General features: G+C 42.3%; 3 protein-coding genes, 1 long non-coding RNA gene, 1 other non-coding gene and 1 pseudogene across 8 annotated transcripts; 4 read left to right on the top strand and 2 right to left on the bottom strand.

Moving 5' to 3' along the window:
* Positions 1–4,995: 4,995 nt before the first annotated feature.
* Positions 4,996–19,885, top strand: CUNH2orf92 (chromosome unknown C2orf92 homolog). Its single transcript, XM_039872501.1, has 8 exons — positions 4,996–5,092; positions 6,275–6,435; positions 9,106–9,168; positions 13,625–13,717; positions 15,734–15,796; positions 16,014–16,169; positions 18,137–18,278; positions 19,583–19,885. The coding sequence occupies exons 2-8, from the start codon at positions 6,339–6,341 to the stop codon at positions 19,713–19,715; spliced, it is 747 nt and encodes a 248-aa protein (XP_039728435.1). The 5' UTR covers positions 4,996–5,092; positions 6,275–6,338; the 3' UTR covers positions 19,716–19,885.
* Positions 19,886–19,898: 13 nt separating this feature from the next.
* LOC120610235 (uncharacterized) lies at positions 19,899–21,411 on the bottom strand. Its single transcript, XR_005654891.1, has 2 exons — positions 21,108–21,411; positions 19,899–20,220 (listed from the first exon to the last, which is right to left on the bottom strand). It is a non-coding gene; the product is annotated as an uncharacterized LOC120610235 (long non-coding RNA).
* Positions 21,412–25,318: 3,907 nt separating this feature from the next.
* Positions 25,319–47,209, top strand: ZAP70 (zeta chain of T cell receptor associated protein kinase 70). Of its 3 annotated transcripts, none has more exons than XR_005654890.1 (14): positions 25,319–25,442; positions 25,684–25,762; positions 32,281–32,731; positions 33,257–33,417; positions 40,082–40,220; positions 40,315–40,402; positions 40,711–40,757; positions 40,981–41,026; positions 42,043–42,235; positions 42,732–42,938; positions 44,859–45,051; positions 45,126–45,283; positions 45,374–45,486; positions 46,704–46,816. XR_005654890.1 is itself a non-coding variant. In XM_039872499.1 (14 exons), the coding sequence occupies exons 3-14, from the start codon at positions 32,330–32,332 to the stop codon at positions 46,825–46,827; spliced, it is 1,854 nt and encodes a 617-aa protein (XP_039728433.1). In that variant the 5' UTR covers positions 25,319–25,442; positions 25,684–25,762; positions 32,281–32,329; the 3' UTR covers positions 46,828–47,209. The 3 variants fall into 3 exon arrangements, 2 of the variants coding, with proteins under 2 accessions (XP_039728433.1, XP_039728434.1); XM_039872499.1 differs by having other exon boundaries at positions 45,143–45,283; positions 46,704–47,209; XM_039872500.1 differs by lacking the exon at positions 25,684–25,762 and having other exon boundaries at positions 25,338–25,442; positions 45,143–45,283; positions 46,704–47,209.
* A 26,703-nt stretch (positions 47,210–73,912) lies between these two features.
* On the bottom strand, positions 73,913–220,560 carry TMEM131 (transmembrane protein 131). 2 transcript variants are annotated; one of them, XM_039872497.1, is made up of 41 exons: positions 220,102–220,560; positions 187,406–187,467; positions 178,529–178,569; positions 170,164–170,232; positions 158,115–158,238; positions 145,296–145,412; positions 142,920–143,042; positions 138,544–138,624; positions 135,935–136,085; positions 135,780–135,836; positions 134,504–134,565; positions 128,004–128,112; positions 125,921–126,029; positions 124,942–125,095; positions 124,691–124,861; positions 123,534–123,644; positions 123,303–123,437; positions 120,687–120,791; positions 119,296–119,382; positions 115,981–116,133; positions 115,810–115,885; positions 115,511–115,628; positions 113,650–113,788; positions 113,440–113,549; positions 112,923–112,989; positions 108,444–108,595; positions 107,903–108,045; positions 107,295–107,481; positions 106,091–106,276; positions 105,173–105,331; positions 104,212–104,783; positions 95,326–95,501; positions 92,595–92,722; positions 87,655–87,776; positions 87,311–87,457; positions 83,559–83,724; positions 82,364–82,485; positions 82,162–82,258; positions 81,278–81,375; positions 80,459–80,619; positions 73,913–74,938 (listed from the first exon to the last, which is right to left on the bottom strand). In XM_039872497.1, the coding sequence occupies exons 1-41, from the start codon at positions 220,277–220,279 to the stop codon at positions 74,663–74,665; spliced, it is 5,601 nt and encodes a 1,866-aa protein (XP_039728431.1). In that variant the 5' UTR covers positions 220,280–220,560; the 3' UTR covers positions 73,913–74,662. The 2 variants fall into 2 exon arrangements, with proteins under 2 accessions (XP_039728431.1, XP_039728432.1); XM_039872498.1 differs by having other exon boundaries at positions 80,459–80,616.
* Positions 91,690–91,808, top strand: LOC120610320 (5S ribosomal RNA). Its single transcript, XR_005654913.1, has one exon. It is a non-coding gene; the product is annotated as a 5S ribosomal RNA (ribosomal RNA).
* A 29,322-nt stretch (positions 220,561–249,882) lies between the features above and the next one.
* Positions 249,883–250,001, top strand: LOC120610335 (uncharacterized; annotated as a pseudogene).

Genomic DNA, 250,001 nt, shown 5'->3' with positions numbered 1-250,001 from the left:
GGACCATGCAGGTGGCCCTCGGAACTTGTTAATTAGTCTAAGTAACTATTTGCCCACCAGAAGGGAGGGACCTGGTCCTTTCTGCAACCTGCTAGAGAGCATCCCCAAGCCTAGTTCTCGTCTTCTTATTAAACATCCCCTGATGTGACTCTGGGAGCCCACATAGGTACTCCAAAAAAACATAGCCATTCAGGAATGACTTGGGGGTCATGTGGGAGACAGATCCCAGAAAGAGAAGGGAATCATTATCAAAAACTCCAAGGCTCACACACCAGAGGAAGATATCCAGCTAGGGCAGAGCCATAGACTCCCACCTTTCATTTTCTTCCCAAGGACCAGAAATTTCTAAAGCCAGAAATCCTGAGAAGGCAGCTGTCAGCATGCTGAGCCCCAGTGGTGAAGGACAAGGACACAAGGAAGTCAGGCATCTTTCCTCTGAGACTTCCAAACAATTATACCCAACTGCTTATAGGTCCTGACTCTCTCCATGCCCTGCCTGCTGTGGCATTTCTGCCCCACACAGGGGGGCACCTCAGAAGAGGGTCAAAGTAGCCAAGTGGCCATCCAGATGATACTGGATTTGTGGCTGGCAGAGCTGAACGTGCATTTTCCCCCAGGTCCCAGGAAAAGAGCCCAGTAGGGCCTGTCCACTCTGGAGGTTCTGCTGGGGCGGGGGGGGCGGGGGATGGCTGGATGGTGCGGCCCCTTCGGAAGTGCTGTTGTAGAAGTCACCAGGCCAACCCTGTCCAAAAGATGAGGCCAGCAGTGTGCAAAAGGGCAAATGTCATTCCTCCTCCACCAAGGAGGGCTGCCAGAGTCACAGCCAGAAAGGCGGGTAAATAGGCTGGGGTCGAAACCTGCTAAGTGACCATACTCTCAACAGGTCAGGGCCGCCCGCTGTCACTTCTGCTCTCCCGAGATGCTCCTCATGGGCGGGCTGGGGCATGGCTCAGGTAGGGGCTCCGCGGCCCTGATGGGTGCGCGGGCTCCCAAGCAGAGAGCGGGCAGGCAGCGCGCAGAGGACTAGCCCAGCGGGACGATGTCCCTCCCGGCGCCGCCGCGTGCGACCCGGAGGCAGGGCGCCCGCCCTCCCCCCGGCTGCCGGGCCTCACGTTGTCGATGACCACGGGCTGGTTGGCGATGATATCGTAGGACTCCATGGCCGGGCCGGGCCGGGCCGGCCCTGCCCAGCAGGCGGGCGGCAGGAGGGACTAGCGAACAGACGGGCAGGCAGAAGGACTGGACCGCGGCGGCTCCAAACGCGGGGCCGTGCCCCTCCCACCCGGAGCTCGCAGCCTACGCGTGCCCGGGCTCTCTGGAGAGCGCGCCCTGTGGCCAATCATCGCTCCTACCTGGGCGGATTGACAGCACGCTCCCCCGGGCAGCTGAGGGCAAGGGGGCGGAGCCAATTGTGGCCGCCCGGAAGAACTGTTGGGGAGCTTCTAAGTTAGGCTGCGCAGGGTGAGGATGACGTCATGGCCCCGGTTTTAAAAGGGACGTGGGAAGAGTCAGGCAGGCGTGAGGTCACTTATCCAGAAGGGTGTCTTCCGAATCTCCAGCACCTCCGACAACACTCCTTCGTGGGCGCGCAGTCCCCGAGGAGGCCGGCGTTGGATATTTCACCTAAAGCAATTCTTTAGTGAGCACTGAGGAGGATCCTTCCCTGTAATAATTACAATTTCGTGGTAACGGTAGCTGGCGTTTATCCAGCACCTACTATGCGGAGCACTTCTACCCACTTTACATGAATTATATTAAATTGAGCCAATAACTCTACGAGGTAGTTGTATGATTATTCCCATTTTGCAGACCGTGGGCACTGAGGACCCTCACTTACATAACGTCTCCCAGGTTATGGAGCGAGCAGCAGCTGGGATTAGCGTGCGGGCAGCCTCTAGCTGCGCTGGGGTCAAGGCTGCAACAGTCTTAAATTCATTTTCTAACTGAGCCATAATGGTTTGCTTCTATATATACCTTTCCCATTAGATTGTGAGATTGAATTTGGTAAAATCGAAGAACATCATACAGAAAAGTGCAGAAATCATAGGTTTACATTCAATGGATTATTTTAATGTAGACACACTCATGTACTTATAACTGAGTTTAAGAAACAGCATGACAAGCACCCCAGAAGCCCTCCACCCCTGTCAGAGGAACTGCCCTGTTCCTCCTCAGAGGTGACCACTCTCCCGAATTTTAACACTACAGGTTAGTTTTGCCTATTACAGAACTTAATGCAAATGGAATCATAGGTATGTATTCATTTGTATCTGGTGTCTGTGCATTCATAAAATGGTCCATGTCCAACTATTTAAAATGATAAGGCAGTTCTATATAATCTAATGTGAAACATCAGTATATATGGCTAAATCAGAGGAAAGAAGAGCAGATGCAGTGTCCAGAATGTTATGTGCGAAAGGCTCTGAAGATTATATGAGGCATCTTAAGACCCTTTAATATGGAAAAGAACCATTGCTGGATGTGGGTGAACAAGAGGAGAAGTCTTTTTACAATATAAACTTTTGTACTGAATTGTTTTTAACTTGCTCATGTATATAATACCTTTTTCTCATTTTCATTGTGGTAAACACATAATATACAATTTACTATTAACCATTTTTAAATGTACAGTTAACTTAGCGGTATTAAAATCATTCATAAAGTTGTGCATCATCGTCACCACCGTCCATCTCTAGAACTCTTCAGTTTGTAAACTGGAACTCTGTACTCATTAAACACTTACTCCCTATTCCCTTCTCCCCCAGCCGTTCTATTTTCTGTTTTTATGAATTTGACTACTCTACTTCATGTAAATGGGATCATACAGTGTGTGTGTGTGTGTGTGTGTGCGCGCGCGCGTGCGCGCGCGCGCGTGTCTGGCTTATTTCACTTAGCATAATGTCCTCAAGGTTTATCTATGTGACAGGATTTCCTTCTTTTTAAAGGCTGAATTATATCCCATTATACATATATACCACATTTTGCTTATCCATTCATCCGTTAATAAACCTTTGGTTTGTTTCTACATTTTAGCTATTGTGAATAATGCTGCTATGAACACGGTATACAAAGACCTCTTCGAGGTCCTGCTTTCAATTCTTTGGGATGTATAACTAGGTATTGGATTTCTGGATCATATGGTACTGCTATTTTTAATTGAAGAACCTCCGTACTGTTTTACATAGTGGCTGCACCATTTTACATTCCCACCAACAGTGCACAAGGTTCCGGTTTCTCCACATCCTCTTCAATGCTTATTTTTTGTTTTGATAGTAGCTATCCGAATGGATATGAGGTGGTGTCTGGTATCTCATCCTAGTTTTGATTTGCATTTCTTTAATGAGTTGTAGTGTTTAGCATCTTTTCATATGCTTATGGGCCATTTGTACATCTTTGGAGAAATGTCTATTCAAGTCCTTTGCCCACTTTTGAATTGGTTTGTTTGCTTTTTTGTTGTTGAGTTTTGGAAGTTCTCTATATATTTTGGGTATTAATCTCTTATTAGATATATGACTTGCAAATATTTTCTCCCATTCTGTGGGTTGAAATTTTACTCTGTTCATAGTGTCTTTTGATACACAAAATTTTTAAGTTTTCATGGTCTAATTTGTCTATTTTTTATTTTGCTGCCTGTGACTTTGTGTTGTATCATTGCCAAATCCAATGTTCTGAAGCTTTTGCCCTATATCTTCTAAGATATGAATTTTATAGTTTTAGCTCTTCTATTTAGTTCTTTAATTTTATGTATGCTGTTAGATAAAAGTCCAACTTCATTCCTTTGCATGTGGATATCCAGTTTCCCCAGCACCATTTGTTGAAAAGACTGTCCTTTCCCCACTGAATGGTTTTGGCACCTCTGTCAAAAGTCATTTGAACATATATGTGAGGTCTTATTTCTGGGCTCTCTATTCTATTCCCTTGGTCTATATGTCTGTCTTTATGATATCTTACTTTTTAAATAAAATTTAAAAACCGAAGTGAAAAGGTGTCTGCATAACTAATAAATACCTGAGCCTTTATAAAAGAAGGCCAGGGTCTTGTTTGTGAAAAAAACTCCATGAATAATGGACAAAAGGACAAAAGTGCTGGAGGGAGGAGCGGCTGAAAAGGGCCCTAAAAGTTCATGTTGTTGAAGACTATAGAGCAAACTTGGCTACAGAAGCAGGAAGGCAGGCTCATCAATTATCCTCTGAGATAACTAGGAAGAGGAAAAGCTCAGAAACATTACTTTGGAGGGAGAAAAAAAGAAAGAGAGGAAGAGAGGGAGGTGGGTAAGAGCATGATAGTATGAAGAGTATCCCTCAAACCTACAGAGCCAGCCACTCTCTCATGCTCCTTCTGGCCATCCTCTCAGCATCTCCCAGACAGCACCTCCGTTTCTTGCCTGAATTTCACCCTAGCACTTAGATTCCTTTGATCTTCTCAATCTCAGTAACTGTCACTTACACTCACTTTACTGATAATCTCTGTTGATCCAAGAAAGATTATACCTGTCAAAAAAGACTCATGGTTAACTGGGCTCAAATTCATAATCAGAGTCTAGCAGTTATTGTTTACAGGGCACCTCTCGCTCATGTTATATTTCAGGGAAAAGCCACAGACTGGGCTGCCAAGCCTGCTGCACTGTGTTCCTGCTGGTTAAGCCAGCACTTATAAAGGACTTCCTGGAATGGTATTTTGACCAATGGGCTGAGACCACCCCTGTCCAATCAGAGCTATACAGCTATATTCTCATTTGCATATTTACTGACCAATCAGAACAGCTCCATACTGACCAATCAGAACAGCTCCATACTGACCAATCAGAACAAGTGGTTCCAATCAATCAAGACATTGCAATTTGGACCAATCAAACTGCAAATTTGGATCCTTCATTTGCATAAATGTGGACCAATCAGGGACCAGGGCAGGAGCTTTCTCTGTATAAGTAGACCTCCACTTTGTCTTGGGGGAGTGCACTTTTTGTTTCCACTGGTGGCTGCGTTTCCCTGAATAAAGTCTCTCCTTTTACTGCACCCCAGATTGGGGATTCCTATTGGTATTGGATTAAGGGCAGTAACCTTTTGTTGACAAGACAAGATGTACCAATCCTGTAAGTTTTTAGCACATATAGAGGAGCTCATAAGGTGAGGTCTTTGGGGAATTCCCCCTAGGGACAGACACCCCCCCCCAAAAAAAAAGAGATGATGGAATGCTGTGCCTGATGCCATCTCCTCCTGGTTATGCTTAGGGTGAGAGTTTTGTGTTGGGTTATGGGTTAAATTTTGTCCCCCACCGCAATAAATGTTATGGGTTAAATTTTGTCCCCCACTGCAATAAATTTATATGTTGATGTCCTAACATCCAGAACCTCAGAATATGGATTTATTTGGCGTGTCTTTACAGAGGTGCCTAAGGTTAAATAAGGTCGTTAAGGTGGGCTGTAATCCAATATGACTGGTATCCTTGTATGAAGGGGAACTTTGGACACAGATGTGTGGGGAGGGAAGATGATGTGAAGGCACAGGGAGAAGATGGCCACCTACGAGCCAAGGAGAGAGACCTTAGAAAACACTAACCCTGTTGACACCTTGATCTTGGACTTCTAGCCTCCAGAACTGTAAGACAATAGAATTCTATTGTTTCAGCTCCCCATTTTGTGGTACTTTGTTATATCAGCCTGAGCCACTCAGAATTCTACTTTATAACTTTTGTGCAACTTTTTGCCCCTCAAAGATCTCTTCTACCTGTCACTGTGTATAGTGTGTGCACATGGGGGCTAAAGGGCAGGGCTGGCAACATAATTTGTGGGGCCCAATGCAGAATGAAAATACAGGGAAAAAAGTGCAGTTAAAGGTGCTAAAATACAAAGATTTTTTCTTCGAAAGTAGTTTAATACTTATAAAACACAATAGGAGAAATAGTGATACACAATTATTGGCTTATACTTTTGTTTATAATATTTTTGTTATAATTTTATGTAATACAATAAATAACAACACTTAATGTGACATCTTGATTTATCCTAAGATTTTTTTAGCTACTCTAGCCACTTCCAATTCACTTAAGCTGATTTAGAGAGTTTTTGTCACCTGCAACTTAAGATTCCGGTTAACATCCCATCGCCTCCTGGCTACAGTGCGTGTGGGACGAAGGAAGGCACTGCAGGGCTGCCGGTGTCCCCCTCCAGTCCCTGTCCACAGACACTGGGCCCTCCCCTTTTCCTACTGTAGAACTGCTGCCACCTCATTCGGCTGTGACTTCACAGACTGGTGGGTTCCACTGTATCCTGCAGGTCAAGGCTGTTCTATCATCTGAGGATTTCAGAAGGTTTACTTCTCTCTAATGGTGCACAGAGCATGGCGAAGATGAGAGGAGCAGAGACCCTCCTCTTTGTCCTCCTCCTGGACTGTTGGCAGGGTGTGGAGCGCCACCACCTGTTCCTCCAGGTCAAAGGTACTGTCACCAGTATATTGTTGTAGATAAAGTGGGAGACACACTGTGAGCCTAAATCTGTGGAGAGACGGTCTCCTCCTGTCGGCTCTGCAGTGGTGACACGGGCCTCACCCCATCTCTACCGTCTTCCTGTACCTGAATCTGCCATATGAAATTCTTGCTCAGGAGAAGGGAGTAACTTTACCATTTTTCCTAACTTCGAAGCTTTCTCAAAATCCAGAGTTCCACAGGGGTTTATCATACATACATATTTTAACTTTTCTTTATAAAAATTTCCAAACATACACAAAAGTAGACTAGTAGAGTGAACCCTCCATGTGCTAGCCAAGATAGTCTTGTTATATCTGTCCCCTCATAGATACATACTATATTTTAAATAATAGCTTGAGGTATTATTTTTACGTAATGTAAAATTCACCCTCTTAAAGTGGCGATTTTTAGTATATCCAGAGAGTTGTGAATCACCATTGTCTAATTTTAGAACATTTTCATCATCTCAGAAAGTAATGTCACACTCACTACCTGTCACTTCTCATTTCCCCTTTCTGACGGCCCTTGACTACCACTAATCTACTGTCTGCTCTATAGTTTTGTCTATTCTGAATATTTCATGTATGGAATGATGTGGTCTTTTGTGACTGGCTTCTTTCATTTAATATATTTTTATCGTTCACCCACATTGTAGCATGCATCAGTACTTCATTCCTTTTTTATGACTGAATAATATTCCATTGTATAGATATGCCCCATTTTGTTAATTCCTTTATCATTTATTTGACAGGCGTTTGGGTTGTTCCCACCTTTTGACTATCTGAATCACGCTGTTATGAACATACTTCATAGCTTTTTCCAAGTAAACATTAGATTTCCCTGTTGTTTTGCTTTTTACTAAACTAATTAGTAATTCTTGGAAATTCTTTCAATGTAAGATATATCAGGTCTAGGGATAAAAGCAGAAACAGTAGACACAGTCCTTGGGATGGCGAAAGAACAGTATTGTTCTGCAAAAATTATATAGACCAAGATCACAAAACAGTGTCAATTGTCTTAAAGGACAGTGAGTAGGTACATTATGCAAACTGTCAGTTAGGGGTGACAGCAGGAAAAGGGAAGACTACAGGAACTACTTCTGTTAGGGCACTTTAAAATCCAAAGGGTTTTTTTGAAGATATATTTTACTGCATTAGTTTGCTTACACTTCTATTGTATTGATCCTTAATGATTTACTAATATCTCAACAAAAGAGAACTTTTTGTTTCTTTCATTTACCAAAAAGGCATTGTACCTGGAAGCAATGTCCAGGCACTGGGAATGACTCGATTACTAATTTTCCTGTAGAGTTGAAAGCTGCCATGTACACAAATTACTCAATGGCTATGCAGAGCGAATGCCAGGAAACCAGGTGACAATCAATGTTGTCAATGGTTTTGAATTAAAGTTCAGATTCCACAAACACTTAGGCCTGCTCTGTGGCACTCAGAGTAGGTGGGTGCTATGGTTCTGCCAACCTCTTCATTAGGGGACAGGTTTTTCCTCCTTGGTGGGTCACTTACTTTCCTGGGGCCAGAGGAAAGGGCTGCCCTTAGAACCAAGAAAATGTGTCTGAACACGGAGACCTCACAACTTCCATTAGAGGCTCAACATATAGCTCAAAATCTACACAGATCACTACATTGATTTTTTAATCGTTTCGCTCTTTTTAATTTTAATTTAATTTTTAAATTAGAGTTGACATTCAATATTATTTTATAATAGTATCGGATGTACGGCAGAGTGGTTAGACATTTACATAATTTATGAAGTGATGCGCCCGATTAGTTTACTACCCACTTGGTACTATACATAGTTATTATGATATTATTGACTATATTCTCTATGCTGTACTTCACATCCATGTGAACGTTACACTGTTTTAGCACAATTGATTCATATCCTTGATGGAGCCCTGTGAGTGTGAGCAGAAGTCTTGAACTCAGTCTGTGATGTCCTAGGGGCCATTGTGCACCAGTCCATTTCATTCACCTTCATTTTTTCATTCGCCAATGACAACATCAGGAGTTCCCTTTGCTCATCAAGCAGGTCAAGTGAGGAAGCCTCAGGCCCTCTGAGCGCCCCACAAACAGAGACCCACAGTGCAGATAGGGGAGAGCCAGGTAGTATTGCTACCTAGCCTCCAGAATAAGAAAGTGCCATATTTCCGAAATGGTCAGGGTTCTCCCTATTGGTGTCATTCCTTGGATGGGGAAGAGGGGGGAGTTCTCAAAAACCTGAGGTGCGTGTCTGTCTGCTTTTGTTGTCCCTACTGTGATCCCTGAGCACAGCCATGAGTTCACAATAGGTCTTGATACCCAGACATGGGAAGGGGAGGGCGCTTCTCGGTCTCCAGGTCACAGAAGCATGTTTTCTTGCCCCTTCTCATGAGCCTCCCATGGTTGATGCCTTGCCCACAGGTCTCAGAGGAGGGAAATAAACCCACAGAACTTCACTGCCCAAGCTCCTGAGGCACTCAGAGAGGGGGACTGGAACTGTGTCCTGCTCTGTCTCCCTCCAGCAGGCCCCCTGTGCGATGCTGCTCTCAGAACACCACGCAAGAGAGACCATGGCCTTGAAAAGGTTCTGTGTGGAGCCAGTGAAAGAATGACTCACAGCTAAGGGTTATTTTCCCCACAGGTTCCAAGGCCGACTCTTCACCAAGTTCAGCAAATCTGGAGGAAGGCTTGGCTAAAATATTTGGTAAGGATTCTCCTCATGGGAACCACAGGGCCGTGTTTGAGCATCACATGCTTGTCCCCAGTTGGCCCCCAGATAACCAGTTCCTGCTGCCCTGATGGGGACGAAGGTGCTTTGTATGGGTGCTGGAAGCAGTTCTCTGAGTGGCTGGAGTCCCGAGAAATCATCAAAAGCGTAGCTGATCGACACCTGGGAAGGATTCTGTCCCTCAGGGAGGCTTCCTGGTGGCAGCAGCAGGGCCACCCTCTGGAAGATATTGGAAGTGCAGCGTCAGCCCTCCCTAAGGGCAGGTGCATTGCATCTGCCTGGACTGTACCAGGAGATGCAGCTGCCTGTGGTCGAGGAGGTGAGGCCCAGAGACTGAAAGAGACATTCTGCCCAGGTCCTCAGCCTTCTGGAGTGTGAGGATTGCCTGGGAGATGTAGTAGAAAATCCAGACCCACCCGGGCCATCAGGTTCCTTGGTGCGGGGTGAAACCTTGGCGAGAGTTGTTTTTAAAGCCGGCCAGGTAGGTCTCAGCTGGGGCTCTTCGATCTACCCCAAACCTCCCATTTACTGCTTGAGAGTAACTGGCCTAGGGAGGCCTCAGTAGTGGACATGGAGGCGAAGGGTGTGAAGCCACAGCCGTCTGCTGAAGGCCACCGTCCAGATTCCAGAGCAACCTCTTTGGTGCTGTGTGGGATCAGGATTGGGCCCCGAGAGTTGTTTGGTCTGAATAGGGGCTATGGGGGCTGGGGGTGGGAGCACGAGTGCTGCTCTCTGGTTTAGGAGCTGCTCGGTGTTCCGACCTCAGGGCGGTGCCTGCCAGTCTTCTGGGGAGAGGACATCCCTGAATGTGGGATGTGGCCCTTTGCACCGCGTGCTGTCCCATGTCAGGAATTGTGGTTTGCCCTTCTCCCATGTGCTGTTAAAGAGGCTTCAGTAAATTTGCGTAATTATCTGCTAATTAATGGGCGGGCACCCATGAGTGAATGAAGGAATGAGTGCAGTCAACTCTTGCAGCCCCACTGTCCCTGCTCTTGGGAGTTCCCGCCTGGGAACGAGAAGACTTCTTTCCTAAAGGTGCCCCATGTCTCTGAATCCACATGTGAGGAAAAGGGTCGTGCATCTGAAGATGGGTGTCTGGGTCAGGGTTTAGGAGGCTCTCATCAGCCCTGAGGGCCTACTGAGCTCCAGTGCTCTGCCAGTATGGGCCTTGACATTGGTAGGCCACCGATCAACTTGCCTGGTTCTGTCTGAGCAGCAGTTCAGGAACTTGTAGTTCACCCCATTCACCAAGGAAGGGGCTGGTGATGAGAACTCATTGTTTGGAATGAGTGAATGTGATGGTTAATTATTGTGTCCTTATAATAATCACCTATCTATTCACCAGGCGAGTAGACCACCCAAAAATGTACCAATAGCCCCTGAAAAAGGACTCAGAATAAATATCATCAATGTGGCTTAGCAAAGTAAACTTGGAAGGGGAAAATGAAATGGCAGTTTTCAGAGACGGGCAGAAACCAAAAGGCGTTAAAAGTGAAGGAGAAATTAGTATGTTTCAAAAAAAAAATGTAACTATGAGACATTAGTAACAGGTTTATAAATGGAGAATTTTCTGTTTATAGAATCTATTATTCTTCTTCCCCCCTCCTCCCAGCCTCTCACCAATTTTTGTGGGTATAATTTTTATATACAACATCCGTAAATGAATTTGAAACCTCTGAGGAAAGTCTTACCCTTTGGATTTTTTGTGTCCTTGGCAGTCCTGTTGTGACATGAAATTGTCTGGGTCATGACCCCCAACTCCAGATTCTTCTCTGAGGCACAGGGAATGTCCTGTGGGATCTTGGTGGGGCTGTCATTGGTCTGTAGCAGCTGTTTAATGACTGCTTCAAGGACTTCTCATGGTCCAGTAGCTCATCGGGTTAGTGTCCCCAGATTGCTTCTCCTAGGTTTCTTGCATTCACATACTGACCCACCAGAGCTGCTATGACCACTATGAACACCAGAGTGTTGAAGAGAATTGACTGGCACCCAACATTCATAGACAGGAGTGAACTTGGGGGTCTCAGGAACTATTTTCACTCAACCCAGACTCAGCCCCTCCTGGCAGGGCCCACCACCTCCTCCTGAAGTCTGCTCGGTCCAGTGCCTATCTCCTGGCTGCCTGGGGCTGAGCTGGTTTTCCTCTCCTCTCTGCTCTGGCCTTTGCCTCATTGCTCTGCATGGCTGTGTCAGTGTGCCTGGTCATGTTTATGTATATCTACCTCTCCCACATGTCTGGATGGCTCAAGGATGCAGGCCAGGCAGCAGGTCTCCATCCCCTTTGGACCTCCAGTTCCTCTTACAGTTTTGTGTAGAGCTAGGCAAAAGCTTTGTGTATGAATGATCCACAGTCTTCTATTCCAGCCGTCCCCAACCTTTTCGGCACAAGAGACCTGTCCTCCTATGAGAATCTAACGCTTGATGATCTGAAGTGAAGCTGAAGTGGTGATGCTGGTGCTAGGGAGCGGCTGCAAATACAGATGAAGCTTCACTTGCTCACCCACCACTCACCTCTTGCTGTGTGGCCCAGTTCCTAACAGGCTACAGACTAATACTGGCCTGTGGTCCAAGGGTCGGGGTCCCTTGTTCTATTCTATCCCAATCTGCATGGGCTTTATGATTTTCAGGAACTTACACTTGGGTCCTCTGTACAATAATGACTCATCAGAACTGAGTGGCCAGGATCATCTCAGTGAAGGACGTCCAGATGTTATCATAGTCGCTGTGCCCGTTAAGAATGCACTTGGCTGCAGTTACCAGAACACCTGAGTTTAGTGGCTTAAACAGAGAATAGTTCATTTTATTTCTGTCACACAGTCTGAGGGAGGCAACCTTGGCTTTGGTGCAGTGCTCGGTGACCTCAGGTTGGAGCCCGTTTGAGATCATCAGGGCCTTCCCTGGTCCTCCTGTCTCTTGGTCATAAGACAGCTTCTGCAGCTACAGACATCACTTCCACTTTCAAGGCAGGAGGTGGGGGTTGGGGGAACTACAGCCCCAGCACTGCTTTCTCTCTCATCTGAGAGGCAAGGCTCCTCTAGGGTCACAGGAGTTTTCAGGGGAGCTTTGCAGGGATAGTCCCTGAGGCTCCAATCAAAAACAGGCAAGGAAGGAGATAAACATGGCTGGTAATGGTATACCGCAGAATCTATGCCAGGTTTTTTGTTTGTTTGTTTGTTTGTTTGTTTGTTTGTTTGTTTGTTTTTCTGGTCATATTGTGGGTCCCAGGCCTGGCTGGTCCCAGGTCTGGCTGTGATCCAGGCTCGCAGCTAGGAATAGGACCCCAGATTTAGAATGGTACATTAGTGTAGTAGGGTGCCTGCTCCTGAAATATGTAAACATAATTCAGCTTATTGTATCACGCATGTGTGGCTGAATGCCACTATTGTACTCTGATATATGTGGAGCCATGCAGTCCCTTGGGGTGCAGAAGGGGAGCAGAAGAAGAGCAGAAGTGTGCTCCCTGCAATAGAACTGCACTCCCTGCAATAGAAACACGCTCCCCACAATAAAGTTGGTGTCTGCCATTTCATCCTCATGTTGGCCTCTTGTGTATTCTTCCAAATGGGCGTCTCACCACTGAAACCTTCCTTTCTTGATCAGCTTGGTGCTGGCACGTATGTTAATTAGATCTTTGTTTCATTTGTACTTTATGTCTTTTTTTTCTTCCTTGCCTACATTTCACCTGTGCAAAGTTCCAATGAGTAGAAAACAAGCAATATGACCAACTGATCTGGGCGTTATTGTTATAAATAAGATGGTGAGCAGCACTTTCTAAATAGCCTTTATCGTGATCCTCACGCTGGTCCTGTGTTAAGTGCTTTTGTATACATTGTTTTAGACAATTTTTCCCAGAAGATCTTCGAGTTAAATAATTGTGTTACCATCCTACCAGTGAGTAATCCAAAGTTCAAAGGGGTTAGAGTTATTAGCCAAAGATCACGTTTTGGTAAATGGCAAAGTCCTAATGAAGTCTGTTTGCCACAAGAGCAGGACTTTCCCTGCGAGCAGCTTCATAGGAGAGGCAGCACGTCTCTGGGGGAGAAAGTGATGTACTTCTTATGGAAACAGGGAGAGGTTTGTTCATACAGAGGGATAGATTGGGGACAGTCCCAGAGGTGGAGAGAATGAGCACAGGTGCAAGAAGAAAAATTATAACATTAATATCATGAGATTTGGGGGAAATTTTCTATAGTGTGTCTACAATGTTTCCTGTCTGGGATATCTAGTGAAATCACAATTTTTCAGAAATGATTTTGATAGACCCAAGTTCTCCTTCCCAAGACCAGGCATTTTAGAGTGTGGCATTATATGTCTAATAAATGATATGTGTCACTGATTTACTGTATTTCTAGAATGCATTAGGTACTTACAGAGAAGGACATGTCAATCCTGCACTGCTAGTATTAACCTGCCTTTCTTTGCTTCCCTTGAGATGAAATTTTCCTGCAAGTGTTTTCCAGTGCTGCCTTGGATGAGACAAGAAGAACAGCAGGCAAATCAATTACAAAGAGAGCCATGAAAGAAAGTAAGTATATGTCTTTAAACCTGCAAGCACACACATTTCTGCAGGCCTGTGTATGTCTTATTTGTTCTACCCTACCATTTTAGCATCCTTGAAACCAGATGTGTGGGGGAAACAAAAATTGAGATGTGGAAGGAAAATTGTGTGAAACACCTTCTATAACCTAGCAACTATGGGAGTCTATTGTCTCCAGTGTGAATACCCCTGAGTTTTGGGGTGATCTCTGAAGTTCACATGTCAAGAAGTCTCTCTCACTCTGTGGGCTGTTCAAGGGACAGGAACTAATTTCCAGGTGGCATTCACTGTTGCTGGTAGCACTGACCATGAGTAGTTTAGTACCTTTCTGTTCAACAGAGCCTTGTGGTTCAATGCGCATAAGTGCCCAAGTCATTGGCTTTGAGAGTGAAGCCTTCCCACTTCCCTTCCCATCACCTCCCTCCATCTAGCATCTGGAAAATACTTGCACTGAGGAGCAGAGCCAATTTCTCTCTTTGCGAAATGCTCAAATGCCAAAGCTGAGGGGAACCAGCGGGTCACATACGCAAAAAACACGCACATTAGCCTAAATCACACAAGTGACAGAGAAACCCTTTAAGGTAGACACTATGTGCATTAGGAAAAAATTTAAATTGAGTAATTATCAGGATACACAGGCATACATGTCCTGTAGAAATTATAAAACCATTAGCAAACCAATTTTATGACTAACGCCCATGCCAGCGCACGGTTCATTTCATGAACCACAAGATTAAAACAGGGAACATACTGTAATTGGGATGGTGTCCTGCACACGGTTTTATCATGCACCTTGGCTGACACTGTATGAACAACACACTTTTAGCCAAGCGCTTACATGATTTAGTGTATGTCAGTGTATTCCTACTGATTCAGCAATGTCTCAGAACAGAGAACTGTCTGTGTGTAATTTATTGGATCAGACTAGTCAAACTCAAAATCCTTTGGCAAACACCATGCAGACTGTCCTGCTAATTTGCTTATAGAGTTGAAAGCTGCCATGCCTATAAATTACTCAGTGGCTATACAGAATGAATGCCAGGAAAGCAAGTGACAGCATCGTCACTGGTTTTAAATTAAAGTTCGGATTCCACAGACATTCAGAGTAGGTGGGTGCTGTGGCTCTGGTGACCTCTTCCTTAGGGGACAGGTTTTCCTCTTCGGTGGTTCACCTACTTTCCTGGGGCCAGAGGAAAGGGCTGCCCTTGACCTTGAATCAAGAAAATGTGTCTGGACACTGAGACATCACAACCTCCATAAAAACAGTCTGAACATATAGCTCAAAATCTGCACAGGTCACTACACTGTTTTAGCAAAATTGATTCATATCCTTGATGGAGCCCCATGACTCTGAGTAGAAGTCTTGAATTCAGTCCGTGACATCCTAGGGGCCATTGTGCACCAGTCCATTTCATTCACCTTCCTTTTTTCATTCAAGGACCCAATGACAACATCAGGGGTTCCCGTGCTCATCAAGCAGGTCAAGCGGGGAATCCTCAGGCCCTCTGAGCGCCCCACAAACAGAGACCCACAGTGCAGATAGGGGAGAGCCAGGTAGTATTGCTCCCTTGCCTCCAAAACAAGAAAGTGCCACATTTTCAAAATGGTCAGGGTTCCCCCTATTGGTGTCATTCCCTAGACAGGGGAAAGTTCTCAAAAACCTGAGGAGCGTCTCTGTCTTCCTTTGTTGTCCCTACCTTAAGCACTTCTCAGTCTCCAAGTCACAGCAGCACGTTTTCTCTCCCCTCCTCGTGGGCCTCCCATGGTTGGTGCCTTGCCCACGGGTCTCAGAGGAGGAAAGTAAACCCACAGAACTTCACTGCCCAAGCTCCTGAGGCACTCAGAGAGGGGGACTGGAACTGTGTCCTGCTCTGTCTCCCTCCAGCAGGCCCCCTGTGCGATGCTGCTCTCAGAACACCACGCAAGAGAGACCATGGCCTTGAAAAGGTTCTGTGTGGAGCCAGTGAAAGAATGACTCACAGCTAAGGATTATTTTCCCCACAGGTTCCAAGGCCGACTCTTCACCAAGTTCAGCAAATCTGGAGGAAGGCTTGGCTAAAATATTTGGTAAGGACCCTCTTCACCGGACCTCAGTCTATACATGGGTCACCCAGGAATTTGACTAAAAAATAAAAACAGAACTTTGATGTACACTTGTACGCTTCAAAATTCTCCCTAATTCCTCACTTTGACTCAGAGAGGAAGTTACTTTTACCCTAAAAACAGAACTAATCACTTGCCAATGGTTTTTAGTGGAACCCATTTTGCCTTTTATCTGTTGTAGGTCACGTGTCAGAGGAGGAGAGGAATAAAGAACCCTTTCTATTCAACAGGGCTGTAAGTGAGCAGTACACTACTGTAAAAAAAGAAATACTTCAAGAGACAGCTAAGCCAGGTAATAATCTACACAATGTGAAAGAAAGGAGAAACTTAAACACAGGTGAGTCAGAACTTGTTTGTTTGCCTTTCATGGTTTTTTTCTAACAGAGTAGTTGTCAGCATATTCTGCAAAAGCATAGATCTGCAGTTAAAATTGTGAATTAAACCAAATCCAGGAAATTGACCATTTTTTCAAAAAGATACTGCTTTCATGTTGCTTCTTCTCAGCCAGAGTCATTCATAACTTGGGCATCATCTTGTGAGCCCTTGGCAGGACTGGATGCTGAGGCTTTCTAACAACAGGAAGGGTTACATGCCGACCATGAACTTAGTCCCTGATCATCAGCCTCGGACTTTCTGAGCCTGGGCCCATTCAGCATGGGTGGGGAACCTGCCCATCATGGCAATGTGCTGGTACCCAAACCAGGTCACTCCTTCCATATAGCCACCTGCTGTCAAAATTATACCTGTGTTACTTCCTAACTCCGAGAGATTAAATACTGAATTATTCCAACAGAGCCCTCATAGTTACCTGATGCTGCTGCCTCCTGACACAGCAGAGGTACAGTCAGGAAGTTGAATAAGCCAGCACCTCCTGCCTTCATCCTAGGCTCCCTTCAGCACCAAACCGTCTGATTCCTGTCATTGTATCTTTCTCTACCCCATTTCCCTTTTGGTCGTACTACAAAGGGGATGACAAAAGCTCAAGGAGTCTCCAGTTTCCTTCCTCTGAGATTTCGCTAAGACTGCCTTATACTCCAAAGCCACATGTGCCACCCTTAAGGTTTCTGCAAGTCACCAGAGGGCCATTAGAACTTGGGAGCATCTTAGGATTAAATGCCTTATGTCACAAAATTCCCCAAACCTACATATACGAGGCAGGCTCTGTATATGGTAGACTTTCCTGAAACTGGGGAACTCGGGGTGGGAGCAGCAGAGAGGTTGTATGGCTACCCTGGGAAAAGCTTCAAACCAAATATCTGACTCCATATCTGACTCCAATGGCTTACTTAAAAGCCATTGCAGTAGGACTTTGTCACCTCCTCTAGTGCTGCTGCCTCTGCCCTCCATCTGAGCTCTCTTGTCTCCTCACTTCCTACAAATTGTGGTTTGTGGAACCTCCTTTCTGACTGCTTTGCTGCTTCCCAGCTCATACCCTAAGCAGCTCACTTTCATCACCAAACTGCGAACGAATGTGTTTCTTAAACGAGGCCAGTTCCTTCCTGAGAGGTTTGCTGGAGCCAGCAGCTCAGAGGCTAAGGTTTCCATTTCTGCTACAGGCAGAACTAACAGGTGTTCCCTGTAGACCAGGATGAGGTTGCATTGATGTAGGACAGGCAAGTTCCCACAAGGTGGTGGGGAGGGTTGGGTAAGCGGGGAGCTCAAGCTCTGCACAGAGAGAATCCCTAGGCTGAGCACAGGAGAGGGTTCAGCTCACTCCAGAGGCAGAGTCAAAAGGAGAGTTTATTAGAGAAGGGGTGACACTCCACAGACAGAGTGTGATCTCCTCTCAGAGGCAGAGAGTGAGAGGGCCTGAGAGAGACTCAGAGACAGAGAGACAGAGACAGGGACAGAGAAAAACACTGAGAGGGACTGAATTCAGAGAATTCAGTTTATATATCATTCTCAGTTCCAGTGAATTACACTTTAAAGACTTTGCTCATTTACTCCCTTGATGGTGTGGGCCTACAGTGTGAAAGGTAGACTCTGTGGCATGGAAGGGCTGCAGGCAGTCTCCAGCCTTTGGTCCATAGGTTCCCCAGGGTTTTATGTAGCAATGAACGATTGTGTTTATTTTGTGTAAGGTGTGACTTAAAGGCTTTATTTTCCTGCATTCGCTTCAGGGTGTGGGAGTGGCATGTTAGCAATCCCAGCAGGAATCTTCCTTTGTTCTCCAGGTGTTCTTAAGGAGGCTACAGGGCTGTCCAGGACTGTTGCAGTCTCTGAGTGTAGTCGATGTAACATTTAAAGTGTTCTCTTGCCCCCTCCCTATATATCAGCCTCTCTGCCCCCTGTCCTCTCATTTAGAACCCCGGAACAAGACGATGCCCTGCTCGCAGCTTCTGCTCTTCCTCCAGAGGAACATTGTCATCGCTGCCATCTCAGTGGCGGGAATCCTGGTGGCCACAGGGTTGTTGCTGCTCGTGTTGACCAGGAAGAAACAGCCATTGTGAGTGGCTCTTAACTCCCACGGTCCTTCCCAGAGCTCAATGTTTGTCCCAGTGTGGCCCAGATCTCCCTGTTGATCCTGGAGTAAGGAGGGCAGGGACCCTGAGCCTGGGGTGCACGTGCATCACCTGTCAGCCTCGTGAAAGCACAGCTTGCTGGCTGTCAGTGTTCAGGCGCTGCCTTAGAGTTTCTGGTGCACAGCCTGTTTTCGGAGTCTCTGCCTGGGCAGGGCTGGGCTCTATAAGCCACGCAGATTGGGCCGCCCCTGTTCCCACTGAGGGCTCCTGAAAGGGGGTGGTGTGGCCTCTGGCTGGGAGGCCAGAAAATAGGAATGTGGATGTAGCAAAGAAAGGGGAAGTACAGCAAGAGGATGGGAAGATGGGGCCAGAGAGGTGACAGCGGGGCTCATCCCCATCGGTACAGCTGGTTAGGATATTGAAAGACACTACTGGTTGGTAAACACCCCTCCCCAGAACCTCCCACAGATCTCCCATCTTCCCTGTGCATGGAGGGTTAACATCTGGCCCAGCGTGGCCATTCTGGCTGGTCAATGCCTGTCAGTATTTCGATTGTCCCCCGGGACGAGAAGGCTCAGGCACAGGGGCTCTGACCACGAGCAGGCACCAGAAAGCAAGTTGTTTACATGGTTATGTATATGTGATAATTGTACCTTGAAATTATGTCTCTTATTCTGCACCCTTTGTGAGAAGAGCAGGTCTCTGCAGGCCCGTCAGGGCCTGTTGGATACTGTGCTGGGTGCTCAGCCATGCACAGAGAAATGGGGCTGGGTGAGGAGTGAGGTGTCTGTCCCCACCCTGCCCCTTTCTGGCTCAGAGGCTGCTGCATGTAACTCCCCACCAGCATGGCACTGCTTTCCCTAAAGGTGTCTATTAAAATGCCAGGGCTCCTGGGCCTGGTAACACACACAGGCCAGCTACTACCACCTCATAGCCAGTGACCACCTCTGAGATAGGAATGGGTCCCCTGACACAAAGGGCAGCCCTGACTGGGGCAGGAGTTAGAGCTGGGAGATGGAAAGAGCCCACGGAAACGAGCCTGAGCCATGTCACAGTTCTGAGGGGCTTCTCCGTCATCTTCGCCATTTTCCTCCTTGTTCTTGGCGCTATCAGAAGGAGCCAAGACTGGCCACGTCCACAGAGACCCACCAGAGCTGTGGGGGCCTGAGCTGGGAGAACGTGAGGGACGGAGCTGCCTGGAGACAGAGTGGGTTTCTCCCTGGGCGGCTGCGCAGCGGGAATCCCTGTCGTGCACTGGTACAGTGCGATTTTGCTGGGTTTCTTTCAGATACCCTCCAGCAAACATGACCTACAATGTTTTTATTATGAACGGAAAGAGTTGGTGGCAAAAGTCTCAAGAAAAGAACTCCAAAACTTTCACAGAAAAGCAGAAGCAGCTGAACTGTGATTCCTGTGTCTAAGCAGGCGCCGGCCCCAGTGACAGGGAGCTGCGGCAGCCAGTCTCCACACCCAGGAGGCACCTGGCGAACGCTTCCCTTCTCAGCCTGGGGGACCAAGGGATAGTGCTCCACTGCAGGATGCTGAAAGTGGTATGGCACTGTGACCAGCGCAGGGAACTTGGCGCATTTACCCGAAGACAAATCTGACAAATGGGATTTCTTTATTAAAATGTTGATTCATTGATTTAGCCATTGCTCGAACAGACATTAACTGAACACCAAACAAGTAGACAATATCAGTATACTTGGCAACCAAAAGTGTGGGTGTCAGACACAGCCCTGGCGGGCTTTGAAGATGCAATGGGCTGGCTGAGGCTCTCGGGTGCTCTGTTAGGCCTGTGGTCCAAGGTTGGGCCCTCTATTCGGAGCTGGGTGTTGCAGGAGCCAGGAACGCCAACATTGCTCAAGTAGCACTTGCCCCAGGAACCCTGAAGGCGGCTGAGTCCAGAGGGGGAGACGCAGGGTCCTGGAACACCAGATGGGATGTGCAGGGACAGGGGAGGTCATAGATGAGAGGAGGGAGGCTGAGAGCAAGGAAGGGGTGTGGCCTAAGCACAGGGTCCCAATCAAGGGATGGGAGAACTGGCCCAAGACACTTGTGAGAGGCCTGGGATTCAGTTGGGGGGAATGGGTTGAGGAAGGTGAAAAGTGAGGGTTGGAGAGGAAGGGGGGTGGGTAATGGTTCTGAGGAGGAGCAGGCTGGAGCAGAACAGAGTGGGAGGGTGGGAGACAAGTGGGCAGGAGGAAGGAAGAACTGGTGCAGGTACCAGAGAGCAGGGCAATGGGGTGGGAAGAAAATGGAGCAAGAGGGGGAATGGAGTGGAGGGGAAGATTTGAATGAGGAGGAGTGGGACCAATGAGAGATAAGGAAGGCAGGGGTGAGGAAGAACTGGCTGGGGATTGGGCTAATGTGGGGGGCCGAGGGGAGCCTTCCCCTAGTCAGCATCAACCACAGCTGTTATTTATTGAGCACTGGTCCCCACTCAGCAAGCATTTATTGGGCACCTTCTGTGTGCCTGGCACTATGCTGGGCTGGATGGTGGGGACACCAGCTGCCAGCAGGTAGAGCAGCCTTCTTCACAGCAGGTTTCTGGTGTCCTACTGAGCTTGAAATGAGATGCATCTGTCAGGGCTTGGGTATACAGCAGGCACACCATAAATACCAAATTCTTTCTTGCGCTCTCGACAAGTTGTACTTCCACCCTCATCCCCTCCTTATCCTAACTTCTTGGGGCCCCAGACCTGAGAGACAGCATACCCTCCTGTTGGCCCCCAACCCCTACCTCAGGCTTCCATTTAAGGAACAAGTTGGGCTAAGCCACTTCTAGCCTCTGTCAAAGGTCTCCCCATTACCTGCGGGCCCACTGGCAGCCCTGAGCTGCCTTCCATCTTGCTCTTTGTCTGTCAAGGACGTGGCTCCCTTTGCCTTCTCAGTTTTCTCTCATGCTGAGGGCTTCTGTCTTCAGCTCACTGGCTGGTCCAGCAGCCTGTCCCTGGCTTGGTGAGAGGTGGCCACCTGGCAGCCTGGAATATTACAGAGTCTAGGTCTGTGGAGGCTCTGGGCTCCTGTTGAGTCAGGAAATCTCAGGCTTTGCCTCTTACTAGCTGTGAAACCTCTTGGCCTCAGTTCCCATGCCTGTAAATGGGGTAAGCCTATTTTATGGGGCTGTTGTGAGCATAAATGCACCTTAGCTGGGGCCATACACAGTAGTGCTTATAATAAATGAATCAATAAATTTTAGCTGTTATGATGACTCGGCAGAGCTTTGGCTCTGTGCCTGCCCAGCACCATTTCCCCTTTCTTCCAGTTATAGCCTTTGACTTCCCTGGGTTCTTCTCCCTTGTCTCAGTGTGGTATGCTGGGGCATGTTACCTGATCCTAGGGTACTCTCGGGCCCATCCGTCAGCTTCAGGGACTGGCTGGGGATGAACATGTGATCTACTCAGCCAATGAGTTGTTTGGGGCTTCTGCTGGGAATACTGAGAGAAAGCTTCTTGCTCCTTCAGTGGGATTTGAAGCCAAGTTACAGTCTTGGACCACAGAGAAGAAAGCTGTCTGAGAATCAGCCAACAGGTAGAGAGGGCAGCAACCCTGGAGCCAACATTTGAGCCCTTAGCGAGCTTTCCCGGAAGCCCACATCTGGGCTTTTCCTCCATCCATGCCATTTTTACTGCACACTACTATGTGCCAATGGGCTGCAATGTACCATTCCAGTTGCTGGGATGCAGCCAGGAGCAAGACACTCTTCACTTCACAGTGGTCACAGTCCTGCCCCAGGCCTTTGCACTTGCTGTTCCCTCTGCCTGGAATGCTCTTCCCCCCATATCTCCATAGCTCCCTCCCGCACCTCCCTTAGGTCTTGACTCACAGGTTATCCCCTCAGTGAGGCCTGCTCTGTTACAAATCACATGCCCACACCTTTTTTCTTGACTCATTTCACTCCTCAGCTTCTGAAACCACCTGATACATTCCATAGAATATATATTTATTTTGCTACTTCTCCTTCACCCTCGCTAGAAGGTCAGCTCCACAGGGGTAGGGATTTTCAAATGCATTATTCACAGCAGATCTCTAGTGCCTAGAACAGAGTCTGGCATGGCATGGAATAGGGACTCAGTGTTGAATAAATAAAGATCTCCAAAAGGACTGTCAGAAGAGGTGACACTGCCTTTGTGGTTTAAATGTTTAAGGAACCCGGGTACTTGATGGCCCCTAGGAGAGGTGCACAGCAAGTGGCTGTTGTGTCCCATCGATTCTCTTGTTATTTAAACGGAGTTGGATTCAGTTTTATTTTCGGGGGTGGGGTGAGAACGTGTTTCACTTTCAACCCTCAGGCTCCTGCATTGTGCTTGGAAGAATGCAGTACCTGAGAGCTGCCCCTGGAGGGCGCAGGGGAGTTCTGTTGCTGCCCGTGGACATGCAGTCACTAGCTCTCTGTGAAAAGTCGGAAAATCCAGAGATAATGGTGACGATATGATGATGATGGTGGTGGCGGCGGCAATAATGGTATATGTGCTTCGAAGTCTGTTTTCATTTTCACAATAGCCCTATGACAGAGGTACCGTTTCCTAAATGAAGAAACTAAGGCACAGAGAGGTCAAGTAACTTGTTCGAGCTCCCTGAGCTGTGACAGAACCAGAAAAGAACAAGAAGAGAAAAGCCACCATTGTCCGACCATCCAGAGGAAAGGCAGGTGAGCTGCATGGCTGAAGATGCCTAGGTGGAAGGAATTGAGGAAGGGCCCTGGGGGAAGGGGCTGTTGTTCACCCTTGGGGGAATCATTTCTCTGAGGTGTGAGCCCTCTCCCTCCAGCCCACTGGCTACAGGTTTCCCCAGCAGTGGCTTGGGGTCTTTTTAACTCTGGAACCAAATCTTGCCTGCACAATTGTCTGGTGAAACTGACACAAAGCTCCACCCCACCCAGTTTGAGGCCTGGAAGGCTTCTTGGAGAAAGCCGCATTTAATCAGATACCTGGGGGAGGAGGAGGAGTTAGGCAGGAGAAGAGGTAGGGAAGAACAGTGAGGTCAGAGGCCTGGGGCTGCGAGAGTGAGCAATCAGTTTCTTCTGTGGCTCTTTGCATGTCTGGAGTGAATATTTACTCCAAAGCAACCCCAGGCAAATGAACCCCAACTTTCCCAGCCCACATTTTCCATCCTATGTACTCTTTCCTCTGAATATTCAAAAGACACATCCATCCATCACCCCCTGGGCAGAACACAGGCCTTATCTGCAGGCACATCTTGTAGTGACGTCTGGGGCCCTGTAGTTTCAGGGGGTGGCCTCTGGGACCGGAAGGGGCCTTGAGGGCTGCTGAGCCAGTGCCTCACAGAGGCTGGAGGTCCCCTTCTCAGGCCTGAAGACCCCAGGCTGGGAGCCCCAAACCTGCTGCATCTCAGGAGCCCCATATGCAGCCTACTTACCTTTCAGGTCCCTGAGAGGCTGGCTCACAGGGACCTATTTTGCAACCAACTTTTCTTCCTTCTCTGTCTGCCCAAGTCGGGCTGTGGGGCTAGACCCTGCTCTGATCCCAACTGGCCACTTGGCATCTGTTTTAACTTCTCTGGGCTTTACTTACCTTGGCTGGAAAATAGACTGAGTTGTGAATTGCTGACAATGTTGTCTGGCACATAGTAGGTGCTGAGTAAGTGCCACTGGGATTATCACTATAGATTACATGGTTCTGTAATGCTGTGACTTCTCTCCTAGCCTGCTGGGGCATTCTTCTCTCACTTCCCCAAGAGAGGAGGATCCAGTATGGAAACAAAGAAATTTTCTTCTGCATCCTGAGTTTCATGATGCTATGGGGAAAGGGAATGCTTCTAACAAAAACGGTATTGGGGGAAATCTATGTGAAGAAAAGTATCCCAGCCAGGAATCTAGAAAAAGCTGTCCCATGTGGGAGATGGAGGTTTAGGAGACTGGGGGATAGCAGAGGTGGGGGAGAGGGTCCCCAAGAAAGGAGACCTGGGCTGCAGCACAGAGGAAACACCAGGCAGATTGAGAACTGACCTCACCTCCCCCAGGCGGCAGGAACCAGTGAGGAGAGGTTCTTGGGGTCTCAACAGTGGGCCTAGGATAGTGCCACACAGGTCCAAGAGGGCAAGAAAGTGGGAGTGAAAGAGCCCTCAGGGGTCTTGGGGCACTGGAGGGAGAGATGGGTGAAGTACATGCCAAGCCCTGGAGCTGGCCGTGCAGCAGAGGAGGGGCTTTGCAAGCCTTTGAGGAAGCAGGTGTAAGTTGTGGCCACTTGGTCAGAGAGCGGATGGGTATCATGATGGGGTGGGCAAGTGAAGGAGGGAGGAAAAGAAGATGAGGAAGCGGTTGTGGCTAGAGCAGGAGGTGATGATCAGCCAGTGCAATGTGAAGGGAAGGTCCCAGGTGGGCGGGCTGGGACTGGGTAGGCCCTGGCGACACCTTGTCTCCATGTCTTGACATGACTGATCCCTCTCAGAACCCTTCCCTGACACCAGTGGCTGGGTGCTGTCTCCAGGCTGTGTGGGGCTCCTTTGGGGACACACAGTACCTAGGCTTCCACTGTCCAGCCCTATCTCCCCGTTGACTCAGATGCCCCTTCTTCTAGCCTGTGAGCCATTTGAACCATCAGGGACAGGGCTGTCACCCTGTGCTTGGAACCTTCATGGTATGGCCCTACCTAGTAGGTTTCCCCTCTTTCTAGCTTTAACCTACCCGTGGAATAAATCAATCACTCTTACGAGCAGTTCAGCTGGGGGCAGGCCTGGGTCCGTGTCCCCTTGCGGGGGATGGGGGGAATAGGAGCATTCCAGTTTCCAGTGAGTCCTGGGAGTTCCCCCTCCCACTGCCACTGGCCCAACTCCCAATTTGAGCACACACAGCTCCCCCTTTTCACCACCAGTTTGGGGGTGCTGTTGAAATCCTCACTTTTGCATGACCCCTGCCTGCAGCTAGCCTCAGTCTCCCCTGCTAGAGCAGATACTGCCTGGCCCCGGAAATGCCCTCTGCCCTCCCCAGAGCACGTGGCCTGAGATTTTCCTTGAACACAGCACTTTGTGACTTATACGTAAACTTCAAACACAGCCCCCTTTCCTGTCTTCGCATCAAGGAAATAGGTTGAGTGTCAGAGAAACCCGCTGCTAAGAGTGCACTAGGCCTTCTGGCCCAGGTCCCTGCTCAGCTTGGGCCTCGGTGCTGCCGCTGCTGTGTCCAGGTGAGTGGCCATCCTTTGGCCTTCTGTCTCTGTTCTGCTAGCATTGCCACCCTGGGGACTCTGGGGCAGCTGGCAGAGAATAAATAAAATTCCTCCCCAGTGAGAAACGCTGGTAGAGCGTGACTTCCTTATACTTTGCCTGGGCATGAGAGGGGGTGGTTAGCTGGCGGGGGCCTCAGGCGCAGGGCTCAGGTTGCAGAGAAAACCAAGTTGGTTTCTTGGTCCCCCATTCCTCATTTAGAACCAGCTGTCTGTTGGCATTGGGGACCAGAGACCTTTCAGGTGGCCTGTTTGCCTGGACATCTATCGCACATCCCCAGGTAAGTCATCCTGGGTGGAGCAGTGGCTGGGTGCTGTCTCCAGGGATGGCCTGGGTCTGGTGGAGGAGGACAGAGTCAGAAAGGAGGCTTCCGGGAAGGACTAGGAGGGCTGTCAGACTGGGACCGGTGGTGTTCACTTAGAGAAGGAAGCAGACGTGGAACACCTGAAGGAAACAGCTCCCCTTCCAGAGGTTCAGCAGAGCAGAAGTGTCCCGGGGACACAGATGTCTGCTCAGTCCTCAACCTCCCTCTGAGCCCCATCAGTGTGGCATCCTTGGTTTCAGGAAGCAGAGAAACCTCCAGAGAAAGCAAATCTGTGCTCTGGCCCCAAGCCCCATGAATATGAGGGCGGCTCAACAGAGCTGTGAACTTGAACAACAAAATGCCAATGAGTCCCATGAGTGGTCCAGGGCAAGTTCGAACCACCTGTAGTGTAGCTCAGGTTAAAGGGGACCCAGAGAGGTGAAGGGACAAATGGCTTGAATCCTGGTCAATCATCGTGTGTTCTTGGCAAGTTGCTTGGCTTTCTGAGCCTCGGTTTATGCATCTGTTACATGTAGATGTAAACATTGGCACCTGGTAGGTGCTTGGCTCCTGACTATTGGGTGAGAGGTTGGGAAAAGTGTTCCAGGCAGGAAAGGATCTTGGTAGGAAGGAACAGGGGCTCCTGTGGTGGACAACTCAAGGTGATCTTTATTACTCTTGTTTTAGCCAGGGCAGCAAGTACACAATAAGTGCTTAATAAAGCTTGGCTGACAGATTAGGGTCAGGTACTTCTGAGGTAGAAAGTCCTTGGGTGCCACCTGCCAAGGCTCTTCTGCGAACCCAGAGCTGCTGCTCCCTTCTCTCACCTGTCCTCCAGCCTCATACACACACAGCCTGTGCAGGGACGCTGGGCAGGCAGACGGCCTGGCTGGTATTTGTGTGTATAGTCTGGAGCAGGAGGCCTAGATTTGAGTCCTGGCTCTGCCACCTACTGTGTGTGCTGTGTGACCTGGGCCAAATCACTACACCTGTGTGCACTTCAGATCCTGAATTCACAAATCCTTCCCTTACATGGTTCTTGCAAGGATTGGGCGAGTGAGTATGTGCCTGGCACATAGTAGGTACTATATGAGCATCTTGCTGTAGTTGACCCTTGAACAGGGTGGGAGTTAAGGGTATTGACCCCGGTACAGTGGAAAATCTGTGTATAACTTTTTTTTTTACTTTCTTTTATTTTTATTTTTATTTATTATTATTATTATTTTATGGCTATAGCACCTATTCTTCCTAGGTGGTCTCCCATCCAAGTACTAACCAGGTCCAACCTTGCTTAGCTTCCGAGATCAGACATTGGGCTTGTTCAGGGTGGCATGGCCGTAGACCATGGACCGTGGATCCACTGGGGCATGAACCCAGGACCTTCTGCATGTAAAGCAGATATGCTAACTGCTACACTATGGAACCACATCCCTTGTGTATAACTTTTGACTCCTCAGTCGTCGCTCCTCTGTGCCCATGGCATTGGTTCCTGGACCCCCATGGAAGCCCAAGTCCCTGGTATAAAATGGAGTAAAACAGTGCATACAGTTGGCTTCACAAATCTGCGGGCTCCCATCCGCAGACTAAAAATATAATTTTCGACCTACAGTTGGTTGAATCCTAGGATGCCAAACCTGGGAACATGGAGACTGGCTGCATCCTCAATTATAAAAATTCCACTTACAAGTGGACATGTGCAGTTCAAACCGCGTTGTTTCAGTGTCAACTGTACATACTCTAATGGTTATTACTAGCTCAGGTGGTCTCAGGCTCTGGACTTAACAGCTCCTAGACTCTCCTAGGACTGCTACCTGCTGATCACTTCTGGCCCCACCCTGTAGAGTAGGGTTAAGACAGTGGTTCTCAACCAGACCCAATTTTGCCTTCTCCCTGCTGCCAGAGGACGTTCGATAATGTCTGGAGACATTTTCGGTCATGACCCAGGGGATGTTAATGGGCATCAAGTGGAGATAGGCCAGGAATGCTGCTAAACACCCTACAATACACAGGACAGCACCATGCTGTCCCCACATAATACCAGGCTCTGTCCTCCCAACTCCTCCCACCTTTCCCTTCTTTATGCCTCCTCCTTTCTCCCTTTCACAGTCACAGAGCCTGACATGCAGGAAGAGTAAGCTCCTCTGCACACCATGAATGTTTATTGGGCAACTATTGTGAACCTTGCTAGTATAGGCAGGAGAACAAGACAGGGTCTCCACTCTCACAGTGCTTGCATTCTATTATGTCATATAGGACATGTCAAAGATCACATGTCGACAAGTCGATATATATATCCCATTTTTGTTGGTAGAGAAAGAAGGGGAGGCGATTTTAGAGAGTGGGGTCAGGGAAGGCCTCTTGGAGGAGGGGGTGATATTTAGGCAGAGGCCCAAATGAAGTGAGGGATACTGGGAAAAGAGTGTTCAGGTAGCAGGAACAGACAGTTCAAAGGCCCTGAGATTGGGTCATGACTGATTTGTTCAAGTGACCTCAACAAGTAACTTAAGGAAGCCTGTGTGGCTGGTAGGGAGGGAGTGAATGCAAGAAAGTATTGAGGCAGATTGGGCAAGGCTTGGGGGCTGCCAATGAGGGCTTAGGCTTTAAACCCGAGTGAGGTGGGAGTCCTGGAGCAGAAAAGGACATGGTAGCACAAGGGTGAGCTAGGTCTTGTGCTTGGTGCCCAGTGAGCCATCTGTCGTGGAATCCCACAGTCCCCCAGTGTTGGGCACACTTGCTGGCCCAGTTTTTCAGTGCGGTCTGACGAACTTAACTCACTGCTCAGGACCACACTTGCTACTACAGAGCAGACTTGTGATTTCATGATTTAAATCTGATGCCCTGATTAGGAAAAAGATATGACGGAGTCTATCGCCACCCATGGCACCATGCTAACTGCTGTCCTCATAACTTAGAATGTAACCTAAGTGGCATGTTGTTGGCTGACAGGTGCCTATGCTGCCTCTGTTGGTGGAATAGGGGCCCCCACCATGGCTGTAGACTAAGGAGCAGGAAACATGGCTTCCAGAGGGCCTTGGGGTCTTGGGAAGAGGACTGGGGGTCAGTGAGAATAGGCATGGGCAGTAAGGGGCTGGGCCCTCATTTCGGCAGCACCTTGGGTGGGGACCCTTCTGATATCTGAGGGTGGCAGGTGGAGCCTACAGGCTTGGCTGGGCCACTCCCATGCCCTCCCGGCAGGTCCAGTTGGATCGATTTCCTCCATAGCCTGCCTCCGCTCTGGGCTCTCATCATGGGCGTTTAATGGGGGCTTTTGATGCCTAGAATATGTTGTGTGCAACATAGCTGTGGGATTAAACAAAACTGGAAAGCGTCCTTCCAGCAGGTCTTCTCAAGGTCTTTGTTTTGTTTTTAGATTCTACCCATGAGATCAAACGAGTTTGTCTTTCTCTGTCTGATTTATTTCACTTAGCATAATGCTCTCAAGGTACATGTATGTTGTCGCAAATGACAAGATTTCATTCTTTTTATGGCTAATATTTCATTGCATATATGTACCACATCTTCTTTATCCATTGTTTATCAATGGACACAAAGTTGCTTCCATGTCTTGACCATTGTAAATGATGCTATAGTGAACAGAGGAGTGCATATATCTCTTTGAATTAGTGTTTTCATTTTCTTTGGACAAATACCCAGAAGTTGAATTGCTGGGTTATATGGTAGTTCTAATTTTAGTTTTTTGAGAAACCTCCATACTGTTTCCCCTAGTGGCTGCATCAGAGCCTTTAATATGCTAATATACTTTTCAAAATGTATTTGATCACTTGACCCTTTTTTCCTCTGCAGGATGTTTAGGGCGCCAGGTCTCTCTGGAACAGATACAATCTAACTCTGCCTTTACCTGAAGAGGATACTTGAATGTTGGAATTTCGGGCAGATATGTCTGTCCAAGGCTCTAGGGTTTCCTCCTCCTGTGGCAGGGCCTGGGCTGTGAGAACAGAAAATCCCACAGTCTCGGTGGAGCTGCATACCTGGGGAAGGCCAAGTCCGGGTTTCTGAACTCACAAGATGCTCCTGAGCTAAGGGGAGGCTGGTGTGGTCTGCCCAGGCAGGACTGGAATGGGGGTCTTGTGGTGGGCCCATCTCTTGGGAAAGCCACAGAATCTGAAGGATACAGCTCATGACAGAAACATCTGGTCCTCCTGCTCAAGCCCAGGTTCATAGGAAGCTGCAGACTGGCCCAGCTCCTCTGAAAGCCGTTGCCGTTACTATTGTCATTATTGGCAGTGAGACAGGGAGCTGGGATAAAGCTGTGAATACACAGGGAACACTTCTGTCTCTGGGACACTTTGGCCTTGGGTCCAAGGTGGCCAATCACGGCTTATGGCCCTAGGGGCCAGCCTCTCCCCACCCCCACAACTGCATGAACCCCCCCTGGCTACCCAAGCTGCACCTGTGGCCACTGTGGGGAGGAGCTTCTCAAACTGTGTTGTTGACAGTTTCCTGCCACAGCTTCCTGCCCCAGAGACCAGATTCACTACCCCCAATGGTCCTTGGATAGGCCCCTACTTTGCTGCCTTGTCTTGTGTCCTGCTACTCTATGGGAAAGGCTGTATGAATCTGTGAGGCAGGGAAGGCTGGAACTGGGAAGTGAAGAGGAATGGGGAGGGTGTTCCAAGTGGAGAGCACTACATGGATGAAATTTGTAAGTGAACGTGAAGGAAAGATGATAGCTCAGACTGACGGGCAGGGGGAGGGCTGAGGAATTTTGTTGTCTCAATGAAGTAGGCAGGAGGTTCTTGAGTAAAGGGGCCCTTGTAGAATTGCCTAAAAGCAATTTGCCCTGAGCTCAGCTTATGTGGGAAACAGACTGTGGGTTTCAGCCAACGACAGGCACCATGTGCGTTAGATCTGGATCTCAGATTTTATTAATAGAAACAGCGGGTAGAGATCAAAGGAGGTGATGGCAGCACAAACGGACCTCAGGAGCAAGATCTGGGCTAGACATGCAGGTGTGGAAGTGCAGTTAGCCACAGGCAGGATGGCCCAAGTAAGGGGACCGGGTTTGGGGAAGGGGTGAGAGCAGGGACCATCAGAGAGGGAGGAAGCAAGCCAGGGAGTCGTCAAGGACTCAAGAGGGACATGATGTTCAAGCAGGAGAGTGTCAGCAGTGCCCCTCGCTCAGGGTATCCAGCATCCGGGAGGGCACTAAATGCTTGTTTGTGTCCACTTGGTGCTGATATGAGTGCACCCCCACTGAGCCTGGAGAGCAGCCTGTGTGTTGGGGGTTGACTCTGAGGCTGGATGAGAGGGCGGGACTCAAGGAAGAGGAACAGGCGTGTGCACAGCCCTCTCCTTCCTGTTTCTCATATTTTTAGTGCCCGGTGTGTCCATACCTTCTAGCTTCTTTATCCCCCTTTAATTTAAAAAAAGAAATAAGGTATAATTTACACACAGTAAAATTCACTCATTTTAGTGAAAAATCCTGTGAGATTTGACAAATACATATAGCCCAGAAACTACCATCTCCAAGATATATACTGTTCCCCCAATTCAGTGGTCCCCAACCTTTCTGGCACCAGGGACCAGTGCTCCTATGAGAATCTAATGCCTGATGATCTGAGGTGGAGCTGAGGTGGTGATGCTAGCGCTGGGGAGCAGCTGCAAATGTAGATGAAGCTTCACTTGCTGCCCACCGATCACCTTCTGCTGTGTAGCCCATTTCCTAACAGGCCACAGACCAGGAGTTGGGGACCTCTGCCCCAATTCTGTTATGCCCCTTTATGATCAATCCCTCCCCGCCCCCCTGTCACAGCCCCTGGCGGCCCCAATGTGCTCCTCATCCAAAAGTTTGAACAGAGTCAGGCTGGAGGGAGTCAGTGGAAAAGAGAAGGCTAATGGAGGAAGTGAGCAAAGCTGTTCCAGCCTCAGGGCCTTTGCACTCGCTGTTCCCTCTGCCTGATGTGTTCTCTCCTACTTTTAGAAGTTAGCTCCTCATCCTTCAGCTCAGCTCAAATGCTGCCTCTTCAGAGATGGTGGCCATCCCAGCTACGGTGACCTCTTCTCTTTTAATATCACGCTATTTCCTTTATAATGCTGATCTCCATCTGTAATAATTTTGTCTCTCTCCTTGTTTATGGCATTCCTTCCCCCTCAGACTGCTATCTTCAGGAGGGCAGAGACCATGTATGCCTTTTTCATCCATAATTCCAGCACCGGCTTGAAACACAGTAAGAATTCAACACGTTTGGGAAATGAATGAATGATTTCAGGTGCTGGTGTGAGGGGGCCCGTAGGCGTGTCTGGGCGCTCAGCATAAGGTCTCTGAACAGTCAGAGGCGGGTTTGGGACTCCCAGATCTGGGCTCAGCAGGCTGGGGCTCCTCTCCAAGTTGATTCTAGCACCAAGCAGGTTCTGCAGGATGGACACGGATGCTGCCCAATGCGGCCTCTCCCACTGCCTCTGGGCCCATGAATGGAGCTCAGGAAGGGACGCCAAGGCCCTGACGTGCCCCCAATCCCGCTCTGGACCCGCAGGGACTGGTGAGGTGCACAGACGCATACCCTACGCGGGGCAGCAGCGGCGATGCCGGACCCCGCAGCACACCTGCCCTTCTTCTACGGCAGCATCTCGCGCGCCGAGGCCGAGGAGCACCTGAAGCTGGCGGGCATGGCCGACGGCCTCTTCCTGCTGCGCCAGTGCCTGCGCTCGCTGGGCGGCTACGTGCTCTCGCTTGTGCACGACGTGCGCTTCCACCACTTCCCCATCGAGCGCCAGCTCAACGGCACCTATGCCATCGCGGGTGGGAAGGCGCACTGTGGACCCGCCGAGCTCTGCGAGTTTTACTCGCGCGACCCTGACGGACTACCCTGCAACCTGCGCAAGCCGTGCAACCGGCCGTCGGGACTCGAGCCGCAGCCCGGGGTCTTCGACTGCCTGCGGGACGCCATGGTACGCGACTATGTGCGTCAGACGTGGAAACTGGAGGTGAGAACGCGGGGCCGGGTATGGGCTCGGGGAGGGCGGACCAGAGTGAGCGGGGCCTGAGTGGGTGGGGCCGGGGTGAAGAGCAGCAGCGGGCAGGGCTGAGTGCAGGGCCAAAGAAGGCGGGCCCTAGGGGGGCGGGGCTGGAGTGGGCAAACCCTTAACGGGCAGACCCCTGGGAGGCGGGTCGGGCTAGTGGGTGGGGGGGCCTGGGAAGGGGGGTGGAGGCGGAGTCCTGGGATAGAATGGCCAGTGGGGCGGTGGCCTGTGATCTTTGACAGCGGTGCACAACTACCAATGTCAGAACTTTAAGCTGGAGCAGAGCTTGGGTTCTGGGGCTCGGCTCTGGATGGGCGGGGCCTGGATGTACTGGGGAGAGAACATGGACTTGGGAGGGTGGCTGTCCTCAACAGCCTGAATGACTCATCGCCTGTGCTGCTGGGTGGGGACCACGATGAAGTGGAAGAGGGTTTCTGTGTCCCCGCAAAGTGCAACACTTACAGGTGTCCTTGACCCTCCCTTCCCTAGGGAGAGGCCTTGGAGCAGGCCATCATCAGCCAGGCCCCCCAAGTAGAGAAGCTCATCGCCACCACAGCCCACGAGCGGATGCCTTGGTACCACAGCAGCCTGACGCGTGAGGAGGCCGAGCGCAAACTCTATTCCGGCTCGCAAACCGACGGCAAGTTCCTGTATGTGGGGCTCGGGATCTGGGACTTTGGGGCGGTGAGGCAGGGGCAGGTCTCAGTGTGCATGTGCTCCATGTGCAAGTGGGTAGTGCGCTTCTGCGTGTGCAAAGGGCCCTTCTGTGGGAAAGGAGCGGCAGTGGTTAGGACCCAGAACCACACTGCCTGGGTTGGAATCCAGCATCTGCTGCTTACCAGCCAAGGACACTGGGCAAGTAGCTGATCTTCTGCCTGCCTCGATTTCCTCTCTTTCATTCAACAAATATTTAGTGAATATCTACTGTGTGCCAGGCACTGTTTCAGGCACTGAGGACTTAGCAGTGGACAAAACGGACATAAATCTCTGTCCTTGTGGAGAAAGTAGACAAAAAAGGGTGAATCAATAAAATATAAAATATGTCTGTTGGTGGTAAGTGCATGTGTAGTTGGGGTGGGGGTTGAGATTAGGTGGCCAGAAAAGGCCTCTCGGATCAGGTGGTTTTGAGTAAAGAACTGAAGGAGGTAAGAAGTGAGCTGTGCAGCAATTTGGGATAAGGGTGATCCTGGCAAATGGGAATGGCAATTACAGTGACCAGGGGAGTAGGTTCTTGGCAAGTTCAAGAAACAGAGAGGAGGCCAGTGTGCTTGGAGCTGAGTAAATAAGGGTCAGAGAGGGAGGAGGTGCGGTGACTCCCGCTGAGTGCCCTGTGGATAAGAGTAGTACCTCCCCCAGTGTCTGTTATAGGATTGCATGAATTAATATGTGTAAAGCAATAGTATAGCATCTGGCATGTACTAACATTGTAGTAAATGTTAGCTTAGCTGTTATTGTATGTGGGCGAACATGTGTATCTGCATGTGTCTGAGCCACAGTTGAGCCATATGGCTGTTCGTGAGTTTGTTATTGTGAAAGACTGTCTATAGCTATTTAAATAACCCTGCTGGGTATTTGAAAGCCTTGCTGGCTGCTGCTTTCTGGTCTGGACACAGGTCCTTTTGTATAATAGATGTTATCCAGATGTCAGCTGAAGTCACTCAGGCCTTGAGCTGCAGAGTAGCTTGGTGTCTGCCTCTTTCTTGTGACCTCAGGAATCTGGTGCCCTCCCGAAGGTGTCTTAACTTCTCAAGGCCACCCTTCTCATGGCCTGAGTTCCAGCCTGGCTGAATTCCTGCTCTCACCCACCTCTCCTAGGGCCGTTTCCTCTCCTGGGCCAATTGATGGACTTCTTCCTCAATTTCCTCATCTCCGGGCGGTCTTTGCACATGTACCGAATTCTCACAGGATGCACGTCCCTCCACAAGATTCTGCTGTCAGCTGATGAAATAATTTTTTACCCTGCCTAACAGTCTTAGGCTAAAATTGCAGTAAAGTTTCCAAGGTTTCTGAGGGAACTTTTGGACACATGTTACGGATCATGCTTAGCTGCAAGGAAGGCTTCTGAACAACTTAAGAGAGGGCTGTTTTCTCTTAGAGGGTAAACTTAGCTTTGCTTTTATATCAGTTAACTTTTGCTATGTAACAAACCGCTTTAAGACTTACTGGCTCAAAACAACAGTTTCTTACTCCTCATAATTCTGAGTCAGCTGGGCTGTTTTGGTTTGGGTCAGCTGGGCAGGGACTGAATAGATTAGAATGGCCATGCTCACAAGTCTGGCTATGGCCCAATGTCCCCTGGGTGGTGGGGATGAGTTGGCCACAGCACTGTCATTGTCCAGCAGGCTAGCCTGGGCTTATTCAGTGGTGGTGACTGCAGGGTTCCTAAGAATAGTCAGAGAGGGAAAGTAACAGTACATGAGCTCTTTTCAAGCCTCTGCTTGCATAATGTTACTGGTGTCCTATTGGCCAAAGCAAGTCTCATGTCTAAGACTAGAGTCACTGTGGAGAGGGGGACTACCCACAGGACAGGAATTAAGGCAGCGGTTTTGCATGTAGTCCTTCACAGAGTTGGACCCTGGAGGCCATAATGGAAGTGGTGGGCATCTCACACTGGGAGTTTGGGCTCCTACTTTCCTTGTGGACTGTAAATTCCAGGGCAGAGCCTGTACTTAGTGCTACTAGAGGTTTCTGTGTTCCCATGCGTAGTGAGGGCTGGTCCTTGTCCAGATGTTGCCGATCTTTTGCAGACACCGCATACTCCCCGCCACAGCTTGGTACCCGCTAAGACATTCCCAGCATCTGGTCCTGTGTCTCACACACACTCATATCCCACTCAGTCATGCACAAGTTACCCCAGTGCCTGAGTGTCTGGGGGACTCTCTCCTAGCCAGACACAATGAAGGGAGGTTGTATGACTTTCCTGTCAGTGTAGCTGATTCCCGCCTCGTATCTGCTCTCTCCTTCGTAACATGTCATTTCCTCTTTCTTGGTTCCCACAGTCCAGGTTTCCTCCCCTGGTTTCATGTCAGGTCCCTAGTTCAGCTCTTCATCACCTCATTCTCTGCTTCCTTTCTGTCCTGGTTTTTCTTTATCCTTCTCTCTTCTCTTTCCTCCTTTCCTCTGTCCCTCCTTCCCACCCCAAACTGTCATGCACATGCACAGACAATGATTCCACCATCCCACTGGTGTGAAAAGTCTCCCCAGATTTCCCAGGTCCCCTGGAAATATCCAAGAGTCATGGGGGAGGGGTGGAGGGAGTGGGTGGAGGGTGGATCAGGTGGGATCCCGAGCCCCACCCCAGGACAGCTATGATCTGTTTCATGTTTTAAGCTTCCATGGAAGATGTTTGTCAGAGAATTCCACTACCCAAAGGAGAAGTTTTGCAAAGGTTTTGCATTAATACAGCAGAATTTCTGTCAGGCTTCGAGTTAACCAGTCTTTTGAGGTAAGAGGAATCTCAGGAGTACCAGGGCCAATGGCTTTGAGTGGCCGATACTCTGGATCATGGGGCCCCCAACCCTCGGGCTGTGGACCAGTTCGGGTCTATGGCCTGTTAGGAGCCTGGCTGCACAGCAGGAGGTAGACAAATGAGTAAAGCTTCATCTGTATTTGCAGCCGCTCCCCAGCGCTAACATCACTGCCTCAGCTCCACCTCAGCTCATCAGGCATTAGATTCTCATAGGGGCACTAGTCCCTGGTGCCAAAAAGGTTGGGGGCTGCTGAGCTCAATACCAAATTGGCTTGAAGGCTCAGAGGCAGGCAGGACCAGCATCAGCCATGAGGTTGAGGCTGAGAGAGCTTTGATCCAGGGGCATTATAGAGACTGAGGTTGGTGCTCAGATTCAGAAGCAGTTGGAACAGTGACATGAGGGACAGTGACTCATGTTGGGGAAATACAAGAAATCAGAATCAACTGCAGTGCGCCAGACTGCTAGAAAACTAGGCAAGGTGTGCCTCGAGCAGAAACCATCGTGGGTCCTTCTTGCCATTCCTGTAGTTGGTAACCGCTTTCTCAGGATGTGGATCGTTAGGAGCCAAAGGTCAAAGCTGTAGGCACAGAACCTCACGTGAGCAGGGGTGACAGGAACATCCCTGGTAGATCACGAGCCCTGGGACATGCCAGGAGCTGGTCTAGTTCTAAGATCAGCGTGCATAATGTGATAGAAAGACTCATGCCACTCAGGCCCGGAATTAAGACCAGGGCCACACGTACCACTACCCACAGTTCAGAGCTACTAAAGAATGACTGGCAGTGTTCCCGACGATATTGGCTGCCAGAGCTTGCCTTGCTTCTGCAGAATTGCAGCATTTGTGCTTCACTTCAGCACGAGATGAACTTGACCCCTGAGAAGGGCCTTCAAAAGTATACTGTTAAGTCGTTCTTAACCTCTTCTGGATCATGGACCCCTTTGGGAATCTTACTGAAACCAAACCCCTCTAATAACCCCCCAAAACATGTTTACCCCAAAGGTTTTGCATACACTTATATGAGACCATGGTTGAACCCGAATCTTATGCTCGGAGCCCTTTTTAGGTTAAGAACTTCCAATTTAATTTGGCTTTCTCATTTTACATGTGAGGAAACTGAGGCACAGAGAGATTAAGTGGCTGGCTCAGGGTTGCACTGTTAATCGGTGACAGAGCTAGCTGTCAGTCCTACGTAGCAGCTAATGGTACAATCAGAAGGGGACTCCTGGCTCTAGCCTCAACCAGCTGTGCAGTTTAGGCCAGAGCCATAATCCTCGTGCCTCAATCCCTCATCTAAAAAGTGATGATTATAATACTAGTACCTGCCTTGTGGGGAATACTGTGAAGATGGAATGACAAATATATGAAGAATTTAGAACCAGTATCTTAATGAATCCTGGCTCTTTTATTATCAGGTTCTATATATTCTTTAAAAAGTGGAGATGCAAGTTGATTTCTTTTCCTGAACCTCTAGCTTAAGATCAAGTTTGAACTGCAAAGACAAAGAACTGCTACCACCTAGTGGTTTTTTGGTAAATAAAGTAGAATTTGTGCTGTTGAAATACATGTAGTGACCACACCAATGTCTGTACCTAAGTGGTTATTTTCTGGGAATCAGTGGCTTCTCTTATGAACTCACATGTCTCTTTCCAAATAGAGTGTACAGTTAGCCTCTCCTGTGCAACAAACCATCCTAAAATGTCGTGGCTTGGAACCACAACCTATTGGTTTAATAGGTTGACAGTTTGGGCTTAGTTCAGCTGGTGTTTCTTCTGCTGATTTCTTTTGGGCTTGCTCCTGTGGCTGCAGTCAGTGGAGGGTAGGGGAGTTCAGGGTATGGGATGGTCTACGAGGCCTCACTCGCATGTTGGGCTGTTGGCAGGCTGGAGCTCCTTGTTCTCCTTCATGTGACTTCTCCAGTGGGCTCACTTGCACTCACGTTGAACCATGGTATTTGCAAGGTTGCCAGGAAACACAAGAGAAGGCCCCAGTGATCAACCACTTTCTAAGCCTCTCCTTGCGTCATGTCTGCTGAGGTCTTATTGGCTAAAGCAAGTCACATGGTCAAGCCTTGATTCAGGAGATGCAGAACTAGACTCCATCTATTGGTGGGAATAAATACTCAATGTTGTGGCTGTTTTTTCTCAATATTCCAGGTTTGCTGGTGAGTTCCTGTTGTCAGTTCAGAACTTAAGATTTGGCCTTAAGAGGTATTTTTACTTCTCAAAAGAAGAGAAATAGTCTTTAGAGACCATAACAGTAGGCTGGCCCACTAGCTTCGTTATAGAAGTGCCTTCCATCCTGTGGGGCATTTATGTTTCTCACTGTGATGTGGATTTCTCTTCCTTGCCCTTAGGTGCTCCCCACCACCCCCTACCCTGGTTTCCTAGCTCTTCAGGCATCCCTGACTATTGTGGGCTAGTCTGGGAACTATATCAGCCTTCACTGCATTGTTCTCTGGGAAACTTGCTGTCCTGGAATGGATGAGACATTCGCAACCACCCCTCTGCCCCTTGCTCAGGTTTTGCCATGGTGATAGGGGACATTTCTGTCCTTTTGGCCTAAGGAAGCACTTGATTGCAAGGTGAGCTCACATCTGTCTTGTGCACCACTGTATCCTACCTTAGAATAGTGCCTGGCACGTGATCAACACTCATTATTTGTCCAGTGAATGAACACCCACGGCAGAGCCCACGCCTAGTCTGAGAGTTCATACCACTTGTGGGCCATCCTCATGCTATTTCAGGCTGGATTCTGCTGGCCAGCTTTCTGTACTAAGCATAGTTCCTTAGATTATTGGTCAGCCGCCTACAACTGCCATAGGGCCTGACATCCCCAGGACCAGCTGCCCTCCCTTCTCTGTTGGATACCTATACTTAACTGTGGATTCGAACCTTGTGCTGGTGACCCAGTACAAAACTGTTTGGTGGCAGATGTTGATTGATGTCACTGTGGGATGTGAGGGTGCAGGCATCAGGCTCTAAATTGGCTTCTGTGTATGTGTGTGTGGGGGGAGGTCAGGTTGGCCTGTGTGTGTGTGCATGTGCGTGGGTAGACAGGTCCTTACTTCACAAAGCACCATCTTTGAGGGACTCAAGTCTCATTCATAGACATGGAAGATTCATTTATTTTGGCAAATTCGCAGCAGAGGAGAATCAAAGGTCTCATTCTGTCAACGGTCGGTCTGTTAGGATAACTGGCAGGTCCATTGTGATGAAAAGATGACTTGTTCTGATTTTGACAAAGATGTAGCATGAACCAGCCATGGAGATGTGCTTATCTTTGTTGCTCTTCATGTAGAAGCGGCTTTCTCTCCTCAAGAGAATGGTTCTAAATCTATCTGTGTGGACCCGTGTGTCCCCTGTGAGGGGATCTGTGTCCACCATAGATGGCCAAATAGCCCTCCATGGGTGGCCAAGTGTCCCATGTGGAGGGCTGAGTATCCCCTGTGGATGGCCAAGTGTTCCCCCTGGATGATTAAGTGTTCAGCTGTAGGTGGCTGAGTATCAGGCCATGCAGGGCTGAGTGTCTGCTGTGGGAAACCCAGTATTTCCCAGTGCATGGTCACATGTTGGTCCTTGGTTGACCATGTCTCCTGTGACCATTGTGGTTCTCCTCTCTGTCCCTGCTCCTGTGCCCCACTGGCCTGGAGGTTAGCAGGTAACCTGGAGGTTGAGTGGGGCCTGACCTTGGCTCCCCGACTCAGTCCCTGCTGCTTCCTCATGAGGCCCTAGGGTGCAGAGCCCACAGGGTGTGTGTGTGTGTGGGAACTGGGGCCCAGCAGGGGGCACAATGGGAGGGGCCCAGGTGGTGGTGGGGGTGACGTCTCCTACTTACCCCTGCCAGGCTGAGGCCCCGGAAGGAGCAGGGCACATATGCGCTGTCCTTGATCTATGGGAAAACCGTGTACCACTACCTCATCAGCCAGGATAAGGCAGGCAAATACTGCATACCTGAGGGGACCAAGTTTGACACGCTCTGGCAGGTGAGCCGCCTGCCACCCTGTTTAGGGAGATGCTGTGGTGGGGTGCTCAGCTCCTGGGGAGCAGGGAAGCTTGGCCCTGACGCTCTCTCCACAGCTGGTGGAGTACCTGAAGCTGAAGGCCGATGGGCTCATCTACTGCCTGAAGGAGGCCTGTCCCAACAGCAGTGCCAGCGCCAGCACAGGTGAGCGGGGCGGCAGGGGGAGTAGTCAACACTTGTTCCAGTGTCAGTACAGGTGAGTGGGGCAGCGGAGAGTGACACCTGTGCCAGTGCCAGTGCAGGTGAGTGGGCAGCAAGGGGGGGCGATGCCAGTACAGGTGAACAAGACAGCAGGTGTGGGGGGGTGACACCTGTGTCAGTGCCAGCACTGGTGAGCAGAGCAGCAGGGGGCACCATCTGTGCTAGTGCCAGTGCAGGTGAGTGGGGCAGCGGGAGCTGGGGTACAGGCAATGCCGACTCTCACCCCCTCATCATCTTTTCTGCTCCCCTAGGAGCTGCTGCCCCCACACTTCCAGCCCACCCATCCACGTTCACTCATGTGAGTTAGCTGGCATCTCAGAGTTGGGGCCTCAGGGATGAAGGTAGCGGGTGGGCCATGGATCCTGGGGTGGAGAATGGGGCTGCCGTGGAACAAAAGAGGGTTCTCTGCAACCCCCACACTATCCCTGGGAGTTGTCAGAGGGTGTGGGTCTCATGAGAGGGGCTGGTGTCCCCTGCTCGGGCCCTGCTGACCCTTCTGACCTCATGACCTTTATCCTCAGAGGCGGATTGACACCCTCAACTCAGATGGATACACCCCTGAACCAGGTGAGCTGGCAGAGGCAGAGGTGCATGGTGGGGTTCACACCAGGCTAAGGGTAGGGTCCCTGGCTGGCTCCGGATGTGCTGGGGGATGGACATGGGCCTGGCCTGGTCAGTGCTGGTTGGCTTGGTTGGCTCTGTGCCTACAGATGTCTGCATGGGGCACACCCCTCATGCCCGCTTATATGCATGTACATGGGGCGTGACATGCAGGGGAGAAGGCCTGGCCATGCCTGGGCCAGTGGGGCACAGACACACATTTGTTAAGCACCTACCAGCTGTTAGTCACACTCCCAAGTTCATGTGCATGTGAACTGGTTGGATCCTCTGACATAACATAGGAGGTAGTTATGGTAATTATTCTCATTCTGCAGATGAGAAAAGAGAACAATGAATTTCTAAGTTCATGTAGCCAGGCAGTGGTGGGGTGGGACTGAACCCTGGCACACAGGCTCCAGAACCCACATTCCTAAACACCCTGTTGCCAATCTCCTGTGTTTGATGCATGGTGCAAGCCTGCCCACGTGTGTGCTCAGAGAATACAAATGGTTGTATGTGCTTAAGAGGCTTGCCTTTGGAGCCCTTGTGAACATGGCTGTGCATTGCCTCCGTTGACAGGGCAGGCATGAATGTGGGTGCACACATATCAGTGCACACACAGGCACAGATGTGTGTGCTCCAGCGGCATGCTAATGCTTACTTGTGCAGACATGATTTTAGGCCCCTGTTGTACAGAGATGTAGGTGGGAGTGTGGATACATGGGCACATGTGGTTACATATGAAAAGAGATGCACACACCTTAGAGTTCATTTGGATGTGGCTCCCCGATGCACCAAGAGATGGGACCAGAAGTGCACACATGCACACTAACACGTGTACCCCCGTGCCCGTTCACGGTCTGGGCGGTACACCGCTGTCCAGGATACATGCCTGTGGGTGCCGATGCTGCCCTGCACTCCCTGTGTATCCCATCCCTCTCCCTCCTCCTGATCTGGGAGGGCACGCCTGTATGTGTGCCCAGCGTGCTTAGTGTCCCCAGACAAACCGCGGCCAATGCCCATGGACACAAGCGTGTATGAGAGCCCGTACAGTGACCCCGAGGAGCTCAAGGACAAGAAACTCTTCCTGAAGCGTGAGAACCTCCTCATAGCTGACATCGAACTTGGCTGTGGCAACTTTGGCTCAGTGCGCCAGGGTGTCTACCGCATGCGCAAGTATGGCTGCCCCTGCAGTGGAGGGGGAACCACTGGGGTCGGGCAGAGCGGGAGTTAGGGCCAGGGAAACAGACCCTGGGAGAGGAGGTTGCCTGAGGATTCCTGGGAGCACTTGGGGACAAGAGCCGAGAGTGAGTGAGAGAAGCAGGCTGGGACAGGGCAGCCTGGGCTGGGCTGCAGGTGCAACAGAGGCACCCCGGAACTTCTGCTTTGATCTGTCATTGGATACAGGCAGCTCCGGGGAGGGTATAACTTTGAACACAGTGGCTCTTTCGGGGCAGGGCAGTTCCTAGGGAGGGACTTGCTGTGTGCTGCCCCAGCCAACACTCTGGGCAGCTGCGAACTGAATGCCTGAGCCCTGCAGGAAGATCTGAGTGGCGAGCCACAGTGACCACTGCACAAGTCCCGGTGGAAGGAGGCAGTTGGGCGGTGAGGTGCTGAACGGGCCCTTGCTGGCTCACGCGTGTACCTCCTGCACGGGTGTGTATCACGGCAGGAAGCAGATCGATGTGGCTATCAAAGTGCTGAAGCACAGCACGGAGAAGGCGGACAAGGATGAGATGATGCGTGAGGCACAGATTATGCACCAGCTGGACAACCCCTACATCGTGCGGCTCATTGGCGTCTGCCAGGCTGAAGCCCTCATGCTCATCATGGAGATGGCAGGTGGTGGGCCCCTGCACAAGTTCCTGCTGGGAAAGAAGTAAGCCTGGGCTGCTGGCGGTTGGGCCTGGGGCTCATCCTGCCCACCTACAAGTGCACGTACATTTTCATATGCTTGTAGACACACACACGCACACCTACCCCTTGCACACTTTGACACCCACACTCATGCCCACAGGGCAGAGCTGTTAATAGTGTAGATGGCAGAGCCTGACATCCAGCTCTGCCACTACTCATGTGACCCCAGGCAGGCCTCTTAATTCTTCTGGGCTTCAGTCTCCTCAGTTGTACCACAGATCGCAGTGATTGCAGTGTTTACCTCAAGGAGCCCTTGTGAGGGTTAAATGGGTAGATGTTTATAAAGTGCTTAGAACAGCGGCTGGCACTGCTTGTAAGAGCTAAGTAGTAGCTCTAAGTATTATTGTTATTGCTACCCAAATCCCTTGGCCAAAGTCATGGCCCATGTGAAATTAAATTGACTGTCTTTGACTTTAAGCAGGATGGGCAGACTATATAGCCCATGGCTTGTTTTTGCCCTGCATGGTTTTGCATTTTTCAAGGGTTATAAAAGTAAAATACATACTCACACACACATATGAGGATATGTGGCAGAGACCACATGCAGCCTGCAAAGGCTAAAAAATTTACTAAATTTACTAAAAAATTTTTCAGAAAAAAATTACAGATCTCTGATCTAAAGAAATTGCAATTTCATTTGTGTTCCCTCATGGCTGAAACTCTAACCCTCACAGACACAATCTCTTATACTCACTGAGGCCCATGCCCGCCAGCCCACACTACTGGTGTACATGCCTTCACAGTGGGCCCAGAGCATGCATTCAGTCATTCCACAGGTGGCAGTGGGCCATTTCTCTGTGACAGAGACTATTACATCGTTTGAGATTCATCAGCGAACAAAAGAGACAAAGCTCTCTGCCTGAATTCTGGTTGGGGAAGAGAGGCTTTAAATAAGAATTATAGTACAATAAAGTATGGAGTATGTCAGGCGATGGATACTATGGACAAGGGGTCAGCAGCCTCAGAGTGGGAAGTGAGAAGTGAGAGGGTGAGGTTCGTGCAGACTGAGGGAGGCAGCCAAGTGCAGGCAGAGGGCACAGCCAGTGCAGAGGCCCTGAGGTACATGTGTGGTGGGGGAACTGTGAGAGGGCCTGTGGCTGGAGCTGATGTGGGTGGGGAGGCGACAGGCAGACCATGCAGGTTCTTAAGGGCACAGGGAGGTCTTGGACTTTGACCCCGAGTGAGGTGGGAGACCTGCGAGGCTGTGAGCAGAGAAGGGGTGGGACCTGACCCTGTGGGGAAGACAGACTGTGGGGGGTGAAAGAGTGGAGGAATTGACCCTGGTTAGGGCCAACATGTCGAGGGCTGATGTCGAACTGAACCAAGTGGCAAGCAAAAGGTTCTGGAGGATTAATGCAAACAGAACTGCAAACCTGCCAAACAGATTGAATGATAGGTATGAAAAACTGAAACAAAGGCTAGGGTTTCAACCTAAAGTAAAAGTGAAGTCGACTACTAGACAGAGGATAAAGGAGAGAAAAGCGGCGATACGTCGTGTAATAATATGATAATAATAATGCGTCTTTGATGTCGATGGAAGATGGAGTATTGTGTGCGCGTGTGTGTAACAATCTGGAGCTTAGCTTTGGCCTTATTATCTTTGAGGTGCCCGTGACACCCTCCTCAGGGCACATGGAGGATGCAGGCAAATGTACAAATTTGGGAATTGGAGCACGTGGGTGGAATTTAAAGCCTTGAGACCACCCGAGGGCAGAGGCTTTGCCTGTGTGTTCACTGCAGTGTCCACAGCCTTGTGCCTGGCACACAGCAGTTGCTTCATAAGTATGAACACTTGCCCGGCTGGTTCAGAAATGTGGGCTTGGCCTCCTTGGGAATGTGGGCTGTCCCCTCCCCATTGACCCTGCTTTCCCCTGCATCCCAGGGAGGAGATCCCTGTCAGCAATGTGGTGGAGCTGCTGCACCAGGTGTCCATGGGGATGAAGTACCTGGAGGAGAAGAACTTTGTGCACCGAGACTTGGCGGCCCGCAATGTCCTTCTGGTCAACCGGCACTACGCCAAGATCAGTGACTTTGGCCTCTCAAAGGCCCTGGGTGCCGATGACAGCTACTACACTGTGAGTCCCCACCCCTTTGGTGCCCAAGTGGATGGGACAGGTGGGTGGGGGGTCCCCAAGCTCCGCCCTGGCAGCATCTCCTCCTCCCCAGGCCCGCTCGGCTGGAAAGTGGCCACTCAAGTGGTATGCGCCCGAGTGCATCAACTTCCGCAAGTTCTCCAGCCGCAGCGATGTCTGGAGCTATGGGGTCACCATGTGGGAGGCCTTCTCTTACGGCCAGAAGCCATACAAGGCAGGCATGGGCAGAGGTGGTGGGCTGCTAGGTGGGAGGGGGTGAGGAGCCCTGGTCACTGACGTGTGCATGTGGCTCTCGCTTGAGCAGAAGATGAAGGGCCCCGAGGTTAATTCCTTCATCGAGAAGGGTAAGCGGATGGAGTGCCCGCCAGAGTGTCCTCCTGAAATGTATGCACTCATGAGCGACTGCTGGACATACAGGTGAGTACCTGTGGGCGGGGGGCGTGGCCGTGAGGACAGCTGGGTGGGGAGGTCTCAGCTGACCCCCTGGTGTCGTCCTGCCTAGAGATGCTCACCAGTTCCCAGCATTGCCAACACTTAGCACCATTAGTCTCCCTACGTCTGTGCTCGACTCTCTGACACACTGACCCTCCAGTGGCCACAGCCCCCTGTGGACACCCAGTGCTCCAGCATCTAAAACTCAGTGCCCCACAGCCAGCACTCAGCAGCACATCAGATCTGCAATGCTCAACCAAGATAGTATGCTGTTACCCCAAAAAGGCTACTGACCCTCAGGTGTGGGATAATACTCCAGTATCTACTTCCTCAGTCCCTGGACATTTACCCAGACAGACCAAAACCAAAGCACACAAACCCTCAATATATTCAAAACCTCACCTCTGGGTGAAGTCTAACACTCAAACACACCAACTCCTACCACCATCAATATCCCAACTTCCCATCAGACGACATCCAACGCACACCCAAATAAGCTGTCACCCTACACTGACTATGCGGTGTGTGCATGAGGCAACGTTTGTTGCCTTTTCTTCCCCCACACCCTCAATTCCACTGCCAACACCTAAGACACCGACAGACACCCAGACACACAAGCAATCCAATAAGTAGATACTCTATTTATGATAAATAATAAGTGGTCCTATTCTAACATGCCCTAACCTGCCCCCATCAGGAAACACCCAGTACACCAACACCCCAGCATCCAAAGAGGCCTAGCATTGGATACCCCAACATAACTCATGGGTATTCCACACATAGCACCATTCATACCCCAGCTCTCCACCAGCCAGGCCACCTTCAGCATCCTGCTGCTCCATCACAGGCAGCAAACTTGTGCCCTTGTAAGCCTGCACCTAGCACCCAGATGCCCTGGCCTCGGGCACCTCACATGCTCTGTGCTTCAGCATTCAATAGCCTAGCTCCCCACGGTCAACATTGTCATTCTAACACTCAGTGGCTTCAGTTCCCCAAGTTGTTATTCCTTAACAGCCACCATCTTGCCTGCCAGTGGCTCTTTTGTTAGGCACCCCTGAATCTGGTTCTCACACCCTAGAGACTGCTCCATTAGCCAGTGCTCCACTGCCTTGACGATTTTCTCAGCCCCTTGTGTGTCCATTGTCAGCTGAAGCTGGGTTCTGGCCGTGTGGTCAGTGGACTGGACCTGTCCCCCCCAACAGGTGGGAGGACCGTCCAGACTTCCTGACGGTGGAGCAGCGCATGCGGACCTACTACTACAGCTTGGCGAGCAAGGCTGAGGCCCCCCCAGACTGCGAGAAGGGGGCTGAGGCTGCTTGTGCCTGAGCGCCAGCCTCCTGGGGCCACAGCGCTGGTGCCCCAGCCTTTCTCTGTGCCCTTGGCCCCATCCCAGGAGCTCCAGCGTGGCTGGGCCAGCTCAGCTCCTGTTGCCCAGCAACTGGGCTGCGGGAGGACCAGCTGAGGCCTCAGGCCCGCACTGCTCTAGCGTTGCCTACCTGGTCACCTGTCCTCTCTGGCTGGGGAGTTGGGAAGCCCCAGGGAGGGGGGACATGTAGCCTGGTCTTTGGCTGGTATCTACTGGGGGCCTCTGAGCTAAGGGGTGTTGCTTATAAAAAACACCCCTCCTTCCTCTGGGCCCTGAAGGGGAAGACGAGGAGACCTCAGGTGGCAAGACCTCAGTCATTGGAATAAACTCAGCTTCTCTCTTGTTTGAGATTCTCATCTTTTTTGGGTGAGGGTGGGACCAGCAAAGAGGTTGATAAGTGTCTGGAAATGGCTTTCCTTGTGGGGCTGGTTTTCCCACTTCTCTGCCCTAGGGACATCTCCATGCAAGTGAGGGGCTGTGGCCGAAAGAGAAACTGAAGCAGGGGAGTATGGGGGGCCCAGGGGCTGTATGTGCAGTTGGGCCTCAACTCCCTGACTTTTGTGAATTGCATGGTGGCATCACTTAGGGAGACTAACAAAGACTGATGCCGTCCGCCCCAACACCCCTGTATGGGTGTGTTTTAAAGTGTCTTCAGGTGATTCTACCACCCAGTACCCTGCTCAGCTGCCCCACCTTCCTCCTGGGACCAGTCATAGCTGGAGTTTTCATCACCTGGTGCCCCCAAATGCCAGCTGTCTTGCTCAGGAGACCTGTTCCTAAGCTCTTGTTCCTTCAATTTCTCAAAATGGGAAATTGGGGTGTTGGAGCACAGAACCCAACATGTAAGGTGAAATGGAGCCAGTTGCCTGCATTTCTTTCCTGTACTCGCTCCCGTTCCTCAGCTGTGATTGGCCCCAGCCTCAGTCCCCAGCCAATACCTCATTATCTTGGTGTGGCTGTGTGGAGCCATTGGCTTAGGGGCTGCACGAGACCCACGTAGAGCCCAGGAAAGGCAAGGAGACTCTGTGGCTACTGAAAAGATGACTCTCGTCATTGGTGGAGATCTAGAATGTCTGTGGCTACTTGTAGAGCCACGAGGGAGGGCTGAAGCTTTTACTGTTGTGCTGAGTGGGAGTGTGAGGCCAAGATGGTTGACGCTGGAGGGCAGACCCACAAGCCTTCCTGACCTGTGAGTATATTGTTGAAACCAGGAAATTGACGTTGGGGTTATTAACTTAGGTACAGACCTTGCTGTGATTTTACCATTTAATGTTGAGTTTTAATGCTTTATATGTAAGCTTCATATTAGCACATTCTTTAATTAACTTTGTATCCTACATGGGAGTCAGTTCAGAATGCCCCCAGGTATACAGCCGACTCCTCCAGACACATGATGGCTCAGAGCTATGTGTGTGCAGTTTGGAGAGTAAGTCTGTAAAGGTCGGGAATTGTTTGTGAGTCTCTGAGCCTGCCAAACACTATCTGACTGCATTTAAATTCAAAACAGACAAAGCACAGGGATTGTAAAGGTAAAGACTGGAACTCTAATTCCATCTGGTCATTCTCCGTTGATCACTTGGAGATTTTATTTGTGTTTAAAATGTAAATCAGTGAAGACTTGAAACCATGAGATATATCTTTAGTTGGAAAATGCCTATTAGTTCATACGTGAACTATGTTACTAAATTTGAACACCATTGTTAAAATCAAACTGTTTTTAAGTGTTTTAAAACTAATGAACAAATCATGAAAAAAATCACATCAATGGTACAATTTCGTGGCCTCCCAAATTGTACTGTTTACAGATATTTCAGTTTTATTAAATTTACTTGTGAGTTACTAGATACTTACATCATTACAGAAAGTATTATGTCAGACAGGAAATACGTTTTCACCGTCTGCATTTCTTGCATGGTCACAATTATTATTTGTTTCATCTTAGTATTATTGCTGAAAATAATTTTATAGCAAGAAGGTGTTAAAAGTGACCCACTCTGGGTTTCAAACACACTGGGAACACAGTAAATGACTGCAAATGCACCAATGAAAGGGAGTGCGTTTCCCCGTAGCTACCACCAGGTGCCGCTGTTCCCCCAAGCCAAGGTCGCTCAGTTTCTCCAACCTGCCCTCACCTCTGCCCTCCTGTGGATGTCTCCTGCCTGATGCGTGACCCCCGGCTCCTCCTCGGTCTGCAGGCCCGTGTTCTGTCCCCTGCAATCCTTTCGACCAGAATCACCTGCAAGATCTTTCCTACCAGCAACTCTGAACCTCTTTCAGATTTCCCCAAACTCATCATCACCTGCCCACGTGCTGCAGCTGCTGTCACCAGCCCCGCTTCTTTACACAAGTTGAATGACAGTCCTAGGCTACATGCACCTCTGCCAAGGGCCTATTTGGTCGTTACACACAGCCCTTGGCCAGAGTGGGCTGTGCAGTGTGGTGGGCCTGGGAGGCGCTCGGGGACTTGGGACATCTCCTGAGAGAGCAGGGTCTGGCTGTTATGTGGCTCTTGGGGTAGCTGTCCCTGGGTTCTGGCTAGGGAGGGTTGGGGTCATCGCTGGGGGTCCAACTTCGTTGCATGGGTCTGACTGTTGTGGAGAAGCTGTTGTAAAGAGCTGGGACAGCTGTCCTGGGATAGGGCTCTGGCCTGTGAGGCCTGTGCAGGCTGAGTTCATGGTCTGGGGTGAGACTTGTCCTTGCCAAGGCTGGGCTGTTGAGGTCATCGGTTGTCAGCAGTTGTCCTTGGCTGCTGTAGGGCCCTGCCGGTCCAGGGTTGGTGGAGGGCTGGGGTGGCTCCTGTGGAGCCCAGCTGCTGAGGATGATGCAGTGTCTGTCGCAGGCGATTAGCTTGTACAGACCTTAGGCTGTTGTCTGCTGGAGCTAGGTGTCGTGTGGGATGCCTTGGGGTGCAGTTAGTGATGATCGGTTCCCCGCACCTTTCCTCCTTTCTGTGTTTCTCGTTTTGTGTTTTGCTCTGTCTTTCTATTCCCCACCTGCATCTCTCCTTTCTAGACCTGTTTGCACTCACTGTGGGTGTATATTGGGTGTAGCATGTGGCTGGGGGCTCTGGGCTCTGCTGATGGGGAAGAGGTGGACCCCCCCCCCTTTCCTGAAGACTGGCCTTGGGAATGGAATCACTGGTGAGGCTGGTGCCCAGTCTTAGGATACCTCGATAACATGCCTTTCTTTGCACTTTAAGGCCAAGTTCCAGGGGCCTTGGATGGCCCTGAGGATATGAGGTTGAGGAGGCTCCAGATACAGACCCCGGGCAGGTGCAGGGACTCTCCCCTGGGGACAGAAAGGGCCACGGACATAAAAAGAGGGAGCAGTTGTACTGGTATCTGGGGAAGAGTGTTCCCGGTAATGAGAATGGCCTGTGCAAAGGCCCTGAGGTGGGAACACACCCAGCATGTAGAGGTGCAGCGAGAAGGCCAGTGCGGCTGAGAAGAGGAGGGAGAGCAAGTGGGAGAGATGGGGGCAGAGTGTGCATGACTTTTTGGCTTTTACTCCAGGTGAGGTGGGAACAGCTAGGGCTGAGCTCGTACAAGGCTCTGAGCATACGCCAGCCCACGCTGTGCACGTGGCCCCTGCCTGATGCCTGTCCTGGCGATGCAATGTTGATTAGCCTAGGTGGGACCCGTTCTGAGTTTTCATGTGTTAGGAGCCTTCTCAGGGCCTTGGGAGGCCTTCCGAGGAATGGGCTGGGCTGGCCAAGACTGTGAGAATAGCCCCTGTGGTCCCCCACTGCAGCAGCCCCCTCCCCCAGGTAGACTAGGAATGAGGGGAGGGAATAGGAGGGAGGCACAAGGACAGTTTGGGGCAGAGACACTGGACAAAGGCCTAGGGGGAGTACTGGGTGCACCCTTGGCTCTGAGTGTGAAGGAGAGGGGCTGAGAGAAGTGGTTTCTGACACCTGCTTGCAAACCTTCCTGTGATGAGCAGCTCATAACCTACCAAGGCAACCCAGGCTGGATAGTGAGCTAAAATTCTTAGAATGTTCTTTCAAATGCTGACCCTGACTTGGACCTCCACCCCTCTCTCCATGGTCCCAAGGCCACATAATAATCTCTTCCTCCAAACATTTCACACTCCCTGTATTTATCATGTGCCTATTTTGGAGATGTGTGTCATGGGGGACACAGACCCAGAGTCATCGCTGCTGTGATGGTGGAAGGCCACAGACCCTGGGGCCCAGAAGAGGCTCCTGACCAAGCTGAAAGGGGTAAATCTTGTGGGCTTTCTGTAGAAGGTAATGTCTAACTAAGCTGAGCTCCCTATAGGATGAGAGATGGCTGGGGAAGAGGTGAGGTAAGTGTACCAGGCAGGAGGAATAGCACACGAAGGTGAGAGAATAGCCTTCTGGAAACCAAAAAAGGTTCTGAGTGGCTGGAATGTTGTGTTCAAGGGGGGCTACTGAGGTCAGCAATGGGATAGTAGGGACCTTGGAGCAGGGACCCTCATGGGGACAAGTGGCACCCTTCTGTATTTCCTAGTTGCTTTGCCAGGAAGAAACTTGCGTGCCTGCCTTTCATCCGTCCCCCACCCCAGGTACATGGTTGCACTCTTCCCACATTGGCTTTGTCATTTAAAAAATCATGGGAAAAATAGATATCTCACAGTGGAAATGAAGACACAGTAGCATTTCCCTCGTACGTGGCATGGTTTGCCGGTGTTTTCGGACGTGCCTGTGAGTGTTCTGGGGCCTCACACCCACCAGAGAACATGCACCGTCTCAGGCGTGGGGGAGGCTCTGCCCTCTGCCACGGGCATGGGTGAGGGGCCTGGCAGTGTCCCTGCATCCTGTTAATTCTCCTCTTCCTCTCCTTTTATGTCCCTTCATCCCGTCCCAGTTTTAAATTTCTCTCTGTTGGAGGCTTGAGTGCCCCGTGCCTGTGGCTTTGTCCTTGTCTGGGTGTCTTTGAGCTCAAAGGGCGGGGCTGCAAAGACCCAGGGAGGTGTTCTTTTTGAGAAAACTCTGATGTGCTTGCTGCCTGTCTTAGACACAGTTTCCCATTTAATTATCAAAACACTTGCCTGTGGTGGGGACTCTTAAACCCACTTTACAGATGAGGAAACAGGCTTGGAGAGGCTAAGGCACAAACTCGGCGTCCAGTGACAAATATGTAGGAAGCAATTCTATTGGAGGCTTTTCTGGGCTCTCCCTCACCAAGTCCTCTCCAGATGGTAAGATTCTGTGTCATTTACTTCAAGTCCCAGAGGAGCAGGGCCAATAGCTCACCACCTCAAAGAGAGACCTGCTGTCTCACCAGCCCAGTCAGGGGACAGTCTCTCATCTACGAGGGAGCAGTGGGGTTCAGCACAAGCCTTACACTTGGGGAAAGAAAAGAGAGACGAGAAGGGGAGAGGAAAACAGCATCTGTTCTCCTTGGAGAACCTGACTCCTGAGTTCAGCCTTGGCTCTGGTTCCACGTCTGCCACAAAATCCGAAGTGACCTTGTTAAATGGAGACCTTCCCAGTCCTGGGTCTCCATTTCCCTCTCGATGGAGCTTTTATTCTAGCAACGATGTTTTTATATCTGAGCTCTTTTATATCTGCCTGTTTTTGTCGAATAGTCTCCTGTTCTTGTTTTATGGCACTTATTCTTTTATCTCTCTGAGCCATTTAATATATTTGTTATTAGACCCTTTTTAGATTTCTCTTAATCTTTGCTTATTCAGATGTAAATTCTTTGTGTTAAGGAGTTTGTGAGAACTTCATGAAGGGGTAAACCTGTCATCACTTCAGGATATTTCTCCCACATGAACCTGGCTGGGGCCTATGAGAGCACGTGCCCTTGACCTCATATTAGGGGCCCTAGCCCTGGTCCTCACCTCTCGTGGGTGAATGGGGGCTTCCGTCCTTGTCATCGGGCACCTCTGCTATGGTCTCTTGTTCATGTTAGTGTTTTCCTGTCACCACTGGTGTTTGGAGTGGGATGGGTGGTTTCAGTGTGTACCTAAGTCCTCACTTAATGTTGATAGGCTCCGTGATGTTAAGAGAAACAATGTAATGTAACCAATTTTACCACAGGCTAATTGACATAAACAAGAGTTAAGTTCCTACACCATCTCATCAACATTATAACACAATGGTGCAAATAAAACACTAGGACAAGGGTCTGTTGCACTTGATTAGTTTTCTAAAGTTAGTTTTACCATCTGTGAGCATTGTACAGGTGAGGAAAGGGATGATCGGAGGGGCCTCCCTTGCTCAAGTGCACGCAGCTGGGAGGGCTAACCTTCTCCACTCTTCTGCACCTGGTCTTAGGGGTGCTGACCTTGGCTCTGACTCGTTAGCCATGTGTTCCTGGGACAGGATTTTCTTCTGTGAGCTGGGGAGGCTGACCTCTATGCCTCAGACACGCAAAACAAACAATACTCTGTTGCTGACAGAAGTGAAAAAAGCTGGCAAGGTTAACCTGGTGTATTAGAAAATGTGTGGGCTTTGGTCATGTGACCACAGGCAGCTTCAGTTTCCTCATCTATAAATGGGGATAACAATCGCACTTAGCTCTCTGTGTGGTGATGAGTGTGAAGTGGAAAATGCATGAGCTTGGCACATAGTAGGTGCTTAATAAATAGTACTCCCCCCCATGGAGGAAAGCCGACTGGGGGGCAGGAGGTGGAGGAAGGTGACACCTGGTCCATCAGACCTCTCAGGGTTTCGGGAGCCAAAGAGGGAGGGGAGGTTCTCTGTGGACCCAAAGAGACACAGAATAACGGAAGGATCCAGGGAAGGCAGATTTAAACCCCATTTTAGAAAACACAGAGCTTACCCAATCTGGAAAGAGCTGACTTTAGAGGAGTTCCGCATCAATCAAGGGAACCAAACAGTCCAGAAACAAACCCATACAACTATGGCCCATAAGAATAAGAAGTGCTACAATTTCATTTTTTTGTTGAGCTATAACTGACATACAACATTATATGAGCTTCAAGTGGACAACATAATGTTTTCATATTTGTATGTATTGTTTGTATAAATCTGGTTAACACCCATCACCACACATAGTTCCAAAGTTTTTATCCTTTGTAATGAGAACTTTTAAGATCTACTCTCAGCAACTTTCAAACACGCAACACAATATTAACGACAGTCATCATGGTGTTCATGGTGCCCATGACTACTGTATAACTGGAAGTTTGTGCCTTCTGGTCTCTTCACCCTTTTGGCCCCCTCATCTCTTATGTGACAAACACCAATCTGCTGTCTGTATCTAGAGCTCGCTTGCTCCCATTTTTTAGATTACACATGTAAGTGAGATCATATGGTATTTGTCTTTCTCAGTCCGACTTATTTCACTCAGTGTAATGCCCTCAAGGTCCATCCATGTTGCCAATAGCAAGATTTCAGTCCTCCTTACTAGCTGAACAATAATCTCATGTGTTCTTTATCCATTCACTCATCTACTGACACTTCAGCCATTCCCACGTCTCAGAACGCATATGTCTTTCTGAGTTAGCATTTGCATTTCTTTTGGAAAAACATCTATTGACATTTTCTGCCCATTTTTAAACTGAATTGTTTTCTATTGAGTTGTGTATTATTTGTATTTTTTGGATATTAACCCCTTATTTGATTTGTGATTTGCAAATATTTTCTTCCGTTCTGTAGGCTGCCATTTCATTTTGTCGATGGTTTCCTTTGATGTGCAGAAGCTACTTATTTATTTATTTTTTGAAATGGCAGGTACCAACTTTATTGTTCAGAGCACAGTTCTAATGGGGGGAAGTGCAGTTCTATTGGAGGGAGCGTGGTATTGCGTGTACTTCTTCCAATTCCCTTCTTTTTAAAAAAAATTTAAAAAATAAGTTTATTTATTTTAATTAGCTTCAAGTATACAGTACATTAGTTAGACATTTATAATGTTCATAAAATGATCCCCCCAATTGCTCCCTTCCTCCTCTGGCCCTCCACTTAGCCATCATATTAATGCTAACTGCATTCCCTCTGCCATGCTCCCTGTGTGCAACTATCAACGGCTAATTTGTACTTTTTTAACCTTTCACCCCATTCTCCCAGCCACCCAACTCCCCTCCCCTCTGTCCGTCACCAAATTGTCCACTATATTTGTGAGTCTGTTTTCGATTACTTTGTTCTTTTTGTTCCTTAGATACTGCATGTAAGTGAAATCATATAGTATCTATCTTTCTCTGTCTGACTTATTTCACTCAGCATAAGTGAAATAAGTCTAGGTTCATCCATGTCATTGCAAATGGTAGAATTTCATTTTTTTAACGGCTAATATTCCATTGTATATATGAGCCATAATTTCTTTATCCAATCGTCTGTTGATGGGCATTTAGGTTGCTTCCATATCTTGGCTATTGTAAATTGTGCTGCCATGAATATTGGAGTGCATAGATCTTTGCGAATTATTGTTTTGGTTTTCTTTGTATAAATACCCAGAAGTGCAATTGCTGAGTCAAAAGGCATATCCATTTTTAATTTTTTGGAGAACCTCCATACTGTTTTCCATAGTGGCTGTACCAATTTGCAATCCCACCAACAATGTATGAGGGTTCCCTTTTCTCCGCATCCTCGCCAACACTTGCTGTTTTTGATTTATTGATGATAGCCATTCTGACAGGTGTAAGATAATATCTCATTGTGGTTTTAATTTGCATTCCTCTGATGATTAGCAACCTTGAGCATCTTTTCAGATGTCTGTTAACCATCTGTATTTCCTCTTTGGAGAAGTATCTGTTCAGGTCTTCTGTCCATTTCTTAAATTGGATTGTTTGTTTTTTGTTGTTGTTATTGAGTTGTATAAGTTCTTTATAAATTTCAGATATTAACCCCTAATCATATGTAACATTAGCGAATATCTTCTCTCAAACAGTCGGTTGTCTTTTTGTTTTGTTGATGGTTTCCTTTGCTGTACAAAAACTTTTTAGTTTGATGTAGTCCCATTTGTTTATTTTTTCTTTTGTTTCCCTTGCCCAAGGAGATATATCTGAAAAGAAATTCCTGTTAGTAATATCAGAGAGTTTACTGCCTATGTTTTCTTCTAAAAGTTTTATGGTTTCGGTTCTTACATTTAAGTCTTTAATCCATTTTGAGTCTATTCTTATATTTGGTGTAAGAAGATGGTCCAGTTTCTTTTTTTGCATATTTCTGTCCAATTTTCCCACACCATTTATTGAAGAGACTGTCTTACCTCCTTTGTCACATATTTAGTGAACATATAGGCGTGGATTTATTTCTGGGCTCTCTATTCTGTTCCATATATATGTTTTTATGCCAGTACCATGCTGTTTTGATTACTGTAGCCTTGTAGTATAGTTTGACATCAGGTAGTGTGATACCTCCAACTTTGTTCTTCTTTCTCAAGATTGCCGTGGCTATTTGGGGTTTTTTATGGCTCCATATAAATTTTAGGATAATTTGTTCTAGCTCTCTGAAAAATGCCATTGGTTATTTTGATAGAGATTGCATTGAATCTATAGATTGCTTTCGGTAGTATGGCCATTTTAACAATGTTGAGTCTTCCTACTCATGAACATGGTATATGAACTTCCTACTCATGAACACGGTATGCTTCCATTTATTTGTATCTTTTTCAATTTCTTTTTTCAATGACTTATAATTTTCTGAAAACAGATCTTCTCTCTTCTTGGTTAATTCGATTCCCAGGTATTTTATAGTTTTTGACACAATTGGAAATGGGATTGTTTTCTTAATTTCTCTTTCTGAAAGTTCATCATTGGTGTATAAAAATGCCACTGACTTCTGAATATTTATTTTGTAACCTGCTACTTTACTGAATTCATTGATCAGTTCTAACAGTTTTTTGGTGGAGTCTTTAGGGTTCTCTCTACATAGTATCATGTCATCAGCAAATAATGAGAGTTTTACTTCGTCCTTTCCAGTTTGGATGCCTTTTATTTCTATTTCTTCTTTCTGTGGCTAACACTTCTTTTTATTTCTATGTCTTCTTTCTGTGGCTAACACTTCCAATATAATATTGAAGAGGAGTGGTGAAAGTGGACATCCTTGTCTTGTTCCTGATCTTGAGGAAAATGCTTTTAGCCTTTCCCCATTGAGTATGATGTTAATTGTAGGTTTGTTATATATGGCCTTTATTATGTTGAGGTATGTTCCCTCTATTCCCACTTTGCTGAGAGTTTTTATCATAAATGGATGCTGGATTTTGTTGAATGCTTTTTCTGCATCTATTGATATGATCACATGGTTTTTATCTTTTGATTTGTTAATGTGGTGTATCACATTAATTGATTCGTGGATATTGAACCAACCTGGCATCTCAGGAATAAATCCAACTTGATCATGGTGTATGATATTTTAAATGTATTGCTGAATTCGGTTTGCTAATATTTTATTGAGGATTTTTGCATCTATGTTCATAAGAGATCTCGGCCTATAGTTTTCTTTTTTTGTAATGTCTTTGCTTGGTTTTGGCATCAAGGTAATGGTGGCCTCATAGAAGGAGTTAGCGAGCCTTCCTTCTTTTTGAATTTTTTGGAATAGTTTGAGAAGAATAGGTGATAATTCTTCTTGGAATGTTTGGTAAAATTTGCCTATGAAGAAGCTACTTATTTTTATTTTGTTTTTAAATTTTATTTTTAATTGAGGTAACACTAGTTTATAACATCACATAAATTTGAGGTGTACAACATTATAAATAGACATCTGTATGTACTATATCACACTCACCATCAGAGGTCTAGTTTCTATCTGTCATCATACAATTGATCCCCTTTACCTATTTCACCCTCCCTCCACCCTGCTTCCCTCTGGTAACCACCAACCTCTTATTTGCCTCTATAAGTTTAATTTTGTTTTGTTTGTTCATTTAAAAAAATATTCTATGTATAAGTGAAATCATACTTGTTTTTTTTTCTGTTTGGCTTATTCACTTAGTATAATACCCTCAAAGTCCATCTGCGTTGTTACAAATGGCAGAATTTCACCTGTTTTTTATGGCTGAGTAATATTCCTGCGTGTGTGTGTGTCCGTGTGTCCATTCATTCATAGAGGGACACTTAGGTTGTTTCCATTTCTTGGCTATTGTAAATGATGCTCTAATGAACATAGGGCTGCATATTTTTTTAAAAAAATTATTTTTTGGTGACATTGGTTAACAAAATCCAGTAAATTTCAGGTGTATAATTTAACACTAAGGCATATATATATTGTAGTTTGTGTTTCCCTCCCATAGTTAGATTTCTTTCTGTCACCATATATTTGACCCCTTTTCCCCCATTTTCCTCCCCCCTCCCCCCACCCTCTGGTAACCACTAGTCTATTGTCCATGTCCATGAGTCTCTGTTTGTTTGTCCTGTTCATTTGTTGATTTTAGGTTTATATCCCACATATAAGTGATATCATGTGGTTTTCAACTTTTTCTGTCTGGCTTATTTTACTTAGCATGATTATCTTGAGGTTCATCCATGTTGTCGCAAATGGCAGTATTTCATCTCTTCTTATGGCTGAATAATATTCCATTGTATATATGTACCACAGCTTTGTATATTTTGGATATCAGGACCTTATTGGAGGTGTTGCTTGCAAATATATTTTCCCATTCTGATGGTCATCTCTTTACCCTGTCGACAGTTTCTTTTGCTGTGCAAAGCTTTTTAGTTTGATGTAGTCACATTCATTTATTTTAGCTTTAATTTCCTTGCCTTTAAGGTCAAATTCATAAAATCCTCTTGAAGTCCAAGGTCCTTGAGTTTAGTTCTTATGTTTTCTTCTATGCGTGTTATTGTTTCAAGTCTTATATTTAGGTCCTTAATCCATTTTGAGTTAATTTTGGTGTGTGGTGATAGACAACAGCCTAGTTTCATTCTTTTGCAGTTGGCTTTCCAGTTTTCTCAGCACCATTTATTGAAGAGGCTTTCCTTTATCCACTGTATGTTTTCTCTTTTTTGTCAAAAATTATTTGCCCATATAAATATGGGTTTACTTCTGGACTCAATTCTGTTCCACTGGTCCGTGTGTCTGTTTTGCTGCCAATACCATGCCATTTTGATTACTGTTGCTTTGTAGTATAATTTGAAATTGGGCAGAGTGATGTCTCCAGACTCGTTCTTTTTTCTCAGGATGGCTTTGGGAATTCGGGGTCTTGTGTGCTTCCATACAAATCTGATGATTTTTTTGTTCTATTTCTTTAAAAAATGCCGATGGGATTTTGATGGGGATTGCATTAAATCTGTATAATGCTTTAGATACTAAGGTCATTTTAACTATGTTGATTCTTCCAATCCAAGAACATGGAATATCTTTCCATTTCTTTGTATCTTCTTTGATTTCTTTTGATAGGTTCTTATAGTTTTCATTATGTAAGTCCCTCACTTGTATCATTAAATTTATTTCTAGGTATTTTATTCTTTTTGTTGCATATCTTTCCAATTAGTGTTTTTGTATTCTTCAGAGAAATATCCAGAAGTAGAATACTGTATCACATGGTAGTTCTAATTTTAATTTTTTGCAGACCCTCCATTCTGTTTTCCATAGTGGCTGCACCAATTTACAATCCCACCAACAGTGCACAAGGGCTCTCTTTTCTTCACGTCTTCCAACACTTGTTTGCTGTCTTTGTGATGATAGCCATTCTCACAGGTGTGTGGTAATAGCTCAGTGTGGTTTTGATTTGTATTTCCTTAATAATTAGCAATGTTGAACATCTTTTCATGTGCCCGTTGGATATTTGTGTATCTTCTTTGGAAAAATGTCTATTCAGATCCTCTAACCATTTAATTGGCTTATTTATTTTATTGGTGTTGAGATGTATGAGTTCTTTTATGTATTTTGGATATTATCCCCTTAATAGATGTCTTCTCCCATTTCATAGATTGCCTTTATATTTTATTGATGGTTTCCTTTTCTGGGCAGAAGATTTTTAGTTTGATGTGGTCCCATTTGTTTATTTTTGCTTTTGTTTCCCTTGCTGTTGGAATTGAGTCCACAAAAACACCAGCACTGATGTCAAGGAACTTAATCACCTGAGTTTCCTTCTATGTATGTCATGATGTCAGGTCTTGCATTCAAGTCTTTAATCCATTTTGAGTTATTTTTTACATATGGTGAGATAGTGGTCTAGTTTCATTTGCACGTGGCTGTCCAGTTTTTCCAAAACCATTTATTAAAGAAACTTTCATTTCTCTATTTTATGTTCTTGGCTTCTTTGTTGTAAATCAGTTGTCCATATATATGTGTGTTTATTTCTGGGCTCTTGATTCTGTTCCATTTATCCATGTGTCTTTTTTTCCTGCCAGTTCCTGTTTTGATTACTATAGCTTTGTTGTATAGTTTGGAATCAGGGAGTGTGCTCCCTCTAGCTTTGCTCTTTTTCTCAGGATTTATTTGGCTATTTGGGATCTTTTGTAGTTTCATACATTTTAGGATTTTTTTTGTTCTATTTCTGGGAAATAGATTTTGATAGGGATTGCTTTAGGTTATATGGACATTTCAACACAATGTTAATGCTTCTAATACATGAACATAGAGTATCTTTTCATTTCTTTTTGTGTCCTCTTCAATTTCTTTCAACCATGTCTATAATTTTCAGGATACAGGTTTTTCACTTCCTTAGTTATATTTATTTCTAGAGTTTTTCTTTTTGTTTTTGTTTTTGTTGTTGTTGCAGTTGTTAATGGATTATTTTCTTAATTTCTTTCTGATTTTTTTGTTGTTAGAAATGTAACAGATTTTTGTATATTGATTTTGTACCCTGCAACTTTACTGTGTTTATTATCTCTAATAGTTTTTGGTGGAATCCTTAGGGTTTTTTATATAGAAAATCATGTTATCCACAAGTAGTGACAGCTTTGCTTTTTCCTTTCCAATTTTGATTTCTTTTTATTGCCTGATTGCCCTACCTAGGACTTCCAATACAATGTTGAATAAGAGTGGTGAGAGTGGAATTCCTCTTCTTATTCCTGATCTTAAAGAAGCTTTTAGTTTTTTACCATTTGAGTATACCAATGTGGGTTTATCATATATGGCCTTTATTATGTTGAAGTACTTTCCTTCTATGCCCATTATTTTGTTTTTAAAAATCATAAATGGATGTCAAGTCATGTTAAATGCTTTTTCTGCATCTATTTTTATCCTTCATTTTGATAACATGGTGTTTCACATTGATTGATTTGTTGATGTCAGTTGAACCACTCTTGTACCCCTGGAATAAATCCTACTTTGATCATGGTGTATGATCCTTTTAATGAATAGTCGTATTTGGTTTCTAGTATTTTGTCGAGGACTTTTGCATCTATGTTCATCAGAGATATTGGCCTGTAATTTTCTTTTATTATGTTGTCCTTGTCTGGTTTTGGCATCAAGGTAATGTTGGCCCTGTAAAATGAGTCATGAAGCAATCCCTCTTCTTCAGTTTTTTGGAAGAGTTTGAGAAGGACAGGTATTAAATCTTTGACTATTTGGCAGAATTCCCAGTGAAACTGTCTGGTCCTTGACTTTTGTTTTTGGGAAGGTTTTTGATTACTGTTTCAAATTTCCTACCAGTGATTGGCCTTTTTAAATTTTTAATTTCTTCATGATTCAGTCTTGGAAGGTTGTATGATTCTAAGAATTTATCCATTCCCTCTAGATTTTCTCATTTGTTGGTATATAGCTGTTTATAGTAACCTCTTATGATGCTTTGTCTTTCTGTGGTATCCATTATAACTTCTGCTCTTTCATTTCTAATTTTGATTATTTGAGACTTCTATCTTTTCTTCTTAGTCTAGCTAAAGGTTTGTCAATTTTATCTTTTCAAAGAACCAGCTCTTAGTTTCATTGATTTTTTTTTTTTTCTATTGTCTCATCGTCTCTTTTTCACTTATTTCTACTTGGATTTTTATTTCCTTATTTCTACTGACTTTGGGTTTCATTTGTTCCTCCTTTAAGTGTAAGGTTAGATTGAGATTTTTCTTGTTTCTTGTGGTAGGCCCGTATTATTATAAACCTCCTTCTTCATAGTGCTTTTGCTACATCTTATAGATTTTGATGCATTGTATCTTTATTTTCATTTATGCTTTTATTTTTTTCTTTGATTTCCCCATTGACCCAATTGTTGTTCAGTAACATGTTTAATCTCCACATACTTGTGATTTTTCCGGTTTTTTCCTTGTAGTTGATTTCTGGTTTCATACTGTTATGGTCAGAAAATGGTTGATATGATTTCAATCTTCTTTATTGAGACATAATGTTATGTCTTCTTGATGGATTGTTCCATTTATCATTATATAATCTCTATCTTTGTCCCTTGTTACCTTTTTTTGGCCCGAAGTCTGTTTTGTTTGATATAAGTATGGCTACATTTGCTTTGTTTTGGTTAACATTTGCTTGGAGTATCATCTTTCTTGCCTTCACTCTGAGCCTATGTCTTTGTAGCCGAGTTGGGTCTCCCGAAGCAGCATCTAGTTAGGTCTTACTTTTTAATCCATCCTGTTCCTCTGTCCCTTTCGATCGGTGAGTTCATTCCATTTACATTTAGGGTGATATTGATATACGGGGGCTTACTACTGTCTTTATCTTTTGTTTTCTCATTGTTCTATATCTCCATTGTTTCTTTTCTCTGTGTTTCTGTCTGTCATTTTAGTTTGGTAGTTTTCTATGATGTTTTTCTCAGTTTCCTCTTTTTTATGTTTTGTGTTCTCTGCTCTAGGTTTGTGTTTACTATGTAGTTTGTATAAAACATCTCATAAAATAGTCCTTTTTCTGCTGATAGCATCGTATTTTCATTTACCTAGACAGTTTCCATCTCTTTTTCCCCTCTCTTTTTATGTTTTTGTTATCACAAATTATTCTTTTTTATGTTGTAAATTCATTACCCAATCGAAATAACTATAGTTATTTTTAATTTTTTTTCCCTTTTAGCCTTTCTGTTATACTTCATTGTTTAACATTCTAGTCTTAAATGGTTTTGCAATTTTCTGATTCTATTTGTCATATTACTCTAAGATTAACATATTTTTGTTTGGTAGGGAAAGCCTTTATTTCTCTTTCATCTCCGAAGCATAATTTTGCTGAATAGATTATTGGCTAGCAGTTCTTATCTTTCAATATTTTGAATATGTCATTCTACTTTTTTCCAGCTTGTGGTGATTCTGCTAGAAATCTGTTGATAGCCTAATGGGGGTACCTTTGTAAGTTATCTTTTTTTTTCTTCCTGGGTGCCTTAAAATTTTTTATCATTATATTTCGACAGTTTTAATATAATATGTTTTTGTGTTAAGATAATTAGGAGTTATATTAGCTTCATAGATTTGTATATTCAGTTCTTTCCCCAGGTTGGGGAAGTTCTCAGTTATTATTTCTTTAAATAAGCTCTCTTCTCCCTCCACCCTCTTCTCCTTCTGAGATATCTATTATCCTTCTGTTGCTTATTCTAATGGAGTCAGATAGTTCTTACAGTGTTTCTTCATTTTTTTCTTTTTATATCTTAGTTTTTTCTCCTCTACTACCTGAATCATTTCTAGATTTCTATTTTTTGAGCTCTCTAATTCTCCCATATGGTCTTCTCTATTTCCAGTGCTTTCTAATGCATTCTTCATCTCATTTATTGAATTCTTTAGCTCCAAACTTCTCTTTATTCTTTTTTAGAGTTTCAGTCTCTTTGGTAAAGTACTCCTTCTGCTCATTAATTTCATTCCTGAGCTCATTGAACTGTCTTTCTGAATTTTCTTGCAGCTCATTAAGTTTCTTCATGACAGATATTTTGGATTCTCTATCAGTTAGATTGTGGTTCACTTTAAGTTTAGTTTCTGGAGAATTGTCATTTTTTTTTTTGTCCTACTGTGTTACCGTGATTCTTCAAGGTGCTCGATGAATTGTTCCTCTACCTGTGCTTTCAAAGTAGAAGACACCTTCCTGGGTTGCCTCTAGTTGTTTTATAGCTAGAGTTTTTCACTCTCTGCTGCCTTTGCCAGTGGCATCACTGATGCCCTTGTTGTTGCTGCGTGCATCTTTGAGGTTGCTGACATCCTGCTGCTGTTGGTGTTGCTGGGTCACAGGCTCCACCACCGTTCCTAGAGTTCTAGTCGTGGGCACCACTGTGGTACCTAGAGCCTCAAGTCACAGGCAGTGCCACTACCACTGCTGCTGTAGACACAGGGGTCTTGGGTGCAGCCCTTACTGCTTCAAGGGTTGAGGTCACAGGAGCTACTGCAATTGGGGTGGGGGACTGAGTCACAAGTGCTGCCCCAGTTCCTGGAACCTCAGGTCATAGGTGCCACTGCCACCAAAATGGGCACTGGGTCCTGCTTCAGGGAGGGCTGAAGTTGTAATGATCACTGCTGCAGGGAGTGTTGTTGGCTGGGTCTTGGGCACTACAGCAGTTTCTGAACTCTCTGACCATGGATGCTGCCATTGTTCCCGGAGCCTCAGGACACAGGTGCCACTGCTATGAGCCCTGGGGTCTTCAGTGCATCCCCCGATGCTGGGAGGGCTGAGGTTGCTGTCACTGTTCCTGGTGGATGGGTGTGGTGCTGGCTGGGTCTTGGGCACTGCTGCGGTTCCTGGAACTTCTGACCACAGGCTTCACTATCGCTGCTGCTCTGGCTCTATGGCCCCAACGAGGTCCCGTGCAGAGACTCCCATGGTGGGCTATAGATGTCCTACTGGTTGTAACTTAAAAGGGGAGACAAAAAGGTGATAACTCACACTGCCATGATGCTGATGTAACTCTACAGAAACTTTTTAGTTTGATGTGGTCCCACTTTTTATTTTTGCTTTTGTTGCCTTTGCTTTGGGTGTCAAATCAAAAAAATTATCACCAAGACTGATGTCAAGGAGGTTGCCCCTAGGTTTTCTTCTAAGAGTTTTATGGCCTCAGGTCTTATGTTCAACTCTTGAATCCATTTTGAGTTTTCGTGTTTGGTGTCAGACATGGTCCATTTCATTCTTTTACATGTGGTGGTCCAGTTTTCCCAACACCATTTATCGAAGAGATTGCCCTTTCCCTATTGTATATTCTTGGCTTTTTTAGAAAAATCATAGATTAATTGACCATATAGGTATGGGTTTATTTCTGTGTTCTCTATTCTGTTTCATTGATTTATGTGTCCGTTTTTACTCCACTACTGTACTGTTTTGATTACTATAGTTTTGTAATATAGTTTGAGATCAGAAAGTGTGAGATGTCCAGCCTTGTTCTTCTTTCTCAAGAATGCTTTGGGTGTTCGGGGTCTTTTGTGGTTCCACACAAAATTTTCTGTGAAAAATACCATTGGAATTTTGATAGAAATTGCTTTGAATCTGTACATGCTTTTGGTAATATGGACATTTAAACTATATTCTTTCAATCTATGAAATATCTCTCATTTATTTGTGTCTTCTTAAATTTCTTTCATCATTGTGTTACAGTTTTCAGTGTACAGGTCTTTCACTTTCTTGGTTAGATTTATTTTATTCCTAGGTATTTTATTCTTTTTGATGTAATTATAAATGGGATTGTTTTAATTTCTTTTATAGTTTGTTACTAGTGTATAGAAATGCAGCTGATTTTTGTATACAGTCATGCACTGCATAACAACATTTTGGTCCATAGTGAACAACATGTATGGGGGAGGTGTACCAGATAGCCTAGTACTGTTTAAGTGGGCTATGCCATTTCGGTTTGTTTAGACACATTCTATGAATTTCACACAGTGATGAAATCACCTAATGACACATATCTCAGCACATATCCAAGTCGTTAAGTGGTGCAAGATTGTACTGATTTTGTTTCCTGCAGCTTTACTAAATTTGTTTATGAATTCTAAAGGTTTTTTTTGCGTGGAGTCTTTAGGGTTTTCTATGCATAATATCATATCATATCAGCAAATAGTGACAGTTTTACTTCTTCCTTTCCAATTAAGATGCCTTTTATTTATTTTTTCTTGCCTAACTGCTCTAGCTAGGATTTCCAATACTATGTTAAATAAAAGTAGCAAGAGTGAGCATTCTTATTTTGTTTCTCATCTTAGAGAAAAATGTTCAGCTCTTTACCAATGAACTAATTGTGGGCTAACTTAAATGGCCTTTATCATGCTGAGGTACATTCCCACTATACACACTTTGTTGAGAGATTTTTTTTAAAATCATAAATGGATATTGAATTTTGTTGAATCCTTCTGCATCTATTGAGATAATTTTTTTCTTCATTTTGTTCATGTGGTATATCACATTGATTTGCAGATTTGAACCATCTTTACACCTCTGAAATAAATCCCACTTGATTATGGTATATGATCCTTTCAATGTATTATTGAATATTGTTGCTAATATTTTGTTGAGGATTTTTACATCTATGTTAATTATGAATATTGGCCTATAGTTTTCTTGTAGTGGCCTTGTATGGCTTTGGTATCAGGGCAATGCTGGCCCCATAAAATGAGTTTGGAAGTGTTCATTCCTATTCTATTTTTTTGGAAGAGTTTGAGAAGGAACGGTATTAATTCTTATATAAATATTTGGTAGAATTCACTAGTGATGCCATCTGGTCCTGGATTTTTATTTGCTGGGAGGTTTTTAATTACTGATTCAATATTTTTACTAGTAATCAGTCTGTTCTCTGTCTTCCTGATTCCGTTTTGGTAAGCTGTGTGTTTCCAGGAATTTCTCCATTTCGTTCAGGTTGTCCAGTTTGTTGGCATATAATTGTTCATAGTATTCTCGTATGATCCTTTGCATTTCTATGGTATTAGTTGTAACATTTCCTCTTTAATTTCTGATTTTATTTATTTGAATTCTATTTCTTGGTAAAATTTTAACTCTTCAAAGAACCAGCTCTCAGTTTTACTGATCTTTTCTATTATCTTTTTATCTGTTTCATTTATTTCCACTCTGAGCTTTGTTACTCCCCTACACTCCCACCTTGCTAACTTGGGGCTCCATTTGTTCTTTTTCTAGTTCTTTGAAGTGTAAAGTTATGTTGTTTGAGATTTTTCTTATTTCTTGATGTAGGCCTTTATCAGTTGAACTTCCCTTTTAGAACAGCTTTTGCTGCATTTCATAAGTTTTGCTATGTCGCATTTCCACTTTCATTTGTTTCAGTGTATTTTTTAATTTCTTTTGATTTCTTCTTTGACTCATTGCTTGTTCAGTAGCATGTTGTATAATCTCCACATATTTGTGAAATATCCAGTTTTCTTCTCGTAACTGATTTCTCATTTCATACCTCTGTGGTCAGATATGGTCTCAATTTTCTTAAATTTATTAAGACTTGTTTTGTGGCCTAAATAAGGATCTGTCCTGGAAAATGTTCCATGTGTGCTTGAGCAGAACGTGTATTCTGCTGCTTTTGGATGGAACATTCTGTCAATATTTGTTAAGTTAGTTTGATTTAATGTGCTGTTTAAGGCTAAAGTTTCTTCATTGATTTTTTTTTTGGTCTGGATGATCTATTGATGAAAGTGGGGTATTAAAGTCCCCTATTACTTTATTTGTCTTTTTATCCTTTTAGTGCTTTTAATCTTTGTTTTATATGTTTAGGTGCTCCTAAGTTGGGTGCCTAAAAATTTATGTTATATGCTCTTGTTGAATTGACCCCTTTATCATTATATAATGACCTTCTTTGCCTCTTATGACAGTGTTTGTCTTCAAATCTATTTTGTCTGAACTAAGTATAGCTACCCCAGTTTTCTTTTGGTTTCCAACTTGCATGAAATATCTTTTTTCCATCACTTCACTCTCAGTCTGTGTTGGGTCCTTACATCTGAAAAGAGTCTCTTGTAAGCAGCATATAGATCTTTTTTTTTTTTTTTTTTTAAATCCATTTAGTCACTCTGTCTTTTAATTGGAGCATTTAGTCCATTTACACTTAAAGTAATATCGATAGGTATGTACCTATTGCCATTTAGTTAATTGTTTTCTGGCTGTTTTGTGATTCTTTTGTTCCTTCTATTCTCTTCCTTTTAGATTTGATGATTTTCTGTAATGATATGCCTAGATTCCTTTCTATCTTCTGTTTCTACTATAGACTTTTTTTTATTGTTACTATGAGGCTCACATAAAATAATCCATATTTATAACAGGCCATTTTAAGTAGATAACTTAATTTGAACACATTCTAAAACTCTACATATTTACTCCCCCTCCCCATAATTTGTTTTTGATGTCACAATTTACATCTTTTTATTTTATGTATCCATTACCAAATTATTATTTTTACTGCTTTTGTCTTTAACCTTCATAAACCCACCATTATAACATTAACTCACCACCTTTACATTAGATTATTCTATATTTTGCTATATATTTGCCTTTACCAGTGAGATTTACACTTTCATATGTTTTCCTATTATTGATCAGTACCCTTCCATTTTGTCTTAAAGACGTCCCTTTAACATGTCTTGTAAGGCCTGTCTAGCCATGATGAACTCCTTTAGTTTTTGCTTCTCAGGAAAACTCTCTCCTTCAATTCTTAAGGACAATTTTGCTGGGTAGAGTTGTTCCTGGTTGGCAGTTCTTTTCCATCAGAACTTTGAATCTATCTTGTTATTCCCTCTGGCCTACAAATTTTCTGCTGAAAAAATCTATGATAGTCTTATGGAGGTTTCCTTTTATGTAACAAGTTTTTTTTTTCCTTGCTACTTGTAAGATTTCCTCCTTGTCTTTAACTTTTGACTCTTTAATTATACTGTGTCTTGGTGTGGGCTTTTTGGGTTAATCTTATTTGGACCTCTCTGAGATCGCTGGATCTGTGTGTCTGTGCCTTTCCCTAGGCTAGGGGACTTTTCAGCCATTATTTCTTCAAATAAGTTTCCTGCCCTCTCCGCCTTTCTCCTTCTAAGACTCTCGTAATGCAAATGTTGGTCTCTTTGATATTGTCCCATAAGTCCCTTAAGCTATTTTAATTTTTTTCATCTTTTTATCCCCCTTGCTCTGAGTTTTACTGCCCTGTCTTTAAACTCAGTGATCCTTTCTTATGCTTCATCTGGTCTGCTGTTGAACCCCTCGTGTATTTTTCATTTCAGTTATTGTAATCTTCAGCTCTGTAACTTCTATTTTATACTTTCTTATACTTTCTTTTTGTTTAAATTCTCACTTTATTCACTAATTCTTCTCCTGAGCTCGGTGAACATCTTTATGACCATAATTTTGAGCTCTTTATCAGGTAAATCACTTACCTCCATTTCATTAAGGTCTTTTTCTGAGGTTTTATCTTGTTCTTTCACTTGGGACATACTACTTTGTTTTTTCATTTTCTTGGGCTCTCTGTGTTGTTTTTCACACATTAGGTGCAATAAGCACCTCTCCCAGTCTTGTAGGAGTGGCCTAGTGTAGGAGGTGAAACTTACTGTTTGAACCTGCTCTAGCTCTTGGTTGCCTCTCAAACCTTTGTGATTGTCCAAGCAGCCCATTTTACTTTTTGTGGTTGAGGGTGTACCATGACCTGTCACTGTCACAAAGGGGAGGCTCTCAGCCATCTAGATTTGGGTTGATTGGAAGCCATACACTTAGGTAATAGGTTTTTTTTTCTTTTATAATCGAGATTTTGTTGGTTGTTTTGAGAATAAGTACACAGACATTTCAATTTGTACACAATTTTTAATGTATATACCAAAAACCTAAAAAGTTATGTAGTTGTGATTCTTTTCTAAACAGTTATTCCAGTGACTTTCCAGCTTAAAATTTTGAGGCTAGTTTTACTCATACTCAATATTGAGGACCAATATCTTCAAATGTTGATATACTGTTACGTCAAAGTCCCACTAATTCACAATTTATTATCATATACATTACATAATCAAACTTCCAATTTTTCATAGCACATTAACAAAGTTACGAGGAAAACTGGACTACTGCGATGAAGATGTTACACAAAATTTCGACAGGGAGAGTTAGGATTAAGGAGTGGTTTTCTTTAGGAAATAGTTCTGTCAAAAACATGGGAATAGAAGTCATCTAAAATGTTCAAGACATATTAAATGCAGGACTGACTCCAAATTGCCCTTTTTTGTATGCTGACACCCAAGACAATCAAAGCCTCCCATATTCAATATCTCATGATTTTCTGGTTGTACCAAAAAAAACCCCAAAAAAACAAAACAAAAAATACCCAGCAAATTATTTCACCTCTTAAAAAAAAGCATTTACATTTAAAAAATGGGATGAGGTGGAATTCTCTTCTTAAAAATGTTTCCAGAGTTACTAAAAAACTTGCATTTAAAAAACAGCCGATAAAAATATTTCTCTGGCTTGTACAAGAAGGGAGACAGGGGCCACTTATAAGGTATAGTATACGGTATTAATCAGACTTGGATTCTTTCTCTCCGGCTTCCTGAGGGGCTGGGCTCATTTTTGCTTTCTCCATTTTCTGCAGGTAAATTTTTATTTTCTTGGTTAGCCACTTGGCCTGTTTTCCTTTTGCTCCCCTCTTACCTTTCATTTGCACTTTTGTCTGAAGATTTATCTTTTCCTCTGCCTTCTTTGGCCTCACTTCCACTTCTGCAGGAGCAGGTGCAGCTGACCACCTTGCTGCCCTCCTCTGGAACTCCCGCGCACCCCTTGCAGCAGACCTCCCTCTTGGGCATTGTGGCGGGGGCGGGGTGTGCAGGTGCCTGGGGCCGTGGTGCCCAGAGCCTTCGCCAAGCTGGGCTGCTTGGCAGCTGCCACTCCTCCCACCCAAGAAGAAGCTTTTAAAGTATACAAAAATACCTCTTTCAGTGAAAGATGAGGAGATGGGCGTTTCTGTCCATTCCCTCTGCACTGATCCCTGGGGTGACAGCCAGTTAAGAACTATTTCTCCATTTGTTACATTTCTGTGGGACCTGTGGATGGAAGCCACTCTGGTGACCAGAGCCAGGGGGTCTAGGGCTCCCTGGGTGGCAGCCACAAACATTTCAGCAGCAGACGAGGATACAAGCTCCTTTCCAGGAGGTCCTGGAGCCTGGAGCGAAGCAGAGGGTTGAGGATGGTGTCTCTGTCTTTGGAGAGTATTTCAGCAGGTCCATGGATGTGTGTTAAATTAGATGCCTGTCCTTCAGGCTAATGCTTTAAGCAGGCAAGCCTCTTTCTCACACAGTCTGGGCACTTTCCAGTTGGCTGCCTCTGCGTGGGCCCTGGGGTGGGTGAGGCTGCACAGGACCCTTTAAGAAGTTGTCAGGTCACGACAGCCCGGTGGGTCTTGTGGGCTTGTGTCTTGTTGGCTTTCAAAGCTACATATTTTGGGAGCTCATTTCTCAGGTGCAGATCTTAAAAGCTGGGATGCCAAACATGGGATTCAAACCCTTTGTTCCTCAAGGAGAAGCTTAGGGTTTTGAGTTCCTTGTATTGGGGATGGGGTTTATGGTGAGACTGTGCCTCAACCTCTGGTACTCGCTTTGATGTGGATTTTTTGTTTGCTTGGTTTATTATTTTTTAAAATCGTTCTGTATGTAGCTATAGATTTGATGTTTCTGTGGGAGGAGGCAAGTCCAGGACCCTCCAATGGCACCATCTTGAACTGGACTCCCATTTATTTGGCCTCATCTAATTTTTCACACCATCCTTTGAGACAGGGTGTTCCTGTTTTATATATGGAGAAACTGAGGCTCTGGGAGCAGTAGGGAGTGTGCCCAGGGCCCGTGATCAGTGAGTGGCAGAGCCAGGACGGGAACCAGGCCCACGTGTGCTCTGGGATTGTCTGTGCCCTTCACAAGGGCCACCAGGAACACAGCTGCAGGACAAGCTGGACTTGCTCTTGAATGCAAGAGAACATGTACTGCAGGGTGTCTCGGACAGAGAGTGTTAGGATGAACCGGTGCCAGGGTTTGGGCTTTGGCTAGGAGACGTGGGGGGCAGGCCTATGGAGCTGGAGGTTTGCTCTAGGCTAGCTACTGTGAGAGCGCTGGCAGGGGGTGTCTGGACACAGGTCAATACGTGTCGAATGGTGACACCAGGGCTAATCATTTTCTTCCTGTTGTGAAGTGTTAAAAGCTGTGCAGTGGCATTTACAGATCTCAACAGGATATACTGTATAGGCAACTATTAGCAATGCAAGAACTACTAATCCTATACCAGGTCTCCAAGCCAGGGGCCGATATTATGACCCCAGGAAATGGAAACGTGTCCCGGAACCGGGCTGAGTCTGCTCTGTATCAGCAAGGGACTTGTTCCTTCAACTTCAGATTGTTTTATTTCTCCTGCAGTGTGTGTGTAGGTATAAAAAGAGAATATTTGCTGGAGCATAACCCGCTCCTTGGCTGGCGAACAGGAAAATGAGGGCTGTATGACTGACCTTGACCACTGTAAAGAATGACCTTGGTTTGTTAGGCTTTTAGAGCAGAAAGGGTTTCATTTGTGACTTCAGCTAAAATTACTGATTCATTCTGAACCCTCATCTCTCATTGTTTCGTTCCCTTGGTAGGAATTACAGTTTACAGAATACTCATAAAGAACAAAGCAGTGATTCCTTTGGGAGGTTTTTTGAAGAAACTATGATAATTTTGGATTATTCGAGAAATGGTATCTGTAAATATTTGGGAACACTCAACAATGCCTCTGAATACATAGTTCAAGTGTGTGCTACAGATATAAGCCTGGTATCCAGGAAGAAGTGCTGTCCCACTGAAGCACAGACTATATGGGGAGGTAAGTACTGTTTCGTATAAAGGAGTTTGCCCCCCATACCCTGTCCCTGTGCCTTTTCTATAGAAGCTGTAGATCATGTACAGGTGGGTGTTTTCATTATTTCTAGATAAAGCTAGAAATAAAATGTTTGTAATCATGTGGGAACTAAGATTGGGGTGAAATTTCAAAATGTATGAGGTGGCAGCATATTAATTCATAAGGAAGTAAAATGTGAGTCCAAGAGGTGGTTCTTCCTAACATGGAGCTACTGGTGATCATAAGTCCTACAATCTCAGGTTTCTGAGAGGTTTGCTAATTTTACTTTAAAAATTTTGTTTCTTTCCTAGAGAATTGTGGAAAATAGAGACAATGAAGTCTGCATTAAAGGCGAAACTTTATAGTGTTTCTTAGTAACTACTAGAAAAACAAGTGTCTGTCATTAGTTAGGTGGGGTTTTCCAGGTTGGAAAACAAGATTAAGCACTCTTTTTGGTTTTTGTCTTAGGTCTCTCATGGGAAACGTTCAATCCACAGTGAAAATAAACCACAACCAGATGTATTCACAACTCCTGGCAGGAGGCGTTTGTAGGAAGTTCCCGTCCAAGTGTCTTAGGGCCTCTGAGGTTCTGGTTCCCTCCCACATGTGTCTTTACATTTTGTCAGAACTGTTTCATTTGCACCGAGGGCAGATGTAGAGACATCCTTGATGACGCCTCTAATCTTACCCCATAAGCACTGGTTTAACATTGTTGCCAATTTATCTGTTGTTACAGGTAATATGAAGAAAAATTGTTAGACTCTGCTGTAAACTTTTTGGTGATGTAAGTAATGCACATCATGGCTCCTCCCATTTTCTATTTCCCTAATCAGGGGCTTGTTCTGACAGTTAATAAAATCCTGTTTGTCCAGTCTCACTTACCCGTGAGATTAAAGGAAGATTTCTCACAGTGAATCTTATTTCTTCAGCACAGTGGTCAGCCCAAGTGTTGCCATCAGGGTCTGTGGCTTTGCGTTCTTTCATTGCTGTTATAGCTATTTTCTTGGTAGCAAAGGATCTAAAATGTCTTGCTCACTCAATTTTTATAGGCTTTTGTCAAGGTTAGAAGCTTGTTTCTAAAACATTCGAATTGGGTGGACTATCCCCTAAACACAATCATTTATTATGCTATTTATTTTTTGCCAACTTGCCCAGGTGTGGGTAAATATTTTTCATCTGAGATAATTTAATTTCTAAGATTGTTCTCTATTTTAAGGCATTCTAGTCCTGCCTGGTATCCGCATAGCCAATACAGGTACCATCTGGAAGTGGTGTGGGAGTTTTAAGGTTGGAAAAGGATCACACTTCTATTTAAAAGGAAAGACACGTTTTAGATGGCACCTTCAGGGACTGTCATGGAAATACACAGAATTTAATCAGCACAGATGGTTCCAGCCCTAATAAAGCAAACTCCACAGACGAAGGCAATGACAGCATGGTTTACTTTGGTGTGAAAGAATCAAACAAATGCATCTTGCATGTAAAAAAGGAAAGGCACACAACAATTCAAGGCTTTTGAAAAAAGCATTTATTTCAAAGTACAACACAAAGTTGTATTTTTAAGAAATACACATTCAATCTTGTATCTCAAGACTTGGCTATGTGCATTTCAGTTTATCTTTTAAAATAAATTCAGGTATACAAATGTTACATACCTCAAGTACAAACAGCACAGGAAATGCAAATGGTCTTGACTGAATGTTTTCACATTCATTCACTGTTCTTAATGTCGACTTACATTTCTGTAACTTGCTTTTAAACCAGGACAGCCTTATTTTAAAAAAATACTCTGTATTTTTCAGCACAAAGTCTTCATATGTTTTTAAAATTAGATCTCGGCGCATAATATTGTGTAACTATTAAAAACCAGACTTGGTAATTTAATAAAATTGTCACATGCCAGACTTCTGAATCAACTCAAATTACTTCCTTAGCTGCGATGTCAAATTTGTGTTCATATGGGTAAGTAAAGAATGGAAGAAGGGAGGTGGAAACTTGGTAACAGGTAAGGTTTCCAGATGTACAGGTCTTATCAGAGTGTGGCTGAGTCCAGACTTTTTTCTAAAAGCACAACAGCAAATCTCAGTATCATAATTGTGAGAAGGGTCTGAAAGCAGCGGGTGGTATAGCCTGCTCTGCTCGAGTCTGTGTGGCCAAGATGAGGGGAGGGGACGGGAGCTACGGCAGATGGACGTCTGGGGACCGGCCTGTCATGATCTAGACCAGGGGTCCTGCTTTTTTTTTTTGGTCTAATTTCAATTCTCATGAGGGAAGTGCGAATTAGACCACGGGTCGGAGCTCCTCCTCCCGATTGTGGGGCTCCACACCCGCCATGGGTTGTAGGTCTGTCCCAAGTCATCGGCGGGGCCAGAGGTGGAAGGGGTGTGGGGGCCGGAGCTGGTCTCTGCGCCCAAGAGGCCGATGCTGGTCAGTGTGCCGGAGGGAGTGGTGAAGGGGAGGGAGGTGCTGGACCAGATGGAGCTGCTGAATGGGGTGGTGGACCACAGGCCGCTGGGACTGCCGAGGACGGGCTGGTGGGACAAAACGACACGCGTGAGGTAAAATCAGAGGTGTCATGCATGCAGCCCTCCCAGAGACTGAGCACAGGGCTGTGACATTACAGAAGACCCAAGTCCTGCCCTGCCTGTTCCCTCTGGAGCACAGCCATGCATTTGTCATGTGCTGTCGTGGCTGCTAGCACTGCGGTGGCAGAACAGCATGGCCTGTAAAGCTGAAATACTGACTGCCCCGTTTTAAAGAACAGCTGAGATGCTTTTAAAACTGAATACAAAATGATCACAAGTGGGGACAAACTTTGGACCCTGAATTAGTATGGTTAAACCTTGCTCGTCTAATTCAGTTTTCCTGAGAAGGAAGAAGTATAAGCACAAGATATTTTTCTGTCATTTTGTAAAAGCTGAAACAAGTAACTATTTCCCTTGGTAAGAATGCTTTTCTGGAGCATGACTTTTACAAAAAAACTTAGCCGAAAAGCAAACAAATGCACACTAGAAAGCTCAAATGAGGACACAGGTTCCTCAAACAAAACTGAGGCCACCGCAGCAGTCTGCTTCTGTGGTGCCTAGGGCTGTTCTGCATGGACTGGGAGGCTGCATTTGGTCGCTGTCTAACCTAGGACAGGGGAGACCTGAGGATGGGCCCACGGCCTCACTTGTGATTGGTTTACAAGTTGGGAAGAGGCTGAAGTGACCTGTTCTGCTGGGAGAGACTCCAGTTGCCAACCCCACAGCCGCTCAGTTGTTCTTCTCATAACTTTTTTAAAAAAACAAAATTTCAATTATAGTTGAAATACAATATTACGATAGTTTCAGGTGTACAGCATAGTGGTTAGACATTTATACAACCTACAAAGTGATCGCCCTGATAAGTGAAGACTCACCTGACACCGTGCATGGTTATTACAGTGTCACTGACTAGTCCCTGTGCTTCACGCCCCCGTGGCTGTTTTCTAACTGCCAATGTGCACTTCTTCATCCCTTCTCCCTTTTCACTCATCCTCCTACCCCCTCCTGTCTGGCAACCTTCACTTTGTTCTCTGTATCTATAAGTTTGTTTTGTTTTACAGATTCCACATATAAGTAAGACATTATGTATTCGTCTTTCTCTGACTTATTTCACTTACCATAATACCCTCAAGGTCCATCATGTTGTTGCAAATGGCAAGATCTCATTCTTTTTTTATGGCCAAATAATATTCCATTGTATCTATGTACCATATCTTCTTTATCTAGTTGTCTACTGATACGGAAGCAACTCAGGTTGCTTCCGTATCTTGGCTATTGTAAATAATGCTGCAGTGAACACAAGGACGCACGTATCTTTTCCAATTAGTGTTTTGGATTTCTTCAGATAAATACTCAGAAGTGAAATTGCTGTGTCATAAGGTAGTTCTATTTTTAATTTTTTGAAGAATCGCCATACTGTTTTCCACAGTGGCTGCACCAATTTGCAATCCCACCAGCAGTGCACAAGGGTTCCATTTTCTCCACGTCCTCACCAACACTTGTTTGTTGTCTTTTTGATAATAGCTGTTCTCACAAGTGTGAGGTGGTATCTCACTGTGGTTTTGATTTGCATTTTTCTGATCATTAGTGATGCTGAGCACCTTTTCATATGTCTATTGGCCATGTGTACGTCCTCTTTAGAGAAATGTCTATTCAGGTCCTCTGCCCATTTTTAAATCAAATTATTATTTTTTTTGTTATATGAGTTCTTTACATAGTTTGGATATTAACCCATTATCAGATGTATCATGGGCGAATATCTTCTCCCATTCAGTAGGTTGTCTTTCTGTTTTGTTGGTTTCTTTCGCTGTGCAAAAACCTTTTCAATTTGAAGTAGTCCCATTTGTTTATTTTTTTGTTTCACTTGCCCACGGAGACATATCCAAAAAATTACTGCCAAGAGCAATGTCAAAGAGTTTACTGCCTATATTTTCCTCTAGTTTTATGGTTTTGTATCATATATTTCAGTCTTTAATCCATTTTGAAATTATGTAAGAAAGTGATGGTCCAGTTTTCCCAGCACCACTTACTGAAGAGACTGTCTTTTACCCCATTGTATATTCTTGTCTCTTTTTTCATAGATTGACTGTGTAGGCGTGGTTTCATTTCTGGGCTCTCTTTTCCATTCCACTGATTTGTGTGTCTGTTTTTATGCCAGTACCATGCTGTTTTGATTACTATAGCCTTGTAAGTATAGTCTAACATCAGGGAGCATGATACTTTCAACTTTGTTCTTCTTTGTTCTTCACTCTAAGATTGCTATTTGGGGTCTTTTGTGGTTCCATATAAATTTTAGGATTATTTATTCTAGTTCTGTGAAAAATACCTTTGGTATTTTGATAGGGATTGCAATGAATCTGAAGATTGCTTTGGACAGTATGGATATTTTAAGGATGCTAATTCTTCCTATCCATGAGCACAGTATATCTTCCATTTATTTGTGTCTTCTTCAATTTCTTTCTATAATGTTTAATACTTTTCCAAGTACAGGTCTTTTACCTCATTTAAATTATTCCTAGACATTTCAATCTTTTTGATGTTATTATAAATGGGATTGTCGTCTTAACTTCTGGTATTTCGTTATCGGTGTATAAAAATGCAACTGAATCTAAATAATTTTGTATCCTGCTACTTTACTGAATTTATTCTAATAGTTTTTGATGGAATTTTTAAAGTTCTCTCTATAAAGTATTATGTCATCTGCAAACAAAGACAGTTTCACTTCTTTCCAATTTGCATGCCTTTCTTTTTCTTGTCTGACTGCTGTGGCTAGTACTTCAATAATACGATGAATAAAAGTGATCCTAGTCTTGTTTTTGATCTTAAAAAGCTTTCAGTTTTTCATCATTATGATGTTAGCTGTGGGCTTGTCATATATCGTCTTTATTATTGAGGTATGTTCCCTCTTTACTGAGAGTTTTTATCATAAATGGATGTTGAATTCTGTCAAATACTTTTTCTGCATCTATTGATATGATTTTTATCCTTCATTTTGTTATGTGGTACATCACATTAATTTGTGGATATCAAATCAACCTTATATTCCTGGGATAAATCCCACTTGATCATGGTATATGATCTTTTTAATGTATTGCTGAATTTGGTTTGCTAAGATCATGTTGAGAAGTTTTGCATCTGTGTTCAACCAGGGACATATAACCTGTAATTTACCTTTTCTTTGTAGTATCTTCGTCTTGTTTTGGTGTCAGGATAATGCTGGCCTCACGAATAAGTTTGGAAGCTCTCCCTCCTCTTCAAGTTTTTGGAATGGTTTGAGAAAGATAAGTATTAATTCTTTAAACGTTTGGTAGAATTCACCCATGAAGCCATTTGGTGCAGGACTTCTTCTGTTCGTTGGGAGGTTTTTTTTTAATTACCAATTCCATTTTGTTTGTAGTTATGTCTGTTCAGATTTTCTGTTTCTTCTTGATTCAGTCTTAGAAGATTGCATGTTTCTAGAAATTTATCCATTTCCTCCAGGTTGTCCAATTTGTTGGCCTATAACTGTTCACAATATTTTGTTAAAAGCCTTTGTATTTTTGTGGTATCGGCTGTCACCTCCCTCTTTCATTTCTGATTTTATTAGGTCTTTTCTTCTTGATGAGTCTAGCTAAAGGTTTATCAATTTTGTTTATCTTTTCAAAGAACCAGCTCTTGGTTTCATTGATCTTTGCTATTGTTCTTTTAGACTCTATTTATTTCTGCTCTGATCTTTATTATTTCTTTCATTCTCACTTTAGTCCACTTGCATTTAAAATAGTCTTGACAGGTATGTAGTTACTGCTATTTTATTGTTTTCTGATTGATTAGCTGTTTCCTGTTCCTTTCTTATTCTCTTGCTCTTGTGTATTGGTGACTTTCGGTAGCGCTGTATCTGGATTCCTTTCTCTCCATTTCTTATATGTTTCACAGATGTTTGGTTCATGGTTGGTTGGCCTGTGATACCTACATACTGAGCTATGTTTATGTACAGTATTCTGTTTTATAGTCACTTAAGTTTGAATACATTCTAAAATCACAGCAATTTTTACTCACTCCTTCGATGTTAATGTTTGTGTCATTTTTCCCTTTTCTATGTTTGTGTGTATCCCTTAACTTATTGTAATGGCACATGATCTTCCTACTTTTGCCTTTTCACCTTTGAACTAGCTTTGTAGTTGGCTGATCCATAGTTGTTTGCCTTTGCTAGTGAGAATATTTTTCTTTCCTATATTTTCTTATTCATATCTTTTCTTCTTAAAGAATTCCCTCTAACATTTCCTGTAATACTGGCTTGGTGGTGATGAACTCCTTTAGCTTTTTCTTGCCTGGGAAGCTCTTTATCTGTCCTTTGATTCTAAATGATAGCTTTGCTGGGTAGAGCAATCTCAGATGTAGGTCCTTGCTTTTCAACACTTTTGAATATTTTGTGCCAATTCCTTCTGTCCTGCAAAGTTTCTGCTGAGAAATCAGCTGCCAGTGTTATGGGAGCTCCCTTGTAGGTAACTTCTTTTCTCTTGCTTTTAAGATTCTTTGTCTTTAACCTTCGGCATTTTAATTATGCTGTGTCTTGGTGTGGGCCTCTTAGGGACTCTGCGCTTCCTGGACTTGTGTATTTCCTTTGCCAGGTTAGGGAAGTTTTCCGTTATTTCTTCAGCTAGGTTTTCAATTCCTTGCTCTCTTCTCTTTCTAGAACCCTTATGATGCAAACGTTGGTACGCTTGATGATGTCCCAGAGGCCCCTTAAACCACCCTCATTTTTAAAAATTTGCTGTTCTGATTGGGTGTTTTCTGCTACTTTGTCTTCCAGAGTGCTGATTCGATCCTCTGCTTCATCTAATCTGTTGATTCCCTCTAATGAGAGCTCTTAACAAAGGAACTCTGTCACCTGCCAGTACTTCTGTCTCCAGAAAGACATGCCCTGACCCCTGCCCCTCCAGAGCTCACCCTGAGGTTAGTCAACTCAGCTCCGTGTCCCTGGGACTGTTCGGGCCATGTCCCCAGAGCTGCACCGCAGAGTGAGCGAATCTGCTGGCATAAGTCCTTGCAAGCCCTTAAGAGGAAAATCTGCGACTTTCATAGCCAGTTGTTATGGGGACTCCTATTGCCAGCATTGGTGCCCTGGGCCGGGGGGCCTGATATGAGGCTGTGACCCCTGGCTCCTCGGGGGTGGCCTCCTTGTTCTGTTTCTGCTATCCTACCAGTCTCACCATGGCCTCTCTGGAAGGCCTTGGTTACAGGATTCTTCAGCTGAACTTCAGGTGGTTCTCGGTGGTGGTGATTCTATAATTTAGTTAATTTTGATGTGGTTGTAGACACCGCACAGTGCTGACCTATCTGCCATGGTGACTGGAAGCCTCCCCTTCCCTGATTCCTTGACTATAATGGCTCCGAAGGACACTGCTGGGTCACTTTGGCAGATGTGAAGACACAGACGGGAGCCAATTACAGCGCTCACCCCACCGCTGCTATCTGTTGTTTATAACTGTGTCAGGGTCATCCAAGAGACCGAGCGGCAACAGCCATGGCTGGGCCCTGAGTACTCACTGTGGCCGTGGGGGTTGGGGAACCGGAACTGGCCGGCCAGGGAGGGCTGGGATCCGTTGCTGGGGAGTCCCAAAGGTATGCTGGGCCTGTACCGAACTCATTCCAGCTCCTCTGTGAGGCTTGATTGCACGATCGTGATAACCCAAGTTTGCTGAACACTTCTGAAAATAAAGACACAACCTCAAGTCCATGCTGTATTTTGCCATGCTCACCTACAACAAGATGGGGCATTCACTCAGTGGCATGTGTTCCACCTACTTTGTCAGCTCCTACCACACTTGGGGCAGGGGAGGTGATGTTCCCCAGAGCTCAGGCACATGTCACAGGATTTGAATACTTCACCCAAACCTCTCGCTGTATGACATCAAATGCAAACGTCCCCCAAGTCTACCATTATGGTCACAGCTAATGCAAGACTCATACAGTGGCCTTTAATTCTGGACAGCAAGAAAAAGTAAGGAGCCCCAGTATAGCTAGGAGTCACTTCAACAAAGGAGTCTGTATTGAAGTTAAGTGTGTGCTGGGGAGCACAAACCACCCAGGACTCATGGCCTCAAGCCTGTCCCACGGCACCTCTGGGCTGGGCAGGGAGCGGGAGGAGACCCTCCTGAGAGGCTCCTGTGGGGCCCTCTAAGGTCGGCCCACGCATCTACATCTACTGGTGCCTGGCTGTAAGGATGAAGAACTGCATCTCCTCAATGTGTCCACTGAACGATACGCAGGCTTGTGCTCTCGGCGTGGTCCTCCACACACGACATGAGCCCTCTTCCTCTGTTGTCCATAGGCTTATTAGTGACAGGTCCAGTGTTAAACACTCACCACTGGTTAGGTTAAAAGAATTCCCGAAGGCGGAGAACGAATTGAGGGGTGTGAAGTCAGGACTGCTGGGGTTGCTGACGGGACTCCACAAACCTGAGCTAAATATTACAAGAGGAAAATGTATGATGGTTAGTGGAAACAGGTCCATTTGGCACGGCCTCACAACTGGGGTAGCTCAAACATGAAACGCAAGAATCGGGGATGGAGGAACAGTGCTCCTCCACAGAGGACCAAGGCACACAGAGCTCCAGACTCCTCATCACAAGCTGAGGGCCTGGTTCCAAGAGAGTTGTGCAGTAAGAAGACATTTCGTCCTTACGTTTACTTTTTGGTAATGGAAGACTTATTAAAAAACTATTTCAAATCCAGGACTCATTTCCTCTTAGTGCCAAGCAGGTACAATTAGGGCTCTGCTTATCAGCAGTCCTTATGCCTGTTATTTCCCAGGGAAGGCTAAGTGGGGTGCTCACTGCCCAGCACCAGGCCCAGCCCAGGGGCTCTGGGTCACCAAAATGGCATGTTTGATAATTTACTCTTAATTGTCTAGTATTTGCTCCAATTTCTTTCCTCTCATATACATTTCTGTTCTTCTATTTCTAATGACCATATCATATCCTTTCCTACAGGAGGCGATGATATTGGAGAAGGATGAGAACAGATTTAAAACGGGGACGTGAACCTCCCTGTCAGGGGAGCTGGTGAGGGAGGCACAGCAACTGGGCCTTCTGCTTCCGCCCGCCAGATGAGCTCCCAGAGGCTGGGGCTGCTTCTGACACATGCCCACTCGTAATCTAGGGCAAAATGCCTGAGACGCAGGCACGGACAGAGATGCTAACTTGACCTCAGAAGCTGTCCCTCTTTCTCCTGAGAACAGCCTGCTGTACCTGTCGGAGCCGTCGCTGTCAGCAGGAGTATGTGAGATGCCAAGGCTGCTGGAAAAGTCTGTTTTGTTTGAAGAAACTTTAGCGAAGCCATTCCCACCTGTAAAAATGGACTCTGAATCAATCAAAGGCAAACCAGGCCAAAGGTAATTCCACCAGGCCTGGAGCCCCGCTGTGACAGGCCTTCTGATGCCAGGCCACTCACCGGGGCTCTTATCGTAGCCAGCTGTGACTGCAGCAAAAGTGGGGTTGCCATTCTTGCCAGGGAGCGAGGCTGCTTTTGTCAATTTGTGTTTGCTTCCACTTGGCTGCTTGATTTTAGGGTCGCTGAAGGAAAAAGCAAAGAGAACAACGTATTCCCCGTCGGTACCACCCGCGGAGGCCTGGGAGACACCTGTATCAGAGCTATGGTTCCTGCAGGACTGAGCCCAGGCAGTTGGTGCCTTTGCTGGGGCGGGCACAGGGCACAGCTGGCCTCACGTGAACGCTCTGGGCCCTGTGACTATGCAGTCAGGTGAGGGAAGGTAAAGTACAAGGTCACTACAGAAGACACCAGGGAGAAGGTCACATATTAGGGACTGAAAAGGCTGTTTTTTAGAGGCGAGCTCAGGAAGGGGCGCTCGGCAGTGAACAGTAGATGGCGCACGATGGACCAGGTCTGAGAGGGTTCCTGCCCTCCGAACAGTGGAGGAGCCCCGGGGGGTGTGGTGGTCTCCCCAGCCTCCATCGGGCAGAGTTAAAAACCCAGCAGGCACACTGCAGCCTTTGCTTCTCACATGCAAAGCTGGGTGGTGACAGCACCTATCCCATGCCTGCTGGGAGGATGAAATGCAGAGACAGTTGTGTGGTTCCGAGAACCACGCTGACATATGGTAAGAACTTGCTATGTGTTCACAATTACCACTGTTACTCTAAAAACTTGTCAAACACAAGGTGTCTGTGCCCCAGTGAGGAGCACTGGCTGAGGGGTCCCACCTGCCTGTTAGGAGGCCACCCTGCTGTACGCTTGTCACCTCCGGCAGCAGTCCTGTTTCAGATCCTGCCATGTTAACTGCTAAGTGAAACTGCCATGAGGTCAAAATGACTGTCCCATCCGTCCATGTCCTCTAGCTCTTCATTAATGCTTAGCATGCTAGTGACTCCTGACCCAGGGCATAATTCTAACAGCTAGCGATGCATCTCCAATCCTTGGGTGGGACGTGCCAAGAGGAGGAAGGGGTGCTGCTGGGGTCGGGAACTGACGTGGGGCTGGGAGAGCTGACCCCAAGTAAAAGGGCGGAATTGCTGTCACTGGCAGATGTAGGAGGCAAGACAGGACAGCAGCCTGAGGTTACCAAGGGTTTCCGTTGAATGGAATGAGGCTCAGGTTTCCAGGAACAGGAAGTGACTGGTGGGCCTACCTGATGGAGCTGCTGTTGACGATGCTGCTGTAGCTGCTGCGGGATGTGAGTGGGCAAGGTGCGGCGGGGGGAGACGGAGAGGCTGGTGTCGGTGAGGCCTGGCGTTGTTTTAAGAAAATGTCTGCGTTGAGGGTTTGCAGAGAAAGTTTATAAAGGCTATCGGTAGCTGAAAAGTAAGAACAAAAGGTCTCACTGATGTGATATTTTGCTCTTTACAATCAGTTACTTTTGGTGTTTCAGTTGATATTACACAGAACTCAAGTACTTCTAAAGAAAAGCAAAGTTAAAGCTTCATGTGTGTTCTGTTCAAAGGTTTAAAGAAAACAAGGAAAGTGGCGTCTCTGCATTCTGGGGGCCCTGCTCTGCTGCACGTGTGAGACCTCCAGACACTCGGTCCTCTTCCACTCTCTGTCTTTCAGGGACGGGCAGGTGAAATCACTGTGCGGGACCTGCAAGCCTACTTCCACATAGGTTTACATCTGTGGCAGATGTGGGACTCCAGGCAAAACACCCCTGAGTTCCCACACAATGCTCGCACTCTGCCACACCTGCTGCTATTCCTGGTGCATGGTTTCCAAAGACACAAACCCTTAATAACACTCCTCCTGCTCTTCAGGGTGACGCCTACACAGCTGTTCCCAAGGCTTAAAACAAAATATTTTAGTGTTGTGAATATTTCCTTTGCACTCACTAAATAGAAACACATATAACTACTAAGATGGTGGAGCAGATAACACTGCACCCACCTCCTCCCATGACCACATCAAATTTACTAGAAAGAGAATAAAGCCCAAAAGTGAGTAGAAGAAAATCATAAAAATCAGAGCAAAAATTAGAGTCTAAAAGAACAAGAACAAAGATCAATGAAACCAAGAAAAACTGAGAACCCAAATAAAATCAGAAATGAAGAAGTGATGACTGACACCACAGAAATACAAAGCAGTATAAGAAATAGTTATATGCCAATAAATTGGATAACCTGGAAAAAATAGATAAATTCCTAGAAACATGCAATCTTCCAAGACTGAATCAAGAAGAAACAGAAAATCTGAACAGACTGATTAACTACTAATGAAATGGAATCAGTAATCAAAAAGCTCCCAACAAATAAGTCCTGGACCAGACTGCCTCACAGGTGAATTTTACCAAATATTCAAAGAAAAATTAATACCTGTCCTTCTCAAACTGTTACAAAATTTGAGAAGGGAAGGCTCTCTAACTCATTTTACGAGGCCAGCATTACCCTGATACCAAAACTGGACAAAGACTATAAACGAAAAATTATAGGCCAATATCCCTGATGAACACAGATAAGAAAATCCTCAGCAAAATATTAGCAAACTGAATTCAGCAATATATTAAAGAGATTATATGCCCCAAACCATTAACCCCCTGACATTGTTCTTAGCAATATTTTTTTGGCTATGTCTCCTCTCCTCTCCCAAGGAAAAGAAAAGAAAAATAAACAAATGGGAGTCCCTCAAAATAAAGTCTCTGTATACCAGAGGAAACCATCAACAAAATGAAAAGACAACCTACTGAATGGGAGAAGATATTTGCTAATGATACATCCAATAGGGGTTAATATCCAAAATATATAAAGAATCCTATAATTTAACACCAAAAAACCCCAAAGAATCCAATTTAAAAATAGGTAGAGGACCTGAACAGACCCTTCTCCAAAGAGGACATACAGATGGCCAATAAACATATGAAAAGATGCTCAACACACCAAATCATCGGGAAAATGCAAATTAAAACCACAGTGAGATATCACCTCACATCTGTCAGAACAGTTAACATCAATAAATTAAGTACTGGTGATGATGTGGAGAAAAGGGAACTTTGTGCACTGTTGGTGGGAATATAAATTGGTGCAGCCACTGAAAAGTTGTATGGAGGATCAAAATAAAAAAAATTAAAAATAGAACTACCTTATGACCCAGCAATCCCACTTCTGGGTAGGTATCTGAAAAAACCCAAAACAACAATTTGAAAAGATATATGTGCCCCCATGTTCACTGCAGCATTATTTACAGTAGCCAAGACATGGAAACAACCTAAGTGCCCATCAACAGATGATTGGATAAAGAAGATGTGGTACATATAAACAATGGAATATTACTCAGCCATAAAAAAAAAAAAAATGAAATCTTACCATTTACGAAAACATGGGTGGACCTAGAGAGTATTATGGTAAGTGGAATAAGTCAGACAAAAACAAATACGTGTGATTTTACATGTGAAATCTAAAGAACAAAATAAATGAACAAATGAAACAATCATGGATACAGAGAATAAAGTGAGGGTTGCTAGATGAAATGGGGGTCAAGGGGTGGGTAAAAAAGGGGAAGAGATGAAGAAGTACAAATTGCTAGTTATAAAAACAGGCACGGGGGTGTGAAGCACAGCACAGGGACTAGTCAGTAATACTGTAATAACCATGTATGGTGTTGGGTGGGTACTACACTTATCAGGGTGATCACTCTGAAAGGTATATAAATTAACCACTATGTTGTATGCCTGAAACTAACATAATACATGTCCACTGTAAGTTAAAATTGTAAAAAAAGAAAAATTAGAAAAAGCCATCACCTTGCATATCTACCATGTGACTTTGGTGCTAGCCCAGCCGCTGTAATCGAACGAGGTGTAAGGAAGGGGCTCACTCTCTCACCCTTGACCATGTGGCTAATCCCTTCCCTCATCTGCTCTGTTGCTTGCTGACCTGACACCATGCTTGGGGCCCATCTCAAAAGCCATCTCTTGTACGAGCCCTGCTCAAATGCCCCCCTGCCCTCTGTGCCAGCATCCACAGAGGTGGGCCCACTTGATGCCATATCTACATTGTAGGGTCACTACTTGGACAGTTGTTCTGACACTTCCACAGCCTCCTTCTCTGACCTTCCTACACATCACCAAAGTGACCTGTCCCCTCGTGAAGCGCCCAAACCTGTACACCTCACCTGAATTTCCAAGTTCTTGGCTTCCATCCAGCTTACTGCCTTCAATAACCTCTTCATTTAATCCCCTTCACCTTAAACAATCCTGTTGCTCAACCTTGACTTTGCCTTTGGTGCAAATAGTCCAAATGTGAGTTAAGTCTAACGCTGCAGAGTGCATAGACAAGTAAGCCCTAAGGCTGGCCTTGTCTTCACCCTAAATCCTGCCATGAGGTCCCTCCCTGTGCTGTCTCTCCATTTCCTATTTCAGGTGAAGCCCTCTACCTTATTTTAGTAGACTATGCTGCTGTCATGTTTACTGCAGGCCACATCCAACAAACAAGGTCAAGATGCCAATGAGGAGAAAATACAGAAGCTGTTGCATAGGCTGTTCACATAAGAGAAACAGTCCATCCATGTGGGTAAAGCCGAGAATAATAACTGCACCGAGACAGTGTGAGGAATGAGCAGGCCAAGGGCTGTGCAGTTAATGCTCAGAAAGCAGCGGCTCTGTGGACGACTCCTCGTCCAGATAAGCCGCCCCACCTAGGGTGCGGGGCAGTGGTGTACTGGTGCACCAGCCTCCAGGAAACAAAAGCCCTGGTGTGAATGGTCTACTGTGTCTCTGGTGGGCACAGTCCCGCCATGGCCAGTTAAGCTACAACAGGTAAACACCTGGCAGACCACTTAACAACCAGTGCTGGCTGGTATGAGCTAGCTCCAGCAAACCAGATACTGGGTCTCCCTATAAAGTAAGATGTCCCTGCAGAGTTGTCACACACGGAGAGAAGCCTAAGTCCCCATACTTACAGCTGCCGGGTTTGTGGACTGGCACGGAGTCCCACTCTGGCGGAGAGTCCTTTTCACCCTCTGAGCTGCTGGTGCTGCCCGGTTCTTCACCACTTGGGAGGAGTTTTGCTGGGGCAGGAGGTCTGTTATCCACTAACTTATTTGTACCTACACAGAAATCCAGAAAGGAAGTTGTTAATGGAGGCCGATTGCTTTCTTAGGGCTACTTCAGCGAACCTTCCAAAGAGAGAACACGACTGTGGCCTTGTGTGTGACTAACGCTTCACTGATCACTGGTAATTCACAACTAACAACTGTTAAGACAACCAATCAGGGAAGAATCGGTATGATCAACAGGGAAGTACCTTTTGCTTTCTGAGAATTCCGTGGTTTGGAGCCACTTGTCAATGCAGTTGGAAGAGGAATCTTGGTTGGGAGGTTTCTCCGTTTACTGTCTAGTGGGGGCGGGTACGGCAGCTCTAAACAACTGAAAGACAAGTGCAGATGGAAATTCAAGTTCATGCCTTTGTGCTAGAGCAGGGATAGTGGCCCTGACTGCTCTCCCACTGCACAGGCTGTGTGTTTTTCCTGACCCAGCTCCCTGAGGCACTGCCTGCCTGCAGGCCTGCTGCAGGACTGGCTGGGCCACCCAGGAGACCTGGCACTGGCAAATCCTGCCACCTCCAATGCACGTGAGGGTCAGAGCACCTGCCTCAGGTAGTGTGCACACAGCCGTTAGGACAAACATGCCCTTTTGGGGTTGCTGAGTCTCTCCTGGCATCTAGATGACTGGTGGGCCTTGAATATGAAGCCCTGGAAAGGTCTCAGACTTACCAACGTTGGGGTTCTGCTACTCAGAACTCTGAATGCATTTTTGTTGTAGAGACTACAGAACGAACCAGGCTGAGTTCCTGGGTTATTCATGAACACCACGGCAGAGAGCAGGATGCGGTGTCTGTCTAAGGTCCAGGGAGAGTGGGGAGAGATGGATTTTCTTTATTCATGAACTAAGCAAAAATTTATGATTTTTATTAGAGTATTATGTGCTTTCAAAAAAATTGAGCAGTAAGCTTAACATCACAAATGTGTGTAGCCAGGATAATCAGCTCTGAACTTCCTGTCATCCAATGAGAAATGGGAGGCATGGTGGGCTACTATGAGTGTCCACAGCCCGGTGGGAAAACATTTGTCGCTGGGAGAGAAGCAATCTCTTGGGGAACGAACTGCGTGGGTGGCAGCGTGTGAATGTGACTGTGAGGGCCACAATGACAGTCTTTGCAAAGTGCTTCCATAATGCCCAAGACCAAGTCGCAGGACCTAAGCCAACTGGTCCAGGAAGGGCATTTTCTGGTGAAGGCTGGACACAGTTGAGAACCCGGTGGCCCCTTACAAGAATTCTGCCAAACTCATCAGGGACCTCTACCATGCTCCTGGCGAAGGTGGGGAAGCCGTCAGTTCAAGGCTGAGCTGAGAGCTTGCTTTTCATTAAAAATCTGACGCAGCTGTTCTAAAACTGTGTGTCTTTGGTACTTTTCACCTCTGTGCACCCAAAACTCAGGTGTGTGATTCCACACAGTTCTCATTTAGAAGGCAGCTAATTCACACTAGATTTCAAAGGTCAGAACGGTTCAAATGGTTCCGCTCCACAGGCACCCAGCACACCCCTCCCCAAGAGCAGGTCACAGAACAACATCGAAAGTGTAATCTCATAAACAGATAAATATATTGAAATGGATGCTATTTACAAACATTTTATAAGGGACTAGGTCAAAGGCCATTTTCATTTTTGTATTTCTCTATACTTCACAAATTTTCTATCATAAATAGGTATTATATTTGGATTAGTAGAAGAGCTAAGCAAAAATCCAAAGTTAACCCAAATAAAAATTTTAGGGAAGATAACAAACTGACATGTAAAAATGCACTGTTTATGGGTGAGAGCATTAATGCTACAGTTTTATAAATCTTCCATCCCTCTCCCACTTCTGACAAGGGTTATTTAAAAACTCCATCTTTTAAAAAAACACAAAAGCTCCCATGACAGACACCAGCCCTCTAGTGGAGCTGGGTGGGTGTGAGTTATTTTTAAGTGAGCTGTTTATGACTGAGAGTGGGGTGGAGGCTATTTATTTATACTAAGCTTAACTGTGTGTCACTGTAAAATTAATTGGTTTTTAAGAAAAGAGGTACCAGACAACTATTTTATTTTTGCTGATTCATGCTTTCCTCAAGCCAAATTAAGCTTAAATTAAGAAATCTTTTTTCAGGCTTCTGAATAAGTGGATAAGAGTCAACTGAATTTGAACGATTCTTTCTAAGAGGGAGAACCAGGAAGGTGGTTCAGATGCCAGGCTTTGTTTCGATTCCCATAACACAGGGAATGGGCCGTCTGGGGAGGCAGGGAGGCAGGGAGCTGAGGGCAGGCCGGGGCATCCCTTGTGCTGACGGGCTGGAGCCCAGGGCATGGAATGTGGCGCCCAGGCCCTGAGCTGAGCAGATTGTCAGAGGATACAACTTTTCTATTAGACATTTTTCTCATTTTAGATTGCTACATCTAAGTTATCTAAACGTAAAATATTGATAACCAGAAAACAAAAGGACCAAGGACAGCTGTTGTCCTAAACCAGTGACTCCCCAGCCTGTCTGGGTCCTGTGGAGTCCCGCTCTCTCAGTACCTGCAGTCTTCTGCAGCCCACAGGCCCACTTCTGCAGCCCACAGGCCCACTTCTGTGAGCTGAACTGGGAAAAATGGTACACCAGCTCTCTGCCACTTCCACCCATTGCTCCACACTCCTAGAAAATGGTTTCTGTGAAGTCAACTCCTGGGAGTCTGACAGGAGGACTGCGCGGGCAGAGACTGAGGTGTCTCTCTGGCTCTGTCACCACGTACTTATAGGAAAAGGAATTCTTCAACATTTGAGGGTTTGGGTCTCCTGGCCTAGAGATTCCAATAATATTGATAATATTTACAGACTAATTTTTATTAAAGCAAATGTAAGTTAAGTCCATAGATTTAATTGATAGTAGAAGATTGACTTTTTGGCTGACAACAAAATTTATTCTCAATTGGATAAAGCTTCCAAAAGAAAGTAATAGTCTATGCCTTATTAATGATATCTCTTTTAAAAAATGTGCATATATATTCTTCAAATGTGTGTTGTCATATGTCAGGTGACAGCATTCCAGGTATCACTAATGCCAGGACCAGCAATGACTGTATATAACTTAGTGCAGACACAGAACAGCACTATTCAAAGAGGCCACCTTGCTGGTTACTTAAAAAGTCTCTAGTTGTTTAACTCTGTATTTGATTGATGTACTAATAAATTCTCACTCAACACTTTTATCTTTATCCCTGAATTCAGAAAAACACAAAACAAGATCTGTGAGTTTAAAAGATTAGATAATAAAGAAGACTAGGGCTGCATAGAGATTTCTCCACTTACAAAGACAATTCAGAGCACACCACATAAACTGTCTTCTGGTAAAAAGGGGAACATGAGTTGTCACTGTGACTGTCCCCTGAGCGGTGGCAGAGAACTGGCTACTCCAGCTTGAGGCTGACCAGAGAACTCACAAACCCTGGCAAGGTTACTATACTCCAGTAAAGACTTTTACAAACTTTTCAAAATCAAATCTGCTAATGGTCAATGTATTGAAGAAAAAATCAGAACACAAGAGAAATCAGTGGAAGAGGGATGAGGGTGTGATTAACATGTACTGTTTAAAAATATGTCTCAGGTTCTGAGCTCAGGCATCCGGGCTCATAAACAAAGCAGATTTTGGGAAAGGCAACTACGAATGGTTGAGATAATTATGTGAGATAATTCTTAGAAGCTTGGTTTTCAAGTTTATGATCATGAGAATTATTGCAGGACTGTCTATTCTCATAAGAGCTCTGTCTTTGTAAAAACCAGAGTTTTTCGTAATTTGCATTTTTCAGCCTCATCTATTTTAAAATGCCTGGTCAATCACCTAAGCCTGAAAAAGACCTAGAAAAATAATTCCTAGCCACCAGCTGAGTATCACTCTTGGCCTCCAGAAGCCAAAGGAGCAGCACCAATTAGTGCCTCAGGCTGACTCTTTCAGGAGAGATCCAAGTGTGTCAGCCATGACTCCATGTGACATTCCTCACTGGGTCAGACTGTTTTCAATGAACTGTGGGACTGAGTCACTGAAACTAACAATTTGCACAGAAGAGTAAATTTTAGACACTCCATTACTAATCCCATATGCTGCGTTATTTCTAAGCTCAGGGACAAGGTGAAATTTCACTGCAGAAATCACTAATTTCTGGTCAGTTTTCAGTTCTACAGAGTAGACTGCCCGCCTGAGTTACGCTGTGTAATCTGAGGAGTCTCGGTTACTAGGGCTTTCGTGAAGCTTAAGATTCAGCTCCAGTCCACAGCAATGCCACCCTGAACACGCCCGATCCCGTCTGATCTTGGAAGCTAAGCAGGGTTGGGCCTGGTTAGTACTTGGATGGGAGACCACCTAGGAAGATCAGGTGCTGTAGGTATTTGCAGTAACTCCAGAGTAAGAATTCTAAGGCCAGTCCTAATGACAAATACACTGTGTGCGTCTTCCTTTACCGCCTTACACCTAGGTCCTTAGACTTCCTGGGTTGATGCCCGCACAACCACACAAGAAGGCAGATGCTGGCTTTCGTGCTGATGACCATCTTATATGACGAACCAGGAAGGGAGCTGTTAATAATGCTCAAATAAAATGAGTTGATGAGGCAGATCCAAGTTTAATAAAACTGTGAAGAGACCTGTTAATAACTCAACAGTTCAACTCCTCCGTTTACTCGAAGAAGCATTCAGCAGCAAGGCTTCCCTTGGGGGCTGCCACAATCCCGTCCCCCAGGGTCTGGTCAGAGTTGCTGCATGGCAGCCTTGTCTGATGGCTAACATCTGCTCTGATCACCTAAGCACAGGTTCTTCCAAGTTTTACAGCATGGAATTCTAGGTCCGACTGCCACTCCAGAGCCCTCTAAGCCTCAGCTGTGGCAAAACCATCAAGGTCACCTGTGTGCAGAGGTGGACTGGCTCCCTGCCTGGGATGAGCTACTAACCTCAATTTTTACAAGTTGTTAGCTGTGCCTTTTATGTGTCAGACATCAGAAGCATGTGACCCTAATCAGAGGACACCAGGCACCAGAAAAAGGCCAAGAGAAATGAAGTGCAGAATAGGGCTTTTGCTGCAAACCTCCCCCAAACCAACCAACCAAGCAAAAACATTACCTACTTTTCATCAGTAATGTCTTTTACATGCCTTAACTCTTTACACTTCTTTTTCTCACCTGGGTTTCACATCTGTTGGGACTTCTTTCTTAACATTCAAGAGCTTTTTGCTTTTTTGCTTCACTTGAGACATTTCATTTTCATGTTTTTCAGGCATGGCTTGTTTTCCTTTTTGCTTTTCTGTATCCTGTAAGAAATGTACACCTAATTGCTGAGAACAATTAATAAAAATGATATAGTCCTATTTAAACTTAAAGACACAAAACCAAAGATGCAGTAGATATATATATATATCGTATGTATAAAAATGATAAACTTTCTTCAAAGCTATCTTAACTATGTGGTTCTATCAATTTTCAGCCTGTGACTTACTAAAATTGTGTTTTGGTGAGTCTGAGTTACAGAGAGTATCATTTTAATTTATACCCAGGTCAAGAACAAGTGTTCACACCCATTCACTGAGCGTTCACAGTGACAGTGAGACTGTCACTAGTGTTATGGCTAACAACCATTCACCACCAACGGCAGGGGCTGGGTTACTCATTCACTCAATAAACTTATGGGTCACCAACTTGGTGCCAGGTGAGGGGTTACCAGGAGGGCCCGGGTCCTTCCCCTGAGGGCTGTGAGGTGTAGCAGGAGGGAGACACTAGCGGGACGGACCAACTTGTGCCCTCGTACGGAAAAGCCCATGGGCCGTGATGGCAGCGCAGAGCTGGCTTGCACAGCTGGAGTGTGGGGCCTAGGAGACAAGGCCACACCCAGCTTTTCCTAAAGCTGTGCTGCTCGACTGGCCTGCCAGCTGCTCCTTCTGGTCCAAAACCCAGGGAAGTACAGGAGCCGCCCTTATGCTTGTTTACAGTAGCCTGATGCTGCTACGACTGTCCCCTGGGCAGCGAGTGGGGCAGGTGCACACTGTCAAGCGCAGCAGGACCATGTGGAAATAAAAACTGGTTTGAGCAGCACTGTGTTCAAGGATGCACTGAGGCTAACCAGAAGGACAGATAGGAAGGACAGGCGCAGCAAGAGGGACAGCTGTTGGTGTGAGGAGTTACAGGCACATGGCAAATCAGAGTCGACCTGACAGCGTCTGGCTTTATAGGATGTGGTTACTGAGGCAGCCTGGATGTGAATGGGTCTCACTAGGTTCATCTATTTCACTGTCAAGAGTGAACAATCAGAGAAAGGGCCAGAACAGCCTCTGCCCACACACCTTTGATACTATTCTCAGTCAAGAAGCATTTCCTGAGCACTTGATTCGTCAAGAACCCTGGGGACTGTGAGCTCCTCAAGGACAAAACCTGGTTTGTTGTCCACTGTTGTCTGCTAAGCTCCGGGCACAAGGCCTGGCACTTGGCTCTCAGCACCTACTCGTTGAATGAATGGGTAAAACCGAATGGGAAAAGATACACAAGAGAAAATGACCTGCAAGGTTGGTAACCTAGTGCGGAAGAAAACACACAACTAGCAAACAGGTCCATCACAAAGAAATAGAGCACAGATCCCCTGGAAGAGTACCAAGGAGGGAGACAAAAACTGATTAGCCAGGATAAGGGTAACAAGCACGGAGACTGCAAGTCCTGAGCCGTGTCTGTAAGGAAGCAAATGACAGTGAGGAAAAGCAGGAGGAAAGACAATAGAGGCAGGAATTAGGCCAGCCAGCGGGGGCCTGGAAAACATGAAGACGGGTGGCCAGAGGGGCCACTGCAGACGGGTCAGAAGAAAAGTTAGGAAGGCAGCACAGGACGTGAGGAAAGTTGTGAAGAAAGCGTGTGCTGAAAATGCCTTCAAATGCTTATCCCTGTCACTAAAACCACTGGGATTCCACTCAAAGATTAGTAGATGACACTCTGCCTCTCTGAAGTCATCTGTTAAAAGGATCTGAGTACACAGCTCCAACACTAGTTACCAATTGTACTGAGGTGCACAGAGCAGCACACCCAAATGTGAATGAAGAGTGCAAGAGTGCAGGCAGCTGACAAGAAAAAGTTACATATAAATCCTATGCAGATGACACTGGGATATCTTTAAGAAATGATTCCTTAGGCCACTAGATTAAAACTGAAAAAGACATTCTGGCCTACAGTATTAAAGGCTATATGAGGATTATTTTAAATTTGACATAGTTATCTAAAAATAAAAATGCCAACACGGACTTAAGCCTTTCCTTTCTGCATGTGGCCTCTGAAACATGTCACCATAGGGTGTTAGCCGTCATCACCAGATGCCCAGACGCTCGCCAGCACCAGCACCCTGCCGGCTGGGCCTGAGGCTGACACCAGCGGAGCTGGGGACTAGAGTGGTGAGCAGCCCTCCTGGTGTGCTGGTGAGTGTAGGGATGGGTCCCCAGGGCTGGGGCTGCTAAAGCATGGAGCCTTTCCCTGGGTCACGGTCCCCCCAAGACAGTCACTGCTCTGCTTGTGCAGGGAGTGAGCTGCAGTAGGGCTACAACGGGGAAGTTCCATCTACTGAGCATGGCGTGATTCCTCCTTGCCCTCTTTGATACTTAAAGCCTGAAACAAATTTCATGAGCCAGAGTAGGTACTGGTCCAGATAGTCCCTAACTTTCAGGCAGTGTTTCCAATTTCTAACAATTTCTCTTTATTAACATGCTTCCCAGTGTTCTTCCCAGGGGAATGAAGACATTCGTCCCCAGGGCTGTGATCCTTCCTGCAGGGGAGTGACTGTTCAGGCCCTCTGAGCATAGGCGCGCACCAACTTTGTTATAAGGCGTCTCCTCTGCGCTAACAAACCCAGCCTGCAGTGGCGTCTGCAGACCCGGCTTCCTACCTCCTTGAGGAGGGGCTCTGTGTCTGGGATGGAGGTCTCTGTGGTGCTGGAGGAGCTGTCATCGTCAGCCAAGGAGCCTTTCAGCTCATCTTCCTGTGGCTTCTCCTTTCCTTTCCTCTCCTTCTCCTCTTGCTTCTTGGGTGGCTTACCCTTGCGCTGGAGAGGTTTCCCTTTCCCTGAGGATGAAAATCACAGAAAAATAACTCCTGGTTTTAAAACAGCTTAGCAAACACAACCTTTAACAATTTTTTGAAGAGGCCGGACTCCTTTCCTGATTAATAAAGGTTTCTTTGGCTACCTTATTCCTTCCCAAAGCTTTCCAAATCACATGTGACTTTTGATTAGAATATTTTAATAATCGACTTGGTTGAGGTGCCATTTTTGTATAAGATACACCACCTATTTTAAGTATACAGTTCAATGCGTTTTGATAAACTCAGAAGTTTTGACAAATCCATATATCTGTCTTAGAATACTTTATACCACAGAGAGTAATGTAGTTTTGAAAAGTCACACAAGGGAAAACCAGAAATCCTTTCAAATCTGTTTCGAGATGGAAGCTCGATGGTGACATAGGATGAGTTGCCCATGCATTACATGGGTGGCAGAGCTGTGCTGGCTGGGTCCAAATCCTAGCTCTGCCCTAACTGGCCATGTGATCCTGGCCTTGTGTATGCACGCCAGGGCAGGTGGCCTTCCTGGGGTCATGATAAAAAATGACATGAGGCCCTTGGAACAGTGCCTGACACATCAATGCCACGTGATGCTATATACAGAGAGAGTACCACACGGCTACAAAATGCTCAGTATTTTAAAAGATATGGGTGCTTCCAAGACCAGTAAGAACTCAGTCTACAACCTATGTGAGTACTGCCATTCCCAGACATTGTCCCATGTCCTGGGAACACAGTGGTGAGTACCAGCAACACAGTCCGGGTCCTCGCGGAGTTCATGTTCCTGGTGGACTCGCCAGCGGCAGAGAAACCCCCGACTCCAGCAGCCCGGCCTGCAACTGCAAGCACCTGGGTAGGCTGCTGGGGAAAGCCACAGAAGCAGCCACACAAACCACAGGTTCACCCATCCTGTACATGAATATTTCTAAACATACCCTTTTGACAATGGTGACGTAATCCAGCTTACTTAAACCTGGACTGTTTTACAGTTGCTTTTAGTGGCCTGAGACTCTCGCTTTGGCATCTAGAACAAGGTTCGCAAACCAGGGCCACCGGCCACCTCTGACCTCCTGCCTGGTCTGCATGGCTGAGAGCTGACAAGGAGTTTACAGTTTTAAGTGGCTGAGAAAAAGAAATGAAGAATGAGTGACAGAGACACTTTATGGCACATCGAGCCCCAAATATTTACTATCTGGTCCTTTATAGAAAAAGTTCACTGAGCCTGGTCTAGAAAAAGAAGGCTCTGCCTGCCTGTCAAGAATGTCATTTCATCTCCTTTCACTGTGACTCCAGGACTAGATTTGCAACCATTAACTGAGATATTAAGTCTCAAAAATTGAGAAGTATCTGTCTGAGCAGAAGACTGGCCAGCTGGTTTCTCTGTCACAGCCCTTGGCCCAACCTGCTCTGGCCACACCGGCCCCATGATTTCTCAAATTCTGTGAGTCTAAGAGTTGATGCCGAGGGTACCTCAGTCTTTCCCACATGATCAAGATCAATCCCCAGGCCATGAACGGCCTGCTTGCCATGACACTATTTTACCAAATTAGGTACATGGATGACAGAAACTATCTGCACAAATAATCTACTATTTACAACAACTGGAAACCTCCTTAATAAACAAGAAAAGCTCTATTCCCGCTTTCTTCTCAGCATGCCAAGGACTGGATCTCATTCAGATATCCCGTCTGAGAAATGGGAGATGTGAATGTCCACCTCACAGGTGACTCTGCCAGACCTGCCTCGCTCACCAAGAAAACAGGAACATGGTTCATGGGGCTGGGCAATAATCTGTCAAATTCTTACATCAAGGATAGGCATACTCTGGGGACAATTATTTCACATGACATGCTGCACTGAGTTAACATATTGTAATTACAAATCCCCTGCTCTTAAGACATTTAGGCAGTTACCGTTTTTCGCTATCATAAAACACATGTATGTAAGATTATTTCCTGGTATTAAATTTCCAGATATGAGCTTGCTGGCTCAAAAAATATGTGCATTGTTCTATATTTATGGCTTCAGACGTGCTTCAGAAAACTTGCTGCTTCCCGCAACCTATGAATATATAAACTTTTTAATGTAACTACTACTGAGAATTATTTTCTTTATGTAATCTATGGACCCTGGCCTATTCATGCTTTTAGAAATCTATCACTTGCATGCCTAAATTAAAGAGAGAATAGTTATTTGACAGGGCAAGTGCCGATCACCAACAATGAACCTGGGGTAAGCCCATCCACCGTAGTGCGTTACAGATGAGCTGCTGAAGGCATGACTATTATAATCAGCTAGGACAGACTGTAACACATGCTTGGCCAATGCCTACGCGACAAGCTCTCTTGCCCCGTCTTCATGTCCTGACTCCAGGGGTAAGAAGAAGCTTGATGTTTCTGTGGGTCCCTCCCCGCATCTATTCTCACCCACTCACAAGGCTAACTGGAAAGCAAATCTGGGGCACCTTCTGAAGTCCTGACGCTAGGCCTGATGCTCTCTTGCCAGCCCCAAACACACACATTCTGATTAGAAGTTTTAGACCTGGGAGGGAAGCAAGAAGTTTCACTTGGACTCTAAGCACTTTAGTTCCATCATGGGCAGGAAGGTGGCAGGAGGTTATGGAGTGCCTGACTGATGACCAGGACAAGTGGCATGATGTGCTCCTTGTGTGTGCACTGTGGTGGTGACCTGAGAGAAATGGGGAAACGTGGTAGAGCTGGCACCAAGGCCCACTTCACACTGCTCCTGTCTGACAAGCATTTGTCAAAACTCAAAAGGCCAATACTCAACAACCGCACCCAGCTTGGAGAGGGGATACGTTCTGCAGACACTTTATCTTGGTGAGATGACAGGCTGCATTTCTCCTCAAAACTAGAAGTTGGGGCGGGGTGGGGGATGGGGGGAAGCACTGCCATTCTTACTCTGAAAAATGGTCGGTGTACACAGCATCTTTGCTGCCTTAAAGCCTGAGTGCGTTTCCTTGGTTGTTGAGTGGGTTCAACTCCTTACTGACAGAAGCTATCTGTCTCTCCTTATAGGTCACCTTGGGCGGACTTCAAGTGCAAAGCTCTGCTGAGTGTTTAGGACAGGGCACCACCACTGCTTACGGGTCCAGCACCTTCATGTAGTGGTGACAACCCAACCCTTATCAGATAATCCGACTGGGACCTGAGTCATCAAGCTGTGTGTGCGGGTGAGGTGGAGGGTGCATCTTAGCAGCAGGGTGTAGGGGAGGAGTTATGACTTAACCTACAGGCCACTGCAAAGCATCTGCATGGAGAGCATTCCCGTATTCTCTCGACAGGCACAAGGCCCATTCCATTAGTGTCCTCGGTCAAGCAGGAGGCCAAAGCCAGCAAAGCCTGCCTTTTTCCATGAGCTTGCACACTTCCTTGTCCTGCACAAAAACCCTGCTTTCCTTCCAGATGAGCTGCCAGGAAATTTGCAGCTTAATTTAACACTCGACAGAAACAACTAACCTCACTCCACGTATCTGTTGAGGTGGCACCATAACTAAAAACAAACATATAAAATGCCGAAGACTACTTTTTGTCTTTTACTCAGTCTTTATATGTGCTTTAATAATTTAAACCACCTCCAATCATTTTAAAAGGAGAAAAAAGAGGAATTATAAATTTAAAAAGTATGTCCCACTAATTTACTTTTCCTTGTCTTCACTAAGTGGTATATATATGAATTTGTCTTCACCAGTTTGGGCAAGTTGCTTTGGTTGTCTCTCTCTCACTTTATATCATTTCATTTAATTTCCACCCAAAAGAATTACTCCAGGAAGTTTCAATTACTAGCAAATGGTTTCTCTGAGCCTGAGTGGCCTCTGGCAGCTATCGAGCTGAACTGGGCTGTATGAAACCTGACAGGAGATTCTCAAGCATCACTAATTCTGAAGGGAATCTGCCTTCCTCATCTTTTGGCTGCTTCAAAGGCCTATGTGAGGCCAATAAATAATAAAGACCAACACACGATTTACTGGGGTGTGTACGGGTCATGTAAATTTATTTTCCCCTCAAGTTCTGAAAAATAAACTTTTTTATGATTATGATCAGCTAAAACACACCAAAAACACATGTGAAGAAAACTCTCTAGGAGTTCTTCAACCTAAAGTAAACGTTTTCAAAGTTTTATAGCAATTACTATTATTACTTTGTCCTATTAAGCTGTGTACTTAGATCGTGAAGAACCTGTTTGGCTCAATAGAAGGGAGACAGGAATTCCTATTAAGTGAAAAGATTTACTTCTATCCCACCAGCAAGGAGACGCATCCTCTTCTTTGTTCTTTGTTTCTGGGTAGCATCTGTAGCACCAGCAGAACCAATAAGGTGATAGGACTAGAGAAAAAGGCTGCACAACCAAAACTTCATAGTAGAGTTCAGTTATTCAGGGTTATCATATAATTATGTTCAATTAAATTTTAGATTTATTGTAGAAATAAAATATCATGGATATTCAAGAGCCAACTCACTACAGTTTAGCATGGGGGAAAGACAGCCTCCAATCTTGCTTAAGCCTTTACTCCTCTGACCAGGCAACGCCCGCCCGCCTAAAAACCACCAGGGACCTCTACCGTCCCTGGACTGTTCATGTTCTCTGGGGCTGGGAGGTCCCTTCTGACTTAAGGTCTTTCCCTATCTTGCTAATTCTGCACAGGCCGACACATCCATCAGCCTCCTGCCAACATCCCGTGACATCCTCACCCTGTGTCTTGCTGTTGTCCCTTTACTGCCCCTGTCCATCACCGTCTTACTACCCCTTTATCCTTGAGCTGCAGAGCACACTGAGAGAAATGACATGGCGTGAGGTGGTGCCATGGTAACCGTCAGCTGTGCCCCCGATGTTGCCCGGGGGCCACTCTGCAAGCCCAACCCTCCTGTCCTGCCAACTCCAGTCTATGGGAATTTCAGTGCCTGGAACTTGACTTCTCCAAACTCTTTCTGTTTCCGCCCTACTGCCTCTCCCTCAGTCTAAGAGCTGTTACCTTAGTTCAGATGAAAGCTCCCCTGACTCTGTAGCGTCTCCTCACCTCCACCAAGTCACCTGCACCCCCGTACCTGTGGACCCAGTGTCCCTTCTTCTGTCATCTACTGAACTAGGTCTCACCCCACCTGTTTCCCTAGGCACGTGGTTTCACTGTCTCCTCACCGGCTCCTCCCCTTCTAGAGGTAGGGTGCTGCCGTGCAAGCTGAGGGGGGACATAAATCAGGCCTGGGCGTGGCCCCATACCTGCCTGATGTAACTATCTTACACAAGGCTCCCTTGCTGGACACACAGGGGCACAGCGACGCCAGTCGAGGTGCGCGAGGCACGCACGGCTGCCTCTGCGACGTTAGTAAGTGCTGACTGACACCGATGCTCTCAGCTCTGCTGGCTTTTTGTCCTTGGGCCATAGATATTTTCAAGTACCAGGCTCATTATTTTTTTTTCCATTAAAAATGCTACCACAATATATGTAGCACCCCTTTTCCTGTTAAAAATTAAAGAACAGTGAAGCTACAGATGAAAGGATAAACAGCCCCTAAGCCAAATGTACACTAGGTGGCCACTGCTGATGGCCTGATGTGACAGGTGCTCCCCAAGCCACGTAACCTGGTTTCTAGTCCTATCATTTCACGAAAACTATTCTCGCCAAGGTTGAATCATGTCCTAGCTGTCACTTCCTCTATGGAGCTGTTCTGCCATCACTTCTTTGGGCCTTGCTGGGATCTGTTACCCTCATGTCCCACCTACTTTCTGTCACACTGTCTGCTGACCACCTTTTGCTGGCCTTGCCCTCAGAACTCTGTCTTCAGCCCTCTGCACACTGTCCCATTTCTCGCCCTCAAGGCCAAGTTCCAAGCTGACACCTCTGCTGGGAAGTTGCACAGCCACCTTCAGCTCACCAGGCTAAGGCTGGGACGCGGCCTTTCCTGCCCTACTAATAACCACGGCAGTAGCAGCTGTTCCCTCTACTTTAAAGATGACAAGTGGAGGCTTGGAGAAGTAATTTTCTCTAAAGTCACAAAGTAAGTGGCAGAGCCAGAATCAGATCTGGGCCTGCTTGATGGCAGAGCTTGGCCTCGTGACCCATACCACTCTGCTTCCCCCATCCTGATAAAGCTGCTGCTCAGACTGCCAAAGCCAGACATAACGACGGCTGCAGATGCCACCATCTCCTCCATCAGTGCCGACACTGAGAGGTATCCACACCACGTTCAGAGCTTTCTCAGGATGCAATCTCAGTCTGGCAATGGCCTCTGTCCAGTCCCTATGGCTTACAGGGGAGAAGCCACAAAAGTACAGACTCTAAGGACTGTCCAGCTAGCTGTACAAGGCCCTACTCAGGCCAGCCATGAACAGAGGACACTCTGGGTGCCATCTTCCATGAGGCGAGTGACTGGAGGAAAGACGAGGGAAATGGCCAGATGGCCTGCAAGCCACCCAAGACCAGAGAGGGCGGACATCACGTCCACCTGAAAGGAGGTCATTTTGAATAGTCTCCCTAAGCCACAAGTGACGTGAGCTCACTGTGAAGAAGATTCTGTCCTTTGAGTTACTATGGGTGGGGGAAGGACAGGGTCCTTCTGACATGAGGAGGGTCAAATTAATGTAAACGCTACGACTGCCTCCCAGTGTCGGGGGCTCTGGAGCAATGAGAAGGTTCTGTCGCCTGGAGGCCTGTGGTTAGAGTATGACACATACTACGATGCAACCCAAGGTCAGTACCTGCCTTTTAAAGTTCGTCTGAAAAACAGGCTTTCTGCATGTATGCTATACTTCAATAAAACATTTATTGAAGAAGAAAATAAGGATCTGACCCTTTCCTACTTCACGACAGCAGCAGTGGGAAGGACAACAAGCAGCGTGGCCGCTGCCATGAAGCCTGTGGTCACTGTGTCCTCATGGGCGCAAGACTCACTGACAACATGGCACCATGTGCCATCAAAATCTTTTAGTAGCTCAACTCTAGGACCACTGCTAAAATTAAAATATGTTTTTTAATTTTAAAACTTATGTTCTAAACGAATGACCCTGAAAATAAATATGAACTATCACCCTGGTGTGAGTGGTCCATCTGAGACATAGGCGAGGAGGAGTTCAATCTGGCCGCTAGACCCCTTCCTTGTGGTAAGGGAGGATAACACGCACTTATCTTATTCATTCCCTCAATATGTGAAAAAACACAGTAGGTAACTTGATCTAATAAAAAAAACTTCAAGCATTAATATTACTATAAAAATTACCCTAAAATATTGTTACATTAATGAGATAACAAGGAAAAAATTTCTGTGGAAGAAGTTAATACTGAAGACATGTTACTGTTTTACAAATCCAAATCATACACTTCTAAGAGGATGGCATGTAACCATCTTTGCATCACTGGGGTTAAGCGACTCTGGAAAAAAGCTCCTGGACTCTGGGATGCCAGGTTTCCTCTGGCCCTTTGTAGCCACCAAGTTCCCTGTCCTCTGTGTAAACCAAAAGTGAATCTCTGTGAGGAAGGCGCTTGAGTAGGCGTGGAGTGATGTGCACTGGCACAGCTGCCACAGGAGAGAAAGGAAGATACAAAAAGTTCAGACTATAAAGGATTTAATGGATATACTGTTATAGGCCACTTACTGCCTTTTACATCTGATTCTGGAGGTGACCCATCAGCCTGTATATGTGCTGTGTACAGACTTCTAAGATGGCTCCCAGCACCCTGCCTCCTGGTACTTGTGCTTCTATAGAATTCTCCTTCCTGGACTGCATGCTGGACCACACTTCTAATGAGAAGAGTACTGTGGAAGTGATGGGGTGTCAATCCCAAGGTTAGGTCACAAAAGATTGACTCCTGTCCTGCTAGCTTGTTTTCTCTCTTGCCTTCTTGCTTGTTTGCTCTGGGGAAGCTAATCACTTTGAGCTGCCCTAGGGAGAGGACCCATGACATGCTGTTGGCCACAGGAAGCAAGGAACTGAGACCCTGAGTCCAACAGGCCATGAAGAACTGAATCCTGCTGCCAACCAGGTGGGTAAACTCAGAAGCAGATAACCCTTCAGCTGAATCCTAAGATGCCTTCAGCCCTGGCCAACACCCTGACTGAGGCCTGGTGTGAGCCGGAGAACACAGCTAAGCTGCACCCGATGCTGACCCACTGAACTGTGAGGTGGAAACAGACAACTGACAGAGCACAAGGGCCTCTAAAACAGGGGCTGTACACTTTCTCTGTCAAGGGCAAGACAGTATTTTTAGGATGGTGGATCTTGTGGTCTCTGTTGCAGCCTCACCTGTGCTGCTGTGGCATAAAGACGGCCACAGTGTGTGAGCGGGCATGGCTGTGTTCTAGGGAGACCCCCATTTACAAAAATGGGTGGTTGTGGCCCACTGGCTGTTGCTCTAAGGTAAAGGTTGTGTGAAACTCCTATTTTGGTGTTCAAACGATCTTTTTACCACTGTGTTAAAAATTATTTTAACAATTAAAAAAAAGCTCAACCTATCACAGTAACACAATAGTCACATGAGGTTGAAAGGAAAACAGAATATCTAATGAACTTCTGAATTTGGTCAGCAATCTGAGAAACACAGCTATATTTCATGACAAACGAGTACCTGCTTGCATTCTGACATGGAAAACACACCCACTGATTACCTGTGCAGCGTAGCTCTGACTGCAGCAGCTGCATAGACGTGTGGGGCTGTCCCCTCACGTGCATGCCGTTCCCATAGCGCGCTGGTGCTCACCTTTGTTTTTTGACAGTGGTGAGGGTGGCTGCTCTGTAAACACATCTAGGGGTGGGGAGTCATGGTGGTCGAAGTCTTTGTCCATGGCTTCTATGAGACTAGTGATGTCGGAGTCCTCTGAGCTGTGCCTTGTGCTGCTGGCACGTTCTGGGTGGGCAGGATGCGCGAGGGGGGCAGGTGACAGCCTTCCTGGCTGTGGCTCTTGGTGCTGAGGCACTGGTGGTGGTGGTGGTGGAGGGGGCAAGTGCTGCTCCAGAGGACTGTGGACATGGTGCTGGCTGCTGTGCTGGCTCTGTTTTGCTCCTTTGGACTTTCTGCCAGCTGTGTGACTCTGGGCCACTGTGTTTGAGTCAAGGACAAGAGGGCTTGCTTTGCTAACAGATTGTGCAGAAGTCCTGCTAGAGGTACTGGAGCTGTTTTTGGCTCTGACGTCCACGTCAACTGGGTTTCTACTGCTGTGGCTGCTGTGTGGGTGGACTGATGGGCCACACTGCTTGTGACTCCCTGCGCTGGGCCGGGATGACGGCCCACAGAACCGACTGTGACCGGGGTCACAGCTGAGTGTGTTCAAGCTGAAAAAGGACCAACTGTAGTCAGTAAAGAGCAACTTACAAAATCTAAGATTAAGAAAAGATTTTGTCAGTACATCCATCAGATATAAATGCTAAGGAGCGACAGCGAGAAACAGGGGTACTTTTCACAACTCTACACAGCCTGTTCTATCTGAAGACTCCGAAACCGTGTTGGGGTCTAAGGGCATTTCAGCCCTCATTAACATGATGGCAGTGCGATGTCTGCTGTGAGCTCTGAGCAACTGAGAGCCACATGTAGCGTGTCATTAGGTCATTGGAACTAAGATTCCCCAACCCCAAGAGAAGGTGATCAGAAGAAACTTTTCTGTTTTAATCACATCAGCCCCGTCTATGTGCACCAGAGAATTTATTTTCAACTGTAAACATACTTTCCTTCAGATGAAATACCAACGATCCTCCTGAGATCAAATGGTCTCCCCACATCAAAGGGCGGGTTCGAGGCCTCAAAGGACAGACGCCTTCGAAATGGCTCCCAGATTCCTTGAGCTTCTAGATAGGCTGTTCCGATGACCAGGAGAAACAGTGCACTGTGGGGATGGGGAGAAGTGGGTCATGCTGGCCCACGAGGAGCCAAGGTTGATAGTAAAGGCAGAGCTGGTGGCAAAGTACAAAATGGTATAAAGGACAGAGATGTCTGTGACAGTTTTTAATGGATGAGACAAAAACAAAGCACCATGGGTGAAAATCTGCACACCGCCTTCTACAGAATGCCAATGTACAGGGCTCATGTGGAGGCGGTAATTACTGCATCACAGCACACACTGGAGGACACTTTCCCTTTTACCAAGGGGAAGCCTTTATCTTTCCTTTTAGTTTTAACTCCAGGCCAGCTCTTTCCATTAAAGGATAAGTGGCGTAACTCTCAAAATTAATTTAGAGGTACGTCTGAGTCTCAAAACACGGAAAGAAATATACCGAAAAGAGATAAGGATGCTGAGGGTTTAAAAAAGATTTCTAATCAATTTCCTTTGCTCAGGTCGGAATCATGAAGAACATACTATTTTCAGGAAAGATAGTGTCACTTGAGACCAAATCAAGTAACTCCACCTAGTGAGTTAGTGCTGTTTTTTCTCTTGAAGAAGTTAACATATACTTAATTTGTATAACAGATTTCAAAGGTAGACAACACTTCTGTTTGCCATATATGCCACCAAAAGGGTTCAGTTCTACGCCTCCCCCCAGACAAGCAGTGAGCAGCCCAACTACAGTGAGAGGCCTGACTGTCCGTGGGCGGTCCCAGTGCTCAGAACAGTGGCTGCACACCAACATCAAAGAGAAGCAAGTACCTCATTATTCCTGAGATGATGATATATAGGGCTAGCTCCCAGTTGGGCCTGGGAAGGGCTTCTGCACAAGTTGCTAACATATGGTATGGAAGAGAGGCATTCAACACAAATACAAATGCAGAACCGCTGGTCGTTACAAACTTCAGTTCACGAATAACTCTGGAAGCTGTGAAATCAGGAGTAAACCTAAAACAGAACGACGGTAGTAAGACCAAGTTTTAAAAACATATCACGAATTTAAACATAATACTGGTCCCACACGCCTCTGAAACATAACACAGAATATTAGAGCTCAATACTACTATTAATTTCCTCACTGTAAGACAGAGAAAGTATTTTCCCACGAAGTTAACAATAGAAACAACTATATACATATATAAAAAATGACAGTTCTGCTTCCATAATGAATTCAGACAGTGGTCTCTGAGCTCCCTCCCCTTTTCTCTACAGCCATTCTCTCCAGGGCACATCCCCCAAAAGTGCCTTTAAATGCCCATCCAAGCAAGCCCCAGTGACCTTCTCTCTTTGTCTCCTGCACTGCTGCTTTCTGCCCAGTTACTCTATTTTTATTTTTGTTAACTGCATGCTCCCCGACTGGACGATGTGCCCCTGAGGAAAGGTGACCTAACCCTCACTGTACCTTGAGGTGCCAAGCACTGTGCCTTACATGGAGCAATGCAGTTGCCTGTCAAGGAAATGTCCACTCAAGATCAAGAAACTATAATTCAACTAAGGGGACAAGGTTATCTTTTGTTACATAAACTTTACAACATAACAAGTTATCAATTAGTTGTTAAAATTTACTGCAACTATTGAGACACAGGGATTAAAATTGTCTTCTGGCCAGAATATCACGTCCTGCACCCTACACAGTGTGATACGAGTGACTGCTCTGATGCTGAGACTGAATCTATAGTCAATTTCCTACCAACAACACAAGCCTGAAAATAATTCTGAAACTGGTCTCTAAGATTATCTGATCCACTTTGGAGACAGAGGAAGTCTCACAATTTTGAAAACAAAGATAGAAAGAAATAACCAAAGATTAAGTAAAAAAAAAAAAAAAAAAAAAAAATTAAGCAAATATGTTTGTGGGTAAAGACTTTTTCTGTAAGTTTGAAAACATCTGTGCAGAGTTTGAACAACTCTAGTATAAAAAGTTAACAAGCTAGTGATTCGTTATGCCTTATAAAAAAATACTTACAATATAACTATGTCTTTAGAGGCGTTGGCGCTCAGTGTAAACGCTCGGCAATTAACGACTTTGAAGCCATACCCCTCACATGAGCACCCACTGACTTCAATGGTTTCTATGTGAATTCGAAGTTGTCCTGTATTTTCTACTTTAAATGTTCTTTTCAATGTGAAATTTGGCTCTCTTAGTTTCAAACCTAAAGGAAAAAAACGTGGAGTGAGTATAAATCTTGCGACCCTGTGTCCCTGGTCCAAATGAGGACCACATTCTCTGTGAGCCCATGAGGTTTTGCAAGTGCCTCACAGGGCAGGGGTCAGCTTCACCCAGACTTTGGCAGGAAGTATACTGCTTTGCACGCCCTTCCTGATAGCAAAAGTCTGACTGTGCTTTACCTCTCACACTGTACACCATCTGAGGCATGCAATAAATACTGACACTCTCATCTTTTAAGATCCAACTCAACCACCCTGAAGGGTATTTCCTTAAAAATCTTAAGTAGACATCACTAACATATATACATGTGCACATACAGAAATACTGTTCTTGTTTTTTGGAATTGTTTCCTATTGAAAGCAAGTGCTAGAATTTGTGCCCTTGATTCTGTTAGGAATACTCACTCTCTGTACAGTCTTTCAATAATGCTTCTGTGATTTTAAAGCGTAAGGAACTCCCTGGGCCTGGAAGCTTGCCTGCTACCCTCAGGTTCTCGGTAGTTCCTTGTCCTTGCACCATCACAGCATCCATCACGGTCAGGTTATTTCTACACAGGAACAAGAATCACAGATTTTTCTCCTATTAAATATGCACAATCTTTTGAGCTATAATTTTTACAATTCATTTATAAACCACCATGCAGAAATTAATACACTAAATTTAAAAGTGAGGCATTTATACTTTAAGAATTTAAGAATATTTATATGGAGAAAGTAAGAGTTTTTCATTTTTAAGGGTCACACATGGTACAGAAAGGCACTTTTCAGGTTTTCTAGCTATAAATGTAACCACAATGGTATGTTTCGTTACATGTGGTGTTTGCACGATTTAGATAAGGTAAAAAGCCTTTTCCATAAATAAGTTTGTAAACTCACATCGAAACAAATCAAGTAAGAATTTCTATACAAGTGCTAAAACCACTGGCACTTAAGTCATAGACCCTACCTGATCACGATGAGTGAAGAGACAGTTCTGTTGTGAATCGGAGTAAACTTTACTCTGACAGACTTCTTTTCTCCAGGTTTTAAAATTAGGTTTAAGATTAAATGTCTGGAGAGGCCCTCTGTGAATCCTGTTGAACCTGGCAGTGGATGAGCCTTGATTGTGTGGTAAACAAACAAGAGTCACTGACAGTCTCTGGAGAAATGCCTTTCCCCTTACTCCACCTACAGCCCAGTACTACTAAGTTTCTTGAATGGATTAAATACGTAAACCATTTCCTCTCTCGTTTAGGTACTGGTTAGTTGATAAGCAGAGCTGGGCGACCAGTGATGACACTTCATATTCTGCATTAAGTCTCAAGGGACTTTGTTTCCCAAGACACTGAAGGGAACAGGTGTCCAAAGTCTTCATATTTGTTCTAGGTTGTTTTTATACAGATCTTTTAATTTTTAATTTTAAACAGAACACACACACGGAAAAAGACATAAACGTAAGATGAACAGCTCAATGTTTTAGCACAAAGCAAAAAGCTGTGCAGCCAACACCCCCGGCATACCATGTCCCACTGGTGCTGTCCCCACCTGGCCATCACTTTCCTGCCCCTCCTCTGGAAGGTATCAGCTCAAGGGTCTAAGGCTGTGTCATATTTTTTATTCGTAAAAATATTTCTGATTTATAGTCTTCTATCTTTAAATTTTATTTTGAAACTAAGCACATAATACCTGTTTCATGAACACTCGGTTTAAAGTTTAAAGAATAGCTTAGTTTAATAGTTAAAATATGACTTCTTGATGGCCAGTTACAGGCTCTCAAAAAAAAAATCAGAGTTCACACTTGAGAATAGTGTCCTGACTTTTAAGTAACATTAAACTTTTTTGTGGGAAAGGGTGGCAATGCTTGGCTGTGAGTGTCTGTGCTTGTCATGGTTCTGCTACTGCGTGAAAGCAAAGTGGCTTCTGTTGGACTGTCTACCCACTTGGCACCTCAGGTCCGACCCACACTGACCCCTCCCCCTGTTCAGCCCGACGCTACACGCACTATGAGGGCCACAGATGGCTATGGTGCGCCGCTCTTTAACTCCCACTCTGGAGGCTCATGCCCTATGTCGGGCACTCTTCTGTTAGTGTCTGCCAGGGCAGCAGAATGTTCTGACTACTCTGAATGGGTCAGTCACGAGTTCCCTTTTAAACGAACTATTCTGGGTAACTGACAGGCATATCCTATACGACATGTGTATCCCCAGCACACACTAGCTCATCTGGACCAGATGCGTGGGAACGCTTCAAGACGCTGATGCCTCAGGCAGAGGGTTGAGGGCTTCGGCAACTCTAACTTGACAGTGATGTGGTGTTCACAGAGTGACCCACGGACTCATAGGGATCTCAGAGATCTTTTTAGGGTAACTATGGTGTCAGAACTGTTTTACATCACTGACAGATGTAAAATAGTTCCTACTGACATGTCTTTTTCAGCGTGTTGACATATGCGCTGGTGGTTACCAAAAGCAACAGTGGGCAGAACTGATAACCCTCTGGCACGATGCAAGGCAGTGGTGTCAAACTTCCTGAGAAGCCACTGTCTTGTTCGGTGTGTGCACTTGCGGTTGGGAGAGACATATTCTGGATTAAGCAGTAATAAATATTAACCTTATTATGTTGGCATTTTATGGCCAGAAAAAGCAAAGTACAAAAGGATTTTAAGAGAAGGCCACGAGGCTAGAATATATGACTATCTAAATTTTAGTCTGGTATTCTCTCCATTATTTGTCAGAAAAAAAATACACTGAAAATTACATTCCCATACAAGATTGACTTAAACAAAGACTTATAAAGTTTTTCTACAATGACTTGGGTAAAATATGCCCTAAAAATTAAAACACAAAGCAAGGGGAAGAACACAAATGTTTCAAGAACTATTAAAACACCTGGCCTGATAGGCTAACCAGTGACACTTGGTCAGTGATGACCACGTGGTGAGACTGTATGGGGCGAGGCTCTGGGACCTGAGCGCCAGACTTGCACTTGGCCTTGCCAGTTATCACAAGTACAGGCCTGGCAAGTTACCTCCTGAGCTTTGAGTTTCCCACTGACAGAACGAGGGACATACAACAGTGGCTGGTAACTAATTGCTCAGGCTGGCTGCTGGGCTGGCTGCACAAAATGATCAACGTGCATCCCCGGCACAGCATGGGCACATCCTAGGTGCTCATGGAACCCTGGGAAAGGCTCTTCACTACAGCCCCAAAATACTGAGACCCTCCTGCTGCCTCTGCCCTGGCCTCGTTAGCCTTCGTAGGACTTCTCTAGGCAGCATTCACTGTATGCCACGGACCAACTTCAGGGCTTCCCTGTGAGTTTGTTTCATTTGTTCAACAACTCTGTAAAATACACATTATCAATTTCATGTTACAAGAGGGGAAGCTCAAGTTAACAAAGGTTTATGTGCTTGGTCAAGGTGACAAAGCTCATAGGTACAAGGCCATGACTATGCTAGGAGCCAGCCTCCCTTGTTACAAGTGGGAAGCAAAGCTACAGTAGCAGGAAGGTACCCTGCTGCTGTGTGGTGACTGTGACCCACATTCAGCCAGAGCCCACAACAAAGAGAGGAAGGAGGTGATTATTTACTGTTTCCACTTGAAGTAACTCAGAGGATGGAGGATTAGCTGGATTCTGACCCTCATTCATTCAATACCTTTCATGTTATTAATACAGGAAAGAAGTCAGATAAACAGAAGACAAGCCGCCAAGGAGCTTATGCCCAGATCTGGGAAACAAGGTATCGTACAACAACAACAACAACAACAACAACAACAACAACAACAACAAGTTGGCCTGGGTGTAAAGGAAGGGCCAGGGAGAATCAAGACAGTCTCCTCGGTGAGGCTTCAGAACTGGGCTGGCACCAGCAGGCTGCTCAGGGGCGTGCAGGGCCAAGAGACGGGGCCAGTGTGCAGGTGGCTTTAGTCTGAGGGCTTGCTTCTGCCTAACGCGTACTCTATACCCTAGGGCCTTACAGAATGAGTGCTTAGTGGCTGCTCACCCTGGCCTGTGATAGAGAACATTTGTTCCCAGAACAAACCAGTTTATGTATACATTTATTAATTCAAGAATATCTATTGAGTGAAAACTATGCATGCTACTATGCTACGTTTGAATACAGCCAGTCATGGGTCTGGCATTTTTGGAACTTACAATTTTATTAGTAAGTATCCAAAATAAAAATTTAAATGATCGAGCTTAATATTTTGAGGCTTGATAAAAATAAATTATGTATTGGTATATACCTCGTTGTCCTGATGTATAACCTGTACTGTAGACAGGAAGCCACTGTCAGAATATAATATGGAGAAATAGAATGGTTTCCTATAATCAAAGGTGTCAGACAGGGTGCATTTTATCTCCCTGTCTGTTTAACCTGTACGCAGAACATATCATATGAAAAACTGGGCGAGACTCAAAGGAAGAAGGAATGAAAACTGGTAGAAGAAATATCAATAACTGACACCAATTTACTGTCAAGAAGAAGCATAGATTTGAAACGACTTCTGATGAGAGTGAAAGACAGTGCCAAAGCAGGACCGCATCCAAATGCCAAGAAGACAAGATGACCACAGAAGAAACATTCGACTTTAACACAGGCAGTGAAGACACTGAAGTTGTTAGATTTTGATGGTTTGGTCATCAGTTCAAATGCGGATGGCAGCCAAGAAACCAGGGGGTGGAGACTCCAATGGGCAGCAAAGAGAGAACGAGGAAGGGTCCCCAAGGGCATAGAAATGTCATCAGGGACCGAGGCTGCGACCATCCACACCCGTCTTCTCAGTTCCTAGTACAGATGTGAAAGCTGGACAGTGATGAAGATCGACAGGAAAACATGAATTCATCTGAAATGTGGCCTTGGGGGAGGGCTCCACGGAGACCCCGGACCTCCAGAAAGAGGAACCAGTGGGTTCTGGAGCAAGTTAAGCCTGAGACATCACTGGAGGCAAATGACAAAACTGCACTGTCCTGCTTCAGGCACATTGTGACAAGGCAGGGTTCTCTGGGAAAACAGAAGACATCAGGGAAAGAGGAAGACCAAACATGACCTGGACAGACTTCCTAAGAGAAGCCACAGGCTGAGTCTGCAGGAGCTGAGCAGGGCAGCTGGGGATATGACACTGTGATGGCACTCACTCATGGGGTTGCCAGGAGTCAGAGCACGTAGCACCTGCATGCACACCATCCCCCATCTATGGTCTCTGAGTGTCAGGTAGAAGAGTTGCGGGCTTAACTTTATAATGCCTGCAAGCAGGAACCTCCTGCCCAGCAGCCCTCCTGCTGACCTAAACCTCGCCCACCCCATCCAGGAGTGCTGACCCCCCAGGGACTCACCCTTGGCCAGCTCAGGGCGGCCAACACTTTCCCCTCACATGCCTTCACATGAGCTCTGACCATCTTACAGAATGATTTCTGTAGAATAGTACAAAGTCTGAATACTTACACTGTTTCTGAAGACTTGAAATTCTAGTGTTCTTAAATCTATCTTTGCCACCTTACTCAAGTTAAACCTAAAATAAAAATGTACATATATTTCTCTGTAAGCAGCGACATAATTAAAGGGGTGACAGAATAATTATTAAGTTTGTGCTTTGTTTGCAAATTATCTTTTGACAGATTTGAGGTTGATATTAACAGATTAATAGCCTTCAAATATTAATGGCCACAATTTATAGTTATTATTTTGCTCACTTTTTAAAACTAACATTTATAGAGTCCCACTTGCTTTCTCTTTATAATTTTGTAGGAAGAAGTTCAACATTACTTGTTCTGTCTTAAAATGAAAGCTTTTTTAGATACTTAATATCAATCTCTCTTCCCAGAGCCTTCCCTCAACTTTATTTATAGATCCAGACTTTAAGCCAAACCTATTACTGTATGAGCTGCAATCATCTAAAGTTTGTAAAACAATAATTAAATGTTATTATAGAGACATTTTGATTACCTAAAGCAATGCTTACCTTGATATTAATTTGTCTACGAAGACTGAAGGATTGGAATATAAAGCCAGAGGAATAAACTGGATATAAACAGGAACATCTGCAGGATTTTCTAAAGTAATCTCTTCTTCCTTAAACAAAATAATGAAACCGTAAATGAAAGATTTCCAGTTAAAAGTGTATATTTTACAGTCTTATTACATATTTCCATATGTCACTTGGAATACTTACCGAGGAGCAGTTTGTATTCGTAAGTGGAAATTTCAAGTGCCGTGGCGAGCTAAGTATGGAAGGCCACGAGAGCTCAGCAGTGATTTTTGATAGTATGTTTTTTTGAAGGTCTGTATTAACTTCAAATAATGCACTCAATCTAGAAAAAAGAGTTTGTAAGTCACTGTATCAAAATGAAATATTTGAGCTTCTGAAAACAAGAAATTCTATTAGGTTTATGTACTTGAGAAGTCTTATTCTGGGCCTAAATAAACAGAGGTTTATTTTCTCTAATATTTTACTATGCTTTTAATAGAGACAGGTATGAAGATGTTTCTATTTTGTCACAAAGAGATGCCAAAATATCTATCACTGATCACCTGCACTGTTCTGCACTGAATATGTAAAGGAAAAGGCAGGATCCTGCATGTCTGGTGGAAAGAACTGGATGCCAACAGCAGGGTGCTAAGGACACTGTCAGCAGAGCTAATGAGAAGACAGTGAGTGCACTGTTTAGTATATGGCTTCTCCTCCCTGATACGCAATGAAGATGTCAGCTGAAGAGGTACTACACATGCAGGTTTGGGGCAGATACATGTGAGGTTATCAGCAATATTCAGGACCTCATTTGAATATTTCTCTACTTACGAGAGTTTATAAACCAGCTGTTTAGAACACGCAACATATTCCCCAAGGGAACAATGCTATAAATAGGCTAAGGCTGTGGGCCCAGACAAGCCTGGACACGGAGGCCTGTTCTAACCCACAACACGACTGGACTGTGATGTTCTGATGATGGTAAGAGTGCAAGCTGTTCTATAAGACAAGTAACAGGAACTCTGTCACACGCACACTGACTCAGTGACGCGGGGAGAATGCTCCATCCACTGTGCAACTGGGACCTGGAGGCGCAGCAAGGGATGCTGGGCACAGAGAGGTAGGTGGGGGCTTCGCTGGGTGGGAGTTGAAGAGGTTCCTTAGCTGCTGAGCCTTGTGCAGCGTCACAAGCCACTTATTCATAACTGGATGTTAACGTTTGGAGCTGGCCTGTCCATAATGTCCACTATGGAAATGCTTTAGTGTTCTCCCAGTGAGTTTGCTGCAGAAAGTCTCATGTACTTATTTTAACCATTTTAGAGAAGAAATTTAACTTCCTTTGTCTTAAGAAAACTTTTCACAGGAGATAGTTCAGAAAAACAGCAACTCTTTGGTTTAACTGTTAATGGTTTGAAAATTTTATAGTAGTACAAGCTGCAGTATCTTGATGATACTGACAAATTCACTTCAGATTAGCCAACTGAGAGGAGTGGTTTTCCTCAGCTGTCACATTCTCTGCGTGCTAGTTGAATTCTCTTCTGAAGTACACGAAAAGATCAGATTTCTATACTGTCTGTGTTTGAACCCAGCGGCAGCAGAGGTCTGTTGTTAGCAGGTAGAGTCCATTTGAACTGGGCCCTGACCCCTCACTCAGCACTTGGAGGGAGGAGGGCCCCTCTCACCTCTAGCAAACACTTCCTTGGTCTCCTGTGGGGACCGAACGGCCATGTTTTCCTGGCCTTTGCCAGGAGGTCAGTGGTAGCAAATAGCTGTGCCCAAGGTGGACACTGTTATTATCCTACACAAACACAACTTCACACAGTTTCTTTGATTTTAAGTATCTAGAGTGATGGAGAAAAGGGGAAAACGATACTGTGCACATTTCTGAGCAACATACCATTAAAATGGCATTCAAGCCGCCCCCTTAATTTTCTGAAGATTAGGCATATTTTCTTAGCTATAGAGAAGTAACCTCTCTAAACATAATAACATTTAGGAAGTAACTTCAACAGAAATGTTTCAAACTTGTAAAGGGAGCTAAAATATTAAAAGCAGAAGCTCTCACCTATGACCCGAGTTGTCCTTTATCTCCATCCAGCCCTTGAACAGGCTTTGGTGCAGACTCCAGTCGGCGTCCCACATTTCCTCCTGCATGGCTGCCCCGGGCTGCACCTTGGCTTCAGCTAAAGCAGAGGACATAAGTTACGACACACCCAGCCCCATGTCATATCCACTTGCCAAATTTCTTTCAAATGATTTCTAGAGCCCAAGAGACAGGGATAGACTTCAGAAAGTGGCAGCCGTTCATTAAGGAATATTTTGAGGGGCGTGAAGGGCATGAGAAAGAACAACAAGGTAACTTACATTTGGACAGAAAAGGCAAGCCAACATAGCAATGATCCCCACACTGCAGTCCCGGATCGAAATAAATGTTTGCAATCTACAAAGAGGCACAGGAGAACCGTGACTTCAAGTCCATGGAAGGCCACAATGAGGTACTCACGGAGGGCAGTTTGCAAATGGAATGTTTCAAACCTTTGATTTCTTCCCTGGCTCCAAGTCTTCCTTATTGCCCCGTAAGCGTTTGTAGTAAAACCGCACATCTTCTGACAAAGATCGTATTTGCTGTATCTTTACCTTCTGTGAGAAGGAGTTCATGATATTTAAACTGTGATGGACTATTTTCCCCTGAAGGAGGAAAACAAACAAACAAACAACAAATTTACTTGCACCTGGTTGGATTTCCTTACGAACAGACACTTAAGAGTTGACAGACATGTTTCCGGGAAACCAAAGCTCAAAGGACATTTAGAACTTCCATTGGCTGAGAACCCCTAACTTTGCAATCAGAGCTCCCCAACTTTGCAGTTGTTATCATTTTTATGGCCTGTTACAGAAAAATTAACAGGACAAACCTCTGTAATTTGTGAAAATGAACTAAAGTAAAAATGTTCACATTTCATGTTGAAATATTGAGGATGCCAACAAAGGTACAGAGATAGCACTGAATAAGTGTTTACTGTCATTTTGTTAAGCAAGGCCTGTTTATACCAGGGCAGGGGGCCCTAAAAGTATCTAAATTCAGGATAACTGAATTGAAAAAAATCAGATTTATTTTCCTGAGAAGTATTTTCTTTAAAAAATAAAAATATCACTTGTGCCAAACCAACACATCTTTTAAAAATATAGGTTATCAAGTATCTTATTAAAACATCATACAGATTAAATCATTAAACAATCAATGACTGCTTTTATTAGCAGCATGCTTCTCCCTATGATAGGAAAGCAGATTTTAAGTAAAAAGTTACATGATTTTAAAATAACTCTTAGTAAGAATTGTTATAATCTTTTACTTTCTTTTGTTTGAATAAAGAATTTTGCGTCTTATAATCTGATCACACCCACTGGTATTAAAAGATAAGAAGTTAAGAGAATGCACAGGAACAAGAGTTCAATGATGGTGAGGTCGAGACTAACACTCATCATTTCCAGTCCAGCCCAAGTGAACTGCAGTAGGAAGACATGAGGGGCAGGCAGCGGCTGAGATGGAGAGACCATGAGAGCAGGAGGCAGAAGGCCTGTGCCAAGTTGCACGGCTGTGTCTTCATGCACCTGTTATAATGACTTCTCTTGTGTCCATGTCTTGTCTTATAGGGGGTATGGTGGGGATCAAAGGAGGTAATAGAAAAGTTATACAATGGTATTCAAATATGAAGTATTAAACTGTGAGTTATTTGAAATGTTTCTTCTCAAGGATTGTTTTCATCCATTAGCTCTTGTTCTCCATCTGATAAAAGACTACAGAATTTGGTAATTGTTACGGACTGGATGTCTGTGTTCCCTGCCCCCTCCCCCAAATTCCTATGTTGAAATCCTCACCCCCAAGGTGAAGGTGTTAAGAGGTGGGTCTTTGGGAGGTGAGTAGGTCAGGAGGGTGGAAACCATGGTGGGAACAACGCTCTGCTCTTCTAAGTGACGATGATACAATGAGAAGACGGCCGTCTGCAAAACCAGGTGGAGGCCTGCAGACGACTATCTGCTAGTGCCTTGATCTTGGACTTCCCAACCTCCAGGACCATGAGAAATAAACATTTGTTGTTTAAGACACCCAGTCTATGACACTTTGTTACAGTAGCCCGACTAACACAGCAATATCAAGTTAATTTGTACTTCCAAGCAAATATCTTGTCCTGTAAGACACCTGAAAGCTTCATCTGGAGTAGTTCAGACACAGATGTTGCTTCATTTACTGCACAGTTTCTGCAGTGATTAAGGAGAACACTGATTGAAAAGGTAATTGAAGGAAGGAGTGAGGTCTTTCTGGGTAAACAATGAAGTCATGAGTTCTGTATATTCAGCGCAAAGTGGAATGACAAGATGACAAAGGCTGGATTAAGACTTACCCTTAAATGTGCTGAACCTATTAATTGAAAATTTATATTTTTAAGTAGCTAAAATTTGAATTTGGGTTTTACTGCACATAGCACATAAGATTCTAAATGCACTATTTCTCTTAACCCACTGTGTCCCCTACCACAGGATGAGACACTTCCACATTTGCCCCAATGTGCCTTGAATTGACCATACCATCTTCTTGCAAAAGGCAGAGGCCATTTCCTGGTTTCCATGTTTCTTTTCTTCCTTGTTCTCCAGGCTCAAACTCTAAGTCATGGTTTTTGTTCCTCTGTCCACCCGCCTACCCTCACCTGCTTCAATCAGAATGACTCTCGGGATATTCAAACACAGTTCTAATGATTCATCTGAAACACTTCTTGCCTATGTGTTCTTCCCTGTCTTCTGCTCATTCATTCATCCATCCATCCATCCATCCTCTACTATGTGCCTGCTGTCAGGGACAAAAGACCCCTCTATTTCTTTGCTAGTGGATCTCAGAGTCTCTCTGGGGAGACCAACACACATGGCAATATTTATGGCACAATGTGAGGCTTGCTGCAAGTGGCCATTTCAAATCATTCTAAGATCACCCATGAAACAAGCAGTGATGTCCAGTGGAGTCGAGATGTCTTCAGAGATGATGAGGGAAGTGAATTTTGAAAGATTTGCAGCAATTCCCCAAAGGGAGGTGAGGAGGGACGGCACTCAAGGCAGACTAACAGCAAAGGCCAGCAGGTATGGAAGGGATTTGCTGTCTGCCAACACCCTAAGCTCAAACCTCCCCTCCGTACTACATGTGGACTCAGACCAGAGTCTCCGGGCCTCCGGGCACTCTGTTCTTACTTCCGAATGTATCCTGTACTTATTGCTGCTAAAGATCCAACTATTAAAGCTCAGTTCTGATGATGTCAATTCTCTACTCAAAAACTTTACATTTTCTTGGATTTAAGTGCATTTAATGTTTTTTTATACTATCAATCCAACAGACCATTCCATCTGCTTTCCTGCAACTTCCCTCCACTCTTGCCAAATTGGGCAACTCGCTACCGCCCATAGCCACCCAGACTTCACTGCTCTGTGTCTCCACTCAGGTTGTCCCCTGGGCCCTGAGTGCAAGTTCTCACCACCCAGGAAACATTCCAGGCCAGCTCCCAGGGCACTTTCATCAACTGGATGTGTGTTTCCCTCACAGCACTTTAGTTTTTCACCGATTTGGGCAATTTTTATATCCTGCTTTACATTTCTGAATCATGGGCTCATATCCCATTCCGGATAGAAGCTTTTTGAGAGGAAGGACCATTTCTTATTCTTCTGTCTCCTAAAGAACCTGGTACAGTGTCTTACCTTAAAGTGATTAATAAAGAATAACTGACTTTTCTGTTGGATTCGAGGAATGCAAAAGTAAAGGCAAGGAAAAAAATTAGCAAGCAAAAGTCTATAAAAGAACTGTCTTACTGGAAAGGACGGAGGAAGGATCATATGCTTTGGGAAGCAAGTCAGCGACCCCACTGCAATTACAGCCTTCACAGGAATCGTCAGGATCTGTGGGGTGAAGAGATAGACCATAAAGCATAAGTGTTTTAAGACTAAGATTGATTGTGGTTGTTATTGCATTATTTTTGGAGACTGAAAAAACTCATCTTGGGACTTACATTAGCAATAACCAACTCTAAAGCAATAGTAAAATCACTCAAGGATATGTTTAATCTGTCTAATATAATTCATAAAATGCACCAAAATACATTTTCATGTATTTCTCAGTGATTCAATGAAAACATAGTAAACAAGACCAAATAATGGGGAAGGAATAAGGGAAAGATTTTTTTTCATAATATGGGTCATTTAGTAGATTATTTAAAAAGGAAAGTCAAATTGTACTCCTAAAATGATATATGAAAAATCCAGCTTTTCTAGAGTTATATAGCTCTCTCTGTTTTGTAAGCAATGAATTAATACCAACCTAATTTAAAAAACGAGTTGAACATTCTAGATTTTGAATCTTAACTCACTCATTTGTAACTTGCAAAGATATTTCTCTAAGATATTTTTTCTAATTCTTATTTTCATCCATATGAAAAACTTGTCTTAGCTATGAAATACACTTATTTCTATCATGAGTAATAAACATGAATTCCTTACTTTTGGAGGTAATTAATTTGACAGATTCCCAATAAATCATTTATTAATAATTAACCAATTCTGTTTATTCTGAATTAATTTTCTTTCATGTGGGGGTTGTATGTGCTGCAAATAAGTAGGAGAACAAGGGTAGCAACCTGCTGAATTTAGCAGTGCATAACTTCCCAAGGAGCTTTTAAACATTAAACTAAAATCTTCAGGTGTGGCAAACATATATCCATTTATCATTTCAGTGCCTGCAACACTCCACAGAGCCCTTAAAGAGCTCAGTGATCTTCGTTGTGTCCCTTGACTTAGAACGAAGCACATAAATACACTCGGGAGAAATCAAATTAGGATGTGCCTTCCTGACTGTAACTTCCTTTCCAGAAATGTTACACAGAAGGGTATTTAGGATTGCAGAAAGAATCAGAGATCTGACTCAGGAATTTCAGCCTGGGTCTGTGTGATGCTACAACCGTTGGTAAGCAGGTTTCTAGCAGAGCAATTCTAAATGTATTTTTAGTTAAGAGGTTTGGGTTTCATCAGAAAACTATGAGTTAATGAACACCAATATTCTGTAAACTATTCTCGAAAACTCAGTTAAGGTATAAAACAGGTACACTGTAACTTCTTGAGTAAACTTAGTTCTGTTTCTACAAAAAAATGAAAAAGAATTGAATTTTTCAGAAAAACCCCATTGACATGGGTCCCCACGAAGCCCTTACCTCATAGTCTGTTGTGATCTGTATGGCTCCATCATGAACCCCTTCCAGTTTTTTTGCAGTAAGTTTGACTCTGAACACAGCAAAATAGCCTGAAGCTAATACCACCTGTATGTAGCAGAAATGACATCATTCATTAGTACTGCTAGCTGAAGCTTTTATAGAAATGGAAAATAAGCCTGTAGTGGTGCCCTGACTTCTGAACCCTAATGCGCACTGGGATGACACTGAGTCACCATGCCACCCTGCACCAGTATCTCAAAAGAACGCCCATTCCAGGCTGCTGAGCTACTGCACTTATCCATAGGCCACTGAAAAACTGGCTCCTTGAGGAACAGTCTGATGCAAGCTGCCAGGGTGGGGCGGGGAACGGTCCTTGGGCACGACTATGTACCTGCATGGACGAAGAGGGTGAGGGATGGAGCAGAGGGACACAGCCCTTCACCAACCCTTCAGCCACAATAGGGCATAAGCACATGCAAGGCTGGTTCTGCTTCAAGTTCTGATTTTAACTGTCATGCGTCTTATGAAAACATCAAAAAGCATGGAAAGGAAGAGCTATGGACAACATGTTTGAAAGAATGGGGACCTTATTTGTTTTCTCGAGCTGTCTGTTGATGTTTCTGGCACTTACTCTATTCAGTCATGAAATTTCCAGAAAACATGAAATTCATTTTGTGAAGCTGTACTTTAGATATCAGCAATAATTTATCTAGAAATCACATTTACAGCAAAATAACGGACGTTGATACTTTCCCCTTTTCAGATGCATTTCTGTGTTAGTTTTGTGCAATTATAAAGTTTTCACCATGATTCTATAACTGCCCAAGCCAGGCCCCAGGTCTGAGGGGCACAGAGCTGCTACTGGCCTATGTACATGACTTAGTTCGTGGGTTTGGCTTTTTAGAAAATGGTTATATAACAGTAGAAAGTTCAGGCATTTCAAATTTAAAATTCATTTTGTAGAACTGTTATTTTGAAGTTGGCAACTCACTACAATTTCCTATTTTAAGCGAGGGTTCGTAACAGTGACCTCATCATTCTGTCCCTCATTTTAACATTTAGTTTTATGTAAAAATGAACTCTAAAACCCTGAATTGCCAAAGAGGCTTTATGTTGTTAAATAAACCTCTCAAATTTAAAGAGTGTGTGTATTACCACATGCCACCCACTGCTACCCTAATCCTATTATTAATTTATAATGTCTTATTAGGCAACAGTGTAATTCAGCCATCTGGGATGAGACACACATACTGTATTTTACTCTTAACTTCACTGTTTAAAGAAACACATTAATGGCTGGCCTATTATCTTTATTTGGCATTTTATCTGTATTAAAAATAAAATTTCAGCTGGAGTGACAAATATTACCTCTTATGAGCATATCCTTTTTTGTTTTAAAAGGCTTTATTCCTGAGTCAAATTTAAATCATTAAATTATTAAAATATGAACACCCATAAATCTACTACTATTCATGAATACCCGATTATGCAGCTTGAATGCTACACAGTTGCAATTAGAATACATTACTTAGTATTGTTTCCTACTTCTTCATAAGTTCTTTTCCAAGTTTATACATACAATCATATTTACAATTTTCTATCTGCTCCAATAAGTAATCATAAAATCGTGACTGCCTTTATGCATTTGGATGTTTTCTCTTGTTTGGAATCATTAATGACATTTCTACAAACATCTTTATTTTCACAGCTTTGGTTCTTTATATTACTTTGCTTCCACAGAAAGAATTCAGAGGAATGGTATATATTGCTAAGTTGCCCTCCAAAAACACTGCTTTGGGGCCCTCCCAGTGCAAACGGATCTGTGGAGGTGTTTCTGACATCAGTCTCTGCGCATTAGGATATCTGCAGTTCCTTTTGTAAAATGGCTGCTAGAAGTTCTAGCTTAAGCTACAGATGAGGCCTGTCAGTTCCCTCTTGTGCCAGGGGATTCTAGTTCTGCTCCGGGTAGGCGTAAACTCCAAGCTCCCTTCTCGACAGTACTGAGGGATTAGACTGACACTACATTCACTTTCCCTTGCTTCGTCTTCTTACACACCCAGCTGTTTACACTTATAAGACAAAAAAGGACATTGGCAGGGATCAACAAACAATGTTTGCCTCTCTGATATTCCCTTCTAATCAGAAGGAGTGACAAATATTACCTCTTATGAGCATATCCTTTTATATTCCCTTCTTATTAGCATATCCTAATCAGAAGGGAATATCAGAAAACTGACCAGAAATATTGGTGTATAATTAAAAGCACTTTCTACCGATGTGCAGGGCTCTCTCTTCGGCCTAGAGAATTCAACGAGCACAGGGTTAGTGTAGAACTTCTGGGAATTTCTCCTGTAATGACACCTGTGTTACAAAAGGGTAACGTAAATTTTGCTTGATCTAGAACTTTTTATGACAAGGCAGAACTTAACTCCTTTGGGTGTCAAGGGCCTCATAACAGGGGCAGGGTGGGGGGATGGATGGTTAAAGCATATGACTTATGAGGTCTGTCCAACACCAAATAACCAGTGCTGTTATGGAGCCCATAAACACTGAGCTGACGTATGTGGTTTAGACACACATCTAAAGTTGAAGGGAACAATAAGAAAGTCTACTTACTGATGACTGGTCTGATGAAGAGGATTTTTCTAACTCTGGAAGGCTTGAAATTATTGTAGTCCTATTGCCTCTTTCAGTAGCTACGAGTTCTATTGATAAACCATCTCCTATGATATGCCAACTTTTTATAGCCAACTTAAAAAAGAGAAAAGTATCAGTGGTTATTTATATTATAGTATAAATTCCTTAAACGTGATTTAGAATAAAAAAAAATGCATTTTTTTTTTTTACCTCAATTGGATTGCTGTTTATAATTGCAAATAAAATATTACTTGTTTCTGTTGCACTCAGTACACCAAAATCTATGAAACGCTCCTCAATTTTGGGGGGTAATACAAAATACTGGAAAAATACAAAAGAACTAGATTAAATGCGAAATCACACTTACGTAAGAGAATGTTATCAGGAGAAAGTGACTATAGTAAGGTATACCAACGTTTCTGTATTTGTGTAAATATATACATATACAAAACATAATTAAGAACTTTGTACAATGAAAATATTTTGAGTCATCAAAATGAAAACTCTCATGGCCTCTACTGAACAGCTTTCTCCTCTGAGGGCACAGACAAACAGCAGGAAATTGAAATCCTAGGAGGGGTAAGAGAAGGGAGCCTAACAGATTAGGCAAAAGTCCTTGGTCTTGGTCTGCATCATGCATTCATGAAAGCAGCTACAAACAGGCTTAAGCAAATCCAATGAAGAGTATTGGGTAATACTGAAGATGGGACAGCCCTACAGTTCTGGAGAACTACATTTCTGTGTTTTTGCTTTCGTTTTATCTTTTGTAACTTTCCTATCAGTCTCACTTCCTAGGGATCTACACTTCTTTCACTGATTACACTAAGAATATTCTGGATGGTTTTTCTGGCTTATTTTCTGTACTAGAAAGACCTTTCTTCTTCCCTTCGATACCATGCACCAGTCATAGTTCCAACTGTGTACCTTTACTGCCTTCCTTCTGCCTTATTACCTGGTTCTTCCCTTCACCTTGATATGTTCTAGTTTTGGACGTCTCTTCCCTACACAGTTCCCTCCACACTCTCCTTGTATTGTTTTTTTCCTGCTTATTATTTTTCCCCCCATTTTGTTCATTTTTTAGCTTCCCCATGAATATTACATATTGAAAGCAAAATTAAGAGCGAGCAGAATGTGGAGAAGTTTAAGTAGAGAATGTAACTAGAAGGTTCAGCTCCATCACGAGGGGAGGTGGCTGCTGGGAAGGGTGAACCCAAATACCTGGAAGTACTGACTGGGGAGGAATCAGATCTACTTAAAAGGCACAGAAAATGGCAAAGTGCAAGGGTACCTGGACCACTGCCTAAAAATACCTGAAAACACAGAAGATGAGGAGGGGTTTACATTTTAAAGGTAGATAACATACTTACATCTAAAAAGCCTGTATACACCCGCACAGGCAAATGAAATTTAGAAGCATTGGTAATAAGCAAAATGTTGTTATCTATGTGCACAGATGATGTGGATGGCATAAAAAACAGGGTAAAAATGTATCCTGATTCATTTGGAAGAATTAAGACTGGTTTGCTGAAGTTGTGAACCTAGGGAGAGAAAACAATGTGTCAGCATCATCTCCGTGGTTAGATCAGTAAAGCTGAAAGTAGGAGGGTTCCAGACTTACTTTAAACATTATTTTGGCTTCCTCTGGTAGCAACACATCATGAATGAGGACGGCAAAACTAAAGGTGTTAGTAAGGTGAACCCGCCTTTCCACAGGGTCGGCAGGACTGTCTCGGATGTGAAACAATGTTGCAGCGTGATCGAATCCCAAGTAACTATTTGAAAATACAAAAATATAAACAAAATCAATCATTTTTATTTCCATGTATTAATTTAAAATCCAAGTTCTTTTGTTGTTATAACTTATGTTTAGCATTAAGGACTGTTATTAGAGAATTAGAACTATAAATATTTTAGTGATTGACCACATGATTAAAAATAAAATTAACTTGCAAAATATTGAAATGTAGTATAAAGAATTATTCCCTACTGAATTATATGCAATAAAAAATTAAAATGAAGAATAACAGAAAAAGTTTCAAGCTACTTTAAAAAGAATCATGTTTATTCAGTTGCAACCAGCTTTGTTAAAATAAGTCCTTATTAACTTATTTAACTATTATTAGTTACAGTATAATTAGAAAATAAACTACATCTATTAGTGTCCATTTATAAAAACTTATAATTCTAGAACGGTGTATGAGTTTATAAAGGAATATAAATGATTTTATTTCAAGTGACAATATACTTTAATAATAAGCCACGACCACTTCCATGTTACAAAAGGAATTATAAAAAGGAAATGGTTCAAATGATTTAAATATTATTTTAGAATCAGATCTGTTTTTCTATCATATTATCAAATCAGTAAGATTTCATGTAAGCCCAAATTATATTATCTCATTTACCTTTTTCTTCTAAGAAAGTAAAAAATAAAATGGAGATTTTTCTCCTTTATACAGTTGAAGTTGTTCTTTTCAACAATAATCTCATGGAGTTTCTGTGAATTTGGCTACTACTTTTGCTAAAGGCAGTTAGCAGGAAAACAGAATTTATTAACTAGTAAAAAGTTACAAAGCCGACTTTAAAGAGAAACTCACCCATCCAACACTTCTACTTGATATGGTATTTCAAGTTTAGAATAACTTTTTTCCTTTGCTTTAACAGTGATTTTCCCAGAAAACTGAGATGGTTTTTTTGCCTTTGATGCTGAAAGGAAGAACACACACACACAAAATCTCTGTCGTCTTTTGCTGCCAAAGAGAGTGGCTATGTGGACTAACAAAATCTTAAAAAGCAAGCTGAGATTTCAAATTGACAAAGAGAATACCTTTATAACATTTAAAATCAAATATCAAGTATCATACAAAAAAGGAAAAATGTTTTGATTTTCATGTAATGGGATAAACATGGAATTAGCAAGTAACCACAATTCAAGATGAAAAACACTGTATTTGAGCTACTTCTCTAAGCTTAGGCTTTGCTGATAGCAAGGTTTCTCAACCTCCATATGAATGCCATTTGGACCAGAGTAATACTTTGCTGTGGGGGATGGGGTGGTTGCCTGTGCACTGCAGGGTGTTTAGCTGCATCCCAGGCCTCTACTTGCTAGGTATCAGTGGCATCCCCAGCTGTGACAATCAAAAATGTCTGCAGACACTGCCAAATGTCCCCCAGGAGGAAAAGTGCCCCTCACTGAGATCTGCTGGTTTATAGCTGCACTGAGAAATAACATTCTTTGTATGTCCGAACTCTTTCTGTAAATACCCATCAAGCAGAGTTATAAGGTGAGAGGTGCAGGGATTCTCCCATGATAATATAACGAGTTTAAGAAATGTAGCCCTGTTTTAAAAGATGCTTCCCCTTGTCTTTGTATTTAATTTTATAGAGCTTCCTTAAGAAGAACTTATTTTAGAGTCTGTGATCTCAGAAGAGCCAGCGTTCCTGACATCTATTTATCTCAAGAATGGAAACATTTGCTGGCGTCAATTCAAGAGCTGGAGGGGAGGGCATGGGAGGCTGGGACAGCACACCATGCCCTGTGTGCCCCCACTGGGGGTCCTAGGCCTTCTCAGGGTCAGGAGTCACCACTGGCTGCTCTCTTTTCTTGGTAAGAGAAGAGAACGTGCCTGCTGATGCTGACACTGGTGGTCATGGCTGCAGTATCTTAGCAACACAGAAGACAATTTAATCACAGACTTGGAAATAACTGCGGCACCAAAATCTCTATACTACTACTTCTTGACAGCCGGATTATGACAGTATGCCACATAGTTCTCCTTGATTTCCTCGGGAGTGTTCTCTGAACTCATGGACTGAGGACTGAGCTGGGCCTGGACTGCCTGAGAACCCTCATGTGCGAGCCACAAGTACGGCCACTCTGCTCTCCCAGAGCTGGGCAGCGGGACACTTGGTGTTCAAATACTCTCATGTGCTGCTGACCAGCTGGGAAATGGGGACTGTGAGCAGAGGCGGCTCTACCATCAAGCCTAAGGCTAAGCTTCCGGGCTCCTCCCTTGCACGGGCTGAAGACAAAAGTCCCATTTGAAGTTTCACTCTCATTAAATTTAATTACACATATAGTCAAGCAGCTGTTAAATCACTATCAGAAAAATTTTGTGACTGCAAATTCAATACGTATTCTAGCAAAGGGAGCAAAAATGAATAAAAACATGCTATTAAAATATGTTAAGGTCTGGGTTAACATTCCAAATGTCAAAAGATACAGTATAATAATGATCTAATTTGATAATTCTATCATAAAGGCTATTATTTTAGCTTATGCAGGACTGTCTGAATAGCTTATAAAAGTCAACATATGAAAATGTTATTTCTGCTCTCAAATTCAAATATGCTTCTGAAATTCAAATATATTATCAGCTAATTACAAAAATTAATGACTTAAGCAAAGTACAATTGGAATATATGTGGAAGAGCACATATTACAAAAATTTAATTCCAATTCTAATATATTTGCCAATACTAATTTAGGTTTATAACATTATATTTTCTTTTATGAAAAAGTCAAATAAGGGTTGGTGATGGTTTACAAGAAAACCAACCTAAGCGGTAATATAAAATCTGACTGTAATATGGTCTGGATTTCTATATTAAAATGTTGACATAGATGCCTACTAGTTTATCAAAATAAGATCACTCTGTTAGAAAAAGCTGAATACTTACCATCAAAACTAATACTTGCAACCTTAGTATATTTACTTTCTGAAGCTTTTAAGGTAATTGGTTTAAAGTACACTGTTATAGCATCATTTTGTGGTGTGGGTCGAATACTCTGCAGAGAAAAGCACATTTAACATTGTTTTAATCTGATGGTTCAGTTACATTACATGAACAAGCACACTGGAAAAGGCAGCAGAATCAAAATCTGAAAAGTTTAACTTTATGTAGTCTCTTTAAATGGAGTAGCTAAACTAATAAAACTTCAATAAAAATTCATTAGAATATCTTTATAAAAATGATTACCAGAAGAAAAATGTAGATAGATAAGTGAGCATGAAAATCTAAAGACAAACTAGTAATCTAGGTGTGAGAACATAAAACACAAAAAAACACATTTATTTGGAAAATAAATGCCTAGCTCAGACATGAGGAGGAGGCAGGATGTGCGGTGGGGTCGCTCTTGAAGAAATCCACCATGCTAACTGTAACCTCTTGGCTACGTGAAGATGAAGACTGAACGTGAACTGGGGAGCTGGGGCCACTTTGCCACTGCAGGTGCATATCCCATTCCTAAGGGGGTTCCCTGTACTCTCCTCAGCACCCGTGTGAGATGCTGCTGTCCAGAGGCGGGGCCGCTGTGGGACTGAGCAGTGAGCTGACCGCAGGGATGTGTAAGCTGGAAGAGGTCAGAACTCTTTAGACTTAACAAATATCTTTCTATTAAAAAAAACAAACCTAAAGTAACCAAAAATAAAATAAACCAGCAAAAGCTTGTAATTTTTGAGCAAGCGTAAAAATCACTGCATTTTACGTGCAGTAACTTTTTAACAGGTGACTTTCAATGACACGCAATTTTCCTGGGAGGGGACTCAGAGGGTTGCGACCTCCTTCCAGGTATAGAGGTGCAGTGCTGAGTGATGTTTCATCAGCTGGGCACAGGAGGCGGGCTGGAAGCTGGGCCAATTTGCTCTGTGCAGTGCTCTCCTGCTGGCAGCCTGCTGCCCAAACTAGTACCAGCGAAACTAGAGCTGCACACCAATCTTGTTCTAAATCTCCCTTTAGAATTTGCTTAGAATCTTACTCTGGTCTCAAAACCCAACTGGGGTTTTTGTGGAATTTTCAGGGGTTCATAAACTCATCGCCAAAGCCTAACATTCCCCATGGAGAGAGAGCCCTGTTCCTCCCTATGAACCTTAGGCGTGTGCACTAACAATGCACGGTTGGGTCCCTGCTGGGTCACAACACCCTGGCTTTCTACCCATGCCTTCGGCTGGTCTATGCAGCTGGGGTCTGCCGACACTGAACAGGGTGGATCTCCAACGCACAAGCCGCTTCTGTTGAGAGCGAGAGAGCAACCTGCCCCTTCACATTGTCAGGACCCCCGGAGCCACTGCAGGCACTGCCTCTATGACCAGGATGAGCTTCTCCCTCCTACTGCTGGTCAGTCCCAGTGTCCACGGGTCTGGACCAGGCCTGAGTCCTGGCCCCGGGGGGCTCTGAAGGCCTCTGTGCCATCTTCCTGGAGGGCGCCCTTGGCTCTCCGCTCCCTTCGTCCCAGAGGGTGGCTCTCAGTTCTGCTCCTTAACAGGCTGCAGAGACTCGCTCGTATCATATTTACTACCAGGAAGCTCGCCACTTAAAGTACACATTCTCACTGCTCGAAGGGTGTGTGTGTGTGTGAACTGTAAGATAAACAACAGCTAGGTGCCGTTTCATCTGGTTCTGTTACATGGTACTGCTCTGCTAATACTTGTCCTGTAGGAAAGGGAAGCATGTGTGACAATCTGCAGGGATTCATTCATGCAACAAAAGTGTGCTACCTATTTAACTACAAGTGTGAGCTTGAGTGAACTGCCGGCTACTCCGGGCCTGATTTTCTCCACCTGTAAAATCCTAGAGGATCAGATTAGCTATTTTCTAAGAGCCCATCTAGCTACACAATTTTGTGATTCTATTAATTTTGCTGTTTTTTCAAATTAGCCCCTCTCATCCTGAGGTCATGACCATTCGCAGCCACCTCACAGAGCTTTGTGCTTCCCTGCGGGCCTCGCAGGTACAGCCCAACTTTCACTTGCTCTGCCCAGGACGAGTGCCGACAGGCCTTGACCATTTCAAATAAACATAAAGACTGCGTGTGACGGGAACAACCACATGCTTTCTGAGTGTTATCACTTTGCATAGCATCATGCCAGAAATAGCTGAGAAAAGATAATTATTAAAAAACAGTCACATGAAATACCAGTTTAAGATTTTCCTTACCAGAAAAAAAATTTATGTTCAATATTACTACCTTAAAATACGTTGCACTAATAGTAAACAAATATTCAGTTGACTCGTGTTTTATATAAATGGTCTGTATTGTTCATCTGTTACCGTTAACCCCACCCCACCCAAATCAGTTAAAACTCATTTTCCAAGGAAACAAAAACAAAGCAAAACAAGCAAAACACTTAAATAGGTGGCTCATTCCCGTGGCTTTAAATGAAAAATAGCATATAATCATTACCTTGTAATAAGCATATTTATACTAACATCTATTTTAGTATCAGTAACTAGCTGTTGCTTAAAGATAATCAAGAAGTAAAAAAAATATGGCAAGATCTCTAGGAAAGGCAGCCTTGCACATGTTCTAGAGTTCCAGCTTTGCTCATGACACTCATACCCAACTAATGTTCAGTGACTCTAAAGGGAGACCCCAGGGCCCAGGACTTTCTGAAGCTATCTACAAATACATTTGAGCAAGCAAGGAAAATAACTTTTTAGTACACAACAATTATATACAATAGCACAAATATGCTTAAGCTTATATCAAGTTGATACTGGTAAAATGAAGAAGTACATCTGGGATTTTTATTCATCAATTAAATTAGCAAAGAAACCATGCAAATGTTCCTCTTAGGACGTGTCAAGCAAACTTACTCTGTATTTTATGCAGCATTACTGTTTCACAGATATTCTCTAAGTTGCATTACAGACGATCAACGTCAGGAAGGCCTGGACCTGTGTGTCCTGCCCACTGACACGTGAGGAACCTGTATCTGGAGCGGTTTGCTTTTTTGGTCTTCTGTTGAGAGAGATGGAAGAGGCCGAATTCCTGAAGTAAAATTTAAAAAAATCCTCCAGCTTCCAGCACTGTCTAGTCTATTCTAAAAACTGCATGTTTGCTTAGTGGAGGAAGGCAGAGGCCCTTCCAGAGTGCCCCAACTTCTAAGTCTGGCGCATCACACAGAAAAAGCGGGAACGGCCTCAGGGAACTCTCTGACAACTCGGATCCCAGGGTAGATGGCTTGTCCCCTGACTGATAGGGAAAGAAGCCTCTCTCAAGTGGACCTCTATGACAGATTTCTAACTTCCTGTAGGTCACTCTCCACAAAGCGGTGGTGGTTACCCTTTACAACACACAGATGCTTAAAAACCTATAATTCCCCATTGCACTTACAATAAAGCCTAAACTTGGCCCAGAGCCCCAGGCAACCTGGTGTGACTCTCCAGCCCTCATCTTTTACATTTGATCTCTTGTGTCTCCCATGACATCCAAAGCTGTTCCTGCCTCACACCTGGTGCTCCCTGTGCTGGTTCTGCCAGTTCTTATGGGTGCCTACTTAGCTATGACCTCAAATGTCGGCTCCTCACAGACAAGCCTATCTAAACCAGCTCCCTTCCTCACTTACATGCCGTTCTTTTGATGTCTTTCATAGAACTGGGCTCGATTTCTATGATTATGGCAATTCACTGTAACCTTAGCATTGAACTCAACGTATAACTAGCATCTTACACAAAACAGGTCTTTAATGAATAATAAATGTGTTGAAGTGAAAAAAAAAAAAAAGAACTAGGCTCGGTTTACAATGATGTTGCATAACCTTGGCTGTCTGATTCACTGGCGTATTCTCAGCATAGGAAGTGGCATATAATTGGTGCTCATTAAATATTTATTGAAGGAAGGGACGAATGAATGAGGAAATAAGACAAAACTATCAAAACACTGGCTGGGTGTAGGCTTTGGATATTAGAAAAAATACATAACTAGGTAGATACAAATGTAGATATACAGACATACACATAGATCAATAGGTTTTTAATAGAAACACTGAATTTGAAATTAAAATGATATATTCATAAAGATCTGATTGTCATTACATACCTAATATACTACTTCCATGTAACCCTTGAGTTTTTATAGCTCAATATTTCACTTAAAAAAAGCTCTGACTCATTTTCCCTATTTGGAAAAGTAGGACCTGTGTGCCTTATAGGATTCTTGTATTAAATAAGGTAATCCATGTATAGAACCTCGCATAGTGCCAGACTCATAGGAAGAGCAAATAAAAGAGAAAAGGGGGAACACAGGCCTATTTAATTCCTTGTCAGAAATAAACTGAATACTATATCTTTCCCCATTCGTATTCTAATTAATTGCTAATATCATTTTTCTAGAAAAACGTTTACTGAAAAAGACAATTGTTTTGGTCCATTCGTTATATGTAAAAAGCTAGACCAGACTGCTTGTGCTATGTAAAGGCACTTTCCATCAAATCTCTAAACCCTCACATTTGTAGGCCTAAAGTCTGCCCAGTAAGCACAGAAGTCCTGACTCTGACTCTGCTCTGTGCAATGGCCTCCCACAGATTGAAGGAACCAGGAACAGACAGCATACAGAACACACAAAAAATAAAAATGATCTGACATCTCAAACTGAGGCAATCACAGGGTGGTCCTCCACCAGCCAGTGTTTGTCCGATGGGCAGACACTGCTGTCCACAGCTGAAGAGGGCTCTCGGCATGCTTCTTGTGTGGAGGCTGGTAACCCGAGCACAGGTGGACGACTGGAAGAGGAGTGTGCACACATCACCATGTACGCGTAAACGTAACTCCAAACATGTGCATACATTACCAGGTATGCATAAATGTGCTCCAAACAGCCAACAAGCTAAAGAAGGAATCCAGCAACAGGAAGTTCAGAGAAAGGATGCAGGTCAGGCCAAAGCAACCTGGACAGATCCAGTAGAAGGAATTACACGCCATGAAAGAGAAAACTCTGATGTATGGAACTGGAAAATTTTGAAACTAATCAATCACAATTCTGGGTAAAAAGTAAGGATATTGGTGGCTGGGAAAGAAGAATCTCTTACTCTCTACTACCTCTATTCATAAAATAAAGGATATTTTAATGTCAAAGTAATAGAATTGATAAAAATGAATTCTCTGAATCAGCAAAATTGATAAACCTTTAGCTAAACTGACCAAAATGTTATTTTAAATATAGAGAAGACTCAAATTACTAAAATTAAGAATGAAAGATGGGACATTACTACTTATCTCACAAGAAAAAAAAGCATTACAAGAAAATACTATGAACAGTGGTATGCCAACAAATTAGGTAACTTAGAAAAAATTCCTAGGAAGACATAAACACTGAAACTGATTTAAGAAGAAATAGAGAATAGATCTACAGCAGCTAAAGAGATTGAATCTGTAATTTTAAAACTTTCCACAAGTAAAGCCTGGGCCCAGATGCTTCATGGTGAATTCTACTGTGCATTTACAGAAGGTGAGGAGTTTCAGCCCCATGTGGATGGGGGAGCTCTCTACCAGGCTCCACTCTTCTAACCCTCCCTCAATTCCTCCACCCAGCAAGAGGAGATACTAGGTCAGCTAGCAAGACACTGCCTAGCCTCTGACCCCACTAGTGAGCAAGATCACTGTGCATTAAAATGTGGTGATCTGGGATGACCACCTTTCACCTGCTCATTTGAGGTTTGTAATACTTTCTTGTCTTTGGTCTCTACTCCACGCCTGGTGGTCAACTCTGAGTCGGCTGCGGATAGACAAAGGTCCCTTACTTACTTAAGTCTGAAGCCTATATCTGATCTACCTCATTTTATGAGAGTTTTCTGAATTTAGGTTTCTGATCAGCACAGCTTATAATACAAATGTGCTGCTTTTCCTTCCCATTATTCTCTATGATTGTATCCTGGGACCTCACTAGGAGGTGAGGCTGTGGCTAAAGCAAAAGTTTGGATATTTTTGTCCTTTTTTTTTTTTTTGCTTAAAACCATCTAATGGCACCCCAGTTCCACAACAAGATACAAAAGCCATCTGTTCTGTATGTGTGAGGGGCAGAGGGGACTCTAGTTTACAGCATGCAATCTACGGTAACTACACCAGCCACCAGTTAGAAGGGGCACCTGCAACAAATTTTAACAGCGCTCTACCATTACCTACCACCTCGCTTCTTTGCTTCATGATTTCTCTTCCCAACACATGTGATTTTTTTTTCTCTTTTTATTTACTTGTATACCTTAAGTCTAGAAGCCAAACCTGATGAAATCCTTCTAACCTGTTTGCTTTGCACACAGCACACAGACCATAGGATTCACCAGGAGCCACCGACCTCCTACATGACTCTACCCACACAGGAGCCTCGTGAGCTTTGGCTATTTTTAACTTTGCCATAAGTTCAAAAACAATATACATCAGTTAGGAAAAAAGTAAAAACTTACTGTTATTGGTACATCTTTTGCTCCTGAATTTAATAAATGAAGATTTAAAACTTTTGGTAGATCTGTTAAAATTGAAAAAAGAAATATTCCTTAAAAATTGTGTTTTATAGCAAGTTAGAATCTTTAGGTTATTAGATATCAGATCAAATCTGTTCTAGAATGTGAAATACAATGACAATCACATCAATAAAAAGGGACAGTAGGTAGGAGTTGCCTGACTCGTAAGGATACTGTATTATAAGAACTGCTCCACCCCGCAAACACCCAGATCAAAACAAAACACTTTTTTAGTGAAACTGTCATCATTACTAAGCTTTTAGTTTTCCAGAAAATCACAAGGAAGCAAATTGATAATGCAAAATGTGAAATCATCATATTAAAACCAAATCTAATTTTCAAAAATGGGCCTTTAATCCCATACGACCAAATTTTAATTACGAATGGCACACAGACACCCCAAATACAAGTTCAGCTGACCCTTGAGCAATGCATGATTAGAGGCGTTGACCCCCCCCACAGCTGAAAATCCACGTGTAACTTCTGACTCTCCCCAGAACCTAACTACCCTCCCTCTATGGGAATCAGCTCCAGGACCTGATAGATGCCAAAAGCCCTGGAGGCTCAGGTCCCTGAAATAAATGGCATAGAACAGTGTGTGCAGTCAGCCGCCTGCACCTAGACTCCTAGCCTAGACATGAAAAAATTGTTTTTGATCCATAGCTGGTTGAATCTGTGGATGTGAAACCTGGATATGAATGGCTGAAGGCAAAGTTACTGATAAAATCCATGCAAAAGTGAAGGGGACCTGCGCAGCTCAAACCCATGCTGTTCAATAGCCCACTGTACTCTTTCTTCTTAATTATTCCTTAACTTGATTGTTTTCAATTTTAGAATTTGAATTCTTTCTCTGACCACCTGGGACAAGATTTTAACATGATTTCATTATAATGCAGCCGAATAATCTATATCCAAATAAAAATCCAGAAGTAGGTGAGGAGCTGGACTGTGAAACGGAATGACTTTCCTCCTTGGTCCTCGGTTGGGCAGACTTTACCTCTGTCACCTGGGCCTGGTTTTCCAGGTAAGCGGTGGTGTCCCTCAGAGGATAGGGGAGAAGCTGCAAGGGCTCTGAGTCCCCAAAGCAGGTTTCTACAAGGCCATGTGACCCACCAGAAAGAACTTTCAAAGCTGCCTTACAGGGAGTAAGTGTAGAAACATTTAGCACTGAACAGGGTTTTTTTTTAAAGACTCGTAAAGACGTTGTCTCTTTTTTTACCTTGTGTTCGCAGTGTACCAAAATCTAACATTTCTGTTGAGGAATAAATTCCAGGAGCTTGGAAAAAAGAAAAAGAAACAATTATATTTTACTTTGCCTGAGTAATTCGTATTGAAAGCAAAACACACTTGCAATGCCTCCAGCTTTCCGCTAACCTGTTGTAACTTCAACCTCAACAGGAAGAATGATGAACTCTGTGCTGTCGGAGGCGTTAGTCTTGATTCGTATGAAGGCTGTGTGGTTATCTGCTTCTCGGGATGAAAAGCTGGCCCTCATCACGCCCTTGGTTTCATAGGGAGGGATTTCCTGACAAGTTAACAGACCATAATGTAGCATGGCTCTGGTAATCATACAAAACCACCATTTTATTAAATAAGAGGACATCGACTAAATGATGCACCAGTATTTTATATACCGACTAAGAAAAAAGTACATTGCCAATTAAACATAGTCACTGACTGTAACACACATTCTAATTTTTGAGGATGTTAACAGGTGAAAAAAAACGTGCACTGTCAGTTGCGAAATCATTAAAAGATATAACTAATCTATAAAATCAGTGGCTCTTTAATACACTGGTGGTGCCCAGGCATATAACTCAGTCCTGAAATGCTCTAACCTATAGAGACATTGCCATCAGAGGGAATCCACAGGAGTTTCTTTGAATGGTGACCGAGAGAGCTGAGACTCTGCTTCCCAACCTAAGGTTTCCTAAACCTCAACAAAACCAAGCTTCCCTAGCAAATGTGCAGTTTACCAACTGGTCAGGAGGTCTCCAGGCATGGAAGATGGCATCAACTTTCAAGTGAAACCAGAGAACACTCACACATACACTAGAAGAAAGACTCATTAAAAAAAATTTTTTTTGTGGTATAATTCTTTTCTTGATTTTAGAACAAGCCAAACTCCCCGAGACGACCAGAATTTCTCTGCACGCACCTTTTGGCATAGTTTAGAATCTCCCCATGTTTTAGATTTTATTGTTCTTCACTTACCTCTACTCCCAACATTTTAGTTCCAAAGTAGAAAAGAGGTGATCAGAACCCTCCTGGGGCCACTGGAGAGTGACCTTCCATTCGCCCAGCTTGCCCATTTCTAGGGAGCTGACTTGGCCTCTGGGTTTTCTTATGCACTGAAATGTGCTGGGGGTGAAGTCAAAGCCAACTGAATTTTTCCTCACTTCAGCTTTACAGGAATAAGAATCACTGTATTTTCTCTTGTAGCCACTGGGATTATTAAAACATTATGCCATCTCGGCTACCATTCGTCGTAGTTCTTAACTAATCAAAAAAACTGAATTGCCTTATGTTTGTTTAGTAGATATCAATTATATTTCATAGTAAATTCTTAGTTCTTCTATCCAGAATTGTAATACAAATTTAACAGTTTACAGTAAATTCTCTGAAACACTGTTTTATACACTATTTCTCCCAAAAGCTTTTTGCATAATAACATAATTTCAAGGAAAAATATTTTTGTGAAAGAATATTAACGGACCATCACTATATATTTCTGCTTGCTAGTGGATTTCTATATCTTAGCAGTTAGCCAATCACTGACAAATTTGTTTCTCGATGCTTAAGTCAATACCCTATAAAAATGTCCCCTGCATGTCCCTTCCCTGGTTGAGACTGGTCAGAAGACAGAACTGAGAGGCTGTGCGTGTTTAACAGAGTGACCCACAAAGAAATGTCCATCCTCAGAGCTTACAGTGCTGCAGTGTGCCTTCTGTAACGGCTGAGCAGCAACATGAGTGACACTGGTATAAGAAATATGTTTGCTATGTCTTTCTCCTCTGATTAAAGTGTGGTAGACATCATTACATACACACACACACACACACACCCTCTTCTACGGCAGGAACCGTTACAAATAAGGTAGTTGCTATATATTCCTTTATTTGGTTAATATTTGCTAGTATTCTCTAAGAAAAAGTAGTTCATTATGCACTGACAAAAATTATTATTAAATATTCAACAATATTAAAGGAGGATATAGATCACCTAAGGATTTAAAATTTTCTAAGTCATCACAAGGGCCTGACTATGTTCACTCTGCAAAAATGATCTCCTCTGCCAACAATAAGTCTGAACATTCAATTCTCTATCTTCAAAAATAGAATAAATCCTTACCACAGGTTGGCTGGTTGGTTTGTTTGCTTTTTTAAATCTTAGTGTAAAACACATTATAAATGATTAGATTCATAAACAACTTTACCAATATAATTCTGAAAGAGTAGTTGGACTCTTCCTTTCCACACAGTGCTATAAAGCTCCCACCAATTTTGTTCACTGATCTTTCTAAAAATTAGTACTTATCCTATATATAAAACCAAGCAACAGACAATCAAGACAAGCAAAAAACTCAAAGACACAGATAACAGTTTAGTGGTTACCAGAGGGCAAGTGGGGAGGAGGGAAGTGGGAGGTAGAAAAGGGTAAAGGGGGTTAAATACATGGTGATGGAAGGAGATTTGACTTTGGGTGCTGAATACACAATGCAATACATAGATGATGTGTTATAGAAGTGTACACTTGAAACCTACATAATTTTATTAACCAAAGTCACCCCAATAAATTTAATTGAAAAAAATTACTACTTAAACTTTTACTCTCTCCTTCAATTTTCAAGTATATTTGATATAAATTTAATATTAAGTCAGCCAGATTTCTTCAGGTGATAAAGAGTTAAGTATTTTCTGAAGTATTTAAGAAAAATAATTGGTTTCATGTGACATGTGAGAGAGAAATGTGTTACCACTCACCCACAGTTTTCTGGTACCTCCTTGTTGACCTGTTGGAAGTTCTAGGTGAAGATCTCCTCCACTAGAGTACATTTCTACCACCTGTGACAAAGGAGCACTTGATGGTTAAATTCAAAATCATATTCTCAATGCACGTAATTTGCTGTTATAAGAAGTAAGTCTGACACCCTAATTGTTTACCAGGAACAATTTTAAAATATTTACAGACATAAATGTGGGATAAATATCATGTCACATCACTAGTCAGTGCCCCATATGTGCAAGCAACGGTGGTATTTTTAATGAAAATAAGGTAACTCTGAAATATTAAACTCAAAAACAGTGTAGCTGTCTCTGAGACTGGATTTCAGAAAATCCATCCATAGGATGCTTACACCACCTGATGGAAATTACCAAATTTAGAAATACAAATTTTGTTATTTCTTATAGTAACTCAAGTTCTGCTTTACTCATTTATAACAAGATCTAACAGCAGCTCTAATAACTACTATAATTGTGAACCAGTGAAGAGCACGTTATTCTGAGACATATGCCAACAATTTTAACGCAATATGAAAATATCTGGTTAGATTCTATAGGTGGCAAAATCACAACAACTGTTAATACCTCTGTGGCTTATACCTACACTCATTATTTTTTAAAACACTTTTAATAAGGTATAACTGATGTACAATCAACTGTACATATTTAAAGTGTGCAACTTGATGAACTCTGACATACATATGCTGGCATAAAGCTACCACTGTAATTAATACTAAATATTCCCACTACCTCCCCTAGTTTCCTTATGCCCTCTGCAATCCACCTGTCCCTCTCTGCTCCCTCTCATCCCCAGGTTAACTGCTGAGTTGCTCTTGGACACTCCAGATTTGTTGGTATCTTCTAGAGTTTTAGGTAAAACTCTAGAAGTTGCACAGTCTGTACTCTTGTCTATCTGTTTTTATTCAGTGTAATTATTTTGAGATCCACCACATTGTTGTATATATTAATAGTTCATTCCTTTTCAATTTAATGGATGTGCCACAATTTTTAATCCATTTGCCTAGTGGTGGACATCTGGGTCATTTCCAGCTTTTGGTCATTACAGATAAAGCTGTTAAGAACACTGCACTGTATGTCTCTGTGTGGATGAACATCTGCTTTCCTTTCTCTTAGGTAAAGGCCTGGGGACAGAAAGGGTCACGTGGCTGAAGACCTTCCTTTAAAGGCAGGTAACTCTATCTCTTAATAAGAAATGATATACTTAATTATATGCAAATCTGGGGTGAAATTAATAAGAGAACGGGCTTTGGAAAACCTTCGCTTATTTCATCACAAAAGTCTTCCAGGGGTATGTAAAAGAAAGACAAAGCAGGAAAAACCGCAGTACGTTAGTATGAGCTTAAAGGTTTCTGGTGTGTGGTGTTAAGGAAAAGCACTGAGTAGAGGTGGACGAGTTAAGGTTTTCTGAGTATTATTACCTGCCATCCAATTTCTTACGGTATTCCTTTAAGTACCAATTGTACTAACAGCAACAGCACCTTACTTAACCCATAGGGTAACTATGGAACTTTTTCTGAAAAGCCGGAAAATATTATTTCATTTAATCTTCCAAGGTATTAAGGAAACAAGCATAACAATATTTGGAAACAGAAAACTGAAATATAGACTACTGATGATAGGAAAACAAATGAGGAACTAGGGACAGAAAAAGGCTAAGTTATAAAATCAAAGGAAGGATTACATTAAAACTAGGTACATGACACATTCCTGATTTTTAGCCCAGTGCTATTTATCCTAATTCAATAAAGTTTAGGAAAAACAGGAACCCAAGAATATACAGATTAAAAAAAATTCCCACAAAGAATGTTAATTTTTGTGTGCCTACATAAACACACAGAAAAAGGTCTGTCATGACACACACTGAGATACTACATGAGTAGTATCCATGAGGAAGGGTTAGGCACTGGAGCTGTGCTAATACAGCAGTCACCAGCTACATGTAGTTATTTCAGTTTCAATTAAGTGAAATAAAATTAAATGGTCAATTCCTCAGCCAACCTAGCCGCAAATTCAAGTTGCTCAATAGCCATGGGTGGCTAGTGGCTACTGTACTGGACAAAGCAGGTACAGAACTTCTTATTTAATCACCACAGCAAGTTCTACTGGATGGTGCTGGATTGGAAGGTAGGAAGTTCAAGGGGACTTTTGCTTCACAGTTGTTTGAATTCTTAACACTTTTCCCAAGGAGAATGCATTTGTGTGTTTGTGCTGTATAATGAACAAATCAAATGCAATTTCTTGCTTTATAGTATTTTCTTACATTTAAGGACAAGACTAATGATAGTACAATGTATTATAGGACTATCAGGTTAAGAGTGCCTTCCATACTTCCAATTATTAAATATGTCCTGGGGATGTGAGGGACAGCATGGTGACTGTAGTTAATGATGCTATTTTGCATATTGGAAAGTTGCTAAGAGAGAAGATCTTAAAAGTTCGCATCACAAGAAAAAAATTTTAACTGTGTGCAGTGACGGATATTAACCAGACTCACTGTGATGATCATTTTGCCATAGGTATATCGATTTATTATGTTGTATACCTGAAACTCATATAATGTTGTATGTCAATTACACTTCAATAAAAAAAAAAAAATCAATTAGGAAGTTGGATAAAAAGTTTCCCTCAAAAAGAGTGCTTTCCAGATAGCCTGTACTGATTCTAACAAGGCAGCTTTGATTTTCTATTTGCTTGCCTGTCTGCTAGTGAAAAGTCCATTGTGCTAAATCTTCCTGAATTAAAAATATTGTAACTGGAAAAAGACTAGGTAAACAAAAGAAAAAAGTCAGTATTGAATTCAAAGATACAGCTGTTAGCTGAAAGCCTGGTGGCTGGAAGGCCGAGGAGAAAATGCACAGACTGTCAGGCCACGTAAACAATGGTAGGCTGGCCCCCACTTGCTGAGTCTGTGACCCACACCCTCATCCTTCCAGCAGGAAGCAGCTGGGTCTATGGTCTGGCCACCACACTGAGAGCACCCTGGGTGGCTCTGTCATAATGTCACTCTCTAGCTCGAGCAGTGTGCCAACTCAGGTGGCAGGGCCTGACAGAATGAAGAGCTTTTCTATATCTTTGGCTGAAAACAGTCAAAAAAAGAAAGTAGCAAGAATTTATGAGGTTTCTGTATAGATCTGTAATAAAAATTAGCCAGAAGAGGGACAGTACACCTGATTCAGTAGCAAAAGGACACAGCTGACAGAGTGATGATGAAGAGGAAACACTTTTCCCTTGTAAAAGCAAGACACAAGAGCATGTCCCTCTTCTGTGATGAAGGTCTCTAACTAGAAAACAATGACAACTCGGGCAGGGTATTTTTATTAGTAGCTATCCTCACCCAATGCCAGCCAGGTGTTGGGGAGAAACCTCTTTTGTGCTACTTTAGCGTATAATTCCTAAGTCAGGCTCTGAAAATCCCTTGTTCTTCCTCAATTTCCCTTTCATTGTTTATGAACATTTCTACCAGGGGTTCTAGGATGACAAAACCTATTTTGGCTGCAAAAGCTCTGTAGCTGACCACAATATACAGGATTTCTCTCTGCCTGTCCTTTTCAAGCTACTGTGAAGTCCTGCAGTGTTAGTCCTAAAGAACTCTGGGGGCCCTGGATGTGGGCAGTATGGACCATTCTGGAAAGCATCCCTTATCTCCTTCCAACACAGACAACACAACTAGAAGCTATAGAAGCAGCAAATGTCATATAGTTGGAAGTCACTGGAGATGTGGGTAGGGATTATGGGAAATATCTGAAGAAATGACACCAGCCTCGCCTACTGTGGAAGAGACAAGGAACTAGACAGGAGGGATTTCAAATTTGAGAACGATTACTACTAAAAGATTGGGTAAGATAAGGAGTTGAATTTTTTAGATTAAAAAAATAAGTTTGCTTTTAGTCATAATTCTTTATTATCTTTCCACTTTATTTCAATTTCCAGGCTGCCATCACCAAAAATTTATTACTATCAGAAATAAGTACAAACTGTTTTTTAAAAAATTTTTATTGAAAAAAAAAAAAAATTTATATTGGACCAGAAAGAGCTTACAGGTAAGAAAAGTATAGCTGAAAACTCTTCTTAAATCAAACGCAGAGCTGCCTAAGCTAACTCCAGAGAAGCCATCATAATCGTTTTAAAAATGGTTCCAAAAATTCAATATCTGGACTGCTGTAGTCCTAAATTCAGACCACAGCAAGATGTATTAAAAGAATACGCCACTTCAATACATCTTTACAACCTTATTATTTTAAATAGTCTTAAAAACTATAACAGGCTGAGATTTCATGCTAAGTATTAAATTCCACCAAAATGAAGCCCATTCAAAAATAGCATCACAAACTCACCTGCAAAGGCTCACTGTGAGGATTGTGTATGTTTATTATAGGTGAGAAACTGCTATTCACAGGGACTCTGGCCCCAAGGAATGGCCTCAATCGATAAGGATTTGGAACACCGACACCAAATACCTGTTTCAAAGGAGGAAAAATACATAATTTGAGCCACTTTTATAACTAACATTTTTACAGTTCAAATTGATTGATCTAGGGAAAACTGGTGAGTCTAATTTATATGAAACAAATCTTGACTCCCTTTAAAAAGAGCACACATGTAGTTTCCATATCTGATTTGGCTACATATTTCACTTACTAAATAGAAGTGCACTTGGAACGATTTCGAGAACATGCTGGACAGTAACAGCATTGGGGAAGGCTCTGGACAGCAGTCCTTCTTAAAGTTGTGGAACAGACAAGAGGAGAAAACAGAGAGTCTAAAGAGCTCCCTGCCCTGACTGGCGGAAGCTCGATCTGGGGCTCAGGCAAGCCCTCAAGCATGAGGCCCAGCCACGAGTCATCCTGCAGGAAACTGGTTCTGGGGCTCAGACGAGCCCTCCAGCATGAGACACATCCCCTCGACCCCACCCCATGTCACCTCATTGGGGAAGGCTCTGGGTTGGCTCAGTGGGTGAGCCGGCCATTCCAATGACAAATGTTAAGGCCTATGGTATGCTGGGCTCAAACAGGCACAGGGGTGAACAGTTCAATTGTGAGTACAGCAAATAATGTCTCGCTCTCAAGAAACTTACATCCTACTATGAGGGATAGATTAGATCACAGCAAAAGAAAGGTTTAAAAAATAAGAAGTGTGATATATAGTAACTACTTCAGGGAAGATGGGAATATTCTTTTAGGGTGGTCAGGGTCATCTTCTCTGGGGAGGTGATGCGAGTTGTTGTCACCTAAAAGATGAAAAAAGCCAGCACTGGGAGTGGACTCAGGCAGGGCATGAGGCGGGAAGGTGCTTGGCTTGTTTGAAGAGGTGCAAGGTAAAATGGGACGAGGTTGGGAATCATTACAAGAGTCAGCCTTAAGTCCTCATTGGCCTTGGTCAGAAGTTCACTTTTTGCTCGAAGAAAAATGGGAAAACACAAGCATTTACACGAGGAAGCTGCCCAGATCTGATTTAAGCTCAGAGATCACTCTGACTAGAGTGAATGATAGACCATGGTAGCGGCTGGGGAGGCGAGGAAGGCCCGTTAAAGGCCACTATGCAATCCAGTGAGGGAATGGCGGCTCAGAAGACAGCAGTGGCAGTGAAGAGGAAAGAGGAAGGCGGACTCAAGATGTATTTAGGAGGAGGGCTTGTGGAGGTAAAGAAAGACAGCTGGGCCACAGAGGCTCACCTTGAGGACAGAACAAACTGCTCACGACCTGCAGGTGGTCCAGACTGGCTACGGCCACCTAGGTCACTGGGGGATGCTTCGAACTCTTATGACAGTCTTTTCATTTACTTAACAAGAGTATGTTAAATGAGTGTCATCTATTGGTGACAAAGTTATTCGTCACTACAGATCTTCAAAAGTTTGCTCTGGCTTACTCAATAACCATGAAAGACTTCTTCACAGTAAATAAGCACAAGATATGCTTAAGATTAAAATGGAATGTTTACTCTGACACCAATTTTCAAAATATAAGTATTCTGGGGACTGGAGAAGAAATGTTCAAAAAAGCACAGAAAGTACAAAGTAAGACATCTAAGCAGCTGAGTTCCATGGGCATCACAGCACAGCGGTTAAGAGGGTGGTCTTTGCAGCTACAAAGACATGAGCTGGAATCCCTGCTCAACAACCTACTAGTGGCGTAATGTGGGCAAATTACCTAACCTGTCTAAGCTTCATCTTCTTCCTCTACAAAAGTGACAACAGTATCACTAACACATGTAAAGTTTGGAGAATAGTGCCATAAGCAATTATTCTTAATAATCTCGATAACCTTGATTTTAAAATCCTGAATCACAAAACAGTAACTTTACTAAACAATGACTTAAAAAATAAGTTTATCGAAAAATTGTAAACAATATATTTACTAAGAAAAGCAGGAATGTATGTTTTAATCTTAAAACTATGATTATGTTTCACAATATGCAAAAAGTAAAAAATTGAAAAAATTTAGTCAGCGTGAAAATGTTTTTTACTATTCTTTTGCCAACCATTCTTACATTAACACTTTAGCTGTAGCTTTAGGATTATTTATTCGGTCCAATTTGAATAGGGATATTCACAGACACAATAGTAAAGTATAAAAATGCTCTATGTCTAAACTCTTATATTTTCTATTTTCCCTCAGTTTCTGAAGAGAGTTCTTAAAAGGTAGTCATATGACAGGTTGGAGATGATGACTGTATTTTACAAAATAAACAAAGGTTTTAATTCTGGTTCTTACCTGGTAGGTAAATACCCCATGATTAGATGTGTTAATAAATAATGTATTTTCTACATTTCCTACTACTCTTGCAAGAAAAACTACATCAAATGATGTATTTCCTCCTGGAAGAATTTTCTGAAAAAGAATAGCAATAAATTAAGTTAAATTAGTGACCAAAAAAAATCAGATCATGCTGACAATTATACAGTTGAATTTCTCTTAGAACTTAGAATCATTTCCATAAACTAGCTTTTTCCCCTTAAAGGATTAAGCTTTAAATTAGCCAAACTATTTTGCAATGGAAAATAATGAAAAAGATGTCTTCAGACTGGATGTCTACAGTCATGGATCTTTGTCAATTACCAACCTAAAACCCGACACAACAGGTGGTTTCCTTGGATTGTTCATTCAGAAATCGCTGGGCTGAAACGAAGAGCCTAATTATAGGGTGTTCCATCAGCATACAGTCAAGTAGGACTGAGGTGAAGCTGAACTTTTTGTATACGTGCACCATATGACTAAGCAGTGACTTGAATTATTCCAAAGAAGAAATGAGCCCAGACTGCAAGCCCTTGACCTCTGTTACCTATTCACACAAGGCACAAAATGTGCCAGCAACTTACATTAGGAAAGATGGCAGGGGTGACAGGATGTACAAGAACTCACTCCTGTTATCTTGTGCAGACTGAGAATGTCGCTGCAGTTAGCAAAATGAAATTTTATTACAACAAAACAACACAGCTGCTCGAGAAGTCAGAGATTGCAACTGCAGTTCTATCTTCAATGAAGCCTTAAAATGCATTTTAATATGTGAAGTCATCAACCACTCTCATTCTGCCTTTATGGCTAGAACTTTAACATACTTCCCAAATTACAGCTTAAAATACATGGCATTATCCAAAGTCAAATCTCTTTCCATTACCATGAAACCTACATAATTTTGTTAACCAGTGTCACCCCAATTAATTTAACAAAAACTCAACCAAAACACAAAAACAAAAAAATACAAGGCATTGAGACTTCCAGCTTCATCCTAGGATGTAGAAAGTTGGAAAGAACTTTTCTCCTGCAATTATCAACAACAATAAAAAATAACTTTTCTTGAATCGTCCACTAAGTCTGTGCACAACTAGCCCAGAATCTAAGGTAAGGCAAGTATTTCCAAGGGGCGATGTGAGCACTGGCTCCCCGACAACAGAGAACGAGATGGTGAGAATTCCAGATGAGAGTGCAAAATAAATTCAGCTAAAACTTTTACACACAGCTAAGGCCAAGTGTGGGTTAAAATGAGAGTATAGAACCCTTGGAAGCTAACACTAGATGGAGGTCGCATCTGAGCCAATAATCAATCAGTAATAGAAAGATATCTGGTAAATCCTTTAATAGTTTGAAATGAAACACTACCTTCTAAAGAACCCATTAGTCAAAGTAGTAGTCACAAGGGAAATGGTAAAATGTTTTGAATCAATTGGAAACAAAAACACAACATATCAAAATTTGTTGGCTACAACTAAAGCAACACTTGGAGGGAAATTTACAGTACTGAATGCTTATTTTGAAAAAAAAAAAAAGGTCTCAAATCAACAATCTATGCTTCCATCTTATAAAAACTACAATAAGAGCAAATTAAACCCCAAATATACAAAAGGAAGAAAATAACAGCAAAGAGCAGAAATGAAATAGAAAACAGAAAAATCAGAAAAAAATCTATAGAATCAAAAGCTAATGCTTCAAAAAGGTCCATAAAACTGATAAAACCCTAGATAGAATGACCAAAAATAAAAAGGAAGGTGGCAAAAATATAAGAAGCTGAAATGTGGACATCATCATATTCCCTTAACACATAAAAAGGATGACAAAGGAATGTTACAAATAATTCTATGCCCATAAATTTAATAACTAGAAGAAACGGACACATTCTCTAAAAACAATCTGCCAAACTCACTCAACATGAAATAGGTAACCATACCAGTCCTCATCCATTTAAGAAATTTAAAAAACTTTCCCACAAAACATACTGCCAGATATAAAAAGTCATACGGATATGAAGTACAGTGTAGGGAATACAGTCAACAAAACTGAAATAACTATCTATGGTGTCAGGTGGGTACTAGACTTTCCAGGGTGATCACTGTGTAAGCTATATTAATGTCTCATCACCCTGTTGTACACCTCAAACTAATATAATATTGCATGTCAACTGTAATTGAAAAAAAAAATTTAAAAACCCTTCCCGCAAAGAGAAGTCCAAGCCCAGATGGTTTCAGTGGTAGAAAGGTAGAATTTTCTACCAACCATTAAAGAAATGGTATCTATTTGCACAAACTTTCCAGCTTACAGAAGAGAGAACATTCTCTACCTCATTTTATGAGTCTAGCACGACATTGATACCAACACCACACAAAGACATGACAAGAAAAGAAAACTGCAGCCAACATCCCTCACGGACATAGATATATAATCACCTCTGAGTATTGGCAAACTGAATCCAGCCAATATATGAAAAAGGATAATACATCATGACCAAGTGGTTTTTATCTTGGCAATGCAATTCTAAGGTGCATTGCCAAGATAAAACATTCAACATTCGCAAATCGAATTGCTGTAACTGATATTATCAACTTACTAAAGAAAAAAAACCCTATGGTCATTTCAATAGGTGCATAAAATAGACAAAATTCAATATCCATTATGATTAAAAATCTCAGTAAACTAGGTGAATAGAAGAGAACTTCCTCACCTTGATAAAGAGCATCTATAAAAGACTTAGAGCTACCATATTTTATAGTGAATGACTGAATGCTGCCCCCCAAAATCTAGAACAAGGCAAGACTGTCATCTCTCATGACAGCTATTCAACATTATACCGCAAGTTCTAGCCGGTGCAACAAGGCAAGAAAAAGAAATAAAAGGCATACACATTAGAAAGAAAGAAAAATCTGTTGTTATTCACAGACAAAGTCGCAGGAATCAAGGTCTATATATTACAATCAATTAAGTGTACTTCTCTATCCTAGCAATTAATGTTGGAATTCTAATTCTTAAAAAAGTATCATTTATAATAACATGCACACACACAAAGAAATACTGAGGTATAAATCTAATGAGATGAAAATTCTAAAAGCTGAAAACTATTAACACTTTGCTGAAAGTAATCAAAGAAGACTTTAAAAAATGGAGGGAAAATACTATGTTCATGGATCAGAAGATTCAATATTGTTAAGATATTAATTCTCCCAAATTAGTTTACATATCCAATGCAATTGCAAAAAAAATTTCAGTCTAAGGACAAATAACTAAATGCAATGTGAAATAAGATCGTACAACAGAAAAAGAATAGAAAAAGAAAAACTGATGAAATTTGTGTAAGTTTTTAGTTGGCAGTGCTGTGCCAATGTTAAGTTCCTGGTTTTGATAACTGCACTATGATTACATAAGATGTTAGCATTAGGAGAAGTTGAGTGAAGGATGCACCGTTTGTACTTTTCTGCACATTTAATTAAAAAAACCAAAAAATCTGAGCAAGATTTTGAAAAAGAAATCAATAAGTTGATTTTAAAATTTAGATGACAAGAAAAGGGGATGAGCAATATGATTTTGAAAAAGAAAAACAAAATCAGAGGACTCACATTACCTGATTCTAGTAATGACTAAAAAGCTACAATAATAAAGACAGTGTGGTACTTATGAATGGGTAGACATATCAGAAAACCATGGAGAGTCTAAGAAACAGACCCACACATACAAGGTCAATTGATTTTTGAAAAAACACAGAGGGATTTTAATGAACAAGAATAGTCTTTTTAATCAATGGTGCAGGAACAGCTATATATCCATTTGCAAAACAAAATAAAATAATTCTTGATGCATATCTTATACCATAAACAAGCATTAACTGAAAATGGATCATAGACCTAAATGTAAAATCTCAAACTATTAAACTTCTGGAAGAAAAACTGGAAAGAAATTTTTGTAACCTTAGTTTAGGCAAAGAGTTCTTAGCTACAACTCCAAAAGCAAAATCCATAAAATGGACATTAAAAACTTCTATTCTTTGAAAAATTCTATACAGAGACTGTAAGAATATGACAGAGACTAGAAGAAGAGATCTGCGAATCATGCATATGACAAAGGAAAAGATGCTCAACATCACTGGTCACTGGGAAATGTAAATTAATATAAAGAGAACAAACACTGTACACCTATTTGAGTGACTAGAACACAAACCACCCTAAACTTAACAGTACCCAGTACTAAAATGATGCTGTCATTTCTGTCAGGAATGCAAAATGAGACAGCCACTGTGAAAACTGTTCAACACACACCTGGCATATGACCCGGCAATTGCACTCCTAAATATTTATGTAAGGGAAATGAAAATTTATGTTCATACAAAGATCTCTACATAAATGTTTATGGTGACTTTATCTAAAGCGGAGATAATCCAAAGTGGTGAATGGACAAACTGCAATATTGCCATTCGATGAGGTATCACTTGGCAATAAAGCGGTACAAAGAACTGTTACATCTACCTCCGAGAACAATGTAAAAGGCATTATGCTAAAAGAAGCAGCCAATTCAAAAAGCCGCGCACACACAGTTCTACTGACATAACCTGGAACAGGCCATCCTCGGAGGCTGGAGTTGATGGAGCAGGTGATGACATGCCTGTGAGTTTCTCATAACTCAGAACTATACGGTCACGCACCACTTTGACAGGGATGCATTCTGAGAAGTGTGCCAGGAGGCGACTTCATTGCTGTGTAGCCATCAGAATGACTTACACAAGCCTAGATGGTACGGCCTACAACTGTAGTTGTTTGCTGTGCCTTACAGGACTAGGGGAGCAGCAGCTTTGTTTACACCAGCATCACCACAAACAAGTAACTGTAGTGTGCACCCCAATAACTTGCTTTTCTTTTTGTGATGTGAGTGCCCGCCTTACGCTGTGATTGCAGAGGCACTCACTTCAGGGCTAGCATCTCAAACAAGGGCATCACCAGACACACAACTAGATAAAGAGCCATGCCATCCCCAATGAAGCTCCTTTGTTTTAGCAATCCTGGTTCATTTAGATAACTGACCATATGGACTCCTTATTTTTTCTCTTCCTGTGCTTTAAATTCCAGCTCTTACGATGTTTTAAATTCATCAATAAAGAGTGAGCCTGCAAAACTGTGGGCCCCCACCTTCGACTCCAATAAAAGCAGACCCCCCAAGCCCCTGACACTCTCTTTCTACCCATGACCCCACTGTATGCTCCAGGGCCTGTCAGTAATAAACTCATTTTTCTTCAGTTTCCTAATGGTTATAGCCAAAGGGCATCCTGCAATCATAGTAAGAACCCCAGGGGTCAGCACAGTCATACTACTGGTGCAGAGAGGGGAGCCATCTGGGAGGCTTGCCTGCTTCCATGTGAGAGCCCCAAGGCGTTTCTAGCCAATAGCACTGCTATCGAAAGAAGGAGCAGACAGAGAACAGTCATGCGCTGTGACTCTTGGAGGGCCACAACATGGATGACGGGAGCTGTTTAGCCTCATTATAATCTTATGGAACCACTCTGGTATCTGTGGTCCATCACTGAACAAAAGAAATGTCATTATGGAGTGTATGACTGTACACTACAATGGTTGAATTTTACTGAAAGTATATTGTAATAAAAAGGTATATATTTGTGGATTCACTCAAAATAGTATTTTAGCCTGTACCTTGCTCCCCCCACCCCCCTTTTCTAATGAGTCTCAGCTTGTATGTTCCCTGGAACAAGGACAAGTAATTGAATGTCTGGGTTTAACTCCTGGTAGACAACAATAAACTCGAATTTAATCATTAAACAAAATGGACATCATTGAGTTTGTATGGAACACAGAAGACCCCGAAAAGCCAAAGCAATCACGAGAAGAAACAAAGCTGTAGTAATTAAAACAGCATGATGCTGGTGTAGAAACAGACACATAGACCAATGGAATAGAATACAGAGCTTAAAACTGAAGCCCTGCATATATGGTTAACTAACATTTGACAAAGGAGCCAAGAACACTCAATAGGAAGAGGATAGCCTCCAACAAATGGTGCTGAAAAACCTGGATAATCGCATGTAGAAAAATAAAACTGGAGCCCTATCTTATACTATCTATCTTCACCAAAACGAAATGGATTAAGACTTAAACATAAGACCTGACACTGTCATAAGAATCTCTAGTGTTCACTGATAAATCCAAAATGCCTGGCATCTAGTAGGCACTCAACAAATATCTGTTAAATCAATTCCTATTTCCACACACACGTGGCAAACTACTGTTTAAGTTTTCTTACGTTTTAAATTGTGAAAGTTGTCAAGTGCTTATTTCACTTAGTGATACACTGTAAAGATGTATGAAGAAGTTCACAGCACCGAGCTGTCCCCACTCCTCCCATTCTGGATATACAGTTAACTGGCATACTTATCTGTACCTCGTGCTGGTTCTTCTTAATGTAGCAGAATACATACAGACTTTCTGCTTTTTATAAAAATGGTATCATATTCACTCTACAATGTGCTTTATTATATATTAACATATATAATACATTTTCCATGTCAATTAATACAGATCTAATTCATTCTTTTTATTATCTACATAATAGTCCACACTACTGGTAATATCACATTTTGTTCGATTCCCAGTAACATGTATGGATGTCAGAGTTTAACCTGAAATAAAATAATGTCCAGGCTTCTACATTAAATTAAAAATAATAATATTCATTAATAATGTTCAACCCACAAGAGATTATTTATTATATTAAACATACTAAAATAAGTGGGCCAAAATATTTTATTTTTAGTCAAAGATTAAAAAAAGGTTTATCTAAATCTCCGGTTTATCTAAAAATTTAATTAACCAAAAGGTTCTAGAAAATCAAGGAAAAAACGATTTTTGTTTGCTTACCAAAGTATGAAAGGCACCCTATTTTTACAATTTTTAGGTAATCAAAATTTAAGTATTATAGAGTAAGTAACCTCTATTCTTTGACACAAAACATGTATCACATATTTTATGGCTGATATACAACTAGAGCCATGAAAGATGAATAGGTCTAATTTGCAGTCTTAATATTATGTAATTTTTAATTATGATTAATATGACAATTAAGAGTTAATTAACAGGTAATTATAAATAACATAATTATCAGAAATTATATACAGAAAATTGTCACACGATCACAGTGGTCATTACCTTTGTTCTTCTTGATTTCCAGGTGGCCTTAAAATCTAAACTTTAGTGGGGGACGTGTGTGTGTGTGTGTGTGTGTGTGTGTGTGTGTGTGTGAGAGAGAGAGAGTATATGGAGAGAGAGAGAGAGAGAGAGAGAGAGAGAGAGAGAGAGAGAGAGAGAAAGAGAAAATATGGTTATGTAAAACTTGGCCTTTTAAACAATAAGTACTCTTTTCTGTATTTTCTGTTGGTTAGTTAATGTCGAGATGATACGGTTAATAATCAAAAACTTCAGTGAATTTCAGAAAATGTTTTGTTTTCAAAGAAATAAGATCTGATCAGGAATTCTGAAGGTAACAAAGGCAAACAGTGTTAGAATAAACACAGAAAGGTTTTGCTCTCCTGGACATGAGAAACTCTACATTTCTCCTAAAGGCTCTTATCACAGGCATAAAATTGGAGGGGAAATAACATGATTTCTTCCCCTCAAGAGTTCATTCCATCTCTACTTCCTGAGCTTCCGGGGTCAATACCTTACTGAGGGAATAAAAAGGAAAGCAACAAGAAGAAAGAAAGAAAAGAGAAGATAGCACAGACTTTAGCTATCTCCTTAGGAACTAAGCCTAGATTACCTAAAGGTAGATTCTGACAGGAATAGATTCTTTTTACTGTTTAATTCCATCTCCTGAGAGTGGAAAACACGGGATGGTTTTTAACTAGTTCTCTGACTACATACATATTTAGTTTATTATCTTTTGAAGAACTTTCAGAGAAATGATTCTCTCTATGTAAGGTTCATGTGTAGAATTACATCCCTGGGAGAGTCCAGTTTGGAAATGTCAAACTGGTGGCCTTGGGCTTGTTTTGTTTGGTCCACACCATCTGTCTTTCTAAAGCTAAATTCATTTTCAATGTGTAAAAATTGGGATATCATATAAAAATTCCTATTTCTTATTCTTCTTGGCAAATCAAAAAAACTGTGCATGGGCTTATACCCCCACATGGCAACCGCTGGCTGGAGCCAACTGAGGGCTGATACCTTCGGATGGGCCATGTGCTCTCCAGGTCCCCTCATGTCACTTGGCATGTTTTTATTGCTTACATTGTTTACCTGGCCTCTAACAATCTGTGTTTGTAACTCTTGGGCTAGTCTCTGTATTGTAATAGCTCCATGAAACATGTAAAAACCTGGCCTTTAACAAGGTGTAGCTGGATGTTTAGAAAAAACAAAATGCTGCTTGAATTAGCAAAGACAGTTAACGAGTTAAAAATAAAATCTGTAGTGTGGTTGTGAACTATTTTTAAACTGTTTCCATTTTCACTTCACTATTTGCCCTTTAACCTAACATGTCTCTGTACACTGGCAATGCCTGAAAGCTGAGTGCTTCCATTCATACAAGTGCATCTCTATAAAAAGTCTGTTATGTATATGCTGCAAACTGTGGTTTAATACGATACAAATCACTGGGTTAGGCCAACAGAACACCCAGACCCTAACTGCATGACCAGGGGCAAACCCCTCTGGGCTTTAGCTCTTGATTTATATAATGAGGTTACTGGACTGGATGAATACACAGGACTCTCCCAATATTGAGATTCTATTATTTAAGACTATTAGCTAATTTATAAAAGTTGTTAAAACATCTTTTAAGTAACAATGTGAAAAATGGCTTGAGGGAACTCTCACTTTAATAAATATTTTATATAATTATAAAAATTGTGAAAACATCTTTTATGTAACAATGAAGAACAAGAGAAATTTAAAACAATATTTTAGACAAGAGACGTTTTCAGAACCAGATGGCTTCATAGGTGATTCTACCAAACATTTAAAGAATTAATACCTGTCCTTCTCAAACTATTCCAAAAAATCAAAGAGGGAAAGCTTCGAAACTCATTCTACGAGGCCAGCTTGATCCTGATATTGAAACAAGACAAAGACACTACAAAGAAAAGGTAAATTACAGGCCCAATGTCCCTGGATGAACACAGATATAAAAATCCTCAACAAGATATTAGCAAACCAAATTCAGCAATACATTAAAAAGATCATACAACAAGATCAAGTGGGATTTATTCTAGGAATGTAAAGTTGGTTCAATATCCACAAATCAATGTAATATACCTCATAAACAAAAAGGATAAAAATCATGATTATATCAAGAGATGCAGAAAAAAAACATGAAAAAATTCCACATCCATTTATGATAAAAACTCTCAACGAAGTGGGTATAGAGGAAACATACCTCAACATAATATAGGCCACACATGACAGATCCACAGCGCACATCATATTCAATGGTAAAAAGCTAAAAGCATTTTTTTTTGAAGACCAAGAACAAGAATGTCCACTTTCACCACTTTTATTCAACATATTATTGAAGTCCTTGCCACAGCAGTCAGACAAGAAATAAAAGGCATCCAAATTGGAAATGAAAAAGTAAAATTCTCATTATTTGAAGATGACATGATACTCTGTATAAAGACTCCACCAAAAAGCTATTAGAACAAATTAATTCAGTAAAGTTGCAGGATACAAAATATACAGAAATCCATTGTATTTCTATACATTAGTAATAAATCATTGAAAAGAGAAATTAAGAAAAAGATTCCATTTATAATTGTACAAAAAAAAAAGAACAAAAAACCTAGGAATAAATTTAACCAATGAAGAAAAAGACCTGTATTTGGAAAACTATAAGACATTGATGATAGAAACCAAAGATACAAATAAACAGAAGGACATATCATGTTCATGGATTGGAAGAATATATACTGTTAAAATGTCCATACTACCCAAAGTGATCTACAGAATCAAGGCAATATCTATCAAAATACCAATGGCATTTTTCATAGACCTAAAACAAATAATCTTAAAATTTATATGGAAACACAAAAGACCCCAAGGAGCCAAAGCAATCTTAAGAGGAACAAAGTCGGTATCATGCTCAGATATCAAACTATACTACAAGGCTATTATAATCAAAATAGCATGGTACTGGGACAAAAACAGACACAAAGATCAATGGAACAAAATAAAGAGTCCAGAAATAAACCCATGCTTATATGGTCATTTAACCTATGACAAAGGAGGCAAGAATATACAGTGGGGTAAAGACAGTCTCTTCAATAAATGGTGTTGGGAAAACTAGACAGATATATGCAAAAAATGAAACTAGACAACTTTCTTACACCATATACAAAAATAAACTAAAAATGGATTAAAGACTTAAATATAAGACCTGAAACCAAAGAACTAGAAAAAAATACAGGCAGCAAACTCTTTCACATCAGTCTTAATGATGTTTTTTTTGGATATGTCTCCTAGGGCAAAGACAACAAAAACAAAAATAAGCAAATGGGCATACATCAAACTAAGAAGATTTTGCACAGCAAAGGAAACTTTCAACAAAACAAATAGGCAACCTACTTAATGGAAGAAGATATTTGCAAATGACATATCCAATAAGGAGTTAATATCCAAAATGTACGAAGAACTCATACAACTCAACATCAAAAAAACGCCCCCAAACAATCCAATTAACAAATGGACAGAGGACCTGAATAGATATTTCTCCAAAGAGGACACACACACATGGCTAGCAGACACATGAAATGACATTCAACTTCACTAATCAACAGGGAAACGCAAATCAAAACCATGGTATCACCTCACACTTTTCAAAATGGCTATTATCAATAAATCAACAAACAACAGAACAAATGGTGGTGAGGATGTGGAGAAAAGGGAACCCTCGAGCACTGCTGGTGGGATTGTAAATAGGTGTAGCCACTATGGAACACATTATGGAGGTTACTCAAAAAATTAAAAACTGAACAACGGTAGGACCCAGCATTCCCACTTCGGGGTAATTTTTGAAGAAATCAAAAGCATTAATTCAAAAAGATATATGCTCCCCTATGTTCACTGCAGCATCATCTGTAATAGTCAATATATGGAAGCAACGTAGGTGTCCATCGATAGATGAATGAATAAAGAAGATGTGGTGTGTATATGTGTGTATGTACACACACACACATTCTTACATACACAAACAATGAGATATTACTTGGCCATAAAAAAGAATGAAATCTTGCCACCTTTGGCATTGACGGACCTAGAGGGTATTCTAAGTGAAATAAGTCAGACAGAGAAAGACAAATACCATATGATTACACTCATATGTGGAATCCGAAAACAACAAAACAGAAACAAACTCACAGATACAGAGAACAAACTGATGGTCATCGATGAAAGTGGGGCTGAGGGGATGAGTTGAAAAAGGTGAAGAATTAAGAAATAAAAATTGACAGTTATAATAACAGCCACAGGGATGTGAAGCACAGTACAGGGAACATAGTAATATTGTAACAATTATGTATGGTGTCAGGTGGGTGCTGGTTATTGTGCTGAACATTTCGTAAAGTATATAAATGTCTAATCACTATTTTGTACACCTGAAACTAATATAATATTGTATGTCACCTATAATTAAAAACAAATTTAAGAAAAAGGGATGTTTTCTATGAGCACCACAAAATATTAAAATGTTTATTATCAAAATTATGCTAATTTACCAATTCCTTGTATACAAAATACTTTAAATTCAAAAAAGCCAATAATGTCACTTTTTTTTTTATTCTAGAAGCTGCTAGCTTATGACAACATATGGTGAAACAGGATTCTAGAAAGGAGAAATGTAAAAATCTAAATAACTGGCATAATTTTATGTGCTTAAAAAAAGCTTCTCCTTAGTTCTTTAGTCATATTGCTTCAAAGGAGTCAGTGAACGGACACCCAAGAAAGATAAAATTAGGTTCCATTCATTTACTCCACTCTGATATTTAGCCAATTATTTTGGAAACCTGTATGTTATACAGCTTAATATATTCTCTCAAATTCAAAATTTATTAGGGTTCTTTGTCAGATAAGTTTTACTTTTAATAACGAGTTTGCAGACTACCTACAAAATAATTATAAGTAAAATTTTAGAAGACAGCTGTGGTTAGGCAGAACTCTAAAATAGCCCCTCAAACTTCCTGCCCTAATCTCTGAGATTGTCAATATGAGGTGATACCACCCCTGGGCTTGTCTACATTACACAATAAATAGGTTTTGCAGATGTAACTGAGGCTCTGCCAACAACCTGAATGAGTATGGAAGTGGATTTTCCGAGTCTCCAGTCCAAAACTCAGCCCAGCCAACATCTTAATTACACAGCCTTGTGATACCCTGAGCAAAGAACCCAAAGGACTTATGACTTATAGAACGATGTGCTAATAAATGGGTGTCATTTTAAGCCGACATGTTTGTGGGAATTTATTATACAGCAACAGAAAACTAACGCAATGGTGAGGAATTACCTATTATCAGGAAAGAAAAGAAAATCAACTAAATATATGAATGCCATATTTTCAGTGCTTAAGGATCACAGTTGATTTGTTAAGCTGTTTCGTGTTGAGAAAAATGTGTTTAAGAGTAGAACTGATAATTCTTAGGAAATGAGGCAACCTGAAATCAAGAACAAATCTGAGATATTCAAATGAGATTTCAATTACAGCAAAATAAAATTTTACATTAAAAAAATCTAGACATTTAAATTTCAAACTCTAGAGAAATCTGCTATAAATCAGAGACTTACCCTATTTTGAAAAAATGATGCATGAAAATGTGATGTTGTAGCAGATATTGATACTAAAGTAATAGTTTCTTCAGAGCTAGGATTATGTAAGTAAACTTTTTCCATTTTTGGCATTCCAACTGGCCTGTATAAACAAAAAGAAAATTGTCACAAATACTTCAAAGATAGTTTCTAGTTGTTAAAGAAATTGATGTTAATTTAGTTAACTTTGTTAAACACAAACTCTTAGAAGTTAGAAAATACATATCCAAATATGTAAAACTACTTAGCAAATTGGTTTAAAGTTACGCATAAAAATGCATTTAGCCATTCAACAAGTATTTATTGAGTGCCAATGGCATGGCATACACCAAGCCAGGTGCTGGGAGTGTAAGAAGCAAGTCTCCGCCCAGATGAAGCTTACAATCTAGTGAGAAAGCTGGCAGGGGACAAAATAGTCAGGTCCTTTTCTTTCTTTCTGTGACATCACCCCGCCTTCCTGCTAATTCTGAATCATGTCCTCTTCTCCCCAAACTCCACTGGTATATGCTCTTCAATTTAGGAGGAAAAACTGGCAAAATTCTGTGAGTGGATCTGCCTTGAGTTGGGGGCTATCACTAACCTTGTTTTACAGATGAGGATACTGAGGCATAGGAATTTTAATCGGCTTGCCCAAAGTGGAGCCTAAATTTGAATCTAGGTCATCTGGCTCCAGTCCACATCTAACCCACTATATTAACCACCTCCTCTCAAAGGGTCACTATGACACAGACTTGCTGGTCTGGGTGTGGAAATGCCCCACCCCCCCAGAGTCATCCCCTTCTTCGCCCGCCTCAGCACACATTACAAGACAGGAGCTCCTAAGTTCACCTCAAGTAACAGAATCTGTGCGGAGAACAATGTGTTAGAAAACACATGCCATGCTGGACAGACTACATCGCTGTGCCGTTTGCTGGTGGGGCCTGTGAGAGGATGACACTTCACCCTCTGCAGCATTAGGTTTGGCCGCGCGATTTGCTTGGCCAAAGAAATGTGAGCCAAAGTCGCCTCTATTATTAAGTTTTAAGAGCCTTCTCGTACTCTTCTTCCTCTGCCAAGAAAATGGCATTTCCCAGATAGGAGCACCCTTTCAGTCTAAATCCCACTGAGATTTGGGGTTGGTGTGGTCATGGCATAACCTTGTAAAGGCCGAATAATGCAGACCTGAAGCTGGAAAAGTTGAACCAAGAATTAAAAGTAAGTATAATGTAACATGTTAAGGAGATATGGTGAGATATTAGGAAAATGAAACAAGAAAACAAGAGAAAACATTATAAAACATGTGTAGAAATATAATATATAAAAATAATAGATGGAATAGGCAGATAAAAATCTATTAATGAGTTGCAAGATCGGATGGACAATTTAGTTCAGAATTCAGCAAAAGTATATTTAGAATGTTTTTAAAGATACAGCTATAAACCAAAAGAAAAGGAGATGCATGGCACAGCTGGAAGTGTTACTATTTGGAAAATGGGACATAGAAACATTTGAAGAATATGGGCAAAAATAATAAGCAAAACCCCAAATTTAAAAAGACAAAATAATTCTTGATCGAAAGGGTTTATGACATAAGCTACAACATCAAAATTTAATTTACCAACACTTTACTCATTTTCTTCTTAAGCTTCATCGACTGTTGAATCTTGGATTATTTTAAATATTTCATCTTTTCTAGAATGGAATAACAATATCTTTTCTCCATATTATCCAAAAAAGTCAGGTTTATATGTGTGAGGTCCCCAAATTATGTAAATAAAGACTCTCTACTGTCTTTTATAACATACTTTTCAGGCTTTCCTAACAGTTTGTGCTGCTGTTCATTTCATGTACCAGTTTGAGGATTTTTTTATAATGCTGATGTGAAGTTTTGTTGTTGTTAAGATTAAATGTTTTCTGGTGCCTTTAAGTCCTAGGCCAAGTCCTATTCCCTGTGAGAGCTCATCGCTGGGTACGCCGCCATCTTTTGCCAAAGCGGGAGGGTGTGGACAAGGACACCCATGTTTCCCCGCTGAGAGCTGGCAATTTGCTGCACTCTCATCCTGGGAAGGCCAGGTCGGGCGGGGTCCCACAGGAAATGTGCTCCGCTTCTCCAGAGAAGCAAAACCTGCGCCAAGTCATCCCCTGGCTTACAGCCCGGCCATCTCCAGGGCCAACATCTGTCTGTGGCTTAATAGTCCAGCCATGAGGAAAAACCCAAAGGTGGAACTAGGGCTTGGGTCCTGAGGAAGGACGGAGGGGCATCCAGAGGGTGGTCTGTGACAACATACTTAGGGTCTGGAAGCAGGGAGCTGAGTACCCTTAGAAACTCCTCAAACCCTGGAGCTGGCCCCTCACCCAACAGGCTCATGAATTCAAAGTGGGGTCACAGGACCACAACACAATTAGGGAAGTGGGTGATCCAGCTGAGGCCTCAAACTACAGCCATGATGCTGCAGGGAGAAGCTGCAGACAGACAGTATGGAAGATGGATTCTTCTTCCTCAAGCTTTACACAGACGTATAAGGAGAATAATGGTGCACAGTAATAACAATGTTCCCCTTAAATCCGCAAAGTTCACCAATTATGTGCTTTCTTCAACAAATATGCTCTTATAATTCAAATGTCCTGTAGAAGATTAAGTGACAACAAGTCATTTGCCTCTCTGTGAATTCATTCTTAACGTTTTCCTCCTGTGACATCTGTGCAATCAATCTCAGTTAAGATAAAAAAGACAGGGTGTAAATTGGCTGGGTAACCTGGGGAAACTTTAAGAAGACAAGTTAGGAGATGGCTCCCTGCAGGAGAAGACTGGGCTAAGGAGACAAGCCTCCCAGTCCTAGGAGCCCAGGATCAGGGGTGGATCGCTTGCCTTTGCCTTGCAGCCCTTTCTTACAGGATCAAGGTAGGAAAGGTCTTGGGCCATACCTTACAGAAATAAACCCTTGCTCAGAAGAGAAGGGTCATCTAGTTAAGTTGCTCAAAGAAGTCTGGAGGAACAAGAATCTGAGGGAAGGTCTCAGGAAGGTGTCAGCAGGCCAGTCTAGCCCTGCGTGCTCCAACAGCAGGCCCCTGAAGTTCTGGGCGGTCCATGGCAGCGGACGGGGCTCTCCCTGATGGCCCTGCTGACAGAGCCCACGGGACAGCCTCCTGTGGAGATGTGTACAGAACCAGGAGGCTGAAGAGAGAGGAACTTTGGCTGGGTGCTAACTGACATGTGCTCACCTGGAAGGGAGTAAGCGGTGCCTACATTTCCTGCTACATAACATATCACCACATAGAGGCTTACAGTGCCACCAGTTATTAGCTTACAATTTTGATAGTCAAAAGTCTAGCACGAATAAAACAGGAGGACTGCTCTGTCTGCTCAGAGTCTCACTCACCAAAGCTCAAAGTCCCCTTCTAAGCTCATTCAGGTCACTGGCAAAGTTCAGGTTGCTCTCAGCCTCCTACCACGTGGCCCCCCACCCCCTGGCCCATTTCCAAAGCCAGCACGAAGAAACTCCCTTGCATCAAATGCCTCTCACACTTCCCATGTGACATTTCTCACAGTTTCTGCCAGATTTGAGAGGGCTCAGGTGATCAGGTCAGGCCCCCATCACCTCCCCATCTTAAAGGTCAATTGATTTGGGATTTTAATTACATTTGCAAATCCTTTATAGCAACACCCAGATTAGTGTTTGAATACAATTGGAAAGAGGTGTGTATGCAGTTCTAAGACCTGGAGTCTGCGGATCGTCTTAGAATTTTGTCTGTTGTAAGTGGAGTGTGTGACTGCTTGGCTAGACAGGTAGATTTAAAAATAAAATGACAATTTCCAAGCACCTGCCATGCTAGTTCTGTTTGTTTCCATTACGAGCTGCTCAAAGACAGAAGTAAAGCCAAAGGGGACAGTGTAAATTATTTATGGACAAACCAAGCTGTGTCAAGTATACAGCTGTTATCTACTGTCAGAGAAGAGTCTGAGGTTCACAAGAGTAAGAAGCAGCTACGAATTAGAAATCAGCTTGGAAAGTAAGCTGCAAGTCTGCTGTCAATGGCAGGTGTCCTATTCCACAGAAGGATGACGTTCAATGCCAGGAAACAGATGGAAATGGCTGAGCACTGCCTTGAAACAGACTTTATTAATAACAGTGACACAGCACTTTTTAATTTTGCTTTTCAATTAGAGTTTACATTCAATATTATTTTATAACAGGTATACAGCACAGTGGTGAGGCATTTATATAATTTATAAAGTGATCCTACCTATTAGCCTAGCAGGCACTTGACACTATGTATGTATAGTTATTACAATATTACTGACTATATTCCCTAAGCGGTACTTTACATCCCTGTGACTATTTTGTAACTGCCAACCTGTACTTCTTAATCTCTTCCCTTTTTTCACCCATACCAACCCCTTTCAATCTAGCAACCATCAGTTTGCTCTCTATGAGTATCTATGAGTCTCTTTCTGATTGGACAAAACATTCTGAATAACACAACTTTTGGCAGGAAGTTGCACCAAATCAAAATGCACTACCTTGTGTCACTTAATCACCACAAAACCAGACCATGTTTTCAAACATTTTAGATTGAAGGCTGAGTGCTGTGCTGGTGGAACAGTTAGAAACTGAAAAGCTAAAAGGCATCCCTCTAGAAAAGAGGGCCTTCTTCATTTTCTTGGAATACTAAAAAGTGTTAAGGGAGAAATGCCTTTCACAAACTGAATCTAACTTGACAACAAAGACCTCCATTTTTAGTGAGTCTATTCAATTTCTATTTTCTTTAAGCCATTAGGTGTCCATTTTAAGCTTTAGATTTGATATCAGATTTTCTGCATTTAATAATTATGCAAACCAGTGGTCCCCAACCTTTTTGGCACCAGGGACTGGTGCGCCTATGAGAATCTAATTCCTGATCATCTGAGGTGGAGCTGAGGCAGTGATGCTAGCTCTGGGAGCGGGTTGCAATTACAGATGAAGCTTTGGCTCACCTACTGCTCACCTCCTGCTGTGCGGCAGGGGATGATAGGGATGGGGACCCCTGATAAACCAAACAACTCAGTAAACCAAGTTTCTACCCAAAACATCTTCTACAGTCTGCAATATATGTTTGAAAAAAGGAGTTGTTATGGAAAAAGAAAATATTTACTGCATTGGCATAAATAACTGAGGGGGTTAGGGGAGATGGTCTTGCCCAGATTGCTCCAGAGAATTGTTAAAGGGGGTGATGTATGGGCTGTGGGAGGGGGGGGGAGCGGAGAAAAAAAGGGGAGGAGAGAGAGGAAGTGAAAAGGGGACAAGAGGTAGAATTAAAGAATAAATTTAAACAAAACAGGTGAAAACAAAGCCTATTTTTGACGAAAGTTTGATTAATTACTGGGAAAGAAGTCCTAGAAGGAGGATCAGGTAGTGGGAGGCACCAGCAACCGGGCGTCTAGCAAGCAGCCAGACATTAGAGCTGTGTCCTTGCTGCAGAGCCTGAAACTCTCGTGGAGGCCCTGGATGGCAGCTGGATGCAACCTCATCCAATTTAACGTCTTCCAGATACTGCAAAGAGTGTTTTAAAATTTAGAATGACTCCGGTTTAGTAAAAATGATCACAAGCAGTGGAGAAGGGTCAGAGAAAACAAAGCAGAACTCCAGTGCATCAGCCAAGGTAGTAAGCAAGGACAACTCGACTTAAAATTTCTGGGAAAAACATTAGAAAGTGTTAAGGATACTTCTCAGGTCCTAAACTCACTGCCATCCATAGCAAGCCAACAACGCATTTACAGCATGGGCATCAAATCAGTAAATGCTGGATCAAAAAAAGGCACAGCAAATGTTTAATGTAGTCCAGCAAAATCACTTGAAGATGTAAAATGAATTTAACTGAAGCAGAGGAAATCAGCAGGCTGTTGTGCTGGCCTTAATGTACTGCGCACTAGTGTTAAGTGTGAAATAAGGGTCAGAAATGCAGAGATATACAGTGTGTATTTATCTCGCCTGGCCTAGTGGGGCAGCAGATATCAAACCAATCAGAGTGGTCACCAGTGCACTGGCAGGAGTCAGTAGATGCCAAGTGTAACGAAGGGTCTGACTCCATGTCTGATGTCTGACTGCTGACAGCTTTCAAGGCCCAGAGTGTCCCTTCACCTTACACCCACATAGCCGCAACCTAAAAGAAAGCCTGCACACTCTTCCTCCTGGATCGAGTGAGACATTCAAACCTGCAGGCCACCCAGCCTCTCCAAGCACCATCCAAGCAAGCCAGTCTCCTCTACGCTCTCTCAGGCCATTTTTCTCCCTGCTGGGAGCCAGCCCCCCTCTCCCAGAAAGCTCCGTTATGTGAGCATCACAAATCTTTTCAACCCTCTTGGTGTGTGTGCATGTGATGTCATCAGTCTTAACACCTGAAACAAGGTTTAGGTGGGGCCCCATCCCACCCTGCGGTGAACTCAGCACCATGGAGGCAGAGAGAAGGGAGCGTCCACCCTGCTGGGCAAGCTGGGATCACACTTCTCAGTAGTCCTTCCAATACACTCATCTTTGCTTCAACTAGTTTTAGTGAAATTTCTATCACTCAGAACCAAACAACTATAGTGCAGACCAAAATGAAGGAGTTGAAGGCACTCTGTAGCTGTTAACTTTCTACATCAGTATTTGAAGACTGTCTTTATATAAGGAAATGTATGCTGACGAGTATAGTAATGAAATCTCATTATGACTGCCACTTTCAAATGATTCAAAATCAACGAAATATTAACATGGCAAAAATGTTAATTATTGAACATAGATTAACAGTGCATTCATTATCTATTCTTTCTACTTTTTTGACTATAAAAGCTTCCACAAAAAATTCTTTTTATAGAGAAGACTCTTAAAGTATGTATAACATGCCTAGAGCTTGGAAAGATCAGGAGTTGAGAAGACGGTAATCGGTCCTCCACAGGTGTAGTTCAGGGTGGAGTGGCACCTGAGAAAGGTAAAGGATGGTTTTAATGTTAAAAAATTTAGCATTTTTCCTAAAGACATGAGGAAACTATTAAAGGATTTTTTTGTGGGGAGAAGTACGGGTGTGTGGGTGACATGTTAGGATTGATAGTAAAGCGAGTTCGCTGTTGATATCACAGACCATGAACTAGAATATGGCAGGCACGTGGTGACAGTCTAGGCAAGAAACGATGAGGGCCTGAATTAAGAAGAGGAGGGTGAGCAAGAAGGTTAGAGGAGAGCGAAGGGAAGAACTGATAGGATCCTGACAATGGACTTGGTGGCGGAGAGGATGGGGTGCCTTGAGGGAAGGAAAGAATCCTGGGACTGTCAGGATTCAGGCTTTGGTGACTGGCTGGCACCATCCACCGAGACTGGACATACAGAAGCGAGGCACATTGAGGTTAAGGTGTTGCTGGGGACTCCTGGTGAGTGAGTGGCGGCGGGAAGAGCAACGCAGCTTGGGAAACCATAGGCACATGCCAAAGGCATGGGAGATCAACTCATAGGAACCTATGGAATTGGCTGAAAGGGCTGAGGAAAGAGACACAGCCACAGTTAGATGACAGAGGAGCAGAACCCTGAAAGAGATGAAGAAAAAACAGCCTCGGGTGGGAGAGACAGTGGTTCACAAGGTAGTGGCAGGGGAAGAGCTGAGAAGAAGGGAGAGGTCAGCAGTCCATGAGCTCCAAAGAAGATCAAGCAGGCAAGACTTGCTTGTTGGTAAGGGTCACCTGACAAAGACCTGAACTTGGGCAATTCCTGGCTGGTTAATGAGCAGTTGGACAATATGGTCAAGGGCATGAGTTCTTTTAATTTTTTCTGCTAGATAAACTTTGCTGGCTTTGTTCTCAGACTAGCACCTGTGACTGATTGCAAGATGACTGCCACAGTGCCCAACCGAGGCATCACATGCAGGCAATATCCAGGATGTAAGAGGGGTATCTCTTTCTTGTATCTTTTTTTAGAGTGGGGGAAAAAAATCCTTCCTCAGAAATCCTTTAGTTGACCTGACCTCACATGACTGGGTAGAACTAAGTCACATCTACCCTGAATTGATCACATACAAGAAGAATGGGATTACTACAAATGATGTTTTTTAATCAGGATTTACTTCCCCAAGGACTGGATAACTGAAAAGACTGGGGTTGTGGTAACAAAAAGGGGGTCAGAGTGGATGCTGCCTAGTAACTAACAGGCATGAAGGGGGGCCATTCTGTACTAAGTATTACAATGTGATTCTTAATCCACAAAACAATATTCATTTAAGAAAGAGCAGGGACTTCTGGAGGCAGAAAGAAAAGCAGTCAATGCAGGAAAAAATTTCAATCAAGTAAGTTTTATGCTTCTGATAGCGAAAAAAATAAATAAACACACAACAACTTTAAAAGAGGATATGTCCTAAAACTTCTCTGATCTCCTTTAGCAATCAGTTACTTCTGGATTCATTGGTAATTTACTTTCTGCAGTGAAAATGCACAACTTCATTTTGTTTGCTCTAAAACTACTTTCAGGTTTCATAAAAAGAACTTTAGCTCTAAAAATGCTGGGCAAGCTCTTTTATTCACATCCCCTCCGTTTCCCTAGAGTCAAAAGTTCGGAACTTGGGAACCTCTCTGTTTACATCTATGTGGTGGCTGGGACAGCATAACTTGGCTGGGCTCAGCTACAGTCCCCAGAATTCCCTTCATGTATCTGTTGGCTTGGGGGTCTCTCCGGAGAGCTAGAAGATGGGGGTGGGGCAGCAGCCATTTGTAGCACACGCATACTTTCCCCCAAACACTGACCCAGGTGCTGCTGGGAAGGGGCTGTGCACACATAATCAAAGCCCCTAATCAGCTGACATTAAATTAATGAAAAGGGAGATCGTTCTAGGCTGGCGTCTTAATCAGCAGGAAGCCCTTTCGAAGAGAGTTTGGCCTTGCCTTAGCTCCCAGACTGCAAACAGCAGCTGGATCTGCAATTGCTCTGCTCCCTCAGGACACTCCTGACCACCTGCCTGTGGACATCGGCTTCAGCTGTATCAGGGTGCCAGCCTGCTCACAATCTCCCCTCCTCTGCCTGCTCCAGCTCCACAGCTATGTAAGTCACTTCTGCATAAAACATCCACATGTGCATACGTGTACACATGCACACAACCCTCAGGCTGCTCCTGTGTCTCTGACACAGGATCCTCTACACACATCCTCATCTGCTCCCAGGTCCAACTTTCACAAGACCCACTTCTACCCGTGGGAGATAAAACAAACTCCATCAGTACTCCCAGAAAAGTTCAAATAATGGCAGAATGGTTTTCTTTTTCTTTTGTTTCCACTACCTTGAAGCAGCATGTACATCTGCTGCTTCAGGGGACAGTCCAGTGTAACCACTATCCTTCCCTGTACTGTAACCAGGGACTCATGCTAGGCCTCAGTGACTCGCATCAGCGTGTCACCCGACCATGTTTGTACTGGACTTCACCTGCCCAGTCAAACGTCAACAGATCTTCTAGATTCTCTCAGCTTAGGAGATTTTTCTAAGACCAGCACCAGTCTCCTAAGAAATCCCATTTCCTCTCTAGTCATAGATTAATTCATTTTTTCCTATTAGTTCTTGTTTATCAGTTCACCAAATTCTTCTCTAGCCTGAATATTAAGTAAAAACCACTGTATTCTGCATGTCTTTTCATACCACAATTCCACTATTAGGACTCTCTCCTGAGGAGACAGGGTTGTATTTAAATCATTAGTTTCAGCACTGATTTTAAAAAATTTAAAACAATAAATACATTTAACAAATATATCCATAAAATCTGATGCTTTTTGATACCAAAAAATAATATAACAGCAAATTCAATGGAATAAAAAGAATGTACAATATACTGTTAATAAAGCAAGTTATAATAGTTTATATTCAGAAAATATAATTATGTTTTTGTAACTCAATAAATTAGCATAGATCCATAGAAAAAGAACCTGAAGGATAAAAGCTAGTGTGAGTGTTTTTGAGTGGCTGAACTGTAGGTGATTTTTCACTTTCTTCTTTCTCCTGATAAGTACTTCTAAGTTTATTGTAGTGGACACATACTGCTAGTATGATAAGCAAAGCCCCAACACACTCTGCAGTGGTAATTTAATAACCTGCGGCCTTAAATCGGAATTCTTCACTAGCTTTAAAGCTCCAGACACGGACTTTGAGGAGGATAGCTATAAAACCCTTGAACCCACATGCAAGGCGCTGTTCGTATGCATGAGTGTGTGTGTGCGTGCACGTCTGGGGAGAGGAGGGAACAAGTTCCATAGTTTTCATCTATTCCTAAAGAGATCCATGGTCCCAAAAAGGTTAAAGCCACCATGTCCAGAATCTTGCTGACCTTATCTCAATCTCTCTTATTAGGGGTGATGTGCATGGGTGTGTGGGGGGGTGTCATTATCTAAAGAGTTGAGGGACAGACAATTTGCAACAGGAATTCCCAATTCCAAGTCAGGTATTTTGTATACCTGATCCTTCTTTATCTCAAGGGATGCATGAAATTTGCAAAACTCCCTCAAAATACAAATAACGAACTTAACAACAGTAGGCCGTAACTTTTGAAACAATTTCTCTAGAATGGTTACTTCTAAGCTTTTCAAAGTAAAAATACTCTTTTTGACTAAAAATTTTGGTACTAAATACCGAGCTCTTCGGTCCCCACCCTCATACACACTCATGTACCCTCATATTGTTCATGCCACAGTCTTAGAATGGAGTTCATCAACTTTTATTCTGAGCCACTCTAGAATGAGAGAAAAGACTCAAAGAGAATTTTACTGGAGAGAGAAGTCATTGTTATTTTTAAAATAATGAACGCTCTTGCTGAGATCCAAATACATGCCACGTTTCATTAAATATCCTTCATTTGATAGGAGGAGATGATGTATGACATGTTATTGTGTGACTGGATAAGAACGCTATGTTCCTGCAGTCTCAACACTAAACTGTTTTCACAGGATATATTTCCTACCTGAACATCATGGTCTTTAAATAAACCTCATGCCCGCATGTCGATTTTACTTACATAACGACTATTCCCCAATCCCAACTCCATTGAGAAGTGCAAAAAGCACATGCAAACTTCTTTCCACATTCCCCGTCTGAAAATCCACCTCTGTGAGAAAACAACCTCCTGAAGAGATAGGATTGCTATCAGATATCTCTTATGTCTAACGCTAGCTACTCCACCATGGTTTTGTACAAGTATGATGGATGTATGTGATTATTCTGGGTTTGAGATTATAAACAGTTTAAGTTAATGTGTTTACTATAGTAAAAAATGTGACAAACAACCTTGACGACATTAAAGAAAATTACAGTTTTCATCTATTGAATCAGAGTAGATCTACATACAGCTTTGGCCTCCTGCCACCACTACCCTTTCGAATTCTTTTCTCCATGAACTTACCAGAGGGGCTCTAGTAGGAATATCATTTAAGATACGATACCTCTTCACCTGCCTGCTGGATTGGGTTGGAACAAAACATGGGTGAAGACCTGTTCTCCCCACAGTGTAACTGTGATGCGCAAGCCCGAGACTCAGAGGTAGGAGGTGAGCCTCAAGGGTGGTTTGGGGAAGCAAGGCTGGAGCTGAACCATGTCTTTCTGTAGGAGCTGCTTTTGTCTGCCCTTCTGAGTTGGTGATACTATTAATTTTATGTGTGTGTGTGTGTGTGTGTGTGTGTGTGTGTGTGTGTGTGTGTTTGTACTTTAAAAGCATATGCATCAAGTAAATAATATATCCTCTATATCCACGAGGAAAAATATAGATAATAAAAGTGGAAATGAAGTGCTAATCAGAAAAGGTAACTTATAAATTTTATGCTGCCTCTGAAGATAAGAGCCTCTGAACCAGAGACACTAATATGCGGGTAGTTTCCAAACTTCAAAAGTTAATATTATATGTTAAATTCATAACACCACTTCCCATTTGCAAAGTGCATTCAACACCACTGTGTCCCTGATGACTTCAACACTAACTTTCTCACACAAGTAACACAGGCAAAAGGTAAGACAAATGCATGAGTAAAACACAGACAACAGGCCAACAGGAAAGGCTGGTGTGAACGTTGTAGACTTACTGCTCGTGGAAGTCCAGCATTGGTGGCTCGAACCGTATGGGCCTGCAGTGGCCGCGGTACCGGGACACACTGCAAGTGAGAAGAAAGCAGTGTAAAGGGCAAGTTTTCAAAATATTTTCCCAAACCAAAGCCAGACACTTAAATGTTGTCATGAGAAAGTATCTCTATGAAAAGTGAAGTCTAATTCTCTATTCAGTGTGTGCATTACTCTTTTTTATTAGAGAAAATCAATTAATGTTGTGGTTTTTTTAAAATGCAAAGAAGAAACAGGAATATTTTTCTGTTTCTGTTACACACACACAAAAAAAACCAGAAAATGCTCAGATAGACTGAATGTTGAAATTTATTTTGGTTGATATAGTTGATAACGATATACCTTAATATGCTCACATGAATTTTGTGATACAGGTACAATGAACAATAACTAGTTAATATACAACTACACATACTTGGAAGATAATATACATAGAGAAAAACCATGATTACATTGTAACTGGAGTGGTAAAGGAACTAATCAAAAATGAACTCAGGGACAGAAATTTCCAAGAATCAAAATACCTTTGTAATGTGAGAGCCTAGAACACATTGATCTACAACAATCTTGGCCTACATATTTGAGGATCATTTCTCACTGTCCCATTTGTATCAGAACTTCCCACTAAGACAGTCTGGGACAGCAAACCTCAACATCACCACGACCTGATGGTGGTGCAAAGTACGACTGACCGGGGCCCCGGGTGGAAGGGGAACCAGCACACCTACAGTCATCTGTTTACATAAGTTCAGCCAGCCACTGAAGTTTCTAAATGGTCGATGTTTATCTTTCTGTTACATTTTAAGAAATGCTCTAAGAACAAAACTCACTTTGTGAGATGGCTATTTCCATCACTGCCACCATTCACAAGAACACAAGCTTCAAATGATACAGTCATTTTATTCAGGAAACAGAGGGCATGCATTAGAAACAGACAAAAGTGTTCACGAAGTTTAACGTTAACTCACTTCTACAGAGATTAAATAGTCTGAGTCGGAAAATAACTGAGCTAAGAGTCATAAAATCCAAAGGTGTTTTAGCCCTACCAATTAAGACTAGTTCTCCGTGCTGCCAGCCACATACAGGGAGCAAAAGATGACAGACACACAAGAAGGAAGACACCAAACATAAGATTCTGCTTTACTAAGACACAAAACTAAAGACACTGGGACAAAAAAGGCATAAGTCCTCACAAGACAGTTGCCACGTGAAACCAAGAAGTACAAAATCCACCCCGATTTCTGCCCTTAGACATGTCATAACAGGACTCTGGCTCCTTTAAAACAAGAGATATTGATCAGCTCATCAGTTTTCACGGTGTGAAACTCAAACCTCTAGGAAATCTTAATCCAATCAGGGTGAAAAAAGTATAATGCATAAAGTAAATGTGTGTCAAATTCATACATAAACACTGGTTGTTAGAAGCTGCAAAGGAGGTTAAGATAGTTTTTTCTTACAGAACTGAGCATCTACTCCTCAAAGTGCAAATGAAAATGTCTCAAGTGGCCATACAAGGTAGAAAAAGTGCACCCTGTTCATTCAACACAAATATACTGAATGCCAGGGGCTGTCTAGTGATGGGGCCACAGGACAAGGACAAAGCCAAGAGTCTGCTCTCATGGCACTAACATCCCAGTGGGGGAGACAAAAATGGAACATAGCAGGTGACCATATGTGACATATAAAGACAAACCACACACAGCAGGAACAAAGAAGCCTTCTCTGAGGAGGGACACTGGAGCTGACCTAATGGTGGAGATCTGGGGAGAGGAAGTGGGGTGACTTGGAATGTTGAGGACAGGAGGTTACGTGGCCTGAGTGCGGGAAGGGAAGTAGGTAGGGGCTGAGAGCAGAGAGGTGCGAAGGCCAGGTCTGGATTTTATTCCAAGCATGACAAAAAGCTTCTACAGTGTTTTGAACAAGGAAGTAACATGATCTGACACATAAAAAGGTTATTCTGGCTGCTGTGTGAAGAACAGACTAAAGGAGCCCTACAGTGGAAGCAGGGAAGTCACCCAGACAAGAGGGGGTGGGTAGCTGTGGTCTAGGGTGACTGCAAAGGCAGAAAGGTGACAAGTCACTCTTTTATGAATATATTTGGAAGCTAGAGATGACAGGTTGTGTGGACATGTTGACCGGAGTGTGAGAGAAAGAAGAGAGGAAGCAAGGATGACTCGATTCTAAGACTTTGGCCTGAGAAGCTGGATGCAAGGTCATCACATGGGAAGAGGGGTTGGAAGTGGGGAAGGGAAGGTGGATAGATGTTCAAGAGTATTGTTTCTGACATTTAAATTTGAGATGTCTTAAGTAGATGGAGATGTTGAGCAGGCAGCTGGTTATACATGGTTATTGCTTTATATGAAAAAGTTATTGACTTTATGCACTGATTTTATACTCAGTCACTTTGGTGAGTTAATTGTAATAGTTTACATACAGATTCTCTTAGATTTCCCGTCGCTATATGTGCTGCCAAAATTATTGCTATCTTGAATGATCTCTGCAGACAAATCATCTGCAAGTAACAATTCTATTTCTTCCTTTCAAATCCTGAGACCTTATTCTCTTTTTTTTATGCATTGTGTGGGCTCTGATAGCCCATTAAATGCTCCACAGAAATGGTGTCCAGCAATTACCATTGTGATATTTACATGATGCTCACAGAATGAGATAGAGGAAAACACATATAGAAAAAGTTCCCTCAAAAATAAATGCATGTTTTCAAAGCAATGGCAGATCTACACCTAAGGAACATCTTCATATCTGAGTGGGTACAACACAAGTGGGCATAGATATAATTTATATTAATAAAATCGAAAATTCAATAATGTAACTGTCATGTATCCACAACTGTTTATTTAGAAAAGGCATGACATTGTTTAGTGCTTTATTAACAGAAAGCAAATGTCTGCAAACCCCTAATATTGAAAAATAAACTGGAGAAGCAATGTGAAAACTGGTATCCTTTGGCAATTTCAAAGAAATAGAATCTGAAACATAATAATAATAAATTGCATGATTTTACAATTTTACACTTTCTGCAGCGATGGTATTTGTTTCGAAAGTCTCGATACAATGTTTCCATTTGCACTAAAAAAATGAATATTTATTGGGAGATAAGGAAATGAATAAAGACTACTTTCTGACCAGAAGCGGAGCTGTAGGAAGCCTTGCAGGACGAGGTCTAGGCCCCTGGGAGAACCACCAGGTCAAAGTCAGGCCACCAGCTCCCCCCATGAAGCACACAGGCCTTCTTGGGCTTTGGGAGTTTGTTTAAACTAGGAAATTCAAGATGTTTTCCTCAGCGTAGTTACTACCTGAATAAAAGGTACTCTATGGCCCAATATTTCTTAAAGGATAGTTTGTGGTCTACCTATACCTTCGTCATCTAAAATGCTTGTACAAGCGCAGTTTCCCGGGCCCCACTTCCAGAATCTGGTTCCTTACACACACTGCAGAACCCAGACACCTGTGTTTTCACGTGTGCTCTCATGTTTGGGAACTACTCTTTTGCATCCTGATCCACAATAAGCATGGCAAGCAAAATTAAGAGGGGGGAAAAATACCTTAACAAGTAAAATTTTCAAACTCACCAACAATTTAAAATAGTTCCAAATATGATTTTTATTAGAGAAAGCTAAAAAAAGTGACAAGAGAAATGATATAGATTACTCTTACATAATATATTCTGCTGTAAATACATTTTAGCTTAAATTTGCATTTCCCTAAGGACTAAAGATGTTGAACATCTTTTCATTTATTGTCCAATTAAATGTCTTCTTTTGTAAAGCATCTGTTCAGTTTTTTTTTTAACTGGGATGTTTGTTTTATGATTGAATTATAGATGCAAGATTTCTTTATGTATTCTAGATACACGTCCTTTGTCAAAGAGACTTACTGTGAATATTTTCTCCCTGTCCTTCCTTCTCCTATTAATGGTGTCTTTTAGGGAGGGGCACAATCAAGATGACAACATATGCCATTTCAACTTCAGTCCCTCTCATGAGACCAACTAGCAATGATCCACAAAAACACAGGAGTGAGGCTGAAGACCCTACCCCCACCCCGGGTCGCAGAGACAGAAAAGGACAACATTAGAAAGAGAAGAGGAAGGGCTACACTCTGACCATACTGCCCCTCCACAGGGCCAGCACAGCACGCATTGAGAGGGCCCCCAGAGGCCTGCAGTTTCTCTGGTGGGAAAGAGAGAGCCTAAGGTAGACATCCAGCCTCCCCACTGTTGTGGGTCACTTTCTGGAAGGCCCACTTTGGGACTTCGGGAGAGTATGTAGGGGCAAATCTGCAGGGGAATCTCTGGGGCTTGACTCCTGGAGATAAGATTGGGATGGAGAAGGGGGTGGGGCTCATAGCAACCAGTGCTGGGTTCCTGGCAGACTGCATTGCTCCTTACAACGATCCCAAGTAGGGATCCTAGCCAGTGGCTCTGCTGATCTGCAGAACCAAGCCAGTGGCCCTGTCTGGCCAGGGAACTCAGCGGGCAGATCTACGTGACTCGGGTCCCCAACCGACAAGCCATACCAGCCAGACTCTGTTCTATGGTCCCATCTGGACTGGGAAGCAATTCTAAGGCCCACATAGGGTTGAATATAGTCTCTGACCCTGCCCGACCAGGAGACTAATGCAAAGGACTTGGGAAACTGTGCAGCCCATTCTATAGCTCTGCTTACAATGGCACCTGAACAGAGAGCCCAGACAGTGGCTTAGTCCACCTGCAGAGCTGAGGTGGTTGCCCCATCTGGCCATGGAGCTTGATGAGCAGCTCTGCTGGATTTGGGTACCCAACAATCAGGCTGTAAGGGCTGTGAAGCCTGTTCTATGGTCCCACGTAGGCAAGAAGCCTAATACAGCCCCACCCAACTGCTAAGAATTGTACCCAGTCCTGTCCAACAAGGAAGACTGACCAGAGAGTCTGGGCACTGATGATCTTGAGCCAGTTCCATCACTTGGGAGATGGAGTACGGGCAGAATGGGGGTGGATGATGAGAAAGGATGTGGCTCAATCTCTTGACTCACTAGAAAAGCCAGAGGGCAGCATGAGGACTGCACCCCCGGAGGCTGTGAGAAGTGAGGAAGTGATGCAGAAAGACCATAGAAGGTCAAAAGACAGAAAGGGTCCATGTCAGCAATCTAATGCTCAGTGACACTGGGGCGCCCAAGAACAGGGTCCAGAGGTGCAGACCAGACTCTGCATTCAGAAGCCAACCTTCACCTCGGCCATGAATTGGGCTTTACGGACTGTTTTGATGATGAGCTTGAGACATCACGTGAAGCACATATGTGTCTTAGGCACCTTGACCCTGACAACTAAAACCTGAGGTTTTCATGAACTAACATCCTCTCCAAACAAGCTGCTTTCTTTCACAAAGTGGCTAGCATCCTGTCACTTCATCAACACATATTCTTTATGACATCACCAGTAATCGTCTCCACTACCCTTCAAGACCCCTGAAGGTGGGGAGTGTGTCTAGAACCGCAGCATAGGGCAGATGCCGCAGGAAACTGAGAGCCAAGACACATCTTCCACATTCTCCCCTGCCATGTCTTCTCGGTAATGACAGTCCCTCCTCCCACACCCCACTGGCATCTCTACCCCTCCCACACAGCCTTCCTCTTCTAATTCCCACTAAGTCCCCATAGTCTTCTTCCAGGAATACTGGCTAAGTAAGAGTGAACACACAGTGGAGACCGAAGGATTCGTATCTGATGTGAGAAGAGTCCAAGAGAATGCAACCCTGGGTGGGCGGTCAGAAGACAATGAACTTGAGCTGCAATGCGGCCCCTCTAACTTGGGCACATCCTCGGTTATGAGTCTTAGCTTCCTACATGTCAAACAAAGGGGCTCAACAAGGCAATGAATCGGGGTCTCAGGTTTAGAATCATCTCTGATTAAATGGTAACTTTTGTCTTACTGAAATTTTCGAACCAAACCCAAACCCTGACACTTTTATAGAACGATGTATTTGAACTAAAACAAAAACAAGATTACAATTTCTGTTGTTATACAATTGCACGTTTTACATTTTCATTTCACATTTTATTTCACATATACATTTTCATTGAAGTTATGCATGTTTAAACAAGAGCTCTGGCACTGTTTAACTCGACAGTGCAGCACTGAGCCACATAGGAAAAGAACTGGCTAAATTCTTACAGTTCTGATCATCACATGCTAGGTACATACAAAGATTATATTTACTCCATGTCACATGTTTTAAATAGATGACTTATTAAAGGTAATTCATAAATACAGTTCTTCGGTTTTTTAGTTGGTTGATATGAGGCTAAAATCTAAATTTCAACTTGTTTGTTATGAACTGAATTATATCCTCCCCAAATTCATGTGAAGCCCTAACCCCCAGTGTGATCGCATTTGGGGTGGGGTCTTGGGGAGGTGATGAGGGTTAGATGAGGTCATGAGGGTGAGGCCCCTGTGATGGAATTAGTGCCCTTAAAAGAAGAGACACTAGAAAGCTTGCTTCCTCTCTCCTTTGCCATGTGTGGACATATGGAAGATGGCAGCCCTCTGCAAGCCAAGAAAAGAGCTCCCACTGGGAACCAAATCTGCTGGTACCTTGACTCTGGACTCCTCAGACTCCAAAACTGAGAAACAGCATTTGCTGTTCAGCCACCCAGTGTGTGTTGAATTTTGTTACAGCAGCTGGCTCTAAAACACATTTAGTGCCTGATCTAGTTCCATACCCATAGGGTGCTGCATACCAATACGAACTTAATATTTATCCAATTCATGGTCTTGGTCAGAAAAAAATAGTGAACTGTGATTATTTTAAATTGTATCTGCAAATCCTCCGATATCCCTGCAGTCAATAAAGTGGGGGCCACTTCCCCATGCCCCCAATGCCTTGAATCCATGTCAACGTAAGTGATTGGCTAACCAAGAGTAAATGACAGGAGTCACACTCCAGGACTTCAGAGGGTAGGTCATAAAAAGTTATCTGGCTTTCACTGGCTTTCTCTGGGGTGCTCGCTCTTGGAATCCAGCCATCACACTGTGAGGAAGCCCAAACAAACCTCTGTGAAATGACAGCACCGAAGGCCCATGTGTAGGCATTCTAGGTAACAGCCCAGCTGAGGTCCTGGGCAACAAGTAAACATCAACATGTGAGTGCTCGTGCCTCCAGCTCCCAGCCATCGAGTCATTCCCAGCTGAGGCCCCGACCAATGGGGAGCAGAGGAAGCTGTGCTGTGCTCCACCTAACTCCCTACCCGCAGAGTCTGACAGCACAGGAAGATGACACCTTTATGCCACTAAGCTCAGGGGTACTTTGTCAAACAGATCCAAGAAACAGGTAGGTGGAATGCAAGATCAGAGTATCTTGCTTTATAATCCACACAGAGAGTCTGTGCCTTCCTGTTGGCAGTGGCCATGTCCTTGGGCAGAGCACGTCCCAATAGGCACATAATACTGGGGAGAAGGACAGAGCAATGAGGAAGCAGGGCCATATAACTGGATATAAAAGAGCAAAAAGTGACTACTGAAAGAGTTTCATTATATTTGTGAAGTTTTAGCTGTCCTATTCTTCATCTGAATATTTGCTACTTTTGTCTCAAAAAAAAATTCTCTGTCGATGCGGCCTGAATTTCACTAATCTGAGGACACTCCCAGATGGAGGATGGGCTTTAGCACTGAGGACCTGGAACTTACAGAGAGCTGTCCTCTCCTTCAGACACCAGCTGCGGGCCCTCACTGGACACAAAGGGAAATTGGGTAGGATCATTCTTTATGGTGTCTCCATAACAAATTTGAGAAGCTACCAGAAGACCAAAGAATCTGGAGATGGGCAGCCACCTTCAAGTTCCCATGCATGCAAATGTTCTCATAATACCTGAAGGTAAAGCAACACCCCAATCACAGAGAATCTGTGTTTAAAGGGATCTTTTAGTCCCAAGACTGGGTTTTACTGCTCTCAGATCCTCCTCCAGGGGCCTGAAGGCAGATAGACCCTGGTGACACAGAAGGCAGAAATGGGTAGTCCATAAAAGGCAGAGAAGCCACAAGAGACACTAGGGAATTATGCAGATGACTTACTGACCAAGGCGGGGCTTTCAGCCGAGCAAGAGCCCCTGGGATGTGACAGGGCCAACTGCCACACAACACACTGCATGCAGATTCAAATTTCAACCTGATTTCCCTTTCCCTCTTCACCAAAAAAGTACAGAGAAAGAGAAGGGGCACATTGCAGGAATCCCCCAGAAAGAACTGAAAGTATGTTAATATCTTACTAAATCTACAGAATTTTACATTATATATATAAATTTTAAATTATATATATATATATATCTCCCCTTCCTTACCTTTTCTGCTGATATGAACTGAGCCCAAGTGTTGTCTCAGTCTGTGAAAGGAAGAAAACAATGGTGAAAATACTGAAACCAAATCTTTATACAACAGATATATGAAATACCCACAGTATTTTACTGTAGTTTCAGCTTTGTTATAATACTTACCTGGATTTTCAGGTTAAACCTGATTCCCAAATCATACTAAATGATCTGTCACACCATATATAAGTGTCCTCTGCTTTTTCTAAGTTCATATTATGTCACTTCAATTTACAAAGGACCTATATCAGTGCCTGTTTTCGCTAATCAAAAAAACAACAACAAAACAAAACAAAAAAAACCCAGAGAATTTTCACATTTACAAGAAAAGGAGAAAGTGAAAACGGTATTCGGCACCTGTTCCATAGCAGCTTTTATAGAGTACTGCCCCCACCCCGCCGCCATCAGCTCATTCCCAGGGCCACACTGGGCCCCTCGGCACCCGGCCCCAGGGCTCTGAGTGTGTCTAGGAGCCTCAGAGGCTCATCGCCACTGATTCTGTGCAGGTCCCAGAAAAGTTTCAGAGCTTGTAAGGGTGTTTTGCTCAGCATAAAACTGGACATGATTAAGTGTTGCGATCATGATGAACAAAACAAAGATGTTGTGTCTGCACTGAATTTTGAGTCTAGGAACACTCAAAAAATTTCCCGTAGAAATTACTGGTAAGTGCTTCTTTGCTTTATGTCATTTCAGCTTATGGAAGGTTTTACAGGAACCTCTACTTTCAGAGAGCGCGGGGACCTGTAATTCAAGTGCGAGAGTAACTGGATTACACTGTAAACACTCATGGAAATGGTACAAAGTCACATGGCTGGTTTGTCAAAGTTCACCAGACCACCATCTCTGATGAGAGGAGCCCTCCTCATAACTGCTTCGTGAAGCTGCGGGGCCTCTCGCCTTCAGTGCTCGCCACCGGGCACTGCTGGAGTAGGACAGACAGGTCCTTTGTCGTGAAGCTCAAGGCGTGGGAGGCGGGGGAGTAGTCCTAAAGTAAATATGTGTTCACACGCTGAGTAAGGGGCTGTGGAAACAATGGACAGGCGCTGTGTCAGAGAACACACAGATGACAGCCAGATAGATATGCCAAGGGCAGGCCTATGTGCAGACACTGTCCACACTAAGCCTGATGAGAAGAAGGGCCCGTGGGCACAGGGTCCCCACACGGGGAAGGGCTGGACACCCAAGAAACAAGAGCAGATCTGCTTGGCTGGAGCCTCAAGGGAAGTGGGGAGAAGAAGAAACAGGCCGAGGGAGGCCAGGCCAGATGCCCTCGCACTCTGGGCAGAGGCCTGGACTGCTTCTTCTAAAGGCAACACATGGGTCTGGAGGAGTGAGAGAGACAAAGACAGACGTGGTTCTGAAGACATTGTTCTGGATTTAGTGTAGAGTGAGGATTAGAGGAGGACAGAGAAAGCAAGAAGTTGGGAGTCGAATGATGAAGGAAATTAAATGCTTAATAATGAATGATGTGTGAGAAACACTAAAACTCTAAGGAATACCATCAGTGAACTTATCCTAAAAGGTTAGCCTCTACATTACAATTGGAAAAAGTAGCAAAGTTATGGTATTATTTTTTCCCATTAATGTTAAGATGGTGTTCTGGAGAATGTATATGGGGAATATGACACATCTTAGGAAATGTCCTTAATACAAATGACAACAACAACAAACCTGATTTAAAAATGCAGAGGACTTGAATAAACATTTCTCCAAAGAAAATATACACTTGGCCAGTAGGCACATGAAAAGATGCTCAACATTACTAATTATCAGGGAAATAGAAATTAAAACCACAATGAGGTATGACTTCACTTCTATCAGGATGGCTATTATAAAACAAACAAAAAAACAACAAAAAGAAAAAACAGAAAATAATAAGTGTTGGTAGGGATGTGGAGAAGTTGGAACCCTTGTGCCCTGCTAGTGGGAATGTAAAATGTGCTGCTGGTTTGGAGAACAGTATGTAAGTTCCTCAAAAAATTAAACAATTAACATATGATCCAGGAATCCCACTTCTGGGTATAGACTCAAAAGAAATGAAAGCAGAAAGCATATGTCCATCCAAAGACTCGTACATGAATGTTTATAGTAGCTTTAGCTGTAATAAGTTAACAGTGAAACAACCCAAATTTCCACTCAACAGGTGAGTGGATACATGAAATGTGTTATATCTACTCAATGAAATGGTACTCAGCCATAAAAAGAATAAACAAGACTGGGAACCTTGTTTTTTCCATTAAATATTTATTTATTTTTTTACAATATGTATTATTTTTAAAAGAACAGAAAATAACATTTGAGTGAAAAAAAAGAATAAACTATTAATAATATACAACATGGATAAATCTCAAAATAATTATGCTGAATCAGACCCCCCCAAAAGTATACTCTGTATGATTCCATTTTTATAAAGTAGTTTAAAAAATAAACTGATAGAGAAAGAAAGCAGGTCAGTGGTTGCTCAGAGATGGAGAGTGAGGGATCACCAAGTGTCATAAGTAAACTTTTTGTGGGTGATGGGTATGTTCATTATCTCGATTGTAGTGATGGTTTCACAGGTGTATAAATACGTCAAACTTTTCAAACTGTACCCTTCAAACACGTACAGTTCATTGTATGTCACTATACTTCAAATAAAGAACATAATCCAACCTTCCTAGAATGGCAGAACTGGCTCCTATTTGAGGTTGACAAAAGGGGCTCAAGACGTGTGTCATCCATGTACACTTTGAGAGAAAAAAAATCCTCATGAAGACAATCAGGCCAAAAGATTACTCATGAAGAACTGCAAATGAGGAGACTATCTTATGAAAGATAAGCAGATACTCAAGGTAAAGGAACTGTGGAAATAAAGTTAAAATAGCAAAACTAAATGTTTTTGAAGAATAAACCACAAAACAGAAAAATAATCATTGAACTATAATAAAAACAGAAATCTCAGGACATGTCAACAACGCACCCTAAGTACTGAGAGAAGAGAAACCACGACAGGAACTATTCTATTTCTAAAGTAATCATTTCAATCACAATATTCGAAAATCATCTAACTGAACATGCAAAGGCTCATTTCTGGGCTCTTGGCTCTACTCCTCCAATCTGGATGTCTGTCTTCATGCGAGGAGCACTGTTTTGATTATTGTAGCTTGTAGTAAGTTTTGAAATCAGGATGTGTGAATCCTTTGGCTTTGATCTTCTTCTTCAAGGATATTTTGGCTATTCGAGGTACCCCGAGTTTCTATATGAATTTTACAATGGGTTTGTTTGTGTCTGCAAAATATATCATTGAAACTTTGATAGAGATTGCACTAAGTCTGTAAATTGCTTTGGGTAGTATTTACACCTTAATATTAAGTCTTACAATCCATGAACATGGGCTGTGTTTTAACTTATTTATGTCTTCTTTAATTTCTTTCAGCAGTGTTTATAGACTTCATTGTACAAGTCTTTCGCCTCTTTGGTTACTTCCTAAATATTTTATTCTTTATGATGCTACTGTAAATGAACTTGTTTTTCTAATTCTTTTTTGCATTGTTGTTAGTATATAGGCAAACCTCATTTTATTGTGCTTTGCTTTATTGTACTTCACAGATACGATGTTTTCATCAACATCAAGGCAAGACCTTCCTCCACCTGCAAAAAATTACAACTCACTACAGGCTTAGAGAATGGTTGGCATTTCTAGCAATAAAGTATTTTTAAATTCAGGTATGTATATTGTTGGGTTTTTTTTAGACAAATGCTATTACACACTTAATAGACTACAATACAGTGTAATGTAATTTTTATGTGCACTAGGAAACCAAAAACTTCATGTGACTCACTTTACTGCGGTGGTCTGGAACCGAACCTGCACTGCCTGAGGTGCGCCTGTAGTACACCTGTGGTGTAGTACATGGGAGGCTGAACACACCTCCCCTAGTTCAGCCTCCTTCAGCAGAAATGTTGAAGCCCTGTCAAGTCACCTGGATGCTTGAACACTTCCAGTAACAGAAAATTCACTTCTCCCAGGGAAACAAAACTACATTTGGTTCTGAAACTGTTAACTTTGATTTTAATACTCTGGGTTAAAGTAAGTTGACACTTTTAGAGCAAAACTTTTTAAAAAGGTTTGTAATCTTCGATGACCATTTTAATAGATAGAAATTTTAAGACAGAAAATCTCTTTATCCTCTTACTAGTCTTTTTCTACAATTTGAACTGTTTTCTTTGTGTGCATGTATGAGAAAATATTCATTTGAATTATCTCCCCTGCCTAAAATGTACTTCTTCAGCACTTTACATTATCTCTTTTAAGTAAAAAATATATACTGATTTTTGTGTGTTGATTTTATATCCTGCTACTTTGCTAGTTCTAACAATTTTTGTAGCAACTTTAGATTTTCTACATGTAAGACCATATCATTTGCAAATGGACAATTTGTAAGCCTTTCTTTTTCTTGCCTAAGCAGTCTGGCTAGACCCTCCAGTACAATGTTGAATAGAGTGGGCATCCTAGCCTTGTTGACTTAATGGAAAAGCTTTAATTTTTTTCACTACAGAGTATGATATTCACTTTGGGATTTTCCTATATGGCTTTTATTATGTTGAGGTAGTTTCCTTCTGTTCCTGGTTTGTTGGGTGTTTTTACCACGGAAGAATGCTGAATTTTGTCAAATTTTTTTCTGCATCAATTGCGATGATCATGTGGGTTTTGCCCTTCATTCTGTTAATGTGATATGTTACACTAATGATTTTTGTATGTTGAATCATTCCAGGGATAAATCCCACTTTTTAATATATCAGTCTCTTAAATCATGTAGAAATAATGTGATATGTTACACTAATTGATTTTTGTATGTTGAATCATTCCAGGGATAAATCCCACTTTTTAATATATCAGTCTCTTAAATCATGTAGAAAACAAAAAGTGGAGTTTCAAACCATTGTTACAGTAACACTAGCTTTTATAACTGCCCATGTACTTACTTTCACTGACATCTTTGCTTTTTCATATGGCTCGAGATGCTGTGCTTTCATTTTAGCTTGCAGGACTCACTTTAGTGTTTTCTGCAAGGCAGGGCTATTGGTAGTGAAGCCCTTGGCTTTTGTCTGTCTGGGAATATCCTAATTCCTCTCTCACTTGTGAAGAACAGTTTTGCAAATCCTTGGTTTAAAGTTTTGAATGTACTGGCCCACTGCCTTCTGGCCTGCAGAGTTTGTGATGAGACATCTGCTGGCAACCTTAATGGGGATCCCTTGTGTGTGATGAGTCACTTCCCTCTTGGTTTCAAGATTCTCTCTGTCTTTCAGGCGTTATCTGTTGTGCGTGTACAAAAAAAACCTCTCAGACCAGCCTACCTTCTGTGCTCACCAATTAGGAATTTATCTCTTTCCACTAAGGCAACCCTGTCAACCCTCAGGCAACAGGGTAACAAATGTAAGAGCTTTGGAATCAAGCTTGCTTCTTATTCCTCCCGTACCCCTTATTAGTACTGAGATTTGGAGCAAATTAATGAGCTAGCTGAGACTCCAACAAGTGCTCAAAAAATGCTATTTGCAGCTGTCGCTGCCTTCCAGCCAGAGTTTCCTACCCTGGGCTCTGCAAAGTCGAGTGAGTAGAGATATAAAATGCATGTAAGATATGAGAACAACCAGTGAATGCACAATGAGCACTCAAATAATATTTATGACCACTGTTTCCTGGCCAAAGTTAGAACACAAAATTATGGATTCCTATAGTTACAGGCTTTAAAAGAGCACACCAAACTCTGCATGTGCTCTCAACTCATGAACACTATGGAGCCTGCCTTCCAAAATCTTAAAATTCTGTTAATTATTCCGGCAGAACAGTGAAGGAAATACAAAGCTAGACTTTTCCTTGGGCTTTGTCTTCATCTGTTTATAAGAAAGTTAGATTAGGAAATAGATTAGTGCTTTTAGATAAAAGAATATGTTTTAAAATTCAATTTTACAATCTTTCAAAGGGATAAGTCAGGAAGAGCCAACCACTCTGATCAGCCAGGACTTTCGGAATGGTTTGAAATACAGCCAGGACCTCGTATGGTGAGGAGTCTTCATGCACATTTCTTCTGTTGAGATGGGAAGTGCTTGCTCTGTGTTCACCTTAGAACCTTTATACATGCTATACACCCAATCTTAGTAGTCTTGCCGAGCAGGAAGGACAATGGCCAAAGCACCAACTGTAGAAAATGTGGGCTAAGAGGACTCCTACTGTGTTGAATCACAACCTAAGGCTATCAGTGGTGACCCATGGAATATGCTGCAGAGCGGCACGTGTGCTGTGCTGTGGAAAGAGTACTGAAACAAAACAGACTACTTCCCGGGGGTTGGGTTCCTGCTCTAGCAACAGAATATTGAGCAAATTATTTAACTTCTATGAGTCTGTTTCCTTATCTTAAAAAAAAAAATCAAAGCAAATCCAATCTCTGTAGCAATTTTTATATGAGTTTTGGCTATTTTTGCTGACTTGTCATCACCTAATTGTTGAGTTTAAAACAACTGCTATGATCCCAGGCCACATGAGCATAAAGTAAGTTCTAGGATCTGGGAAGGAATGATCTCAGGCAAAATTCTCATTTTAAATACCTTTGCCTTGACTCTTTACCTGCTTTAGCTTTGATTTAATTTGGAGAAATCTGATATAAACTCTGCTACAGGTACATACTTCTGTTCTAATTGTACCATAAGAAACCAGGTGTTGCTTAAGAATTAGCTAAACCTATTAGGAAATTATCATCGGAAAGAATGACATTATGTCAAAATCAAAGCTGTTCCTAGGAACCATCCTTCAATATTAAACAATTTTTATGCATCTATTCCAAAGGGTCTTATGTCCCGGTACTTGGGGACATATAACATGGCACTTTAACACTGGACATTCTGCAGGAGTCTCAGTGAGGTTTTATGGTGACTGAGGTAACCACTTGCCCCCGGCACTTTTCCAGTCCAAAATCACCTCTGCCACAGAACTCTGAGGTCTCAGCCAAGCTCTTGTCTGAGTGTTTCAGGGGACCCAAGAGTATGAACAAACCACAGTCAAATCCACTTAGATATTTAGATACGGACAACCTCCCATAGCAAAAATACAAGTCAGGATTCATAACTTTCTAAATGAATGAACAACCTGAAGTCTAGATGTCTAGTCCCTAAAGGTTACGGACCCTTTCTCAATCAACAAAGAACAACGACACTTGGAGAATGCCCCAGAAATCAGCCTTGATTTCCCTGCCAGCCAGATCCCGTAACCACCCATCCGAAGGGAGATATTTAAAACAGTCATTCCTATAGGTTCTCTGAATTCTCACCATGTAAGAGATTAAAAGAACTAGGGGGGAAAAAGGACAGATCATTTTCTACTAAGAAGGCATTAAAAATTAGAGATCTTTATATTATCTTTAGTTTTTATACAGTCTCAAAATATAAAAGCCTTGCAAAGACTTTCTGCAAGTACCATGCAGACACTGCCTGTTGTGTCTTTCAACATCTCATATAAAGGTATGAATGATACATTTATTTAAAAATGTAAAAGCATTGTTAAAACATTGTTAAAAGCATTGAAAAAACGTTGTTATCCAGAACACTTATTTGCTTCATTGTCTGAGAAAAAGAACCTTAAAACACATCACTTTTTATCTTGTTCTGTTTGGCTAATGTCTGAAATCTAAATTTATGCTAAAATGCAAATAGAAATCTTATTCCAGGTCCCTAGCAGAATTATTTCTCTATAGCCTTAATGTAACTTTAATTTTTACCCTCCTGTCTTTATTATAAACTACAGGAAATATTTCTGCAGCACTGTTTAAGTCACATATTTAGTTATAAACAAGTAAACAAATACATCATAGGCAGCATCATGAACAGCGAAACCAACAGTCACACCTAGAGTGAGAAGATCAGAACTACAGTGCCAGTCCACCACAGTCATGGGGTCTTGGGCGACTTTCTTAATCTAAAGCCTGGTGTCCCTTGAATATAACGTGAAGAAAAAATGATCAGTCATGCTACCAACTAACACGGTACCTGGAAACAGATGCTATCACTACAAAGTGGTAAGTACTGTAAGATAAGCATAGACTATGACAACAGTTTGGAAGAAAGGACGAAACATCTCAGCTATAAACATCAGAAGATTGGTTAAGATGGCTTTTACTGTCCCTTTCAGCTCTGAAAGTCCAGAACAGATTTTTAGCTGGGAAGACTAAACAGGCTTTTTGGTGACATCTAAGTGGGGTCGGAAAGGGAAGGACAGGGTTTTATCAGGTTACACTGCTAAGTTTATGTAAAATACATTTAAAAATGGGCTTAGGATGGCAAGCGGAAGGGTGACATAGACATAAACCTACAGAACTTACACTCTCTAGAAGCTCTCATCTAGATAGATATTTTGAAGGCCGACATCCAAATTGAGTGTTTCACTCACTGGCTCCACACATGCAGAGCTCACTACCGACTCTAGAGCTCCTGGTCTGACTCCCCCCAGCCTCCCGACACCATCCAGAAAAATTCCTTAAAAAAATTTTTTTTTCAATTTATTGGGGTGACACCAGTTAATAAAATTACATAGGTTTCAAGTGTACAACTCAATAATGTCATATATTTATTGCACTGCATGCGCATCAAAGTTAAATCTCCTTCTGTCACCATATATTTGACCCTCTTCACCCATATCTCATTCAAAAGATCATTCATATAGCTAAGGAGGTTTTTATATTACCAACAACTCTGCTTACCGACCTGCATGTAAAGCTCATAAAATATATTTCACAGAAGCCATTCATATTTAAAAGAAATAAAAATCAGATATTATTTAAGGCTTGACAAAGATAATTCTTCAACTTAAAATAAAATTACCTGTAGTAGCCCTCCATCATCAAAACGCAGTACTTCTATTATGCTCTCTGACTGGATAAATGCTGTGAAGGCAATGAAACATACTATTACTTGACAGAAACATAAATTTTATTTAAATAAATTTTATATTTAAAAAATACATACTATTACTTGACAGAAACATAAATTTTATATTTTAAAAATACACTGCTTGATGGTGATAAAGAGAGAAATGTGACTAATACATCAGGGTTTTAGCAACAATGAAATGCCTTAAAATAAAACAATACAACCCAATTAGAAACTAGTTTTAACAACCTACAGGCTATGTAAACCACCTGCAAAATACCTATTCCTACTATACTGCCAGTTTAGGTCACATATTTACCTTACTCAAATTCGACTAGACGCAGGTGATTATTGTCACCGATAGATTATTGGCAATACCATAAGCACACAGAAAGATCATTAGAGTGTTATATTTCCCTCAAAAATGATAAATTGGCATTTTATTTGTAGGGCTGATATGACCTGGGATCAATATTCAAAAGAGACTTGGGGGGAGAGGGGCAAGGAAAATGGCAAAAGTCTATTCTGTTCCAAGAAAATGAGCACAAGGCAAAGCCAAGATATTTAAAGAGCTTACACATTTTTACCATACAATCCAGCAACTATGTTCCTAGGTATTTATTTACCCAACTGACTTGAAAACTTATGTCCACATAATGATCTGCATGTAATTTTTTATGGCGGCTTTATTCATAATCATCAAAAACTGAACATAATCAAGATGTCCTTCAATAGGTGAGGACAAACTGTAGAGATCCACACAATGGACTATTATTCACTGATAAAAAGTAAGAAAAGGCTACATACTGTATGTTCCAAGTGTATGACATTTTGGAAAGGTAATACTATACAGATGGTAAAAAGGTTAGTGGTTGCTAGGGGTTTGGGAAGAGAAAGGGCGGGCTGAAAAAGTGAAGCACAGGAAACTTCTCAGGGCAGTGAAACTATTCTGCAAGACGCAGTAATGGATAACATGACACCATGCGCTTGTCAAAACAGAATTCTACAACACAAAGAGTGAACCTTATACGATTAAAATCATTTGGGAGATCAGGGGATCCCAGGATGGAATGCAGAATGTGACAAAACAACTTAACTATATTACAAATGCATGAAACCAACTCACTGAAGGGGGTGGGGAAGGAAAAGATGCTGATCTAAGAAATTTGGAAATGAGTGGAATCTGTAAGGCTGCAGGTGAAAGAAATCACATAAGCACTGAAATCTAGCTGACAAAGCCATTTCCCATAGGGCTTAAAAACCTGGATGCTGATATAGGTACACAGGGACCAAATGATTACATACGTGGTGGTGGACAGTGGGAGTCAGGAGGAGGAGCACGTAAACAAAAGTGAGAGAAGGAGCTGCACTGACCCATGTGGTCATGGATCAGTGTCGGCAACCTCAGCATGAACTCATGTTTAGCCCAACACAGATGCAGGAATGTGTGGGTGTGTGTACACACAGGTCAGTACACACACACATCTAGCTGTCAGCTGACAGGACCTGGAAGTGATGACACCCCAGTAGCAAAGAGCACACCTAGCACTTAGGTCTTGGTTTCTAATACTACTCCCGCTGAAAAGGAACCAGAGCTTCTTGGATAAGTGGCTGAATCTAGGGCTGGGGCAGGAAACACACAAGATGAAACTGGAGCTCTTGTGGTGCCAGAAAGTGCTAATTAAAAGCAAAAAAACCTACACTGATGGGAATATGTCAAAGGGACATAATAGTTAACACCAGAAAGAATTCCCAAATGGCCAAAGCTGAAACAACTTGAACAATAAATCATGGTATTGGATTATAATCTGAAGAATAAATGTCCACGAGTCCATACTGATAAAAATAAATGACTGAATATATACATAAGTAGGGGAAGAGACAAACTCCTAGGCAGAAGAATTAAAAATAATTTACGTAGAAAGAAACTCTTCTATCTAGATGGTGGAGTGTAACGCCCCAACTCCTTAACCCTGGTTTGCACATAGTGACTTTCTTCCAAAGAAAATAGTATGGAGAGAAATAAAAGGTAACTTCACAGTGGAGACACCTGACAAACATTACCCCAGTAAGGTGATCAAGGTCAATATCCACAGGGCAAAGTCATGCTGACAGTATGTGCCTTTGATATGACATTTCTTAAAAATGGCACTTTATCTCTCTGGTCTTCCTCCTCAAATCACTTAACCCCAGTCTCATCAAGAGAAAAATATCAGACAAATCTCAACAGAGGAGCATTCTACAAAGTGCCTGGCTAGTACTCCCAAAAACTGCCAAGGTCATCAAAAACAAGAAAAGTCTGAGAAACTGTCATAGACCAGAGGAGTCTCAGGAGCCACAACTACCAAATGTAATGGGGTATCATGGATGGGACTCCATAAAAGAAAAAGAAAATTAGGTAAAAGCTAAGGAAATCTGAATAAAACATGAACTTTAGTTAATAACAACAATACTTTATAATAACATGTTCATTAATTATAAAACAAAGTACCATAATATTAGGGAAAAGTGGAGGGGGTATAAGAACTCGGTACTATCTTTGAAATTCTTACATAAAATTGAGATTGTTCGAAAATAAAAAGTTATTTTTAAAAAGCATAAAACAATAATACTTCATCTGGCCAAACAAGGCATTTACTGACTCCTTTTCATTAGCCTTTGGGTGGCCAGGGACAGGCTCACTGTCCAGTCCCAGGTACTTGCCTTTTCCAGTAGGGCTGAGGCTGAGAGCCAAGCAGCAGGGTGAGAAAGCAGCTAGTTTACAGAAGTGGATGGAGCATGCTCTTCCCTTATTCTCGTAACCACATCCTGGTTTTATTCTGGGAAACCCGCATCCTCCATTTCTCAGGCTTCTCTTCATCCAGAGCCAACCCGTGCATAAAATTTCCTGGGGCCGAGAGACCAAGAGGGGCTGACAACTCCATCATTACATCTAGAGTTCATTAAGGGAACTTATAGACAAGGAGCGTCACCATCAAGGACATAGATATCCTCCATGGCCTGTGGCAGGTGCTGAAGAGTTCTACAGAGCAGGGCAGGATGGAAGGGGTGCTGGGCGTGACTGCCCCCCAATACAGAACACTGCACAGGCCAGGCCCGGGTGGGGCGAGGGCCTGGGCCCAGGGATGGGTCAGTCACTGTCTCTGAGGGGGTTTACAGGGTGCAATCTCTGTTCTGTCCTGGATCTGGCTTGTGCATCCAGCAGCACTCCCCTCATGGGACAGTCCCTTCTCCACACAATCTGTTCTACTCTTGCTCATTCCCCACCAGTTACTATATAGAGAACACGCAATGGATGAATGTGTGTGCATGAATGAAATTCACCTCTGTGCTCAGGTGTAACTATTGGTATTTGCACTCATTGATCCATGTGACCTCTTCCTGGTTGCTGTCTCTAGTCCTGGCTTGTAGCTGAATTTCAAAATTGAGGCCAGAGATGACAGCAGTAACAAGATCACGGATAAAGTGAATGTGGCGTGCGCAAGAATGTATATGAAAAAAGTGAAAAGCTATTCAGAAGAAAGGACCAGGAGGGTAAAAGGCTCTGCCCAGCTCCTGCATCCCAGTTCTCATCCCTTTCCTCATCTTTTAACATAAAATGAAATTTCAAATTATCCAGAAAACCTTTGTTATACACCTGCTGAAGACAGATTTATTGATGTAAAAACACAATGAACTAACAAGAATCAATTAAATAGCCTGATTCTCTTAATGTAAGAGAGTAGTAGTAGAAACTCCCGGTTAGAAGCTTTCTGTTTAGTAACAGAGGAAACCAATGAGAAAGTACTGGAAACACAATGCATCTGGTGGCTGCTATTACAGATACGATATGCAACCACTGCACAAGTTCTCATCATCGAGCTAGATCAGATCTTTATCTCACTGGTGAGAACTTAATTAAATAAAAATAAAGGCAGTAGCATAATTTAGATGTACAGTATTTTTAATTAGGAGCTTTTTAAAAAACATGAATTAACTTAGCTGAAAAGAAAAAAATAATAGCAGCAGCTGACATATAAAGTCCTAAAAGGAAAATATTGTTACACATCGTGAGCTTTCCTTGAAAGATGTAGAAACGAATAGGATTCAACTCTCTGACATGAAACAATACAGGACATATTGCTTTAAATGATCAATTATAATAACTTTAAATTAGATGCCTAGAAAAAAAGGCACTGACACTAGATATATACTTAATCATTTAATGTGTTAGACAGTTATTAAGCTATAAAATATGAAAAGTAACCAAAGCAAATCAAGTTCCCACATCCCCACATCTTTGGATTTGAAACCACAATTGACAGCTACTTTCTCTCCCGAGAATTCCCTCCCCCCAGTTTTATACTCCAGACAAATCTCAAACAGTTCCAATGCTCCCTGGTTCAAGAAGCAACCAGATGGAATAGAAATAAAAATAACATCTAATAATTATTGGTCACTGTTATTAGGCTTCAAACAAACTAATCCTGTGATGGAGACAATGGGTCTTATTTAAAGGTAAACAGGCACAGTGAGGTCACGCTCCAGGTCACTCAGCAAAGAGAGTGGCCACAGATGGACACAAATTTCACCAGTGGGGCCCCAAAATGTATGCTTCTAAACCCCTCACTATTTACTTTCAAAGTAAATGTGACATTGATGCTTCCAAATAGCAGCACCATCAAACAACCTAATTTTAAAAATTAGGCACATGTTATTTTCAATAACAAACAAGGCAAAGAGTGTATGTACACAAAAGAGATTTCTGTGGGCCTTGTTGAGTCGAAGGGCATTTACTCTGTGAGGCTGGGCTCTCCAAGATCTGCTGTAGGCTCCTCAGACCAACCACATTGCTGTGATGTCTGAGTAACACAGCCACTTATCCTCCGTGTGAAAATCTCAATGTGTCAGTTGTTTAATGACTCACTTTCAAAACAGAAGTTCAGAAATTGAGTTTATTTACTTCCCACTTCCCCACTTCATTTAGTAAAGAATGACATTAACAAGATAAAAATACCTTCACTTTAAAGGCAAATCTTTCTCTACTAAATCAGCTTTTTTCTAGAGATTTTCCCCCCTGAATATTGCAATTGATACAACCTGTTTTCACACATGTTTAAAAATAATTCATGAAAATAATGAATGTTGTAAATAACTCATTAGCAATATGTCATAATATGTGTGTGTGTGGGGGGAGTGAGGGGTGCATTAAGGTCCCAGGCCGTTACCATCAGATCTTTACTTCCTAGCCTTGTCTCCTCACCTATAAGGGGAGGAGGATGAACTAGTTAAACCAGTGATTTTTAAAAAAAAAACACGAAAGGGGCCACACAAGCAAAACTGGGAAGGGCCCCAAAGTCTGTGTCAAAAAGCCACTCTCCCTGGAAGGCTAGTCTCATGGATGGTGTCTTCTCCTTCAAGTGTCTGCCTAAATACAGCCCAGAGAGGCATTCTGTGACTGGTGCAAGCAGCTCCCAGTTCCACTCCACCCTAGGCCCTGTTTTTAACTTATTATAATCTGTAACAGAATCTGGTTTGCCTGTTTGTCATCTATGCTAGCACAAAGTCGAAAAATGAAAGATAAGAAATACTGGTTAGAGTAATGGCACTGATAATGATATTAATATTTCTTTTATAGTTATACTTGCTCAGGATTTAGTTTCAGCAAAAGGCTCAGTAACAAACATTTTTAAACATCTGAACTAGGTTTATATGGCTTCTTCTATCTGTAAAGATACTTAATGACTGAAATCTTGTTGCTTCCCTTACGAATTTTCTTATCTGAAAGATGTAATATACACATAATTTATCTTCTCCCCACATTAAAGGTACAAAGAAATGAAAAGAACCAAGTAAACAGTACAATGATCGAAATTCCCCAGTTTTTAATGAAGTAGTATAAGAAATGCAAAGAAATAAAAAATATGGCCCATAAGAAAAAATGTAGTGAATAGAAACTGTCCCTGAGGAAGTCCAGAAATAGGACTTAACTAGTCAAAAATGTTAAATAAGCCACTTTGTTTTAGAAAGGAAAAATAAAAGAAAAAATACAGGAAAGTACAAGAGTGATGTCTCACTAAATAGAAAATATCAATAAAGAGAACAATCAGAAAAAGGAAACAAATAGAAATCTGGATATAAAAAGTACAATGGCTGAAATTAAAATTTCGCCAAAGGGACTCAATAGCATATTTCAACAGTGGAAGAAAGAATACGCAAACTTTAAAATAGGTTGAGATTATCTGATCTTAACAACAAATGAAAAGAAAAATGAACAAATCCTCAGTGACTTGTGAGATGCCACCAAGAGTACCAACATTTGCACAACTGGTGTCCCAGAAGAAAGGAGGAAAAAAAGGGGTAGGAAAAATATTTGAAGAATAGGTGGTATTGAGCTGAATCAGACTGTTATAAATTAAGATATTAATTGTAATCCCCAGGGCAGTCATTTAAAAGAAAAGATAGACTTTAAGACACGAATTGTTACTGGAGAAAAAAGACAATTTATAATGATAAAATGATCAATATATCAGGAATATATAACAATTATAAACATATGAACACCTAGCAAAAGAGCTCTAAAATACAAGGAGCAGAGACTGACAGAAATAAGAAATTCAACAGAAATGCGTGGAGAATATCCCACTTTCAAAAATGGGTAGAAAAACTACACAAAAGGTCAACAAGGAAATAACAGTGAAACCTAAACAACACTGGACACCCAGCAGACCTAACAACACTCACAAAACATTCCAACAATACACATTCTTCTCAAATTATATATTTGTCTTTTGAAAGTATATAATTGAGTGTTTTTTAGTATAGTCACAGAAATGTGCACCCATTAGCACTTTCTAATTTAAAAACATTTCCTTCACCCCCAAAAGAAGCCTTATACACATTAGCAGTCACACTCCATTTCTTCCCAGCCAACAGCAGCTGTTAATCTACTTTTATTTCTATGGATTTCCTGATTCTGGACATTTCATGAAAATGGAATAATAAAACCTTTTATATCTGATGTCTTTCACTCAGCATTATCGAAGTGCATCCATTTTGTAGCATGAGTCAGTACTTCATTCTTTTTTGTGGCTGAGAAGTAGTCCATTGTATGAGTCCTCCACTGTTCTTTTTCAAGATTGTTTTGGCTATTACAGGTCCCTTGCAGTTTCTTAAGAATTTTAGGATCGATTCATCAATTTGGAAAAAAGCAAGGTGGGATTTTGATAAAGACTGAATTGAATCTAAGATCAATTTGGGGAGTGGTGCAGTTTTAACATTAATAAGTATTCCAGCCTATGAACACTGGATGTCTTTCCATACTAAGGTCTTTGTAAACTTCATGTGTATATATGTATATATATATTTTTTTAAAAAGATAAATTGGACTTGATTAAAACATTTTTAAACTTTTACTCTTCAAAAGACACTGTTATAGAAGTAGAAAACAGAAGCCACAGACCAGAAATAAGTATTTGAAAACATTTATCTGATGAAGGATGTGTATCCAAAATGTAAAGAACTCTTACAATTAAATAATGAAATTTTTTAAATTCATGAAAGATCTGAACACTCAATATGAATGACACGTGAATTTTAAAAGCACATGAAAAGATGCTCAAGGCCTTCAGTCATTAGGGAAATGCAAATGAGAAACAAAAGATACAACACATACCCACCGAAATGACTGAAATTTAAAATTCTTACCACAGCAAGTGCTGGCAAGGATGTGGAAGGACAGGAACTCTAACACACTGCTGATGGGAATATAAAATTGTGCAACTACTTTAGAAAACAGGTTAGAAGTTACTGAACATCTTATCCCCATACCTGCCATTAGACCCCAAATTGCACTCCTAGGTATCTCCCAAGAGAAAATGAAACATGTGCAAATATCTGCACAGGAATGCTATAAGCAGTTTTATTTGTGATAGCTCAAAAGAGGAGATGTCCCAAATCCCCATGGATGAGTGAATAGATAAACTGTGGTACAGCCACACAGGGGAGTACTACTCAGCACTAAAAAGAAACAAACTGTGGAATCGTGCTACGTCATGGATGAATTTCAAATTATGCTGAGCGAAAGAAGGCAGATAACAAAAGAGTACATAGTATACGACTCTGTTTATATAAAGCATGGGAATACGCAAACTGATCCACAGTGACAGAAAGTAGAAGTGTGGTTACCTAGGGCTGGGGGAGGGAGCAGGTTACAGAAGAGCACAAAGAAATTTGGGGGTGGGGGGCATATGCCCCCTGTCATTGTGATGATAGTCCCACAGGTGTACACATGGGCCAAAACTCAAATTGTACACGTTAAATGTGTAAGTTTATCACATGTCAAGTATGCGATAAACTCTGTTTTAGAAAGTTAATATTCCCTTCCATACTCTAAACATGGCTTGTTTCTTTGCTTATTTTTATACAACAGTTTTTGAGGGATTTGAAATCACCACTCACATTAACTACACGAAGTCCTGTCTTCCAAACTGCACCCGTCCTCCTCATCTTATTCTCATGCCTATATGCCAAGTGCCTATTAAACTTAAAAATGCCCCCTCAGAAATACATTATGTCATGTAATGATGATGGCTCCCTGACTCATTAAGATAAAGTGTCTTTCTTATAGAATACTTAAAATTTCAGTTAAGATAGAGAGGCAAATAAATACCTATCAAGCCAGTATTTAACCACTGCATTAAATAGTGAATGGAAAAAAGGGTTTCCCAATGAAAAACATTGGCACAACTTTATATCCGCGTTTTCATCTGGGAGATAGTCATACAAGTACAGTGACCCTTGACCAACAAGGGGCCAGGGAAGCCAATCCCTGGCACCAGCAAAAATCCAAGTATAACTTCTGACTCTCAAAAAAATCTAACTACTAATAGCTTTCTGTAAACAGGAAGCTTTACTGGTAACATAACAGTGAATTAACACATATTTTATCTGTTATGTGTATTATATACTGTATTCTTACAATAAAGCTAGAGAAAAAATATTAAGATAAGGAAAAAACATTTACAATATTTATTGAAAAAAACCTGGGTAAAAGTGGACCTGTGCAGTTCAAACCCATGTTGTTCAAGAGCCAACTGTACATACATAACTAAATATCTAAAAAAGCCACTTAAGATGTGTGCACTGAACATAAGTTATGCTTCAACAACAAAACACAACAAGCTTTAATGTCCTGGTATCATAGTTCATGGACTTCTCAGACGTGTCTCTGTGGCTTTGTGACCCCATCCATCTTCCCCCCAGTATGCTATGATCTTCGGGTCCCTAAACTTCCTTTCCTCACTATGACCCTCCCACTCAAACACATACTCCAGCAAGAGTATCAGGAAAGGGTCTCTTTACAGGGTATTCTCCACCAAGTGGTAACAGACCAGGGAAGTAGTTAATCTCCACAAACTGGGAGGAATACTGTTTTGACCATTTTTTTTTTTTTAAAAGGTTAACGGTACCTCAGAAAACACAGAGAAGCTGAATGAGTTCGGAGCTAGAACTGGGATATAACCCTTTTATTTTAGAGCCCAGTATAAACCTACATCCTGATTTACAGGCCCAGGACTCCAACCTAGTTTTTTACAGCATGGAATTAAAAACTGCTCAGTTGTCAACTTATATAACCTAAGATGACTAAAATTTTAGCCAATAAAGATGCAGAGAGGGGAACTAAGCTTAGTGTTTTTTATTTTTTTTTTTATTTTTTAAAGGCACGAATGTTCCCACAACAGCCCAAATTTGCAATAGAGGGAGTACAGTGAGGCTGGACATGGCCAGCAAACTGATGAGATGAACATACCGCCGAGAGCACCTATGCACCGCAGTTTTAGACTTTACCACAGTCGCACACTTTAAATTTAAAAAGACTGACCAATAAGAGCAGTACCAAAGACATCTGAACAAACCAATAACTCAACTGATGGTGGAGACTGATGTTAAGTGCCACCAGAAGTATTTTCAATGGCAAGATTCCCTTTGGTTAGGAGAAATCAATGATCTAAAGTAGTTAGAAACATTGCCTCATTTAGGTTCAGCACGCAGGTTCTAGTGTATCTTCTGATCTGTGGTTTGTAACAAGCCTTGCTGCAGCTAACAAGGCGATGCTATCTTGTCTGCTTCATTCTTCTAGCTCCACCTGAGCTCCCACTGGATGCCTTCTGGTACCTCTTTAGGCCACATGCTGTGAGTAGGTGACTGGGTGGAGGAATGCCAGGCCTGAGCGTGGTCAGGACCCTGGACAGTTCTCTGGTCAAAGTCTCACTCCCCGACCCCCACTAGTGAGCTTCCTGCTCTAGCTCTGCTAGGGCGGCTGCTGTGGGCAGACCAAGTCCTTCGACACCACTGGGTAGATGTGTCACTGCTAAGTCCCTGTTGGCATCTCCTTTCCTGGTCCTTTGGCCAGAGAAAGCAGGCTTGTCTGTGTCTATGCCTAGTGGTGATTCTAAGTTATAGGTCCCTCTAGCCTGGGAAACATGGGAAATAAAAAGAAAACACAGAATCCACCAGTGTCTTTCTTCATATCTTGAAGTCCTGAGCTAGTCTGCCTTTTTTCCACCTTTCAGAAACTTGCAGTGATCATTAAATTGCTCCTAAGGCATTTAGCTGTATTTAGAGTAGATGGGCAGGGGAAAGTGAGCCTAAGCCATCCTGTCACAATAAACCTAAAAAGTAAACGCTTGCTATAATAAAAGATTTAAATGGACCCAGAGTTTCCTAACATAATAGACAACATGTTCAAGTATAACAAAAAAATCACTCATTATACCAAAACACACACCATGAATAAAAAAAGATCAACTAAGCCAAGCTCGAGATGAATTTAATTGAGAACTGACAGAGATCTTAAAGCTGTCACCATCATATTGTTTCAATAAGTAGTTACGAATGATAAAAATGAAACACAAAACCTCATCAAAGAAACAGAAGTCATAAAGAAAAACCGAATGGACATTATAGGAGCCAGAGGAGAGAAAGAGCAATCAGGGAGATCATTTCATAAACTACATAAATGTCTAACCAACATACTATATACTTGCAACTAAAAATAAAATTTAAGAAATGGAAATTATAGAACTGAAGATTAAAGAACTGAAAATGAAATTCTATACGAATGAAAATTTCCCAAATTTGGTGAAAGATATAAACCTACAGAGCAAATCTCAGACAGGATAAACTCAAAGAAATCCAAGCCAAGACACAACACAATTAAATTTCCAAAAACTAAAAAGAAACAGTCTTAAAGGCAACCGAAGAGAATTGACACTATCAACATTAGCTATGGCAGAACACCAATTCCAATGGCAGTGGATTTCTCATCTGAAATCCTGTAGGCCTACAGGAAGTGGCACACCATTTTTTTTTAAGTGTTGAAATATAAGAATTGTCAATTGTGAATTCTATATCCAGCAAAACCATCCTTCAGGAAAGGAGGATAAATAGACATTACCAGATGAAACAAAACTAAAAACTGTGTCACTACAGTGCCCATCCCTAATGAATGGCTAAAGGGGGCTCCCCTAAAGAAAGGAAACAATAACAGAAAACGTGGAATTTCATAAAGGAAACAAGAATAAAGAAAGGGAATAAACATAAGGGTAAACATAATAAACTATCTTCCCTCCTCATGAGTTTCTTAAATCATACTTGACGGTTGAAACAAAATTATGACACCTGTTTTCAATGTATAAGGAGAAAATACTTTGGGAGATTATATTTTAAAAAGTTGGGAAGAGGACAATGAAATCTTAATAAAAGATTGTGATACTGAAGTTAAAGTGGTAAAACACTGATATTAGTAGGCTGTGAGCAGTTACATATGCACATATGTATACTGTGATATGTAGAGCAATCACTAAGAAAAATATACAAAAGCAATATACTCACAAGACATAAATAAGATGGAATTCTTCAGAGAACGATTCCTTTAAAAAAGATAATCAAAATAAGCCCAAAGCAAATAGAAAGAAGGAAATAATAAAAACAGAGGCAGAAATCAATGAAATTGAAAACAGGAAAATAACAGAAAAATGAAACCACAAGCTGATTCTTTGAAAAAAGTCAACAAAATTGACAAACCTCTAGCAAGACTGACACACACGCAAAAGAAAGAAGCCAAAAATCACCAAAACCAGGAATAAAGCAGGGGCTAACACTACAGCCATTAAAAGATTGATAAGAGAATACTATGAAAAACTATGTGATTATAAATTCAACAATGGAGGAAAAAAAATGGACCAAGTCATCAAAAAACCCAAAATACCAAAGCTCAACCCAGAAGAAATAGATGGTCAACATACACGTATGACCACTAAAAACTATGTGAATTTGTCAATGAAAGATTCCCTCAAAAGAGAAATCCGCAGGCACAAATAGCTTTACTGGAGAATTTTACCAAATATTTCAAAAAGAATTAGCATCAAATTTACATAATCCATTCCAGAAAATAGAAGATGGAATACTTTCCAACTCACTTTCTGAGGCTAGTATTACCCTGATACCAAAGTCAGACAAAAACATGCCAAAATTTTTTTTAAAGCTACAGGCCAACAACCCTCATTATCTCAGATACGAAAACCCTCAATAACTAATTGGCAAATTGAATCTAGCAATGCGTGAAGATGACTATATACCATGGATGATTGGGATTTGGCATGTGCAAGACTGACTCAACATTTGAAAATTAATCAACAGAATCCACCATTCCAATAGTTAAATAAGAAAATCATATGATCAAAATAGCTGATGCAGAAAAAGCTTTTGGCAAAATCAAACATCCACTCGATATAAATTCTCAGCAAATAAGAACAGAATTCTCTCCACTTATACAAAGCATTCGTCTCTTTTAAGTTAGAACAGTCGCCTCCAATTTTTTGGTCTTTCATGACATATTTTTGAAGAATCAAGATGTAGTGTTTTACAGAATGTCTCACAATCCTGATTTGCTTTACTGTGTCCTTATGATCAGATTCAGATTAAACATTTTTGGCAAGAATAACACATGGATGACAGTGTGCATCCCATCTATCACCAAGCAGATGTGTCACTGTCTGACCTCGCTGGTGATGCTAAACTGGATCATTTGGTTAATGTGGTAACCAGCAGACCTTCCCATCATAAAGATGCCTCTTTCTCCTTGTAATGAATAAGTAATCATAGGGAGAACATTGAGACAGTATGTACCTACCCAACAACCTTTCACCTGCAATAATAGCATCCACCGATGATTCTTGCAAGTGAAAGAATCAATTATTACACTAGTGGCTGTAAATGGTGATTTTCTAATTCAGTCCTTGTACATTTCTACATGACATTTTTTGGTAATGTCATTTTCATTTCCTTTCATCTTTTTCATTTTTGAATATCACTATGAACTCATGGATTTTTCTCCCAATCTAACTGATTACTGCTATTATTCTTTTAGATGCTCAAAGTGTCCCATGTTTTGCCAAATGGAGTCCCTTCGAGCCAGCTTTTACTCCTTCTGACCTGTTTCTGTTAGTACTTGAGCACTTCTTTGCTTTCTGGCACAATAAAATGTTCCAGGATCACCTGTAGTTTTCCTGTCTGAGCTCTAGATTTCCTGAAACAGCTTAAAAGGCACAAGGTAAATTCTATTAAAATATCTCAACATTATAGGAGAAAACACCTCCCAACTCATTTTCTCAAGCCAACGTTATCTGGGCTCCAGAAACAGACTAAAAATATTTAAGAAAACTAAAACCAATATTCCCTCATTAACAGAGACACAAAAATACTTAACAATGCCTTAGCAAATTGAGTACGGCAATATATAAAAAATGAATAACAGTGACCAAATGAGGATAATACCAACAATGCAAGGTGGATTTAACATTTTTTTAAAATGTATTTGCCCTATACATACTAAAAAAAGATGTTAACCATACTAAGAAAAACTATATATATCTCAAGAGAAAAAGAAAAAGCATTTGAACAATTCATGATGAAAACTACCAGTGAACCAAGAATAGGAAGGAACTTGATTATGGTCATCTCTGAAAAACCCACAACTAATATCATACTTAATGGTCAGGGGCTGAATGAACACTTTCCCCCTAAAACTGAGAGCAAGGCAAGGATGTCCATTCTTGCCGCTCTAATTCGACATTGTTCTGGAAGTCTTAGCCACTGCAACTGAGGCAAGAAAAAGTGGCAAAAGGCATACAGATTGGAAAGGAAGGTCCAAAACTGTTTTTTTTTTTAAAATAGACATAGTCATGTGTATAGAAAATCCTAATGAATCTACTCCCCCAAAAGGCATTATTAAAATTAATAAGTAGATTAATTAAAGCTACAAGATATAATGTCGATATGTAAAAATCCATTACATTTCTATGTACTAGTAATGAACAACTGAAAAATGAAATAAAAATATAATTCCACTTACAATAGCATTCAGAAACATACAAGAGATGAACTTAACAAAATATGTGCAATACTTATATAAAGATGTTGCTATGTCAATTCTCTCCAAACTGATCTATAGAGTCAAAGATTCAAAATCCCAGCAGCCTTATTTTTTTAACAAAATTGACAACTTACATCTAAAATTTATATGGAAAGGCAAATAAACTAAAACAGCTAAAGCAATTTTTTAAAAGAACAAAGTTGGAACACTTAACACTACCTCTTTTAAAGACTTACTAAAAACTTATAATTATCAAGACAGTGTGGTACTGACAAAATGACAGATACATAAATCAATAGCATAGAACTGAGAATCCAAAAAACAGAAATACACATACTATGTGTATTTCTGTTAATTGATTTTGGTTAATTGATTTTCAGTAAGATATAGAGAATTTCAGTGCAGGGTGGGGAGGGAAGTCTTTTCATAAATGGTGCTTTAAGAGCTAAATATCTGTATGCAAGCACAGTAACAACTGACAGCACCAGCAAGAAAAATGGAACACTCACACCGCTGGTGATAGGTTGGCAGTTTCTCAGAAAGGTAGTCTTAGCAAACACTCATCAGTTCCACTCCTAGGTATTCACTTACAAGAAATGAAAAAGACTTTTACTTGAATGTTCATAAAATCTTTAATCATTAACAACAGACGAGAAATGGAAACCACCCAAATGTCCAACAGATAAATACATAAATTGTAGTACATCCATACAAAGGGTCACTACCCAGCGATAAAAAGAAACTTCTATACATGCAACATGGATGAACCTCAAAGGTATAATTCAAAGTGAAACAAGCAGGCACAAAAGACTGCACACAGTTGGCTCCATTTATTTTAAATTCTAGATAAGGCAAAATCATAGTGACAGAAAGCAGTTAGGTGGTTGCCTGGGGCCAGTGTGAGGGGAAGGCATCCGCTGCACAAGGGAACTTCCTGAGACGATAAAAATGTCCTATATTATGACAGTGGCACTTTCAGAGCTGGGTATGTTTGTGAAATGATTCTAAGTGCACACTTAAAACTGGTCAATTTTATTGTATGCAAATTATACTTTAATAAAACTGGTTAAAACAAATAAACAACAAAAATACTGACACAAGTTCAATGAAGTTCGCTCACCTTAAAAGGTGGTTTTAGGTGCATATAACTGTAGCCATCCATATGTGCTCTAAATATCACTAAGGCATGCAGTTGTCACCTAGTTTGTGTCTGTCATTTTTTTCTTTGTGTTAAGGGGAGAAAAAGGAGTTATGCTGCTTCTCAATGGTTTTTATTTTAAGGTCCAAGGAAGTCATCAGCTTGAAAAATTTTAAAGATCACTAGTACAATTTGATTTTCACTTTAAAACCAGATGTCCATACTACATCACGCATTAAAAGTTTTTCCTCTATGCAAATGTATAGTGGTAAATTTCTGTTAAAAGTTCAAAATATTTGGACATGGAATGAATTAATGTTTGATAGAATGTTATCTTCTCAAATATAAAGATTTTCCTCAATCCAGTTTTCTGACTCACAGGCTTACATGAAAGTGACATAGGTATAGCATGTTCTACAATACTCCAATCTACTTCCAAGAAAACTGGCAAACTTTCTTGAATGTTCTGCCAAAAGGATGGCAGCAATCTGGCCATACCCATCACCACACACAGCTGCAGTCAAAGGTCTCTTTTTCTTTCTTAATTAGAAACCCTAGTCCCCAGACAAAAGAAAATAAACCAGACTACCACCTACTGCTGTTAAATTAACTTAGGAAATTAGAAGAACTGTTATGACAGTCTACTTTTATTCTGGATATATATTCAAGGCTGATCTCTGACCTCTATTTCCTTGCAATTTTGCTCATTTCCTATTACTGAAATTGGTATACAAGTCACACACCTCCCCTTTAGAGTAAATTCAATCCTACTGTAAAATCACAGAGGAATACAGTTAGGGAAGAAATCAGTATTTTCCATAATTTCCTTAAAATAGTCAAATAAATGCTGCTGAGGGAAGTGAAAATCACATGTAACTAGGACTGGAGCTTGTCATGTGCATACTGAAGACACAATATCCCTAAGTCCTGCTACAATCGAATTGTTCTCCTTATTTGATTCACTTCCCGGCAGAAACACACATCACAACAGACTAACCAGAGTAAAACATCTAACATCATCTACTGAACGTGCAGCCCTGTGTTCAGCATGTCAAAGGCAACCTGCATGCGCTACTCGTATTTGATCCCAACAAATCCTGGGAAAGGAAGTACATCTCTAAAATAGGAAGACATTATCAAAGAGTAAAATTGTTAAATATAGACCATTAACTAGTAAGTGGAAAGTCTGAGAAAACAGCAACTCATGGTCTCCAAACTCCAGCATATAAAACATGCATACATTTCAGGATAAACCAGGCACTGCTGGCACCTAAAAGCCACCAATCACTAAGGACCTACTGTCAGTGCCACTCATGGGGCCACTTAGCTCAGCAGCTAGCGGACACCAGGAATGATCAATCTGGATGGTGTGACAAGCCCTATGACTGGGCACCAATTCATCTGATCTCACAAATTGCATGGACTGTTTAAAAATTCCCTAGTATAATGGAAATTACTGCTTCTAGAAATCTGAAGAACTTCTCCAGTGAATTCAGCCTACTCCTTGACAGCCTAACTTCTAAAGCTAGCTTCTACCTTTCTTCAGTCTGCCTGTGGAGAAAAGGTGCAAACACGATCCTAAAACTCACATAAAGGCAGAAGTGGATGGCATTGGCACAGTTTCCCAGGGTGGCACTCCCACCTACATCTCAACACTTGGAAGAGAGAGAACAGTAATACCAAGATAAGTCAATAAAAGAAGGGTGTGCAGAACCCAAAGAAAAAAATTAATCAAAAGGAAAATTACAAATTATAAAAATACTTTACATGTGAGATTATCAAATTTAATTTTTAATTTAAACTGTCATTAACTTGACAAGGGCATTTTTCCTTTGTCATAAGATTCGTCACAGGTACCTATGTCAAACTATCTGATTACCAGGGCTGACAGTGCACACCCTCGACATGTTGGTCTCAAGAACTGATCTGTTCTCTGCTCACTGCAACACATCAGACTGTGTGACCTTGTGCGGTGTCTGGCATCCAGCTGACGAGTCTTTCTGGGGGTGTGAATACGGTCTGGACAGGGCAATTTTACTTAAACTACCTGATATTTTACTTTTAAAAGAGAGAACCCTTTTCTAATGTTTTTACATATCTGTAAACTTTTTCTAAGAGTGCTCATAGGTCTGAATACAGCCACAGCCATCCCTCATTTGAAGCAAAAGAAAGGGGTATGCTCATGGGACACTGGCAGGGGTGGGTGGGATACAGAGCAGTGTTCTGACTTGCTGTGGACCCAGGTGCTATGGATGCAGAGTTGGCATCCTCACAGTGCTGGTCTCTCCCTTACAGAAGCTGACCCAAACGAGTTCACTGATGCAGTCAACCCCAGCCCCTCCTGTGGCACACACAACCTAAACAGCCACACGCAACCTTGATCTGCATCTGTAACCTTTAACGTTGTAATTATTTGTTTATGCCTGTCTCTCTAACAAGACACTCTTGGAAGCTAATGACCATGTCTTGCTCATAAACTTGTTCCGAGCCCAGCAGTGTGCTCTATAAATACTGATTGCATGAGAGATGCACGCTGATAGAGAACAGGAAGTGTAACTTAAAGCACTTACAGAGTGTAAATTTATTCATGTGTGATTACAGAATGGATGGTTTAAGAGGGTTCCATTTATTTAAATTCCCTGGCTACAGACAATTGGCAGAAAAGAAAAGAAAAAAACAGAGTATAAAGACCACATGAAAATAAGGAATTTTAATAGGTAATTAACAAATCACCTATAATTAAAAACTGTTTACTCATTGATTCAAAAGCTTACAATGGGGAAGTCTTCAGGAGGGCTCATGTCGGGGTAGAGTAAGAGGTGCCATTTTAAGAAATGCAAAACGGTCCATGTCTCCGACTTTTCCTCTGTGCCTGCATTTGATGCAAAGCTGCTGCACAGGGTGCATGTTAGTCTACCTCTGCCAACCAAGATCTAACATCATTCCACTCCACCCTCCCTGCTTAAAAGTACTCAAACAGGGCTGCTGTAGCCAATGGAGAAAGATTTCTAGGAATGTGCGCTGTGAACTAGGAGGAACCACTGTGCTTGGCTTTCTATTGAAATCAGCATGAAATGGGATGCAAAATGTGCATACATTATTAAAACAAAATGCAACCCCTTAAAGGAATGACACCTCTTTGGGGTATGTCCCTAAGCTTCCCCTGCCCCCAAGCTACTGCTCAGGAGGGAACAGGAGGTTTTTAGGGCTGCTCCAACAGATCAAAGCTCCAGAGTTTCTTTTCCTGGGTGAAAGAGGTGGGAAGATTTAAACAGGCACAGGCCAAAGGAAATAGCACAGAAAGGAAAAACATTTTTAAAGGAAGTCTACCCTGAATATATCAAAAACTAACATTTGGCATCTGTGTAAAGTGCTGAAGAATGCTATTAAGCATGTGTATGCCCATTTTACAGCTAAGAAAGTCCACAATTAAATAATTTGTCCCAAGGACACACATGGCTAGTAAATTATAAACTAATATGTGAAGAGAAGTCATCCATCTGCAAAGCCTTGACCTTATCTATTTACCAGGCACTAGACCCCAGGCAGAGACCAGCCAGGTAGAAAAACATGTGCTCAGCCAATCAAGGTCTAGATCCCAGAACTGTGGCTGGAGAAAGGTGACAACCCCAGGCCTCCTGCAAAAGGGACAAAGTGCTAAGTGCTCTGGCCAACTTCTTAGTGGTCTGCCATGCTGGGCATATTTGACGCACTTTTACCTGGGGGTGTGCCAGGGGCAGCAAAGTAGGAGGCTTCAAAAACAAATGTCACTGGCTTGACCCTGTGGCCTAAAAACTGGCCCTACTGACCTTCAACTGTGCTTGCACTTATAAAAATTTGGTTTGTTTTGTGTTTAATGTGGGCAGGGGTGATTAAATTCTACATTACCATTCTGCATTACTACTCATTTTGCACATTGACTTTTGGCTTAAAAAGTATGAAGAAATGCTGTATTAAACAACTATTTTAGAATTCCAAAAATACTTATTTAGACTTATGAGGAAGATGGGAGTCAAATACAGAGAGACAGCTGTGAAAGGGAAAGTGAAATCACTCAGAGCTTTTTACATAAATTATTTTAACAATATTAAGTACACACAACCCTTCCCATGGGTAAAAGGTCATGGAGGAAATCGTGCATCTATGACACTGACACTTGTCAAAGAGCACTGAAATTGGTGACATGTGGGAGATGACACTGCTGAAGGCCTGATAGGAAAAGCATACACACAAGGAGTAACCGACCAGCTGCTCCCGTTGATAAAAAGTGACAAAGCACACATGAAAGTAAATGTGATAAGAGGAGGGGAGAGATATTATATGATTTTAAAAGGGAAAAAAATATTGAAATATAAGGTAGGTTGACACCTGCCTAAAATTACATCTATAGCAATAAACCGACTTCTCGAACTTGAGAAGTTTCTAAAGCTCATCAGATGCAATGGGCTGAAAATTCTCAAATCATCAATTCTGTGAAGTAATCTATTAAAATTAACATTTGAATTGTATCTGAAATTAAAATAAACTACCTCTAAATATTACGTATGATAAACAAGCTACATAACACATTTTTTAAAGTATAGGTTACAGTTTGTTTAAAATATTTTTAAGGTGTTAAGAAAATCCTTAATAGATCATTTCTGTAATACAAACAGCAGAAATCAATAAAGTAAAAAGGCATAAGATATTTCATTTGTATCCCTAAAATCTCTTAAAACTCTTAAATATACAAGTACAAGAAACATGACGGCAGAGAAGTAGAGTTGAATGGTGAAAACACATTCCTTGTGCTCGGATAGAACTCATTATCATAAAGATGTCGGTTTTAAGTTAACATTAATTTAACACAAATGCAACTTAAAAATATCAGCAACTTTTTATAGAGTCAGAAAAGTTGACATGAACGTTCGTATGGAAAAATAAACATGTAGCAAAGCTGGGAAAATAGTGAAAAAAAAGTTATGAGGTGTGACTAAGCAGTTATTAAAACATACTCTTTAAACCATTACATTGGTATAAAAATAGACATATAAGTGGAATAGAATAGAAATTCCATAAATGGACTTAAGTTCATGTGATTTATGCTGGACACCTGCTTTGCTTCTGGGAGTCTGGAATGTGCTCAGCAGAGGGTGCCTATGTGATCAGCCCCCAATTAAAACCTTGTACCCTCTAGTAGTTTCCTGTTGCTGCTGTAGCAAATTACTATGACTAGTGGCTTAAAACACAAATTTATTCTCTTATAGTTTTGAAGGCTGAATTCTAAAATCAAGGTGTTAGCAGGTCTACCTCCTTCTAGAGGCTTCAGGCGAGAGCCTGTTCCTTGCCTTTTCCAGCTTCTAGAGGCCGCCTGCACTCCTTGCCTTGTGGCCCTTTCCTCCCCTCACTCCACTGTCTGGCTTTATCCCAGCTTTTCTCTCATTGTCATGTCACCTTCTGTCCCTAAGATCTGCTCTGTCTCATAAGGACCACTATGATCACATGGTTAGTATGCCCACATTACAATGTTATGATTTTTGTTTAAGCTGTCCATGATTTTTAAAAAGATTTTAAAGAGATTTACATAATATGTGTGTGTGTGTGTGTGTGTGTATATATATATATATATATATGTATGTTTACGTTTAGTGTATGTAACTAACATGTAGTTACCATTTCCAGTGATTTTCACTCTTGTGTATATCCATACTTCCACCTGTTATCATTTCCTTCTGCTTGGAGGATTTCCTTTAACATTTCTTGTGAGTATCCGACAAGCATTTCTTTCAGCTTTTATATGTCTGAAAATGTTATTTTGCCTTTGGTATTTAAAAGATATTTTTGCTGGGTATAGAAATATAGGTTGACATGCTTTTAAATCTTTTTAGTATTTTAGAGATGCTGTCATCACTGTCTTCTCCCTTGCATTGTTTCCCATCAGAAATTTGACGTCATCTTTACCTCTCTTCCTCTGTATGTCACGTATCCTTTTTTCTCTTGATGCTTTTAAGATTTTCTTTGTTACTTGTTTTGAGCAATTTGATTTGATGTCTCTTGGCATAGTTTTTCTCATGTTTCTTGTATTTAGGGTTTGTTGAGTTTCTTGGATCTATGCATTTACAGTTTTTATAAGGTTTGGGAAATTCTCAGCTATTATTTCTTTAAATATTTTTCCTGTTGTCCTCTCCGCAACACTAACTTGGAAACAGTTCGATCTTTTTTGGGTCTTGCTTTTAAGACTTGTTAGGTGCTCAGTCTAGGACTACTTATTCCCCACAACTGAGTACCTCTGAGTACTCTATCCAAAATCCCACAAATTATGGGTTTTCCCAGCCCAATTGGTGGAACAGGCAGTGTAACTGGCTCTGTGTGAGCACCAGGCACTGTTCTTCTAATCCTTCTGGATTGTTCTTTCCCACCTTAGTAGTTAACCTACATAAACGTCAGTACTTTGCTGAGTACTTGATGGAGACCCTCTGTAGGTCTCCAGGGTTGTCTCTAAGGCAGCTCTCTTTTTTTTGGTATTCTGTCCTATGAACTCTCACTGCCTTGGTTCCCTCTGGACTCTGAGCTCTGTCTTATCAACTCGGAGAGTCCACCAGGCTCCATAACAGTTTTCTTCAAAAATTGTTTTAGGGTTCACAGGGAAAAGAATATGCTTTTGGAGTAATAATTTAGAGAGGAGGAAATGACCTACAAAGCCAGCTAATAAAATGGACAAATAAAGATATAATACTTTAAATTTAAAACATAAACATAGAAATACTGAAGGGGAAAAAAGAGAAAAATCGAAAAACAGATTCAAGTATGCAAAAGAATTTACATTAAAAGGAAATATTGTGTATAATTCTACAAGCAGTTTTAATGTAACTAATCATTTCAGAAAAATTGATTCCCTATCTGATACCAACAGACTCTGAAGAATTAGAGATTTGCATTTAAAAATAGAAGCATGGTAATAACATATTGGTGAATATATATAAACTTCATGCACAGCATTTTTTAGACGTAACAAAGGCGGAAACCATAAAGAAAAAGAATGACAGATCTGGTCAATAAATTTTAAAATAAAAGCAAGTTTAAAATTAAAACAAAGAATCCAAACACAAATGGAAACTTGGGATAAATACAAAATCCTCGATTAAATGTACATTTAAGTCAAAAAGAAAAATTCAACCACCAATGGAAAAACTGACAAAAAATATAACAATACGAAAGGCCAAAAAATGTATAAGCATCCAGTCTTACTAGTAACTTTTATGTGCCAAGCACTGTACTAAAAAGAGCTTTACACCTACTATACCTCAGCAATCTTCACAACTCAATAAGAGGTGCTATTGTTATCCCTACTCCATGGATAGCAAAACTGAGAAACCAAGTGGTAATTATACTTACCTAAAGGAAAATAAGCCAGAAAGAGGGGATGGCCAGAGCCCAGAGCCACCCTCTTCATCACTGTTTCTCTCCCTGACTTACCGCCTCCTGGAACACCAGGCCAGGCCCTGAATCCTGTCTCGTTAACTTAGGTAACTCCCATACTGGTTCCGGTTTGTCCTTCCTTCCCCAACTCCTTGCCATGTACAGCAGAACAGTGGTTCCCAGAATCTTTCCTCAGTGACACACATTTTGACTTTGGTCTATATGTAGAATACTGCCTAGAGTCACCAAGAATTTCCCGAGCTTATGTGATCTTGGTCGGCCAGCTGGTGCTCTACTCCTCCTCTGTCTCTGAATGTGAGATAGATTTTACATTTAACTGCATCAAACATGGTAGGTATGAAACCATGGTTAAGAAACACTAGTAACTTTTTAAAATCAGTTAAGAAACACTAGTAACTTTTTAAAATCAGTTAAAACAGTGCAGTAACTTTTCTTGCCAGGTTGGCAGGGACTTAAAAGAAGGGTAACAATGTGGGAAAGTGGGTACTCTCACACAGAATTGTTGAAATATGAACTGATAGTTTTCTTCAAAGGCAATTCGGCAATATCTATTTTTTAAATAGGGAGGAGGGGGTTGAAAAAGGGAGAGAAGGAAGAGAAATGAGGAGGGAATAAAGACTAGGACATTGATGACTCATGCTGGTTCTTTCCACTTGGGAGATTACAGAAAACTTTCTTCATTTACTCATCTGTATTTTACAATTTGTTTAATTTTTGCAATGAATGTGAATTTTTATGAAATATAGTTTCCCCAAGTTGGCCTCTAAGTTGTATACACAGGAAGAACTGTTATAGATTATAGTATTTCATTTTACTAGAGATTAAAATTGTGTACTACCACAAACAAGCAAGCCCCAGCAGTTCTGACAGCCCCAGAGGAACTGTAGCCAAGATCGAACAGGTGAGGGAAAGACTGACACCTTCGTAGGGCTGACGTGAGAATTACACGAGATAAGGCATGCAAAGCAGTCAGCAAGGTGCTCGATACAAAGACTATTGGATAAGCACGAGCCACCATCATCAAGCAATTGATAATAATACCAATTACAGGCAGTAACTGATTACATAATATATTCCTGAATGGTAAAAATCAAACTTGGATAAATATTACCACTTCAGAAACTTTTTCTTATTCTGGTTCATCTTTAATTGATTATGGTTCATAGCTTCTCCTACCAAGACAGAACTCAATGTGTTGAACCCCTTAAAATGCTAGGTCCAGGAAGAACATGACCTCCAGAAACTCATGGTTCCATGCAAGTATAAATAAACCCAGGTACACCTGGGAAGGAACTGAAAATATCCAGAAATTATTTTCCGTCACAAGATCGAAACTGCTTCTTCTTACATCTTTCTCTCTTCAACACAATTCTCAGTAACCAAAGAGAAGCCCCCAGTAAGTGAGGTAAACAATACAAATAACTCCCTGACATGGGAAATATCCCCGCTGCACTGGCCTTGGAAAGAGAAGTTAGCTCTTGGTGGTGCTGACCACTATGCTTCATGCCCCATTCGCCAATGAGGAAGCAATACTTTGATAACCTACATCTCCAACTAAGAGAAGCATTTTTTAAAGTGGCACAGTTTGAAAAGCTACTCTCTTACTTTCTTAAATACTGCTCTACCGAATAACTTTTTGAATGACTAACTTAAGCCACATCTCAAAGGTCTTTAAAAATGCAGGTAAGTTTTAGAGAGCCCTTCTCTTCATAAATAATTCCCTTCTGCATCCAATTTAATCAGTTCCAAAACAGAAAACCCCTTCTATGACACTTGGTCCTGTCCAAAACGTCCAGAGACCTGTGGTCCACACCAAATGTCCTCTAATCGAAACTCCAAGTAGGGTCGCCTTTGTCATATTATGAATGCAACCGCTAATTAATTTGTACAAGTACACTGGTATGGGTAGATACGGCTCAGACTACTTCTCAACCTTTACTTCTAAGACAGTTTTTTACTAGTGCATGCTTTGATCCAAATCTAATACTATATATAGAAAAAATTAGTTAAGAAACAAAGGTAGATTGCAAGTCACAACTGATTTAGAAAATAGTCACAAATTGTTAGAATTTAAAAGGGCCTAAAATACATTTCATTTTATAGGTAGATAATCTAAGGAAATACTTTATGTAGAATTTTTTGTTTCAAATAGAGTATGCTTCTTTTATCAAAAACTACATGTTCACAACTCTTAGTCATACAATGATTGAAATTATTTGTTCAAAAATGCAGGTGTGATTTACAATAGCACCAAAAAGAATAAAACATCTATGAAAAATTTAATAATCAACGAGGCGAAAGGCCTGTACACTAAAAACTACAAAATGCTGCTGAAAGAAATTAAAGACATGAATAAATGGGATGACATTCCTGTGTTCATGGACTGGAAGACTTCTCATTGTTAAGATGGCTACACTACCCAAAGCAATCTACAGGTTCAATGCACTCTCTATCAAAACCACAACAGCATTTTTTGCAGAAACAGAAAAATCCATGCTAAAATTCATGTAGAATCTCAAGAGACCCCAAATAAACAAAATGATCTTAAAAGAGAACAAAGTTTGAGGTTGCATTCATCCTGAATTCAAAACATATAACAAAGCTACAGTAATCAAAACAGTGTATACTGGCATAAAGACAAACAGATCAATGGAATAGAGAGCCTAGAAATAAACTCTCATCTATATGGCCATGTGATCTTCATACAAGGGTTCCAAGCCCACTCAATGGAGGAATGGATGGTCTCTTCAACAAATGATGCTCGGAAGACAGGACATCTACATGCAAAAAAATGACTTTGGACCCTGATCTTCTATCATATACAAAAATTAACTCAAAACAGATTAAAGAACAAAATACAAGACCCCGAACTGTAAAAATCCTAGAAGCTAGTATGGGGAAAAAGCTTCATGACCTTGCATTTGGCAATGTTTTCTTGGATACGACATCAAAAGCACAGGCAATAAAAGCAAAAATAGACAAATGGGACTACCTCAAACTAAAAAGCTTCTACACAGCAAAAGAAACAACAAAATAAAAAGACAATCTATGGAATGAGAGAAGATATTTGCAAATCATTTATCTGCTAAGGAGTTAATATCCAGAATATATAAAGAACTCCTACAACTCAACAACAAAAAAAACCCAATTAAAAAATGGACAAGGACTTGAAGAGATTTCTCCAAAAAAAGAAAAAGATATATAAATAGCGATGCTCAATATCACTAATTATTAGATATGCAAATCAAAAACACAATGAGTTATTACCTGACATCCATTAGGATGGCCACTATAAAAACTATTAGAAAACACTATAAAAAAGAAACAAAAAATAACAAGTGCTGGCAAGAATGTGGAGAAACTGAACCTTTGTGCACTGTTGGACTGTAAACTGAACGTCTATGCACTGTTAGTAGTACAGCTGCAATGGAAAAACAGTATGGCAGTTTCTCAAAAATATTAAAAATAGAACTACTACATGATCCAGCAATCCCACTTCTGGGTATACAATTAAAGAATTAAAAGAATTTAAGTAAGATCTTGTAGAGACACTTGCACACCTATAGTAGTATTATTGACAGGTAAATGGATAAAGAAAATGGAAAAATGGTCTATACATACAATAGAATATCATTCAGCCTTAAAAGAAAAGAGATACTGTTGCATGCTAGAACATGGATGAACCTTGAGGACATTATGCTAAGTGAAATAAACCAGTCATAAAAAGACAAATCCTACATGATTCCACTTACATGAGTTATGTAAAGTAGCCAAATTAATAAAAACAGAAAGTAGAATGGTGGTTGGCGGGGGCTGTGGGACAGGGATTAGGGTGGGTTGGTGGAGGGATAAGAAACGAGGAGTTTATGTTTAATGAAGACAGAGTTTAGTTACATAAGATTGAAAAGTTCTGGAAACCTGTTGCACAATTGTGTGAATATACTTAACATGACTGAACTGAACACTTAAAAATGGTTAAGATGGTAAATTTTATGTTATGTGTTTTCTATCACAATAAGCGAATACAGCAGGTGTGGCACTCTATCATAACAGATCATGCCAAGTGCTCTCTTAGACCTTAGGCATTTTTCAGACCTTTGCTCTAAGGGTTATATGCAACAAAATGCATCAAGCCAAGAGTATAGCTTTCTGAAAATCCTTCTAAAACAATCACACAGGAAAGAAAGAAAAACTGACCTAGTACCGCAGATGAAGCTCATGACCACCTAACCCCAAAACATCTTCGTAGGAAAGAACGAAGCACCAGAAATGGACTTCTGCAGCTCTCAGCACTCTGATTTTCAAAAGCCACTGCCACTATCAGCTTTTGGATTACCTCCAGTTCCTTTTAATCCAGGGTCAATTTCTGAGTCTATTCTACTTGTCTGGACTAGCTTGTCACACCAATCTAGAATGTGCTCTAAGATGTGTTCTAAGATATGTTCACAGAATACAGTACAGCCCAAACACAACCTAAGCAACGGACCAGACACCTAAATCATGAGCAAAGAGTCAGTAGCTTCCAGTATCAAGTGCCTGCTCCCTGATTCAGCCATTAGGGGGTTTCTTGGTCTCCTCATAAGAATGCGCATGATCCAGAATGGCACGTGATTTTAATGGTTATCCACAAAAAGTGATGTGGACGTTAGTGGCAGTTTAAAAAAAGGCGCACTTCACTTGAATATTTAATGTACTGGTTTTATACCAACTGGCAGCTCTGCTTTTCCTCCAGGTGGTGTACAGCATGACAAAATCTACTGCCTTAAGGGCTCACTCAGGATCATACAACTTGGCTTAGGGGCAGATGGGTCTGTGTCATCAGGAAGCCTGGCTCAACCACCCACCAGCTCTGTTTCCTTGGGAATACAGCAGATCTCATTTTACTATGCTTCACTTCATTGTGCTTTTCAGATATTTGTTTTTTAACAAATTGAAGGCAAGACTCTCCATCAGCAAAAAGACTAAGACTCACTTTACTGCCGTGTTCTGGAACTCAACCCGCACTACTGCCAACGTCCGCCTGTGTGACTTGATTTCTCTGTGACTGTTTCATGATCTATAAATTGGGGTTTTATGAGAATCTAAAATCTTAAAATCCAAAAGTTACAAAAGTGATGGTTTAGGTAAGTATTTATTACTCACTTTAGTTACAAAAGAAAGCAACATGTAGGGAAGAAACAGGTGGTGTCACCCTATGTCTTATTATAGCAGAAGTCCTAATGACACCTGCATCTGAGTTCAGACTTTTACCTGTACTCTTGACTCAATCCAGCTCTCGGGTTCGAGAAGGGAAGGATAAGGTCATTTTAGGCAAATCTTCATTTAAAACCAAATGCCTGCTATGTACACTGGCAGATGTTGACAGAGGTTCTGCCCTACAGAAACTGCAGTCTGGGCAAAGAATGACACCCATAAAATAACTTAAGCAGTTAAACACGGCATACATGATTAAGCATCAAAATGAAGAACAGACGAGTAATGGAGACAAAGCAAATTCAGAGAGGAGACTGAAGGAATGAACAAAACTGGAGAAAGTTGAGAGGTGAGAGCCCACTGCAGTGCGCCAGGCTGGAGGCTGCAGGAGAGCTGACCAAGAGAGTTAACAGGCATTGATGCTATTGGTAAAGGGTCAAAAATGAGACCAAGGTGGCAGAGAGAATAATCATGGCATTAACCAAAACAGAAACCAGAGGTGGCACGTGAATTCTGCTCTGGCCATGTGCAGTGTGTGCTGGTGGCTAGACATGCACAGGAAGGAAGATATCCATCCACTGGGAGAACAGTGACTGACAACTAGGGCAGGATCATAACCAAGTATGAAGTCACAGAAACCAAGGAAGAAAAAGTTCCAAGAAGCAGCTATCAACCGTACCTAACACTGCTTAGAACAGATAGTAAGGGAAAATTCAGCCACAGTAAAAAGTTCTCTCAGCAGTACAACAAGGCCAATCAGAAAGCTGAAGCCACAGGCAGATGGAGAATTTTTAAAATATCAAGCACCCAGCAATGATTTAATTTTCCTTAAGAATAGTTTGGCTTATTAGTACTCTGAATGATAACAAATAAGATTTTACATCTACTTCCAAAAGCTGATCCTCCTGGCAGAGGTCTACAAGGATCCCCTGCAAGGATTATAAAGAGGAAACAGTCATTAGCAAGAGAAAGAGGACACTTTTTCCAACTACAGGATTCCAAGGCTCCTTCCCGGAAGTAGTCAACAGCTTTTAGAACAAGCAACTGAACACTGGCAAAGCAATATTAATGAAGTAATATTCTACTTACCAGACCCTAAATTAAACAGTAGCTACTCTCTTCCCAAAGGATTAAAACATTTCACTCTTAAGAAAATCACTTTTAAAAAGCTTTTACATTTACATAAGTTTGATTAAAAAAAGTAAATAGCACTCCTAATCAACTCTATCATCCTAAGACAAATCACCTAATTAAATTAGGTTTCTAGCTCTTTCTTCTGGCCTTTATTCCTGAGTACTTTGTTCATATGCTTTGTAGATAAAACATTATTGTACTGTCCTTCAGCACTTGTCACATATACAGCTTAAATCAAAAATTTGTTCATGAAACTAAGATATCTGGCAAATGAATTTAAAAGTCTTAATAAAAACTGTCAGACTTGGCTCTGCCATAATAGCCAATTAATGAAAATAAATGTGACATTGAAATATAAATTGTCAGACTAAAAGAATCATATTCCTGAAAATTTATCCAAGTTTATATTCACTAGACACATAAAATGTACTTTATTATTTAGAAAGACAACCAAGCCTTCTACAAACCCATTTCACAATGAAACTCTATGATATGTTTTTTTAAAAAGTTCTTATTTGCTGGTCAAAATTTACCAATTATTTATAAATCAAAATACTACTAAAATTTATACATTTAATATATACAGTTTTGCTATATATTTTTAAATCTATTTTCACCACACACATACATTCCTTTCACTATTCTCAACTAGATTTGTTTCAAGGAAAAGCTTGACACCAATGCAGAATAAGTGAGTTATGTGTAGTAATTATAGTAACTTTTACCTTTGCCAACTCTTTCAAAGTCCTTACAAACCACAGAGCATAGCCAAAACATTCTCAAAGGTCTTTTTTCTCTGGACTAGTGATAATACATCCCCATAATCAGTAAAGATGGATGTTAAGATTTAGGAATGTTAAGATATATAGGATGTTAACACAATGAATGGCTCATGCTTCTGACTTACGAAAATTAACATGTAGTCCAAACATTAAAAAGTGTATTAGGTAATCTAGCTATTTCTGTTGGTGTTCTTCAAAAGACAATGTTTTATTTCGTTCTGAAGATTTTCTAAGGAAATTCTAATGCAGTGGAGGAAAACTATACAAACATACAAAATATCCAGAGAAATATCATTACAATTGCAGGTAAATCTTAACTTTGAAAAAGTAAACTAGTTTATATTACTAAAATAAGCACAACAAATCCCTAGAGTATTGGTGGACACATTGAACTCAGCTACCTTTAGAAATCTGCCCAGACTTTCTGAAAAAAACTCGACAGCATACTTTTGGGGCAAATGTGCATGTGCCCCATCAGATGCCAAACTCATGGTATCACAATCATGTAAGAAAATCAATCTCATTTCTCCTATTTACTCAAACAAAAACAATAGGAGAGTTTGATCAGCAGAAAGATTGCAAGCACAAGCTGTTTTTTGAAGCTAGCTTCAGGAATACTTGGTTTGAACCAGACCCATTCATGATGAGCAGAGGCCTATCGTCTTTCTATATGAGGATAATTACTATATCTTGAACAGCTAGTTCATACATTTGGATTGTTCATACAGTCACAACATGGGCCACAAAAGATGTCTGACTCTGCCAGGACCATGGCTGATTCAATCATGTCTTTTTATACTTTACACCCTGACAGGTAGTCTCCTCACCTGCCCTTGACATTTACAGGGTATTAAAGCTGTGGGATAAAACTTTTCAACTACCCAAATGGGAAATCAGGAAATATAATTTAGGCTGACATTTCTCAAAAAGGGGATTTGTTTACTTAACTATATCTAGATAATTAGCATAATGGCTCTTGGAAAGATATGCATTAGGATAACACAAACTTAATGTTTTACTCCGCTCAACCATTCTTTTATTTCTCTGTGTATTTAATAATGGCCCATAAAGCTACTCATTCACTCTAACAAATGTTAAATGCCTACCCTGTGTCTGGCACCGTGCAAGGTAAGCAAAGGAACAGAAAAACAAGGACGCAATACCTGCCAAGGACGACTTTAATCAAGGAGACGTGCCCATTACATTAATGTACTATTTTAGGTTTACTGGACACCAGCTCCATACCAGACTGTGCTGGGCACCTAGGACACACAAAAATCATCAACTAACTACAGATTTGTAACCATAATGAAGTACGACAACCCCAGGCCTGACTGGTCCTAAAGCAGCAGTATTTTATTCTAGAAATAACCTTGCCCGTCAATTAATCCTTTCTATAGATGGTAATTCTTTAAATAATTTCCACCTATGTTAATCCAGATTAAGGCTGCTTATAGTGAAATAAGGGAATGTAATGTTTTGAACAAAAATAAATAGTAAACTGAAGCACATTTGCCCTTTCACATTAATTTGGTTTGTACTTGCTGGTGCTTTCAGGATAAAATGACTTTAAAGTGAAACATCAACTATAAAGTTACTGTGGCAAGAAATTATTTCCTTGCAGTGGCAGTTCAGTTTGAAACAAAAGCTAAACTTCACAAAGGCTCTGTGACTCATTTCCCTAGGTTCAAAAACAAGTAGTATCGACAAAATTATAGATTGGGTCCTTTAGATTACAAAATAATACTTAACCCTGTAAAAGGACCGCTTTACAGTCATACAATTCTAATGAGTTTTTAAAACAGGGTCCAGTCCTTGGCTGTAAATTATAAAGTTTGCAAACTAGAAACTTGACATTTGTTTTTAAAGTCTTTCACATTGACGATGACACCCAATTACGTTACCTTAAAATAAAAAATGTAAACAGACTTCCAACAGCTTACTGGAAAGCTAAATAAAATTGTATTACATATACATACATTGAGAAAATTGTTAGCTAAACAACCATCAACACTGCAAAGAGATACTGGAGAAGGAAGGTGAAGAAACAAGATCCCTCTCCAAAAAATGTTTGAACGAATTCAAAGTAAAATGTTGTAAGCTGTACTCTGAAGCCTTTCTACCAGCCTCACTATTTTTACATTTCAAAGTGAGTTCGGTCTGCATGCCGTTATTAAAATCACAACAGAGAAAAAAAGTTGTCCTAAAATTTGCCTATTAACAGAAGTCAAGTCTAAAAATATGTCCCCCTCCCCGCACCCCGAGTGGGCCAAGTCGCAAGAATACCCGAGAAGTCAGGAAGTTTTGAAATGGCAGTGACAGCAGACAAGGGGGAGGACAAGGGGAAGGAATCACGGACAACAGAGCAACTCCGTGTGGCCAACGCCGCGAGTTGGCATCCGGATGACAAGTTTGCGGCTCCGGACAGGGCTCGACCCAGCAACTTCGGCCCGACGGAGCCCCGCGCCGCGGCCCTGCCACCAGGTCGCAGCCCGGCAGCGGCCTCCGCGAGGGCGCGGTGACAGCGCGGGGCCGGGCCGGGGAGACGTCGGCCGGTGACACCCACCTTCCTTCTCCGCCCGCGCCGCGGCCACAACAAGGGTCATCACCAGGTGCAGCGCTCCCAGGAGGCCCGCGGCTGCGCTCCGTGGACCCCCGCCACGGCCGGCCGCGGGCTCCAGACCGGCCCCGGCGGACGTGGAGGCGGCGGCGGCTCCAGCTGCTCCTCCCGCCCGCTTCCCCATCCCTGCCGGCCAGGGACCGCCGCGCTCGAGATCCGGCGCGGCCCTTCTCGGCGAGGCGGCGGCGCGGGAGCCGTGGTCCGGGCTCAGGCGGCAGCGCCGGGGGAGAGCGCGGCTCGGGGCCCAGGGCTGGGGCTCCGGGCGTGGGTCTGGGTCCGTGTGTGCGTGTCAGCGAGAGTGTCAGTCACTGCCGCGGCCTCGGCATCGCCTGCGAGGAGTCGAAGCGGAGAGGCCGCGGGTCAAGCACGGCAGGCGGCCATACTGGAAACGGGCACAGGCCACGGGCGCTGGCCTGCGAGGGGCGGGGCGCAACCCTGGGCACCGCCCCTGCTGTGCGTCACCTGGGGACCAACACCTCAGCTGTTCGGCCGGGACGCTGGGGGCCCGAATCCTTTGTCCCGCTCTCGGAGGTTCACAGCCTGTGGAGCCGGGAGGCGGTAGCACAAACCCAACACGTCACCGCTTCCCTGCGGGTAGGAGGAAGGAAGCGGCCCGGGCCGGCCGCCAGGACTTATAATGGCGGCTCACGCTTCGCGGAGGATGGGAAGTCTTGCTGCGCAGCCGCCGTGGTGTGGGCGGGGCCGGGGCGGGCGGCTCGGGCCCTGCTCTGCTCCCGGGACTTGCTCCCTCGACTCTAGCACTGCAATGCGAGATCCAGACGACTGAGTGTGCCTCAGGATACTGAGGCCCGGCGCTGAAAATCCATTCCTGTGACTCTTCTGGGTCGCACCTCCGCCTCTCAGCCGCTTGGAGAATACCCCGGGCATGATTCAGTTCCTGGTGGCCTTCCTGGAGTACAGGAACCTGCTTGCTCTATTCATCTCTGTTCCCTGTGGGGACTGCTCAGGAGCGCATCCTGGAACCCTCTTGCCCTTGCATTGTTCCCAGTTCGTTGTGTGTGTATAAAGCAGCAAGGACCCTAGAAGAAGGCAGATTGTTCTCTAGGAAGGTGTCCAGTGGCCCTGTTGGCTTTCTCCTTCTCGGAATAGTTCTTAAGACGTTTTGTTCACATATTTTCTTCAAGGCCCAAATCAACGGCTGTCTCCTTTAGTCTCCTTCACGAAAACGACTGATTCCTCAGATACCCCTTCCCCCTTACGTGGAGGTTCTCGGTGTACGTGGCTCTCCTCTCCCAAACTTAGTTTCAGCTCCTTGAGGGAGTCCTTCTTTACTTATTTTAGTAGCTTCTCGTGACTCCAGAGCCATTTGCTTATCCTTAGAAGTATTTGTCGAATGAATTAATGTATTTTAAAGCCTAAACACACCCACAATAGGTCTTAGAATAAACTACATGGGAAAATAGATTTTAGAAAGACTTACAAAAGGAACTGCAAATGCTACTGTAGGTAGTAGGCTTCTTCGTTAAACAATCACTTTATAAATTAATATTTTTTTCCAGGTTTGAAATGGACCATAATTGGCTAGTCTTTTTTTTTAATGGCCTTACCTAATGACTTTGAAAAGCAGTTTTATTTTTCCAAATATTAGCGTTAAAACTGACTAATCAAATTTCGTTATTGACGTAATGAAATAGGATTGTTATCTCTAAGTTGGCTTTTCCGATATGCCTAAGGCAACAGAGGCCAAAAAGCTGCCAAGGTAACTGAATGCCTCAGCTGGGTCCAAGGTTACCTACCAGTGTGCACCCTAAGGAGTCAGCAGCCCTCCTACATCACCAGGTTCAGGGTAGAGAAGCCATGAAGTGCTCAGGTTCTTTCACAAGAATCAACCATGTCCTCTGATTAGCCCCAGACTCACGAGCCCCATGGGAAATAACTTGCATATGTGTGTAATTGGAGTTTAGGCATATACAGACATGTTTGATCAGAGGCTGCTCTCCCATTAAGTTAATGGAGCTTCAGCCATAGGGCCCCTCTCTTGTACAAGTCCCTTAGAAGGCCCTGTACCTAATTGTGTATTTATAAGCTTGGATTCTTGTTTGTGGTGCCCTCAATAGTTGTGGAGGCTTTTAAGGCCCACCATACCTGAACCTCCCCTGTGCCTGATGGACGCTGGGAACTGGAGGGACAATGATGAAGTTTGTTCCCAGGAAAGGACACTGAGACTGCTGGGAGCATGACAATAAAAGGACTTGTACTAGACAGATTGGTGAACGGTGTGTTGGGGAAAACCTGGAGTTGAGCCACCATCACCCTTTCATTTCCTCTCTCATGGGCCTTGAGAAGGAGAGCGCTGTTGGTCAAAACTAAAGGAACTATGACCAAGAGCCCTCCTGAAGTTCTGACTAGCTGCTGCTCTCCTTTCTCCTCTTTCAGGAATTTGGCAGGTGGAGGCAGGCTATTTTGCTGGCAGAATCAGGGAAAACCCGCTAAACCAGTGGTTCTCTGTGTCAACCCAGACCAGCAGCATCAGCTTCACCTGGGAGCTTATTAGAGATGCAAATTGGCAGGGCACATCCCAGGCCTGTGGAATCAGAAACTCTGGGCTGAGGTCCAGCAATCTGTGTTTTAACAAGCCTCCTGAGTGATTCTGATAGACTGTCAAGTTTGAAGACTGTCACAAAAATTGATCAATGCCAGGAATTCCAAGTTGTTGGGACTCCTCACATACTGGCTTTGCTTTCTACCCAGATTAGTAAACTACTACTGAAAGTGGAGTTCAAACGCATTCAGAGGCATTTGGGCTTAAACCCAGCCCTGCCTTTATTAACAATATATAAGATGCTAGCAAAATTACTCGACTTTTCTGACCTTGGTTTCCCTATCTGTAAAATGAAATCTAATAAATTTGGGAAGTGTAAGCAAGATTTGTTGGTAAATGTATAAGATAGTGTCTAGCACACATAAGAGATCGTAAATGGTAGCTATTACTGAGTACCTACTTTTCTCAAAACATCATGTTAGGCACAGTTAGAGTTTCAAAGATAATTGATTTATATTCCCATTTCATTCTACAGAATATTTGGGGAGGCTTACAAAAATACTTTTACTATAATAAAAATATATACGAATTAAAACTTGGGGCCAGAAGGAGAAAACTGTTATGGAGTCTCCAGAGCCCTATCTCACTGGCTCCCTGGGCGAATGCACTGGCCCTGGAATGCAACACCATCTCAAACTCTTTCAAATCCCAACTTTATGTCACCAGCCAGGCCTGTCTCTGTTGTTCCTCCCCCCCGCCCATCTAATAGATATATTAAACTCCCATGAACTCCTGATTTTTCTCCCCAAACCTGCTCCACCCAGTTTTCCCAGGGCAACTCCAGCCATCCAGCTGCACAGACCAAAGACCTAGGAGTTATTCTTTATCCATCTCCAGATATACCCAGAATCGAACAGTTTCTCACCACCTCTGTGGGCTGCGCTGGAATGAGCCCCATCGTCTTCTGCCTGCGTTTCTGCAAGAGCTTCCTAACAGGTTTCCCTGTTTCCAACTGTAAAAGGAAAATTTTCCACTTACAGCACTTGCCTAGGAGATAGCAAAATGGAATGCTGTGTTACACCTCAGTGGGTTCAAACCAACCGAAGCTGATGAAGGACTATGAACTTCTAGTGACCCTCCAAGCCAGACCAGACCCATGTTAGACCTAAGTGGAGACTCATTCCAGTCCAGGGAACAAAGAACTTGTTTTATCCAACGCTGTTCTAGCCAAAGGGCTGGTTTTCAATCCCTGATTAGCATAACCACCATGAAGCCCCTCCCCTCTTTCTAGTTTTTAAAAACCTGATTTTTCCCAACTCATGAATTACTCAAGGAACTTTTTCACTGGTGTGTTTCCTTGCCTGGCAAGTATATACACTCAGCTTTGAAAAAACATTTTTTGAATTCTGGTGGTGTTTGCTTCATATTTGACATAAATTTGCATGTTAATGGTCGCTTGTCAAACGCAGTAGTCAGAATGACCCATTTAAAACATAAGACATCCTATGTCCCTCCTGCTGGGGCTCCCATCTCAAGTAAGAGCCAAAGCTCTTACAATAGCCCCGGGTGGCTCTACACAGTTTGGTTCCCCATGGCCTTGATGTGCATTTCTGCTGTACTCCTCCTGGCTCAGGCTATTTCAGCTGAACTTACCACCATCTTGTTCCTCAAACACACTAGGTGTGCTTCTGCTCCAGGGCCTCTGCCCTAGCCCTTCCCTCTGTCTAAAGTGCTTTCTCTTCCTTCAGTCCGGCTCCACCCACTTTCTCACCTACTTTCAGTCTTGGCTCAGTTAACATCTTCTCAGTGAGGCATGCTCTGACTACCACTGCTGATAACTTCAGATTAATATACGCACCCCTCCCAGGCCCAGTCCTCCTTACCCTGTGCTCATTTGTCTTTTTTTTCCCCATAAAACTATATAATACTAAAATATGATATAATTTACTTATTCATTATGTATTGTTATTATATGTCTTTCACCCCTATCTGTTTTGTTCACTGATATATCCCAAGCTTCTAGAATATATTAGGCATTAAACTGATGGATAGATGAGTGGATGGATGAGTAAATAGAACCAAAAGATAAAGATCAGCAAGACATAGTCCTTCCCCTCGAAGGACCTTAAAAATATAGTGAATAAGTTAGACATGTACAAAATATGATAGGAGGGACTGAACCAAAGGAAAAAAGAGGAGAGGGAGTATTAAAGAAAGACAACTCCGGGTTCTACCAATTTCTGTATTTATTCAGACTTTCAACTTCTTCAACTGATTTTTCTTTGTAGTTAGTTCTGTTTCTCTTTTATCTAGTTCAGAGTATGAATAAGGCCCCTAGCAACCAAGTGAATGAGAAGAAATGTAGCATATTGACAATCTTCTTCAATATACAGAGCAATCTGCTCATTTTGTCTGCTGTGTGCCTTATTCCTTGGTAGGTTTCCCTTGGTGTTATTCTTAAAAAGAAAAAGAAATCAACTCACAAGTCCCAGGTTTAGGTCTGTTCAACCTACTAGGTAAATTGCTATCACCTACGGTGAGACAAATAAACCCAGAGTGCTAGAGAGGACAGGTTCGTGTTGTAAGGTGAGGACAGTGGCTTATGAGGTGGGGACTGAGCTTGCTACCTATGTGGATCCCATCCTATTTGAAGCTCTTTACTCATATATCCCTCAGGAAAACTAGATTCCTTTGCAGTTTTCAAATTCATACAAACTAAGGCCTTATCGATGACTGTAACTGCTACCACATACATGCCTCTGCCAGTAAGCACATTGCATTTAGATGCTACGATTAACTGGGCTCTGTTCACTAGTTCCCTTCTGAGCTGACTGACACAGTTTACAAGCCTATATTAATCTTTCCAGCATTCTTAAGAAATGTTTTCGTGGCAAACATCCTGGTTTGAAATAAATCAGCATTTCAGCCTTCCATTTCAAATTCTCCACACCAGGCTCCAGTAGCTCTCTAACTTTTTCTCTCCTTGAAGACTTATTATTAACCTTGGGATTTTTTTAGATGTTTCATGTGGTTTGGTGATTTTTTCATCAAAAGGAGGGAAATAATATTCTTGAGGACAGAAGATGCCTGTAATATTCTGTATTTTTCTTGTTCCTCCCACCTCCCCCATCTTTGTTCTCTCTAGCACTCAGTAAATATTTTGAAATTGAATCTTAGATTGCCCTGAATTCCTGAATGTTCCTAAACATCATTGTTAAAGAAATCTACTTCAGCCATCACTCAATTGTACTGAAAATGTCATGATTGGGTGTCAGTAATACTGAATGTGTCATAATCAGCAACCTTAGAAAATCATTCAGGGGAAAAAAAGACATGGAACAATGCATCGGGGAACACTTTGTTTCTACCTCTCCCCATTATTTAACTGTTTGCAGCTATAAAAATGCCAGGAATGGTCAAGGTGAGGACTGATATAATCAAGAAGCTCAGATGGAGACCAGAAATGATGAAAAACAATGAAAACTTTAATAACATAAGATGGTGAAATAAAGACCAGTGCAGGGATGAAGATGAGGTCAGAGAGATGCAATTCTCTCCATCAAGCCTAGTGTCAGTTCCTTAACTCAGGAATCAAGAATTGGCCATTTGGTATGGAGCCTGAGAGAAGGTATTCCAGCTGTCACACACTTAGTAATGTCACACACTTGACATTATTATAATACATTATTACAATGCAAAAATTAATGCAATAATTATAAGAGTACTCTGCTAAATAAAACACTATAGACATATAAGATATTAAATTAAATGGACCTAAAGATGAAACAAAGATGAAACCCTGGCCTAGGGTTTCTACCTGCCATAATCTTGGACAAGTCGCTTCATGAATGGCCTCTGTTTCCTTTTCTGTTGTGATAATCACTATTACAACAGTGACATTGAGCATCTGCCAAGTGCTAGCTAGTTCCATGAAACTTAGGTTATTTCAGTCCTTATAACTAGCCATCAGTTGTCATTTTTATCAGTTAGACAAGAAACTGTGGAAACTGAGATTTAGAGAGGCTAAGTAATTTGCCAGACAATAACTGGAAGTGAAGGGGACCCCTCCAGAGCCAGCCTCCACGCAGTAGTCAGGTCCATTTCTTGTGCTGAAATCCTATGGATTTCTGGTGGGAAGTTGTCGCAATGAGACGAACATGTAGTCAAAAAGTATTAGTATTTTCTCCAACAAGAATTGTTCTTTTTTTTTGCAATCATATTTTCTATCGTGTGACAGAACACATATGAAGATCAAGGACTCTGCTATTTGTGTTCCCTGGCCTGTGTATTATCAAAGGGGGATTCAAAGCAGCCCACCTTATGACAGAATACAGATGCCAACCATAACGTAGATGGACTCTGAAACACAAATATTCCCCTGGAGAACTTGCACAGACCAGTTCTTTGATGACATTTTTTTTTAAGAATAATTCAAATACTTGTTAATGCGTGGTCATGAAGACATTTTACCAGACATATTACATGGTTTTAAATTACCAGATTTAAAACACTCAATTTCAAGTGGTTAAACACTTGAAATTAAAGCACCAACGTTTAGAGAAAGCAGAATTCACTTTCTGGAAAACTCCTCTCCTCTGGTTACTCTGTGGCCCCGGCAGGACATTGTAGTCCTTTTGGTGGTTAACATGGGCAGAGACTCTTGAGGTGTGCAAAAATGTGTGGGGCATGATCCGGGACCACAGATAGACCTGTGGTGTGACACGTAGGCTACTGCAGACGCCATTGCCCTCAATCCCCGCCTCCTAAGGCCCCCTGCTCTTCATCACAGATGTTTGCCCTGAGCCAGCCCACTCTCAGCTCTAATCACAGCCATCCCATTCATATTGGAGGCTGTGGGCGACGCCAGGGTGACTCCTAGCCTGGACAATCCTTGCCTGCCAGCAGTGCTCCTTCATCCCAGGGGTGGGCCGCTGGGCTTACCCTCAGGACCTGTCCTCCCTGCCGCAGCAGGCTGACTGCTGAAGTCTGCCTCAGACTGGTCTGATCAGCTTCTCTTGAAATGTTTCCTAAGAGATATGGCCGCGGAGGATAAATTCTGAGTTATGTAAATGGCAGAGCTTACATAGGACCGTCTACGAAGTCTGACTGCAGAGTCCTCAGGACTGCCGTGAGCCCCACTCTGCTGAGGTCTGGTCACTCATCATTTTCACGGATGCCATGAAATAACTCAGTATCTCCAAATATATATATACACACAACTGAGGTTCCTTTCTTTGTTGAGTGCCTCTAGGAAGACTCGAAGATGGCCTCCAGTCAGCTCCACATTCTCTTGTTCACTTCTTTCTGTAAACTGCACCCCCAACCTTGACGGTGTGCTGAATCTAAAAACACTTCTGATGAAAAGAATATAGCAACAGTGATGTGAGTTTACTTCCAGATTAGGTTATAAAAATCTCTGTCCTCTCTAGAGAAGGAAACTGCCATGTTATTCACATCCCTGTGGATGGCTCACTAATTGAGGTACTAGCCCACAGCCAGCAGGGACCCGAGGCCTGCCAGCAGCCTCGTGAGTGAGCCTAGAAGCTGACTGGGAGCCTCAAGATGACTATGACTACAGGCCAAGCTGACACTCTGATGACAAACTTCTGAGAAATCCTGAGCCAGAAACCCCCCACCAAGCCACACCCAGATTCCTGATAATAAATGCTTGTTGTTTTAAGCTGCTAAACTGGGGAGTAATTTGCTACACAGCAATAAGTAACTAGTACAAGAGCATATAAATATTCAAAATAAAAAGAAAATCTTAAAAACTGTTAAAAAATGAAAGGAGATCTAGACTACTCCAAACTTATAGCACTGATTTTAATACCACTCTGTCAGTATTTAACTGAAAAAGTAAGCAGAAATCATGAAAACAGAGATTTACACAACACTGTCTATCAACTTGACCTCATTGATGTTTATGGAATACCTCACCTAGGAAAATCAGAATGCATGGTCTTTTCAAGTGCATATGTGTTCAGCCAGATACACCATCTGCTGGGCCATAAAACAATCCTTGATGAGTTTAACAGGACTAAAATCATACAGACTATGTATGTTCTTTGTCCACAGCAGAAGTAAACTAGAGATCAACATTAGAAAGATATGAGGAAAATGAAACCCCCACGTGTTTGGAAATGAAACTCTTTAAATAATGCACATTGTCAAGGAAGAAATCATAAGAGAAATTAGAATATATTTCTAGCTGGAGGATAATGAAAACCTGACATATCAAAATTTATGGGATGAAGCCTGAGCATTGCTTAGAGAAAAAAGAATCACTTTGAATGCTTATACTAGAAAAGAAGAAAAGTTTAAAATCAACAAGGTAAGCTTGCATCTTAAGAAGCTAGAAAAGTAGAAAATTAAGATCTGTTAAATAGAAAGAAGGAAATAAACATAGGAGTAAAAATTAATGAAATAGAAAACAAACAGCAGAGAAAAATCAGTTAATCCTCAAATTGGTTGTCTGAAAAATCATTCTGGCCTTCCGCTGCACTCACTCTTCCTTCCGTCCTGAAAACCATGCTGATTATTAGACATGACACTCATCTCTGTCCTCACGACTAGACTTGAGCTTCTAGATCCTGTATCCACTGCTCCAGTTGGTTTAAACAAGAAGGAGATTATTAGGAGGTATTGGAAAGATCACGGTGACCATAGAGGGGCTGAAGGTATATATTAGTCTCGACCTTTGGAGACATCATCCAAGCTCCTGCACAGAGCCAACCTGTCAAGGAAGATCTGGCCCCGGAACCATGCTGCCTCTGCCTCCACCACACCAGCCACACACATGCCCTAAACTCTGAAGTCACCTTCCAAACGGTGTGTCATGCTGATTTCCTCCAATCGGCAGAACCCAAGTCAGATACCTGTACCGCAGTGGGAGGGGGGTGCTGGAAAGGTAGGAGATGGCATGTAATGTTGAAGGTTCAGTTCACAATCTAGGAGCTCATCAGAACTAGGAATTCTTCTAACACGTTTAGAAGATTTTGAGTAGGCATGAATGGCAGATGAATACTTTAACTCCTGATGGCCAGCTAATGTGCCTTCCTCTCTAAGATGTTTGTTTTAACTTTTAATTTTGAAATAATTGTTTTCACATGCAGTTGTGAACAGGAGAAATCCTATGTACCCTTCACCAAGTTTCCCCCAATAGTAACATCTTGCAGAAATACAGTATACAGTACAGTCAAAACTAGGAAATCGACACTGGGGCAATGCACAAAGCTTTCTCAGATTCCACCAGTTTTAATGCGTTCGTGTGTGTGTGTGTGTGTGTGTGTGTGTGTGTGTGTTTTTAATTCCATCCATTTATTACATGTAGATTTGTGTAATTACCATCACAATCAAGATACAGAGCTGTTGCATCACCACAGGCTCTCTCACGTACTCCTTTATAGCTACAGTCCACCTCCCTCTCTAACCTTTGGCAACCACTAATCTATCCTCTAGCTCTGTAATTTTGTTACTTCAAGAATGTTATATAAATGGAATCAGACAGTATATAACGGTTTTGAGATTGATTCTTTTCCCCTCTCAGCACAATTCTTTTGAGACCTGCCTGAGCTTTAATCCTGGCTTTGTGCCTTACTGGCTGTGCGAATTTAGGCAAGTTATTTAACTCCCGTCTCAGTTTCCATTCAAACCAACGTCTGCCTGATTCCAAAGCCTCACTGTCTCCACTTCGCCATCTTTCCTCCCACTTGCAGTTAATAGAAGGCCTTCTGTTGGCTTTTTTCTCTGTTTCCCTATGGAACCTTTTTCATATTACTAGGACCAACTTCTAAACCTTCTCTTAACATTTTCAAATCAGATCGGTGTAAGGAAAAACACTATTTGGAAACGTGATTTGATAGTTTTAAGTATTTAGATTTCGTCCTAATTGTATCCTTTTGGTAAGCAATTTTATATATCTTTAAAGGAAAGTTGTTTTTAATGGAAGCTCATTTCTGCTGCTACCAGTTTTTATTTCTGGCCAGTTTCTTTTTCATCAATGAAGATGTGCATCTTGGTGGCATTTACCCATCTTTCAGAAGTCATTTGATTTAGCCTTAGATTGTGACCCGGCTGTAGGTATATTACCAAGAGGACAGTCCCCTTGTGGTACCACGTGGCTGATTATCTGTGGTTTTCATGTGTATAGAGCATTTTTATAAATTCACAGAGCTCTCTGCTCAAATGTCAGCTCAACAGAGAGGCTTCCTGGACCACCTCCAAAATAGCATCTGCCTTCCGTCTCTCTTCCTTTATTTACTCTACTTTTTTTTTCTATATTTATCTTCAGAGCAATTGATACATATTTACAATACATACATTTATTTGTTTACCGTGTCTCTCACCTTTAGAATGCAATCTTCAGGAGAGAAAGAACTGGTCTGTTCCCTGCTGTATTTCTGTTGCCTAATGTGGTCTCCAACAAATGACACTTTTAGACTGAGTGAATGAAATGAAGGAGTGAATGATTGAGTTCTCTCACTGTTAATGGAGAGAGGAAGTGGGGCTCTGTCCCTGGAAAAATGTGAGGTGAGATGGTACTTTGAGCAGGAAGAACCCTGAGCATGTCAGTGATCTCTGTCTGAACCACAGAGCAGAGGGTTCTCAGAATGGAGGGATAAAATGACAAAGGTCATGACAACAGCAGCTCTGTGGCAAGAATGGATCCCAGTCCACAAACTTGGCTGTGCCAGAGAAACAATATTATTTTTCTATAACTTAACTCAATTCCAATTTTGAGGCTTGACGTGGATGTGGTGGAGAAACTGAGCAGCAGTAGAAGAACTGTCCTACCCATTCCCCATCACCATCACCCCCAGCCCAGGGGTGTGGGCTGGGGTTCTGCACCTGCTCCCCATGGTGGGGGGAGCATTACTTCATCCTCCACTGGCTGAGACCACGTTCCTGCCTATCTGCGCAGACTGAAGAGCCTGGGATACAGCAGAGTTTCGAGTCCACCCCACCAGGATTTCTCTTCCATCAGCTCTTTCCGACTCACCCACTGAATCCTGTTACAAGAAGGTGGCTTCCATACTGTGATTTTCTGCTTTTTAGCCATGCCTGTAATTTCTGTTCTCAATTCCATGGTAAGTTTCAGTTCTCTATTCTCATCCTCAATGTAAGACTTTTCCTCTGATTCTTAAGACTAAAGGTTTTGTGGTGATGCAATGAGGTAGCTTTGCCTAGAAACGCCTACACTGCCCTTTTTCGTCACAAATGTCATAGAACATTTTCTAATTAAGACATCTCATTTATTACAGTAACATGGTCCTAAAATCAAGTACTTAGTTTCATTTGAATGATGGGGTTATATCAGAGCCATATAGATTAATAAGGCATTTGCACCTGGTTTTCTTTTATTATAAATGAATTATTCATCTGAATATAATATCTTAAAAACAATTTAAATTTCATGAGAGAAATTTTAGCACTATTATCAGACAGGTTTTACTTTAAGCAAATTGTGGGTATTAGTATAAAATCAGGAATTAAAAGAATCTAAGCCAATAACCAGTAGTGTATGTCAGAATCATCTCTAGAGGCTTCTTAAAATACACAGGCCTGGTCCTGCTCTCAAATATCCTGATTCCGAGGGTTGATTTTGATGTCTGAACATGTGTGTATCCTTATTGCAAGCCCAAAGTCCTATCCAGCTCCCTCATCCATTTCACTGATGAAGAAACTGAAGCTCAGAAAAACAAAGTAATTTGTCCGACCTCACACACATCAAAGAGTCAGTTTCACTAGTTATATTACAGTGGACTATGACCCTACAGCCAGGGGTAAAGATTTTCTGGGTGACGATATTTAAACTCATTATAAAACTCAACTTTCATCATTACTTTGTAATTCTATAAGTGAAAATAATGTAGAAATTCTCAGTTCCTATTGGAGTCAACCCCTCAATGTTTAGGTTGGCTGGTCCCAAAGGTCATATTTATATTCTGCCAGAGTCAGTTGTCTGAGAAGAGAAGGTCTTGCAGTCTCGCATGAGGTGAGGCTGAGTTCTCTACAGGGCAGGGTGTGCAATGGACACACCACGGTTAGAAGAAGACTGAGAGAGCAGGGGACCAGCCACTCTGTCATAGATGGTTGAACCTAACGGGACCTGCCACTCAGAGAGGCACTTGGTGCTTGGTCACGGCATGTTGGCTAAGTTCCCACAGGCCTGATGACACAGACTCATCTGCCTCATTGATGTCACTGTCCAGATAGTTTAAAACAAAAAAACTTTCTTGACCCTTCTGCTCCTTTCCAAGCAGTTACCATCAATTTTCTCAAAAGAGTAGTGCAAATTTGCCACCTTAACCTCTTTAACATCTATTAGTCATCCAGGTAGTCCTTGTCCCAGTTTCTGCAAAGTAGTACTGTTCATTCATTCATTCAGTTAATATTTATAAAGTGCTGGACTTGTGCCAGGCACTGACTGAGGCTCCAGGCGAGCAAAAAAGACATAGTCCTTATCTCATAGAGCTTACTTTCTGGTGGGGAGCACAAATAATCAGCTACAAACTCTTCATGGTACAACAAAGGAAGTAGTGAGCATTGGGAGGACCAATTTAGATTGGGAGGAAGGTGATGATCAAGGAGGGCCTCTTTGAACAAGTGGGAGTCCATCTAATACCTCAAAGAGTAGCAGAAGTTGGCCTGCAAAAGTGAGGAAAGGTTATGCCGGGCAGAGGAACAAGAATAAAGGACCCAAGGCAAGACAGAGCACAGGCAGGCAATTCATAGAACTGAGAGAAGGTGGGCCAGTGTGTTGAGAGCTGTGGACATAGTGGGTAAGCTGTGTCGAGTGGGTTTAGGGAGACAGGAAGGAGTGAGGTCATGGAGAGTCTCATAGGCCGGGCTGAGATTGTTGTTCTTGACTCTAAATGCAAAGGGAGGTCATTGAAGGGATTTACACAGGGAAGAGAAATGATCACATTTACATTTCAAGAGTATTGCTGTCTGTTGGCTGGAGACTGGACTAGCATAGCCATTAGAAGTCCATGGCAGAGCTCTAGGTGAGAGGTGATGGTGACTTGGAGTAGGATGGTGGCCTTCGGGGTGGAAGGAAGTAGAAAGACTCAGAATATATTTTGAAGGTTGACAGAACCAGAAACGTTGGATGTTCGGGAGGTGTCAAGTGTAACCTCTAGGTTTCTGGCTTAGGCAATTGCATGGATTAGTGGTGCCATTTACTGAGGTTTAAAAAGCTGGCAGAATAAAAGGCTTGGAAAGAGGACAAGAGTTTCTTGTTTTACATGTCTGTGAAGCATCAAAAGGGAGATGCTAAGAAGGCAGTTGGATTTATGGGTGTCAAACTCAGAGGAGAGGTCTGGGCTGAACATAAATTTGGGGATCTTTGGCATGTGGTTGGTACTGAAAGCCATAGGGATGTTCAGGATCACCTAGGGGGAGAGAGGAAGTGACATGACAGACCTCTAAGAAACTTACCAATATAGACATTAGACAAAGAAGGAAGATCCAGAAATGAAGACAAATAGACCAAAATGGGGCAGAGAAAAACCAGGGGGTGTGATGTCAAGGTAGCCAAGGAAAGAGACTATTTCAGAAAAGGAGTGTCGTCACCTCTGTGCAGTGCCACTGAGTGCTCAGGTACACTGAGGGCTGCAAAGGGACAAGTGGGTGAGGAGGTCACTGATGTCTTCACCAAGAACAGTTTCGATAATACCATGAGGCAGAAGCCAGACTGGACTAGCTTGAAGAGTGATGAGAGGTTTAGTAAGTCACTAAAGAAAGAAAAGAAAAGCAGAATACATCGCTTCTATTAAGGACAAGAAGTGTTTTTGGAAGCTTGTGTTTCAGGTACGTGAGTGTGTCCAGCCGAGGTTCATAGTCAAAGGATCCTGAGAAACAATAAGAGATTGGTTTGGGGACATTTTTCATTGTCACACTATGGGTGGGGTTCCCACTGACATCATTTGGGCAGAGGCCATGTATGCTGCTAAACAGCTTGCAATACAAAGGACAGCCCCCTACAATGAAGAATTATCCAGCCCCAAATGTCAGCAGTGCCAAAGTTGGGAAACTATTCTAAGGTAATAGACTTCAACAACAGGGGCACATTAGATTCACCTGGCAAGCTTTTAAAGCATGTGCGTGTTGGGCCCACCTGGGTGTTGGTATATTTAAAATTCTCCCCACATGATTTTCAGGTACAGCCAGGGAGGAAGGCCCTTGCTCCGGGAGGACAGGTCTATGGACCTTTTATGCATGTGTCCTAAACAGGAGATGAACTGTAGACAATTTATGATTCCTGCCACCAATCCCCACCCCTACCCCCACCCCATACACACAATGAGTGAAAGCCCAGACCATATCGTTAATAAACCTTAACAATGATGCTTTGAAAAGTAGTCTTGATTAATCCATCACCTTCTTTTGGGTGTCTCTGTCAGATCTCTTACCCTCACCTGGAGAGTAACTGGCTATTTCTTGGTCTTGCTCCTGACTCTGGCTGGAAGCTGAAGAAGACCACAAGACCAAAAGGCCGGATGGGTCCTGGCTTCTCGGCAACCTACTTTACTTCCTTTTCTTAAGAAAACCTTAATATTTTGTCAATGATGCCCTTCGGTTTCACTATGATGTGACAAAAGGTCAATTTAGTTTTACTTAGCCTGCTCATAACCCAGTGTGTTCTTTCAATCTGAGCACTCGCCCTCCTTCAATTCTGGTAAATTCTCTTCACTGCTGAGATTCAGCTTTGGAGTGTAACATCTTCAATATAGTCTCTCCCTAATTCTCTCTGTTCTCTCCTTTGGAACTCCTATCAGATTTATAATGGCTTTGTCATTCTGCTCTTCATATCACATTGATTTCACTTTCCTCGTTTCTGTTCTCTCTCTGTACTTCGGTGAGATGTCACCAGATGCGTCTTCCAAACCACTAGCTCTCTCTGGCTTTCTAGTTTAACATACCTATTTAGTTTTTAAATGTTAATGACTATCTGTTTCATTTTCAAAATTTCTATTTGCTTCCTTATTTTCCCCAATGTTCTCTTCCTGCCTTATGGGTTCTATTCATTACTTTATCTTTCTGAACCTTTTAAATCTCTCAGACTACGTCATTATCATCAGCTTTTGGAGTGTAAATTCTACCGTTGTTGTATCTGCTGAGTCTCTTCCTTATGTTCTCATGAAAACACGTGTGGTAGCCAACACTACTACAGTAACATAATCCAGCATTGCAAGAAAAGAGCCACTGTCTTTTATAATGAATGGTCAGTTTAGAGAATATTGTTCCCACTGGTGTCCAGACCTCACATTTTATATGAGACACTTCACATTATTTTGAAGTCTTTATCTGACAAGAATTCTATAGGCTGGTGTTTCTATAATTAAGAGTGGTATGGAGAAAAGGAAGAAGAGAGCACGTTTCCAGGTCACTTGGTCAACAGGTTTAACAGAAGGTAACTAGTTGAGCATGTAACTCTTGCCATACAATCACTGTGACCCCAAAGGACATCTACAGAGCTAGTCTGATGCCCTACTGCACTTCAAATATCCTACAGTAGCCCTTTCCTAGTCTTGAGTCTAAGGGGTGATCCCAGAACAAAATGGAATGAGCTGAGGTCGCTGTCCAGAAGGACACAGTGTTTCTGAGGGAAGAGCATTTGCACATATGAAGCAATGGGTGTCCAGACCTCACATTTTATATGAGACACTTCACATTGTCTTGAAGTCTTTATCTGACAAGAATACTATAGGCTGGCGTTTCTATAATTAAGAGTAGTATGGAGAAAAGGAAGAAGAGAGCACCTTTCCAGGTCACTTGGTCAACAGGTTTAACAGAAGGTAACTTGATAAAAAGTCTCTTGCTAAGCCGTTATGGCTATGTCACTATCAAGACTAGATTTTCAGGGTTAGATAAAACTCTAACAATCTTTACCAAAGGACATCACACTAAGCCACATGTTTTCTCAAATCTTCACGTCTTACAGCTGTTCGTCCTCTGATGCCTTTTCTAGACTGCTAAACATTCTTGCTTCCTCCTTTGCATGACCTTGGGAAAGCCTCTATGATCCATCAGTGTGCAAGGGTGGAATACAACATATCACACCAGCTGAGAGGACATGGCACTCTTGCCCTTGTCCTAGACCATTAAACCTTTTTAGGTAAGATATCACATCACTGAGTTATAATAGTCAGTAATCTAAAACCTTGAGTGTCTCACACACATACCTGCTATCTGACTCTGTAGGCAGTTGAGCATGTAACTCTTGCCATACAATCACTGTGACCCCAAAGGACATCTACAGAGCTAGTCTGATGCCTTACTGCACTTCAAATATCCTACAGTAGCCCTTTCCTAGTCTTGAGTCTAAGGGGTGATCCCAGAACAAAATGGAATGAGCTGAGGTCGCTGTCCAGAAGGACACAGTGTTTCTGAGGGAAGAGCATTTGCACATATGAAGCAATGGAAGCCCACAGCCAAGTGCCAAATTATGTGGGCCAGATAAATGCTGCAGAAGGGAAGGGAAAGATCGATAGCTGGGAAAGCTTCAGGGGCAGGCTCAGATCTAATCTGGCCTTGAGGGCTGAGTTGGGCCTGTGCATTAAACATTCCAGAGATATGTGGGGATAAATGCATGCTGCAACATGTTGACAGCTTGTGTGGCCCTTTTGGTGTTGGTGTGTAGATAGGCACTGGTAAGAGGTGGTAGTCACAGGCAGCGGGTGGTTGGGTGGGTGAGGAAGCTACAGGGGAGAACACTGATAATTGACTGATGCTTAGGAGGGAAGGTGGTGGCAGGCAGATGACAAACAAGAGTTCTTCCTATGTGTAAGATTTTGTTCTAGCTATGTTACACGTGTTTTCTCATTCAATCCTCACATAGTAGATGGGGTAGAGGGTGCTAGTATCCCCATTTTCCAGATGAGAAATCTAAGGCAAAGGAAGTTAATTAAGTTGCCCTGGATTATAAAGGCGGCAAGTGATAAAGTATAGATTTGAACCCTGGCACTCTGGCCCTAGAATTTGCGTTCTTAATTGCCAGGAAATACTATGCCTCAGAGGATTCTAGTGCATTGCCTTGATGCTGCTAAAAATTGGCATGCGTCATTTTGACCATTGCTTTTCATTGGCTGTCATCTTCTGAAGTAAGACTATGCTCACTCCACAAATACCTATGATGCTGCCAATCCCTAGCCTTATGTTGTATGCCGAGGATGTCAAGATGAGTCAGTGTGATCACTGCTCTGGAGGAGGTGACGGTCCCCATAAGGAGGTCACAAGGAGGAGAGTCATGTAAACGCATAATTATAATGCAGTGTTGCAAATGATGATTCAGTACAATACTATTAAACAGCACACGAAACTAGCAGTCTGCAAAATGTACTTTGAGATATATTGGTCTAAATTCATGTTTAATTTTGGTCTCATTTTTTGTAATAAGAACTCATATATTTCAGCAGAGGAAATTATCCTGTTTATCTCTAAAGTTTCCTGGGCTCAATCATCTTTTTTGACAGGCTAATTTCAACAAAAGTACAAAGGGAAGAATGTGTAAAAATAAGAAAAAACAAAACAAAACCTTGGGGCAATGCTATTAAGCTATGTCTGTTCTCCGGAGGAACGTATTTTCCCTTTCTTAAACAGAAACAATGGCAATCAGAGCCAAAAATAGCCTTCACTACATGAAAGGCTTGTTATACACAGGTTTGCACAGGAGTATGAAAAAGAAAATGTGGCTGCAGAGCCTAACAGGAAGAGGTCACCTGGTGAAAAATCTGCCAGGATACTTCGATCCCCCCATGTCCTGAGCTCTTGTAAAACCAAAGGGCATCTCTTAAAGCAAATATAGGTCCTGAGAGGCAAATGTAATTTAATCACGCCTGGTCTACATTCTGCGTTCCTCCCAGGATTTCCTTCTTACAACTAGAAAGTCCTGGATGTAACAGGACAAACAAGCACGGGAAACTCAGAAAGGGGCAAAGAAGCAGAAAACCTGTCTTAAGGACTTCAGGACTTGAGAAACAATATGATGGTAGGTTCCGTGGGTTTCCTGCCTCCCACGCAACATAAATGGTGCATTGGAGAAGCCTGCAACCTGAAATCACCTACAAGCATGGTGAAGAGGGGGAAAACAGCCCCAAGAAGAGCCTATTACCTCTGAACGAAGGAACAAGAGAAGAGTTACATAAGAGAACAGAAAAGTTTTTTTGTTTTTTGTTTTTTTTGTGTTTTGATAATATCTTCCCTATTCTGGCCAGACATCAACAGACAAATATCCCCACCCAAGGTTTCTGCCAGACCCAATGGGAAGCTAGGGTTCATTTTCCCTGGCAGCCACAGGAAGCAGGAGTAGGGCTCTGATTTATCCACCGGGAGGTGTTGGCTGGGCCAAACAGGGAGCGAATCTTCCTATGACCTCCCAGCAGACACAGGCTGTGTTCTGATTCTCCTGCTTTGCTACTGTCAGTGGGGCCCATCATCAATGACTCCGAAGGAGGCAGTGTGTGGAGGGGCTGGTTGACCCTTCATGTTTCCCCACCCCTGCGTCACCTAGGCCTAGCAAGGAGGTGAATTTAACCCCCGTAGGGAGACAATGAGGCTGTGTGAGTCACTGCTCGACCGTTGTCAGGATGGCATCAGTGGGGTCCAGCAGGGAGCTGTATACCGACCTTGACCTGTATACCACCTTGACCTGTATGCTACACTTGTATGCTGAAATGGGTGTCTGCTAAAAAAGAAGATGAAATAGGATCCCAAGTCTCCCAATGTAATAATCAAAATGTCCAGAATGCAACTGAAAATCTCTCATCATACTAACAAGCAAGTAAATCACAATTTGAATGAGAGACAATCGACAGAGGCCGACACTGAGGTGACTCTGATGGTGGAATTATCTCACAAGGACCTTAAAGCAGCCACCATAAAAATGCTTTAGAAAACAATTATGAACATGTTTGAAACACATGGAAAGAAATAGAAAACCTCAGAATAAGAAGTAGAGGATATTTTTTTCCTTTCCAAAAAATTTATTTATTTTTATTATGTGACATTAATGAAATCCAGTAAGTTTCAGGTATACAATTCAACAGTAAGGTATATATATATTGCAATGTGTGTTCACCTCCCATAGTTAGATTTCTTTCTTTCACAACATATTTGACCCCTTTTACCCCATCTACCTCCCCCACTCCATCTTCTGGTAACTACTAGTCTATTGTCCATTTCCATGAGTCTCTGTTTGTTTGTCTTGTTTGTTTGTTGCTTTTAGGTTTATGTCCCACATATAAATGATTTAATGTGGTTTTCAATAAGAAGTAGAAGTTAGTTTTAAAAAAAACCAAAGGAAAATTAAATTCTAGAACTAAAAATACAATAACCCAATTAAAAGAAAACTCACAGAATAGACTCAATGCCAGGAAAAAAATATGACAGAGAAGTGAATCAACGAGATCGAGGATAAAACAATAGGAATTACCCAATCTGAATAGCACAGAGAAAATACACTGAGAAGAAAAAGAACAAGAGTCTCAGGACCTGTGGACTATAATGAAAAAAAAAAAATCTAACATTTATATTTGGAGTCCTAGAAGGAGAGGAAAAAGGAAGTGCAAATGAAAAAATATTTGAAAAAATAATGACTGAAATTTTCCCAGTTTTAGCAAAAAGCATAAAACAACATATTCAAGAATTTGAGTAAATCCCAAACAGAAAAACCCAAAGAAATTCACACCAGGAAACATTATAGTCAAACTTAAGGACAAATAAAAAATGTTGAAGCTTTACCTGTATGGGAAAAACAATCTGAATGACAGCAGGTTCTCATGAGGAACCAAAGGAAGCCGGAAGTGGCACAGTATTTCTTTAGTGCTGAGAAAAATAAATGTCAACCAGGAATTCTACATCTGGCAAAACTAGTTTTCAAGATTGAAGGGGAAATAAATATATCCTCAGACAAAGGGAAACTAGAAGAACTTTTTGCTAATGGATTTAGCTTTTAAAAAAGGCCAAAAATAGTTTTCCAAGGAAACGATAATAGAAGGAGGCTTGGAACTATAGAATAGAAAGAAGAATAAAATGAATTTTAAAAAACTCATAAAGAGGAGTGGGTATATGTAACAGACTCATTCCTCATGAGTTTCCTAAATAAATTTAATAGTTGAAGCAAAAATTGTAACACTATATGATGTGATTTATTCATAGAGGAAATATCAAAGACTTGTATTTCTAAAGTGGGTAAATGGAAAGTTTCTACATTACACTTGAAGTTGTAAAACAAAGAAGACATACAAATGGCCAACAGGTATATAAAAAGATGCTCAACATCATGAATCATCAGGGAAATAGAAATCAAAACCACAATAGATCTTACCTCACATCTGTCAGGATGCTAGCATCGATAATTCAACAAACAACAAGTGTTGGCGAGGATATGGAGAAATTAGAACCCTGGTACTCCATAGGTGGGAATGTAAAATGATACAGCCACTTTGGAAAACAATTCGGAAGTTCCTTAAATACTTAAACATAGGATTCAGCAATTCTACTTCTATGTATACATAGAATTAAAAACAAATATTTTTGTATGTCTATACAAAAATATGCACGTACATTTTTCATTTCAGCATTATTCATAATAACTAAAAAGAGGGAAGAAGCCAAATCTTCATCAACCAACAAATGGATAAATAAAATGCGGCATATCTGTACAATGGAATGTTATTCCATCATAAAAGAGAAGGAAGCACGGATTCGTTCTATGATATGGGTGAACCTTGAAAATATTATACTGGGTGAAATAAACCAGATACAGTGGGTACACATTTTATAATCTATTTATATTAAGTGTCCAGAATAGGCAAATCCATAGAAGCAAGAGTAGATTAGTAGTTGCCAAGGACTGGGGGAGGAGTAGTTGGAGAGTGACTGCTAATATGTAGACAGTTCTTTTTAGGTGATGAAAATGTTCTGGAATCAGATAGTGGTGATATGTGCTCGCTTTGTGAATATACTAAAAAATAATGAAGTATACACATTATAAGAGTGAATTTTATGGTATGTAAATTATATCCTCGATAAGTGATTTTAGCAAGATAACAAGATACAAGACCAACAACACTCACGAATTCAGTCACCTTCTTGTATATAACAAAAACAGACAGAATTAAAATTTTTTTTAAAAAAATTGCCACATATAATCAATCCAAAGAAAATTAAATAGGTATAAATCTAATAAACACATACAGGATCTCTATGCTGAAAATTATAAAATGTTAATCAAAGAAATACATAAATGTAGAGATCTATCTTATTCATGGATTGTCATACTCAATAAAGATGTTAATTCTCCCCAATAATCTATAGACTTAATGTAATTACTATCAAAATCACAGCAAATTTTTTCCAGACATGAACAAACAGTTCTAAAATTTTTTGAAAAGGTAAAGGAACTAGAATAGGTAAATAAATTTTGAAAAAGTAAAGTGGAAGAAAGCACTGTACCTGATATTAAGGCTTACTTATATTAATCAAGGCAATATGGTATCAATGGAGAGATATAGACATAGATCGATGAGATAGACTAGAGAACCTAGAAATAGATCCATATAAATATGCCCAACTGATTTTTGACAAAGTTTCAAAATAAATTCAGTAGAGGAAGGATAGTCTTTTCTATAAATGGTACTGGAGCGGTTGGATATCCATGGGCAAAAAAAATAAACCTTGACCTAAACCTTATATACTAAACAAAAATTAACTCAAAATGTAATACAGGCTTTAAGCTACAGAATTTACAGAATAAAACACAAGAGAAAATCTTTGGGTCCTTAAGCCCAGTTAAAAAAGAGTTTTAGGCTTAGTACCCAAAGCATGATCCATAAAAAGAAAAATGGATACATTTAGGCCTCATCAAAATTTAAAACTTTTGCTCTGCAAAAGGATAAGAAGTATAAAAAGAGGATAAAAATCTGGGAGAGATATATCTAACAAAGTCCTTGCATCTAGAATATATAACTTTGAACTCTCAAAGTTCACCAGCAAAAAACAAAACACAATCCAACTGGAACATGGACCAAAGACATGAAACAACATTTCATCAAAATGGCAACTAAGCATATTAAAAGGTGTCCAATATCATTACCACTATGGAAATGAAAATTAAAACCACAGTGAGGTATCACCACCTAACTATCAGAATGGCTAAAATGAAAACTGGTGAGGATTCACACAAACTGGATCACTCATACACTGCTGGTGGAAATGTAAAATGGTACAATCATTCTGGAAAAGAGTTTGCAATTTCTTGTAAAACTAAATACTTAGCTACTATACACCCAGCAATTGCACTTACAGACATTTTTTCTAGAGAAATAAAAACTTAAGTTTTCACAAAAACCTGTACATAGCCGCTTTATTCATAATAGCCCAAAACTAGAATTGATCTGGATGTCCTTCAACAGGTGACTTATTAAACAAACTGTGGGACATTCAGGCTGCGGAATAGTACTCAGAGATGAAAAGGAATGAACTATTGATACTCATAAGAACTTGAAGGGTTCCCAAGGGTGTTATGCTGATGAAAAAAAGCCAACTTCAGAGGGCTACATGTTATATAATTTGTTTATACATATTCTTGAAATGACAAATTCTAGTGATGGAGAACAGATTAGTGGTTGCCAGCGGTTAAGAAGAAAGTGAGGAAATGAGGTGCTTGTTACATGGGGGAGGTCTCTGTGGTGATGCAATGCAGCAATTCTGTATGGTGATTGTGGTGGTCATTACATGAAGCTGCATGTCTCCCCCAGTGGTGACATCTTATATCACTGTAGCATATTATCAAAGTCAGGAAATTGACACTGCGAAATCCACGTAGCTTACTCAGGTTTCACAGTTTTACATGCATTTCTGTGTGTGTGTGTGTGTGTGTGTGTGGTCTGTGCGCGCACGTTCACGCAGCTCCACTGGGTGAAATTAAAAAATAATTCTAAAAAATTTCAATAGCTGTAGTCGACAAACTTCAAATGTTGGGCAATTAAGCTATTCTAGTCATCACTAGTGCAAACATTTGCATGTTTACATTTTTGTGTAAAAATCTTGCTCATGCTTTGGCCTGTTTCTTAATTTTGAATTTCTAGTTAGTGAAATCTCATAGTCTTAAAGTAAGGAATAATATTTTAACATTTAAGCTGTTCAAACTGAGATGGTTTTTCCAGGGAGCTAGTGAGGGCACTGTCTTCAGTGAAGGTCAAGTGCCAGCAGTGCGGTCACCAGTTAGGAATGCTGCAAAGGAGAGCCCATGTTAGTTGGACCAGGTGACCTAGGAGGTCTGCATTCAGCTCCAAGCTCTTGTACAGACTACACTGCAAGCTATGGGAATAAAAGTGAATTCATAACCTTTCTCCCCAAACCCTACCCTCCTCCTCGGTCTCCCTCTGCAGATGGTATCAGTACCTCAGTGCTCATTGTGTCACCTCACAGACCTCCCACTCATTTATCCCACCCTTCCCCCAGCAGTCACCCTGTCCTTGGAATCGTAGTTCCAAAACATCTCTCACCTCTGCCACTCCTCTCCCTCCCAGCTGCCTGTGCCTTACCTGATCTGCCTTTTAGCCCTGGGAGTATATGTCCAACCTTGACTGCTCTGTACATCTCCACTAATACACCCTTCACACTGTAGTGAGAATAAACTAAGGAGAAGTATGAAAGATGCTAACCTCTTTTAAGTACTTACCTGCTTTCATAATCTCTGTCGTTTTTTTCTAGATTAATATTTTTATTATGTTCGGTACTTTGCAATCAAAGGAGCCTGTTTGCGCATATCCCGAAAACTATAAGTCGACAACTATAATTTGGTAACTATTATTTCTTAGTAGTTTTTGAAAATTTGCCAACCAGAAAATTTGTAATAAAATTCAGTCTTATGAATTTAAGAGTAAATTATGAAAATACAGCTGTTCCAATAGATATTAAAACGCTGATAAGCATATAGCACATCGACTCTAGTTGTTTTTACCAACTTCAGCTTTAAAAATCTTTTTTCTCCATAAATGAATTACATGAACATGCTTTCCTATTATTACTAAAAAGGATTCTTCATAATTTTTTAAAAATTTAAATTAGTTTCAAGTATATAGTACAATGGTTAGACATCTATAATGTTCATAAAATGATCCCCCAACTGCTCCCTCCCTCCCCTGGCCCTCCACCTAGCCATCGTATTAATGCTAACCGCATTCCCTCTGCCATGCTCCCCATCCCTGTGACCATCTATCAGCTACAAATTTGTACTTCTTTAACCCTTCACCCCATTCTCCCAGCCCCCCAATCTCTGTCTTTTTAAATCTTCTAAGAAAGACTTCCTTCTAAGTCAAGGAAGGGGCTGGGGGAAGGGCTGGGGCAGAGAGGAAAGCCCTGCTGGTATTGTGCTTGCTGGTACCTCAAAGTTGACTGTTAGCTCCTGGTGGGCAGGCAGGACCTGGAAGACCATTGCAACCTAACATGCTGGAGCCCTGTGTGCCGGGCACAGTTCCAAGCTAACTATGAAGCCTGCAACAACGCATGGGGCCGTGTCATGATCATTGCTATTTTACAGATAAGGAAATGCAGGCACAGAAAAGTATCCAAAAGATCAAAGGCCAACTTACACTGTAAATTGTAAGTTACAACTTACAACTTACACTATCGAACTAAATTTCAGAAATCAAAACCTGCGCAATGAACATTGAAGCTTTGTTATACTCTAAGGCAAACCAACTAGTTGGCTTTAGCCCCACTTTAAACATTTTATTATTCCTTTGTATTGTTTTTCATTACCAGTGACTTTAGTCACCTAGGGGCATGTCTGAACTCTCTGGTGTGGCCAGTAACATACTCCACATTCTGACGTGGGGTGAAAGGTGCCCATGAGTTATAATTGGCTATTGGTATTTTAAAATAAAATGTTACAGACTATGTAGAATAATGGTTAATCAAAAACATTAGGAACTAAAAAACAAAACAAAACCAAAAATAGAAACAGGTGGTGCACTAATCAGGAAATAGGAAGTCTTTCTAAGAGTATGTATAAACTGAGTGTGTGTTTGTGTGCGTGTATGTGCGTGCATGTGTGTGCATGCGCATGCTCTACTCCTATTCCTTGAGGTACAGTAAAAATTAAATTAATGGTGAAAGTTTCTAGGGTGGAGGTAGTCGCCGTCGCTAAAGCACTCAGCTTCTCCCCTAGACATTGTGCCCTGATAGTTTCTCCATAATCCCTTGTCCCCGGATTGCCCAACCTCCAAGCTAGTCTTGACTCCAGCAGTCTTTAAAGCACATGGTGAGTCATATTGTGTATTAGTTTCCTAGAGGTGCCGTAGCAGAGCACTACAAATTGGGTAGCTTAGAACAACAGAAATTTATCGTCTTATAGTGTTTGAGGCTGGAAGTCCCAGATCAAGGTATTGGCAGGGCCACGTCCCCTCTGGAATCCAGAGGGGAAGGACCCTCCCTGGGATCTTGCTAGCTTCTTGTGGTCTGCTGGCAACCCATTTCTTTGGTTTGTGGGTGCAACCAATCTTGCATCTTCACCTGACCCCCTCTCCTCCATGGTTGTTTCTGCGTCCAAACTTCCCCCTTTCCTAAGGACACCAGTCAGATTGGATCAGAGTCCACCCTAACGACCTCATTTTCACCTGATTACATTCTCAAAGACCCTATTTCCAAACAAAGTCACATTCTGAAATACCGGGGGTTAGGACTTTGACATAGCTTTTTTGAGGGACACAATTCAACCCATCACAGGGTGTTAGGCCTCAGGATTTGGTTATATGTTCTTGTTCCCTGACTTATGGAACTGGGAGGGCTCCATAAGGTGCTTGCTGCCTTCCTCAAAATCACCTCCATCTTGGACAATTTCTGTTGGATGCTGCCTGGGGAAGCCTGCCCAATACCCTGCCATTGTATCAGGTGCCTTGGATCCCAGCTGTCACAGCAGGCAGGGGTTCCTTCATGACTAATGCCTCTGCCACCTCACCAAGGTTGGAGACAACCCAGAAGCCATCTGAGTTCATCCTGTGTTGTCCTTACTTTCCCTTTAGCCTAAAGGATTTCTGCTTTTTATTCTCCTGTGTATGTTTGTGCTTACAATCCTTAACTCTTTTTGAAATAAAGTATAAAATAAATTAAATGAATAGCAATTCCTTGCCACGGTTTGGTGGCTTGATTAAACAGCAGCACAGGTCAGGCTGTGATTTCAGTGATGACCACAGGCACTTCCGCCTCTGCTTGGCCCTTCCCAACCTCTTGCTCTAACTCTGGCGCATCTTCATGCCTCAGCCCAGCTTCCCTTCTCTGCGCAGACATTGTGGAGCAGCAGACAGGACCACGGGGTTCGTCACATGTTCCCACAGGATTCTGGTTTCCTCCTGTGACTGCACTCACCTCATGCAAAATCTTCCTTTTCATGTTATATTCTATGTATTATTATGTAGTGGCATTGGAATCTATGAGCACTTTATGTTCTGTAATTAGCACAGAAGGCAAAAGTAGAGCAAAGCTGCCCTTGAAATTCTGTTAAATCTGCCATAGATCATGCATTCTTGGTTTCATTTATAGAACCCCACGCAGAGATTCTCAGAGAAACTGAAGTGTGGGCACTGCTGAGATGGACTAAGAAGAAGTAGGACGTCCATAAGCAAACATGCAAGCATCCAAAATACCTGCCTTTACAACGGCCACAACATCCCTGGCAGGGAGGAGAGTTCTAGATTGCCTGCACCATTTCCTCCTTTGGTTCTCAAAGCGTGCTCTCCGGGGCCAGTGTATCAGCGTCACTCAGGAACTCCCCAACCCAGATCTACTTGATCAGAACTCTGAAGGACAATCTGAGTTTTAACAGACTCTGCCAGGGAATCTGGTTCTAGGTAAATTTGGGAACCATGGTTTCAACCCTCTCTGGCTTTAACAGTCCGCGGCTGTAGCTTAGGATAGCTTGTGGATTTGTCTGCTACGTGAGCATGAGGCTGTTGTGACAGTGAAACGAGGTGACCATGAAAGTCCTCAGCTCAGAGCCTAGCACGCGGTGGGCTCTGTACACACGTTTGCTGGATTGTAAGCGGCACAGTCACACTGTTGCATTCTTCCAATGTGACTCTTTGAGGAGCTGTAGAAGTTTGGAGCTGCCTTTCCCAGGTGGTGCTGTCACCGAATCATGGCATTCCCACTCCTTTGGACATTAGTGTCATCTCAGAGGAAGTAAGAGAGGAAGATAGGGTTTAAAGTCTCCGCAAAATTTAGGGGCATCAAAGGTGTGCGACACCACCTCTGTGCCCAGGGGCTTTCTCATCCATCCTCATCATGGAAGGGTTGTGTGGGGGAAGGCCCGGTCATTGCTTGTGGGGACAGGTCAGGAGTACTGAGAGAGCTTGTGCCTGCTGCCAGCATTGTTTAGTCTGAGGGCTTTCCATGGAACAAGCAATCCTCACAACCACGGGAGGAACGCACAGACATCACTCCCAGCACAGGAAGAAATGGAAGCATAGAAGGTGGCTTATGACAATGGAAACGTATTCTCTCACGTTCTGGAGGCCGGGCATCTGCAGTCAAGGTGTCGCAGGGCCATGCCCCCTCTGAGGGCTCCAGGGAGGGGCCTCCTTATCTCCTCAGCTTTTGATGATTGCCAACATCCTTGAAGCATCTTGGCTTGTCCATGTGTCACTTCGGTCTCTGTCTCCGTTGTCATGTGGCCCTCTCCTCTGTGCGTCTGCTTCTAGGTGCCTGTTTTCTCTTATGGACACCAGGTGTATTTCCGCATATTAGAATGATGGGCTTTTTTGATAATCTGATATTATTTTCCTTTTAATATTTATATTTATTGATTTAACTAATATCTTCGATCTCAATTGTCATAGTTTATGTTATGCTTTTTGTTTTGATTGATTCCTTTTAAAACCTTTCACCATGTTGTCTGACTTCTGTGTGTGTGTTTTCTGATTAGAAGATTTATTTTGTTCAAGAGGATTCTTTTTAAACTTTTTTTTTATTGACATGTCAGGTTGGGGTTAAGTTTATGTTAGTCTCTTAACTTTTTGTCTTTTTTTTCTGGAAAAGTTTGTGTAATATTGATCCTATTGATGTTTGGAGAAATTGTCCAGTTGAAGCCATCAAGGCTTGGAATTTTTTTGTGAAAAGTTTTAATTATATATTCAGTTTTATTTAATAAACGAAGACTGTTCATATTTTCTATTCTTTCATGAGACAATTTCAAAAGGTTGTATTTTTCAAAGAATTTTCCCATTATTGGTATAATGATATTTTTAATATCTTCTCATTATCGTCTTAATGTCTATAGAATGTTTATATTGCTGTTTTTATGCTATTTTTTCTTCATTGTTCCTGGTAGGAGATTATCAATTTTATTAGTCTGAAAATTAATGTTAGAATTTAAAGTTTTTTCTGTGTTGTCTATTTCTTACGATTTATTGATTATTGCTCTTTATTAGCTTCTTTCTGTCCCTTTTGGTTTTATTTTGATAATCTTTTTCTAATTTTCTTGACATTGGTAAAAAATAAATTGAAGAATTAAAAATTTCAAGAGTTGATTTGAGTAAAAGTTGATTGGAGTTAGGCAATGCTAAACCCAAAGTGGTTAGGAGCATTCCATGACAGGAGCTAAGGGGAGCCTCTCAGAGAACAGTTGGAAGCAAAGCAAAGAAATCAGTTGATTGGCTATAGCTTAGGCATTTGCCATACTTGAAAAAAGACTAGATGGCTCTCTGTGATTTGCTGTCCTTAGGTTTTGATTTCTTAAAGTCCTTCAAGCATTTCCAGGCTCGGGTTTGGTTTGCTTACATAGGCTGCTAAGATATTAGAACCATCTCAGTATAATGGCTTCCTTATTTAATTAACAAAATGGTTGCTTACCTAATTGACTTTTGGCTTTTTTTTCCTCTCATAATGTACACTTTTAAAACTAGAAATTTCTCTCTAAGCATGGCTGTGGCTGAATGTTACCTCGTTTTTGTTGTCAGTTAACTTTAAATATTTCATATTTTCCACTGTAATTTCTACTTAGACTTCTCGATTACTTAGAATAATCATATCTTCCTGTTAAATTGATTCTTTATTATAAAATATTCTTTATCTGTAATAATAATTCTTGTCTTAATCTCTACTTTGTGTGGTATTAGTACAGCTATTATAGCTTACTTTTGGTTACTGTTTACATCATATATACTTTTTCTATTTTTTAAAATTCTTTCTGAGGCCCCATATTTAAAATGTCTCTTCTAGTCTACAGCCATGCTACCCTGAATAAGCCCTATCCCATCTGATCTCAGAAGCTAAGCAGAGTCAGGCCTGGCTAATACTTGGATGGGAGACCACCTAGGAAGACGAGGTACTGTAGGCA

The sequence above is a fragment of the Pteropus medius genome, unplaced genomic scaffold (assembly GCF_902729225.1).
Source record: "Pteropus medius unplaced genomic scaffold, Ma_sr-lr_union100, whole genome shotgun sequence".
Classification (NCBI taxonomy): domain Eukaryota; kingdom Metazoa; phylum Chordata; class Mammalia; order Chiroptera; family Pteropodidae; genus Pteropus; species Pteropus medius.
This window is presented reverse-complemented; position numbering and strand designations above follow the sequence as displayed.

What these genes read in the sequence shown, in the direction of transcription:
- CUNH2orf92 (XM_039872501.1), top strand. Translation starts at nt 6,339, where the DNA reads ATGGCGAAGATGAGAGGAGCAGAGACCCTCCTCTTTGTCCTCCTCCTG. An exon ending in AGGCTTGGCTAAAATATTTG is followed by an intron (nt 15,797 to 16,013) that starts GTAAGGACCCTC and finishes TATCTGTTGTAG; the next exon opens with GTCACGTGTCAGAGGAGGAG. An exon ending in ACCAGGAAGAAACAGCCATT is followed by an intron (nt 18,279 to 19,582) that starts GTGAGTGGCTCT and finishes GGTTTCTTTCAG; the next exon opens with ATACCCTCCAGCAAACATGA.
- ZAP70 (XM_039872499.1), top strand. Translation starts at nt 32,330, where the DNA reads ATGCCGGACCCCGCAGCACACCTGCCCTTCTTCTACGGCAGCATCTCG. An exon ending in GGTGTCTACCGCATGCGCAA is followed by an intron (nt 42,236 to 42,731) that starts GTATGGCTGCCC and finishes GTATCACGGCAG; the next exon opens with GAAGCAGATCGATGTGGCTA. An exon ending in AGCGACTGCTGGACATACAG is followed by an intron (nt 45,487 to 46,703) that starts GTGAGTACCTGT and finishes CCCCCCCAACAG; the next exon opens with GTGGGAGGACCGTCCAGACT.
- TMEM131 (XM_039872497.1), bottom strand. Translation starts at nt 220,279, where the DNA reads ATGGGGAAGCGGGCGGGAGGAGCAGCTGGAGCCGCCGCCGCCTCCACG. An exon ending in GTAGACAAATTAATATCAAG is followed by an intron (nt 112,990 to 113,439) that starts GTAAGCATTGCT and finishes TTTTTATTTTAG; the next exon opens with GTTTAACTTGAGTAAGGTGG. An exon ending in CCCCAACCCCCACGGCCACA is followed by an intron (nt 74,939 to 80,458) that starts GTGAGTACTCAG and finishes TTGTCCCACCAG; the next exon opens with CCCGTCCTCGGCAGTCCCAG.